A 279,492-nucleotide genomic window follows, 5' to 3' on the forward strand; every position below is an offset into this window, starting at 1 on the left:
AATTGAAATGGGCATTGTTAATGAGATGGTAATAAGCCCATCCCTCTGGTGCTGCTTATACAATCAGATCTGTAGCAAATTAGGTGTCTCTTAATAGTGAAAAGACTTTAACTTCTGTTTGTTAATCTTTTTGGACCACATAAGAACTACCCCAGGTGCTTTCTGCCTTGCTCACTGTCTCCTCACAGATTTGCTCACCGTCTTAGCAACCAATTGGAGAAGCCTGGAAAGTGCTGAGACTGGCACTCCTGTGCCAAAGGTCAGCCCTGCCTGGGGAATGTGGCAGGGGTTTTGCATGGGATTAGCAAGATGTGGAGAGAGGCCCCAGATGTAGGAGCCAAACAGAGGCTAAATAGAAATGAGGGAGAGAGGAAAACTAAATTCTGTCTGAGAGAGAAGAGAGGGCTTGAAAAATGCCAGCAAGGGCAGGAAGGTGGGCACAACCAGGTGGGAAACGCAGCTGCTCCAGGAGCCAGGGCAAGGGCTTTCCTAGTCTCAAAAGGAAGAAAGCAGAATGGAGCAGGGAGGGAGACAACCTGGCAGAGAAATGCCCATCAAGATAAGGATGCCTGCAGGGAGGCTGTACAGAGCTTGTTAACATTTTTTTTTCCAGTTAGGTAGAATAAAATTAGCTCCTGGGAAAAGCCTTGCTGGTTCAAAGAGCAGAGTGCCAGCAGCCTCCTTGTGAATGGCTCTGTGCTGGGGGGGCTGAAGCAACGGGCTTGTGGATCTCTGCCCTCTGCTCACAGCTCTGCCCAGGCTATGCTCTGAGCCCTGCTCAGCAGACAATTGCGCTGCCATGAGATTATTTTCCACTCTGTGCAAGGGAGAGGAATAAGATAAACAAAACAAAACAAAACAAAACAAAAACCCAAAGTGAGAAGAACCACAGAGGAATAAAAAGGGCATTTCCCTCTTTGCCACAGGGAAATAAAACGTCAGGCCACCAGGAGGGGTTCTCCTGTCCTTGCGTTTTGTTTTGTTTCCAGTCTCCAGGCTTTTCTCTGAACAACTCAACGGGAAAGAAACTTTTGCTGTGTGGTATCTGTGCAGACAAAGAGGATGGAAAACAACAACTGAGCTGAGCAACAGGGGCTCAGAGCCAGGAGGCTGCACCAGGTCTCCCCATGTCACAGCACCCTCGATTAGAAAGCCTGCCTTGATGGCAGAGGCTCTCAAATCTGGGTCTTCCCCTGCCCCTGCAAAAGACTTTGATACCTGCCTCCAGTGATCTTGTTCTTTGCAGAGAAGCATTAGTCTGGCTACAACACCCAGTGCAGTCAGTGCTGCTGGATTGGCTGCCCACTGCCTCACAGCGAGGTGAAGCTTCTGGGCACATGATGTGTGCCAGGGGTGCAAGGGGTAATGAAGTTCAGGCTCCTGCTAGTATACAGGTCTCATCCCTCTGTTGTCACTGATGACCTTTTCGTGGACATCCTCCTTTGTGTTTTCTTCTTTCTCCTGTGCCTCACATCACACTGCCCCAAACCTGACCCTCTATGCAAGAAGGGTGCCTGGAGGACTCACACATTTCCACTTAACTCTTACTTCAGTTCATAGATTTTCCAGAGGAAGTCAGGTTTGGGGAGGGGGGTGGGGGTGGGAAAATTTTTATTTTCTTTTGATTTTCTTTTTTTCAAAAGCCAGGAAATTCCCCTCCAGCCTACAGAATGTAGAGAAGTGACTTCATTTCTCTTTCTTAAAGCACTGAACACTTAATAGAATAACCCCCAAAAAGGCCTGCCTTCCTTGATGGCTTTCCCTCTCCTCTACTGGCAGTGCAGTGGGGTAGCTGTAGTGAAGTGTGGGTAGCTGTAGTGAAATGTAGGCTCTGCTGAGACAGGCAGAAGAAGAGAGGAGGAAAAGGGGGATAAAAGAAGGCAGTGCATGCCATTTAATTTCTGCAATGTTCTGATTCCCTCCTACCAGCTTGGAAATGCTAAACGTGATCCTTTGTCTGGCATATGGGGATCTGGAGAATTGTTGCTAATTACTGCAGTTGTGCTATCTAGCTCCAATGGCCTTAATAAATATATTAAGTGCTTTTATGATCTGCCACCACCCGCTGGAATGCAAAGAGCTGCATTTGCTGCTGTTTATACTGCATGGCAGCACAACTTATATAACATTAATCTGCAAGGGAAGGAGGGGGGAAATTGGTTTTGCTGATTTATTGCTTGTAAAACTGGCAGGCAGGGCTCTGGGTGATAAGGTGGTGTTGTGAGGTGATGAGATGCTGCTGTGCAGGTGCAGGGTGTGCAGCTCCATCTGAGAGGGTGCAACCTCATTGTATGGAAAGAGGCTGTGGCTACAGGGAATTGTGGGGCCAAGTGACTTGGGATAGCAGGGAAGGGTGTTGGGAAGGGTTGCCCAGGGAGATTGTGGATGCTGCCTCCCTGGAGGTGTTCAAGGCCAGGTTGGATGAGGCCTTGAGTGACTTGTTCTAGTGAGAGGTGTCCCTGCCTGTGGCAGAGGGCCAGAACTGGATGAGCTTTGAGGTCCCTTCCAACTGAAACCATTCTATGATTCTAAGGGCTTATAGTGATAGAGTGAGGGCAATGGTTTGAAACTGGAGCAGGGGAGATTTGGGTTGGACATCAGGAGGAAATCCTGCACAGAGAGAGTGGTGAGACACTGGAACAGGCTGCCCAGGGATGTGGTTGAGGTCCTGTCCCTGGAGACATTCAAGATCAGACTTGCTGTGACCCTGGGCAGCCTGATCTAGCTGGAGGTGTCTCTGATGGCTGTGAGAGCATTGGACAAGATGAGCTTTGAGGGTCCCTTCCTACCTACTGCAATCTGTGACTGTGATCAGAGCACTGTGCAGTTAGAACAGATCTGGTGGCAAAGGCAGAAAGTGTGGGATCTGGCTGAGGATCCCAGGAAGTGATGATCTCACTTATTTAGGGAGCATTCTCACTATTTTTAATTGTGTTTAATATAGAATTAGGAATGGGTTGCTAAGGATCAAATTTAGAAGTGGGAATATTCCAGGGTCTAGATTAGTGCTTATCCAGGGGGGGAAAAAAAAGTAAAGCTTGATGCCTACTCAGGAATCGTTTTGTTTTACTCCCTTTTTACTTTGTGGTGTTTTGGTTGGGTTGTTTTTAGCAAAAATTCTGTTGGTCATCCGACTCCACTCAAATTCCTGTGTCTCATGCCTCAAAATCCCAATTTTCTGTGCTCTGCTGTTGTATCTTGTATCAAAACAAAACATGAGAAGTGAGAAGAGCTTCTTGCTGGATCTGGTGTGAACAGTCACAGGGAGGCTGAGCAATGCTTTAGGGAGAGGCTCAAAGAACCTGGTAAAATATATTTTGAGTGGGGCATAAACCACAAAGGGAATTGGTGATAACACTGACAAGATTGGCACATTCTGATCTAGATTTTGAGTTGGTTTGCCGTGGCTCTCTGTAAAGTCACAAGGACTTTCAGAGTATGGTAGCAATTAGCAGGGTTTCACCTACTTGGGAGTGTTTTCCCTCATGTTGTGCAAGCTCTGCAGATTAGGGAGGGGGAGAATGTAGGTTTTTGTCTGGGTTTACTTGCTAGGAAATAAGGAGGTGAGAAACTTGTGTCAAATCTTGAAGTATAATTTTGCAATTAGAAGCCTGAGGAGAAAGTGTGATCTGAAGACCTTCAGTTTCCTTGCTGTGACATAAAATTAACAGCTCTCTTCATTCTCATTCTGGTTTAATATTCCTGCAGAGGAGCATGCAAAAAAGAACTCCCTAGGCTGGCTTCAGTGAAATGGAGGAGCTGTTACTTAGACAATAACAGGGTATGGGCGAGGAGGGGAGGGGGTTTTTGTTGGTATTAGCTGGTTAATGTTCACACAAGGCTTTGGGGGCTCTGAATTGATATATATCTAATGATAAAAATCAAGAGATGCTCTCTCAGGGAGGTAAGAAACACTACTGAAAGGCATTTTGTGACTGGCTACACAGGAAATTTGAAGGTCATGTATACAGTGGCTTGCAGGGCTGCACAGCTGGTAGCTCATCTCTACAACCAGCAGAACCCAAGCAGAAGGCTGCTAGTTAACTGTGTGGGTAAAAATGGAAGGATAAATTGAAACTACCTGAAAGTGGAAGAAACAGCCAAGAAGTGCTAGGAGAAATGAGTGGAGAATCTCTTATCCATCATTGCAGTGTGCAAGTGCTTTATAAGAACCTCAAATTGCTCCCTTCCTTGAATGGACCAATTTTCTTTTTCAAGCTGCCACAATTTGGCAGCCTTCAGCTGCTTCGAACTTGTCTTCTATTGCTAAGAATCTGCTCAAGAATCTCCTCAACATTTCAGGCCTAATTTTTGTTATAGTAGCTTGAAAAGAGCTGCCAGGCCAAAAGCTCTTCTAGGAGCAGCTGGGCTCCTAACCAAAGGGAGTGTGTGTGCCAGAGGCTCTCATGGATCATTTAACAACATGGTTTATGTAATAAAAACACATGCAAATACTTAATAGAGTAGGGAACATTTTTATTAACCTCTGATGCTTTACCTTGCTGCATGGGCACGGTGGAACCACAGAACAGCCTTGAGGGAGCTCCATGTCCAGCAGCGATGTGTCACATCTGGTCTGGAGAGTCCATGGTGACACATCAACAGCCACAGTGTGTTCAGCTGAAGTGACAGCTAAGCAATCTGGTCGTCTGCAGCCTGTTGTGGCTCGTTGCTGTACTTGGGGAATGAGGTGTGAGGTAGTAGTTGGAGCAGATGGCAAGCTGATGGACTTTGTTTTTGTTGGCTCCATCAGCAGGGCTTCACTGAGTCTGGACAGATTGCAGGCATGGTCCTAGCTTAAATAATGCTACCTGGTATAGAACTTGAAAATCCTTCGTCACTGTCACTAGACCATACCAAAAAAATCTGTTATTTGAATGCTGCTGGTTTTCTTTTAACTCCTCTCAGTGCTCTGAGAGGTCTTTTCCAACTGAACCATTCCACGTCCGGAGAGTCCTTAATTCAAGCAGGGAGGTGCAACGTCTGGGTGATGGTCAGTGGTAGTGTGTGCATCCCAGTGTGTAGTGTGTGTGCACACACACTTGGATATGCAGTTGCCCAGAGTTCTTTCACTTGTCTGTGTTGGGAAAGCACTGAAGTGAGCCCTGAGCCTGTTGGCAAGGCTGTGATGGCTGGCAGCTTTCTCTGCTTGAGGATGCCCTTTGTTTGCTTGGTGTTTGAGTGGTGTGGATCCTTAATTAGGAAATAAGATGCTTTGGCCCTCTCGTCCGAGATCAGACACAGACTTGAGGGAAGTGCAAGGATGTGCCAAATGACACAGGATGGTCCTAGCTCCGTGGTTTTGTCTCACTCTGCTGCCCTGCTGCTTTGAGACGCGCTTCCCATTGCATCAGCTGCTTGGCAGAACGTTCAAGGAGTTGTTACATGTTTTCCGCTTTGGTGTTGCTTTTTCTATGCACAACAATCACACTGCTAAGATGCTGGAGACGCTGTGTGCAGCAGCTGTCGAGCTGAGAAGAAAGAAGCCCTTTCTTTGACAAGGAAAGCTGCCCCGTTGTGCCACAGTGGTGAGCCGCTGCCCGCTGGGCGCTGGGTTCACTGCCGCGCTCTGGGGGCGAGCAGCCTCTTCCCACAGCGCAGCTTGGGCTGTGCTGAAAGGCAGCAGATATTAGGCACTGCTTGCAAAGCCACTCCTTCCATTTGATCTTCTGTTATTAATTATCTGCACTTCCTCTTGTCACAACACTTCTTGTCCTTTTTTTTCCCCCTTGCTGCTGAGGGTGGAATTGCAGAGGAATCCTTTTGCTTCCATCCCAGCGACACAAGTGGTTTCCTCTCTCTGAGGGAGTGCAGAATTGCTTTTATCAAACATATTTCATTTCCCATTGTTTCCTGATGACAGATACTACTCTTAATCCGCACAGAGACAACACTTTGAAACGGGAGAGCTACGCTCCCCTCAATTTTTGCTCCGTTGATAAATCACAGCGTGTCTCCCTTTCTGAATGACATGCTCCTGGATTTAGGGCTGCCTCCTCTTTTCTTTTTTTCCCCCCTCTTGTCACAGTTTTTCAGTGCTAGCAACAGCCTTGCCAAAGCTCATCTGCTCCTTCAGCGTTCTCCTCCGGCAGGCTGATTAATTCTATCCCACTTTTTCCTCCCCATGGCATAATCAAAGAGGTCGACAGAGAGCCAGGAAGGCCGCGCTAAAAATGTCTACTGTTTTACACTCACCTCGTGGCTTTTATTAGCTATGGCACCTTGTTACTTCTGGGTTGGAGGAACATTGGCAAAGTCTGCCAAGGGAAAAAGAAGAAAAAAAGGCTTTTTACTGTGGTTTTTTTTTTGGGGCCCTCAAGCATGATTGTGTCACCCTTCCACGCACAGGGACGCTCTGCTGAAGAGAACATCGAGAGTGGAGGGTGCCTTATGGTGGTGTCTGCTGTGTGTTTTGAAGGCAACTGCAGTAGAAGTGGGGGATCACTTACCCACTAGACTCAAAATAGCCTAGGATGCCTGTGACGTGCCTCAGCTTCTTTGGTTGTGGAGATAACACTGTTAGTAACATGAGCTGGAATTATGTAGTGAGTAGTGACATGAGCAGCAGTTGTGAGTGGTTTAAAACCTGGCATGGGCTCCCTGAACAGAAACAATCACAGGGAAGTGGCTCAGCACAAATATTAATTAATTCCCTTATAAAGGAGTGGGAAATTTAACCAGAGGTATGTCCACAGCTCAGATAAGGGCTGTGGGATGCTTCCACTTCCCTTGCTGTCTTGACTGTAGAGGACTTGGTGCTGCTGTCCAAACTCTTTTCCTATATTAGCTACCACCTGATGAGCATGATGGAGGTTAGAAGGGACCTCTGGAGATCACCAAATCCAACCCCTGGCAGCATGTGTGCCTTGACAGTCGGTCCCCCATGACCAGTTCAAGGGGTGGTGGTTTGAAACTAAAATGGAGAGGCTCAGACTGGATAGAAGCAAGAAATTTTTACCAGCGAGAGCAGTGAGTCCCTGGCCCAGGTTGCCTGGAGAGGTAGCAGACATCCCATCCCTGGGGCCATTCCAGGTCAGATCGTTTGTGGCTCTGACCAACCTACTGAGGCATCGCTGCTGAGTGCAGAGTGGGTGGAGTAGATGACCTTTAAAGGTCACTTCCAACCTGACCCACTCTATGACTCTCTGTCACTCTACAGATAGGCTCTTTGACACCTGTAGCTGCACAGATCAGATCTGTCACCACTGCCCGCGCAGCAGGAGCTGTCACCTCCACGCTGTGCTGTCACTAGAGCTCAGCCCTTTGGGGCAGACGGACACACTGCTCCATTCTGCCTCCCCACCCTGCATCTACAGCATCGAGAGTGGCTTGCCATTGCAATGGGCTGCTGGAGGTGTTCGAGCAAAGCCTGGCTGGGGCGCTTAGTGCCATGGTCTGGTTGATTGGCTAGGGCTGGGTGCTAGGTTGGACTGGATGAGCTTGGATGTCTCTTCTAACCTGGCTGATTCTATGATTCTATGACTCATCAGGAAAGAGGAAGGTATAGAGTGTCTGCTGCTGCTGGGAAGAGGCAGGGACGAGTGCCAGCCCCAGGGTAAAGGGCCTGGCAGCTATGGCAGAGGCAGCAGTGTCAGGGAGGGTAGGGAAGGGCAACTGCTCGAAGAAGTCACCAGGGTGCTGGGAAGCGGAGATCTACAGGGTAGGTGTAAAAGAAGTGCCCTCATGCTGCAAATAAAAGGGAAAAGTCTAAACCATCTCCCTCTGAGAGTCCCCTGGCTGCCACCCTGCTGAGTCCTGCATTCGCAAACACCTCCCTTCAACGAGGGGGGTGATTGCTGGGTTTGCAGAAATCCTCTTGGAGTACCTGTGGTTGAAAAGTAAACATAGAATAGATTAAAAATAGAGTGGAGTTTCCTGAGGAAAAAAAAAAAGGTAAAGACTTCATTTTCTTTCTCAGCATCAAGATTGCAACTGCTCTGGAGAAGAGCAGGCAGCATTTTCACAGGAGATAACAATGTATTTGTGTATTTATAAGGAGGCTGCAAAAATCAGCTGATCACTGAGTTCCACCTCAACATGAGCAGACAATTCTTTACTGTAAGGGTCCCAGAGCACTGAAGCAGGCTGCCCAAAGAGGTTGTGGAGTCTCCTTCTCTGGAGACTTTCAAAACCCATCTGGATGTGTTCCTGTGTGACCTGCCCTGGGTGATCCTGCTCTGGAGGTCCCTTCCAACCATTCTATGATTAACAGATTTATAGTATCCTGGGGTGGGGGAGACAAACACTGTGGAAAGACAGGCAGAGATTTAGAGACAAATAGTAGAGCATGGCTTAAAACTTGCATTTTTTGGTTCCTGATTTTAGTAAATTTTAAATCAGGAAATCCTGAGGTCTCCTGCTGCTCTTCTCAGAGCTGCTTTTGATTCACTGCAGCAGTTCCACAATTACTTGGCTTATCTCTTTGGAGGTCAGGCATTTTCAGTGCAACTCAGAACACCTTCTCCTTAGCAGATGTCTGCTTCAGACTCAGCTGAAGTCTGGGTGACCTTTTTTTATCCTCTGTCCCCGGTAGCCTTGCAGACTGCCAACCACCCTCCAGGTGACTGCCGGCTGCTCTGCCAAGAAGGCAATGCTGCTGCAAGCCTCCTGCAGCTTCAGAGCAGCAGTAAATGTCTTGTTTTCCACAGATACTTGAGAGGGATGCAAAGACACTTAAAGATATTTGCTAAATGCTTATTAATTTGTGGTTAGTGAATAATTAAATCTCAGCAATCAAAGGGACTTGTGGCCAGTTAGGTTTGCATATATAGCAAGAAATGAGGAGCTCAATTCACCCAATAGAGGTCTAAATTCACTGCATCTTGACTTGATTTACCTTTGACATAGCATTTAAACAGCAGCCACATCTGTAATCTTATGCTCCCTAATAGTGCTGCGTTAAAAACTCGCTGCCAGATCTAATCCACACTTAGCATATAAAGTCTTACCTCCAGGTTCCTGCTTCAATGCCTTTGAGAACATGCTTAATTTGATCTGAACAAAGGCACTGCCATCATCAGCCTCCAGCCTGATCTTCCACTCTTAGGAGATCTTTGTTATTAAATTTGGTGCGAGCCATGGTGCATACTATGGATCAGGTAAATGGTTTCAAAGTACTCTTCAAGCAAAATTCTGCTGCTTGTTAGGCACCATTCGTTATCTCTGGGACACAGAAGAAATGTCACTTTAGTCTGGAGTTTTTTCAAATGCCATGAAAAAAAGCAATGTAAGTCTAAGGCACTGTGAAAACCAGCAAGCTTTAAGGAAATGCAGGTCTTTAGCCATTTTGGAAAGAGTACTTTAAGAATTATATGAAGTGTTCCCCATCCTAGAATCACCTCTAGTGAGTTTGCTTCTATCCCTTTCCGCCTTCAAACCTACTTTGAAGTCCTACCACAGAGCCTTGCCAGCTTACATGTGAGAATCCTTCTCCCCTTTTCAGACAGCTGAACTCTGTCTGTCCCCAGCAGGCCCAGTGGTGCAGAAACGTTCCCATGACCAGAGAGACCAAAATTCCACTGCTGGCAGCAGCCCCTGAGCCACGTCCATCAGGTGTGGTTGCCTGCTCCCTTCAGTGCTTGGCACAGTCTGCCCTGCCACCGAAGGGATGGGAGAAAACCCTACCTGTGCTCCTGACCTGCTGCCTCCTGAACTGCTTTTGCACTTCTGTACTCACCCTCGTCACTCCCACCCTGTGTCACCACTGAGGGACAGCAATCAGAGGGCCACACCAGCCTGGGGAGTTTCCTAGTGACATCTCTGACCTTGGGCCCCAGGGAGGCAGCAGAATTCTGGCATATGGGCAATCACCTACAACAATGCCTCTCTTTTTTTTCTAGTCATAGTGCAAGGGGCTGGCCAAGTCCTCTGGGTGGATCTTTGTATACTTCCTCTGTAACCTGTCTCTCCAGTGCTAGAGCCCCATACCTGTTGTGTAAGGGCAACCAGGAAGGTAGGGGAGGCATAAAAGGTAAAACCAGGAGAGTTTTGCAAAGTGCTGGTGAGGCTTTATCTGAACATGACATAAAAGCTTGGGAAAATGATCTGCAGCTGGCATAGAGGGAGTCTGCTAAGAAGTGCTAGAACAATACAGATCTTTAGAGAGGGGCAGCTGGAAGAGCTTGATCTGCTGAGGGTTTTTTGACAGCTGAAGAGAAGTAGATGTGTTTTCTGTAAATGCACAAAAAGGGATGTTGGTAATCTGTCCATGTGGCAACATGGAACGGAGCAGGTGCGGGGCAGCAGTTAAACTGTGCTGGTTGCAACAGCATCGGAGGGCAATTGTTGTCCCAGCAGGTTCCTTCACTCCTAGATGAAACAAGCCTGGGAGTGTTATGTCAGATCTGTGGTGTGCCTCCTTACTTGGGGGTTTGTTGTTGCAGCTTAATAATATCACTTACTGAAAGTGGGAGGCTCGAGGTTAGGCAAGACCAAATAGCCATGGTGAAAGCGGTGTGAGAACTGGAAGAAATGGGTATGAAGCTGCCTTACAACACCCCTGTAGCTGCTTCCTGCTCGTAATTGCTTTCTGTTAGCCTGCTATGTGTAGTTACCTTTGTAACTCAGAGCAGCAACTACAACATTAAAAGATTGTTACTGGACATAAGGTCTCACAGGAACACCACACAGTGAAGCCAGGGACTAAACCACGTCCCCTCAGCTGCGAGTTTAGAAAGCAATCCATCACAGAGTGTGGCACCAGCAATGCCATCGTCAGGGGTTGGAATGCTTCATCTAATCACTAGACAAACCACACTTCTCCAGTTGTTTCTGCTGTTACCAACATATGCTTTTGACTGATGTGTTGCCATGTCTGTTGAATTCACTCTCTCAAACATTCAAAGAGAAAGCTGCACGGGTAAAGGATTATATTGAGAAGAGATATGTAAAGGTAGCAGAGGAGTAAGAGGATATAGAATCATAGAATGGTTTAGGTTGGAAGGGACCCCAAACATCATCCAGTTCCAACTCCTCTGCCATAGGCAGGGACACCTCCCACTAAAACAGGTAGGTCAAGGCCTCACCTAGCCTGGCCTTGAACACCTCCTGAGCAACCTGTGCCAGTGTCTCACCACCCCTCACTGCAAAGAACTTCTTCCCAACATTTAATTTCAATCTCCCCTCTGCAAGTCTAAACCCATTACTCCTCATCCTGTCAATACAAGACCTTTTCATCAGTCCCTTCCCAGCCCTCCTCTAGCCCTCTTCAGATACTGGAAGGCCACTCCAAGGTCTCCTCGAAACCTTCTCTTCCCCAGGCTGCAGACCCCCTACTCTCTCAGCCTGTCCTCATAGCAGAGCTGCTGCAGCTCCCTGAGCATCTCTGTGGCCTCCTCTGGACTCGCTCCAACACTTCCATGTCCTTCTTGTGCTGGGGGCTCCAGAACTGCACCCAGGACTCCAGGTGGGGTCTGAGGAGAGCAGAGCCAAGGGGCAGAATCCCCTCCCTTGCCCTGCTGCCCACACTGCTCTTGCTGCAGCCCAGCACAGGGTTGTGTCTGGGCTGCACTCACACTGCAGGCTCCTGTTGAGCTCTTCATCACCCCAGACCCCCAGGTCGTTTTCCTCAGGGCTGCTCTCAGCCATTCCCCACCCAGCCTGGAGTTGTGCTTATGTCCTCTTTAAACAGTGTGTAACAAGTAGCTGGTAGTTGAAGCATTTTCCCAACAATTTAATTTGCACTTCTAAAAAGCACTTAAAATCCCCTCTCAAGTCTATATTTCAGAGAGGTCTTCTAAGGCAGAATGTAGGCTTGAGCATAATAATTATATTCATTGTTGCAGATCTAAGATAATAAACAATACGGAGGGGGGAAGAAAGGAGGCTTTAGGAAGCTTAATTTATTTGTAGTGTCTTTGCACTCAAGTAGTGTCAGACGAGGGGAATTTTGGCCTTCAGTCTAGCTTCGCTGTGAGCTGCATTCCTGGCTTTGCATATCAGCTATGAAATTTGTTTGGAATGTTTGCTATAAAAATACCTGCGGGTGAAACTGACATCAGCAAGAAAGTAACTGAGGCTTGACCTTTCTCCAGCTCTGATGCGGCAAGATCGTTCAGGACGGAAACTGTGACTTAGGGCATGACTTGCAAGCGATGTTTTCAGAGCCTTTGGTTCTGTGCAGCAGCAATCCTTGGAACCAGCTGCCCTTAGAAATCAGTGTTTTCCTTCCAACGCCTTGTTTTCTGCTCAGAAGTGCCCAGGGTATGTTAGCAGGCTTAATGTTGTACCATTTGGGAAATCCTGCCCTTCCGTGCAGGTATTGGACTGAACGACAACAGCAAACGTGCTGAGGAGCGGCGAAGGACAGAGAGTTATTTGTGATACTCTCACAACTCAGGCCGCGTTAACGGCACTTCAAGGCAACAGGAACATCCCACTGTCACCCCGAGCCTGCATCTCCCTGGAGGATTTTCAGAGTCACGGTCTCCTGTGAAGTATGAGGGGGGAAATCAAAGACCGAGACACAGCGCCCGTAGGCAGGGCTGCGACAGTCTCCGAGGCTTGCAGCTTTCTCCTCTCTGCCCCGTGTGACACGGCTGGCTAGGCGCGTAACGGCCCCGAGGCAGAGCTGAAGATGCCAACCCAGCTGCACAAACCCTTTGAGTCGAGCCCCGTCCCGTCCCGTCCCGTCCCGTCCCGTCCCCGGCCCGGTGAGCCTCGCTCCCGTCCCGCTGCTGCCGGGGCAGGAGGCGGCGCCTTTAAGGGCAGCGACCGGCGGGAGGAGGAGGGCACCGCCGCGTCACGTGACGGGGCGCTCCCCTGCGGCGGGAGGGGGAGGGAGGGGGGCGAAGGGGCGCGAGGCGCGCGTGCCGCCCGTTAGGAGGAGCCGGGAGGGGAGGGGGCGGGGCAGGGCATCACGTGACACAGCGGGCGGGCTGCTCACGTGACCCGCCATGGAGGCGGCGGCGGGGAGGGCGCGCGGCCGCCTCCTCCCCCCGGCCGGGCCGGCCCGCCCCGCCCCCCCCCGCCCGCGCCCTGCGCTCCGGAGTCCTTAGCGGCGCAGCCCGGGCTCCGCGGCGTCGAGCCGGCCGGCGGAGGACGAGAGGCCATGGACTGAGGAGCATCATGGGCGCCAAGGAGTCCCGCATCGGTTTCCTCAGCTACGACGAGGCCCTGCGAAGGGGTGAGGGAGGAGAAGGAGGCGCGCTGGCGGGCCTGCCGGGGCGGCTGCGGGAGGGGGCCACTCCGCTCTGCCCCCCTGTCAGCGGGCGGCGCGCTGAGGCGGTGTCTGGTGGCTTCTCGCACCACCATGACAGACCCCGGCGCGGAGGCACTTGCGCCGTTCCTCTACCTCGAGCTCCTTCCCCGCCCCCTTCCTCTCCTTCCTCCCCCCCCGCCCTTTATTTATTTATATATTTATCTGTCTATCTCCCCTGTCCTAATGATGGGGCCTGGGCAACAGCCATGGGGAGGATCTCCTCTCCTGGCTGCCCCCGTACGTTGGCAGCAGCCCCCGGTGGCCCTTGGCGGTGCCGTCCCGCTCCTGCCGCTCAGTCCCGCAAGCCAGGCGGGGAGGGAAGGGGAGGGCGGCGAGGGGCAGAGGCACCCGGCGGGCGCGGATGCCGCCAGACCCTCCCGCTGTCTCGCAGCACTCGGCCTTTCCTTTGCCTGTCGCTTGCCGGCTCTCTCCGAGTCCGGCTTTGGGAAATGGGCCGTGCCGATGTGACAGGACCGGCCGCGCCGCTCCTCTCCCCGCGCTGTCAGCTCCCGGCTGTCTCTTGCCCACCGGCTCCGCATGTTTACTTGCTGCTGTCGGCGATAGTGAGCACGCATCTGCATCTCTGGGTTGAAAGATGGATGTGCCTTGTGTGGTTTATTATCTGTGCTGCTGGTTTAGTCCGTTTGTAGATATCTCCTGGAGAATTTAAAGAGGAACTAGCAAAGGGAAAACATAAACAAGCTCAGTACTGAGCACTTGCAGCTGCAGGGCTCCAAGGCGACAGGCAAGCTACACCCTGCCAGCTACCTTGCTCTAGAACTGATATCCAAGTCCAAGGACAAAGAGGGACAGTAATTTTCAACAGTATATTGTTTGCAGAGGGGATAGTTTTCTATATTTGCTGCCCTATGGTGCATTCCTGTGACGTAGTACCAACAGTTAAAGCAGCTCACCTGTGTAATGTTTAAAGCATTGATAAGATTCTTAAGCTCAAACCAATACATGGCTGCCCTCCTTCTTTCTGCTTCCATCTGAGAGGCACGTAAGGTTTGATAAGGGAAAGCTGGGAGGAGACACTGTTAACTGAAGGGGAAACAAATGAATGTGAAAGGGGATCTTTGTTAAATATTTTCAATTTTTTATTGTTTTTGTGCTGGAGCCTCTGAGGAACGCTGTGTCAGGTAGGAAATGGAGCAACATACTCTCAAGCAGAAGAAACAAGCATGAGACTCAAACTCACTTTCCTTACAGATTTTAAACGTAGCAGCCTGGAAGGATTTCACCGTTGGTGGAAGTATAGGAAATCTTTAAAGGTGCTGGTGTATGTGTTTTCAGAGGAGCAGGAGTCATAAATGGAGCTTGGTAGATGTGTGAAGTTGAATCTAACAGGAGGTGTTTGGAATAAGCTCTTTGGTGGAAAATAGATTTGTTTGCTTAAGATACACATTCCCAAATATCATCAATAAGGTAATCCGAGTGCCTTGGGTGTTAAAGTTAGGTTTAAACTCGTGTGCTCCTTTTAAAATCTCAGAACTTAACCTGGATGTGTCACGGTTAGAGGTTTGCTTGACGTAAAACTAAGATGGGCTTTTAAGAAAGTGATGCAAAATGATTTCTTGCAGAGCGAATGCAGTATTTTCCTTTGATGTTATTCTACCCCTGCGAGGCATTTAATATTGCTTTTCTAAGGACAGAAAGGTTGTTTTAGGCTCACTCATATGTGTCGATGTTTTGCTAAATAGCTGTATTGTTTACTTAACCAGTGAATCATTGTATGGATAAAACAGGCTAGTTGTCAAAACATTATTTGTTGGGCCCTCCCTACTTGCACAGAGCCATACTGGTGCTTGTGACATTTCTCTGGGTCAAACAGCGATCGTGGATCAACATAAACATTACAAAAAGAAAGCCAAATATATTTATTAGGCATTAGGAGGAAATTCTTCCCCATGAGGCTGGTGAGGCAGTGGAATAGGTTGTCCAGAGAAGGCGTGGAAGCTCCAAGCCTGGAATTGTTCAGAGGGAGGTTGGATGAGGCCTTGAGCAGCCTGGTCTAGTAGGTGTCCATGCCCATGGCAGGGGTTTGGAACTAGATGATCTTTAGAGTCCTTTACAACCCAAACCATGCTGTGATTTATGTCCAGTTAGATTTGGTCATAACATTGTGTCCTGGTTGTTAAATGTTTTGTATTAGGTGATATTGAGCAAATTCTTCAACTGTGAATTCTTCATACATAATCAATAGTGGTTAATTGTACTTGCAGAAGGCAGTAATCATTCAGGATGTTGTGGTTGTGTTTTTGAGACTGTGGTTTTAATTTCACTTGTTCAGAATATCCAGAAAAATGCAGTGAGTGCTGCTGGTTCTAGAGGCTTCAGAAAATGAGGCTGACTTTTATGTCGTGAGCAGCTGCAATCTTATTTACTGCACTTCCATTTTGGGGAGTAACCAAAGGTTGTGAAGGTGAGGAGAGTTTTTGTGGTTAAACACTCACAATATAAATAACTATAGCTAAAATGTAACTTCCCTTCAAGGAGATGAAAATGTGAGAGCTGGCTGGTGTTAATAGCCTTTTTCACCCTTGAGCATGAGATAGCACTGCACTTATTATTATTTTTTCTTCCTCCTGGTTGGCACAGGCAGCTGCCTGTGCTGTGTCTGGTGTGTCTGTGATGGGCATAATAAAGTTGTTTTGTGTCCATCCACCAGTGCTGGTAACACTGAGTCTTGTTAGTCTCCCTTTTATCTCTCGTGCCCTGTGAAATCTGTTTCTGGTGGTTTAGTTTGGGAGTAACAGATGCTATTTATATTGCTAAATAATCATCTTACTTTTAGTAGCCAAAGGCACTACTTTGCTGCTGTGGGTAGAGGTATGGGCTCTGAACTTGTGGTGAGGGCTCTTCCTGACTCCATAGACCTTCTTCTGAGGATGCCTTCTTTCTAAGGTGGTGAAATTCATGGGCAGGTCATTATAGGTGAAGCAAAAGATGTGCTTAATTCCAAACCGGGTGTGAGATTGTTGACTGCTTCGTTCAACTAAGTTTGTGATTGCATAAACTGGCAGCATAGCTTCAGTCTGCTACTCTGTTTTCTCAGCCCTAAGCATGAAGTGCAGCTTTCTTCCTGGGGTGGTGCCTCAGTTCAGGAAGGCTTCCCTAGCCTGGTCAGTCTCTCGTTTTGGTTTGGTGCCTTTTCCATCCTGTGCCTGATTTTTGACTCCTCTACTTCCATTCTGTTCATCAGGCTGCCTGACTGCTTCCTCTGCCCAGGTTAGACCTTGCCTCATGCCAAGGAGGTTCTCCTCTGAAGTCTGCCTTGTCTGTCACCCCTTCTGCTGGCAGCCTTGACACCCAGTCCCTTCAGGACTGTCTTTGGGCCAGTGAACCTTTATAAAAGACAGAACGTTTTCTTATTCTTGTGTTAGCTCCAGCACAGCAGCTCTTGCACTCTGCCATGTTGTGTATAGAATACTTTAATGCAGATTCCCCTGGAAAGAGGTGACTGTGGTGTTGGAGAGCAGTCTCTTTCAGATCCCTAAGGACTGTATTTGCCAGTGACTGTTAATATATCCTGCTCAGTGTAAATTGATGAAGCTGTTTGAGAATGAGGAGATTATAGAATCTATAGTCAAAGTTTCTATGACTGCTGCTTAGAGCAGGTCGTGCTAACTCAGGCCATTTCCAGTTTAGATATGCTGAATATTTGGTCAAGTAACCACTTACACAAAAGAAATGTCCAGCAGATCAAGGGAGGTTCTCCTCCCCCTCTACTCTGCCCTGGTGAGACCTCATCTTGAGTACTGTGTTCAGTTTTGGGCTTCCCAGTTGAAGAGGGACAGGGATCTGCTGGAGAAGGTCCAGCAGAGGGCTAGGAGGATGAGTAGGGGACTGAGGATGAGTCAGGGGAGGATGAGTAGGAGAGGCTGAGGGATCTGGGGCTGTTTAGTCTGGAGAAGACTGAGAGGGAATCTAATAAATGTTAATAAATATCTGAGGGCTGGGGGTGGGGAGGACAGGCTCTGCTCACTTGCTGCCTGGGATAGGACAAGGAGCAATGGATGGAAGCTGCAGCACAGGAGGTTCCAGCTCAGCACAAGGGGGAACTTCTTTCCTGGAAGGGTCCCAGAGCACTGGCACAGGCTGCCCAGAGAGGTTATGGAGTCTCCTTCTGTGGAGCCTTTCAAGGCCTGTCTGGATATGTTCCTGTGTGACCTGTGCTTGATTGTATGGTTCTGCTCTGGCAGTGCGGTTGGACTTGATCTCTTTGGGTCCCTTCCAACCCCTGACATCCTGTGAATCATCATGGATCTGTCACATTTGTGCCAGAGAGGAGGGCAGGGTTTTCTTTCTTCTTAAAGCAAGGGGAAAATTCTGTTGCTTCTATGCTGGGATGGAAGAAGACGGAACTGCCACAACATTGGCATGTCATTTAGTGTACTGTTTGGAGACACGAGTGGCTGCTGATAGATTTCCTTGCTTGTGTTTTGGTTTGTGCACAGTGACCCCTGAGGAAAAGAGCAGAAAGAAAAAGGCCCAAGTAGTGCCATCTTTCAGCAATGTGCATGCAGTTAAATCACCAGCTAATGCTGAGGCAAGACTTGCAGGTGTTTCAATTTCACATGTTTTTGTTTCTGGAGAGGTCAGGAAATAACAGGTTTTGAAGGCAATTTTCTTCCTTGTTTGTGTTACCTTCAAGATGCCACCAACTGCAGAGCAAGAAGCCTGTCAAATCCATGGAAACTCTTTACTCCACTACAGGCCTGGTTTGTATTCTCCCCAGTGCTGAGTGATGATATGTGATGGGCAGAAGATAAATCTTGCTAATGACCTTTTGTGTCTTGTTTGCATTTGAAAAATAGCTACACTTGTTTTATTTAAATCAAGGCATATCTATCAGGTGTCCAGTCATTAACATCCTCCAGTGTACAGATGTAATAAATCTGACAAAAGGATGATGGAAAACTTGTGCAAATATCTGATCATCTATTTGAGGTTGTCTTGATCTCATCCTGGTGACAAAAATCCATGGACTCAGTCTTTGAGCCTATCACAGACTACTTTTTATTACTCTACACTATAAAATGAACCTTTAATATTCCAGAGACATTTTTTAGGAAAAAAAAAAGTTCAGGGAACCATTTTAGTGGTTTATTCTCTCCTTTTTATGTCCCACAAAAGTAGTTGTGCTACTTTCTTTCTCTCATATCTGAAAAACAGTGCTTGAACAGCATAGGTAGGTGAATGTTCTTTAGGATATGCTGTTTTCTAGGGGTATAAACCTGTGTCCTTCTGTTTCAGGAGCTTTGAGTATTCAGATGCATGTGATGAAAATGCCTGGATCTCTCAGATCTCTCCCAGCCTTTTATTTTTAGCTGTCAGAATGAATAGGATCCACTGTTGAGACAGTCTAGATTATAGAGTGAGACTTGTTCTGTCAGCCAGTATTTGATGGCTTTAGGGCTCTGTCATATGATGAAAGCAGGTATGAATGCAGAGCTTCACACTTCCTGTTTATAAATCTGGAGAGCTGCAAGGAGCTGCTCAAATTCACAGAGCAGTAATTATTTCACAACTTTGGCATTCATTTCTGCTGCTTGTTTTGGGAGGATACCTCAGCACTCTGCTGAACATGTTCTACAAAGCACAAGTGGCTTAGGGAGTGCTACTTAAACTTCCAGGAACTGATGAAAAGAGGCTACTATTAGAAGAGAGCTTATTTATCTGTAGTCTTTTATCTGCTGAGTTACAGTGACTGCTTTCTCTTACTTCAGGTTCCTAGTTTAGAGAAGTGTACTCAGTGGTTTTCAACCTCTACTTACTTTTAACTGTCCAAGTTATTTCCTATTGGAAATGAGGAACATTTGTATAGTGAACTTAAGTCTACTAACAGTAAGTTTCCTTTCCTGAGATGTCTTTTGTGGTCTTCAGAAACTCTTGATGAAATACCAGTTGAAAACTTTCGAATTGGAGGCAGATGTTCTCTTCTGCTTAGGCTTCTGTGAGTGCTGTGGTTCTGAGGGAGTTGATCACATAGCTTTTAGTAGGCTTTTAGTAATTCTTAGATGGGTCCCAAACACGGCATCGAGTAAGTGCTCAAGTGCTGGGTGTGCACACAGTGATGTTAGGCTGATAAAAGAGGATTTAACAATGTAGGCATTTCATAAACAAGAAACAATTGAGCATCGTAACCCAAAAAACCCTCAGAACCTTAAAATGAAATTCAGTAAATGCTTGGAGCCTTCTGGTTTCTCCTTTCAGCAGGTGAATTTTGTCTCTAGTAGTAGCCTCATACTATTAGATGGATTTTTTGTGTCCTGTCAGTGTGTCACTGGAGATTCAAATCAAGAGGGACAGGAAAGCTGCCAGATGAATGTCGATAGATAATATCATTCCAGCCATGGTGGCTGGAAGTTAAAGGATGAGCTGCACAGATCCTCATTTAGGTTGTAACAAGCTGTTTAACATCCAAAAAGTAGACTGTCAGGCTAATAGATATGTAATGTATTTTCTTACATTGATGTAGAATGAAATTGAGTACCCCAAATGTTTGTTTTATAGATTATCTGCCTATATATCTCATAGCCCATGTAACTGTTGCTTGTTCTGCTTTATTTCTTGTGCTTTAATCAATGAAATCAGTTATTTTCACAGTCACCTCTTCCTAATCAGTGTCTAGTTTTCCCTCCTTTAACAGCAAGTCTCTCTTTTCTTTTTTAAATGTATATGCCCAGAGGAAGTTGTTGAACTTTTATCCTTAGAAGTGTTCTAGACCTCCTTGGACAGAGTCCTGACAAGCTGGTTTGAGTCCAATGTTGACCCAGTTTCAAGCAGAAGGTTGGACTAGGTGACCTCATGAGATACTTTCTAACCTGGTACACTCTGAGAAATATTTCTGTTAATCTTGAGTTTTGTAAAGCCTTGTTTTTGTGAAGTGCAGCATCAGGGTCCTAAATCTGCCTGACAGTGTCCTACAGAGAAAATCAAATAAGGCAAAAATAGAAACCAGGAAGCTTTTCAAAATGTTGTGAAGCTTCTCTAATGAAATGTGAAAGGAAAGAGAAAACAGAGGGGGCTTCTTGAGTCCTGTTGTACTTGACCTGTAACACTGTCAGGCTTTCTAGCTGCTGGCATGGTGGGAAAAATGAGTAAAACAACCCTCACCCCCTTTCTCCTGCTCAAAGGGAAGCCAGCCTACTGTCTCATTTCATAAAATAAGCAAGGTATTCAGTCCTTTAGTGCTCAAAAAAATGAAATCACATTGACCAAATGAGCCTGTGAAGGGATGACAAGCTCTGTGAGAATAAAAGAACACAGCCTTAGCAAGTAATGTGTTTAGGTGAGGCATGATGCTTCTATTTAGTTCTATAAATTAAGATTATTGTCCAGCTGCTGCTTCATGGTGGGACTGATGATGGGGTTTCTGTATTTGACAAAACCAGATGTTACTAATGCCTGTCGTTTGAAAAAAATGATAGAATATCCTCTGAAAATGGAGTGCATTTTTGAATAGGTTGTGAATTCATACATTCATTCTGAAGGATTTGGTATATGGGGAGTGTCAGGCAGATCTAATGAGTTGTATGTCCTTGAGCTCTTACTGCGGCGTCTAACTGTGGCTAAAATCATCCTCTTTTTTCCGGTCCAAGAAGAGATTCAAAATGCAGTGAGCATCCAGAAAACAAATAGAGGGCTTAGAACAAGTGTTGCTTTTTCAAAGGCCAGAGTTGTTTCAGCTCACTGACAAGTTACTGCAAGGACTATTGTAAACCAGGGCTACTCAGCTGGGCTTTTTAGGGCATCCTAAAAGAAGGTAACTTAACTGCAATCTATTAAGTCTAGAGATTTGCTCAGTGAGGAGCTGTACATCAATATGAGTCCACCTGGGCCAGATGGGTGCAGGCTGGTTGCAGTGCCAATGGCTGGAGTGCACTAAGAGATGTATGATGCCTCACATGAAACCATACAAAGTTAGGTAATTACAGACACCTATGAAGCGAAGTTGTGCTCTGAGTAGAAGTGTGAGGTTTTCTGCCCATCCTTGTCTGATTAAGTCTTTGCCTTTGCAATGAGTGTGGTGTTTGCTGTCCAAATTGCACCCCAGGAGCTGAACTGTTTGGTGATAACTTACAGAGTTCTTTTAAGTGTGGGACTTGGTTTTCAGTGAAGGCAACTCAGAGCACATGTTATTTGATTTCAGCTGGCCAACCTCTCTTTAGGGAAGCTGCATTTGTGTGTTGACTGCTAGCTGGGCTCTTCAAGGAGCACCCAGTGAGATGGAATACGTGCTAAGATCTGCAAGTTCTGCATAAGTGTTTTCAGAACTGCATGTTGCAATCTGGTCTTCAGGATTCCTAATAAAACTGATAATTTCCTACTTACAAGTTCTGAAAGAAAAGTTCTGAAGGTTGAGTCTAAATAAGACATAATTGTAAAATGTATCAAACCCAAATGAATTTATTGTATTGCTTGCAGCAGTTGCTTTTCCGTTAGGTTACACTTAGTCTGAATTATTGTTGCAGTCCACGTGATGTTTGCAGTACTGAAGAACTCCAAAAAGCATCTTTTAACGTTTAATTTTCATATGAAAAGGGCATTTACATATGGAGACAATGAAGCCTTTGGGCAAAGATGAATGTGGAGGAAAAAACAAAATCCATTAAGGTAGATTCTGCCTGAGAGTTAGAAAGAGTTTTATTCACACAATTTTGAATGCTGTATTATTGCTAGCACTTACTGGAGCAAAACCACTCTGCTTGCCTAAAGAGCAGCAACATCCTGATGCACCTTTTCTTTTGTCGTTTCTTCAGGGACATCTTACTTTGTTAGTGATGATTATGTCTGTGTAGCTTCAATGCTTTCAGCTTAGCTGTCTGATAATACTCAGCATTTCTTTATTACATAATGAATTTTAACACTTCCTGAGAATTGGTTAGGTTGTATATTTTATGAGCTGACGTAGCCATAGGTGGGACATTTTTGAGAAGAGTTCATCTCTTTTCACTGCAGTTTTATTAAACTGTTGTGAAAGCTTCTGGATTTCTGATTCCTAGTGGGGTAAGCTGGGTTCCAGTCTTGCTTTGAAGCAAAATGTCTGTGTGTAGTTTTTGTAGTGCTGCAGCAAATTGGTTTAAAAACTGGTGCACATTAGAATCAGTTGAAGGATTCTTCAAGTCGTTCATTATGGTGACAATAAAACATCCTTCACTGTTTTAGTGTAATAGTGATATATAGCTGAGTTCTGGGAGGTAGAGGAGTGTGTTTCTTGGTTAAAAAAGCAAATACTATCACTTTATTTTAAAAACATGCTGACATATGCACAAGGCCTTTATTTGAGCCTGAGGATGTGCCTGAGAAGAGCTTGTGCAGATGCTAATCACAAGGCAGTGCCTAGTGACCAGGGGTTTATTCTGTGCATTGCTTTATGTAAAAATGCTGAAAGCACTGAAAGGGTTCCCTGAATCATTCCTTCCACTCAAGTGATTAGCTGTCACAGGTAGGGTGACTTGATGTATCAAGTGACATTCCTCATCTCTAGGATGTTTGAATCCTCCTCTCCCTTCTCCTTTTAGCCTATCACACCACCTAACAAGCATCTTGTGTCACAGGGAGCTGTGCTGATGAGGCTAACAACTCATTGTGCTTTCCATGTGGTGTGTTTGGGGCAAAATAATCTCTGTCCTGGAATGCTGTTCATGAGCCACACAGGTTAATGTGTTCAGCAGTGCATTAAAGGGCAAACCATCCAGATTTTCTGGGACAAGGATGCTGTTCAGACTAACAGGAGAGCTCCTTACTCATGATGGGTGACTGGACAGACTGAGGGCATGGGTGGTACACATTGCCATAGACCGCAGTTTTGATTTGTAGAGTGGTTTCAAGCAGTCAGACTTTCTGTACCTTAAAAAGAGATTTCTGTTCTCTTTTAGTTGAGTTCTCTGCAAGTTCGTGTCATGAGCTGCAGAGAAAGGCAGTGGAGAACAGGTGAGGCAGCCACACCAGTCACCAGTGCCATACATCCTTCTGAATACCAGACACAAAGGGAAGGTGAAGCTCTGTTTCCCAGTGTCTTGTGTAACACTTACTTTGGTGCTTTTTACTTGTTTTTGATGTCTAAATCCTTTGAAACTGTTTTGCAAAGTTTGGAGTCTGAATTGGACCCAGAAGTTATGAGAGGCAATGTCACCACGCCAGAGTAAGAGATAATTGCATTCTGTGTGAAAATACATTCCTCACCCTTTAAAAATCAAACCTATCACAAGCCCTTTTGAATTCTTCCTCACAAGCTGTGGGTTTTATTCATATCATATCTGCCTTTTTGTTGGCTGATCTCTCAGCTGTCATCCACTCATACAATTTAACTTCATGTTAAGTATTGAATCTAGAATGTCTGCTTATGTTTCTTTTGTGTCTTGAATTGATATTCCTTATCTTAATTTACAGTGAGAATGGAAGTGCTCAGGTTTTGTCCTGTGGCAGACTGCTTTGGCAGCAATTCCTGAGCTGAAATACTTTAACAGGTATAATCTCCTGTCTCAGTGCAGCTCTACAGATGAACACAAGGCTGGCTTTGGTGGATTTTGTGACAGTTGTTCTAAAGGGTCAATTTTCACAGATTGGAAGGGACCCTCGAAGGTCATCTTGTCCCTTCTGACTGGAGGGGGATTGGACATCTCCAACGGGATCAAGCTGCCCAGGACCACCACGTTAGTTTGAGAATTTTGTTCTTTTAAAATTCTGAAACCTTGAATGAAAAAGAAAAGAGTGGAAGAAACTCAGAAACCTGAACAGGAAGCGCCAGATTTACTAAGTCTCTGGATGGGAAGAAAAAGAACTGAAAGTATTGGGATAGTAATTATGAGAACTTCAGTTTTGCAGATTAAATTTGTTCTAAAAATGAATTTGAATGTGGCATCATGAATCTATTTTGAGCTGAAGTAGCACTTCTTTTCAATCCGTGGTTCTAGCTGTTAGGTGTTAGCCAGAAACAGAATCTTATTCCGTGCTGGAAATTTCCTTGTCTTGCACAGACGATTTTTATCACCTTTCCCCTGACAAGCAAAGACGGTTAAATCCTGGATTTTAGGTTAAAAATGAGAAAAAGTGGATTTGCAATTAAGCACCGTTGCTTTTTTAAACAAAGAAAAAGCAGCAGCTAGTGCAGTCTGCTCTGTGTTCTGTGAGGATGCTAACCAGGGTTGCAATCAGTGGGAAAGGAATAGAGGACCTTGTTGGGCCTTGTTTCCCACTCTTGCAGCTAACAACAGGGTTTTTCTTTTCTTTGAGAATTAGAATTAATTTGCACACACACCCCCCCACACACTTAAGTTCTCCCTTATTTTTGGTGTGTTACTTGCAATTCAGTGTTGTCTTCTAATCACCTTGTTTAATGAATAGTTGTGTGAACTACTCTTGGTCTTTAAATGATGAGTAGGTTACAATTTAGATAGGTTAAAGAGGAAGGAGCCATAATCTGTACTAATTCTGGTGTGCAACACTGGCTAAGGATCTGCAGAGGCTAGAGAATTACAAGAATAGAGGTTGAAAAGCAGAATATATAAAGTATTTGATAAGTATCTCTTCACATAAAGTGTTCATAATTTATTATGTAAATGTGCAGCTTCCAATAGAAATTTTTAATGTCCTTGGGGATGACTTGGGAGCTTTTTCAGGGATTCAGGGAAAGATTCCCACTGCTGACACCATTCAGGGCATTGTAGCTCCTTGGTGTGAAGTCGTTCTAATGCTTTTTCTGTTTTTGTGCTTCTCTTCTGTGAAACAATGGCCAATGTGTTTATGTGAAGCTCTGAAATTTGAGTCATCACAGCCATCTGAACTGGGGCAGTAAATCTACTGGAAGGTGGTTTCCCATCCCATGGTGTCTCTAAATAGGCTGTTTCATTCTTCTGCATGTGACCTCGGGAACAACATACATCTAATGATGAGTATTTTGAACAGGGCTACAGGAGATGCAGGAGTGGGAATGGAGTTTAGAAGCAGTGATGCTAATTATTTGCTATTGTCTGTTGTAAACCATCTCAGATTCAGTTCTTGGTGTTCTACCAAACGTGCAGTGGGTTCCCAGAACTAACTACATCTAAGTTTTTCTTTTACTGCTCAGCTATGTGTGCTACCTCTGTAATTCTGCTTCCGTGTTTCAGTCATTCACACACTGCGTAGCAAAAGTGTTCTTGTGTATTTATAACAGTGGAACAGAAGAGGGATATTTGTGACCTGCCAATAGGATTGTTCACTTTGCACCTGAATTTCAGGTTCTCTTTTAGACAAGTGTTATCTTCAGGAGTTGAAAGGCTCAAAATGCAGAGCCTTTCACTGGCCATCAGCTCTATGGGGTAAAGTGTTTGTGCCAGAACAATGACTTCCAAGTGGATAATGCTTTTACTTTAACTTTAGAAATTAAGATTCATCAGCATGTAACTGTCTGAATATTTCATTAATTTTCAGTGGTTATTGTATGTGAGTATTTCACTCAGCTAGATTTGGCTCTTTTAGCTGCCAGGGACTACCACTTGAGTAAATACTTAACCAAAAACTACACCAGCAGTTGCAAAGTCAAACTCCTTGCCTTTAGTCCTCACTGAGGGCTGCCTTTCCTATGCAGAAGTTGCAGGTTATGTTTAACTTTCAGGCTTACATATTTTTAAATTGAAGAACAGCTCCTAGTACAGCTGCATTTAGTGTTGCCACTGTTGGCAGAGAGGATATGAAATACTCATTCCAGTGCAGTTTATTTCGTGGCATGGTCCTTGTGTGGTGTCTGCATTTACATAGCTGGCATTTGCCTTTGCTGTTCTTTTTAATAGGCTGCTTATTTCTTAGAAATGAGGTATATAATGTAATTTGCTGTAGCTTAACAAGCATAAATGTATAGATGATTCTCATGGTGGTCATAAAGAGGAAGCAGCTTTTCTGAGCAGTGAGAGAAGCTGTTCTGCTCACCTGTGACCATGCGTCCTGTGTGATTATCAGGAAAGCTGGTGAAGGGACAGCTCAGAAGAGCAGTTTTGTTTCATAATCCAAAGCAAACTAAACACTCACTTTAAATCCTGGCAAGATTGAGAGTTCAAACCATCTTCATAGGAAATTATAGGCAAGCAACATAAACTCTGGAGAAGCATTAGGAGAAAATAGTAGTGAAAAGGAAAGAAAAGTGATGAATATGGAGGGTAGAAACTGGGCGAAGATTATGGCTGTGCTCAGGTGAAGGCAGGCATCCCAGGCAGAGTGCATTCCTCCAGGGCTTCCATAACTCCTGACTGATTTGTGTCCAAGTTTCTGTCTCCTGGTGATGAGTTCAGTGTCCCTGGTGCTGTTGCTGGACGATGGCTTATGCTCTGTGTTGAGAACTGCTTCAAACTTGGACTTCCACCTCTTTTCCTTGTACTTCTCTGTACTGTCCCATGCCTGGCTGTGCTGGTCAGCTTGCTGGGTGAGTTTTCTCTTCTTCGGGATTAGAATCATAGAATCAATCAGGTTGGAAGAGACCTCCAAGATCATCCAGTCCAACCTATCACCCAGCCCTATACAATCAACCAGACCATGGCACTAAGTGCCTCATCCAGTCTTTTCTTGAACACCTTCAGGGAGGGTGACTCCACCACCTCCCTGAGCAGCCCATTCCAATGCAAATCACTCGATCTGGAAAGAACTTCATCCTAATATCCAGCCTATACTTCCCCTGGCACAACTTGAGACTCTATCCCTTTGTTCTGTTGCCTGAGAGAAGAGACCAACCCCACCTGGCTACAACCTCCCTTCAGGTAGTTGTAGCAATAATTTATTCAGAGCATTCAGAGTAGTAGCAGCACCCCATCTTGAAGAGGCATAAGTGATCTGATGTGGCTGAGAAAGGTAGCATCTTGCCATTATTCAGGGCTAGAATGAGTTTACCAGCTCTTTGAAGGCAGTAATTACTTTTGTCCTTAATATTGCAATCTGTTGCACTGAAATTTGCGACTATCCGTATGGTAAAAGTTATTTCAATGCTCTGCAGAGGCTGCTGAGTTCTCAGATTATCCTGGCTTTCTGCTGTGGCTCACAGAGCTGGACTGGTAAGCATCTAAAAACTAGGCTCCTTTAATTCCCGAGAATATAAAATGTAGCCAATAAGATCTAAATGCTCAGATGGTGGGAGGATTATTTCACTGTTGGGGCTATTGTGTAGCAATTCCTATCCACACCAGTGTTTTGGGGAGGGTTGCAGCAGAACATGGACTGATGAGCTTTGCTGCAAGCAAACATAATCCAAATAGCAACGTGACAGTGTGTGCCCTGATGGAGGTACTTTACAGATGGATAAAATAGGCTAGTAATACTTAATGGCATTCTTCTTGAGGATGGGAACTGTGAGAAGTAAGCTCTTTGAAGATTAAAAGCGTCACATAAATGCTAAGTATTCATGTTAGAGAAAATTGGCAAATCCTATTGTACTAACTAAATCTTCTGCTCTCTGCACACAAGATGTTAAACCTCTGATAGGCATTATGGTGAGAGCTAACAGAACCAAGGAAAGCTTTGTCCACAGCATGAACCACTACTACCAAAAAACCCCCAAGGACTAGGTGGGGAGGGGGAAAAACCCAAACAATTGGATCGAATGCTTCATTTGGAGTATTTTTACATACCAGAACTGTACACTTTCTGCTCTTGGTAAATGTCTTGCTAAGGCTGTGAAGTCTTTAGTGAGCTGCACTGTGGAATTTGGATGGTGTAATTTCTGATACTCTGGTTAGGAAATATTCCTTAGGAGTAATTTTTGGTGGTTTTTTTTGTTTGACTGGTTGGGGTTTTTTTAGCATTTGTCTGTGTTTTCCCTCTAAATATTCCCAAGTGAATTCCTTTTTTGAGGCAGGACCAGGTGGGTGTGGAGGTTGCCTTATTAGCCGTAGCTGATTCATTTATCTCAGTTGTATCTTGCAGCTCTTTCTTCCTATTTGGGGTCGTTCCCAACTATATTTTATATTCACTTGCAAATTTCACCTCTTCGAAGCTTTTTAGTAATTGCTTTGGTTCTTGACAACTTCATAACCGCAGCCATTAAGTCACAATAAAGACTAATGAAAAAAGTAATAAAATCTCCATGTATAACTAGGATGAAGATTCCTGGGGGAAATATTGAGCAAGTGATTACAGGGAAGATAATTGTCTGGTTAGAGAATTATATGCCCTGTGAATTTGATAGTGAACCTGTAAAATTGTCACTTAAAAATCAAAATATTAGAATTATTAAAAGCCAAAGCTGGAGGTCAGGAAGAGCTTGAGGCAGGTGAATTTTGCTTCCTTTCCAAAGGATGATCAAGTTGTCTGTGTTATTAAAATTCAGGTTTGGTTATTTTTAGTAAAGGATAAATGCAGTCTTATGCTGATGGTTGCAAATTATTGCTTGCTCTGTATACTTGAGATCTGCAGGGCTGCTGGTTGGGGTTTGTGTTCTGTTGTGGTTTTATGTTATTAAGGCACTGGCACAGCGAGGTGGTTGTCAGCCAGTGGTGACATTGGAAATTCAGGGGTTTGTGTGTTTCTAGAGGATGATGGACATTTTGGTGCTTAAAGTTCTGAGGGTAAGTACCACTAGATAAATTGTAAGATACTTTAGTCAAATGAGCTCAAACTTTCTTGACCCCTCACCTTAACTGAACTTTTTATCCTCTCTGTTTTTTGCTTCCTGTTTATGCTGTAATTTGTTTCCTGGTTTGGTTTTCAGCATTGCTGACACCCTGTGGTCTTCTGCCTTGATTTGGCTTTTTCTTTTTTTTTGCTAGTCACCTGTAAAGTAGTAGAATAAATAATTTATTTTCATGTAGCTGAAGGAAGTCTTTTGAGACCTCAAGATTTTTTTTATCAGCTTTTTGGTGCTGTTACTGCTGCTCATACTAATGGAAATGATGACTTGCATGTTACTTCTGTGACTCTGGTGTAAGCAGAGGTTGCCAAATCACTGAGAGGTTTTCAGCAGCCACTGCCTTAATAAGATGAAAGGAAAGAAAACAGATACACACGTTGTTTGTGTCCACTTTGTTATAATTAAGTTAATTGGCTGTCAGTTTATAGTAGCCATGGCAGATTAACTCCACCTACCCTCAGTTAAGCTACTGGGATTCTGCCCTTTTCACTGATTAAAGCAGCTCTTTGGTAGTAGCTTCTAGTACTTTTAACAGAGCATCTTAGATCATTTCCCAACCATCTGTCTGATGTAGACCAGAATTTATTTTCGTGGTAGGATTGAGACAGCTAAGACAAGAGGAGGTTAAGTATCTCTTGCCTGAATGTCTCAGGTGGTATCCCGACAGTTCAAATGCTGTTTTTATTCCTGTTGTCTACTGCAGCAGACAATTGTATGCTTTTGAAAGCTACATTTTGTATCTCATTCTGCACCCAGCATTTCAGCTCCTTCTGCTGGGATTTAAAGGGTAGATGAAGCAGCGTGGTGAAGGAAGGTACTTTTAGTGGCTGCTTTGGCGTTCCTACTAAATAGCAATTTAAAGTGTCAGTATTGTGCTCGCACGTGTCATGGGTAAGGTATATAGTAATTATGTGTTATAAGCTGTGATAAATCCATTAAGCCTGGCTAACCACTTCTTTTAACCTTTAGACAGGCTCCCTTCCAAATGAATATTTGTTTCCTACAATGCTGAGCATTCACGTGGGAGCTGCTGCATCCTAAGCAGCAGTGCTCGCTCGTAAATTTCCTTCTTGTTTCTCTTCAGTGCTTCTGTAAATCTTTAAACTTCTCTGCAAGGGCGTCGGAGAGGGGCCACAGGCTGAAAGATGACTTACTTTGGGTCGTTGCTTTAGGTGTGAGCGAGCTACCGGTGCCAAGCAGAGGCACTTCTAGAGTTTTGCCCTCGCAGATTCACAGATTGCATCAAGTTGGAAGGGACTCTCAAAGATCATCTAGTCCAATCCCTCTGCACTCAGCAGGGACACCTCCTACTAGATCAGGCTGCCCAGGGTCACATGGAGTCTGAGCTTGAATGTCTCCAGGAGCTGGACATCAAAGACCTCTCTGGGCAACCCATTCCAGTGTCTCACCACCCTCATTGTGTGGAACTTCCGCCTGATGTCAAACCTAAATCTCCCCTGTGCCACTTCCAAACCATTGCCTCTTGTCCTGTCACTGAAAGCCTTTCTGAACAGTCCCTGCCCAGCCTTCCTGTAGTTCCCCTCCATGTACTGAAATGGAGCCTTCTTTTCTCCAGGCTGAACAGCTCTGGTTCATCAGCTTCATCAAACAAGCACAAATATCAATATTTGGTGTATTTAGTTCTGCAGCCATATTTTTATGATGACTCTTACTGAATGTCACTAGCAGCCTTGTAACAGTAGAGTAACTTTTGCTGAGGCAAGTGTTTGCTTCCCTGCTAGCTGAGTTTTGCAGGGGTGTTTGTTGTCTAAAGTTGTCCTGTCCTTTTCTGCCTGACCTTTGAAATGACAGAGGCTGTGCTGCACGTTGAACCATACATTACTCACGCTACATTTTAAAGCTCCAAGATAAAGACAAGGAGGTGGGGGTGGGATTTAGTGCTACAGGATGTGGAAAGAAAAGAAACTTGCTAAAATGAATAGAGAATGTGTCTGCAAAACCTGCCAAACCCTGTTCTAAGGGTTGATTTCCTCCAGCTTAGTGTACTTTGACTGAATTTAAGGTACATTTAAAGATGTTTCTTTAACATTATAGAATGTTTAAGCAAAAAGACTTCAGCTGCTTGAAGAGAAACTGTAGCATATAAATGTTGGGGTTATCTACACTGTTTGGGCTACAGTCTTTGTGTAAAACAGTTTTCAATTTGGAAAGTTGTTGATGGAGCACATGTAAATATTAGAGCACTTGAGCACTAACAGTAAATGCTTTGGGTAATTAACTTTGTTTTTACCTTGGTTTAGTTGTAGGGAGTCACTTCAGCTGTGTTCCCTGCCTTTCTTTTTCAAGTGGAACATTAAATCCCATGGCCTCAATGTGGGTATCTAACATCATTATTCTACAGAAACCCACTGTATTTTTTTGCTGAGGTAGATTCCCTGCAGCTCTGTTTCTATCATTGACACATTTGGTGAGGATCCCCTCTGAAATTCAGGTCAGCTTCATAGGGGTGGCAAAATAAGGTTTAAATCTAGAGCTGGGCATCTGGGCTTGCGTAGTTTGAGCTTCAGATCCAGTTTGATCCTAAAAGGAGAACTCCAGGATGACTCACTGGGATGAATGCAGAGCAGAGTGGTTTCCAGGGCTGAACAGGACTAGACCAATCATTACCTGGACAGATGTGGATTTAAAATCCATATAAACAGCATTAAGTTTAAGTAACACTATTAAACTAAAAATATCCTCGGCAGTTGGATGAGCTGAGAGTTGGTTACAATTACTGTGAGCTGAGGTGACACTTTCAGCTGAGGTGGCATGGTTTCATTTAAACTTTATTAAACAAGCTGGAGCTCAAATATTCCCTGGGGAGTTGGATGCAGCACTAATCTTCTGTTAAACTGAAATCTTTAACTTTGTTGGAAGCCATCCAGCGAAGGCAGCACCGAGGAGTTGGTATTAATAAAGTTACGAAGACAGAACAACGTAGTCTGTAACTTCTCCTTTTGTGGAATAGATCTTTCTTTTTAGACAGATGATCTTTTTAAGAACTAGAATACAGTGTCTAACTACTGAAACTGTGTTGTTTTGAATTAGAAGCTTAGAATAAAAAGTTAGCTTCTACAGTGTTGAAATGTAAAGAATGGGAGAGGTGTGTGTGAAATTGCCTTGCTTTCTCTGCAATAAAACTGGGTTTGTGGCACCTGTTATTGGTAGGAGTGATGTGCAGATGGTTTTTACTGCCATCATCTTATTTTGGGAAGTCTAACACGTTGTGGTTTTCACTGTCAGGTTATGAATGCAGCAACGGAGTATCCCATAGTGTGGTGTCTGTCTTGAGCGTCTTGTGAGAGCAGCTTGTGAATGGTCTTTTCTTGAGGTGCTTGCAGACAGCTGTCTGCTGAAAGGGTTTGGTAAGGTGGTGCCTTTGGAAAAAGTGAATTAGCTTACTGAAGGAGCTTAAGTCAGTGTAGAAAACAGGGTTGTGAACCACATTTATGGCAGAAAGTGGGATTAAAAATAGCTCCATGGTCATGGAGCCAGACTGGCTTGGGTTAAAAGGAAACTTAGAGATCATCTAGTTCCAACCCTCTGCCTTGAGCAGGGATGACACCTGCTAGACCATGTTGCTCAAGGCTTCATCCAAGCTGGCTGTGGTCTGTGATGCTTGCTGTGTAGGACCTGTGGTTTTGAGTGGGGAAAAAGGTAACTCTTGGGTATGTGATATGTTCTTATTTTTTATACTACTATACTTATATTGCTTCTAGAAATGGTACATTTATAATATCACACAGTATCACAGTATAATGTGAGGCTTAGTCTTGTTTCTTCTCAACACATCATCACATCACCTCTGTGCTGTATCACTGCTACTTGGATGTTGGGATTTAGTATTGGAGTATTTTGTTTGTCTTCCAGACTCAGAGTAGACATTGCTAATATCTTTGATTTATACTCTGCCCATTTCAGTAGAACTTTCATGCGCCTCCATCTAAATGTATAATGAACTTACTTTTATATAGCTTTGCAAATGATGTTAAAAGGCTAGCATCAGTCATTTTAATGTGTCCTGGGGAAGGAATGGAATTACCTTTCCTGTAATTCTGTGACCTGTTTGGAAGTTTCTGTTAGCAAATAGTAATTGTAAGTGGTCTCCAGTACTAGTAACTTACTTTGCAAATGCAGCATGGACTGGCAAAATCATTTTTCTGCAATTAAATGATATATTGAAAGTTCTTTTTAAAGGTCTTCTTCCCAGCCTTCTCTTCACCTTCAGTAGGAGTCCAGTCACTTCTGCCTTTCCACAAGAGATGCATGTGTGCAATTTTCCTACTCTTCAGCACTGCCAGAAGCACACACTTGGCAGTGGAAGGTGCTCACAAAACACCCATGACTGCTTCCTGCAGTGCTCTTGGGAGAACTCTGCACTCCTGAGCACCACTTGGACTGCTCATCACTCTGCTTGCCATCTTCACTCGTGATCCAGCCTCCGCTGTCCAGCAAAGCTGTGAAGCAGCAGCTCTGCAAGGTTTAGCACACGAAATACTGTTCTCTGCAGTTCTGCCACCGCAGAGGTGCTTCGGTTTCAGTGGCTCTTAGAAACACATAACTTATTTGGTGCACTTAGGGATGTAAGGTGATCCAGAAAATATCTCTGGAGTGCTCAATATGGCCTACAAATTAATTTCTGTTAATACAGGTATTCTCAGAACGGAATTGTCAGTACAGTTCATGATCGTGAGAGTGCTTGTCCAACTAAAATCACTTTATAGTTCATCCTATTACACATGGTTCACATTTACTGGATAAATAAAATCTTCTATTAAAGCAGTAATTGGAAGTTTGACATGGCTGAGGGCTGTTGTATTTCTTTTAATTAGTCCTAGCAAGCAGACAGTGCACAAATGTAACTCATCAAGCTTGCGCTTGTGCTCCTTCTGAGAGCTGCTGCTGCTGCACTAAGTGAGCTCAGCAGTGAGGGCAGCTGGAAGGTGACTGGATTGTGAGAACCTCCTCTGCCCAGGGACTTGTGGGTGTGGCAGGAATGCAGCACTGAGCCAGAATCACTAAGTGGTAGGGGCTGGAAAGGACCTCTGGAGATTAAGTCCAACACCCTGCCAAGGCAGGTTCACCTAGAGCAGGTCACACAGGAACATGTCCAGCTGGGCTTTGAAAGTCTCCAGACTCCACCACCTCTCTGGGTAGCCTGTTCCAGTGCTCCATCACCCTTAAATTAGAGAAGTTTCTTCTCATATTTAGATGGAACTTCCTACGTTCAGGCCGGTGCCTATTACCCCTTGTCCTACCTGCTTTAGCCGTCTCAAGGTTTTACTCCTGAACTATATGATGGGGAGTTGTGACATTTAAACACCACAGAGGGCAGGTTACAGTATTCTAGCAGCCTTCTGCCATCTAATTAAAGTGTGATTGTTTTACTAAAAGGAGATCTGATGATGATAACTTGAACATGTCTTAGCCTGATCCGTGTTAATGGCTAACACCAGTCCTGTGTGGCTCACACTTTAAAGTTCATTTCTTAGATACTTTGATTTTATTTTTTTGCTGCTTTAAAGTACCCAGACTTTATAATGAAACTGTAAAAGAAACATAACCTGGTTTCTGTTTTACACATGGTTAAGTCACTAATTTGCTTTAATATTAACCAGGATTAAAATTAGGGAGGAGTGTTTCAGTGTGACTTCAGAAATTATTTTTCTTTTGATGAATGAATTAATTGAATCAGAGAATTTTAAAGAGCACTGGTTTGGCTCTCAAGTTTTTTTTTATTTTGGCTGACAAAAAGCTTGACAGGCTTTTGGCCATGTCAGTGTTGTTTCTGCCTGGCATGTTATATCAGGGGAAGGAAAATGCCTTGCTATAAATACAGTGGAGCAGCTATCGTGTACAGCGTTGTTTCTTCTGGCTCTCAGATGGTAAATAGCTCTTTCTGCTCGCCATGGGAACTTCCATGTGATCCAGGTCCTGGCCTCTTACTCACTGCAGCTTGACTTTTGACTCAGGGCTTGTTTAGTTCAACCAGATAGTTCACTTTTTGAACACTTTGCTAGAAAGTTACTTTATGCTGTAAGACTTGCAAGCAGGGACTGCTTTTCAGGAAGCTTATGTGCAAGTATAAATGGGATGTCATCAGGCTTCACATTTATGGGTTGTGAACAAGTTGGAGCAGGTTTTAGCTGGCAAGCAGAGTGTGCAGGAAAATCTTAGGTGAAGAGTTACATTGAGTTGCTGTTAATTCATGCTTCACTGTTATGAGCATGTAAGTGGTGATTAAATATTTATTTTTTCATATGGAGAAAGATAGGCCAGTTACTAGATGAAGCTTCTTTGGGTGCTCTGTTGGCTACAGATCATTTCTCTGCCTTACATGCATGCCAAATTAATCAGCTGGCTGTCCTACTGTCCTTTCGTGTGACAAAAATGGTGACAAAATGTGGTTTGATCCATATCATCAGCCTGGATCAGCAGGAATAAAGCCATGGGTGGGACTGCTGGGAGAGGAGACAGAGGAGCATCACCTAGTTTCCTCCAATGAAGTCTCCTTTTCTAGGCTTCATCTTGCTGTCATCTTCTGCAACCCTTTCCCTCCATCTCTTCATCAGCTATGCTGGTTTAAAAGGAATTACAATACACTATTGTAGTCAGAGAAAAGTTAGGCAGTGAACTGTTGTGTTGATTGATACTCAGTTAAGGTCTGCTTCACCTCCATTTTTTTTGGTAAGATCTCATATTCTAGCAGTCAGATTTTCGTACTGTCTAGGTGAAGTCGTGCATTTAATTTCTTATCTTTTGATCATAAAGGTAAATGTAAGGATTTGGAGATCCCTTAAGTTATTACATTTCTGTGACATCTTTGTTCACCAAATCTTTTTTTTTCCTTCTGTTTTCTCCCTTAACACAGTTACAGACATAGAGCTAAAGCGGCTGAAAGATGCTTTCAAGAGAACTTGTGGACTCTCCTATTACATGACTCAACAGTGCTTCATCAGGGAAGTTCTTGGTGATGGAGTCCCTCCAAAAGTTGCTGAGGTAATCTTGCTGGTTTCTGGGGGAGGCACATTCATGTGTGTACAGATACAAGGGTTTTTTCATACACCATCACAGTGTACATTCTCTGTGTGGAGATAATGTTCCAGACCTGTCAGTGATGTGTTGCATGACTGAGCTGTTGATTCCAACCCAACTAATAGCTGGCAGATGACTTTGAAGTGAACCTGAATATCCAGGAGGAAGTAAAAGCTTGGCAAGATGCAGCTCTCCCTGTGGCCATTACAGCAGGATTGTATTTACTCTGGAGATGAGCTTCCTTTTGCTTTCCCTGGATTGTTTTGGTTTTCTTTTTCACTTCGCTTTTAAAAGCACAAATTAATCTTTACAAGCTCTTAAAAATGATTTTATATATAATAAGTGTACAAATTTTATGTGTAATAAATGTACAAGTTAATTGAAAAATAGGCAAAATGAACACACATACTTCATGGGCATGAATAGTGTATGTCTATGTAGGAATAGTGTATGTCTGGTATAGGTGATCCTGCTCTGGCAGAGGGGTTAGACAAGATGATCTTTTGAGGTCCCTTCCAGCACCTAACCTTCTGTGATATCTGAAAAGACTTAGTAGCATCCTGGACCTGTGAGTTTTTAAACTCATCATTTTCTGACATGGTGTTACCCCTGCCCTGAGAGAGAAATTCAAATATAGTTGGCAGAGAAGATCAGCCAGACCTTTCAGATGATATCTTCCTCCACATGATTTCTAATCACAGCTGCTATTCCTTTTGTCTTTGGTGTTATTGACCTCACAGGCAGTGTCCAAGTCTCCTGGTTTTATTTAGGTAATGTGAGAAGTGAAGTGTGCATTGCAGAAAGTTTAACACTCTGGCAAGGGGTTATTTTTTTTAAAGCTTAATCTTTTCTGCCTCATTTTTTTTTCTACTTTTCCTAAGTGTTACTAATGAGGATGATGTCATTTGCCTCTGTAATATAGTTGTCAGTTTGATTTTTATATGGAGATTCAAGCACTTAATATGGGAAAAACTGCAGTGTGTGTTAGCACCATCACATCAAAAGGAGGTTTAGGATTTGCCCATAGCTTAAAGCATGACTGAAGATGAGCCAGCAGTGTGCCCAGGTGGCCAAGAGAGCCAATGGCATCCTGGCCTGCATCAGGAACAGTGTGGCCAGTAGGACAAGGGAGGTTTTTTTGCCCCTGTACTCAGCACTGGTCAGGCCACACCTTGAGTACTGTGTCCAGTTCTGGACTCCTGAAATCAAGAGAGATGTTGAGGTGCTGGAAGGTGTCCAGAGAAGGGCAACAAGGCTGGTGGAGGGCCTGGAACAGAAACCCTATGAGGAGAGGCTGAGGGAGCTGGGGTTGTTTAGCCTGGAAAAGAGGAGGCTCAGGGGTGACCTCATTGCTGTTTACAACTACCTGAAGGGAGGTTGTAGCCAGGTGGGATTGGTCTCTTCTGCCAGGCAACCAGCAACAGAACAAGGGGACACAGTCTCAAGTTGTGCTGGGGGAAGTATAGGCTGGGTTTTAGGAGGAAGTTGTTGCCAGAGAGAGTGATTTGCATTGGAATGGGCTGCCCAGGGAGGTGGTGGAGTCACCATCCCTGGAGGTTTTCAAGAAAAGACTGGATATGAGGCACTTAGAATCATAGAATCAACCAGGTTGGAAGAGACCTCCAAGATCATCCAGTCCAACCTAGCACCCAGCCCTATCCAATCAACTAGACCACGGCACTAAGTGCCTCATCCAGTCTTTTCTTGAATACCCCCAGGGACTTAGTGCCATGGTCTAGTTGACTGGATAGGGTTGGGTGCTAGGTTGGACTGGATGAGCTTGAAGGTCTCTTCCAACCTGGTTGATTCTGTGATTCTATGTGTTCAGTAGTCATTGCTGTGTCTGATTTGACTGTTCAGATTTTTACATTATGGCTTGGTTTTGATCCCTTTTATGCCAATATTAAGCATTAAATGACTGGTTTGGATGAAGTAAACTTTGGGTCACAAATAGAGACTCCATTCTTTTTAGATGTGTGTGTGCTGGCTACATTCTACCTTAAACTGTCCTTACAATGACCACCAAAATTGTGTCTTTCTCTCTTAACACTCATTACAGTTATATTGCAGGTTTTGGGTTCCAGTGGGTGAAATAAAATTCATAGAAGCATCGTAATTGGATTTTGATGTCATCTCATTAAAACTGGCACTCTGACATCTCAACATTCTAGTACCAATTACTGTGTACTTCTAGCATTTATGTTATTATTTTATATATATATTATAGCAGTAGTCACATCTATTAGATTGAGCACTGTAAATCTGGACAGAATTTGGATTTGATTCTGCTTGTACCATGAAGAGATGCTCTGTAATTCCTGGCTTCAGGATGTGGAAAGGCAGGCAAAGTCATTAGGCAGCTTAAAACCTTGTTTTGAGTTTTCAGCCATTCAATCATTAAAATTGATCGTTTTGATCCTCAGATTGCAGGGCTGTCTTTGCATGGTTTGCATAATAGTTTTTCATAACTGAGTAGTGATGCCATCAGGAATTCATGAGAAGGAAACAGAGTTTTACAACAGGGACATAGAGCACTGAGCTGAAGCCAGTGGAGCTCTGGTCAGACAACTTACGTGTTTGTTGTGCACGTGGAGCGCACTTTTGCGATGCTCAGGGCAGAAATGTTCTAGAAGGATCTCTTGGAAGAAGGGGGTTGAAGGGATTAATTAAATGAGATTCAGATATGTGCTGTTGGCATTGTTTGAATTGCAGGAAAGCTGGTCAGGTGGTGAGGTGCATGCACACAGCATTTATTTTTACATCTGAGGGAATAATGTGGTTGCTGTGTGCAGATGTGGGCACCTTGGTAGAAGGAATATTGTTCAGAGGGGGTGGAAGGACAAAATGCTGATAATATTTCCAGAAAGTGTTTTTAATACCTTTGTATTTCAGACTGAGGAGGGGAAGAATGTTGAGAAAGGACCTAACTTCAGCCTGTGAGTCATGTAAATGACTAATGAGATTAAACCTTTTATATATATACCTACAGATGAGACAGTTTATACACAGCACTCTGTGATACTTATTAGGTAGTTCGGTGTCAGTGCATTTATTTTTTTCTTCTCTCCAAGTGTGACTAATTGGTTAAGAAGCTGTAGTTCAAGTAATGCAAAGAGAAGAGGGACAGTGCCAACAGAAACATGAAGGACATGTTGAGGGGGCAGCCACAAGAACACAGGCTTCTCAAGTACAGAGAGAAAAGAGGGATCACAAGGATAGAATCAGGAAGGAATCCAGGACGTACTATACTCTAGAGAAAGGAGCCAAAAGAATGCTTTGAGCATCCTGTCCTGCTCTTCTAGCAGGCTGACTGGAGTGTAGGGGCACAGGCCTTGAAGGGAACACTTTGTGTAGAATGAGATTTTTTTTTTTTACAGAATAGGAACCATTTTGTTACACTCTTCAGTTACCCATGAAACATGACATGTCACACTTAGATTTGATAAAAAAAATCTGTCTGTCTACCATATAATTGCATTACATTTTACATTCTGTAGTGTCAATTGCATTAATACTGTCTGGGTGTGGCTATTCTAAGTAAAGCTGCAACAGCATTAAGTCATTTTAGAAAATACAAACTTGCATCATATTTTCATGCTGCCTCTTACTGACTTTTATAGGGTACTTGGACTCAATGATCTTAAAAGGTCTTTTCCAACCCACATGATTCTTTACAGTGAGAATAGTGAGATAATGGAATAGGTTGCCCAGGGAGGTTGTGCATGCTCCCTCCCTGGGGGTGTTCAAGGCCAGATTGGATGAGGCCTGGAGCAACCTGGGCTAGTTCCATGGCAGTGGGTTGGAACTGGATGATCTTTAAGGTCCCTTCCAATCCTAATCATTCTATGAACTATGAAATGAATGGAAAAAGTCAGAAATGGGTATAAACTAACTTTCAGATGGATAAAGCAAGGAGACAGCTTTATTCAAGCTTGTTTATAAACCAGCTGTTCTTAAAAAGGCTAAATGAAAGGTTAAATTGAATTAAACGAACAAGCCTAAAAGAAAGGTTAAATTGGAGTGATGGAGAATAAAGTGTAAAGAAAAATGATATTAAAATTAGTGAAAGAAACCCTGTGATCCCTCCTGTGTTTATTCATATGTACATTTTGTCCTGGAAGTCCTCTTAATCTCAAATGTAAGAATTCTCTCTTCTGCTCTAGGGGTTTTTGATCAAAACCAGTTGTATTAAGATTTTCAGTGTAGTGTTCAGCAGAGCTAACTGCCTATTTTAAAAGAAGTCATAATTCCAATGTAATGTAAAGGTAAATTGCTTACATGTACAGTGTAGCCTTGGAGGCATCTTATGAAATCACAATGATTAGCCATAGAAAATGTGAAATTCAAATTCCTGCCATGACATTGTCCATGAAGCATACACAATCATCGTGGTCAAATAGAGCACAAATTTGGTTCTAATAATTTTGCCCTCCAAGCATTTGTAAATGGATTAAACTTCTGTCATAGAAGAGGCTGATCTGAGCACCCTGTGGGAAGTTAATGTGTTTGGGTAGTGTTGTGTCTTCTGCTGGGCTGGAACTGCAGGGTGTAGGTGATGTTGTCTAGAGAATTAGATCCCTCCTGTTTTAGCTGCCTCGTTTACATTTGCTTGCCTTCAGACACCTTTTAATAGTCTTAAGTGATAACAATGGAAAATGATAGCTTGATGGGTGGACAAGGAGAGGACTTACTGAAGGTAACAGGATTCTACAGAGATGAGTGTCTTCAGGGAATCTCTCTGCTTCACTGTTCTGTCTGGGAGCAACTGGGATAGAAGACTGAGCATTTCAGGATTTTTTTTTTTACTGCCTTGTTGCCTGATACATCTTTGGAGGTCACCTAGAGGCCATTCTGTAGATGAATTCTGCTTCTCTGCTTCCTACCAGAGAAGAGCAGCAAAGCTGGTGAAGGGTCTGGAGGACAGGTCTCACTAGGAGCAGCTGAGGGAACTGGGCTTGTTTAGCTGGGGGAAAAAGGAGGCTGAGGGGAGACCTCGTTGCTCTTGACAACCCCCTAGCAGCAAGAGCCTGGACAAGAAGAAATGGCCTCATGTTGCACCAGGGGAGCTTTATTACATGAAACCTCTTCACTGAAAGAGTTCTGAAAGGCTGAGACAGGCTGCCCAGAGAGGTGGTTAAAACCCCCATCACTGGAGGTGTTTAAAAGAGGCGTAGGAGTGGTGCTGAGGGACATGGCTTAGCACCAGACTTCGTGGAGTTAAAGAATGGTTGGACTTGATGGTCTTAAAGGTGTTTTGCAACCAAAACAATTCTATGAGTCTATGAAAGGCAGCAGGGGTAGACTTTCTCCACCTTGCCACTTTCAGTGTGTGAGAAGCAATTCCAGCAATAAATCCAACGTCACCCTTTTGTCGTGGGTATTTTCTTTTCTTCACTGCAGCGTTCTGTTTCTTTCCTCTTGCTGTTCCTGCTTTTCACTAACTCAGAGACAGTGCCAAGGCTCACTTACATGTCCTGGAAGAGAATTCACCTTAGTGTGTTTAGCTGCCTGGGAGGTGACTAGTCTGAAAACAACATCAACACAGCCTCAGCAGGAGTTGTTGCTTTTAGTTCTGACATCACTGTTTTTCCTGTTAACTTTTTGATTAACTCCTCTGTTTGTTCTTCTAGGTTATCTACTGTTCATTTGGAGGAATATCCAAAGGGCTGCACTTCAATAATCTGATAGTTGGATTAGTTCTACTTACAAGAGGAAGAGAGGAAGAGAAAGCAAAATGTAAGTACCATAACTTACCTGAGGAACAAGAGGATAGAAGCCAGTGAGTGTGCAACACACATCTGTAGAGCAAACAAATTGGGGTATCCTCGAGCCCTACTTTTAGATGTAACCAGGGTGTGCATTGGCCAATCAATTTAGACACTTTTAGCTGTGTATTTTAGAATTCAGTGCATTTTAGTTTTCTGCACTCTCCAAAAATGAAATAATTGATAAGTCATCTTGAATGTAAGTGTGGGGATCCTACAGAAAGGTGCTGATCGCAGTGTGTGGGCAGAGGAAGGGGGATGGCAAAACAAATGCAAGCATCTGCCTGCTGTTGTTTTGTCTTCCTTCCTTATCTGACTTGATAGTGATTATTTTCCTTTTGAGAGGTGGACAAGGATAAAAGAAAAAGGACATGCTTCCTGACCTAAACTTTGTTGAGCTATCTTGAAATTGAAAGAGTCCAAGGTTTTAGTCACAGAACTGTGGAATTTATTTTGGTTGGAAGAGACCTTGCAGATCATAAAGTCCAACTGTTAACCCAGCGCTGCCAGGTCACCACTAAACTCTGCTCAAGGCCCTCAGGGAACTGCTTGAAAGAGTCCAGCACAGAGCCACAAAGATGCTGCAGGCAGTGGAACATCTCCTGTGAGGCCAGGCTGAGGGAGCTGGGGCTTGGAGCTGAGAGCAGAGGAGCCTTAGGACTGCCCTCGTTGCTGCGATAAAGATGCAGAGCAGTGTGGGGAGGACGCAGCCAGACTCCACTCAGGGATGGCCAAGGACAGGACAAGGGGCAGGGAGTGCAAGCTGGAGCAGAGGAGGTTCCCTGAGAACAGAAAGAAAAACTTTTTCACTGAAGGTGACAGTCCTGGAGCAGGTTGCTCAGAGAGGCTGTGGAGTCTCCTCTTGAAACATTCAAAACCCATCCAGATGCTTTCCTGTGTATCCTGCTCTAGGTGATCCTGCTCTGGCAGAGGAGCTGGACTTGATGGTATTTCAAGGTCCTTTTCAACCCCTACCATTCTGTGAAACCACATCCCTCAGCACCACATCTCCACAGCTTTGAAACCCCTCCAAGGATGGGGACTCCTCCACTGCCCTGGGCAGCCTAGTCCAGTCCTTCAGTTGCACAAGTTTTGGCATTCTCAGCCTGGTATGTGTTTAACATTTGAAGGATATAACCTCCATATTGCTGAAACTTTTATCTCCTTCCTCAGACATTTTCAGTCTCTTCTCTAATGAATCTGGGAGCTATGTTGTCCGTGAAGAGATGGAGAAGATGCTGCATGTGGTTGATGGGAAAGTCCCAGAGTCACTCAAGAAATGTTTCTCTGAGGTATTTCAGACTGGTTTTATCCTAATGCATTTACAACAAAGTGTATTTCATTGGGTACTTTGGTTTTTTTCTGACATATACATGGTCTCATACATGTGTGGGGACAAATTGACTTCACTTAAATTGAGTGAAAGCTCCTAGTTTCTTGTGTTGGAATATTACATCTAATTGAGATTGGGGTGAGTAACAGTTTTGTAGATAAATGCAAACATTCTCCATACTTTTTGCCTTACTGTGCCGGTCTGAAAGATAACATTTCCCAAGGGTACTCATCTTCTCAAGTACAGTTAAATACTAATATTGCCAGTGGAATTTTATTTGTTAGTGTGGACATTTTACTGTGATTAGGAAAGAAATCTAGAGCAGACCCGAGAGGGCGAAGAAAACCTGCATCGTGGACTTCAAAATGCCTGCCAGCAGCAATTGCTTCAAAACAAGAGGTTTATGGTATTGCTTCTTTTGCTTCACTATGTCTGCCAGGAGCTACAACCTTTATTTATGCTTTAGGTTGTTTGAGAGATGTATCCTTTATGAAGTTCTTGTCAAACTCAGGCTGTTGTTATCTTTAAGTATGTGCAGATGCTTCTTTGGCACTGCTGATCCTGGTTTGTTGCCAGGGTTTTGTGCTTTGGTTGCTTCGTGTTCTATCAGAGGACCATAGATCAGCAAAATCTAGTCATCATTATCCATTCCACTGCAAAACTGATGGGCTAGAAGCTTTATTTGTGGGTGTTGGATTACTGTGTTACCTTAGATTTTTCTTGTGCCGTATCAAAGATACCTTTGGTCATGGCACTGACTGAGGCAGAGCCACTGAATCCAGCAGTGGCACCATCTCAGCCTTGTAGGCAGTGATTCCATTCTTCACTCTTGGCTGGAATCATCAATCATGTGTATGCTGCAGTCCAGTTTCTGGAGCTGGCTCACTTCAGTATTTCCTATTTATAATTTCCTATCAATGTGGCTTGATGAATGATACCCTAAAAGTTAATTGCACACTGTCCCAGTCATCCAGACATACCTTAGGAAGACTTGCAGGAAGAGAAGCATCAATCTGCCTTCACTCTGTTTCCCTGCTGAAGAAAATGCTGGATATTGATTTTTCTTTTAAAATGAAAATAGTGTAATAACCCACTCAGCAGGATTTACTAGCCTCTTAATCACACTGGGTCATTGCTGGAGAGTGAGGAAGTTTAATGTTCCTTCTGTGAGCCTTCCTGCCTGCCATATGTGGCCCACAGGTTTATGCATTCAAGGATGGTGTTTGTAGGCACTTCTCATTCCTTCAGCATTATTGCATGGATACATCCAGAAACAGGAGCTTTAAAATATAGCTGAATTTGCATCAGTCTTGTTTCTGAAATACAAAACCCAAATTCAGTGATACCTGATTTGCTCTAGCTGCTCAGGTCCCATCATGGCTCAGCTGTAAACACTGCACAATTCAAATGCCTTTTCTCCCTCCCCTGTCAAAAGCTTTCCTGTCTCTCTTCCTTGTCCTTTCTCTAATCAGTTGTAAAAACAGAGGCTTAGTCAACCATGACACAGCTTTTGCTCCATTTACAGAAACAATGAAGAAAGTAGAATGGATCAAATAGCAAGAAAATGGTTTTGTCTCTGACTCAGACTGCCAGAGAAATTGGGGAAAAAAAAGTGAAAATTCTCATCTGCTTTGTTCTGTGTTAATTCAGCAGTAGAATTGGTTCTGCTTTTGCTTAAGCAAGTAGTTCTATAATGGGTTAAATCCTGCAAAGTCCATCTTCTCCTGAGTGTCATTCATTCTCCTACCTTTGTGCTGGCTCAGGTATTTCTATGATGCCTTGATGAAGCGCAATGGGAAACTGATCTAGCTGAGAAGTGAGCCCTTTGCTGTAGCTCCTAATCCTGGAGGTTGTTTTTCAGCTAGATCTGTTTTGCTGCATGACTGCAGTAATGTGATTGCTGTCACAAAAGAGAAGGGATGAAGGATCAGAAAGAGGGTCGGTAAGAGGAAGGTTAGGACCATGCTGTCAGTCAGCAGTGTGGATATATACAGATTAAACTGGTGATGGAGGAGCATTGTAACACCCTGACTTCCTTGAATTATAGCAGTCTGGAAGGTTTTGATGGTATCTGTAAGTGGTGGGATGCTTCTGCATCTGTTTGATGGGGAAAAAATGTAACACTCTTAGGTCTAAGGAAAGAGACATCAGAAGAATGATGATCTGGAGGCTGAAATAAGCCATTACAAGTGGAATATGAAACAAATGTTGTAGCAGTGATGCTGATTAATCATTTGAGCAACTTGACAGAGGAAGCAGTGGCTTTTCAATTGTCTACAGTTGGCAGCTGCAGGTAGTCTGTGGCCAAATGCAAATTGTTGGAATCTGCAGAGGTGTAATGTAGTAAGGTTTAATGGTCTGTGATATTAGGGAAGTTCACATAATGATGTGAAACCTCTTCCACTTTGCAGATCGCTGTTTTTATTTCCTTTGGAGAGTAGGATCTCCATATAATGGGTTTGTCTACTGCTAAGAGGTTTGCTTTTATTTCAGGTGGTTTGTACATCCTGTACAAATGAATCTGATGACCCCTAGGGTTTCATGGCCACAGCTTGGAAACCATTCAGCTGCATGGTTTAAACAGCCTCTCCAGCATTTAAACTCTGTGGATCTATAGGAACAGATAGGTCCATGAGACATCCAACAAGAGACAAGGAGTTGAAGATCCTTTGAATGTCATATTCACATGCACATTCCAAAGTGGGTTTTGGTCAACAGAGGCAAAAAGTTGACATGTTCCTACAGTGATTAATCTTGCTGTTAGTCACTCACAAATCAGATTTTTGTGTTGTTTGTATACTTGTGCAGCTCTAACAGAATGTTTATGACTTTATAGCACCTGTTATTTAGCACATAAGAGCTCTTATCTATCATAATAAATTGAAATTCATCAAAATAAGCCCTGTTATTTTCAGTTGTAAGTAATCATTTTTCTTCTAATCCCTTTAACCTCAGGTTCAGGATAAATGGCTTTCCAAAGGCCACACTGAGTAGGTGGTTGAAATGCGGGGAGCACTGAGGAGTAATTTCCCTCCCAGTGCTGTACTTCAGAGTGAAATGGGAAAACAGGCATGGCTCCAAAGGAAAAAAAATCAGTTTAGTACTTATTTTTACAGGAGATTGTCCCAATTTGTGTGTGTGCAGCTGGCTCGTTCCTGTTTACCAGTACTGAGAAAGCAGAGGAAAACAGCTCACATTTTATTTTTCTTGCAGAGTGAAAAGGTGAACTATGAGAAGTTCAGGGTTTGGCTGTTGCACAACAAAGATGCTTTCACATTTTCCCGTTGGCTGCTGTCTGGAGGTGTGTATGTGACACTCACTGATGACAGTGACACTCCTACCTTCTACCAGACCCTGGCAGGAGTCACACACTGTAAGTAAACCATGCTGGTTCTTGGGTTCATATGAAAAAGCATTTCAGAGCTCACAGACAAACTGTTGCCTTGCTGTAGTTGTTCCTTGAGTCTCACTGATCTGGGATGTGTGCAGTTCTCTTCAGCCAGATAAATTTCTTCATGCTGATTTGTTCTCTTCTCTCTGTGCTGTGGCATGGGAAACACTGCTATGTACAAGGGCACTGTGAGTCATTGTTTTTAAGAGATAATGATGCCAAGATTACAGCACTTCTTAGAGCAGAGGTACCAAGCTAATTTGAAGGAAAAAAGAAAGAAAAAATAAAGGCAGAATATCTTATCTGAGGTGTCTTGGCTTTAATACTGAAAGCTGGTGAAAGGTCTGGAAGACAGGCCATGTGAGCAGCAGCTGAGGGAACTGGAGTTGTTTGGTCTGGAAAATGGGAGGCTGAAGGGAGACCTCATTGCTCTCTACAACTCCTCTAAAGGAGGTAGGAGTCAGGTGGTGGTTGGTTTCTCCTTTCTATTAACAGCTTATAGGATGAGAGGAAATGGCCTCAAGCTTCCCCAAGGTAGGTTCAGATTGGGTAGGAGAAGGAAGCTCTTTGCTGGAAGGGATCTCAAACACTGAATCAGGCTATGCAGGGAGGTGGTTGAATCCCCATCCCTGGAGGTGTTTAACAGACGCAGAGATGTGTTGCTGAGGGATGCGATTTAGCACCAGACTTGGCAGTTAGAGAATGTTGGACTTGATCTTAAAGGGCTTTTCCATCCAAAGCAATTCTGTGATTCTATATTTGGTCTTTCAGATACAGTGAATTGTAAAACTCTTGAGACAGTTCTGAAAACAATGCTCATTTCAAAAAGAAGTATTGCTTCTGTCTGAACTGGCTTTCTGCAGGAAAAAAAGTAATCATACAGTCATTAGGGTTGAAAAAGGCCTTGAAAATCATCGAGTCCAGTAGTCAGGGAACTAAATGAACTAGAGAAAAGCCTCCTCAGGATTTGCATTTAGGAATCCTCTCTCAAGAACAAGCACTTCCTTGTGTCTGTTTTCATGTAAAAAGAGGAGCAGCTGTTTTATAAATCAAATGTCAAAACAAAAGGCTGATCAGTGATGCCTGATGTGGAGGTCTAAGGGAATCATACATGACAGCAAAACACCTACAGGCCTTTCTCCCAAAGAGAGGGCTGTTTGCTCTTGAGATGTTGGTGACTGCAGCAATCTGGTGGTTTATGGGCTCTCATGGATTTTCTTTGTTGGTGTCAGTGTGGCATTGAATCTCTTTAATGGGTTACTTGAGTAAAGCAACATTCAGGTTTTAACTATGAGCATTAAAATTCTCACCATCTGAAATTAAAATACATAATGGAAGTTTGTAGACAGGTAATTTATTAGCATTGCAAGAGAGCCTGCACAAGACCACTGAATACTCTGAGGTCTAATGGACAAGGTAGACAAAGAGGTTTGCTTAAAAAAAATCCACAAAGCTCTTTGAATTTTCTAGACATCAGCCCAGGGGAAAAAAAAATCTCTCGAGCTGTGTCAAATTGAGATCTGCCATGGCTCCAACCTTGTCAAGTCTCCTTTGCCCCAAGTCTTTAAAGAAAGCTTCATCCCAGGCCTCTGGATGTTACCTCAGAGCTTACTTTGATTATTTTTTTCATGCTTTGAAATTGAAAATTTTCTGAACAGTTTTTCTTGTGCTTTTGCAGGAATGTTCATTTGTACTAAACCTGTGGGGTTTATGATTAAAATCTATTAGATTTTCATAGCTCTTAATATTTAGGTGTTTTTTTCTTTAGCACTTAGTGGTGGTGTTCTGGTGTTGATAAACCTGTCAGTAAAATGTGTCTGCAGGCTCTATATGCTTCACCAGCTCCTGACAGTTACCTTTGGCCCTCTAGATAAAGTTAAGTTTTACTCTGTGGTTGTTATTTTCCAGCTAAATATTGCAATAAGAAAAACCTAAATGGATTGTGCTGTGTTACACTGTCTGCAGCCCAGTGTCTTTCAAATGGCAGATGTGGAGAGCTGACAGGAATTTAAGACAGGAGGAATCATAGAATTGTTAGAATTGTTTCAGTTGGAAAAGACCTCTAAAGTCATTGAGTCCAACCATCAACCCAATACCACCATACCCAGTAAACCATGTCCTCAAGTGCCATGTCCATACACTCTTGAACACCTCCAGGGATGGGGACTCCACCACCTCCCTGAGCACCCTGACCACTCTTGCAGCAAAGAAATTCCTGATCTCCAACCTTACCCTCCCCTGCCACAATTTCAGGCCGTTTCTTCTGTCACCTGATACTAGGGAGAAGAAACCAAGCCTGCCTCACTCCAGCTGCCTTTCAGGGAGTTGTAGAGAGCAGTGAGGTTTCCCCTCAGCCTCCTCCTCTCCAGGCTGAACTGCCGAGATGAACTGCTGAGCTAACCAGTCCCCCCAGACCTGCAGAAATACTTTCTTTACAGTGCATCTGCTGCTTACCCCTGAGGTTTGAGGCAGTAGAAGAATTTGATCCTGCAGATGCAAAAATGAGGGAAATGGAAGTGCTTGAGCACGTGGAAGTATTTGCAGTGAAGGATGAGTTCTTGGAGCCTTGGGGCGGGTTTGTGTTTTAACTTTAGTAATGACAGTCGAGTCAGCTCAATCTAAAGGATGGGAATTGTGGCACCGAAACGCTCTCAGCACAGCTGAATGTGTAAAACACAGCACCAGCTGTTGTGACAGTTCCTTTCCTCTGAAGGAAGGCTTGGGTTTGATTCTTTTACCTGGGAGAATGGTGGCCTTCTGGGAGAACAAAGAACTGAAATAATGCTTCGTAAGCCTAGACGAGCATTGTGAGCAGAACACGGGGAAAGGTTTGACAGTTTCCTCCCCTGTAAAATGCAGCCTGAGACCAGGGCAGCTGATGAATTTCTCACCTGGCCGAGTCCCAGCACGCCCTCTCCTGGCTCCAGCTTCAGACCCTTCTGCCGATCTTTACCTCCCCTCACCTTGTTCTTCCATTAAACACCCGGAGTAAGGTGTCACAGACGTGACAAATGGCACTGATAAAAACAGTGAGCAGTATGAACGTTGATTCACAAACAGACGGCAACCATTTTATTGCAGGGCATCAGTGACTCCACTGAAATATGCTTCATGAACCAAGCTATCAATGAAACAAAGGCATTCCAATTTTTCATTGGTAAATAACATTTAGTTTGCTGTGCAGATGACTTCCAAACCTCTAATTAGAGCTGAAATTCGACAGGAAGTTGTGTGCTCTTGCTGCTTTTAATCAAATCTTGTTCCATTTTGTTGCACTGAAATCCTAAATGTGGAGCATTTCATTTAAAAGCTACCAAACCAACTTCAGTTTCCCTTGGGCCTTTGTTCCCCAAAAGCCCCAGTTACAGGGATGTGAGAGCTCACCAACTAGCACTAGATGAATTTTATTGTTTCCTGGTTTGCTTCAGCTACTTTGGAATTTTTCTTTCCTTGACATTTTTTCTGATAGAATCATTTAGGTTGGAAAAGATATATCGAAGGTAGATCATCAAGTCCAGCTATCAACCCAACACCTCTGTGACCACTAACTAGACCACCTTCTCAAAACATCATGTTGAATAGCATTGTAGTGGAGCATGTAAATACGCAGTAAATCATGCCAGAGCAGCGTGGGCAGCAGGGTGAGGGAAGTGATCCTCCCTCTCTGCACTGGTGAGACCACACCTGGGCTACTGCATCCAGTTCTGGAGCCACTATTGCAAGAGGGATATGGAGGTGCTAGAAAGTGTCCAGAGAAGGGCCACAAGGATGATCAGAGGGCTGGAGCTGCTGTGCTTTGAGGAGAGACTGAGAGAGTTGGGGCTGTTAGTCTGGAGAGGAGAAGGCTCCAAGGTGACCTTATTGTGACCTTTCAGTGTCTGAAGGGGGCCTACAAGAAAGCTGGGGAGGGACTTTTTAGGCTGTCAGATAGTGAGAGGATTGGGGGCAATGGAACAAAGCCAGAAATGGGTAGATTCAGACTGGATGTTCGGAAGAAGTTCTTCAGCATGAGGATGGTGAGAGCCTGGAACAGGTTGCCCAGGGAGGTGGTGGAAGCCTCATTCCTGGAGGTGTTTAAGGCCAGGCTGGATGAGACTCTGGACAGCCTGATCTAGTGTGAGGTGTCCCTGCCCATGGCAGGTTGGAACTAGATGATCCTTGTGGTGCCTTCCAACCCTGACTGATTCTATGATTCCTTGGTTTCAGACAGACTCTGTTCTCCTTTCTGTTTTACCACTCAGTATAAATGCAGGTAACTTACATTTCTTTTTGCCCTTTTTGTCCAAGCAGAATGAGCCCAGTTCAGGGCTGTTTCAGACCAGGTGCTCCCTTCTCTGTTACCTGTGATCTCAGCCCTGGTGTCAGACTGACTCCAGGTGGCACCTCATCGGTTTCCTTCATTTGGCTGGCAGCATTTCTACTGCTGCAACTTAGACCATGGTTCCTTTTTCACGACTGAGTCATTTTGGCATGTCTCAGTGTCACGTGGTGGGCTTAAACTCAGGGTTTCAACCCTTTTCCGTGGGGAGAACACTTCAATTTATCAGAGGGGTTACTGGTTTCAAACTGACAGACCGTGTAATCTGTACTTCTTTGTTATCTACTTCTTGTGTCACTGAGTTCTCATTAAATGGCATCCTAATTCTCCTTTGAATTGAAGAGACTCTCTTCTGTCATCAGAAAAGCTCATCAAAATGCTCCTGCTTTTCCTGACAGCTCTACCATACTGGAATGCAGCAAGACAGTGTGTAATCAGTACAATAATTACATTTTAGAGCATACAGCTATCACTAATTTAATATAATAAATGAGAGAGGCCTTGGATAAGCAGACAACATGACTGAGATGGAAGAGTGAGTTTTTGAAACAGTATAAAACTGAAACTGGATGTTGTGGTGGTAACTTCTGCTAGGGATGGGTTTAGAAACCTGTAGGACGAAGATGAGGGTCTGTAAAAGTGAAGTGATCACTCAGCTTTGCTTATGTTAAAAGGCTGTCTGGATGTTAAAGACATACTCTGTAGCTTGCCTACTTCAGTGGTTGTGCCCACTCTCAAAACACCATCTCTTAATGCTGTGTGGAAGACCACTAGAAGACAACTCCTGGAGACTTAGCATTTATTAAAGGTGCCTTTAAGAGCCTGTTTTGTTTGGTGCTGTTTTCTTCCAAGTGTGTCAACACTCGTGCTTTGAGGGGAACTGGGATGTTTACTACCTCTTCTTGCATGGCTTGTCATTATTTTAAAGGCAGATGCACAATATTCTGCTAGATAAATGCCTGGGTAGTTGTGCCTGACACACAGAAGGATCTTGCTTCGAGTTCTAACATTGCCTTCTGTGTCTATTTTTCAGTTAGGAAAAAATAAAGGCAATGAGAGAATGACAGCAGCCCAGGCCAGTAAGAAGAAGCCTCAGTGTCACTTAATCTGCATCTTGCCACTCTGTTATCCTCTTAGTTCCTAGGCTATTTTGTGTCTTGCAAAGCAGCTCTCTCTGCCCAGGTCCCAGAGTCTTCACTGTCTTAATTTGAAGGTGACAACCAGCGTGTTTAGTCAGGAGCAGAGCAGTGTTCAGTCAGCTTCTGCCGCCACACAATGAAGAGCTCTCTCTGCACCTGGGGACTGGGTTTTGCCTGCAGGAGATGATGGTAAACAGTAAAAGACAGCGAGTTGCAGTTAAAATGTTGGGAATATGGTATGCTTCTACTGCTGTGAACCAGACAGGATTGTGCCAATAGGTGGGTAAAAATTCATCTTTCCGAATGTACTGAAGTACTTGGTTAATGCTGGCAGTATAAAGAATGGTAATAAGTGGTGCCTGGAATGGAAATGTGGCTTTGCTCTTTTGTCAAAGGTTATTCATTGCTTGCTACCTCTGTAGTAGTTCAGAAGGGCACACATTGCCTGGAAATGGTATTAGAATGAAGGATGCTTGGGGGTTTTTTTTGGAGTTTGTATCACCCTCCTGCAACCTGAGCCTCCATCGCAGGGTGGCAGATTTGAAGTTAACTCATTCTCAGGAGATTTAGTTTCCCAGATGATTGTTTGTACCAGAAATATTTACCTGCTCCTCCTTTGCAGACTGTAGCTAGAGGTGTACTTGACATGGTCACTCTTCTGATTATATTTGTCTAATTCTTAGTGAATTGGGCTAAAAAACATTGTTTATAGTTTCACAGATCTGGAAGTTTGTCATTATGTGATGGACAGGTGATGAGGGACACATAAAGTGGCTTATGGTAGTAAATTGGCAGCGTAAGGTTTAATTCCACAGGTGTAGAACAGCTCCATGTAACCACAAATAATCATTTTATTTCAAAGCTATCAGAACAACTAGACCTTAGTTCCCCCCCTCAAACAAAACAGTTTCAGGGATATGAGTCTCTCCCACACCTGTCTACTGACCAATTAGCACTAGTTGGATTTTTTACAACAAATAATGAATTTACTTGTCAAAAATCATTATTTTGCTTAGGAAGCCTGTCTGCTGGTTTGGACTGTGTTATATCTAGAAGAGAAATTTAAAGGAATCTTAATGTATTTAAAAATTGAATTACTTGAGTGAAAGCTCCTTCTCTGATCTCCTTCACTGGAGATACTCAAAACCTGCCTGGATGTGTTCCTGTGTGATCTGATCTAGGTGATCCTGCTCTGGCAGTGGAGTTGGGCTGGATGAGCTTTTAAGGTCCCTTCCAGTTCCTGACATTCTGTGATTCTGTGAAAGCTCTGTAATTTGAACAAGGGGGAAAAAAAGTACACTTTGGAAAGCTGAATTTATTTAAAGTCTCTTTGGAATGTGGCTTCTCTCTTTTTAATTTATAGAGTGGTTTAGGTTGGAAGGGACCTTTGAAGATCATCTAGTTCCAACCACTCTGCCATGGACAGGGACACCTTCTCCATCCACATTAGTATGTTTAGATAACTGCATTTTGCTTTTTATCATGCTTCAGTTAAACTTCACTAACAAATCTGATGATGTATCATAAAGAGCAAGAGATTTCCTTTTGGTTTACATTGCTGGTGGAATAGATGGGGCATGACATATCCTGAGGCTGGTTTACATGATTGTGTGCAAAAAAAAAACCCAAACAGCCCAAACCCCAATCACTCTGGAGCAATGAAATTACATAACAGCTGGATTTTCAACTGCAGAGTTCAACTTTCACGTGTGCTGTAATCCAATAAATCAGCCTGTATTTTATGTAAGTGAAACTATTGCAGCAGGCTGCAATTCACTGTAAACAAATATATATACTCTTTGGCCACGTTTTTAATGGCATCCAGCCTAAATTTCCCAACTCCAGTCAGTACAAAGAATGTTATTTACTACTTTTATTTCTACTCAGCCCCTTTGGGAGTTTGTTACTTAGCCGCTTTGGGGTTTGCTACTTAGCCCCTTTGGAGTTTGCTATCTAAAGTGTTTGGCTCTTCTGTACAAAGTCAACACACTGGATCTGCCTTGCTTGTAGCATCAGTGTAGCACTTGTGCTAACACTTATCAGCTGTTCCTCTGAAGATTGTTATTTGAAAATTCTTTATCTTTCACATGACTCTGTAATTTCCCCCAGTGCTTGATAGAAATGCAGATAAAATGCTTTCTGATAACCTTCCTTTGCTTAGATCAAAATAATCAAGCACTTAAGCTAGCACTATAGAAACTGTGAAGTGCAGTTGGAAGGATGGAACATAGCTAGCTGCTGCTATAGGTATTGAAGAATTGGTTTGATTTGCCAGATCTGTGTCCAGCACAGGACAGGACATGAACCTGCTGAAGCTGGTCCAGGGCAGGCCACAAAAATGATCAGAGGGCTGGAGCACCTCTCCCGTGCAGGCAGGCTGGAAGAATTGAGGCTGTTCAGTTTGCAGAAGAGAAGGCTTCAGGGAGACCTTGGGAACTACATTTTAGTATCTGAAGGGGTCCTACAGGAAAGTTGGGGTAGGGCTGTTTAGAAAGGTTTGCAGTGATAGGACAAGGGGCAGTGGTTTGAAAGTGGAGCAGGGGACATTTAGGTTGGACATCAGGATTAAGTTCTGCACCATAAGAGTGGCGAAATACTGGAACAGGTTGCCCAGGGTGTGGTTTAAGTCCCTTCCCTGGAGACATTTGAGCTCAGACTTGATGTGACTCAGGGCAGCCTGATCTAGTTGGAGATGTCCCTGCTGAGTGCAGAGGAGCTGGACAAGATGACCTTTGAGGGTCCCTTCCAACCCAGTGCGATCTGGGAAGCTTTCAGTCCTGAATTACTGAAGATAAGTAATCACCTTCCTGCACAAGCAGGGTTCTGCAGATCTGCTCTTCAGTCAAGACAGCATCAGCTTCCCTCTGCTTTTTGAGTGGTGGTAGTGTGGCATCGTTTCAAGAGTGCAGTGCCACCAGCACATTTGTTATTCTGCCTAGTCACAAAGGTAGATTGCGAGGAAACAAAGTGATTTACATTCTCATGCTCCAGAGAATTAGCATAATGCTTTTGTGTTTGCTAAGGAGAACAGGGATGTGTCTGTGCAGATCTAAATGACACTGAAAACTTGCCCTCTGTGTGCAGTTGTGTAGGCAGGGTAACAGCACTGTGATTCTCTCCAGGTACTTATGGTTCTGGCTCATAAAGTGACTTTTTCCTTTCAGTTGTTATTTTAGTTTCTGTTTATTTCTGTTCTTGAAACTCCATGGATACAGATTGTTACCTGCAGAATGGTAGGACCTCAACCATAGAATCCTTGAGGTTGGAAAAGACTTAAGGCCATCAAGTCCAACCTTCTAGCTAACACCTCCATGACCACTAGAAGGACTTTTCATAAGGGTACCTAACAATAGGACAAGGGGGAATGGTTTGAAGCAAAGGGAGAATGTGCTTAGACTGGATTTTAGGAAGAAATTCTTCAGTATGAGGATGGTGAGACTCTGGAATAGGTTGTCCAGCGAGGCTGTGGATGCCTCATACCTGGAACCATTCCAGGTCAGGTTATTTGAGGCTCTGAGCAATCTGATTATCTGGTTGAAGGTTTCGTGGTGTCCCTGCTCGCTGCAGGGGGTTTGGACTAGATGACCTCTAAAGGTCTCTTCTGACCCAAATCAGTCTGTGATTACAACACAACTGAGAGCCAGGAGAAGGTAAGGCAGATAAGGGAACTGATCCATCTGGGAAGGAGGGGAAGAAGAGAAAGGAAATCAGTTCATTTTTTCTCCTGGATCAGTTCTCTTATCTCACTTACTACCTAAATGCACAATAGCTGATGCTGATGCAAGTGAGGATGCTGTAGCATGTGCCTGGGGTTAAGGGAGAAGGTAAACTTTCTCTGTTTAGCTTGGAGTTAGGTTAGCTTAATGTGACCTTGGAGCTGCAGCTTTGGTGTGAAGAGAAAGGAAATGTTTCCTCATGAGAACAGTCAGATACAGGATTCATGTCCCAAGGGAGGCAGTAGGTCCCTAACACTGGTCACTTTTAAGACTCAGTTTTTCTGGGTGCTGGGCCAGCTTATTTCAACTCCAACCTCCAAGCTGAGGATGTCCCTGCTTACTGTAGAAAGGTTGGACTTTCAGAGGTCCCTTTGGAGGTCCCTTCTAACCCAGACCTTTCTGTGATACTATGAAGCTCCACTATCACCTAGAAAGGCTGAACCAGATGATCCTTGGGGGCTCTCCCAAGCTGACATTCTGTAGTGTGAGTGTTGTAGCCTTTCCAGAGTTTGTCTTGAGAATACTAGGGGAGAGGGGGACATCTTTGTACTGACATTACTTTTTAGTCTCTCTAAATACAGTTTAGGGGAAGATACAGACCCCTTCCACTCCTCCAACTCTACCTCAGACATTAATCTTTTGTCTGCACTTACTGCTGCTGAAGATTTTGATGCACTATTGTGCCTGTTACAACTAGATGACACTTACTGTAGGTACCTAAGTTGTTACCACAATGAGATTACAATTCTCATTGACTTACTCCTCCTAATGACAGAAATAGGAAAAAGAAACACACAACTTTTTTTTTGGAGGAGGGAGGTCTCTTCTCTTAAGGCTTACAGGATTATTATTGTTTCTGTAGGCTAAACCAGGCCAAATAGCTCCAGTTAAACCTATTAGAAAGCTGGCATGGATTTAAAGCCTCAGAACCATCTGGGAATGGGATCACACATAGTGGTTCTTAATATAGACAGCTTTGTCATTGCAGATCTATTTGAGAACCAATTAATTCACACTGACCTAAAGCAGTGTTGTGACACACTTGCATATGGAGAAAGGTTAAAATTATTGTTGAGTAGAAATTTCATATTTTCATATAGAGATATTTAATTTCAAGGATAAAATGTAAAGAGGAAGGCATCTGTCTATAATGCTTTGAAAGGAAGCACAAGTTCTTCAGCAGTGTGCCCAGGGGGCCAGGAGAGCCAATGGCATCTTGGCCTGTATCAGGAACAGTGTGGCCAGCAGGACCAGGGAGGTTATTCTGCCCCTGTACTCAGCACTGCTCAGGCCACATCTTGAGTGCTGTGTCCAGTTCTGGACCCCTCAGTTCAAGAGAGATGTTGAGGTACTGGAGCATGTCCAGAGAAGGCACCAAGGCTGGTGAAGGGCCTGGAGCACAGCCCTGTGAGGAGAGGCTGAGGGAGCTGGGGGTGTGCAGCCTGCAGAAGAGGAGGCTCAGGGGAGACCTTATTGCTGTCTTCAACTACCTGAAGGGAAGTTGTAGCCAGGTGGGGTTGACCTCTTTTCCCAGGCAACCAGCAACAGAAGGAGGGGACACAGTCTCAAGTTGTGCCAGGGGAGGTATAGGCTGGATGTTAGGAGGAAGTTCTTGCTAGAGAGAGCGGTTGGCATTGGAATGGGCTGCCCAGGGAGGTGGTGGAGTCACCATTCCTGGAAGTGTTCAAGAAAAGACTGGATGAGGCACTTAGTGCCATGGTCTGGTTGATTGGATAGGGCTGGGTGCAGAGTTGGACTGAATGGTCTTGGAGGTCTCTTCCAACCTGCTTGATTCTATGATTCTCTGCCTCTTCTTATTCACCTTTCCTTAGCAGTTTGTTTTACTCATTCTTAGTTTGCTTAATTTTGCCTTTCTTTAAATTAGTGTGTGAATTTGTCTGCAGAAAGTGGCTTCTAGGTTGGTATAATCATTTCCTATTACACACAACTCTCTTTTCTTTTGTTGTTGACTCTACAGTGGAAGAATCTGACATCATCGATCTGGAGAAACGCTACTGGCTGCTAAAAGCTCAATCAAGAACTGGACGTTTTGATTTAGAAACATTTGCCCCCTTAGTTTCCCCTCCTATTCATCCATCTCTGAGTGAAGGTATGGAGCCTTGGGTCCAGCGTGCAGGGAAGTGATGTTGCTGTGGTGTTGGGTACCTGAGGGTCTGCTGACAACACAAATTGAGTAGCTCTAAAGTTTGGCCTCTTTTGAAATGTGTTGTAAGCTCGTTCCACGGAGTTCTGAATGTTTCAGAACAAGAAAAGATGCCTGAAAAATCTCTGCTGGGGAATTTGGAATGGCAAAGGAAGTGGGGAGGAGTTTTTACAAGGGCTTGTGGTGATGGGATGAGAGAATGGGTTTGAGCTGGGAAAGGGGAGATTTAGACTGGAGATTGGGAAGAAATTAATTACAGTGAGGGTGATGACACACAGGAACAGGTTGCCCAGTGAGGTTGTGGATGCTGCCTCCATAGAGGTGTTCAAGGCTGGGTTGAATGAGGCCTTGAGCAACCTGTTTTAGTGGGAGGTGTCCCTGCCCATGGCAGGAGGGTTGGAACTGGATGATCTTTAAAGTTCCTTCCAACCCAACCCATTCTGTGAATCTATGAAGTGATGCTTCTGTGGGTTATATTCTTAATAGTTGTCAGGAACTGTCAAACCTTATGCAGAATTTGCCCTCTAGTGCTTAATTTTTTTTGTTGGGTTCCTTAATACTCTGTAATGAGAAAATACTCTGCTGTCCCTGAGGGAGAGGATGCAGAAGACTGATTTTAAACTGACAGATGTGAGTTTCATCCATTACATGACAATTCAATATGCAAGTCAGAAGCAGTCAATGAAAGAGTCTTCCCTAACAGTGAGAGGCAAGGAAGGTTTTGTTCAGAAGGCTCAGATTTGTGTGGTGCAATGCAGCCATTAACAGCCAAGCTGGTCTTTCAAGTTGAAGCCACTCTGGTAGTAACTGAAGGTTGCAAGTGTCTAATTGCCATTTATGACACAACATAAGGACATTAAGTAACATTCCACTTCCATGCTAGATTTTGTCTGCACTCCTAGAGTGACAATTTTTTATCACCAAATGGTCACTTTTACTGACAAGTGGCAACAGTAAGTAGAAAATGGGAAATTCATCTTGAGCAGATGCAAGCTGTTAAAACACCAGAGCCGATGTTCAGTTCAGTAGGGATGTATCCCCCCACACCCTGTGCTTGTCAGTGTGTTGGTGCTAATTAGCGATTAAAAATTTACCCAGCTGCTATGGGGAAAGCTGAATGGTTGAATGGGGAAACTTTCAACAAAACCAACCAACCAAAAAAAACCCACACCAAAACCCAACAAACCTCTATGTGAGGTAAAAGAAGTGATATGTGCTGAATGAACAGGATTCTTAAATCCGTAACTCAATCTCCAGACTCTCTTAGGGCTAAACTTGCAGTGATACTCAGGGGTTTTCACGGGGCTTCCTAACAGACACTTCAGAAAAGACAGAAGTATTTGGCATCTGAAGGCCTTTGCTGTTTTGATCCTTTAGCTGTTGTGGGAATGCTGGTCCTGATCATCCTGGTTTAGATATAATGGCTGAGTTATAGGGGGTAGGAGGAAGCCTTGAAAGCAAAGTTTCTGTTCCGAGTTCAGGATTCCTTCCCCACCCTGCCCCTGAGGGGTTTTTTTCGGCCATCCACGAGAGATCTAAATCACCTTTCAGAAGGTCTTGGAAGTGCTTAATTACCTATGTTACACTTAATAAGAATTAGTTCCAGTCCTAAGTGTTGGTACTTGTTGCAAATGTTAACCATTAACCCCTCCCTGTAACTGCTAAGTACAACTGTCAGCTGTTTCAGCCAGATGCTGTAACAGGAGATGCTTTTGTGGTTTGCAGGTTTGTTTAATGCTTTTGATGAAAACCGAGACAATCACATAGATTTTAAAGAAATTTCCTGTGGGCTCTCAGCATGTTGCAGGGGACCCTTGGCAGAAAGACAGAAGTGTAAGTATGCAGAATGGTAACTATTAATCTGTAAAGAAGCTTTTCCAGGTTCGAACAATGAAGTTTTAGTTGTTTCCATCTTTTTTAGAAGTTTCTTTGAGTGAGCAAGTGTGTCTGTGGAAAGTGACAGACTTCAGAAGTTAAAGCATTAAAGAAATCTTAAATAGCAAGGCTTCCTTTTATAAAGGATGTTTGAACTTAATTCTCTGGATGTTACCACTTAGAGCTTCATATAAATTCCCAACATGCTTGGGAAAAAAACCTGGTCTGATGAAGGATCTCCCTGCTCACAGCAGGGGGGTTGGACTAAATGACCTTTGGAGGCCCCTTCCAACCCAAGCCAGACTATAATTATGGCACAGAAGTGTATCTTTCAATTTCAAAAGTGCAAACTCTTATCTATCCATTATCTCTGATCCAAAATGAATGTCCTATTTGATTGTCTTTTGGTAAAAAGCATGGTCTGGCTTGTTTTGTCTCCACTTTTCAACTGTCTCCCTGCAAGGTTCTTGTGTTTCTGAAATATCTTTGTTCCATGCTTTCCCAAAAGCCATATTGCTGCAACTTAAAAGCTCTCCTTGAGTGGAAGTTTCTGGATGCACATATGTTCCCTGCTATGGCACATCAGAAAACACAGCACAGAATTGCAGGGATCTCCATTTCAGTTTATTAAACACAGCTGCTCCATTTCCTCACCACCACACATGCATCCTGCCTCATCAAAACTGTCAGCACTAAATCATGTTCTTGTGACTCTGCAGAGTTAAATTCTGCAAGGAAGATGAGAAAAAAAAAAAAAAGAGTAATTTCCGGTTTGTTTTCTGGTCTCAGTTTGCTTCAAGGTTTTTGACATCGACCGGGATGGAGTCCTGTCCCGCACCGAGCTGAGAGACATGGTGGTGGCGCTCCTAGAGGTCTGGAAAGATAATCGGACTGATAAAATACCTGTAAGTCCCAGCCGGGGGCTGATTCCTTTCCTTCTGCTTATTCAAGTCCTTCCTCCTTCAAAAGGAGGAATGGGAGTGTTCTCTGAGTGTCATTCCAGTGAAATGCTGGCTTCCGTGAGCTGAGCTGGAAGGAGGGAGATTGAGACTGGAGATTAGGAAGAAATACTTTCCAGTGAAGGTGGTGAGACACTGGAACAGGTTCCTCAAGGAAATTGTGGGTGCCTCCTTCCTTCCTCCTCCTGCCTAAAGTCCTTCCTCCTTCAGAAGTATGAATGGGAGTGTTCTCTGAGCATGATTCCAGTGAAATGCTGTCTTCTGTGAGCTGAGCTGGAAGGGGAGAGATTGAGACTGGAGATTAGGAAGAAATTCTTTCCAGTGAAGATGGTAAGACACTGAAACAGCTTCCCCAGGAAGGTTGTGGATGCCTCCTTCCTGGAAGTGTTCAAGGCCAGGCTGGATGAGGCGTTGACCAACCTGGTCTAGTGTAAACTGTCCCTGCTCATGGCAGGAGGATTGGAACTGGCTGATCTGTAAGATCCCTTCCAACCCAAACCAGAAGGTGCTGGAGTTGGGTGAGAGGAGGACAACAAAGCTGGTGAAGTGCCTAGAGAATAAATTTGACAAGGAGCAACTGAGAGAGCTGGGGATGGTTAGTCTGAGGAAGAGGAGGCTGAGAAGGGACCTTATTGCTGTCTACAGGTACTTGAAGGAACACTGTGGAGAGGCTGCTGTTGGTCTCTTCTCACAGGTAAATGGAGACAGAAGAAGGGGGAATGGCCTCAAGCTAAGGCTGGGGAGGTTTAGATTGGACAGTAGGAAAAAGTTTTTCACAGAGAGAGTGGTCAGACACTGGAATGAGCTGCCCAGAGAGGTGGTGTTGTCACCCACCCTGGATGTGTTTAAGGGTGGTTTGGATGTGATGCTTGGGCATATGGTTTAAGGTGAATCTTGCAGAATAGGATTCTAGGTTGGACTTGGTGCTTCTGAGAGGCTTTGCCAGCCTGGATGTTTCTGTGATTCCACCTTGGCTGAGTATTCATAACTGGATGTATCTTTCCCTGCATAACTTGGACCTGCCATTCCCAAGGCAGAATGATTTGCCTGCAGTGTGTGCTGCTTCATCTAAAGAACCTTAGCTACAAAGGTACAACTGGCTGGAAGCACTCAGTTGTGAATTACACAGAAGGGATCTTCAGTGTTTCTTACTCTTGGATCATTCTGCTGAATGTGTGCAGCCTTGGAGACTGCTGTGAGAATTTAACTCTGTTTTCCTTTTGTTTAAGGAATTGGGCATGGATTTGTCTGAAATTGTAGAAGATATTTTGCATATGCATGATACCACAAAGGTAGGCCTCTGCTGTTCTTGTCCTTTTTATACCTTCAGTTTTTTTAACAGTTGGACTCAATCTTAAAGGTCTTTTCCAGCTTAAACAATTCTATGATTTGAAAGAAAGAAAACCTTTGTACCCTCTTAAAAGCAGAGATGTGTCAATAAAGGAATCCCTTTAAAGAAATGTCAGTTTTCCATTAACATTTTCCACACACTTCTGAGAGAGAAAGAAGAGTGAATTTTATAAGCCTTTTTAATATATGAACCTAAACCAGATGACCTGAGCTTGAAGCATTTAGTGTTTGCAAAGCTTGGCACTGCATAATCGATACCAGTTTTAAATCTGATGCTTGAGTTTTGTTCTGGAGAAATTGTGCTTTTGTTTTGGGTTAAAAATGATCTTATGAAAAAAAAAAGCATTAGTGTAGCTTCTATTTTGTGCTATGCAAAGACACTTTGTCCTCAGGAGCTCTAGTAATTCAATAGTAACTTACACATTATCAAGCTACTACGCAACAATACTATATATACAACAGGAACAAGACTGAGGGACAATGGTTTGAAGTGAGAGCAGAGCAGATTTGGATTGGCTGTTAGGAGCAGGTTCTGCACTGTGAGAGTGGTGGAACACTTCCAAGAGGTTGCCCAGGGAGGTAGTTGAGGCCCCTTCCCTAGAGATATTTAAGGTCAGGCTCAGCAAGGCTCTGAACAACCTGATCTAGCAGAGGATGTCCCTGCTCCCAGCATGGGGGGGTTGGACTGGCTGACCTCTGGATGTCCCTTCCAGCCCAAACCATTCTATGATTCTATATTGTTTCAGAGCTAAAGTAGCCATGGTTAATGTTTGTTGGCTTTTCCTTCCTCTTTCCTTCTGTCTTCAACGAAGCTTGGTCACCTCACTCTGGAGGACTACCAGATATGGAGTGTGAAGAGTGCACTTGCCAATGAGTTTTTAAATCTACTGTTCCAGGTATGTTTAAAGGAAACCTCAACGTGCAAATTATGGTCATTAACTCCTGAGCTGTTGGTGTGGCCACACAGTACAACATCAACATGTGGCCAACACCCTTCACACTTTGTCTGCTGCAGTAAATGAGGTGGGTTTGCAGTTGTGCAGTACCTTGGGGGATGCTTCTCTGTTGGGTTTTTGTTCTTCTAAGTGTATGGGGATGGCTGAAGCATAATTTGTTGAAGAGAACATGATGTGCTGTTTATAAAATACAATTTCAAGTGCATCAGCACTTAGAAAAAGGCTATGCTCTTAACCAGTTGTTCTTGCAAATCTTTGCCAAGATGACCCAGCAGATGAGCAAAGGTGTGGCTAAACTTCATACAGCCACTTTCCCTTTATGTTTTCTGTTAAGGCCATCTAAGGAAGCTCTCATTGCTGTCTTAACAAAGCAGTCCTTGAAAGCTGTGATATCATATCACCATTATGATGCAGAAGCTGAGGATTAAGGGTCTACTGAATTTATATTTAATTGAGCTGAAACTGGATCTTATCAAATCCTTGAAGCAGTGATATTTTAGCTCAGCATCACTTATATGCAGAAAATCACCCCCTAAGAGTATTTTCATTCACTGCAGTTTGTTCCTTACCCAATTTCTCTAGAGGCTGATACTTTGAGTTTGAAAAAATAATAATCCTAATGGAGCCTTGAAGGTTTGCTCTGACTTAGCATTCACCTCCAGCCTTCTATGACAGGCTCAGATCTTCCAGGGAGGGCTGGGGAGAACCAGTGGGCTCTGCTTTCATCTTACAGGTGAAGCTTAATCAGTTATAGGGTCAGATTGTAGCAGAAAAAAAATATCAGCAAGAAGCTCTGTGGTTTTGTAAAAACAAATAATTGTTGTGAGAGGCTGCTGCAGAGCAGGTTCCTGGCTCTCCTGTTTATCACCCTGGACTGCTTTACAAATTGTGGGTTTGAACTGTACTTTTCCAACAACTTCAGGGTGAGTGGGTGGGAGAGTTCTGAGCCCATCAGCTACACCACAGCTGGAAAGAGCAAAATCAGAAAGTTCTTCAAATTCTCTTTAGTTATATCAAGTTGTGCTCACATTGCAGCCTGCTCAAAAGAGGCTGCCTAGCAACAAATTCCTATCACAACTTAATACTGATGGAGAAGAGAAAGCTCTGGGGAGACCTTAGAGCAGCTTTTCAGTAGCTGAAGGGGGTGATAGGGAAGGACCTTTTACAAGGGCTTGTAGAGAAAGGACAAGGATGGATGAGCTTAAACTGGAAGAGAGGAGTTTTAGACTGGAGATTAGGAAGAACTTCTTCACAGTGAGGGCAGTGAGACACCAGAGCAGGTTGCCCGGGGAGGCTGTGGATGCCCACTCCCTGGAGATGTTCAGTGCCAAGGTTGGATGGGGCTTTGAGCAACCTGGCTAGTGGAATGTGTTCCTGCCCATGGCAGGGGGGCTGGAACTAAATGATCTTTATAGTCTCTTCCAACCCATTCCATGCAACATCGAGGTAAGATGATGAACACTTAATGACTTTGCCTGCTGCTGATCCCTCACCGCCCTCGTTCCACATTGCTGCTGAAGGTCTGCAATATCTTTATTCCTGACAGCATTGCTACGTTTTTGTTCTTATTTCCTTTGATACTTTCATCATCTGAGGCACCCTCGTCTCGTGCTGCAGGCTCAAGAGGACAGAGTGCCATTGATTTGTCTGGGCATTTATTTGAACTGTCATGAGCTTGTGTGTCTCATCTGCAGACAGAAAACCTTAAGTGGTCTGAGTGGAGCGCCATGGAAAGCTTGTCAACAACTGGGTTTGTTTGCAGCAGGGATAGTTTCTATGAAGAATCTGATACTGGCACAGTGCTACATGAGGTTAAAAAGAAATATCAGAGCCAGCTGTGTTGTGTGTGCTGGAAAAGCTGTTGCTTCCCAACAGCTAATGGGCTTTGTTTTATTCAGAATGTGAAATAGTCTCTCACACTGTAATATAAATCTAAATAAGATATCTCACCAGTCATTAGAAGTCTCCAGCTGAGATGCAAATTGATGGCCTCAAAAGAGACATAAGGAAAAGACTATAAATCATGTTATGAGTAACTACCAATTTGAAAACTGACTGGGAGAGGAGACAGCTGAGCCTCCTCCCTGCAACGGGAGACAAAGGCTGGGGCAGAGGCTACTCCCCTCCGCTCGTCGCTCCCTGCCACATGCCCTGTGCCTGGGAGCTGCTGGCAGAAACCAGCCACAGTCCTCTCCCAGCCAAGCTAGGGCTGCTTTTACTAGGAAAAAAGGAGTAAAATCTTAGCCATGGGTCTTGTACTTGGAATAAAGCCTCACCCCCGTCGAGCAGCCATCTAGGAGCGGTGCCTTTTTCTGCTGTGCCTGTTTCAAAAAGCAAAATCAAACATCAGATGATGGTTGGACAAGTTCAGGGCATTTTGAGTGGTGTCTGCTTGGTTGCACTGCTTTAAACTTCTCTTGGTCTCTTAGTGTGCTTGTTTCCTCTTCAGTTCCTCAGACATACTTCTCCCCAGCTTTACCCTTCTCCATTCTCTTTATTGTTTAACCTTTAGCTTATCCTCTTCCAAGAGCTTGCCTTCTCCCAGTCCAGCATTCCCTCTCTTCTTCTCTTGGAGGCATGTTAACCTTTGGTGTACCTGAGCCATGCCAGTCACTGTGATCATTCACAACCTATGCTTCAGGCCTGAAAATAATGACAATTTATTGCCTGTTCTCCTTAATTTGACTTGGGGCCTTTGACATTCTTGGTTCTTTGTCTTAACAGTGGTAACAGGTTGTCAATCTCCTGCCTCAAAGTACTTTTTTTAGTGATTTGTTCCATTTTTGGTAATCTGCTACATAATTAAAAAGAATTTTCTGAGGAGTCCCATTAGAGTTGTTCTTTGCTTTCACTTCTTTCAGAGTGGTGGCATTCTTAATAAGAATTCCTTTCTTTTCCCAGGTGTGTCATATAGTTTTGGGGCTACGACCTGCCACTCCAGAAGAGGAAGGCCAGATTATTAGGTGTGTGCTTTGCTCAGAACCTAAACCAGGTTTCAGAATCACCTTCTGATATTTTCTAAAGGAGGGCTGTCATTTCCCTCTTGCAGCTAACACTTCCTGCTGTGCTTGCTTTCTATGCAGAGGCTGGCTAGAAAGAGAAAGCAGGTATGGCCTTCAACCAGGGCACAACTGGTTCCTGATTGCAATGCCATGGTGGCACCAGTGGAAAGAGTATGTCAAATATGTAAGTATAATAATAATGCTTCCTGAACAAATGATTTCTTTGTCTGCTATAAAAAAGGAGTGTGGAGCAAATGACTGCTTAACCAATAATGCTTGAAATTAAGCATCTCCTGTCTCTGAGAGGAAAATAATTGTTTTGCTGAATCACTGTCACATGGTGATCTTTTCACTCTAATTTCATTAAGCTGTCATCTCTCTCTTGCTTTGTTTCATCTTTCCTGCATGTCAAAATACTTTGGGAATAAAAACATCCTCTTACAATAATATTCCCCTGAAGTCTATTGATTCATGTGATGGTAAAGATACCTGATGTGGTTTTGACTTCACTTGGGTCAAGAATTCTGCACTCTGCATCTTTGTTTTGGACAAATAAAGGAGGGAGTTGGTTGAATTTGGTTTCTAGACAATGATGGAAAGTAGTCCAGCAGCTGATGGTGATCCAAGGAGTCCTACTAAAACCATACAGTTACAGGGTACCCTCTAATCCCCTCCAGCTAAAACAGTGAAGCTAAAGCATTGCTCTGAATTTTACCAAAGTATTTGTAGTAAGATTATATTTCATAAAGTGTAATTGAGCAACCTGGTCTAGGGGAAGGTGCCCCTGTCCAGGGCATGGGGGCTGGAACTGGATGATCTTTAAAGTCTCTTCCAAGCCAAACCATTCTGTGAGATGGAGATAATTCTTTGCAGGTTACAGAAATGAAATAGACCATCTCTCAGAAGAGTTTTATGTAGTGCTAAGTAAGCAAATAAATATTTGAGTCTAAATGTCTTCAGAAAGCTGCAGTGTGTACATTAACTGCCCATGTAATTGCAGCTCTTCTTTGTGCACAGTGAGTTGGACAAATGCTGGCTAAATGCCTCAATATTAGGTAATATGATCCTTGTCATGGTCTTAAGTGCTCAGATGTGCACATGATTTCAGACCTAATCCTCTGCATGAGAGCACAGTGCCATTACTCCTCAGCCTGTTTACCTCTGGAGCAAGGAGAGCACTCAGAATTCCTGTGGAACTCCACAGATGATTACTGTCATTCCAAGAGACATTTTAGCCTTATTTTTCTGCTGCACAGTTTTGTTACTTGGCAAGTTATGTTTAGGAGACAGCATCAAACAGCAAATATCCCTTTGCCCAGTGTTGTTACAGTGATGCTCCCTGCCTCGGTTTTCTTTTTTCTCCTCTAAGGCTCAGTTAATTCCCTTTTATCTTCTGGTTTCTTCTTGTGACTGGTGCTGTAAATTGGGTAGAATTCTTCTTACAGCTTGTCTGTACTGGACAGTCAAGTTATGCTTTGGGGAGAATGCACATTTTTTTTCTTCACTTTTATCTCCACATTTATGCTTTACAGTGAGGATGGGGAACATCCTCCTTTACAGTGAGGACTGGAACGGGTTGCCCAGGGAAGCTGTGGATATCCCCTCCTTGGAGGTGTTCAAGGCCGGGTTGAATGAGGCCTTGAGCAACCTGGGCTAGTGGGAGGTGTCCCTGCCCATGTCAGGAGGGCTGGAACTGCATGATCTTTAAAGTCCCTTCCAACCCCAATCATCCTATGAATCTGATCTAACTGCGAGCCAGAGCCTGCCTTTTCAGTGCTGATTCTCTTAAGGAAACAAAGGACCTTTGCTTAAAAACAAAGTTAGGGAAGACTAAAATCTTTCAGGTTTGAGAAAAGAGTGGGTTTGGTTTTTTTGTTGTTCTTATGCTTAGTCTTCTCACTTAACCATATGAAATTCAACAAGGACAAATGTTGAGTATTTATAGTCTGTAATTATAGCTGTCTGAAATGCTCTTCTTTTTATGTGTCTAGCTAAAGAAAACAATTTGATATTTCAGGTTTTGTATTGTGCAGATGAATTTATTCAACAGATTTAACAATTTTTGGCTGTTCCTGCAGCTTTTTCATCAGTAGGTGTAGAAAGTTGTGGTGTTTTTTTATAACTAAGGCTCATTGTGGTCACACAGCTGTGAGCTTTGGGGATTGATTTGGCTAACGCTAAACCTCTTTGATTTTTGGTGTATAATTTAACTTTTCTACTTGCCTACCAATTTTAGGATGCAAACCCTGTTGTGATAGAGCCTTCATCTGTCTTGAATGGAGGTAAGAATTCACTGATAGCTGCTGCAGCTTCAGAACAGGGAGAAGACAAAATGGGAGGTCTTAATTACTTCAGTGCATCAGAAGAAAAGTTTTCAGATAATATTTCTACTGCATCAGAAGCCTCAGAGACCACTAGCAGCAGTAAGCATAACATCTTATTTCCTTGGAGGTTTAATGTAGAGCAGGTTTTGAGCAAACTACCTACTGCATGGATTTCCCCAGGCAACAAGATGACACAGTTTAGCCTGCAGAAGTGGCCTACATGTGGACATCATGACTAGGGTGTTCTAATCTTTGCTGGAGAAACAAGAAGTAGTTTTGTTTAAGCAGCAATTAATCTTTTATACTATAATTAATTGCCAGTGTTGTTTTCAAGTTAGTTTTTGTCCTATCATTTATTTTCTGAGTGGGTTTCCCCCACCACCACCACCTTCACATTAAGTTGTTTGTAGCTTCATGCCTGATTGGTGTTGATTTGCAGTGGGACCACCTCAGAAACTACAAAATGGAGAGAAGCAGAATACAATTAGGAAGAGCACAATTACAGTCTTACAGGGCATCTGCTCTAAATGAGTTTGTGCAGATTCTCAAAGCCATTTGTGTGCAAGAAGAGATTTTTGTGATGATTTCCAGTCGGGTCTTGTGAGAATGTGAGCTGCTGAGGTTTTACTCACAAGACAGCTCAATGTGTCTTGAAATTGTAACTTCAGTTTACAGTAGATCAATTACTGTGAGCACTTTTTAGGGTGGGCATTGGGGAAGATAGGGGAAGTGTGGGAAGGGAGACAAGTTTTAAGTTAAAGCTGCTGCTTCTCTTCCAACTTGACATTTAGGTGCAGAGTTTTGCATAACTGAAGTTCTGTATGAATAAAAACAGTTACCCTTTCAAGGAGAAAAAACTGAACCCAAAGCATTATTGCATTGATAACTCAGTTCTGTAGAGATTTTCAGGAGTTTGATGTTCAGACATCCAGACAAGTAGGAAATGTTAAACACACCTGATGAAACTAAGTTAGTAAGGCTGATTTCATACCAATAGTTGTTAAAAACCAAAGAAAGGACAGAGAGGGTTAAGTCGTTTCTGGACTCATGAACTGAAATAGAGATTTTCTTTTTCCCCTTGTGTTCTGTTACAGATGCTCTTTACCCTGGCACACCAGGGACTGATGTCTCTTTTGCTAGGCAGCATAATACTTCAGACAACAATAACCAGTGTTTCCTTGGAACCAATGGGAATAATTTGCTGCAGCTTAATCCTCAGAAACCAGGAGCTATTGATAACCAACCCCTAGTAACACAAGAACCAGTGAAGGTAAACGTGAATATAGGAAAAGTATCTTTGAGCATGCTTGTACCACAGCTTTTGATGTCCTGTTTTGTTTTTCCATTGAGTGGCTTCATTCTGAATTAACACTGCTTTGTCACAGAACAAAATCTGGGCTGCTTGCTTCACTTGAGAGTTGATAAAATCCCTTTTTGATTCAAGGCTGCGTCGTTAACAATGGAGGGTGGAAGATTAAAGAGATCTCCACAACTGATAGAAGGAAAGGACTATGTAATGGTACCTGAACCAGTCTGGAGAGCACTATACCATTGGTATGGAGCAAATCTGTCCTTGCCCAGGCCGGTGAGTTGTGATTTAGACCCTTTTTTACCTTCCATAACCACCAAGATAATACAAATACATATATTCTATAGAAATACAGTATGTCCCAGCTTCTGCCAGTTGCACAAGGTGGTCTTTTGTGGATATCTCCCACTGCTTCCAAAGTAGGTAATCTAAATGAAAAGTCTTGGAGAGCAGAAATAGACATGGATAGAAAGTTGTGGGTATTTGCCAGGAGGTTTGCAGCACAATCCTCAGGAGGCAGATCAGCAGGGCAGAAGTGCTCAACTGCTCCTGACTGCTAAAGCAGACAAAAGTAAACTTGAGAGCAGTTTAAAAGACTTGGCATCAAAGCAGCCACCTTTACAAGCTTGGATAGATTTTCAGCTGGTCTGCTAACCCAATAGACTTAAAACTGGGACACCTGCAGCTTTGAAAATGCTTTTTTCTCCTACAATTTCACGAAGTGGGGGCAAGGTGACAACTGCTGTCCTTCAAGGTCAGCTTTTGCAGGTGTTATGTGCTGGCTGTGTGAATACCAATCATTATTCTGAGCAGATCACAGAATCCTAGGATGGCTTAGGTTGGAAGGGACCTCAGAGATATCCACTCCAGTTTCACCTCCGTGGGCAGGGACACCTCTCAACCAGCTCAAGTCCTCATCCATCCTGGCCTTGAACACCCCCTCAGAGTCTGTCAAAGCTCAGATGCTGGTGCTACTTGTTTGCATTAAAGTTTAGGTAGAAAAAAGGCCAAACCCCCCATGAAGGACTGAAATAGGCTTTTTGTAACTAACACCAGTATTAGCTAGATTAAAGCTGTAATATCTTTCATTCAAAATTAATTTGGGGCACAATGCAGGATGCACTACAGAATACAGATGTGACAGTGCTATATATATTAAATGAAATTGGCTAATGGGCTAAGAATTCAGTTGTATTATCCCAATGAGATGATTTTGTTTTTTCTTTTGGTTGCAGTTGAAACAGCAACAACATTTCTGAAAGAGAAGCAGTAATTACAGAGCAATAGCCAGTGCTGATTCATATAATTTACTCCCAATTTATTGAGCTATCTCTGTTTCTGTGTGTAACACTGCAGAACCATTAACAGGTCATCAGCATTTGAGGCTAAAGCTGGCATGCCTTGAATTATTAATACTGAATTCACAAAAATAAGGAGAGTGATGTTCAAGGCAAGAAAAATGGAAGTAATTCAGCCTGTTCACTGAAAAACATGGGGAACTGATTTGAGTTGCTGTGGAGTGTATTTATTCCATCTAGTGGTTGATTTATTCTGTGGCAGGTAGCCTCTTAGAGCAGCTGCACTTAGGAAGAGTAAGGGAGAGGATTTGTTTTGGTAGTAGCAATAGAAATTAATTATATAGCAATAGAAATTTTAAGGGGCTACCTTAGAGCTGCCTTCCAGTACCTGCAGGGATCCTCCAGGAAGGCTGCAGAGAGGCTTTTCCTGAGGGTCTCTCCAGACAGGACAAGGGGGAACGGTTTGAAGCTGAGGCAGGGCAGGGTTAGACTGGAGCTGAGGGAGAAGTTCTTCAGTAGCAGGGTGGTGAGACTGGTATAGGCTGCCCAGGGAGGTTGTGGCTGCCTCCTTCCTGGGGGTGTTCAGGGCCAGGCTGGATGAGACCTTGAGCAACTGAGTCTAGTTGAGAGGCATCCATGCCCGTGGCGGGGAGGTCAGAGTAGATGGTCTCTGAGGTCCCTTCCAAGCTGAGCCACTCTATGAGATGAGGTGGTTGGTGTCAGAAATATTCAGTGTCACAAAGAGGAGAGAATTAGCTGTGTGATTTCTGACAGTTTGGTCTGTTAGCTGCAGTACTGGCAATTTTACAGTGAAAAATCACTGCCTTCTGCTACCCTGCTCCCACACATTCTCCATGGAAACAAACACCTTCCATCAGCCACCAAAGGCCACGTCTCTTTATACACAAAGTGCTTGGGAGTTGTGTGATAGGGTCAAAAAGAAAAAAACAACAAACTTCTTCTTGTTTCATAAGAAAAGAGACTTTTTTTTTATTCCATAAGAAAAGAGATTCCTGTTCAGCATAAGAGAATTTCAGTTTGGATATCCTGTCTGAAAAAAAAAAAGTAAACAATGTATGTGTAAACTGTGACTTTTCAGGCCATAATTATGGAATATTTTGACACTTAGGTATCTGAGCATTTGAATTCTTGAAGACCATTTGATTCCTTGCCACCTTCTACACAGGCACTTGAAGTCCTCATCTCCTATCCCACAACAGGCACTGTTATGTTGTTTCTTTCCAAACAGTAGATTCATAAAATGGTTTGAGTTGGAAGAGACCTTAAAGATCATCCAGTTCCAACCCCCTGTCATGGGCAGGGGCAAGTCCCACTAGCCCAGGTTGCTCAAAGCTTTGTCCATCAGTGTTGTTTTTGTTATAACTGAAGTTTAATCTCATGGCACTTCAGTGCATCATGTTGCTTCCCACAGCTTAAGCTGTGTGCTTTCTTCTGCTCTACGTGGTCACAGAAGCAGTGGGCATTGCTGCCATTGTGTGTCAGTGTCTGGGCAGAGATGGTGACTGGATAGCTACAAGTTGTGCTCTGGAGTAATTTCATCTTTTTCTGTTGATGGATCAAAATGCAACAAAAAGAAATTTTCAGTCTGTTCTTCCAGTGCAAAATTCTAATTCAATCCTGTACTTGATAAAGTTCGGAGCAAAAGCCTGAACTTAATGAATTTATGAACAGAACCAAACTTACTGAGCTTGTGGGAGCTTCTTTTCAACAGCTGTGAAACTTTGATCTTGAAGCATACACTGAGTGGCATGGCAGAGATTCATTGTAGATCCACATCTATTTCTGGAATTAGGAAAATGCAGCTGATAAGCTTCCCGCAGTGCTTGGGAATCAGTAAACTGTTGTTCCTGTGGATGCTTGCCTAAGACCCCATAAGAAGTTCAGGTTTCTTGTCACCTAGTAAAGCCAAGTTTGGGGGTTGGACCATTTAATCGTTACTTCCTGCCCCTCTTTGGCTTTCCTACATCTTTGCATCAGCAGTGTGTAAAATGTCTTTTAAACTTCTCTTCCTAGGTGATCAAAAACAGCAAAACAAACGTGCCTGAACTGGAGCTATTTCCTCGCTACCTGCTCTTCCTGAGGCAGCAGCCTGCCACTCGAACACAGCAGTCCAACATCTGGGTGAATATGGGTATGATGAGCCTGAGAATGTTTCCTCAGCATTTGCCTAGAGGTAACTTAAGAATGCAGCAAGAATACAAGTGTGCAGTTTCTAAGAAAGCAAGCCCCACAGCTTGCTGCCATTGTGCTTTTGCACCAGCTAATCAACTGTAAGGCACAATCAGCATCTGGCAAAGATTGGAAGGCTTTTTTCTCCCATCTCTGCAAAGGAAGAGGCTTGAGGGAGCATTTTCAGTGGAGTCAGAGAATCATACAATTGTTTTGGTTGGAAAAGACCTCTAAGACCATTGAGTCCAACTGCCAGCCTAAGACCACCGCGACCACTAAACCATGTCCCAGAGTGCCATGACATAGAATCCTTTGGGTTGGAAAAACACTTCAAGATCATTGAGTGAGTCCCAACCATTATTTAACTCTACAAAGTCTGGAGCAAAACTGCATCCCTCAGTAACATGTATCTGCCTCTCTGAAACACCTCCATGAATGGGGATTCCATTGCCTCCCTGTGGAGCCTGTTTTGGTGTTTGAGATTCCTTTCCACACATTTCTTGAACATCTCCAGGTGTGAGGAATCCATCACCTCCCTGAGCAGCCTGTTCCAATGCCTGCTCTCTTTTACAGGAAGCATATTTTTCCCAGTATCAAACCTAAACCTCCCCTGGCACAATTTCAGGCCATTTCATTATCTTCTGCCACCTGATACTAGGGAGAAGAGACCAACCCCACCTCACTGCACCCTCCTTTCAGGGAGTTGTAGAGAGCAATGAGGTCTCCCCTCAGCCTCCTCCTCAGTTAACTCCTGTAGCTACTGCAAATACATCGTCAGATGAAAGTGAGGAATGAGCACTGCATTAACTGAAGAGCTGAGCAGGGTGGGTCTGGGTAGTGAATTTTGTAGCCATTGAATAGGTGCATCTGTGCACCAGGGTGACTGTGTGTGTCTGGGGGCCAGTGGTAAAATAAGTCATTGCACAGCCAACTGGCTCTGAGTTATTTGGCCAGCAAGGGTTTTGATGCCCCCAAATTGTTTAATACTCCAGAAAACAATTAAATATGAAAATTATTATTTAAAGTAGCTGAGGCAATTCAGTAGAAAATGTTAAGATCCAACTCAAATGTGTGTGCCATAACTGTGGTCACCAAAAGCTTGTGCAGGTACTGGGCTATAAGAATAATCCTTAGATTGCAGCTGCACACTTCAGCTGGAAGGTGTTGCAGGATTTGTTTTCAGTTTCCAGTTGCTTTGCACAGTTGCTTTGAGGAAATCCCTGTTCACAGGTGTGTCTGGATATGCATGGGGCCACGTGAGCACCTCAGCCACATATGCCCAGGAATGGGCTCACCTGGCTGCTGAAAATTAAACCCTTTAACCTTTCTAATACTGCCCTGTGTTTAAAACCCTTCATGCAATGCTCAGTTTTTCACTGCTTTGGTAGAGCCTCCAACTTAGCATCCAGGATAGCAGCTGCCTGCTTGATCAAGAAACTGCCTGCTACCCAAAATCATCTCTCACACTTGACCTAATCGAATGGAAACTGCTTTGTTTGGATATCTTCAAATGCCCAAATTCAAATAAAGGGAATCTTTTGATGTGCAAATTTGATCTTGATTTGGAATCATTTTGCTCTGCACTAATTTATTTGTCCAATCAGTTATTAATCTGGTTTTGAGATTTCAAATGTGCTTTCTTGCTGTAATCTTACAACTAATCCTCTGATCCCTAATCCCAGAAAATGCTTTTTTTGTTTTCCTTAAGAAATAAGAGTACTTTGTCTGGTATACTGAAGCTAAACTGATGCTTTGCTGACTGCTAAGATGATTACAGTCTGGTTTTGCTGTCTTGTCCAATTGTGTGTAATATTGCATCTTTTGATGTGGTACTGCTTATTTTATTTTCAGCTTTTGTCAGTGAAAGTAGAACAGAGTCACTTCTCTGGGTGCTTAAGTAGCAGTTGCCCAGCTGGGTTTGGCTGTACAACAAAATATGACTCTGTGAGGAGTGAGGAACTTCCTAAGCTGAGAAAAGCTCATGAGAAGTTGGTCTCATCTCTTGTGCACATCTTTGACTTAAAGATGAGCTCATAGCGCAGAAAACAGCTCTGATGGAACTGATGTGTGGATAACCTGAGAGTGTTGAGAAATTCTGGTGAAAATCCTCTGTGTCTTCACAGAATGTGGTTGGAGGAATGTAGTTATGGAGAGTTCTGTTGTGCAACTGCCAGGCTGACTTCATCTTCACAGAGCAGCATTCAGCAGGCTGAAGCCCCTGCAGAAGGGAAGGGCTGAAGCTCAGTCGTGCTACTTCCAAGAGCAGTCAGACTGATGGTTTTGACCTGACATTTTACTTACAATATTCTCTCCCAAAGAAAATCCTCGGGGCGTTTCCAAGTCCTCTGTTTGGAACATTGCCATTGTCTCTGATGCTCTAAGAGATAAAAAGTAGTAATTCCATCATTCAAAACTTCTTTTAAGCTATTTCCTATGAGAATCTCAGGGGAGCAATTTTTCTGACAGCTTGTAGCTTTATCTGCTTTGTGACAGGGAGTTTGTTGTCCCACAGGGTTAGTACCAACCAGCTTTCCACCCAGCACAGCGGCAGAGCTGCGTGCTGCTTCCTGTGGGCTAAGTTGTTAGCGCTCTGGTTTCAGCTGGCCTCTGAGTATATGGACATCACCTTTTGCCTTTTCCTTGTGGTGAATGCAGGCAATGTGCCCTCCCCAAACGCTCCCCTGAAGAGAGTGCTGGCGTACACAGGCTGCTTCAGCCGCATGCAGACCATCAAAGAGATCCACGAGTACCTGTCCCAGAGGCTGCGCATCAAAGAGGAGGACATGCGCCTCTGGCTGTACAACAGCGAGGTACTGCTGCGCCTCCTGCTCTGCTTCCCGTCAGCTCTGGGGTGCTCACAGCTTCACAGAGTGGGTTGGGGTGAAAGGGATCTTAAAGCCATCTGGTTCCAAACCCCCTGTTGTGGGCAGGGAGACCACCCAGACCACGGCCTCATCCACCTCCAGGGAGGGGACAACCTCCTTGGGCAACCCATTCCAGTGTCTTACCTCCCTCAATGTAAAGAATTTCTTCTTCATCTCCAGTCGAAATCTCCCCTCTTCAATCCAGTCCCTGTTGTCTTATCACTGCAAGCCCTTGTAAAAAGTCCCTCCCCAGCTTTGTGTGTCTTACTCTTTTCTAGCAGCAATGAAACACATAGTGCACAGGAACAGAATGATCGTAGACTTCAGCTTCCTTTGTAGTTTAACTGCCCAGGTTGGAATCCTCTCACCATTTATTTTGGAGAGATGTTAAATTAGTTCCTTGCAGCCCAAGCAGAGAAATATAGATTTTTGGAGTCAATGGTGCAGAAAACTTAGCTTTTGTTTTCTTAGCAGCATGGTAAACGTTTTGTTACCCTGTCCTGTGTTTCTGAAATGACAATTGGCTGACTTAGTCACAGGCTTGGTGTGCAGTTCCACAGAAACTGCTGAGAATGGAAATAAAGCTCATATTCCTTCAGTGACACAGAATTGTTTTGGTTGGAAAAGACCTCTAAGATCATCACCTCCAACCATCAACCCAGCACCACCATGGCCACTAAGCCACATCCCCACAGGCCACATCTGTACATACTTTTAACACCTCTAGGGTAGTGACTCCACCACCTCCCTGGACAACCTGTTCCAATGCCTGCATGCTGCTGTAGTTTTGTGTGCTAACATGAGCCAGCAGCTATCCAGGATCTCTTTCAAATGAAGCAGCAGAATGTGGTGTTCCAAATCATTCAGTCCACGTAATTCTCTCATTCTAAAGAAATACCACTTAAAATTAAAGCATTGAACTAGGTGCTTCTGCAGAAGAGTGAACTACTGCATTTAATTACCAGAGGTAGGAAACTGCTGCTCTCATTTCTGTGAAGCAATTGTTGGTACTGTTTTAATTTCACCACTTTGAGATGAAAATCTCCTCAGGGAATTTAGAAGTAATAACTACATGAAGTTTATTTTTTTTTCTCCTGCAGAACTATCTTACTTTGCTAGATGATGAAGATCACAGACTGGAGTATCTTAAAATCCAGGATGAGCAGCATTTAGTAATAGAAGGTAGGAAAATGGCCTATAATTGGTTTACACACTAAAAAAAAATCTTTCATATGAATATTTCATAGAATGGCTTAGGTTGAATGGGACCTCAGAGCTCATCAACTTCCTGGCTACAGCACAGGTACCTCTCAGCTAGACTCAGCTGCTCAAGGCCTCATCCAGCCTGGCCTTCAACACCCCCAGGGAGGAGGCAGCCACAACCTCCCTGGGCAGCCTATTCCAGAGTCTCAACACCCTGCTATTGAAGAACTTCTTCCTAAGATCCAGTCTAACCCTGCTCTCTCTCAGCTTCAAACCTTTTCCCCATGTGCTATTCCTAGACACTCTTCTGAAAAGCCTGTCTGTGGCCTTCCTGTAGGATGCTTTCAGGTATTGATTGGAAGGCAGCTTTAAGGTCCCCCTGGAATCTTCTCCAGGCTGGACAACCCCAGCTTCCTTCAGCCTATCCTCACAGCAGAGGTGCTCCATGTGTCTGGTAAATCAGTTGTGTACCCACTGCCCAAAGCACACAGATACTTGGGCTGCTTCTTTCAGCCAAGCTGCTGCATGCCTGCTGCTGCTGCAAGACAGAGGTTTACAGAAGGATGCTGCTGGTAAAGCTGCTTCAGGAAAAAATACCTTTTTGTGCCCCACTTCATCTTGAAACATGGGTAATTTGTCCCTGCTTTGAAACACACTGGAATCTTTTTTTGACTTCCTAACAGCCACAAATATTATGTGGTTGCTCAAGGAGTAAACAGATTTGTTCAGTCTGGGGAATCCTCATGAAGTGTTAGCCCAAGTAGTGGGAAATTTGCTCACCAAGAGGAAAGGAATCTCTAAAGATGTTACTGGTGTAGCTGGAATGCTGCTAGTATTAGAATGATTTTCAGTAATGATTGGAAACACTGAGATGAAAACTAGCAAAAATCCTAACTACAAATAAGCTAATTTCTAATCTTAATTTAATATTAGAGAACTAATTAAACCTCTTCAGCTACATCAGGTGTAATCCTTACACCACTTCTCTTTCTAGTGCGAAACAAAGACATGAGCTGGCCAGAGGAGATGTCCTTTATAGCAAACAGCAGTAAAATTGACAGGCATAAAGGTAAGTATTTCAGCATCATAACTGGATTGTAATCAGAAGAAAAATCCAAGGGGCTAATTAAGTTGAACTAATTATTTTTGATATAAGTGCTCTCAACATTGGAAGAGGTTTTTCATGCCTGTTTATTAACTGAGATGCTGGAAATCTGGGAGGCTTGGATGTAGGTAAAACTGGAGATGTTTGGGTGCAACAGTAGCAATTTCTGGGTTTTGTGTTTATCATCTTGGATTTGTTTTAATTAATCTAGTGATTTCCTTAGTCTGAAAATAGTTTGTATGGATTGTACTGTGGAGTGTCCTCTAGTGAGATTCCAAACTCACCTAGAATCATAGAATCAGTCAGGGTTGGAAGGCACCACAAGGATCATCCAGTTCCAACCCCCCCCTGCCATGGGCAAGGACACCTCACACTAGATCAGGCTGTCCAGAGCCTCATCCAGCCTTGCCTTAAACACCTCCAGGGATGAGGCTTCCACCACCTCCCTGGGCAAGCCATTTCAGGCTCTCACCACCCACATGGTGAAGAACTTCTTCCTAACATTCAGTTTGAATCTACCCACCTCGACACTGGGATTCTGGCTGACTCTGCTCTATCAGGGAAGCTGGACTCGAGTGGCCTCCAGAGGTCCCTTCTAACCTTTGCTATTCTGAGTGCTGATGCCCATGTTGGATTAAATCCCACACAAGAGCAGAAATTGGTATAGTGGAGTTGGGAGAGCAAAGAGCTCAAATAGGCTGGACCTCTGCTTGCTTGGTCTGGTAGTTGAGGGCAGGTTAAATTGAACTGGTCCCTGTGAAAAGGTCATGGTCTTGGCTTCACCAATTGACCATCCTGAATTTCTCCCACCTGCACAATTGGTATAATTACATTTTCTTTCAGTTCCTACTGAAAAGGGTGCTACTGGCCTCAGCAACCTGGGTAACACCTGCTTCATGAACTCCAGCATCCAGTGTGTCAGTAACACCCAGCCCCTCACACGCTACTTCATCTCAGGAAGACACCTTTATGAGCTCAACAGGTAACTCTCTATTTGGGACCACTGGCATCTTAGGCCCTGTAGCATTTCTTCTGAGTTTCAGCTTTCAGAGGCAGACATTCTGGGTAAATCCTTTGCGTTTCAGTGCTGTCAGCCCTCAGCTCTACAGCAGATACCTGAAAACAGAACCTCTCTTCTTTCTGAGAGTTAGAAGAGCTCAGCAAGAAGCCTTTGTGCTCCCTTGCTAGTCCACATGCCTGTACTTTGTTTAACTTATAGTATGATGCTAATTATTCCTGATTTCTAGGACAAATCCAATAGGAATGAAAGGACACATGGCCAAGTGCTACGGGGATTTGGTTCAGGAGTTGTGGAGTGGGACTCAGAAGAACATTGCACCGCTGAAGCTGCGGGTAAGGCTGTGCAAGCTGTTGACTAAAAGATGTCTTTGGATAGCAGGAATCTTTTCATGCCCTTTTCCCTGGTGTCACCTATATTGTTGTGGTTATGGGTCTTAAGTCTGTATCTCCCTTGGAGAAGAAAAAGGAAGCTTGAATATCTGTTTCTCATGTTGGAAGTTGACTGTGAAGCCAGTGACCCTGTCTGAGGCAGTCGTCATGTGTGTTGCTCCAAACTGGTCACACAGCATTTGCTTCATGCCTGCAAAGTGTGCAGGGGGTGGGGTGCTCAGAAAGGGCTGTGCAAAGGCAAGATGCACATTTGGAGGCAGCCAGGGTTCAGTCATCCTGGTGTTCAGAACTCGAGCAGCTTTCTGTGGAATATGGTCATGCTTCAGTGGTTGTGAGGTCAGAGGAGTTGCTTGTTACTAATCAGAGGTTATGGCATTAACTGTGGCTTTTGTAGCCCTTGTTAGGGACAGAAGATGATGCATTTGCCTGTAAATGGTCTGAAAGAATAAGGGGTTGCCTGTAACTCTGGGCAGCTGAATGTATGCTCACTGGCAGCATGCATCTTGTCTCCAGTATTTTGGTTCCTTGTTACAGCTTTTCTTACAAGATGTTAAAGTTCTGGCTTCTTTTTTTCCCTTTTGCAGTGGACAATAGCAAAATATGCTCCAAGATTTAATGGCTTCCAACAGCAAGACTCACAGGAGCTTCTGGCTTTTCTTTTGGATGGCCTTCATGAGGACTTGAACAGAGTTCATGATAAGCCATATGTTGAGCTGAAAGACAGTGACGGTCGACCAGACTGGGAAGTAGCAGCAGAGGTATGGATTGAAGTTTTTGGGAGGTTGGAGTTGGTTTGTTTTCTGTACTGACTTTCAGGACTGAGGTCTTTTGGAACATGTGAACTCTGTGATTTAAGGAGTCAGATTCACCTTTGAGCTGAAAATGAGTTTTAATTATTACAATAAAGGTCTAAGGATGATACCTGACAATTGCTTTGAACTCCTCAGCATGATGGAGTATCAAAATGTTTCCAGAGGCCTGATGGTTGTTTCAGAAATGCTTTAAATGAAATAATACCTTGATTATTGTGTTCATTGAAATGCCTTCTCTTTATCCATGTTGAAAGTAAACACTTCCTGTTTGTTAGAAATTGGTAAACAACTTCTATGCAATTAATTTGACTTCTCTAGGCCAATGAAACTTTGGAGGTCTTGCAGCATATTCACTTTTCTGTACTTCAAGCAAACAGTCGTCAGTGCCTAAATTTGTATTGGTTTTTTTTTCTGTACTTCATTTTAGGCCTGGGAGAACCATCTGAGAAGAAACAGATCCATTGTTGTAGATTTATTTCATGGGCAGCTGAAGTCACAAGTGAAATGTAAAACTTGTGGACATATAAGTGTTAGATTTGACCCTTTTAATTTTTTATCCTTGCCCTTGCCAATGGATAGCTACATGCACCTCGAAATCACAGGTGAGTGGGAGTGTTTAACTCTCTATACACTTGGCACTGCTGAAAGGAAAACTCTGTAGAACAGCAATAAAACCTCCAAGTACAGTAATTTTCACATAATAGGGGACAAGAGCTTTCACTGGAATACAGTTAAACTAAAATTCCAGCTGCCCTGCCCTGGGCAGGGAAACTTTCCACTAGCCCAGGTTGCTCAAGGTCTTATCCAGCCTGGTTTGAACACCTCCAGGGAAGCCCTAACAGCCCCAAGTAGTGCTACAGGCTGGGGACAGAGTGGCTGGAGAGCAGCCAGACAGAAAGGGACCTGGGAGTACTGGTAGGTAGTAGCTGAACGTGAGCCAGCAGTGTGCCCAGGTGACCAAGAGAGCCAATGGCATCCTGGCATGTATCAGAAATAGTGTGGCCAGCAGGACAAGGGAAGTTATTCTGCCCCTGTACTCAGCACTGGTCAGGCCACACCTTGAGTACTGTGTACAGTTTTGGGTCCCTCAATTCAAGAGGGATGTTGAGGTACTGGAATGTGTCCAGAGAAGGGCAGCAAGGCTGGGGAGGGGCCTGGAACACAGCCCTGTGAGGAGAGGCTGAGGGAGCTGGGGGTGTTCAGCCTGGAGAAGAGGAGGCTCAGGGCAGACCTCGTTGCTCTCTACAACTACCTGAAGGGAGGCTGTAGCCAGCTGGGGTTGATCTCTTCTGCCAGGCAACCAGCAACAGAACAAGGGGGGACAGTCTCAAGTTGTGCCAGGGGAGGTCTAGGCTGGATGTTAGGAGGAAGTTCTTGGTAGAGAGAGGGATTGGCATTGGAATGGGCTGCCCAGGGAGGTGGTGGAGGCACCGTCCCTGGAGGTGTTCAAGAAAAGCCTGGATGAGGCACTTAGTGCCATGGTCTGGTTGATTGGACAGGACTGGGTGCTGGGTTGGACTGGATGAGCTTGGAGGTCTCTTCCAGTCTAGTTGATTCTATGATTGTAAGCAGGAGATTCTCTGACCTTTGTCTGGAGACCTCAAAAACTGATTTGGGAAAAAAGCAATGAAGTAAAAGCAAGACCTTCCAAAGGGACTGGGAGGTGGAACTCAGTAATTGGCTGTAGTGAGCTGCTGTCACAAAGACTTCCCTGCTTTGCTGACCAGTGTGTTTCTTTTCCCCTCTAAAGTAATCAAACTAGATGGTACCACTCCTGTTCGGTACGGCCTGAGGCTGAACATGGATGAAAAGTACACAGGCCTGAAAAAACAGTTAAGTGAGCTCTGTGGGCTAAAACCAGAACAGATTCTACTTGCAGAGGTGCACAGCTCCAACATCAAGGTAAGAAGGAAGAAAAAAAATACATAATTGGTGCACCACACTCTGGCATTTTTGTTTGTTATATGTCTACAGCAGCATGCTGCTTCATTCTCCTTGACCCTAAGCTTTGGTTACAGTAGCTGTGAAATAATTTAACAATTAAAATGTGAAATAAGTAAAAATCTGATAAACTCAGCTTAGTTATATATCTGTATGAACTTTTCTTTTGTTCTTACCCTATATGTTGGCTTGCTTGAAACAGATTTAATATCCAAGTAGACTGAACCAAAATAATCCACTTGTAAACAAAATTAATGTAAGATGGAGAAGCTTGAACAAGTTTAATTGAGTTGATTGCTAATTATATTTGTAGGGGGGAAATGGCAAAAAATCATCTTGAGGTAATAAATCTCAGAGTGCTTTTGGTTTAAACACTGTCAAAATGTTGAAGGCATATTAATGGTTGCCTTTGGGGTTTAAAATTCGTGTTTGCTGTCACTGAATAAGCTCAAACCTGCCCTAACTAGGGGCACTTAGAGAGCCAGCAATCACTCCCCAAGATCTTAACTGCAGAGACCTGCAGAAGGGGTCATAGAATTATCTTAGTATCATGGAATGCTTTAGGTTAGAAGTGATCTTAAAGATTATCTGCTTCCACCCCTCCTGCCATGGCAAGGACACCTCCCACTAGCCCAGGTTGCTCAAGGCCTCATTTAGTGTGGCCTTAGAAACCTCTAGGGAGGGGGCATCCATGACGTTCCTCAACAGCCCATTCCAGTGTCTCACCGTCCTCACTGTAAGGAATTTCTTCCTAATACCCAGTCTAAATACTCCCTCTTCCAGATTCAACCTGTTCCCTCTTATTCTGTCACTACAAGCCTTTGTATAAAATCCCTCCCCAGGCTCTCCTGTAGCCCCATTAAGGTACTGGAAGGTCTCTAAGGTCTCCCTGGAGCCTTCTTTTCTGCAGGCTCCATTTTACCTTCTAGGGAGGTGTAAGGAAAGCAGGTAGGAGGGGAGAGATGAGCTGACAGAGATGCTGTTTTTGAAAGATTATAACCTGCTTGTGTCCCAGAGCAAAGCACACCCCTGGCCAACTAACTGCCCTTTTGTTTTCTTTCCTGAAGAACTTCCCTCAGGACAACCAGAAAGTTCGGTTATCAGTGAGTGGATTTTTGTGCGCATTTGAGATACCCATTCCAGGATCTCCTACATCAGCATCGAGTCCTGTGCAGACAGGTAAGGGAAAAGATCTTTCTGTTCCTGTTCACTTAATATGTGCAGTGCTTGGGTACTGGAGAAAGTCAGGAGTAAGTTTAGGAGGGACATCTAAATGCTTGAGCGTGTCCAGAGAAGGGCGACGAGGCTGGGGAGAGGCCTTGAGCACAGCCCTACGAGGAGAGGCTGAGGGAGCTGGGATTGGTTAGCCTGGAGAAGAGGAGGCTCAGGGGTGACCTTATTGCTGTCTACAACTACCTGAGGGGTGGTTGTGGCCAGGAGGAGGTTGCTCTCTTCTCTCAGGTGGCCAGCACCAGAACGAGAGGACACAGCCTCAAGCTACGCCAGGGGAGATTTAGGCTCGAGGTGAGGAGAAAGTTCTTCACTGAGAGAGTCATTGGACACTGGAATGGGCTGCCTGGGGAGGTGGTGGACACTGGAATGGGCTGCCCCTGGAGCTGTTCAAGGCAAGATTGGACGTGGCACTTGGTGCCATGGTCTAGCCTTGAGCTCTGAGGTAAAGGGTTGGACTTGATGATCTGTGAGGTCTCTTCCAATCCTAATAATACTGTGTGATACTGTGATACTGTAAGCAGAGAGTATTAAAGAAAAGGGAGAATAAGTTGAAGCTTTATTCAGGCAAGCCATGGACAGTAACTACTGATCAGGCTCAGTATCTGCTGATGATCTGGAATCCTTTCAGGGTCATGCCCAGGGCAGCAGTCTGAAGAACACTTTATACTTAAAGACACAAGAAACACCCAAAATATTTCCTTCCCTGTGGCTCTAAGGCAGGACATGTAAAAGTTTGGAGGCATGGGTTTGGTTTTACTGTTTGTGCTTTCATGAATGGGTTGTAAACACCTGCTTTTTTTTTCTTTTGCATGTTTTGACTTTGCAAAGTTGTAGAATCATAGAATCAACCAGGTTGGAAGAGACCTCCAAGATCATCCAGTCCAACCTATCACCCTGCCCCATCCAATCAACTAGACCATGGCACTAAGTGCCTCATCCAGTCTTTTCTTGAAGACCCCCAGGGACGGTGCCTCCACCACCTCCCTGGGCAGCCCATTGCAATGCCAATCACTCTCTCTGTGAAGAACTTCTTCCTAACATCCAGCCTATACCTACCCTGGCACAACTTGAGACTGTGTCCCCTTGTTCTATTGCTGGTTAACTGGGAGAAGAGGCCACCCCCCACCTGGCTACAATGCCCTTTCAGGTAGTTGTAGACAGTAATAAGATCACCCCTGAGCCTCCTCTTCTCCAGGCTAAACAAAAGGTCAGAAGTTGGTCCTAGGGAAAGCAGAAGAGGTTTCATGAAGTGCATCAAAGAGAATGGAAAGGATTCAATTGCCCTGATCAGGTCTGGTTGCTGCAGGTACTGAAAGTGTTACTGTCTATCTGCAGATGTCTCAACTGGGCCATCAGCTAACGGAACACCCAACGTAATGATGAATGGGGATCTTCCTAAGCCAAGCCTAATTCCAAACGGGATGCCAAACACTGTAGTGCCATGCGGGACCGAGCGGAACCACAGCAGCTGGACTCCCAACGGCCACCTGCCCTCGCTCTCCGACAGCCCCTGCACAGGCTACATCATTGCAGTCCACAGGAAAATGGTAAGCAGAGTCTGCAGCTTTTGCAAACTGTTCACAGAACACACTTGGAGAGGATTTGTTATTAATATATATCCCTGTGATAAATTAATCTTTCTTAAGAAGAGGGAGCAGGAATACATCTCCCTCTAAAGTGAGCACCCAGATCTACAGCAACACAACTCTCGTCAGTTTAAGTCATGATGTCTGATGCTGCTGGTGCTTTCCTTCCCTTGGCACTGGCAAGCTTCCCAGCTCTGTAATGCTGAGATGCATACTTGGACATATACTAACTCCCTGATTAAATGTCCCAGGTTCTTTGAGCAGGGAAAAAAAAATCCAATTAGAGGAGCTGCTAGAAATACTTTTTTTATCACTGTGTGGAAAAGCCTTTTTGTTCTTTCTGGAAGCAGAGTCAGGATCAGTAGTACATTGCTGGGTTACTCTGTTAGCATAAACTGCTCCTTGTAAGAGCATCTGTGGTTAAGCTGAACTCTAAATGTCAAAGCTGGGTGACTGAACACCTCAAATAGCCGCACGTTGTGGGCTAGGGCCAGGCGCCAGCCTGTTGATATTTAGAGCCTGATGGATGTGGGCCAGGAGGCCATCTAAATTCCCTCCTTACTCTGTGTTTGTTTGAGGCTTTTTTTAACCTCTGTTCTCTCAGGCAGCGGTCACTAACCCCTGTTACCACTCTTACTTTCACTCAGCTCTTTTGGAATCCTGTAGCTGAACTTTTGAGCCGTTCCAAGCTGTTATACAGTAAAAGGTGTCTGGAAGCTATGCCAGGAATCCACACTCTTCATAGCCAAAATCCTTCACAGTGGAAAAGGGATACTGATATTAAACCTTTAAATGGTGGTAGCTGCTTGTTCTGTACCTCAGTGTCTTTAAATTGTCAAAATGAGAGATGTAGCATGAAGATTCTTTTGTCTGCTCAGAATGAGCTATGTGCAAGTCTGCAGTGCCTCTTCTGGAATTGAAGGTTTTCTTTCTCTAGCAAGCATGAGCTTGCCTAGGGTAGAGAGGGCATTTGGGGACAGGGATGAGCGTCATGAAGTGCATTTTTCTACATTACAGTGTGGTGGGGAAATGAAGAAATCATAGAGTTGTTTCACTTGGGAAAAACCTCTAAGATCATTGAGCCCAGCCATTGACTCAACACCACCATGACCACTAAACCATGTCCTGAAGTGTCATGTCCACAGGTTTCTCAAACACCTCCAAGGATGGGGACTCCACCACCTCCCTGGGCAGCCTGTTCCAAGGCCTGACTGCTCTTGCAGCAAACAAATTCTTCCTAATATCCAACCTAAACCTCCCCTGGCACAATTTGAGGCCATTTTCTCTTGTTCTGTCATCTGATGCTAAAGAGATTGATCTCACTTCACTGCAACCTCCTTTGAGGGGGTTGTAGACAGCAGGATGTCACATGCAATATAATCTCTGGTACATGGTTGAAATACAGATTGATTTTGATGTGGTCTAATGTCGTAGTACCTTAAAACACCAAAAAGGTTTCAGGTCAGTGATCAAAATTTACAGTATTTAATGTTGGGGGAAAATGCTGAGAGTTCTTTTAACAGAATGAAAGTCCAGGTTGGATAAGGCCTACTGGAAGGTGTCCCTGCCCTTGGTAGGGAGCTCAGGATGATCATTGAGGTCTTTTCCAGCCCAAGCTATTCTGTGAATCTGTAGATAGTTGCCCAGGCCTGAAATGAGTCCTAAGGGCAGCATCCCAGCAGTTCTGGTGAGGTGGTTTGATGCTTGCTTTACATCTGAGTCGCTCCTTTCCTTCCCACATGCAGATGCGGACGGAGTTGTACTTCCTTTCATCTCAGAAGAATCGTCCCAGCCTCTTTGGCATGCCACTCATCGTTCCTTGCACAGTCCATACACGCAAGAAGGACCTGTATGATGCAGTGTGGATTCAGGTTTCCAGGCTGGCCAGCCCTCTCCCACCTCAGGAAGCTAGTAACCATGCACAGGACTGGTGAGTTTGGCATCTGGGTCTTCACATAACACAGTGGCTTAGCCTTGTTTACAAGATTGAAAACAATTTTCATCTTCATTGCTTTTGACTTCTCATCATGCCTCTGTTGAATGAACATTTGCTTTTTAATGGGTATCAAATGTAGTGATAGGATGAGAGGCTTGAGGAGAGGGGAGATATAAACAAGATTAGGAAGAAATTCTTGGCAGTGAGGGTGGGGAGACACACAGGTTGCCCAGGGAGAGTGTGGATGTCCCCTCCCTGCAGGTGTTCATGGCCAGGTTGCATGAAAAGACTGGATGAGGCACTTAGTGCCATGGTCTAGTTGACTGGATAGGGCTGGGTGCTAGGTTGGACTGGATGATCTTGGAGGTCTCTTCCAACCTGGTTGATTCTATGATTCTATGTAGTGGGATGTGTCCCCACCCATGGCAGGGGGTTGAAAGTAGCTGATATTTAAGATCCCTTCCAACTCAACCTATTCTATGCATCAAACTTTAGGTGTCAACAACTTGGAGAACAATTGTATGTGCTTTTTACCTCAGACTTCTGCCTGCAAGTTCCATTTAGTGGATTATTTTCGTAGGAGGACATTTAGAGTCCTGCAATTTAATATTAGTAATAATTAAAACTAAATTGCAATCCATTTCTGTGCAGTTAAACATGGTACATTTTGCAGCTGCACTGAAAGGTTGGCTTTACACAGATTAGTTGATTTGTTCTCATCCAGTGGTTTATAATTGATTCTACCTGACAGGTTTAGGCAGGGCTTGTTTTAATGGCTTCATCTAATCAAAATTACAGCTTTGAGAGGGTTTCTTGCTTTCTGTTTTTTAAGGCAAGTCCAGTGGAGGAATGGTAAGAGGTCATCTGAAAGAGTGTTCATGTTTCATGTTCTCTTCTGTTCCAGTGATGATTCCATGGGGTATCAGTATCCATTCACCCTGAGGGTAGTTCAGAAAGATGGAAATTCCTGTGCTTGGTGTCCATGGTACAGGTAAATTGTCCTTTTTAGATTGAAGGAAGTGATTCCTTCCAGTAGAAATGTAATTTATGGTAATAGGTTTGTGATAGGTTTGAGACTTCAGAGGTAATATCAAACAATGAGAATCCAGAATCTAATTTAACCAAAGCCCTCACATGGCAGACTTGCAGTGGAGTGTGGAATTTATGACTTGGGGAACTGAAAGCTTTGCTGACACAGAAGCTTTAAATTAGGAGACAGATTGTGAGACTACCAAAAACCTCTTAACCCCTTCCAGTATTCTGTGTGCATTTATGCAGGCCCTTATTTGGGTCATCTGATCCAAACTTTTAGATGTAAATCTTCTACCCTTGTTAGTTCCTTTTGCCATTTGAAGAGTAGGGACTAAAAATGGATGAGGAGAAATTCACCTTGGAAGCATAAACAGAATTTTCCCTAGACAAAGAAATGCCAATGGAAATTCCAGACACTTGCTGGAAGGTATCCAGACCATCTACTCTTAAAAAGAAAGCCTCTTAACAGCTGGATAAATAAAGTACATTAGTTACTGTGTTGTCATAAACAGCATGGTAAGGTTTTGGTGGCCTAGGTAGGATTGTTCAGCATTACAAATGATTGAGCTCCAGCAGCTGCTGCTGTTTCTAAGGTTCTGTAGTGAGCCAGCAAACTGCCATTGACCATTGCTTCTGTAAATTGCTCTTTTCCACACTCAAAGGCAAGGCCTGAAGCTCCCAGGGTGTGTATGTTACAAAAATAAGGAGCAGAACTGGAGTGTGAGGTGATATAGAACTCAGTAACTGGACAGTTTCTTACCACATCTAACTTCTGGGTTTAGATTTTGCCGTGGCTGTAAAATTGAGTGCACGGAGGACAGAGCTTGTGTTGGGAATGCCTACATTGCTGTAGACTGGGACCCAACAGCACTGCACCTGCGCTACCAGACCTCCCAGGAACGGGTAACATCTCCACACAAGGCCCTGCTTGTGTGTTCCTAGCTCTGCAGCACAGCCCACTGCACCACTTGGAAATTGTTAGATGCTTCTTTTGTCCACTTTCTGTTGAAATGAAATCGGTCAGCACTGAACAATGTTAAATGTCTTCATGTCAGGCCTCTTTATATGAGCAGAATGTGGAAGGGAAGCTATTAAGAAACCACAGCAGTGTACTTTCTGTCTGTTGTGAGTCACTTTTGATCAGGCTTTCATAATGTATTACAAAATTGGTTAATTTGATGTTTTCTAAGCACACACTAGATATATGTAACTATATATATTGTTATAAAACTATGGTTGTGAGCCACTTTGGATCAAGCTTTCATAATATATTACAAAATAGATTAATTTGATATTTTCTAAGCAGACTATGTCTATATATGTCTATATGTTTCTGGCACTGATGTTTTCTAAGCACACCAGTGCCAGAAACATATATATATAGTGCTTAGAAAACATCAAATTAACCTAATTTGTAATATATCAGGAAAGCTTGATGCAAAGTGACTCACAACCATAGTTTTTTATCTATGTATCTATCTATATATGTCACTTTGCATGTGAGTGAAGCTATTTCTTCACTGAGTCAGTAAAGCATATCTCAAGGTAAACCTCTAGCAGAGCTATTCTACAGTAGCTCTTCAAACCTACAGTTGAATCTCTGAACTTGTGCTTGGTGGATAGTCTTGCAAGCAGCACCCAAAAACGAGGACAGTGCAGTGTTTGTGGCTACCTCCTCATAACTGCAATCACGTTTCTGCTGAAAGGGTGCATCTAGTTTTATCTTTCATCCTAAATAACTAGATGGTGAAGTCTGTGTGACTGAGCAGAGCCTTCCTGCAAGCAGTTTGTATCTTGCCAAGTCAGACACAGTTTTCTCTCACTTCAGATTGTAGAAGAACATGAAAGTGTTGAGCAAAGCCGCCGAGCTCAGGCCGAGCCCATCAATCTGGACAGCTGTCTGAGAGCCTTCACCAGTGAGGAAGAACTGGGGGAGGATGAGATGTACTACTGTTCCAAGTGCAAGACCCACTGTTTGGCCACCAAAAAACTGGATCTTTGGAGACTTCCCCCTATTTTGGTATGAATCCTGTGTAGTTTTCTTCTACAGCAACAAAACCAAAGTACATTGGCTGCAAATTTTAGTTGACAGAGATCACAGAATCGCAGAATTGTTTCAGTTGGAAGAGACCTCCAAGATCATCCAGTCCATAAACCCAACGCCACCATGGCCATTAAACCACATCCCAAAGTGGAAGAAGCTCTTCAGTACAAGGGTGGTGAGACTCTGGAGTCATCGCTGCCTCCTCCCTGGGGGTGTTCAAGACCATGTTGGATAAGGCCTTGAGCAACTGAGTCTAGCTGGGAGGTGTCAACGCCCATGGTGGGGAGGTTGGAGGAGATGAGCTCTAAGATCCCTTCCAACCTAAGCTGTTCTAGGATTCTTGAAGACCATCAGGGACACTGACTGCACCATCTCCTTGGACAACCTGTTCCACTATCTCCTTCTAAATAAGATTTGCTTTTGCTTACAGTCTCAGGAGGGCCACTGACTGTGTTTGCTTCGCACACTTCAGTAATGCAGGCAAATAAACCAAACCTTAGATCCTTTTGCATCATTTCTTTGGTGTTTTGCATCAGTGTCAGCTCTTCTGACACAGAATTTACACTTGGTCTTTCTGCTAACATGATCTTTTTTGTGTACTACCTGCATTTGTAGCTTTTCAGATGTGGTAGGTGATGATCAGTGAATTGAAACAACCTTTTCCATCATCTCCCCATGAAAATATTAGTTCCAGCTTGCTCCCAGACTCCAAATTGCCCCATATAGCAATGTTACAGGTTTTTAGTACCATCTGAAATGTGTATGCTTTTTGGAAAGCTATTTTTAAACAGCAACATTCCTCTGATCTAATTCTCCTTTCACTTCTCTCTGTTTCTCCTCAGATCATTCACCTGAAAAGATTTCAATTTGTAAATGGTCGCTGGATAAAATCCCAAAAAATTGTTAAATTTCCCAGAGAAAATTTTGACCCAAGTGCCTTTTTGGTACAAAGGGATCCAAATCACTTCCAGAGAAAGCAGATGACCTTCCAGGTCGACAGCCTTCCTGAACCACGGACTCTCCAAGGGGAGCCTAGGAAAATAGATCTGCATATCACTTACACAGCAGGAGAAGGAGATTCACTGAACAGGAGTTCCTCCTCCCTTAACACTACTGTCTTGAATAACATCAAAGGTGGGTGACCATCAGGGAAAATTCCAGTCAGGGCTGGTATTTGGAGGGGAACAAATAGGATATTAGGGACCAAATGTGAATGTTTCCTTGGCCAAAGGACTGTGCTGACTCTGAAGCACTTGTTTCTGGAAAGCTTAGTGAAGCTTTAGCCTTGCAAGCCAAGTGCCAGCAGATACTGGCACTGCTTGTGTAAGTGGGCTGGAATGAGGGAGGGAAGTGCTCCTGTATGAGACACTCAAAGCTCAGCTTATGGTGATGTGTGCAAAGCAAGTTTTGGACAGTGCTCACTAGCTGCAGTGGAACAGGAGGGCTTTAGTGTTTGTTCCAGCAAAGAAAACTGCACTGTGTGTTTTGCTTCTTAGTGCTCCACATGTTTTCTGTTATAGCATCTCCATCTCTGGGGAGGAAAAGTGGAACCAGCTGTCCTTCAAGTAAAAACAGTAGCCCAAACAGTAGCCCAAGGACTTTAGGAAGAGGCAAAGGGCGTCTGCGGCTACCCCAGCTGGGTAAAAACAAACTGTCGAGTAGCAAAGAAAACCTGGACGCAAGCAAGGAGAACGGTACTGACCAGGAGCAGAGGCTGACTGCTGACCAAGGGGATGCTCTTGGCAGAGGGCAGGTTTTGGGTGGCAGCCAGGGTGAACTCTACACTGCTCAGGACAATGAGGTGACTCTAGCCAACGGATGCATCTGTGAGCAGAGTGCCTACAGCAATGGCAGCATCAACGGTCAGGTGGACAACCAGAGCGAGGACGATACTGCGGATGACCAAAGAGATGAAGTCTGTGTGAACCCTATTTACAACCTATATGCAATCTCGGTGAGTTACCTTTTGGTTTGCTCAGGAAACTCTCCTTGTAGAATCATTAAGGTTGGAAAAGGCCTCTAAGAATCATCAAGGCCAACCTTCTGCCCAACCCTGCCATGACCACTCAACTGTGTTCTGAAGTTCTTATTTTTTGAATGCCTCCAGGGATGGTGGCTCCACCTCCCTGGGCAGGCTGTTCCAATGCCTGACCACTCCTTCAGTGAAGGAATTCTTCCCAACGTCCAATCTAAACTTCCCCTGGCACAACTTGAAGTCCTTGCCTCATTCATGTGGCACTGCTTTGACTAAATGCATTCAGCATAGTTTCCATTACAGAAAGCAGGGATCTGCTGAGGAGAACAAAGCAGAGCCATTGTCAGCCAAAGTCATTTGCCATAAGTTGAGTACAGCCAAGGAGTGTCTCTGCATAATGCTTGCTCTGCTTGAGCATATGAAGTTAGTCAGCTCCAGAGCACAGATTGTTATGAGCTGTTGTCACTCACTTAAAGACTGTGAATGTGTGAATCGTTTAATCTGTGAATTCTAGGTTTTGATGTTTGATCCAGGAATTTCTTTTCTTCTTTGTTTTCTTCAGTGCCATTCAGGAATTATGGGAGGGGGTCATTATGTCACTTATGCCAAAAACCCAAACAACAAGTGGTACTGCTACAATGACAGCAGCTGCAAGGTAACGCTTTTCTTTCTCTACCAAACCATTCACCTAGGGCCAAAGAAACTGACATGTGGTGAGAGCTGTGACTTGAAATCGTGAGCATCTCATAAATTGCACTGGATAAATAGAGAAAGTGTTACTGAGGTTATCATAGAATTGCTTGGGTTGGAAAAGTCCTCTCAGATCGAGTCCAACCTTCACCCCAACACCACTGTGGCCATTAGACCACATCCCAGAATGCTGTGTCCACAGGTTTCTTGAACAGCTCCAGAGATGGGGACTCCACCACCTCCCTGGGCAACCTGTTCCCATGTCTGACCACTCTTGCAGTAAAGACATTTTTTCCTAACACCCAACCTAAACCTCCCCTGGCACAATTTGAGGTTATTTCCCCTCATGAGATGCTTTCCAAGTTAACATCTGTTCATCAGCCTGTACCATTGCTAAGGGAAGATGCTCATTTTCTACAAAGATGGCAAAACTACTAAAAATGGAAGTCCCAGAATATTTTCTCCTGATGCTGGCAGTTTTGTGTTCAATTACTGCCTAAGTTCTGACATTTGTAAGTACTCACACTTAGCACTCTAAAATTTGTCATACTTTTCAAGTAAATAATGGAGCATGTGCAATAAGAGACAGAAAATAGAATCACGGAATTGTTTTGGCTGGACAAATCCTCTAAGATTATCAAGTCCAACCTTCAATCCAAGACCACCATGGCCACTAAACCATGTCCTACAGTGCCATGTCCACACACTTCTTGAACAGCTCCAGGGATGGGGACTCTACCATCTCCCTGGGCAGCCTGTTCCAGTGCCTGACCACTTTTGCAGTAAAGAGACTTTTCCTAAAGCCTCCCCTACATGTGATACTTCTTGTCTGCAGCCAGGTACAAAAGCTGCTTTTAGGCAGCTCTGTGTGTGTGTTCAGTTTCCCCTTGTGTGATCCCTGTGCACAGCCAGGTACAAACGCTGCTTGTGGGGCAGCTCTCTGTGTGTGTGTTCAGTTTCCCCTTGTGTGATCCCTGTGCACAGGCAGGCACAAACGCTGCTTGTGGGGCAGCTCTCTGTGTGTGTGTTCAGTTTCCCCTTGTGTGATCCCTGTGCACAGGCAGGCACAAACGCTGCTTGTGGGGCAGCTCTCTGTGTGTGTGTTCAGTTTCCCCTTGTGTGATCCCTGTGCACAGGCAGGCACAAACGCTGCTTGTGGGGCAGCTCTGTGTGTGTGTGTGTTCAGTTTCCCCTTGTGTGATCCCTGTGCACAGGCAGGCACAAACGCTGCTTGTGGGGCAGCTCTGTGTGTGTGTTCAGTTTCCCCTTGTGTGATCCCTGTGCACAGGCAGGCACAAACGCTGCTTGTGGGGCAGCTCTGTGTGTTTCCAGTTCAGTGGCAGTAGTACAGTGATTCCGTGGTGCCTTTTCAGCCCATTTTTTTCTCTCCCTTCAGGAGCTGCATCCCGATGAGATCGACACCGACTCTGCCTACATTCTCTTCTACGAGCAGCAGGGGGTAGACTATGCACAATTTCTGCCAAAGATAGACGGCAAGAAGATGGCAGACACGAGCAGCATGGATGAGGATTTTGAGTCAGATTACAAGAAGTACTGTGTCTTGCAGTGAGCTGAGGCTCTTCCCTGGATGGTGTTGAGAACCTGAGGGAAAATATCCTGCCCCTGACACCTGGTGAACACGTTACTGAAACAGATAACCCAAGTGTAGTTGTTGTCCCCCCATGATCTGAAAGCACAAACAGGAAACCCCTAATTAAATAACAGTTAATATGAAGATAGTAGTTTTAATTTTGTTCTGTTATCTCACTACATGCTCTAAACATTTCTGATGTTAGACATCAGGCTGAGACTGCCATTGGCCTTTAAATCAAATGGTTTGAGAAAAGCCAACTAGGACCAAATAAGAGCTAAATTAAATAGTCCAGATAAGAGCTAAACAAAGTAGTGTAGAGTTTACCAACTGTTCTAACAACCCCCAACAGCTCTCTTTAGGTTTAAGATGATGGGGGGGGGGGAAATGTTGTAGTGTTGTCCATGGACAACATGATATTGCTACCTCCTTTTTCCTGCAGTTTTATTGCATTTTATTGGCAAAACAGGGAAAGCATGAGAATGAGAAGTGCACAAACGTGAGGAATTCTCCTGGAGAGCGAGAGACGTTTCCAGTTTTGCCGCCACTACTGTGTGTCAGTTGCTTTCTTTCCGTGTGTTGGGAGCACAACCAAATCCTAGTTTGAGAAGAGGTTAACTTCTTAACACTCGAATGGTTTATTGAGTTTGTGTTTTTCCCCACGTGTTGGCTGTGCAGATCAACATGTTTCAGGAATGGCTTTTCTGCCTGAGGAGTCGCTGTCTCGAGGAGAAGCTCCGGGTCGAAGAGAGTCAGTTGTGATTGCACTAACGGTGTCTTAAGACGTGCACATTGCACAGAAGCGTTCCCAACTTTTGGAAGGAGAGATGCTTGAGCTTTTGTTTCATGGCTGGTGTTGGTTGTTTCTTAACTTTGCACTTTGAAAACCGTGCTTTGCTTTTGTTGTTGTAAGGGCTCTGGAGTGAATGGCTGTGAATTATCCACTGTGTATTTCAAACGGGAAGCTGTGGCGGTCAGGTAGCTGTCGTAGCATTCATGGGAGAAGTTTGTTTGGTTTGATTATTTTTTTTCACCTATTCATGATTTTAAGGAGTTTGTTTTCCAAATCTGGTTGCCTTTTTGAATGTTGTTTTTTTATGTGTGTGTGGTTTTTTGTTTGGTTTGTTTTGTTTTTGCATCTACTTGGCAATTCAAGCAGAATTGCTTTCTGTGCCCTTGCAACAGGTTCTTTAAAAGTCAGCAGGCTTCTTGCATGAAGGAAAAGCTGGGCTGAGGCTTAGCAGAGCCTGACAGAAAAAGGTGGTGGTTTTTTTGAGTAAGCATTTCTTTCAGCATTTTCAGTGTTAAATGGTTTGCATATCTGAATCAAGAGAGAAGTTTCACTCTTGGCCTTTTGTTCTTCAGCTGAGTCAAAGCAGCTTTACTAATTTTGTCCTGTGTCATCTTCCAAATTCTTTAGATTTTCTATCTTCACTAACAAAGTTGATATTTAACATGGGTGATGCCTGAAACAGATCTTTGGATTCGTTTTAATGTGTTTTACAAGAATGCCAAACCTACCAGTAAGCTCCCTTTCCAGAGAGATCTCAGTTTTAACCAGTGAAGAAATTCTCTCGGCTGATCTTGTTGTCTTTACTCAGGCAAAATCCTCCCTGCCTCTGCTGGAGGTTGTGCCTCTCTGAGGCCTGCAGGTCAGCTTCCAAAATAAGTATTGTCTCACTTGTCAAGTGGTGCTCCCTATCCCAGCCAGTCTTTAAAGTGGTCTAAATCTTGAGACTGAAGAAAAGCAAACATGAATTTCTAGACTAGAAGCTTTTTCAACACCCATTTGTCTACTCCTTCCCCTGCCAACTCCATGGAAAAGTGAAAGATTTTTTTCAACTGTTTTCCTTTCAGATGTTTTATTTAAAGCAGGTAGCACAATCTACTAATGTTATTTGATCTTCTGTGTTTGTTACATGGGTTGTAATTAATTTTCTTTCTTCTTTTTTTTTTAATAATGAAATAAATTAATGAATTAGCAGTAAATTTATTAAGTTAACTATTAACTATGTTCACTTTGTAAATTATTGTACAAAACCTATTGACGATGCACTGACTTTAGAAAAGATGTTCATGTACATAAATACCTTGTAAATAAAATAGTGTTGATGTACTGCAATATGAGCTGTATTAAAAAACAAAACAAAAAAGGTATTGGTAATTGTATATGGAGTGAACCTGTTTATCTGTAACTATATTATTCAAACAAATTAAATACTGTGGATGCAGACAAAGTGTCACCTCTGGTCAGATAATTTTTAACTGGCTCTTCTGCTTTCAGGTGTCTGAAGTGTTCTCATGGAGCTGAGATGGAGCTGTCAGATTAAAACGTGTCTGTAAGCACAGGGCAGTGCTTTGCAGTGTGTCCAGCAGGGCTCTGAGTACCAAGATAACCCAGCTCCTGTAAGTCTGGGGGTTAAGTTGGTTTAGTTTTTTTCCTTTTGAGAACATTCTGTACAGATTGATTTATAGAGTAGAACAGATCCATAGAATGGATTGGGTTGGAAAGAGACCTTAAAGATCATCCAGTTCCACTCCCCTGCCACGGGCAGGGACACCTTCCACTACTCCATGTAGCCCAAGACTTCCAGGCAGGGGGCATCCACAACTGTTCCAGTGTCTCACCACCCTCACTGTAAAGAATTTCTTCCTAATCTCCAGTTCAAACCTGCCCTCCTCAAGCTTCAATCCATCCTCTCTCATCCTATCACTATCACTTGTGAAAAGTTCCTCCCCAGCTCTCCTGTAGCCCCCTGCAGGTACTGGGAGGCTGCTCTAAGATCTTCTCCAAACCATCTTTTCTCTAGGCTGAACAGCCTCAACTCTAACCCTAACCCCAGTTCTAACTCCTAACCTTAACCCTAACGACACCCTGATCCCTAGGCTTTAGGAGCTGCTGCTCAAAGCAGTACTTCTCATCCAGATCCTTGAAGCCAGACACATTCTGTTTGACTCCCTCTGTGCTGTTGTCTTGACTGAGGACAGCTCCTGGACCCTAGGTTGTCTTGCTTTGTGCTGTCTGTGGGATGCTGGAGAAGTGCTGCAGACTCTTGTTTGCTGTCTGTTTAGCTGTCACTGGACTCTCTTGGTGGGGCTGTCAAACCCTGCCTTTCCAAGAGCTGTTTGACTGTATCTTCCTCTGTCTCCACTGCCCCATTCTCTCAAGAGAACTCTGCTATACTTGGTTGCATGGGCATGGGGTCACCCCTACAGAGGCTTTCCTGCATTGCATGTTTACTTGGCCAGTCACCTGTCGGGTCAGGGCAGGGCTTCCTGACTGACCCTCACTTGGAGCCACTTATTGCCTTAGGAAAATTGTGCCATGGAAAAAGGGTGAACCTACCCTTAGAAACACAGTGTGACTGACAAGCAGACCTGTGGAGCATGTGCCATCTCCAGAGAGGATTCAGTGACAGTTACTTGAGTTGAAGGAAGACAGCTGGTGGCAGCTGATGAGTTGATCCTTTTATCATTGTGGCTGTTAATGCTACTGTTCTTCCTTCAGTTTCAGTTCCACTGCCATGCCTGTCGGTGCTGCAGCTGTGCTGATGGAGTGCAGAGGATGAAGTCACTCCCTTCTTATTTCAGCCCCTTGTGGCTCCAGAGCCTGTTAAATGGGTCCACCTAACAGAGGCAAGAGAATAATTTGTTTGGGGTTTTAATCTCTTTGTTTTTTTGCTCCCTCTTTTGTAATTGGTAAGAGGTAATTCTACAACTCAGATTTGCCCTCTGCTCAGGCTGTAGTGACATGCTCAGCAGAGGAGACTGCAAGCTGTATTCAGCTCTCAGGATTAGTTTCCCATCTGTCCATCAGCAGCAGAGCACAAAATTAGAAACCAGCCCTTCCACCATGCAACTCTGCCCTGCACTTCCCCCAGCTGAGCTACTCATAACCCAAATTCTCCATTTTGTCATTTTCTCAACTCCTCTTCCCAACAAACAAAATATATGTGGGAAGGAACTGTGAAAATACAGCCAAGCACTGACTTAAAGCTGAGCTGAGCTTCCTGGCCTTTTCACAGCTCTCCTGCCAGACTCCTTGGCCTCACTGTCTGTTTTCTATGGGAGAAAGAGCCTGGAAAAGCTGCCCAGAAGTGTTAGCTGGCAAGGACAAAGCAGTATTCCCCCCCTCAGCTGCAGGTTGGCATCCATAATGGTGTGCTGAGCTGAGGCAGGGCTGAGACAGGTGACAAGAGAAGTCTAAGAACTGGAGCTGTGTGTGTGGCAACAGCAGCTTTGGTGCTCCAGACCTGTTTTTATTGCCTCATTTTTGAGGCCTTGGATAAACAAAGCCCCTTGGCCTGTCAGGAGAATAAAACTCCTCTTCCTTCCAGCCTTTGCCTGCCTCTGTGACATCTTCAGGGGACAGATTGGCTTTGCATAAAGGAATATGACCCTGCCTGGACCCTATTGTGATGGAGTCCTGAGTGCCATCATTGGAAGACTGCATTTCTAAAGCTACCCCAAACACTGAGGTGGAGGAAAGTGCCAGCTTCTCCCTGAGGACTGCTGTGTAGCTGTAAGCAAATCTTCCTTGGCAAATTTCCTGATGTGGTTTGCAGAGCTTTGGTGTGGAGGTGGTGAGTGGGACCAGACAGAATGGTGCTCCTCCTTTTCCTGCAGCCGTGTGCAAGCACTACCTGGCTGCCTTTGGTAAATATCTGGCTCTTGCCAGTTGCTGACACTCAACTCTAGGGAGACCTTACAGCTGCCTTTCAATACCTGAGGGGATCCTACAGGAAGGCTGCAGAGGGACTTTTCAGGAGGATGTCTAGAGACAGGACAAGGGGGAAAGGTTCTGAGCTGAGGGAGAGCAGGGTTGGACTGAAGCTGAGGAAGAAGCTCTTCAGTATGAGGGTGGTGAGACTGTGGAATAGGCTGCCCAGGGAGGCTGTGGCTGCCTCCTCCCTGGAGGCATTCAAGGCCGGGCTGAACGAGGCCTTGAGCAGTTGAGTCTAGCTGAAAGGTGTCCCTGCTCATGGTGGGGAGGTTGGAGCAGATGAGCTCTGAGGTCCCTTCTAACCTGAGCTATTCTAGGATTTCATGACTATTGTGTCATCTGTGTCACACAGGCTGAGCTGCTGCAGCAGCAGCCAAGGGCTAAACTCCCCCTGATGAAGGAGAAGAGATGATGGCTCCTTTTGGAATCGTGCCACCTTCGTCCAGAGTCACCACAGGCTGTGACCATGTTTTAACACTCAACATCTCTCTCCAAAAGGAGACACAATGAAAGCAGCAATCTGTAGAACAAGAAACATGGGAATAGATTGCAGCAAGCTGGGGAGGATAAGAAGCCAGAAAAACAAAGTGCTTAGGGAAAGGGGAAATCCTAGTCAGGAAAAGACAAACCACGTATGGGTCAGGCAGCTTTCCAAACTGTGGGAATTTGATGTGGTACACAGGAATGTGTTGGAGGGTTTGTGCATGCTTGAGGAGCTCATCAGCCAGCATTATCAGACAGGAAAGTCACTATCAAGCCCTGTCCTGATAAATGGTCTAAGAGGCCCAAAGAATCCCATAATGGAAGCTGAAGTAGCTTATGAAGTGTTTGTGGAATGCAGAGAGTGATAGTGGAGTACCTAGCGGTGGATGACACCCGAGGTATGAGCAAGGACATGCTGCTGGTGTCCTTACATTCCAGAAACTCTGCAGGTGCTTAGCAAAAGTGTTTCTTAGACTGGCAGCAAAAGCAGAGTGCAGTTAGCTGGTTTGGGAACACAGCGCTGGCCCTTTGGGCTGGGGTTTTGCATGGGCTTTGGCAGCTCCACAGGAGCTGCTCTCCAGCCATGGACTCACACAGCAGAGTCCTGGTGTGAGAGATACTAAGCAAGAAGCTGTCGCCTTCTCTACAGTGTTGGCCACTTTGCTCCCTTCAAATGCAGAATCCAAAGGGCAATGACTACAGCTGCAAATTTTCATCCTCCCCCCCAGGGATTTGCTTGTGAGACCTCTCTCCTAGGTCACTCTCGGAGTGCACGAGAGCCCTGTGAGTCCTGTGGTTACCTCTCTCCTTTGCTCACCTCTGCCCCAGATTCAGAAGTTCCTCTGCTGTCACCTCTGGCCCCCAGACTAGGCAAGCTGAGTGCTGTGGAAAGTAATGGCTAATTATAAGCCACGTTGTAAGATGCTGTGCATGACGAAGTAGGTGCTAAGGAGGAGATGTGATTAAGTAACTGGTTTTGGTGAAGTGACCCCAGATTTTTTCCACTTTGTCTCTAACAGAGTGTTTTGGGGACAGGTGCTGACAAAAAAAAATGTCCCATCACTGAGGTCTCCCCCTCAGCTGGCAGTCCTGTGCACGCTGGAGCTAGGCCAGAGTATTGGGTTACCTTCTGCCCTGAAAAGCTAGAACTCTGCTCTGGAAAGTATTGGAAGTGCCCCTGGAACGCTGTCAGACACACGATCGGGCGGCGACTTCCCGAGGAGAGGGTGACCCAGCCTCCCTGATACCCGAGCTCAGTATTGAGCAAACAAAGTTTGCAGCCATGGCAGCGCCTGCTGCTGCCCAAATGCTACCCTTTACCCTGAAGTGGAACAGAGACTCCGAGTCCTCCTGGCCGTGAGCGAGCATGGCCAAAGCTGCTAAAAGACCTTGCAGAGTGGGGAATGACTTCTTTTGCTGCCTGTGGCTTGTGTGACTGCACACTTCTCTGCAGGTGATGCCTTGTGCAGGTGCTCTGCTACGCCCCACCACTGTCATTTTGGTGTTGTGATGATTGCTGGTGCCAAGCAAGGGCAAGGCAGAGAAGTTACCTGTTAAGTTCTGTTACACAGCTGAGGCCTCTTGGCTCTTTGCCCACACAGTGATTGTTATCTTCAGCTGTTTTCAAACAAGCTTTGCAGATTAGAACTAATGGCCAAGATAAGTCACTGAGGACATAACTTATTTTTAACATTTGCAGTGTTCATACTCCTTTCATTGCTAAAAGGTTGTCATTTCAGATGCCACCAGGTTGTGAGACTTACACCAGAGCAGGGATTGTTTGTGTGCACTCGACTCAACCCATTTTAGAAACAGCTTCTGTTGTTTAAGCTACCAGAAGTCTTTCTGCACCTAAGGTGTCTCTTTAACTCCTTGATGTGTAACTTCCAGTGGATTATTTCGCTTTCAGATCAGTGCACTTCAGGAGATTCTGTTTTCTCAAGGTCTGAAATGAGCGTGACATAAAGTGAGTTTAGGAAGTGTTCAGTTCTGGACACCGCAGTATAGGAAAGACATGTCCAGAGAAGAGCAAGGAGGGTGGAGAAGGGTTTGGAGGGCATCATATAAGGAGTGGCTGTAGGAGCTGTGGTTACTTGTTTTGGAGAGGAGAAGGCCAAGAGGAGATCTTATTGCTCCCTACAACTACCTGAAAGAAGGTTGGTGTTGGTAACCAGTGAGAGGACAGGAAGAAATGGGTTGCAGTTGTGCCGGGGGAGGTTTAGATTGGAGATTAGGAAATACTTCTTCACTGAGAGCGTGGTGAGGGGTTGGGGCAGGCTGTCCAGGGAGGTGGTGGAGTTACCATCCTTGGAGGTGTTCAAGAAGCTGTAGACATGGTTTAGTGGTCATGGTAGCTGGGTTACGGCTGGCCTTGATGATCTTAAAGCTCTTTTCCACCCTTGATGATTCTGTGATTGGATCTGCTGGATCTGCACTTTAGTACTAATACCCATCCAGTTGCAGCCCACAGTGGGAATATCTTCTGTGTGGGCGAGCATGGGGGGTGCGTGTGTGCGCCTGCACAAGCCTGTGTGCGTGAAGGGACGAGTGAGCCTCCAGCCCTGGTGCCTGCAGGTGCATGTGTGCACAGCTGTCTCGCAGCCTGCCAGGCCCGGGCCCCTCCACTTCTCGCTCCCTCTCCCACCGTGGCCTGCTGAAATTACATCTCCCCGTTTGGCGCAGCACAGGCGGAGCGGAGCGGCCCCGTCCTCGTCCCTGCGTGCCCCGCGGCTGCGCGGCGCTGCCCGGGCGCCACGCCCCCGCCTGCCCCGGGCGCTGCGGGGCTCTTTACTCGCACTAGGAGAGCGGGCCGGGGGCCGGCGGCAGCGGGGGCCAGCCCGCACGGGGGCCGTTCTTAGGGTCGCCGGGAGGCAGAGGGCGCCCGCGGAGGTAGCGAGAGGGTGAGGCGGCGGCGGAGCGGAGCGGGCGTCTGCTGTTAGCGGCCACCGATTGTCTGTCGCCCTGCCGCCCGGGCGCGCAGCGCAGCCCGCGGGCACCATGGCCAGCCAGGTGGAGGATGCGAGCAGCCGGGAGGCAGAGACGGTCTCCGAGGCCCTGGGGCGCTACGAGGAGACGCTGCGGGGCGCCGTCCGGGAGATCCATGTGGACATGCAGGTGTTCAAGCAAGGCGTGGGCCGGCAGGTGGAGGAGGTGCTGCGCCTCGCCAGCCCCCTGGCCCGCAGCGTCTCCGAGCTGCAGCAGGAGAACCGGCGGCTGCGGGCGCAGCTGGAGCGGCTGTGCCGGCAGGTGGAGGCTCTCGTCCGCTCGGCTGGGCTGCCGCAGGAGTGGGCGGACGAGGCGGCATGGAGCTCCGAGGGGCTGGAGTTCTCCAGCCATGCCAAGCTAGCGGCCGCTGGCCGAAGCCAAGTAAGTGCTGGGCGCAACCTGGGAGGCGGTAGGAGGGAGAGCTAAGAGACTGCTTGAGCTTCATGGGCCGTGCCAGGCTCTGCGCGGGCATGGGAGAGCGTTTAGTGACACACCTGGGGGGTCGGTGGGCTCTGGGGAGGTGCTGTGAGAAATGGTCTTAGCCTTGATACCACCTCGAGATGTTCCTGATTATGGCATCGCTTGGTCAGACTGGGATCTTTTTAGAGTGGTAGCAACCTCTCAGATGACTGTGGTTAGAAGAGAAGCCGAGGCAGTCTCAGCTACCGGTATACTTTGTACACGAACATCTGTGTATCCTTTCTGGAGTCGATTCAGGGGGATCTGTGTGCCAGCAGCGCTGTTTGCCAGTTGGCAAGCTCACAGAGGAGAACAGCTCAGCACATGGCAGGCACTAACATGTTTTCCTGGGATAGTGACTTAGCATCCTGCCGTGAAACAGTTTTGCTGCATAACCACAGCCCCACAGTGATGCAGCCCATCCGTGAAATGTGGCCCTCCTGCAAGCCGTCATGGTCTCCGTGACCCAAACTAGCACAAAGATGCGTCCGTTCCAGCGGAGAACTCTTTCTGCAGCTTAGCGGAGCCTTACCGTTTGGTCCGTGGAAACCCCACTCGGTGGGAAGCTCGTCTGATACTCGAGACTTTTTTTAATCTGTGGAAGGAGTTGAGAGCTGCTGTACGTTCTTTGACACCAGGAGGTGGCAACCAGACACTGCCCCAGGATGATTCAGTCACTTAAAACTGTGACGGGAGGAACTTGGCTTTCACAGGTGGCAGCCTAGTTCATGTAATCTTGATTAAGCTCTTTTAAGAGGTCTTTAATCCTGTTGGAGAATGAAAAGCTGATCCATCGTGGAAAAATAATACCTTGGAGATGAAATTCCCTCAAAGCTAACTCGGTGTGAATGAGCAGAGTCTGTATTGCATCCCAGCTCCTTCCGTGCCTGCTGGCTCTAGAGTGGAGGCACAGCGTTTCACCACGCTGGGAAAGTGAAGAGGTAAGGCTGCTGCTCCATGCACTGTGCCTGCAGAGTTATGGCCATGGCAGCCTCTTTCCCCTTGTGACAAAGGTGAGCAGCACACAGAGCCTTCAGATCCATTCCTTTCTGTTAACTGAGGCCATCCACGTTTGTGTTGCAAGGAGCAGAAGTGGGCTGAGTGACATGGAGGGGACAAGGAGGTGTTGCCCCTCACAGCATTGCCACTGCTTCCATCACAGCGTTCACTTCGTGCCCAACAAAAAGCCTTGGTTATGGCAGCATCTAGCTTTAGGTGTCTCTGTTAAAGCGCAGAATGAGCTTTGGTTTGGACTGGAATCTTCCCAGTGTGCTTTGAGGGTTCAGAGAAGGTCTTTTACGTACTGATAGTTCCTCAGTGCCCTCCCAACAATCCTCTGTGGAAGCTTGGACAAACTCCCAAGTTAATGTAGCTGACCCAGGAGGAATTTCAGTACTGAGAAGTACAGGAGATGCAGATAGAAAGATGAGATGCAGTGAAAACATGAGTTTGTGGGGAAAGCACTAATCTGACTCTGCTCAGATGGCTGAAGAGCAAGCTTTGGGTTTCCTCAGTTCCCTCAGTGGCTTGGAGTTTGTTGCTACATGACCAGAGCACTTGAAACGGAGTCCACTAAGTGACTGTATGTGTGTTTGGAGAGAAACAAGCTGGTGACACTTCTAGCCTTACTTTAACTATGAGGAGCAAATAATACTGCCCTGGAAACACCAGCAAATCAAGATGTACCCTTTTGCTTCTGAAAAGATAAATGAGTTTGAGTTCCTTTTTGCTATCTGATCACTGCAGTGTTTACCCCAACAACAGGCTGGGGTCTGTTGCCTTCAGGACTTCCAGCAGGATTTTTGGGATCAGAGCTGAGGCTGTCTTTGGCAGATTGGGTACTGGAGATCCTAAGCATCTGCATTGTCTGAACCATTATTTTCTAATATTGTTTCATTAATTTTCAAGGTAATTGGATTAGGGGGGAAAAAAAGTGAAACAAGAGAGCTGCAAGCACAGCTCAGAAGGACAGAAATCTTTTAATACTGATCTTCAGGCAGTCTCTTCTCTACTGCCCTTGCAGTCTGGTCTACAATGCTCCATGTGCAGATTTAGGTGGAGTTTTAAACTGCCCTTAGCCACTGTGACTTGGAGGTGAGCGTGTCTGGGATTCTGATGTGAGGATTTAATCTGCCTCCCCAACCAGACAGATCTGCTCTTGCAAAGGTGGGAAACAGGCTCTGCTGGGAGAATGAACTTTAAAGTGAGATCTGGGGTTCGTAGCTGCACTGCTGGAGGTTTATCGCTCACTTGGCAGCCTGTTGCTGTTTGTCATCCTTTTCGGTCACCGAGGTCCCTCCTACCTGTCAGTGATTGTTCCAAAGGAGGAGTTTTGATCTTTATTGTTGATCAAATCTTACGTTTTGGCAGGAGCTTTATCACATAAGATCTTCCAGTAGTGCTCGTGGCTAAGCATGATGCCTTTGTGAGTAGGGAGGGCTGAAAATGCTGTAGGAATGTCCTGGGTTTAGACTGTCAGAAAGTTTTCTGTCCCGTGTGGACAGGCTGCTGCAGAGAACTTGCCTGCAGTGGTCAGAGCAGCAGAGAGACAAATAGCTGGCTGGGACCTGGGGAGAGCTAAACAAACATTACCCATTGGGATCTCTCTGGTGACCTGGTAGCACCCAACAGCTAGTCTGGGAGTTATTGCATGATACAGAATGACCTGGGGTGTACAGCCAGGGAGACAAAATGATCCAGCAGCCACCTGGCATTGCATGCTGTGACTCTAAACCATCTCAACTCCTGCAGTTGATAAAGGAAGTCCAGGAATTCCATTTCCATCTTACTCTTCTCTTATGCTTCCTGCAAGTGTCCTTTTGGAACGTTATCTTTCCAAGGTCGCCTTGATCCTTGTCTGGATTTTTCATTGTCATTGCTTGGTTTGGTGTAATTCACTGTAACAAAGCCCTGGACACTGCTGAAGTTGCCAAGATGTTTTTTTGATCTGGGCTCCACTTTTATCCAGCCTTGTACCAAATGTGGTTGTGTGAAAAGCGTCGCTGCTGTTTTCCTTCGGCGATTACTCCAAGTGCAAAAGCTTTCCTGATGTGTTCATGGTGTTCAGGGCTCTCTCTTCAGGCTGCAGGGTCAGCTGCAGGTAGAGAGTGGTTGTGTATGATGATGGGCAGCAGCTCTCTAGGAGAAGATTTAAGGTGTAAATGTGGTGCAGCTCTTGCTGACTTCTTGCATCCTTGTTTGCACTTCCCCACACTCCCCATTTCTGCTGCAGCAATCATCCTCTGTGTGCAAGGAGCAGAGCGTCAGACCTTGCCCTGCAGCTGTCAATGAGGATTTTGCTCTTCACCAAAGTGCAGCTTCACTTTCATCTGGCAAATGTGACAAGAGAGGGAGGTTCATCTCACAGACAGGCAGCATCTCTAGAGGCAGTGATTTTGTCCTGCCCCTTTTGGTAGACCAGGTTTTTGGATGACTGAGACCTCTCATTTGAGGGAGAGGAAGCTTATGTCTATGTTTTACAGCTTGGCCTTGCTGCAGGCAAAAGCTTGAAGGTGCAACAGATGTGTACTTTAGAGGCTCAGAGAGGAAATAAAAGTTGTGTTTTTTTTCTTTCTGATCTCATGACCTGATGGTTACTTTGCCCCTGCATGTGTGTCTTTTTTCATGATATTTGAAGAGGAGGAGGCTGAGGGGTGGCCTCATTAGTGTTTATAAAGATGCAAAGGTGAGTGCCAGGAGGCTGGAGCCAGGCTCTGCGTGGTGATGCCCAGCAACAGGACAAGGGACAGTGAGTGGAAGCTGAGCCATAGGAAATTCCATGGAAACAGGAGGGAAAATGTTTTCCCAGTGAGGGTGACAGAACCCTGGAGCAGGCTGCCCAGGGTGTTGTGGAGTCTCCCTCTCTGGAGATACTCAAAACCCACCTGAATGTGTTCCTGTGTGACCTGCCCTGGGTGCTCCTGCTCTGGCAGGGGGGTTGGACTGACTGAGCTTTGGAGGTCCTTTCCAGCCCCTGACATTCTGTGATTCTCTGATTTTTTTTCACCCCTTAGTCATCCATAGGCCCCAGGGATACATTTCCAGTTCTGCTGCCTGCCTTGCTGGCTGTTTGCACATGGAATTCCATTAGGACAGTGTGAGCAGGATTACCGGGAGCTGACTGGGATTCGTACTGGAAGTAATGAGAGTGCTGGCACCTGGAGTGTTGGATATTAGAGCAGTGAGTGCACTTGGCAGTGGCTAACGTGGTTACAGGCTCTTAAAACCTCTCCAAGGTGCATTAATGTTCTCATCTGGTGTCCTTAATTAGCTTTGGATGACTGCAAAGAGATGCATGGTGAAGAGCAGACTCTTTTGTGTTGATTTAGCTTTCCTCCATCATCTGGTTTCTGTGTTTCACATGAGATGTATATAATTTTTCCATCCTACAAATAAATTGAGGATCATTTATGATGAAGGTATGCAATAAGTAAGTCAAATCCTGGAATCACAGAAGGGCTCAGGTCAGAAGGGACCCTCTAGAGCCTTCCTCTGGGATCACAGAATCATAGAATGGTTTAGGTTGGAAGGGATCTCAAAGATCATCTGGTTCCACCAGACTTGGTTTATGTGTTGCTTTTACAATCTGTTATGGGAATGTCATTTTATTTCTGCAGGAGAGACAAACAGAATAAAAGCAGAGCATTAATCAGTCTCTCCACTGTGCTCTGAGGCCTCCTATTTGTCACCTTCACACTGCCTGGTGATAAGTTTATCTAACAGAAAGGAAGTCCCCTCCTACATGCTGAGGTTCATGAGGATGAACATTGATAGAAGTTCTGCATTGCCAGTGCTCAGTTGGCAGGTTTGACTTTTGGATGAGGTTAATTGTTCCCTCCTTGTGTGATGGTCACTAGCAGGAGGAATCCTTGCTCGTGGCCTTGGCAGGTGTTTCTGGATGCTGATCTAACTGTTGCTGCTGTTTGCCATTCAGCTGCTGTTGTCTCTTGTCTGTTCTGACAGAGTGTAGACCTGGATGATCACCACAAACCTGAGTTTAGAAGAGTTTTTAGCTCTTCCATCATTGAAAATGGGCATCAGTCTTCATCAGGTAGGAACAGAGCATGGAATGGAGTAGCACTGCTTGTAAAATGCCTGACAGTGGCAGTCACAGAGCCAGCCTCACACGTGGGCAGCACTGGAAGCTGCTGTGGTTTCAGCATGGACTGTGGCACTGTTTATTTCCTAACTAGGAGAGTTAGCTCATAAACTTCATCTCTCTTGTTCAGCTTGCACTCTGCTCTTCCATAAATCAGAGACCATTACTGTCACATTATGCTGAGGCAGTAGTGAGGATCAGGCCTGCTATTCTGGGTGTCCTCTTAGCCTTGCATCCCAAAACATCCTGCGGATCATCTGTCCACTTCCATCACCTTTCAGTGGAGGAAGGACTCGCTGTCTCCAGAGAAAACTGAGGCACGTGGCCTCTCAGAAACCCATGGAAAGAACAAGGCTGCTGACTCCTAACCCACAGCAGGAAACTGGGGGCAGGAAGGAAGAGGAAGGAAATTAACAAATGCAGATGCTAAGTGCATTGATCACTGAGCCACAGAATGATTTGGGCTCGAAGGGACCTCAAATGTCATCCAGTCCAACCTCCCTGGACTGAGCAGGGACATCCTCCACTAGATCAGGTTGCCCAGAGCCCTGTTGAGCCTGGCCTCCAGGGATGGGGCCTCATTTAGCTCTCTGGGCAACCTCTTGCAGTGCTCCACCACCCTCATGGTGTAGAATTTGTTCCTCACATCCAGTCTAAATCTGCACTGCTCTCATTCCAAACCATTGCCTCTGGTCCTGTCCCTGCAGTAACAGGGAACAGTCCCTCTGCAGCCTGCTCGTAGCCCACTTTAGGTACTGGAAGACTGCTCTAAGTTCTCCCTGGAGCCTTCTCTAGGCTGAACACCCTCAGCTCCCTCAGCCTGTCCTTGTAGCAGAGGTGCTCCAGCCCCCTGATCATTTTCATGGCTGTCCTCTGTGCCTGCTCCATCAGGTCCATGTCCTTCCTGCATGGAGGGCTCCAGCTGTTCTTAGTGAGGTTCCGGTAAGAGAGCTGTGGTCACTGCAAGGATCACTCACACCAGGACTGGTTCTGCAGCATGCTCTAAGTGTCCTGCAGGGAGAACTAGATGAAACAATTCCCAAGACTCGTAAAATGAAGCTGTTGCATAGAACCTGGTTTGTAGCTTTGTTACAAACCTGCAAATCAGTTTACTACTTCTCTCTTTTTTATTCACTAGGTCAGGCCAAAGTCTCCCAGGAGCTGACCTCTTTTCAGGCATCAGACTCTCTGCTTGAAGCCCATGCCCCTGCAGTCACCTTACAGATGCCTCACCTTCCTGTCACTGCAGTAACCAGAACATCAGAGAGGTTTCCAGGGGAGACCATCAGCCCCACAGGAACAGCTCCTGTGTCTGCTGGCCTGCAGAGCAAGGACAAAACTGCAATGGCAGTGAAAGCCTCCAACCAGTCAGGTAACAGAGACAAAAAACCATTTGTTTGCTGAAGCTGTCTCCCATTTCTTCGCTTCAGGAAACTGGTGTTGCTGAGATTGTCCTGCGAGCTAGTGGCAATTGTGCAACCTAATTTCTATGGCTACACACCCCACGGTGGGACACTTTAAATACTGTGAGTCCTAAGTGGAGCTGTGGCATTGCATCTGCTAAGAATCTGTGCTCCCTATAATCAGTCGAGGTCCTGGTGCAGCCTTCTAGTAGTTACCGAGTCATTTCTGCAACTCTGCAGCTGTTCCAGTGGCATTCCAGGAGGTTTTAGTGCTTTGAGACTTGAGGCCCTGTGAGAAGATAGGCAGATATTGGGCTAATGGATTCAGGACAAGTCAGAGTGTTGCAGAATCTTATTTATATCTAAATCAAGGAGGGGTCTGTAAAAGAAAGCAACAACAAAAAAACCCCAACCAAACCAACCCCCAATCTCCTTTCATTCCTATTGAAGTCTTTCATCCTTGGGCTGTGTTTCATACATAGTTAGTGACAGTGACACAGAGCAGGCTGTACAGACTGATCAGCAATTACAGAGAGGGACCAGATGGAATTGCTGCTTTGCAGAGTATTCTTGGAGCTTTTCTCTTACTACAGCTAGGAATGTAGCAAAGCCTTCCTTTGTCTTTCCCTTTCTGCTGTTTCAGGGAAGACCTGGAATTCCAGTACAATGAGAACAACGGATTCAGCTGCTGCTGGAGGTGAGTGCTCCTGTCAGCCTGCCCTTCTGCAACACAAACTGAGAGGGATTCAGGAAATATGGAATGGTAGGAGATCATCCAGTCCAACCCTCTTGCCAGAGAAGAATTACTTAAGGCAGATCACACAAGAGTGCATCCAGGTGGGTTTGGAATCTTCTTCCAGAGAAGGAGACTTCACAACCTCTCTGGGCAGCTGGCTCCAGGGCTCTGTCAGCTTCACCATACAGAAGTATCTCCTCATATTGAGGTGTTCCAGCTTGTACCAGTGGTTCCTTGTCCTATCACTGGGCCACCCCAGTTTGTTAGCTCACCCTGGAAGTTAGAGACTTGGAGCTTTTCACTGTGGGGAGTCAAAAAGTCAGTGTGTGGCTATCTAGCAGGAAATGGTTAGAAAACATATGAGGTAAGGAGATAAAAGAACCACAGAATGGCTTAGGTTGGAGAAGACCTCAGAGATCCATCTTCCCACCATGGGCAGGGACACTCAGCTGCTTAAGGCCACATCCAGCCTGGCCTTAAACCCCCCGCAGGCAAGAGGCAGCCGCAGCCTGTTCCAGAGTCTGCCCTGCTGCATCTTATTGCTCTTGGTTTTTCACACAGAGAATCCTTCTGCCCCTAAGTGTGTCTCAGCTGTGAGCTATGGGACGAGCACTGGGAGCCAGCCTGGTGAAAGGTAGGCACTGCTTTTAGTCAGCCACTAGCGCCAGTATAGCCTTAAGGGACAAGAGTGCTGCTGGCCTAGAGAACAGGTGAGTCCCACATCCTTTTTGTGTTCTCTTTGCCCAGTGCCATTGACAGTTACAGCTCTCACTCCTCTCCTCCCACTGTACATCGACAAGTGGAAAGGAGGAGGGAGCTGGTGCGGTCCCAGACACTGCCACGGATCACAGGAGCCCAGGCCAGGAAAGCCTTGTTTGAGAAGTTTGAGCAGGATGGTGGGAGGTGAGTCACAGCCTTGTCTGCAGCATGGTTTTGTTCATGGGAAACTTATTTGTCAGTTTTTAGCAGCACAGGACAGCTGGGTGGGAGGACTTCTTCATCACAGGACAATAGGAGGTCAGGAGTAGCTTTGCTAACTTGGCAGGCTGAGGCCTGGAAATCCACAGCTTTGGAGTTCAGCTGGACAAGCAGGAAAGAGTTCTGTGAAAACTGCTCTTGCCCTCATTTCAGGAGACTGGGAATATCATGGGATCAGAGTGACAGAATGGCTCAGGTTGGAAGGGACAGCCTGTTCCACAGTCTCACCGCCCTCACACTGAAGAACTTCTTCCTCAGCTCCAGTCTAACCCTGCTCTGCTTCAGCTCCAAACCATTCCCCTTTGTCCTGTCTCTAGACAGCCTCAGGAAAAGTCTCTCTGCAGCCTTCCTGTAGGATCCCTTCAGCTGTTGGAAGGCAGCTCTAAGGTCCCCCCAGAGTCTTCTCCAGGCTGAAAACCCCCAGCTCCCTCAACCCGTCCTCACAGCAGAGCTGCTCCAGCCCTGGGATCATCTTTGATGCCTCCTCTGGACTCACTCCAACATCTCTGTGCCCTTTTTATGCTGGGGACAGCAAAACTGAAGGCAGTATTTGAGGTGGGAGGGACCAAAAGCATGGACTGCTCTTTATGCACCATGCTGGGGTGTGTTTTAAACAGAAGAGGGCTTGGAATCCTGGCCTCAGTGACACGAAAATGAGCTTTTCTTGCAGGACCAACAAACTGAAGTTTCAGCACTGTGTTTCTCAAACAGAGAGGCTGAACTGGTCAAGATTGCATAGCTGTTTGCTGGCAAGTAGGTTCAAGTTTTCCAGAGTGTATCCTAATCTGGTCTCTCTTCATTTTCTAGAGGAAAAGGAGAAGGCAGAGCTAAGCTGAAGAGGTCACAGAGTTTTGGGGTTGCCAGTGCTAGCAGCATTAAACAGATTCTGTTGGACTGGTGTCGCTCCAAAACCATGGGCTACAAGGTGAGGGCCTGCTGCAGCTTGCAGCTCTCTCTTTTGCAAGTTTCTCTTCACTGAGGCAGTAGCAATAAGCATTTGTTGTGAGGATCAGGTTTTGCAGCAGGTTTAATTCTTTCTTTACTTGTGTATAATATCTCTGTGTTAACAGATATTGAATTGGGCCTTACTGAAAAGTGAAGCAAACAAACACAGTCCACAGTCCTCATGCAGTGTGAGCCACCAATGAAGCTTCTCTTCACTTGTAAATACTCCACAGGGACAAGCAGTGTCCCTTCTGCAGGTGCTGCTGATTTGGGCCTCCTCCAGAGCTCACTTGTTGACAGGATTCTTCCCAGCATTGTCAGTGGACTATGGATCAGGGATCTTGACTGTGTCTCTGCTTTGCTTCTGAGCATAAATGCTCAGGCAGGAGGCTTTAACTGATGAGTGTCCCTTTTTCATCAAATCAGTCAGGGTTGGAAGGGACCACAAGGATCAGCCAGTTCCAACCCCCCTGCCGTGGGCAGGGACACCTCACACTAGATTAGGCTGTCCAGAGCCTCATCCAGCCTGGTCTTAAACACCTCCAGGGATCAGGCTTCCACCACCTTCCTTCCAATGGGCAACTCATTCCAGGGTCTCACCACTATCATGGTGAAGAATTTCTTCCTGACATCCAGTCTGAATCTACCCATTTCTAGCTTTTTTTTCCTCAGGATGCAAATAATGGGATGGATATGCAAAAAGAGGAGGAACCCTTCGTGTTGGTGGTGGTGTGGCAGTGGGAGGACACTGGAGAGCAAAAGCAGCTGCTCTCCCCTCTTTCTCCAGGCTGCATTAACATGCATTTTTCTCATCCTGACAGCACATTGACCTGCAGAATTTCTCCTCAAGCTGGAATGATGGGATGGCTTTCTGTGCTCTTGTGCATTCTTTCTTTCCTGAAGCTTTTGATTATAATAAGCTTGATCCAGCTAATCGCAAGCAGAACTTTGAGATGGCCTTCACCATGGCTGAGTGAGTATTAAATCAGCAGTGAGGAGTTCTGTAGTTTTCCTTGTTAGATCCTCTACCACTCACTTAGCTGTGTCATGTCAAAAAAGATAACAAAGCTCTGCACAGAAGAGGAGACCTGGCACTCTAAAATCAGGATTTCTAAAATCACAGAACTGTTAGGGTTGGAAGGGAACTCAAGGATCATCCATTTCCAATATCCCTGCCCATGGGCAGGGACACTTTCCACTAGATCCGGATGCTCAGAGCCACATCCAGCCTGACCTTAAAAAACTTCCAAGGATTAGCCCTCCACCACCTCCCATGGCAACCTGTTCTAGTGTCTCACCACCCTTATGGTGAAGAACTTCTTCTTAATGTCCAAATTAAATCTCTAGCTTGGATCTGTTCTTCCTAGTCCTATCACTACCCAACACCCTAAAAAGTCCCTCCCCAGCTTTCTTGTAGCTCACTTCAGATGCTAGAAGGCCACACTAAGGTCTCCTCAGAGCCTTCTCTTCTCCAGACTGAACAACTCCACCTCCCTCAGCCTGTCCTCATATGCCTCAGTGACCTTCAAACCAGAGCAGCAGAGTAGTCTCAGAAGTGGTTACAGGCCTGGGACGTAACTCTTGCTTCGCTGCCTGTGTTGCATTGTTCCCACAGGAAGATGGCTCAGTGTGAGCGTCTGATCGAGGTGGATGACATGCTGCTGATGGGCCACAAGCCAGACCCCATGTGTGTCTTCACCTATGTCCAGTCTCTGTACAACCACCTACGACACTTTGAGTGAAGCTGCTGAGACTTCTTCAGCCAGAAGGGTTGAGTACAGTGTCCTGGTGGGCAGAGTGAGGCTCTGCAGATGGGACAGTGTTGTTCCTTGCTTTTCACTATCCTTTGGCTTCCATCCAGCTGCATGGCTGACTGAAGAGTTGCTGAGCAGTGCCATGAAGTGTTGATCACCTCAGCATGGCAGTAAGACAGAAACAACGTTTGAAAAAGACAACAAAACCCCATAGAGAAAGGCAAATGCTGTTGTTTTGGTGCTAGTAGTAGTTTGGATTTTTAATGTTCCTGTGTGCAAAGATCACAGGAAGCTAATTTGCTGCTCATAGGACAGGTAACTGCTACAAATGTGTTCCCTCTTTAAAATGCTGGAGAAGCTCCAGAAGGTATCAGGTCCACTTGTCTGTTGAGCATAGCACAAAGAAATGAGATGGACAATGAAATTCCATTTAGCAAATCCTAAGCTAGAGTACTCGAGCAGCAGGGCAGAACTGCCTCTCCTCCAGCCCTGCCCTTGCACTCCAGCCTGTCTGCATGCACAGACATCCAACAGGCTCTCTTCTCAGAGCACACCAAGAACAAGGGCTTAGACTGGTGGGCAGGCACATAATGGTCGTAATGTCCATAATGCTCACATCTGAAGTGCCTTGCTTAGAGGCTTGCTGAAGCCTCCACCAGCAGTCCTCGATCAGTTTCTTGGTCATGAAGAACAGCAGCAGCTGGAGCTGCCCTGTGTACCAGGCTGTGTTTGCTTGGTTTAGGTTTCCAGGAAAGTAGGTAGCCAGCAAGGTACAAACTCCTCCAAACTGCTGGCATAGAAGCAAAACTGTGGTGTGCTTTGACCTGGGCTCCAGGTGAAAGCATCTGTCCAGTGTGGACAGGAATGAGTCTTGAAGACCTGCTGAGTGCTCATGCTGGCTGCAAAGTGGACAGGCAGTGTGAAAGAGATGCAAGTTTTGAAATGCCTCCACCAATTTCTGCTCACAGTTAAATTAGCATTAGAACCACAGCACAGGGAGATCATTCTAGATTTACTGGACAGAAGGTCTTTGATAACTGAACAGAGTTTAGTTTTCACAGGGAATGTTAAAACCAAACCCACTAAAACAGCAGGGTTTTATTAAAGTCTTTTTAAAGCCTTTGAAAATTATTTCCCCCTAAGAATAGGCTCTTAGAAAGTAAAAACTGTAAACCATGAGCCCTCTGCTCATGCTAGAGAATGATTTTTAACCTGCATTTGTGCTTTTTGTAGATATTTATAAAGATGATTTTGGTTCTGTATTGGTGACCCTTTCTAATAAAACATGTCAAATGCTCTTCGGATTTATTGCTTCTCTTTAGAACGAACTGACAGATAACAAAGCAAATCAATGAAAGGAGCCCAGGGCTTTGCTTTTGGCTGTGATGCAACTGTCTAAGCCACAGGTAAGTGCTCAGCCTGTTAGTAAGGAGTAATTAAAGGAAGGTCTGGACGGTACAATTATTGCCGGCCCCCAGCGGGAGCTGACATCCTCGTCAAGAGGATTTGCGCTCCTCCGGCTGTAGCTGTGCTTTAGGATGTTGTGTGGGGAAGGTGCTGCAGCCTTCCACACCCCTACCGGCGCCACCTGCACCGAACACAGCTGAAAGCGCAGCCGCTGCCACCGTGCGAGCAGCATGAGACCGGGAGACAGCTGATTGGCCGGAGGGACAGCCAGCTGGCCGCGGCCACAGCCGATTGGCCGGAGGGACAGCCAGCTGGCCGCGGCCACAGCTGATTGGCCGGAGGGACAGCCAGCTGGCCGCGGCCACAGCCGATTGGCCGCAGCAGCCCGCGTTGCGCCGCTGCCAGGAGGAGCCAGGCTGGGCTATACCGAAGTAGGGGGCGATGGAGTTCTGACATGCTCCGCGGTCATTTTCACCCCTTGTAAATGGCTAAAAGATGGCAGGAATCAAGGAACGATTTCATTCCTGCTTGAGTTTCTCCGCTCGTAGCCTCGGGTTTCCTGCTGTTTGCTGAGCAGCAGAGTCAGCAGCTTCGGGAAGCTGCAGCGATGTAACCCAGCCCACTGCCTCGGTAGCAGCACGTGTAGCGTCTGTGGAATCGATTCTGCTCACTGTTCAGCCTCGGCGTAGTTTCATTTGCCTCGCCCATCGGGAGCCTGTTGATGCTCTGTAGCCATCCATTCGCAGGTCATTCATTTTCCTTGCTTGCCTTGCACTTCATTCTCTGCTGCTTCTTCAACCTCAGGCTAGCGCCTTCAGTTCTAATGCCAACCCTGTCTTCTGAAGCTTGTCCTTTACTTCGGCTAACTCTCACCTACCTGCATTTTCCTCTCTGGGGGCGTTTGTCCCCCTGAAACCGCCTTTGTTTACATGGCAGCTGGCACTGTAGGTATCACGGGGAGAACTGCTTGAAATGACAGATCATTGATTAGCAGCTTTCTATCCGTCACTGCATTTGCTGTATTTGCAGCCAACAGTTACCCTTTCTTCCTCGTTCTGTCTTGGACCAGCTCCGCTACTTCTGACCAGCACGTATCACTTTGCACTCTTCTGTGAGCTCTGGGAACTCTGAGTGCCCTGCTCTGATCTAAACTACCCTGGAGCTATGCATAACTGTGCCATCTGATGTCTCCTCCAGCTCTCCGTCTGTCGATTCCTTTTATCCCAGAAAATAGCACAGCTGTAAGAAAAGCTGGAGCACACTGCTGAGGATATTTTACGGCTGACACTTGAGGTGCCTGGGTACTTAAGAAGCCTTTCATTTGCTCGCACAAGCTTTATGCGTTTCTGCAATCAAAGCCGTGAGAACTCTCTCAATGAATGTATGAAAAATATGGGGTTATTTCCAGACAGATCTTAACCTGGAAAAGGTGAGAGGAAGCACAGCTGGATCGTGTGTGCTGTGCTTCTGCCACCCGGCGCAACAGCAGAAGGCTGCTGGAGGCGACGTCGTTGTTCCCATAGCAACCGCTTTGTTTACTTTCCGTGCTCTTCGGAGCCTCCTCCTGCAATATTCAGTCGCACCTTTGAAAAAACAAAGCTCTGTGCTGCTGCTGAGCCTAAGGCTGGAAGACAACTGGCAGCGAACACCACCACCCCTCTGTGAAGGGGACGTGGACGTGACACTGCCTGAGCTACTCCCTGGAAGCAGCCCGGCCTAGGAGCAGCACCAGCCAAGAGGTGTGAGTGAGAAAAGGGATTGTTTTAAGGGTACCTGTGCTGGAATTTGGATCTGTGTTGCTGTGGAGCAGCTGTCTGCAGGAGACTATTTATCTTTTGTGTTTGTTGACTTTTGCTCAGTCATCTGTGATTGTCCACCTGGTAATTTCATCCTTCCCCACAGGTCTGCTACTGTAACAGCCCATCTTGTGCTCAGTTCCACTTTCAAGACTTTCACTATCTCTCCTCCTAGCTTCCCAGCCCAAATTCTTCCACATCTTCATTCTCCCACTCCCCCTCACCTTAGCAAAGCCTTGGGAAGCCTTGAGCAAGAAGTCTCTTTGTACCTTTGTAATTTTGCAGGTAAAAAGGGCAAGATTTTTTCCTACCTTCATGGACCTGCCTTCTCCCTCCCTTGCTTCTGCAGACAAATGCATCATGCTGTTCCTCTTTCCAGGTTCCACGTTCCAAAAACTGACCTGTGCTATATCCAGAATCTTCCCAAAACTCAATGGCCAGACTGCTGCAAGCTCCACCCAAGTTTCTCCCCTCAGAATGGGACCTTGCAAACCAGATGCAGCGTGCCAGCACGGAGTCTCAGAAGTGCAGGTCAGAGCGCACGGTAGCAGAGAGTCAAAGGCTGCTGGAGGAAATAGAAAGGACAACTCAGAAAACCCAGAGCGATGTCAACAAGAAAATAGGTAACTCCCATGTGTTCTGCAGCTGCCCAGATGTGTTACCTCAGACAGATGTTTGAGATGCAATGGTCAAGATGTGGGGTTTTTTAGCTGCGTGTTTAAGATGGAGTTAGAAAGTCAGCTGGTGTTGAACAGGAATGTGTGTCCATGCTGTGCTCCCTGAGCTCATGGAAAAGAGCAAAAGGCTTCTTTTTTGGTTAGTTTGAGGCAGATTCTTTGTTTGGTAAGTTATTAACCAAAACACACAGAAAGCTATCCTGACAGAACTGACAGCTGCAAAACTGCCTCCACACAGCAGCTTACAGCACTCCACACACTCCACTATGGAATAAGTCTGGTTTTAGCCATAGGTAAGACCTGACCCACAGTGTCCTGGCATGTGAGATGAGTTTGTATTGATACCTGCTTGTGATTTTAATTCTGCAGAACAGAGACAGGAAGAAGTAAAATTCTGGAAGCAAGAACTGGATAACAAACTTGAACAAATTGTTCATGAGACAGAGGTTCTGTTGACTTTTAAGACCAGGCTGGAGAAATCTTTGGAGAGCTGCCAGGAGCCACTTGTCATTGCCCAAAAGTGTCTCCTGAACAGGTGAGATGACTAAATAGAAAAGTATTCAGAGAGAGAGAAATTGGGTAATGAACTTTCAACCAGTAATTAAAAAGCAGCCAGCTAAGGGCCTGCCTCTCTCTGTGGTGCAGTCACTGTCAGAGCTTGGTCTGGTGAACCAAAGCCATAGAAGGAAACTTTCCTTGTGGCAAGCGAAAGCATTCAATGTAGGAAGCTGGACTTCACTGTCTGCTGGTAACTGCAGACATCTCAACAATGTAACCCATGGCCTTTCCTCTTTCTCTTTAGGCAGAGGCGACTTGGCATTGACTTGGTGCATGATGAAGTGGAACAGGAGCTGGTGAAGGAAGTGGAAGTCCTCCAGGAGGTTATTGCTTTGCTTGGACGGACATTGGAACAAACCAATGAGCAGATCAGGTGCTGAGACAAAGATCATAACTGAACACTGATTAGCTGATAAGTAGGAGGACAGCCTGAGATTATGTGGGGTAAGGCTGAGCACAGATCCAAAGTAACCTTCATAGAATTCTAGAACGGCTCTGGTTGGAAGGGATCTCGGAGCTCATCTACTCCAACCTCCCCACCATGGGCAGGGACACCTCTCAACTAGACTCAGCTGCTCAAGGTCTCATCCAGCCTGGCCTTGAACACCCCCAGAGAGGAGGCAGCCACAACCTTCCTAGGCAGCCTATTCCAGAGTCTCACCACCCTCATACTGAAGAACTGCTTCCTCAGCTCCAGTCTCATCCTCCTCTGCCTCAGCTTCAAACCATTCCCCCTTGTCCTGTCTCTAGACATCCTTCTGAAAAGTCCCTCTGCAGCCTTCCTGTAGGATCCCTTCAGCTATGGGAAGGCTCTAGATTTTTTGACTTTGCAACCAACAGCTCATACATGAAGAAGTCCATCACAGCATTTGCATTTCCTCAGACATCCCTGTTAGGGACACCTGTGAGTCCCACAGGCTGGCTTAGAGTCTGCTTCTTTCTGCTCCTAGACTGAACCGTTCAGCAAAATACAACCTGGAAATGGATCTGAAGGACAAGTTCACAGCTCTGATGATTGATGATTACTGTGCTAACCTGACCAACAACACTCCCAATATCAGCTACTCTGACACTGCAGTTAAAACAGAATGGAAGTAAGTGGTTATTTAGTTCAATTAACATACCATCATTACACAGCTAGGATAAACTGGTCCAGTAATTGCAAGACCCCACTCCAGCATACATCAACAACAGGTTAACTCAGACCACGTTCAGAATGTGTTGGCTGCTTCTGTAGGATCCCTTCAGGTACTGGAAGGCAGCTCTAAGGTCCCCCCAGAGTCTTCTCTTCACTAGGCTGAACACCCCTAGCTCCCTCACCCTGTCCTAGTATAGCAGAGGTGCTCCAGCCCTTAGATCATCTTTGTGGCCTCCTCTGGACTCATTCCAGCAGCTCTGTGTCCTCTTTCTGCTGGAGACACAAGAACTGGAGGGAGTATCTGTGGTGGGGTCTTAGCAGAGCAGAGTGAAGGGACAGAATCCCCTCTCTTGCCCTGCTGCCCACACTCCTCTTGCAGCCCAGCATACAGTTTGCTCTCTGGACTGCATAAGGGCACTGCTGGCTGGTGGTGAGCTGCTCTCAATGCAAGGTGTTGTAAGGAACCTTGGTCATGATCTGTGTTTGCCCCCCCACAACTCAATCTTTAATCAGGACAAGCATAACAAAGTTGCTCTGCAACTTGTTTCCATCTTACCCTTGTCTGGAATGTTTGCAACAGGACAGGGTCTTTGTTTTGTATCTGCAGAGCTCTCAGCACATGTGGCAGCCACTGGCACCTGCAGTTACCATATGGCACTGCTCTTGGTGCCACAGAGCTATTACAGAGCTGTGAAGACACAGAGGACCTGATGCTGCTAGCTAACAACTTCTCATTTTGAATCTCTTCCAGCTTTGTTAGCCCTGAAGACTGGGTGGATTTCTCCACCATCAACATTGAGAAGGCTGACAAGCAGAGGAACAACTCCTTGGCACTGCGGGCATTGATCGATGCCATCCTCTCACAGACAGCCAGCGACCTGCGCAGGCAGTGCCAGGTGGTGAATGCTGCATTTACAAACAGGGTGAAGGAGGTCAAGGATGCAAAGCACAAGCTGGAGACACTGCTTGCAATGGTAAGGGATGAGCAGTGAAAGGGCAGCACCAATGGCCTCGAGTCACCTGCCAGGATTCTCAGTCCTCTAGCTTAAGCTGCTTTGTTTAATGAATTTACCTTTGCAGTACTGGCAGCTCCTGTCACATCTTGTTCCCCTTCCCTGCCCCAAATCCTCTTGGATTTTATTTTCTCAGCTCTGTGTGCATCACTACAGAGCTGAATTTGTGGAATCAGTCACTTGATATAGGTGCAGCTGTAGGCAGCACTAATGTTAGGGTTCCCCTGGTGAGTTTTAGTCGCATAGGACTCCTGCAGAATTGTCACAGTTGTGGGAGTAACTCAGAGAATTGGGGCAATGCTCTCACAATTTGGTCTCTGAAAGCTGAGTGTTAATATGAGCATAAATGTCCAGAACACTCAGAACAATGTCAGCTGCATTCCAGTGAAGGAACCACTGCGTTCAGCTTTGAGCTCTCCAGTTGAAGAGGGACTGGGATCTGCTGGAGAAGGACCAGCAGAGGGCTAGGAGGATGATTAGGGGACTGGAGCACTGCCTGATGAGGAGAGGCTGAAGGACCTGGGGTTGTTTAGCCTGGAGAAGACTGAGAGGGGATTTAATAAGTGTTCATAAATATCTGAGGGCTGGGGGTCAGGAGGGGGGGACAGGCTCTGCCCACTTGCTGCCTGGGATAGGACAAGGAGCAATGGATGGAAGCTGCAGCACAGGAGGTTCCAGCCCAACACAAGGGGGAACTTCTTTCCTGGAAGGGTCCCAGAGCACTGGCACAGGCTGCCCAGAGAGGTTGTGGAGTTTCCTTCTCTGGAGCCTTTCAAGGCCTGTCTGGATGTGTTCCTGTGTGACCTGAGCTAGATTGTATGGTCCTGCTGTGGCAGGGGGGTTGGACTCGATGATCTCTGGGTCTCTTCCAACCCCTGATACCCTGTGAGCCTGTGGTCCTCTAATCACAATTCTGGCTGCTGTTTGATGAAACAACATCTTAGCATCAGGAATGTGATTGTGACTGGTATCACTGCCACTGCTGAAGGTGCTGGATGAGGTTGCCTCACAGGAGAAGAACATTGCAGCCTTGAAGAAAGCAATTGCTGACAAAGAGGGACCTGCTAAAGTGGCTCAAACTCGCTTGGATGCAAGAAACCGCCGGCCCAACGTGGAGCTGTGTTATGACCCAGTGCAGCACAAGCTGACCAGAGAGGTCCAGGAGATCACAACAAACATTCAAAGGCAAGTGGAAATGGAGGGAGAGGAAATTATGTTGGATAAATTACTGGGTTAACTTAGTGAGTTAAAGTAGCACCAAGTCTCAGCTATTTATAGATTCATAGCCTCACAGAATGGGTTGGGTTGGAAGGGATCTTAAAGATTATCCAGCTGCAGCCATGGGCAGGGACACCTTCCACTAGCCCAGGCTGCTTCAGGCCTCATCTAATCTGGTCTTGAACACTTCTAGGAAGGAAGCATCCATGACCTCCCTGAGTAACCTTTCCCACCCTCACCAGAAAGAATTTCTTACTAATCTCCAGTTTAAATCTCCTCTCTTACAGCTCACAGCCATTGCCCCTCTTCCTGTCACTACAAGCCCTTTTAAGAAGTCCCTTCCTGGCTTTCCTGTAGCCCTCTTGAGGCACTGGAAGGCTGCTCCAAGGTCTCCCCAGAGCCTTTTCTTCTCCAGGCTGAACAGCCCCAACTCTCTCAGCCTGTCCCCATAGGGGAGGTGCTGCAGCCCTCTGATCACCCCCATGGCCCTCGTCTGGACGCACCCCCCCTGCAGCTCCATGTGCCTTCTTTTCCTGAAAGGCTAGGAACTACTCTTCCTTTAAAGGCTTGGAGGGCAGCTGCTTGGCTGCTGTCAGCCTGTGAATCCCTTTCCATCTCTTTGTACTTTTTTCTCAGAGAAAAAACTCTGTCTGTGTGCTGTCAGCTGAAGTCTCTCTGTGTTTTCCCTGTTAGATTACAGGACACGCTGGCACAGGCTGAGACGGCCTTGAAAGGTCTGAGCCGCCAACAGCTTTCCTTGGAGGAGGAGATCCAGGTCAAGGAGAATTCCCTGTACATTGATGAAGTGCTCTGCATGCAGATGAGAGAGTCTGTTTGCATTAACAACTTCTGAAGGCATCATATGGCAGATGTGCTGCAGAGGGCCAGCTCCTGCTGGAGTCCTATTGACAAACCTCCGGAGTCATTTGCTTTGGCTCAACGCTGACCTGGTTCTAGGTGTGTGAAGTAATTAAAACACAGCTATTAATTACAGCTGTCTGTTCCACAGCTACCTGTGCTCCACACTGCCTGCAGCATGTGCAGGCCCAGCCAGCGTGGGCTCAAGAAGGGCAGGTCCTGCTTGAGGAACCTGATCTCCTCCTGTGACAAGGTGTCCTGCTGGGTGGATGAGGGACAGGCTGTGGGCATTGTGACTTCAGTAAAGCCTTTGACTCCATCTCTCACAGCATCCTCCTGGGGAGACTGTGGCTGCTCATGGCTTGGATGAGTGGACTCTTCTCTGAGTTAAGAACTGGCTGATGGGAGGGCCCAAAGAGCAGTGGAGAACAGAGTTAACTCCAGTTGGTGGCCAGTCACCAGTGGTGTTCCCCAGGGCTCAGTGCGGGGCCACTTCTCTTTGATGTCTTTATCAATGATCTGGGTGAGGGGATCAAGGCATCCTTCAGTGAGTTTGCAGGTGACACTAAACTGGTGGCAGTGTTGATCTGCTGGAGGATAGGAAAGCTCTGCAAAGGGACCTGGATGGGCTGGATCAATGGGCCAAGGTCAGTTGTGTGAGGTTTAACAGGACCAAGTGCCAATCATTTCCTCACCCCATGCCTCAGTTTCCCTGTTTGCAAAATGGAACCAAGGAGATTAGTGGAGGCTTTATCATGAGAAGTGGCTTTTTTTTTTCACTAGAGATGCCTGGAAGAGGGGGAAAGGGTACACTGCTCCCTTTGGTTCTGGTGAAGGAAAACAAGGCAGGGGCAAGAATAAATGCTGCTAGAGACACAGGAGAACAGCTCTTCAGTCCAACAGTTTAATGCATGGAGTGCATTGGTATCTCACTTTGAGGCATTGCTGCCAAGATTCAAATCTCTTCTTAATGCTCTCCAAAAGGATCTGTTTGTTGCTTGCAGATGTTACTGGGAGTTGTCTCTGCCTGTGGTTTAGTCCACTGAGCAGGTGGTGGCAAAATAATTAAGCTCTGAGTCAATCAGGTATTTGAACCTCCTGTAGATACCACGCAACAGCTGATCCTCCTCAGTGGTGTCTGGCTGGGTTGTGTAAATCTTGACCTGTGCAGCAATGAAGTTGGGTCTCTTAAACACATGGAGCAGGCTCAAGGCCATTAAAGCTTATGACAAGAAGAAGCCTCTGTGACTAATGAGGGATCTAGGGAAGGCAAGTTCCTTGGGTTTGCATCAAATGTTGAGCTTTGACCCTGTTTTCACTCCAAACTGACTGCAAACATCATTCCCTGACACCTTTTGGGAAGAGCAAGGTTCCTTTTCCTCCCAAGAAGTGATTCATCCCTGGGATCTGCACAAATCTGGAGGGATGTCCTAAGTTCAGAATCTAGCACCTCAAGTAGCATGACAGCATGGTTTACACCAACTGCAGCTAGGGATGGCCTCAGTTCAGCCCCCTTAAGAGTGAGATGTGTTTCTGTTATTTTGCAGTTCAGTGGGATTCAGCTCAGCTGTCTCAGATTAAGCACTGGGCCGGGGAGGTGACTGAGAACTAGAGGTGAGAGAAGGAATTCCACTCTAGGAAGGACTTGCAGAATTGCTTGGGCTTCTTAAAATATCTGTGGTGTTCTGTCCGTGGCTAGGTAGGGTGGGAGCTGAGTGGTTCCCAGGCTCATTATAATGCTAAAGAGAGGGAAAGTTGTTACCATTTCCATCAGTGACCTTTCTACGGGCATGGGCACCTCATCTTTCTCTGGGTATTGGAGGAAAGGAAGGTATCAGGAGTTTTGAAGCACAAAGTCTTACCTTTATGGTAGTCAAAATGCATTTCCCTTCTGCACGGTTCTGCAGCAGCCTCTCCATAAAGGTGACACTGAGATATGCCCAGACCTTCAGATAGGACAACCTCTTGCATGCTAAGGTGAGCTGGAGCAGCTCTTCATCCAGCAGCTCGCAGTCATTGTTGAACTCCAGTGTCAGCTTCTGAAAAGGGAATGACACTGTTAGTGCTGCTGCACACAGGTGTGAGCACAGCAACTGCAACTCAGCAAGGAGCACTTTCCCCATTTTACCCAGCGAAGTGGCTGCCAGCAGATCCATTTTTGTATCTTGGCATTAGCAGAGGATCAGTTCTGTACTATGCCAGCAGAATATGCCACAGCAATGGCCACAATCCTGTCAGATTGGGGCTGCCTCTTGCACACTGCAGCCTGAGACAGACAACTTCAGACATCGTAGAAGGCAGTGGGTTGGAAGGGACTTTTAAATGTCTAGATCAAGCCCCTGCAGTAAGCAGGGACATCCTCAGCTAGATCAGGTTGCTTAAAACTCCATCCAGCCTGACCTTGAATGTCTCAAAGGATGGGGCCTCCACCTTCCAGGGACACCTCTCAACTAGACTCAGCTGCTCAAGGCCTCATGCAACCTGGCCTTGAACACCCCCAGGGAGGAGGCAGCCACAGCCTTCCTGGGCAGCCTGTTCCAGGGTCTCACCACCCTCCTACTGAAGGACTTTTTCCTCAGCTCCAGTCTAACCCTGCTCTGTCTCAGCTTCAAACCATTCTCCTTGCCCTGTCTCTAGACATGAGAAGTCTGTCTGTAGCCTTCCTGTAGGATCTCTTCAGGTATTGGAAGGCAGCTCTAAGGTTTCCTTCAGTCTTCTCTAGGCTGAACAATCAGAAAAAGCCTAAATCTTTCTTACAAAAGCAATGTTTCCCTGCCTCAGAGGTTCTTTCTGCTCCCAGATGACATTACAACCACCAGTACTTTGGGTATTTTAGCTTTCTGTGAGGGCAACCTGACAGTGAAGACTAGCATCATTGGGATTGTAATTAGACAAGGCTAATGACCTGGACTAGGCTAAGCTAGAATACTGGAACAGCTCACTTAGGAAAATGACCCTTTGAACATTCCTATTGCTGAGTGCTGTTATGGAGAAGGCCTCCAGGATTCCTTTGCTTAGCTTTGGGATACTGCAGTAAGATGCCTCTGTTGTGTGCCCTACCTGCAGCACACGGTGGTAGGCTGGGATGAGGTTGGTGAGGGTAGGTCTCATTATCCACTCCGGGTTATTGAAATAGCAGCTCCGCAGACTGATGCTTCCAACTGGGATGTCTACCAGCAGGATCTTGGCAAGGTGATCATGCTTCAGAACTCTTTCAAAGAAGAAGTTCACAGTCAGCTTTGGGGCACTCTTGGCCAATTTTGCCCAGGACATTCCCCAGACCACTTGCTCATGAGGGTCATGGATATGACATTTGATATTCAAGGTGGAGAGGGAATGAGCGCTGTGCTCCCGCAGGATGTCCAGCAGCTCATCAGAGAGGCAGTTGTAACTGAGAGAGAGGATGACCAGGCTGTGGAACTTGGACATGGTTTGGTGGAACAAGCTGCTCCTGTAGACATGAAGATGGAGACCGAAGAAATCCTCAATGTTGAGTTTAGATACAAAGCTTTGATTTGTCAAGCAGCTTAGAGAATTCAGAAGCTCACAGCCCTCATCCAGGGCTGCTCTTGCTCCTTTCAAGTTGAGACAATCAAGGTGCTTGTTCATTGTTTGCAGGAAGGTGCCTAAGTGCTTGACAAACTGAGCCCTGACCATGCTCCTCCAGAAGTAGCGCTCTAACTCCAGGTACTGGATGCTGAGGGACACGAGGTGATCGTTGCACTTACTCAGGTGTGAAAGAAGATCTCTCATAACCATTTGAAATCTCTGGGTGAAGGTAGTGCCATGAGGATTTGGTAGCTTGATCTCGAGGTGCTCCAAATACCTGCCAAATTTCTTGGCGTAGAACAGAGCCCGCTGCAGCTCCAATACCTGCGTCCTTGACGGGCGGTTGTAGAAGGCGATGGTTCTGCATCTCCAGAGGGACCCTGAGTACATGACTTGACTCCATTTTACACAGACCAGGGCAGCCTGAGCCCTGTCCTTGTCATCCAACCAGCGGAAAATATTCCTCAGGCAGACATCAGGCAGATGAGCCCAGGAGCTCTGCTCAGGGTTGCTGCTGTCCTCCATTGAGAAGGCAGCTTCTCCGCTTCTCTTCTGGCTGCTGAGCCCAAGTCAGAGGAGAACAGCTGTGGGCAGATTTCTTGCCATTCCCAACAGAGTAGCTGCCAAGCAAATGGATGGAAGTCTGCTTCTTGACATTCAAAACCAACAGTCCTTTCTTTGCCTCTGTACTCAAGCTGTCAAACAAGCTCTTTGTTCTAAGCCACAGTCTAACCTATATCAAAAGGGGGGAAAAAAGAGTGAAGAACAATCCCAGTATAAGCCCAGGACACATAGAATCATAGAATGGTTTAGGTTGGAAGGGACCTCAAAGCTCAGCCAGTTCCAACCCCCTGCCATAGGCAGGGACACCTCCCACTAGAACAGGTCTCTTGAGGTCTCATCCAACCTGGTCCTGAACATGTCCAGGGAGGTTGTGGAGCACAGAGTCACCGAATGTGATCTTTGATCTTTGATCACATTTGGTGCCTCTGTGCTCCACAACCTCCCTAGGCAAGCTGTGCTAGTGTCTCACTACTCTCACTGTAAAGAACTTCTTCCTAACATCCAGTCTAAATCTCCCCTCTGCCAGTTTGACCACATTGCCCCTTGCCCTGTTGTTACAAGACATCTTCTTGGTCTTCACTCTAGCTAAACAGAAAAATGCTCTCAAGAGCTGATAGAGCTTTGGTTAGCATCAGCTGTAGTTGATAATGGTCTGTGGTGTGTCTAAAAGTATCCACTGCTTTGGGCTGTAGACAGTACCGGCAGTTCTAACTGGTGCCTGCTCTCATCCTCCTGGGGTACTCTTCCATGACAATCACCTGAGGTAGCAGCACCCTGACTTCAAGGTATTAGCTCTGTCAGAATGTAAGAAACACTAAGAGTTGTTCTGTCACTTGGTTTGAGCAAGTTCAGTCGTGCTTGATGGACAGGCAGCAGGCTGGTGAGTCAAGACCAACTGGGTAGCGGTAAAACATAGACTGATAGAATCAGTGAGGGTTGGAAGGGACCACAAGGATCATGCAGTTCCAACCCTCCTGTCGTGGGCAGGAACATCGACTCTAGATCCGGCTGGCCAAAGCCTCACCCAGCCTGGCCTTAAACACCTCCAGGGATAGGGCCTCAACCACCTCCCTGGGCAACCTGCTCCAGGCTCTCACCACTCTCACGGTGAAGAACTTCCTCCTCATGGCCAATCTGAATTTCCCCCCCTCCAGCTTTGCTCCATTCTCCCTAGTCCTGTCACTACCTGATATCCTAAAAAGTCCCTCCCTTGCTTTTTTGTAGCCCCCCTTCAGATACTGGAAGGCCACAATAAGGTCACCTTGGAGCCTCCTCTTCTCCAGACTGAACAGCCCCAACTCTTTCAGTCTGACCTCATGGGAGAGGTGCTCCAGCCCTCTGAGCATCCTCATGGCCCATGTAAGCAAACAACCACAATGCCAGAAGTTACCAGTCCCACTCTCAAGGCTGGGCTCCCTGTGCACTTTTCCAGCTCTCATAGTCTCCCTCCTGAGTTCAGGACTTGTTTCCTCTACCTCTGAACCTTCTCTCTGCAAGTTCTGTGGTTGCCATGGAGCAGAGAGGTAACATTTGTGATGTCATGACAAATGGCATGTGCAGGAGCAAGCAGCTCTCCTCACCCACGTTAGAGCCTGTGAATATGAGGAGGCAGCAGCAGCACGGTGTAAAACACAGCTCTGGGGCAGTGGCACTGCCCAGCAGGCATCCTGCAGCGTGCCTGGCTTGGCTGCCCCATGCCTCTCAGCCACATCTTTGCAGTGGAGGTGGCTCTAGCTCTGAGGTGGCAGCTCTGAGTTTAATTTGGTGATGAACAAACAGGCAAAACCATTGAAAAAAAACTCAGAGTTTGCTACAGCTGTTCTCAGGATGCACTTTCAGGTGGGAGTGTTTTGAAGACGAAGAGTTTGCAGCTGCTCTTGTCCTCTGGGGTAGGATAAGGAAGCTCCACGAAGTACAGCTCTGCAACCTAAGCAAGCCACTGTGAGCGCTCACTCTTTCTTTGCTGCCTGGTTTGCCACAGGGTCTATCCCGGCTTGCTTCCAGTTCAAGCTGTGCAGCTACACCAGCTGCCTCCGCCAGGCCGTGGACCTCCAGGACGCAGGGCCGCAAAGGCACCAAACGCGCGGGGAGCAGGCAGGCGCAGCACTGCTGCTGTGCTCGGGCAGCAGTCGCCATCAGCGCCTCTTGCGCTGCAGGAGCCGGGGGAGAAGCGCCTGCGAGTTCCCACCGCACGCTGCGGCTGCCGCCGGCCCCCGGCCCCGCTCCCCGGGCGGCACGGGCGCGGCCCATGCGCAGGCGCGAAGCCGTGTAACGGCCGGCGCGCGTGCAGCGGCGCAGCCAATCGGGGTGGGCTCCGGCAGCAGCGCAGCCAATGGGAGCGGGCCGCGGCGGCGGCCCCAGAGCAGTGGGCGGGGCGGCGTTCAAACGCGCCGGCGGCGGCGGCAGGGCCAGGAGGGCTTCGGGTGCGGTGGCTGTGCCGGGTCCCGATCGTCGCTGTGAGTACAGAGCCGAGCGGCTGTCGCAGCCAGACGGCTGCAGCCTGCGCTTCATCGCTCAGCGAGAGGCCTGAGCCGCTCTCTTCCGGCCCTGGCGTCGCCTTTGGCGCTTAACAGCGCCCGGCGGGCCAGATAATGGTGCCGGCTGAGCTGGCCAGGTGTCGCCGTGTCAGCTCCCGCGGCGCACAGCCGGTCCTGCTGGCCAGGCCGCAGCTGTACGAGCGATTCGGGCCTCGACTAGCCTGTAGCTAGTACAGGGAATGATAGCCACGGGAACGGAGCCCCGGCTGGCCAGTGGAAGCTGCGGGGATGAGCTCCCCGGACACGGTCGGGTTGCTGCGACAGGCTTGGGAGCTGCCTGCGTTTGCCGTGGCTTCCAGGGGATAAGCTGCGAGCTAGTAAGGGAAGCGATTGGTTAGGGCTGGGTGCTAGGTTGGACTGGATGATCTTGGAGGTCTCTTCCAACCTGGTTGATTCTATGATTCTTTGACTTCGATGAGCCTTACTGATTGCTGGCACAAACAAGAACACTTGAGAGAGCAAGAGAGACACTTCGGGAGATCACAGTAGTAAGGGATAAGTAATGGGCTTTCCTAATGGTGTAATGATGGCAGAGACCTCCCAGCTTCTTTTATTAACAGCGACCTGCGGTGAAGTGTTGGTAAAAATAATTCGCTCTCGTTCAGATTGCTAAACTACACTTGCGTTTCCAGTTGCTGTGCAGAAGTAATTTTCTAGTGCTATCCTAGCTTGATAATTAGTGAAAACCAAGAATTTAGTTGTGTATCTATGCAGATGTTTAAATTGTTGTATATCACATAGATAATAGGCATTTTAGCTTTTGCCACCACTGTCTTCTGCCAGCAACCATCCTGGCATTTCAGGACTAGCACATCCACGGTCATAACTGGGACTAAAGTTTGAGCCTGGGGCTAGCAGCTCAGGCAAAAGACAACAGCAGCTGTGTAAGTTTGCCTGGCAGTGGAAGGCTGTTTTGTTTAATGAAAACAAGAATTTGGGATACAAGACCTTAATCTAAGATGCCAAGAAAAGGCTTGCAGTTAGAGAGTGTTTACCTCACAGCCTTGAGTCTCACAGCTTTCTAGCTCTGATATCCAGCACTGGTGACGCAGTGTAGGACTTCCTCATGGGCATGCACAGACCTAAAGCTACAGGCACCAGTTACGTTCTCCTTCAAGTCTGTTTAGCTCTGGTTTGGTCGTCTAGGGCAGATGTAACAACGTATTGTACAACAGTTTCCATTTGTCCTTTTTCACACTGCTCTGTACTTTGTACGCTCTCATTCCAAGTGTTGCAGGAATAAGCTTGACCAGGAATTGCAACAAGATGGCATCTGTGCTACAAAACGTCAAGGCCTCAATGTCTTGGCGGAAACACCAGCTCCTGGGTGACTTTGATGAGAATGAGAGCCCTGTGCCTGACAAATTCAAGAGAAGGCCTTCTCTGAGCTCTCTCAATACCATCCGCATGTCCCTGCGGAAGCGAGTACCATTAAAGCCAGTAGAGATGAATTTTCATGAGACCCCAACTTGGGAAAGCCTGGAAGCAAGACAGAAGTGCCAAACTCTTCAGAGTATTAGAAGAACAGCAAAAAATGCTTTTGGAACAGTGTCCCAGGTAGTTTATTTTTTTGCTTTAACTTCAGTACTAAGATTTCTGGACTCTATACTGAAAGCTGCATTCCAGAGGGTCTATTGCATGCACTTGCACACCATAACAATTGTTTCATAGATGCTAATTAGTGCAAGCCTTAATATCCATCCTGAATTATGGAGAGGCAAATTATAGTTCTGGCAGAACAGGAAGGAAGGTGAAAAGAAGAAATATAAGATGTAGTTTCCTCAGAACTTTGACTTTATTGCTAAGTAAATGCTTTTCTCCTACTGTATTTTCATCATGTATGGTAAATCAGCCTTCACCTGGAGGCAGATGGGTAGGGGCTGCCATTGCTTATAAAGAATTGTTTGTGATAAATGTGTGGTGTTTTGGATGATTCAAATGTTTTACTCCTTTCCCTGTACCCATTCTATTTATTAGCATGTTCTTCATTGCAGTCAGTTTAAATCTGGACTGACAAAACCCACTAGATGGTAGCAAACTTGAGCTTGCACTTTGCTACCAAAGGGTGGAGACCTCTGATTGTAATTGCATCAGTTATATGTTCGGGAGCCTGTACAGGAGCAGCAGCAGCTGTGTTCCATTGCTTGGGGAAGTCCTTGGAAGTTAGAAAGTCTGGGGGAAGAAATGACTCCCCCAACACAAATGGGCACAGAAGGTCGAGAAGCATTCATGCTAGGTTAAAACTGATGTGAGCAGGGAAGCTAGGGGCTCAGGTCCAGTTTTGTCTTTATGGTTTCAGACTTCAGGCTCATGGAGTCAGTTTAGCATAACAGGTCTGTCTAATGCACCTTGCAGAGAATACAGAAGTCTTGTCAAAGCCCAGTGTGCCCCATGCTGACCTGTCCAGCTGAATCCATCAGCAGAAGCTGTGCCACCAGTTCTGCCAAGAAAAGAAGTACCACACCTCGAACCTCCCGCCGTAAGGAGTCAGCAGCCAGTTCCAAAGGCACCCCAAGATCCAGCAAAAGAGCCCAGCTTAGGCCAACAAGGGTGTCAGAACACAGAGAATGCAAGGGTTTGTCAGCCTGGCTTGGCAAAGATGCTGTCTCTCTCCGGAGGTCGAGAAGAGCAGCAGCACTGAAGAGTCCTTATTCATCACCTGCTCCTAGCAGCAGAAAGCTGTAAGTCACATTCCTTTGCAAACCTTATTCTGCTGGGGTTTGGGTTTGTGGATTATTTTTAGATTTATATATATATATATATATCTCATTTGGGGTTGGTTTTTGTTGTTCTTAAAATTACTGACTAGAGAATCTTGTAAGGTGAAAGGCAAAATCTGAAGGTTGCTGTCCTGGTCTCCCTGAAAGGGTGTGCAGTTCAAATAGAGAGTTAAGGACCCTGTATGGACAGGAGCTGAGCACTGGGTAGAGATAAAACTTGAAACTTTATGTAGTGCTGTGGCAAGAACTTTTGAAAAGCCACACTTGCACTGTGTGAATTTACACCGTGTGTCTCAGCAGCAGCCCCCATCAGACACTGGTGACATACCTGAGCTCGTTGCTGTACCTTTCTGGTAAAGAAGAATGCTCTTAATCCATCTCTCCTGCTTAGCTCTAGCTTTTCCAGAGCTGCTATTTGTATTCCAGAAATCATAGCATGGTCTGTGTTGGAAGTGACCTCTGAAGGTCATCTAGTCCAACCCCCTCTGCAATAAGCATGACCATCCTCAACTAGACCATGCTGCCCAGAGCCCTGTCAAGCCTCATATTTCAATGGCTTTGCTTGTGCTGAGCTTTTATAGACTAGAGAGATTCTTGCCTCAAAAGTGTGACAGATAAAGGGTTGTCAGTTAGGGAAATACTTTGTAATGTGCCTAGATTTGGGGTGTTTTGTCAAAGTCACATGAGAAATGTCCAGGCTAGAAGCTGAATCCAACTCTTGTGTATCTCAACCTGGTGTTTAAATCAGGAGACAGCTGTTATGGGGATGAGTGGAGATAGGAACAGCTTGTCAGTGGTATTAAAAGCATGATTGTTACAATGCTGAGTTTCTCTCTGTGAAGTCTGGAGGTGACTAGAGTTAGTGCAGGGACACAAAGGTTTGGGTAGCATCACTTGGTCAGTCTGCCAGGCTTCATCTTTAGCAATGATCATTCTGTTTGCAGAGAGTTTGACTGTGAGCTGGAGCTGGTCTCCTCCAGGATCTGCCAGTTGAAGCGCCTCTCCCAGGCATTTGATGATGCTGCTGTGCAAGAGGAGAGGTAAATGCTGCTGTCAGCTTTTAGCAACAGGTTGCCTGCCACTTGGACGTTGACAACTGCAGGCTAAGTGATCCCCTGCAACTCAGAATGTGGAATAGTTGCAGAACATTCTCAGCTGTGGTATGGCAGAGCCTTCAAGATACTTGTGCAGGTTAAATCCACAGTGGGACTTGCTCCTTCTAAAGCCTGTCAAATGCTCTCTTTGCTTTTAAGTTTCTTGCTGTGGAAATGATTTTTTTCCAGCAAGAGTCTCATGAGAACAGCAGCTCCTTGTCTCTGTCTGAAAGAGATGCCAACCCAGGCTGGGAACAAGGGGGTCCCACTGCACCGACGCTGTCACTGGTGCCTGTACATTTCTAGAGAAGCTGTTTATTGGGTAGCAGGATGGTTACAGACAACCCACGGTACCCAGAACTCAACAGCTCATGGGATGCAGAAGCCTCTTGCACAGCACCTTGGTTTATCCATGAGGGGGTAGGCTGCTGTGCTTGTGAAAGTTATGTCACTCTCAATTAGACAGTAAAGGTCAGAAGTGTTATCACAGGGCAACTCCTTCTTCCACTCTTGGAACAAGCATTCCATAATTGAATCTCAAGCAGCTAAAAATCTATAGAGGGCTTAGCATTAAGTACTTTTACCTATAGAGGTAAGAACTTAAAACCCTACATAATTGCCAAACCTCAGTTTTTACCAATGGGACCATTTCTAGCTGATCTTGTAGGATGTTAATGATCCTCTCCATTGAAAGTTCATTAAATCTCACTGCTAATATTCTCCCATCTGTTAGTGATATGACAGTTTCTCTCATTGGTAACTGAAGATAGTATCAACCAGGTAAAGTAGCTGTTCCTTTGCCTTGTCTGTGCCTGCATGCCTCTGTGAGGAGAGAACCCTGCTGTCTGGAGAGAGAAGGGCTGCTTAGCTCAGGCTGCTTGAAAGTATTGAGTGGAACCACAGGATTTTTTTCCACCTATTCACTGTGTATATCTCTGCTGCAGCAGAGCACTGCAGCTGAAAAGCTTCACCTCTACATGTTGGCTGCACTGCAGCTGAAAAGCTTCACCTCTACATACTGGCTTAGTGAAACCCTTGTGAGTTCACACTGAACCCTAAGTTGGGCTTCTAGCCAAAGAGCAGCTCTTCTCACCCCAGACCAGAAAACTACTGATACTAATGGTTTTGTTACTCCACCTCAGTCCTCACCCATTTCTAATGATGATGACAAAGCATGCCTGAACATTTCACAACCTTTCTTTTCCATCCCTTGGTAGTTAAGACAGTGCTAGTACAGTAAGAGCAGCACAGCAATTGTTCCTAAATGGATGAGCACTGTTTCTAAATATCACTGCTAGTGTCAATTCATTGAGCCATTATCAGGTGAATGTCTCTATTAGCTTCACTGAGAACTGTATTGTGACATTCCTATCTTCACCCTGTGTGTTGGAACTGGTCCCTTTGTTACAGTTACATTCTGAATGTTGTGTCCTGTTTCAGCAGGTGTAGGCCTTAGGTTGCTGTAGCAAGAAAAAGGAGAGCAGTTTGAAATGCTTGAGTGAAACCTTAAGCAGTGAGATGTACTGCTTCCACTAAACGATTTGGCCCACTTCTGCATCTGTAGATGCACACAATGTGCTCTGTCACCAGCTGGTTTGTAGGTTGCCTACTGGAACAACCAAATCCTTTTCTTTTTGGAGGTGCTCTTACAGTCTTACATATGACTTTGTTACAGTACCCAACTGTCATGAGTTTTAGAGTTACCTCCCTTTTCATCTTCCATGCTGCCACAAATCTTGATCTCAAGCTGTTTACAGTCACCAGTTCCATGTTCTAATATTTTTCATTTTAATGACTTCACAAGAGGAGCCTTTCTGGTGATAAAGTCTAAAGTACTGCAGTACTTCATTCATGCTGTCAGTTATGCTCAGTGAAGGTAACCAAGTATTTTCTGGCTAACGTTCAGAACTGTTAGACAGTGAAAGTGTAGAGGGCCCAGCCCTTTTCCTTGCTCCCACCTAACAGTTTCCCAGCACTCTGCATGACAAGCAGTTCATTAACCTTACAGACTTCATGTTGCTAATGGCAGTCTTCTCTTTCCTCTGCAGGCTCCATTCGGTATCAGACTACAGCTCTTTGACGGCACAGAACTTGCAGTCTGCACGTCCAGCTCAGAAACCTTCTCAAGCTATCAGAGGGTGTGCAAAGAAACTCTATGGAGCACTTGGTACCTAGGCAGAGAGAGCTGTAACTAGTGTTAGTTTATGAGCACATATAAAGGAGAGCTCTGTGGAGTGCTTGTAAAGGTGCACTCCATACACAGAAAGCCATAACATTTTATAATCTTTCATGACAAAGCAGCTCAGGCCTTCCCTCCCCCTGCTTTCTCTTTCCAAGTGAACAGGAGAATCAGAGTAGTAGCACATCTGCTGAGACAGGAACTACTTGGACATCTATGCTGAACGGACCAGAGCAAGGGCCATCATAGGCAGTATTTAGACTGGTATCCAATTGCCACAAGCTGCAGTAATAACACTTTGCATACTGAAAATGCTGGTCCGTTATGCTGACAGCTTAACATATATATATAACATATATATATATACACAAAGAAAGCAAAAGTTGAGCATTGTGTTTAGCTGGAAGTTAGTGAAACAGCAGTGATTTGTTATCCTGACCACAACTGCCATTGCAAGGCAACAGGTTTCTGTGGAGTCATTCATACCATGAGAGAGAAACTACATTAAGACTTTGTTAAGGATTGCTATTAGATTAGCCTAATTAATCCTAAGTACTTAGGTTCCAGACAAGCTGTACAGTATTTCCTGCTGCTGCTTTAAACAGCCTCTTGGCAGTTGAGTTAGACATTGGTTTTGTACTACAACATCTTTTAGTTCTGGGCAGTAGCTCAGATTTATTCTTTCCATGTCCCAGTGCTACTCCTATAAAGCTTTCACTGAGATGGTGTCTTGTTCATAAATATTTTAAATATGACTTTTGTGAAGGAAAGAGAGTTGGAGTCAACCTCCAATCTAAGTATTGTTTCAGGCAGTCAGATGTATTAAACGGCCTCTATTTATACTGCTTCCACTAGCTGCTAGGATATGTACAGTGATGGCTTAATAGTTCCCCACATCACTGGTAAGAAAAATCAGTGACACTGTTTGCTTAAAGGCAAGGAAGGTTTTATTTGACTAATCTGTGATAAGATTTTAAAAACCAGCTCACGTCAAAATCTGTACCAGTTGTAGAAATCTTACTCCTTGTTCCATATTAAGAAATTCATTATTGTACATTTTTGTTTTGATTCTTTACAAGGCAGCCATAGGAAATATAAACATTTGTCACCAGATAGAACCTTCTCACAGTCAAACAATAGTCCAAAGTATGCACAGAATAATAAAACTACAAGCTGAAAGTAACAGCTACAATTTTCAAGTTTCCTTGGATGAATTCAGTTGGAAGTGGACTGATCCCTTCCCTCCCCCTATAAATAGAAAAATAAATTATGCAGAAGGCCTGGGGTTCTGTGAGAGGACTGCCACTGGGCTCTACACCAGCCCTCCCTCAATAACCTTATCTTTAAAGCTTGCAATCTGTAAATTCCAGTTCAGCGTTGTCCTGTCTGGAAAAACAGCTCCCAGCATGACACGGTAAGCCCTGCACCTCTCTCTCTTCTCCCTCATGAGTTCTGTGCACCCTCACAAATGAGAAGTGACCTGTCAGATTTGCTTCCTGTTCCCCCAGCACCCATAGTTAGCTCCAGTTGATTGGAGCCTACTGACAGAAATACAACTGGAAGGCAAACAGTAATCCTCTTACCTTGGGCTTCAGATGAAATGAGGGAAAGATGAAAACACCAACACCTGACTTCAGAGTCCATCACACAGGAGCTTAGCTGCTCCAGGACAGTTCTTATTTCTGCAAACAAGAGCTCTCTTCATCCCCCAAAATGTGATACTAGCGCCTTTTTTCTCTTTTAATGGGAGACCAAATCTAGGCTCATCTGTAGGGACCTCCATTTACCCTTGAATGGCTAAACAGAATGAAGCCAAATAACCTTGTTAACCCCCACGACTTCTGCTGAGGCTATGAACACAGAGCCTGGGGAATAACTACTCTTAGAGAAGCAACTTGGGAAGTTTTGTGTTTATGGGACCTCTATCCTGTAGCAGCTGTGGATGAGGATGGGAAGCACCACTGCATGCCTGAAATGAACAATTCAATGCAGATCTCTTGAGTTCAGAGACCACACTTCAAGCTGTAATCAGGAAAATCAAGAAATTGCAGTGTACAGCTGCTTCTTCCCATTCTGCCAATGGGCTCATTAAAAAGGTGCCCATTCTCTGCTCACCCTTCCATAGCTTAGCTGCAAGAGGGGGGGGGGGGGAAAGCCTGGGGAAAAATCCTGATCAGTAACAATTGTTACCTGCTTTAAAAATGTACCTATTTCTTGATTTCAGGTATTATTTAAAAGGCTTATAAGTGAATTTTAACAAGTGTTAGGAAACAAAGAGACATTAAAAAAGAAAATATTTCTTTCTGTTTTTTTTCCCCCCTTTGTAAATTTATTCCCTGGTGCTATAAATTTAAGCACTGGAGATTTGCTTAAGCAGGCACAGAAGTAGTGCCCTAGTCTAAAGGCTGCAAAAACGGGACAGTTTTGTTCACTCATAATGGCAAACAAAGGTTGTTCTGCAGAAGAGTGGAGCTCCCAGCTAGTCATGGGCCTGGTTGGAACTAGATGATCTTTGAGGTCCCTTCCAACCTAAATCATTCTATAGTTAATGTATGCCATCTATTTTTCCCTACTGGTAGTTGCACTTACCTAGAAACAGTGATACTATTGAGAAGTGCCTTCCCAAGGTACCAGAGGAACAGGTGAAGTAACCTGTAAGAATCCAGCCTGCTTTTGTGCAAAACAATCTGGCAGCTCTCATGAACCCCAGAGAACAACAATTAACAATGCCAGGGGCATTTTTCTACCTAACAAAACGCTGACTAGATACAAACCATGCCACAAAAACCAAACAGGAGTACTTTGGTCAAGCAAGAATCTGGTTCCAAGAGCACTAAAAGTGTATGCAAACACTTAAACCAAAAAAAGAATTCTTGAAACTAAACCAGATTTGGCTCAACATCACTATTCAGGTCTGTGGAATACTCAGCACTTTGTTTGTTTTACACAACACTACTCAAACTTAGCTAACTAGACAAGAAAATTTCATCAACAGCCATTGTGGAGTTTGGGTTTTTTCCCCCATTATTTTGGGATTTTTTAAAATATAATATTGGTTATAAATTTGCTGTGAAAGCAGAACCAGAACTTCACTGAAGGTGGTTTGGTTTTCTTTTCCTTTAGTAACTGCATACACACACACAAACACACAAGCAAAACACAGTTGTGCAGGTGTTTTCACCACGTCTCAAGTCTGCCACTTGTGTTAATCACAGCCATTTGGTTGTGGTGGGGTTTTTTACAGTAATTTAGAAGTGGGTCCATAGCAACAGGGAGAAGTAAATGCTTCCAACTTTGCACTGCCTTAGCACCCACTGGAATAACGATTTTGTGTTTCCTCCATTAAGCAGGTTAGGAGAATGCATTTTTCTGTAACAGATTGGAGGCACTAAAGGTGCTGAAACTACCAATGAGGGGATCCTGTTTTCCTTCAGCATGCACCTGCCTGACTACCTCCTTTTCCTCCTGGGCATGATTTAACACTTCTGTAGCCTTATAAAAGTTTAAGCAAGAAGACTGGGACCAAGCTCATCCTCAGCCTGCTTGAGAAGACTGCTAATCCTTCCAGGAATGGTTAGACTTGATGATCTTAGAGGTGTCTTCCATCCTAAACAATTCCATGATTCAATGAAAGCACAAGGAAAACAAAGCCAGCTGCAAACTGCCAACCATGAACATGCAGTTTCACATGGATGAGGCTTGCAACTAAAATCCTGACCAGAAGCAAAGGCTTTAAGAGAAAACACAATTGAAAAACTATGCTGCAAACCCAGCGAGGCACCAGGCAAACCTCAGGGGTTATCCCAGACACAGCTGGGAAAACAAACAAACAAAAAAGCAGCAAGCAAGTGGTTCATACAATCATGGAATTGTTTAGGTTGGAAAAGGCCTCTAAGAGCATCAAGTCCAACCATTCAGGGAAGGAGTATCAGACCTGAACAGGCTGAGGATAAGCTTGGTCCTAGTCCTCTTGCTTAAGCTTTAATAAGGCTACAGAAGTGTTATGCATGAAGTTCTCTCAGCCACTGAGTCTTGCTGGGCAGCCAGCCCAGCCGTGAGGTGTCTTAAATCTTGTTCATGCTCAGCTCCACCAGACATTGCTTACCCCTTTAGTGGCAATTGCCTGGTGCTTTTAGACCAAATAAAAACAGGTTGCCCAGGGAGGTTGTGGATGACTCCTCCCCAGAGGTTTTCACAGCCAGGCTGGATGAGTAGCCTGGTCTAGCCCTGCCCATGGCAGTGGGAGTCACTCTAGATGACCCTTAAGGTCCCTTCCAACCCAACCCAGGCTGAATTTATGAGTCTATGAAACGCACCTATCATGTGAGGGTTTGGAAGATCAGCTCCTAATTAACATGCAGCCTTAATCTCTAAATTAGTGCCTCGTGTCACTCTGCCAAAGTGCTCAGCTGGAGGCATGTGAACAGGAGATAAACCATCCCATCCCTGAGCAAGAAGGAATTATGCAAAGGCCACACGAGCTCTCATATCTAGCTGCAGGAAATTCAATTAGGGAAAGTATTTTCAGCTTGATTTCATCTCCAGGTGTAGAAAGGTTGAAATGTTACCAGCCTAAATCATGCACACACACACACACACACATACATTTGTTTCACTACTATTAGCTCACAATACTCTTGAGAAGCCAGCACACTGACTACTGCAAAGTTGACTGAGTAATAGAAATAGACAAAATCAATTTTCATGACATTGTGTCTACAAGAGCAAAAGACAGACCTTTACAACCTAGGAGATTGCTCTAACCTTGTGCTCAGCTGCTGGGTCCTTGAATACAGCCAGAGCCACACACAGATCCCTCTTTGGACAGGAAGGAGACCTTTCTACTCCAGCAACTTGAAAAAGACAAATAGCTATTGGAGTCTCTTGAATCATAGAGGTAGACAGCTGAGGAAACGTTAGCTTTGACCTTTGCAGCAGGACCAGTGACTGATGGCAGGAGATGTGCTACACAACACCCAGTGCTTTAAAAGCAGTTTGCAATCAATGTTGCTTTTAGGGCCCCCTAGCAAACTTAACCATTTGCCTGGAGAGTTCCTCCCTTCCAAGCCTTGGGCTCCTGTGCCTGTGCCTGTTTGAAACCAACAAGCAGGAGCATGCCAACAGTGAGCTGACTGAAGGGAGATGCAGCCTGGTTTACCTGCACAGCCTCCTAGCTGCAGAGGACAGGGCAAGAAATGGACTGTGTCTCCATCTCTTGAGGCAGGCTGGATGGATCTCTGAGCAACCTCATCTAGTTGGGGATTTCCCTGCTGACTGCAGGGGGCTTGGACTAGATGATCTCTGGAGGTCCCTTCCAAGGCAGTGCATTCTATGATCAGAATGGGCTGAGACAGGCCACAGAATAATTCCTCTGAGGTTATGGGTTAGAGAAGTAGATGTGACTGGGAAAATATTTGTAAACCTGAAGGCTGCTTCAGTGTAGTTTCAGCCTGGAGAAGAGAAGGTTCTGTAGAGACCTCAGAGCAGCCTTCCAGTACCTGAAGGGGTCCTGCAGGAAAGCTGGGAAGGAAATTTTTACAAGAGTCTGTGGTGACAGAAAGAGGGGAAAAGGTTTGAAACTAGAGCAGGGTAGACTTAGATTGGATATTAGGATGAAATTCTTTACAATGAGGGTGGTGAGACACTGGAGCAGGTTGCCCAGGAGGGCTATGGATGTCCCCTCCCTAGTGGTGCTCAAGGCCAGGTTGGATGGGACCTTGAGCAACACAGGCTAGTGGGAGGTGTCCCTGCCTGTGGCAGGGAGTTGTAAGTGGATGATCCTTGAGGTCCCTTCCAACCTAACCCATTCTGTGATGTGATTCTATGTGGGTACCTTTGATTCAGCTTTGGCAACAGGGCATAAAACCCCAGCCCCCTGTAATGCAGGTAGTGTGAGCTATTTCATTCTCCTGAATCCCCAGCAGAGATTCCCATCTCCTTTAAAGGACACATTGTAGAAGACAAGTTACTGCTGTGCCAGAGCTCTTGCCAGGAGTTTGAAACAGGTAACAGATAATCTTACCAAGTAATGTCTAAAAATGTACATCAAAGCTCTCCCTTTATGAGCTGCTTTGCTGCCTTTTAAGGCAAAAGGCATCGTCATGCCCTTCAAAATGCACACTGAAGCTTTTGGGTGAATAAGGGACGTAGATTTAGGTTTACTTCTGCACTGTCTTCATAGTTTTCCACTGCACTTCTTGTTTTCTTTACGTAGCAGCTTTCAAAAATCATTAGTTTTACCTAACAGACTGGTTGAGAGCCTGTTTCTGCTCAAGCTGCAGACTAGGAAAAGCTGAAAGGGGATGTGGGGGCGAAGGAAGGCACAGCCCCAACTCCCTGAAATTAAAACCAAACATAAACCTGGAAAGAAAATTTCCTATTGATCTCAAACCTTCCCAGTGCCAATAGTCTGGTTTCCACTTCACAGGGAAAGAGAAAAAGGGGTTTATGTGCATTTGTAACTTCACTGCAGGTTTAGAAACACTTCAGGTCAAAGTTCCCATGCTGAATGCAGTGCAGGGGAAATACCTGCACGAAGAACCTGCAAGCTGCTACTACGTGAAACTAACCACAACACTTGGAGCAATATTTACCACGTAGGGAGAACTCCACACATTTCACTTCTGATGAAGTTCGTTGAGAGAGATCCAAAGAGAAATTTATATCAGTAGGAAAAATGTCTATTTGGCACCTGGAATTTGGTGTGTCCATTCTCTGGAGCTCAGATGTAGTCGTTCTGGAAATGCTACAGATTGTCTCAACACAGCAGTTGCAATAAAGCAGGAGAAAGTAAACAATTTACTCACAGGCATTCCCTTGCTTTTGTTTTTTAACTCCTCCAGTTTCTAGTTAGAATAATGAAGAAGTGATTGCTCTGAAGGTTGTACAGCCCTTAGTAAAAGGGTTCCCTTCAGCTTACTATCTTAGTACCTGTCTCTTGGACTGAGGTGGTCAGAGCCATCTCCTTGCTGCTAGTCCACACATTTTACAGTCACCAGAGTTCCACAAAACAATGTGAGCTTTGTACACGTGCACATTACTTTGCACACAGCAACACCAACTGCTTCACACTGTGGCAGACACATTTATTCCTAACAGGGATTTGTTGTGGTTCTTAAGTGGAGTTCTCTCCCCTTTCCTTGCCCTCCAGCACCTCACGCAAACGTTGAGTGCCCATGTTGGGGTCTGCTGACTGACACTGCAAGCTGGAAGGAAATCTTGGGCTTAAGGCACCCAAAAAGCATCTTGCTCATTACTGTAGTTCCCACTTCTGCTTGCCCTGCGAGTCTCTCACTTTACCAAGTGAAGTGGAAACAGATACCACCAAGTTCCTATTTAAAGTGCAAACCTCTGTAACCTATGGGACCTACTGTTTGGGTGCAGCTTGTCAGCTGATGAGAGAATCCTCCTTTCGAGGCAGGTCAGCCTGCTGCAGCTTTTTCTCTTATTGCACATTTTATTACATCTGTTGCAAAAAGAAACCAACCAAAGAGATTTCCTGTAGCTCTGACGTGCCAAGCACTTGCCGTAGCTTGAGACGGGTTTAGCGTTTCTCAGTCGACATCTCCAGGGGAACAGGCTGCAAGCTCCTCACTTGGTGTAACAAGGCAGATTCCAGAGCAGGGAAGACTCTGAGGTACAGGTTCCCCTCTAGATCTCTTAGTTTGAAGCTGCCCCAACGTGACCCTTGAGGCAGGCTTAGGAGCTTGATGGGGTGCACCCAAGATCCATCTTCCCAAGCTTCTTAGGGGATAGATTCAAACTTGTGAACTCCACCTCGAACCCAAGCAATGGAAGGCAAATGCCTGTCATGATCTTTGTCTGATTCGGGCTGGCTCTGGGCACGCTCTGGCTTGGGGTTGGAAGAAGGAGGGTCAGGCTGCTGCACAGACATAGTCCTGCGGAGGTGGTTCCTCTTGCGCAGGAACTCGGGCTGGGAGTGGAGGCCAAAGCTGCCCTTCCTCAGGATCATCCGAGAGCTGTTCTTCTTGGGGCGCGAGTGGAGGCTGAACTCCAGCGAGGCCAAGTGGGCTGCGTACCCTTCACTGAGAAACTGGAACAGGAGGGAGAGAAAGGGGGTCACAAATCACTACTGCCTCGGGGGGCAATGAAGTTCCTATCTTCAGCACCCAGTCAGACACCTGCAAGGCACTAAGGCTCCTCTCCGCTTCCCTTCTTCCTTTTGCTGACCTGTTGCATTTTGTCATTCAGCAGCTTGTGCTGCATGCACTTTGGATGCAACCTGTGGCTGCTCCGTGCCCTTTGTGGCCAGTGTGACCTGTTCCGTGCCCTCTGCTACTGAGATGACCTCTTCCACGCCCTTTGCTACTCACCCTGCCAGGAAATGCTTCACCTGAACCCAGAACTGCCCTTCCCTCTCAGCAGCACTGTCTGTGCTCCCGCTGGGTCTGGGAGGTGTGTGTGTTTGCATGTGCTTTCACACGCCTGCATCTCCTTGTTCCCCCCTCTAGGACTTCCTGGCTGAGTAACAGGAGTCACTTACTTGACACTGTGCCTGGTATTTCTTTGTTGATCGTCCAACTATGTAGATCTGGGATGGTGACAGAGCCAAGACGTTGTACACGGAGATGTCCTTCATGGAACCATAGGCAGCACAGATTTTGATGTGGCACTGAAACAGACATCACTTGTGAAGTGAGCTCTGTAGCGAACACCATGCACTGTGCACTGCAATGAAGCAGCAGCTGAGCTGATTGCTAACAGCCTCATTCTGGAAACCACAGGCAGCTCAATCTGCCTGCCTGAACGGCAGCAAGGGCGGCAGCCAGACACAGGAAAGGACAAGCATCTCTTCTAATTGTCTAATGCCAGGAGGGCCCCTTTGGATGTTTGATCAACCTTCCTGGCTCTTTGGAAAGTGAGAAAAGAAAGCAGGAATGGCAAAACGAGTTTGTGATGGTCAGTGGAGTTTACTGTACAAAAGAAAAGGAGATGTTTATAAATACCTGAGGGCTGGAGGTCAGGAGTGGGGGGACAAGTTCTACTCACTTGCTCTCTGGAACAGGACAAGAAGCAATGGATGGAAGCTGCACCACAGGAGGTTCCAGCTCAACACAAGGGGGAACTTCTTTCCTGGAAGCACTGGCACAGGCTGCCCAGAGAGGTTGTGGAGTCTCCTTCTCTGGAGCCTTTCCAGGCCTGTCTGGATGTGTTCCTGTGTGCCCTGAGCTAGACTGTATGGTCCTGCTGTGGCAGGGGGGTTGGACTCAACAATCTCTTTGGATCCCTTCCAATCCCTAACATCCTGTGATCGTTAACCTTGTCACTGCCTGAATGGCATTCTCTGGTGAAAGGTTTCTAAGGCTACAAACAGGTTTGTGGTACCTCTTGCATGAGATTCCGGAGGAAAATGGTCTTTTGCCGCAGCGGATCATGAACGAGCCCGTCTGAGAAGAAGATCATCCCCTGTGGGAAGTTGTGTTGAGACAACCAGGACACCACACGCTGCTTCTGCATATCTGGCCGGCCAGTGATGTAGATAATCAGGTAGCCCAGGTCCTGCCAGTGCCTGTCAGAAACAGCAGGGAAGTGGTGTGGGTGCAGAAAGAGAAACAAGGCTCACAGGTCGGGTCAGCATTTCTTTGCTCAGCACAGATGCAGTTAGAAGTCAGCTGTTACCCTTCAACGAGTGGAAGCACACCTACTCATAGAATCACAGAATGCCAGGGGCTGGAAGAGACCTTGAAAGATGATTATCTGCTGCAGCCCCCCTGCCAAAGCAAGACCAACCAGAGCAGATCACGCTGGAATGCATCCAGGCAGGTCTTGAATATCTGCAGAGAAGGAGACTCCACAACCCCCCTGGGCAGCCTGTTCCAGTGCTCTGTCTCCCTCCCTGGGAAAAAAGTTCTTCCTCAGGTTCACATGGAACCTCCTGTGCCTCGACTTCCACCCAGCCCTTGCTCCTACCAAAGAAAATGAAGCATTGTCTGTATCTTGAAGGAAATAGAGGGAAGCAAGAGAAATACTTATGCAATGCTGTGTTAAACGGGAGAGCTGTTTAAAAATGTTTTTACAACAGACCTTGCTGAGCATCAGGTCCTGGCACCTTTGAAAACTTCAGTGAGATCTGCTGCTCTTTCAGCTGCGAGGAGTGGAAACCCTTGGAAGGGACCTTAAGCCCTATGAGGAGAGGCTGAGGGAGCTGGGATTGGTTAGCCTGGAGAAGAGGAGGCTCAGGGGAGACCTTATTGCTGTCTACAACTACCTGAGGGGTGGTTGTGGCCAGGGGGAGGTTGCTCTCTTCTCTCAGGTGGCCAGCACCAGAACAAGAGGACACAGCCTCAAGCTGCACCAGGGGAGATTTAGGCTGGAGGTGAGGAGAAAGTTCTTCACTGAGAGAGTCATTGGACACTGGAATGGGCTGCCCGGGGAGGTGGTGGAGTCGCCGTCCCTAGAGCTGTTCAAGGCAGGATTGGACATGGCACTTGGTGCCATGGTCTGGCCTTGAGCTCTGTGGTAAAGGGCTGGACTTGATGATCTATGAGGTCTCTTCCAACCTTGGTGATACTGTGATACTGTGATCATCTGCTCCAACCTTCCCACCATGGGCAGGGACAGCTCTGCAGCAGGCTTGGCTGCTCAAGGTCTCATCCCACCTGGTCTTCAACAGTTGACTGAAAAGTGACATCTTTCCATTCCCAAACAAGAGCTCCCCCATCCAGGGGGACATTAACAGACTTGCCAGGGTGGATTGAAACACCTTTTAATTTATCCTCTACAAAATGCTGTTGCATTCATGGCACCTGGTATCTCAGAAGCTGAAGTGCATCCTTATTTGAAGTCAGGGAAACACAAGATACCATCTGCCAGCCACAGCAACACAAGGAACCATCACTAATTTCACTGCACCACACTTTAAGGCCACATTCCCAAGAAGCCAACTTTTCAGCCTGTAGGCAACTAGAAATTCCAGAGGAAGCCTCAGCTTTCAAATGCTCCTCTACAAACCAAATGTAGCCGCAGAGAAGGATCCTGGCTTTTAAAGGTCTGTTGTTTGTTTAGTGAAAAAACAAAGAGGCCACAATAAAACCTGTTTGTTGTGTTCCAACAGGGAAGTCAGATCTTTAAGAAGCAAAGTGTGCCAACCTCACTTACCTGACAACATCAACGGCCCCAGCTCGGACTTTGGGGTCGCTTCCCATAATGGAAACGCTCGCTGCAAAGGAGCCATCGATGCTGAACACCACACACTCCATCCCCCGGGGAAGCACGGTCAGGTAGCTTGCAGCACTGGTCTGGTCCCCTCTGGACAGCCAAAGCAAGAAATCCATTGGAAAAGCAGAAGGTATTCTGAGCATGTTTGGGTTAAGATCTGAGATGAGATCTGTCTGGATCTATAGCTTCGAGAATTAAGGTCAAATGAGGCTTTGGATTTCCAGCTCGTGTTGGGCAATCAAAACTCAAAGCTTTTAAGGAAGAGCTTTCCAAAGAGAAATTTGGAAGCTGATTTCATGAGAAATCAGATGTGTCTAAACTGTAGAATGGCTCAAGTTGGAAGGGACCTCAGAGCTCATCTGCTCCAACCTCCCCACCACGGGCAGGGACACCTCTCAACTAGATTCAGCTGCTTCGTTCAGTCTGGCTGTGAACACCCCCAGGGAGGCTGCAGCCACAACCTCCCAACCTGAAGTAACTAAACTACTACTCAAGTGTGTCATTTAGATGTATGTCTGTACATGCACTGAGCATTTGTGCTGCAGTAGGGATGAACTCCTTGGTCTGAGCACAGCAAGCAGATGATTGCTGCTTCAGGTCTGATCTGACAGCAGGGCGACAAGACCAGGAAAAGGTAACTAAGTGACCCAAATCCCTCCCCACACCCCCTCCAATCTGAACACACCTGGGTGCCTTTCTGATCACAACAAACCATCACAGCTCTGGTTCCAGCTTGGAGCTATTACCTGACCACCATTTTGATGGGATACACACCAACTCTCAGCCTCTTCTCTTTGGGAATGCTGTAGGATATGCGGCCGCTGCTGTTGGATATCTCTGTGTCAAAGTACACCCACCTGCCCGACGAGGGCTCTGGCATTATGAAGATATCAACCTGCAGACACAACAAGGGGACACAGGCTGGTGATGGGACTTGATGGTCTTGAAGAAGGTCTTCTCCAATGTAGACAGCATGGCCACCTTGCAAAGCCTGCTAAGCCCAGATCCCACTGCTAGCTCCAGCTGTGGCTTCTACTAAAGGCTTACAAGGGACATACTTGGCTACTGACATACATCTCCTCCCTGCAGGGCTTTCTTCCCCTGGTACTCTACACTTGTGCTACACCTCACAAGTGTTCCTAGTAAAAGCTGGTGTAGAAAAGTAAGGAATTCCACAGAATAGCTTAGGTTGGAAAGAACCTCAGAAATTGTCTCTTCCAACCTCCCCACCACGGGCAGAGACACCTCTCAACTAGACTCAGCTGCTGAAGGGCTTACCTAACCTGGCCTTGAACACCCCCAGGGAGCAGGCACCCACAGCATCCCTGGGCAGCCTGTTCCAGAGCCTCACCACACTCGTACTGAGGAACTTCTTCCTCAGCTCCAGTCTAATCCTGCTCTGCCTCAGCTTCAAACTATTCCCCCTTGTCCTACTGCTGGCCACCCTTGAGATATGATTACTTAGACTTTACCTTTTCACCTGTTAAAGCCACCATGTCCAGAGGTCCATACATGAAGCGCCCAACGAGTACCTGAGGACCATCCTCTGCTGCAATGACGTCATTAGCTCGGTGATTAGCAGTCACATTCTGAAACAACAGCAGAGAGTAAGAAGGGTGCAACGAGGCTGCTGCCTCTATAATGTTGTTATGAACCACAGAAGCATCCAGGTTGGCAAAGCCCCTCAGGAGCACCAAGTCCAACCTAGAACCCTACTCTACAAGATTCACCTTAGACCACATCCCTAAGCACCACATCCAAACCACTCTAAACACATCCAGGGTGGGTGACTCCACCACCTCCCTGGGCAGCTCACTCCAGTCCCTGACCACTCTCTCCATGAAAAACGTTTTCCTAACATCCAATCTAAACCTCTTCAGCCTCAGCTTGAGGCCATCCTGCTCTGTTCTGTCTCCAATTACCTGTGAGAAGAGCCCAGCAGCAGCCTCTCCACAATGTCCCTTCAGGTAGTTGTAGGCAGCACAGAAACACAGTCCTGGACAGAGCACCCTAAAGCACCTAGCAAAGCTGTTCCCACTTCAGCTTCCACTAATGGTGGGCTCCTGAACAGACTTTCTAGCCAGAGCACTCAGGATGGCCAAGGAAGAGAGAAGATTTAAGGGAATGCCAATTATCTTTCCCTCCAAGTGGTGCCATAGACTACACAGTCACATGCAAGACAGATGCACCTTCACTGGCATTTCTAGCTAAGGTGGCATCTGAAGAATAAAGACAACTTTTTCCCTGGAGCTGTGGATTCATCCAGCATGTCAGAAGATAAAAGAACAACCTCTTTGCTTGCCTTGATTGTAAAGCTTCTCTGTTACTTAAAGCTACTCTCTCCAAGCATGCAGTGATAAACCAAGAACCACAGAATGGCTTCAGCTGGAAGGGATTTTAGAGACCATCTACTCCATCCTCCCCACCACTGTTCCTATTCCCTAACTGCTACTTCGTTTGCCTCTAGATTACATTTTCAGCTCTTTAGTAGTATTTGGTTATGCTTTGGGAGCACCAGAACCAGTTGCCCTTGGCTTGATGCTCAGCAAGGTCTGCTGTAAAAACACTTTTAAACATCTCCCACATTTATAGAATAGAATCATAGAATCAGTCAGGGTTGGAAGGGAGCACAAGGATCATCTAGTTCCAGCCCCCCTGCCATGGCCAGGGACACCCTACCCTACTTGGTGCCATGGTCTAGCCTTGAGCTCTGTGGTAAAGGGTTGGACTTGATGATCTGTGAGGTCTCTTCCAACCCTGATGATACTGTGATACTGTGTGATACCTTCCTAGGCAACCCATTCCAGGCTCTCACCACTCTCATGGTGAAGAACTTCCTTTTCATATCCAGTCTGAATCTCCCCACCTCCAGCTTTGCTCCATTCCCCCTAGTCCTGTCACTACCTGATATCTTAAAAAGTCCTTCCCCAGCTTGTTTGTAGTCCCTCTTCAGATACTGGAAGGCCACAATAAGGTCACCTCAGAGCCTCCTCCAGTCTGAACAGCCCCAACTCTTTCAGTCTGTCCTCATAGGAGAGCTGCTCCAGCCCTCTGATCAACCTTGTGGCCCTTCTCTGGACATGCTCCAGCATCTCCACATCCCTCTTGTAATAGGGGCTCCAGAACTGGATGCAGTACCCCAGTTTAATACAGCATTGCATAAGTATTTCTCTTGCTTCCCTCTATTTCCTTCAAGATACAGACAATGCTTCATTTTCTTTGGTAGGAGCAAGGGCTGGGTGGAAGTTGAGGCACAGGAGGTTCCATGTGAACCTGAGGAAGAACTTTTTTCCCAGGGAGGGAGACAGAGCACTGGAACAGGCTGCCCAGGGGGGTTGTGGAGTCTCCTTCTCTGGAGATATTCAAGACCTGCCTGGATGTGTTCCAGCGTGATCTGCTCTGGTTGGTCCTGCTCTGGCAGGGGGGCTGCAGCAGATGATCTTTTGAAGTCCCTTCCAGCCCCTGACAATCTATGACTCTATGACACCCCATTTAAATTGCTGCCAAACCCCAGTTTCCACTTGCCACATGCATTCAGGTTCCCACTCACTCTCAACTTGACGTGGGTCCTTTTGCGGAGCCACTTCTCTGGTGGGTTGGATGGGTTCAGTGTTGCTGGATCCAGGTTGTCATTTTCCTTGAAATTGACATTTTCATACCTCATCACCTGAAATTACAGGAACACTTTAATGAACTGTGTCCTGGGGAGTCCTGCTAGCTGGCCAAAAAAAAGCCCAAACCCAGGGAGAGTGCACTGCTGCCGCAGCTGAGTGAGACTGCAGAGGCAAAAGCAGAATGAGAGCAGAAGGAGATGAGCCACATGGCCATGTGAATTGTCCAAACTGCTTTCACCCTCCTGGCCAACACTTCAGCTCAAGTACTCCTTGAAAAGCTTTTCCAGACAGCTTGCACATTCTTCCAGAGGAAACAGTGAAAACATAAGGATGGTAGCAAGTGACAGTCGGAGAGGAAAACAGAGAGATCAACGACCTGTCTTAAAATGAAGGCCACAACATCTGTCGATTCCCAGTAGCTGGCATGGAAGAGGTGAGGCAGGGCCACAGTTGGGAAGGCTGTCAGCACATCTGGACAATACAAGGCATAGTCTATTCGTTTTGTCCCCCACCACTTTGCAGTAACTACAAAAGAAAAGGTGGAATCAACCAGCAGCAGCAGCACTGTGTTTCTGTAAGGTGTCCTCCTGACAAACCCCTTTCTGGCCTGAGGTTTAAGCCACATAGCTGAACAAAGTCTTGACATTTGAGTCTGTTACAAGGTATTTACCAAACACAAGAGCCCTGTTTTCTGCTGGCACTTAAATGCCTGCAGCCTTACAAAGTTCTACTGGGTCCGAGTTTAGGGAATAAATCACCTGGGGCTGATTTTCATTGGGTTTTGGTCCATGCACAGAAAATGTAAAGTGGAAGAGCAGGAGCTGTATGGTTAAGTTATAGAGGAAGAACTGCAAACCCTTCCCAAAGAGTGGATGGAGAGCACTGACCCATGACTGCAGCCCACTAACAAGGCAACATAATGATTTCTAGCACTGCTAATCGTGGCTAATAAACCTTACCTATCTCTACCCCTTTGTGACTGCAATATGCTCCTAAACCCCATCAGTATGAAACCCTTAAGGGCTCTTTATGAACAGCACCTCGATACAACCCCCTGGCTTCACTTGTATTGCTTCTATTTACTTAGCTACCAACAGAAGAGGGAGACAAATTGTAGTATTTAAAACTCTGGCAACTGAAGATGTTCTCTTTCTCCCCAGATTTCCAAGCCAGTTTCCCTTCTCCACAGAAAAGACAGGGAAGGAAGGGTTGGTGCCAGAGCAGGCAGCGCACGGCCCCAGGCTGCACTCACTGTTGGTGAGGGATGCTGATGGCAAACTTTCTGTGGACCCTGAGTTTTCACTGTTTGTGCTGGCCAAACTCAACTTCCTTGTTTTCCCTTGTGGTTGCTCAGATGTATTTGGAGATCCAGGAGTCTCCTGAGAGAAAGGGATGTTCAGGGAGCTGTTCTCAAGGAACAGAGCACTGTGGTTTTGGATGGCATCACCTGCAGGTGACAGAAATGCAAACAAGAGAAGACAATGAGGTGAACAGCGTGGCTCTGAGGCTAGTGTGTGTGTCTGTCTGTCTTTTTATGGCACAGAGCTAGTGGGCATTGTCCTGAACGGCATCAGATTTAAGAACCACGGATGAAACTACTTCAGAGTGAGGAGGACAGCAAGACCTGTGAGCTGTGAGAGGAGGAGGGACAGTGGGTGGAAGCTGAGGCAGAGGAAGTTTCCTTTAAACACGAGGAGGGATTTTTTCATTGTGAGGGTGACAGAAGCCTGGAACAGGCTGCCCAGGTGGGGGCTGTGGAGTCTCCTTCTCTGGAGATGCAAAACCTGTCTGGATGTGTTCCTGGCTGATCTGGCATAGGAGACCCTGCTCTGGCAGGGCGGTTGGACTGGATGAGCTTTGGAGGTCCCTTCCAGCCCCTGACATTCTGTGACTCTGTGAACGAATGCTTATGGGAGCAGGCAAGGAGAGCTATGAGAGCAGGCACTGTACCTAACTGGTGAGACCTTCCATCCCCCAGGGGGTATCTCTGGTACCGTGGGACACTGAATGGAGGCAGGAGATGGAATCTTTTCTCCAGCAGTGGTTCAAGCCTGCAGGCAGAGGGGTCAGCAGAGTGGAAGAAGCTGTACACTTGGCTGCAGGCTGGGCGGACCTGGCATACTGGAGTGAGAATGAGACAGGGAAAGAGCTCAGTGTTGTCCTTTCAGAGTTTTCAAGAAGCCTATAGAGAAACATGGTTAATTCAGACTCCTGCAAACTCCAGACTAGCAGACTGAAATTTAACTACATTGTTTGCTATTTGATAGGTAAAAAACCACCTCACTGCAACAGAGACTGCAGAGACATCACAATCCGAGTTGCACAGGTGAGGCAGACTCGAAGACCAGACAGACAAATGGACAGAGGGAAGGAAGAAATTTGCAGATATGTTATTGAATGTTAGCACAGACATTACTTTTGGTTTCCTTCTCAAGGACAGATCCTTGGTGAGGTGTAACCATTGTGTTGTAGGATGATGATTAACAGCAGAGCAAGAGACACACTGCTAGGTGAGTGGGGACCCCCTCAGAGCAGCCTTCAGCACCTATCCACACATCTCTTGGAGGACAAAACTTACCTCCCTGCCCAGTCTAATTAGGCTCCTTTATTTACCCCCTTTGCTCTGATTCTCTTTGTTCACATGGGTCAGCAAGCCCCAGGGAGATCTTACCATCCAGGCCAGGCAGAACAGTACTCCTCATGGCCAGCACCAAGCCAAGCGGCGATCCGAAGAGGAAGAAATCAGACACCTCGAATTCAAACCGGCCCAGGTTTACTTCTGAGAGACTGGGAGTCACAGGAGGAAAGTCTGCACCATCTTTCAGCACACTTGAGTGGATGCTGAGCAAAGAAAATGCACTGACTCAACGACGACGAAGGTGGCAACCAGAGGAGAAAAGTCCATTCCTGAAACAGAGCTCAGGGAGCTCCGGATGTCAGCAGCATACCTTGAACTGCAGGTAGCTATCACAGCATAGCAGCCACTCATGCCACTTACCTTGACTTCCAGTGCAGCCATGCAGCAAATTTACCACCTTCAACAAGCAAGAGTTTTCCACAGTTACTCTACAGAACACTCACTGGTAAGCTACACAAGGACTGTGAAGACTGAAGCTTACCTCCCACCTGTTTTTAGCAGTACAGGTGTATGGAACCTTACTCTGAAACTGCTGCTACCAATTCTAACCTCCTCAAGTTTTCCAACTGCTGCTATGAATTCTAACCTCCTCAAGTTGCCCAAGGACAATGATATTAAAAGTTTGCAATGTATGGTACCTGGCTACACAAAACCCATTGTTGTAACCTATTCTTTCAGCCGCACATCAGAACTTCATTATTTCTCAGCTATTTAGTCCAGCTTTAAATCAGTGATGCTTACAGATAGCCTTTGTAAGCAATGCTAAGGCAAATTATCTGTCCCTCACTCACTGACACTCACTTCTCATTTAGCCCTGCTGGGAATGAAATAACATTCAGAAGCAAAAAATACAGCATATACACCTGCTGTCCAGTGATGGCAAAAAGCAGAGCATACAGAGCCTGACTGGGACATGCTGGCCTCAATCAGAGCTGCAACTGAAGCCCTCTGGAGTTCTGCACACTAAGCTCTGCAGAAGTGGCCAAGCATGGATCAGAACCCAAGCATCCTGAAGACTGGTCCCAAATCAGGGCTCTGTATCTGTGAACCTAGTGACATTCTTAATTTGTAAGCTGATGCTGTTTACTGAAGCTCCAGGGACCAAACTCAGGGCCCCTCTAGAGAAGAAATGAAGAGTGTCAAGAATTAAATCCATAAACAAAGAAAACACTTGAGGGTTTTTTCTAAATAAAGGAAATGTACCTTATCTTCTATGACACCAAGCTAGGAGCAGGAGTTGATCTGTTGGAGAGTAGGAGAGCCCTGCAGAGGGACCTGGACAGGCTGGATGGGTGGGCAGAGGCCAATGGGATGAGATGGAACAAGGCCAAGTGCAGAGTTCTGCACTTTGGGCACAACAACCCCAAGCAGCACTACAGGCTGGGGACAGAGTGGCTGAGAGCAGCCAGGCAGAGAGGGACATGAGGGTGCTGGTAAAGTGTAGCTGAACATGAGGCAGCAGTGTGCCCAGGTGGGCAGCAGAGCCAATGGCATCCTGGCCTGCATCAGGAACAGTGTGGCCAGCAGGACAAGGGAGGTCATTCTGCCCCTGTGCTCAGCACTGATCAGGCCACACCTTGAGTGCTGTGTCCAGTTCTGGGCTCCTCAATTCAAGAGAGATGTTGCGGTACTGAAGGTGTCCACAGGAGGGCGACAAAGCTGGTGAGGAGCCTGGAACACAAACCCTGTGAGGAGAGGCTGAGGGAGCTGGGGGTGTGCAGCCTGCAGAAGAGGAGGCTCAGGGCAGAGCTCATTGCTGTCTACAACTACCTGAAGGGAGGCTGTAGCCAGGTGGAGTTGGTCTCTTTTGCCAGGCAAGCAGCAACAGAAGGAGGGGACACAGTCTCCAATTGTGCCAGGGCAGGTCTAGGCTGGATGTTGTTAGGAGGTTGTTGGCAGAGAGAGTGATTGGCATTGGAATGGGCTGCCCAGGGAGGTGGTGGAGTCACTGTCTCTGGAAGTGTTCAAGAAAAGCCTGAATGAGGCACTTAGTGCCATGGTCTGGTTGATTGGCTAGGGCTGGGTGCTAGGTTGGACTGGATGAGCTTGGAGGTCTCTTCCAATCTATGATTCTATGAGTTGAGGCTTCAGTTCAGCCTCTCCTCCACACCACAGTGCTCCTGCTGTACAAGAACCTAAAAGTGACTGGGAACAAAGCCAGTACTCCTTCACGTTTTCGGCCATGGACAGGTGAAAACCAACCATTCTTCCTCAGAGGGAAAACACTTTGCAACGTAGGAATACCCAGGAAAGCCAATGGCTGGAAAACAAAAGCAGAGAACATCCAAAGGAAGGAAATAAAATGACCTTAAACTGGTACTAACAGAACTGTTAGACCTGAAGTAAAGCACAGCATTGAGTCTGCTCTGCACTCAGCTGGAGCAGAACTGAAACTTCAACACACTTTAAGACCCTGCCCTCTGCATCACTTCCAATGAAATAAAGGAAATGAGATGATGCATGGAAGCCAAAAAGTGCAAAGAACAGAGAGAAGTGAAAAATAAAATAAAATCCAAGTCCTTAGAGCAGACAGAAATAAGACAAATGGAATGCTCAATGTTCTCATCAGATCTGTGCTTTAAAGGCTTCTTAGGATGCAGGAGAGCTAATTAAGTTACCTCTCCTCCCACGCCCTCCTCCTCATTTAAACCAAATGTTTATGCAGACAGAGTTGTTTTGTTTTGTTTTAAAGCTGATCTGAATAGCTCATAACCCAGAGCTCCCAAAACGGGAGCACCCAAAGCAATTATCTCCCTCTTTACAGGATAATAGAAAGCCTGTAAGTGAAGCCAGAGAGGTCTTTAGAAAGCAAAACATAAGAGCAATTTGGAATTATAAGGCATTCATCCACCCTCATTGGTGTGGGCTGCACTGAAGCAGCAGAACTGCTCGCAGGCAGTTTTGCATATTCAGAACTGTCATCATAGAATCAAGACTGAATAGAACAAAAACTCTCCACGTGTGAGTAAGCTCATACTTGACCCACTCTGTCCATGGTTTCTCTGAGGTCAGAGAGCTCTTCATGTGTGAGTAAGCTCATACTTGACCCACTCTGTCCATGGTTTCTCTGAGGTCAGAGAGCTCTCCATGTGTGAGTAAGCTCATATTTGACCCACTCTGTCCATGGTTTCTCTGAGGTCAGAGAGCTCTCCATGTGTCAGTAAGCTCATATTTGACCCACTCTGTCCATGGTTTCTCTGAGGTCAGAGAGCTCTCCATGTGTGAGTAAGCTCATACTTGACCCACTCTGTCCATGGTTTCTCTGAGGTCAGAGAGCTCTCCACGTGTGAGTAAGTTCATGTGAACTGGTTCCACGTGAAGCTGAGGAAGAATTTTTTTCCCTGTGAGGCTGAACCAGATGATCTTTTGAGGTCCTTGGGACAGGTTGCCCAGGGAGGTGGTGGAGTCTCCCCCTCTGGAGATATTCACAAACCATCTGGCTGCATTCCAGTGTGACCTGCTCTGGGTGATCCTGCTCTAGTAGAGGGGCTGAACCAGATGATCTTTTGAGGTCCCTTCCAGTCCCTGATGTCCTGTGATTTGTACTTGACCCACTTGGTCTATGGTTCTCTGAGGTTAAGGAGCTCTTCATATGTAAGTAAGTTCATACTTGACTCATTCTATCCATGGTTTCTCTGAGGTCAAGGAGCTCTCCATATATGAGTAAGTTCATACTTGGCCCACTCTATTTGTTCTTCACCACGAGGGTGGTGAGAGCCTGGCATGTGTTGCCCAGGGAGATGGTCAAAGCCCCATTTCTGGAGGTGTTTAAGGCCAGGCTGGATGAGGCTCTGGACAGGCTGATCTAGTGTGAGGTGTCCCTGCCCATGGCAGGAGGGGGTTGGAACTGGCTGATCCTTGTGGTCCCTTCCAACCCTGGCTGATTTCTATGATTCTATCTGTGGTTTCCCTGAGGGGTATAGAAGGACTTTAAGCAAAGCTCCAGAAACACACCATAAACAACAAAAATCCTCCTGTTACTGCAGTGCAGACAGGCTCCATTCACAGGCAAAGCTCCTCAGCATCCAAGAGCAGTTACCTGGACAGGAAAGCATGGTGCTGGGTTATGGCATCGCAGTCACAGGTGGAGGAGTCACTCTGTTTCCTAGGCAACGCCTGCCTTGCCTTCTCATCCTCCACGCCGTCCAAGATGTCAATATTGCTTTTGCTCAGGGCTTTGCTGCCACCCAGACTGGAGTCCTCTGCCAACAGGGGATTATCCTTCAGAGAATGAACAGAGAAAAAAGGGAGATTTAGCTAGTGACCAAAACAGAACAGAGCATCTGTGAAATGGCTCCATTTATCTATCTGACCTCTCCTTGCCAGTAACAAAAAAGAAAGGGCAGAAGGGGTTAGACTTTTTGCAGCAGCAGAGGAGGAAAGAGATGAAGACTTAAGTTTTCCTGTGCAATGCATAGGCTACAAGCTGCAGGGGATTAGAGGCAGGGAGGAGGAACTTTAGCCCTTATGATTATCATCCATTGCTCTATGATAACTCTAATCAGAAGAGGTCTTACCTGTGCCCATTACAGTATTAATGGTCTTGCTCATCATGCTCCATGGATGCAGGACCTGAGTTCTAAAGAATGTGTACTTCTGTGGGATGCAAGAGGAGCCTACCAGAGACTACTGATAAAGAAAATGTTTGCCTCTACAGTTAGAGATACAGTAAAGGGCACCTGGTAGCCTACTTTAAAGATCTGCAGGTAAAGCCTTTGGTACCAACTTCTGTGGATCACAGAGGTGCAGCTGCAGTCCTCGTTTTCAGACAGCAAAGACCTCTAGATCAAAGATTGCTATAGTACCAATTTACCAAATCCTTCAGCTTTTCTCTGGTTTATAGCAGCTGCTTTCCTCCAGGGAATGAATCTACAGAGTTTCAGCTGTGTGGATTGTTTTTCTCTTCACCTGAATGCTGCTGATGCTTCCTCTCCTGCTACTGCTCCGACTCTCATCAGCTGGATTAGAATTATAGCAGATGGCATCAAAGCCCAAAATTCCTCCAATGCAGTCACCAATGAGACACACCTGAGGAAACAAAAAGTTGTTTTGTGTTTTGGAAGATGGAAGAAATGTGCTAAAAGAAAGAAACAAAAAGCATCACATCACTGCAGAGGAGTTGCTGCCTTCCTTTGCACCTTTGGTTTTTCACACCTTGGTTCCTACTGCAGCTGAACAGGTAAAGCCATCTCCTCCCACTTCCTTTTAACTACAGACATCCTCTGCCAAGAATATCTGTCCCAGGTTCTATTTTGACTAGCTGGGAGTTCTGCCCAGCAGGCAACAATCCTTACAGGTGCTTGCAGCCAGATTCCAGCTCACTGGAAAAAATCACTCACAATGATTTTAAACGTGTTTAGTATTTCCTACTGGGAAGAGGACCTCAACAGATTAAAACTGGACTGGCAATTCCCTGCCAGGACAAGGGAACAGAACTTTGAAGTGAGGTATTAAGCAGAGAGATTCACTCCTACTTCACATTTTCATCAGCACACAAGTTTATAGGTTGGACTTGGTGATCCTGAGGGTCTTTTCTGTGTTACCCTCAAAGCAGTTATAAGTGTGGGGCAGAACTGCAGATATGCTGAATGAATGTGAGCCTGGGGCTGCCTCTGCAAAATGCCTTCTCAGTGCCCAGCAGGAGACAGACTTCTGGGATCCTGTGCTAGCCCAGGCTTAATCCTAGAATCAACCAGGTTGGAAGAGCCCTCCAAGCTCATCCAGTCCAACCTAGCACCCAGCCCTATCACTTACCCAGTCAACTAGACCATGGCACTAAGTGCCCCATCCAGTCTGTTTTTGAACACTTCCAGGGACAGCAACTCCACCACCTCCCTGGGCAGCCCGTTCCAATGCCAATCACTCTCTCAAATCAGCTGGCAGAAGATGCTACACCTTCTCCAACAAGCATTTTGACACCTAAGCTTTCAGTAAATATTGCTTCAAACCTTGGTAATGTATGAGAGCCTCCATTGTGTGCTAGGTGAAGTGTGCTAAGCAGTGAGTCAAATGATAATCCATGCTACTGAGCTCCTCACATGCTTGATAGAAAAGCTGGGATGCCTCTGACTAAGAGCAGAAGGAATCCAACTTTTAACTATTGCTATTTCTTTCTTGTCTCCAGCACAGTAGTAAGAAAACAACTGGCAGCCACCAAGTTTAGAGTAGTGCAGTGGTGCAGATTTCCTGTGTGACTTTGGGAATGCCAGGTCATTTTCCTGCTGTGACCCACTGCCCAGTGAAGTCACTTGCAGACTTCTTCCAGCTCACCTGGCACAATCACAGTTCTTGCACTCCATCTTTAGACTACGAAGCCAGCACTTAGCACACAGCTAAGGCTCTCATACATTACCAGGGCTCAGGGGTCAAAATGCTTGTTGCAGAAGGTACAACATCTTCTACCAACTGATTAAGTCCAGGTTAGCACAGGAATCCAGAAGTGTTTCTCTCCTGTTGGGCACTATGAAAGCATTTTGCAGAGGTAATCCCAGGCTCACATTCATTTGTCATGTTTGCAGCATTGCCCCACGCTCATAACTCAACCTTCTCAATGCAACAGCTTAAAAATGGCTTTGTTCTAGAGGAATGGAAGAGAAGAGACTCATACCTGTCCATTAAAACCAGCCCCATCGGTGGATTTGAGAAATTCATTGTAAACCTGATTGGCTTTACTGATCACCATGGCAACTGCATCCTGATACTGAGGGGATGAAACAGCCAGCAAGGGCAAGGCAGCCAGGGGGATGTGGTCTTCGCTGCTGCTGAGACAGCTCTCGTCGTAGCTGTAGGGATTTAAGCTAGAGAAGGACATGAGAGCATCAGGAAGAATGCAAGGAGGAGCAGACAGCAATAGAGGGTGAGGAGCTGCTAACAGCAATGGGTTGGGCTGCTGCGCAGTGGCAGAGCACAGAAGGCGTTTCTGTACTTACACATACTCGGTGCAGCTTCTCCACATACAGGCAGACATCACTTAAACAGCAGTTCCAAACAGACTGTTTGGGGTTTTTGTCCATATAACAACTCACTCCACCAAAGAACAGGATCCAACCGTCACAATGCAGTGTTGTTTCCTAATGTGACCCTTCAGCTATTGGAAGGCAGCTCTAAGGTCCCCCCCCAAGCCTTCTCTAGGCTGAACACCCCCAGCTCCCTCAGCCTGTCCTCACAGCAGAGATGCTCCAGACCTTGGACCATCTTTGTGGCCTCCTCTGGACTCACTGCAGCAGCTCTGTGTTCTCCTTACTCTGCAGACACCAGAACTGGAGGCAGGATTGGAGGTGAGGTCTCAGCAGAGCAGAGTGAAGGGGCAGAATGCCCTCTCTTGCCCTGCTGCCCACACTCCTCTTGCTGCAGCCCAGCACACAGCTGTCTCCTGGGCTGCATGAGGGCACTGCTGGCTCATGGGGAGCTCCTCACCAATCAATACACACAGGTCTCTTTCTTCAGAGTTCCTATCAACCCACTCTGCACACAGCCTGCCGATGCTGGGACAAATGGGTAAGACACCAGTGCTGGAGCTGAGAAAAGCATAGGTCTGGTTATCTTAATGCATGGGCAGAACTCTGCAGGAGGTCTTCCCAAATCACCAGCCTGGAGGTGGATAGGGAAAATCACAAGGAAGAAGCTGAAACCTCCAAATGTAGAAGCCCATCAGACAAACTCACCAGGGTCAGAAACTAAAACCTCAGTTCAGCAAGGCAGAACTGGTCTTACGTAGTGGGTAAGAGCCGCCCTGGCTCCCAGGGGAGAGGCAATTGATAGCCCAGCCACAGCTGCCAGCAGGGGTAACCACAACTGCACCACAGGGGAGGAGAGGGAGAGCTTATTCAACACTTCCTCATGCAATAAATAAAGTATTTAATGAAACTGGGCAGGAAAATGCAACACCAAAAGCTTGACTTGCAGGAGCCACCACCGTGTGAGGAGCGTGCAAGGCTCAGAGAGCTCCAAAACTCATCCAACAAAACACTTTGGCATTTAATTTGACTGTTCAGATGCTTGCATTTTCCTACTGAAGGATTTGCTTCCTAAATGTAACTTTTTGGTTTGGCCTTGCTTTTGCTCCCCTTCCCCCCACCTCAATTTGCAATTACTATTCACCAGTTTGCCTAATACTGTAATTCAGGAGCTCTCATCTGAGGTGTGACTCAATGTGTGCTCATCAAATCATATGCTATAAAAAGCTTAACAGTTGATCCACTCTGGGGTATTTTTCTCCCTGTAAAGACACAAGATGGCTCTCAAAGTCATCTAGCTGGAACAAGAATGTGCCTTGGCTTTTAACCCTTGTTTGTCCATGGCAACAGAAACAGAGCGAGCAGTCATGCACTGGAAATGCACACAGGTTGCATAAACAGAGTCCTTCTGCTTTACAGGAGGGGTACAGGAAACTGAAAGTGCTAGGAGTAGGTAGGTCAAGGCCAGATGAAGCAATCTGAGGCTGGATAGAGTGATTTCCCCCTGAAGGGTCCCTTTCCTCATGCCCCACTGTTAGCAATGCAGGGGAGAGCTGCACAGGTGCATCTCTGCACACAGACCCAGCTGCATAGGTGCATCTCTGCACACAGACCCAGCTGCATAGGTGCATCTCTGCACACAGACCCAGCACAATTCCAGACCTCTGCCAAGGTAATCAGAGGCTTCTACCACCTTGCCATGCACTATGCCTGCACATCCAGAAAAGGGAGAATATATTCAAATTAAAAGGAAAAAAAAAAAGAGAATTCCTGTGCTGCTGCTTACTCAGTCATCTGGCTCACCCTTGATGAAACATTACAGTAATTAGAGGCACATTTCCTCCCCCACAGTTTGCTAAATGGAGTGTTTACCACAAGTGTGTGCTCCACAACTGCACCCTGGACTTCTGTCTGTGAAAGCTGCTGGCAGCAAGCTGCAGACACTCGAGAGCAGGCAATCAGCTCTCCTTTTGCCAGCCCCAAACAGGTACATCACAAGCAGCTCCACGCAAGAACATACCAAGGCAATGCCAACCTGAACCCCGTGCTGGGAATGGTTAGAATCATAGAATCAGTCAGGGTTGGAAGGGAGCACAAGGATCATCCAGTCCCAACCCCCCCTGCCATGGGCAGGGACACCCTACCCTAGATCAGGCTGTCCAGAGCCTCATCCAGCCTGGCCTTAAACACCTCCCGGGATGAGGCTTCCACCACCTCCCTGTTCCAGGGTCTCACCACCTCATGCTGAAGAACTTCTTCCTAACATCCAGTCTGAATCTACCCATTTCTGGCTTTGTTCCATTCCCCCCAGTCCTATCATTACCTGACAGCCTAAAAAGTCCCTCCCTGGCTTACTTGTAGGGCCCTTAAGATACTGAAAGGCCACAATAAGGTCACCTGGGAGCCTTCTCCTCTCCAGACTGAACAGCCCCAAGTCCCTCAGTCTCTCCTCACAGCAGAGCAGCTCCAACCCCCTATCCTTGTGGCCCTTCTCTGGACACCTTCCAGCACATCCACAGCCCTCTTGTAACAGGGGCTCTAGCACTGGATGCAGGACTGGCTCTACGAGATAGTCAACCACCCAGCTTGGCTATTTTCAGTCATACAAGAAGGAATCAAACAGCAGGGAAAGAAGTCTGGGAGCTCTGTTCGTTTGGGCTGCCAGCGAAGCCACAGGTTACAAAATGCAAATCGACTTACTTGGACACCAGAGAGAATGCTGCAGAGCAGATCGCAGGGCAGGGGACAAGTCTAATTAAGATGTGGCCCAAAGCAGCAGGGAAATGGTCTTGGGTCACCTTCTCAAACACAGAGCTGAAGGTGTTGATGTCTGCCAGCTTGCTGCTCTGGTCCCCCCCTCCTGGGTCTAAGATGTTTCCCCCGTGTAGGATGAGAATTAGCACATGAGTTTTGCAGTTCTGGTGCTGAACTCCTTCCTGTGGAGCAAAAGGAGCAGTAAGCAGCAGGAAGCCTTTCTGTGGACAGTGCTGGTACCTTTGGTGTCAGCACTCACAAGCAGCTAGCAGGCAGCTTCTATTCCCAGCTCTACTGTGATCTACTTGTGATATTTGCCTTCACCAGGGTGCATGACTGTGTGTGTGTGTGCAAGTCTGCAGTGCTCCCCTCCGCTCCACCCAGGCATGTCTGGAGCTGGAAGCGCAGCCTGTGCTTTGCCAGAACCCCCTGCAGCACACACCACACAGCCACGGAGCCTCAGGGCTTGGATGGGACCTTGAAAGGTCAAGTCCAAGTCCCCTGCCAGAGCAGGAACACACCCAGGTAGGTTTTGAATGCCTCCAGGGAAGGAGCCTCCACAACCTTTCTGGGCAGCCTGCTGCAGGGCTCTGGCATCCTCACTGTGACAAAGTTTTGCCTTCTGTTTCCAGCTTGCAGGTGTCAGTGCTGACAGGGTGGTGGAACCAACAGCTTCCCAACAGGAAGGTAAAATTCGAGTGGGTCAACATTGCCACAAAAAGGCTCCCAGCTGGATTTTAACTGGCATCCTTCACAGCAGGAGTCAAAGGGAATGAGATTAATTTGGCTCCCAGCAGTGGTTAAGCCATGACTGAGAGCAGAGGCTAATGAGAAGGACATCTGGAGTCAGTCAAAGACTGTCATAATTTTCACAGGGCTGGAGGATTGGAATTCTTCAACAGTGGAAAAGCAGTAATCTCCATGGCCTGGCCTGTGTGAGGTCCTTAATCACTTCAGGGGAAGGCACACAACCCTCTGAGATTCTTTGCTGCCCTCTAAAAGAAGCAAATCTGTCACCACCGATGCTGCTGGATCTGCTTCACAGAACCTGCACCTGATGTTCCAGGCAGACTGAAGAACTCCTCTTCAGAGGACTGCCTCATATTTCCACCTAAGTTACTTGAGCAACGTCTAAAAAGCTCCTGATGCTTTTCAGTGATTGCTCCTGCAGCTGCTGGGATTATAATTCCTGCAAGAAATACAAGAGGCTGCTGCACAGACCTGCTCTCCGGGGAGTCAGCCTCACCTCGTTGTCCTCGTTTATTTCAACACTGCCTTGTGCCGGGAACCTCTGTTTCCTTAAAGAGCCTCTATACAATTCACCTGGAAGGCAAAGAGACAGAGCTGAACACAGAAACGTTTAACTGCCTCTTCTTTTGAAGAGTTAAGACAGGTTTCTAGTTTCCAGACGCGACAATCTGGTCACAGGAGATGTTTTATCCCCTCCCTCCCCACTCTGCTTCCCCAGTCACTAAGGAGAGATGCTACAGGATCCTTCTGGTCTCTTCATGATGCAGTCTCTTCTCTGCAGCTGCATGTGTTAGTTACCTAGGAAACAGCTGCCGGATGAAATTTGATTAGCACTGTTGTCAGCTGCATTGTTACATCTGTACACGAGGACCGAGCTCGTCCTTAGGAATTAAAGGAATGTTCCACGTTCCTGCCTCTTACAGCACTTGGGAAGTGCCTGCGTCACGGGAGATGAATGAAGCTCTGCAAAGAGCCAACTGAAGCCCACTTACACTTCAGCTGACAGAGCTCACAGGATGTCAGGGGTTGGGAGGGACCCAAAGAGATCATCGAGTCCAACCCCCTGCCAGAGCAGGGCCATACAATCTAGCTGAGGTCACACAGGAACACATCCAGGTGGGATGCTCTCAAATCGGTTCCTGGAACAATGATTTCTCAGGTAGAGAAGGAAGAGGCAAGAAGGAAGAAAACATCAAACTTTTGCTTTGCTGCTGTCTCCAAGAGGTGTTCTGCTCGTTGTGTTTTGTTTCCAAGCACAAGGGCAGGGAAGTGACTGCTGGTCAGAGGGCACTGAAGCAGTTGTGATGGTTTGGGTGTTCCACACTTTGGAAATCACCCAGACTAGACTCAGCCAGCTCTGGAAATATGAATGAAGCTTATATTTACAGCTGGCACAAGATACAGGCAGATATTTACAGTATATACAGTTATAGACAGAAACATACAAGGTAAAATGTTAAACAGAAACACAACAGCCCTCCCAGAAACCTGAGTCCCCAGGAGGGGCTCTCAGCCACCCCTTCACCTGTTCCCTACCCCTCTCAACCTTACCCCAGTCCCAAGGAAGAACAGAGGTTCGGCCAGGGGGTTAGGAAGCAAAGTGGCTTAGTCCAAAATGGAGTGTGAGGTTAGGGAGTAAGATGCATCTCAGCCAGCAGCCCCAGTGAGAGTGGTTACCTATGTTTTTATTTCTTGTTCCTATACCTCTCAGCAAGCCTATGAGGGAAGCAGACATCACCACTGTTTTCCTTTCACAGCCTGTAATCTAGTTCTTCTCACCAAAACATTCTAGCCTGCTTCAAACTAGCACAACAGTAAACTCCACATTCCATGCTCACAAATCTCTTCAGCTACCTGTACAGTGCAATGCTCAAGCCAAAATGCTTCCTAGGATGTGCTGTTCCTAGGAATGCTTCCTAGGTGTGCTGTTCCTTGGAAAAGCTTCTTCCAAAGATCAGCTTTGGTTTGCCTTTCCCCTAAGGCATCCAATGCCAGGCAGCAGGACTGTTCCTCGCTTCACACACACACACAAGTGCCAGAGGCATTAAGATTCTAGGCACTGTTTTAGTTGCTGCTCCTATTTCGTGGCTGAAGTAGTCCTCTGCCACAAAATTGGGCCTCTCTCTCAAAGCCATTTTCTCACTTTGGCTGAGAAGAAAAGAGTTGATGGCAACTTGTAGTGTTAAAGGATAGGGAAACACTGAGGCACAGACCAGGCTGGGGAAGTCGTTTTCCTTCAGACACAGCAACGTGCACCACCCAGCTGCCTTCAGAGCACTGCTAAGAGATCAGCCTGCAGGCAAAGAACCCTAGAGTGGCTTGGGTTGGAAGGGATCTCAGAGATCATCTACTCCAATCTGCCTGCCATGGGCAGAGACACCTCTCAACGAGACTCAGCTGCTCAAGTCCTCATTCAGCCCAGCCTGGCCTTGAACACCCCCAGGGAGGAGGCAGCCACAGCCTCCCTGAGCAGCCTGTTCCAGAGTCTCACCACCCTCACACTGAAGAACTTCTCCCTCAGCTCCAGTCTAACCCTGCTCTGCCTCAGCTTCGAACCATTTCCCTTTGTCCTCTCTCTAGTCAGCCTCACACAACATCCCTCTGCAGCCTTCCTGTAGGATGCCTTCAGGTACCAGCAGGCAGTGCACACTGTCCTGTTTGGAACACCTGCGCCCAGGAGTACAGTTTGGACATGCAAAGAATCAGATCTAAAAAAACAAGAGAGGAGCCAACTGCTTTTTTGCTGATTTGCAGCACCCTCAGCCAGGAATTTCAGTGGCTGGACCTCCAGCACTGCACTGCCCAAAGCAGCAGACTTGCCTGCATTCAAGGCAGTCCCACTGCAAGAGAGGCAGTGGGGCCCATGGCATTGCAAGGGATTTGCTGATCAGATATTTGCTGATCAGACTTGGGGTCTGCATAGGTTCAGCTTCATTGTTTAAATACCAAAGACTCAAATAAACTGGGAGACCTCCTCTGCCCTGATGGCAATACAAAAGGGTAAGGCTATTCAGCAGCTAAAGCTCTGTAGGAGACCAAAATGGACAGCATGACCTACTAGAATGACAGAAATTTAATTAGGCACTGAAATGGAACTGATTACAGAGAAATTATGGAGTTTACCATTCACTGAAAGGGCTTTAATGAGGTAAAATAAAAGCGTGGGCTTGCTGGACTGGACCTCTCCCGTGGCATTATAAAGACTGTACAGATTTTTTCCAGCTGCCTCGATTCATGCTATCACTGAGCCAGTTTGTGTTGATTGTACCAGTCTGTAAATCACAGGGACAAAAAAGGCACTCAGAAGCCCCACACAGAGCCAGGAACCAGGGGGTTGTAACAGCTTAGTGATGCATGCAGGAAAGGGCAGGGTGGTGGGATAAGATCAATGAAAAAACCAGGATAGAACAAGTGAGCAGAAAGTCTTCAAGCTGCAAACCTACCAGCTACAGAGCCCCCAGGGCTCTGAAACCTGGCACGAAGGGAGGAGAGAGGATCTGGAGGATGTGCTGAAATCTCACCCCTCAAGGCCAGCTCCCCTGTTGGCACCCAAACTGACTGGTCAGTAGCGGGCAGGGGATAGCAGTGGCTCGTTCCAAATGCTGTCCTGCTGCCCAAGCACACAAAAGCAACCAGGCCTCCAAACAGGCTGAGAGCCTTCCCTGAATGCTCTCCTGGGAGCAAAACACTCAAAGCCTCACTCCAGACGCAACTGCTGGCTTGTGTTACTGACCAGAATGAATCCCTCATGCTATCCAGTGCACCAAGCACACTGCCACTGCACCTCCTGCACGCTGCAAGTCAGAAGGCAGCCCAAAGAAAACTGGCAAAACTTCCTCTGCCAGTCCCACGAGGAATGATGCCACTTCTTGCCATCTGCTGTGGCTGTAGAATCAAATCAGTCACAAGAAATGTGTTCAGCTGAAGGCTGCAGCACAGGCTTCCCATTAACAGAAGACAGAGGAGAGTGGAGCATACTCTAGGTGCAGTTTTGCACTGTGCTGTGCAGAGGGCCATGATGGCACACAGAGCTGAGCCCAGCCCTGCTCTGAAACTCACAGCGTGCCTTAGTGTCTGTGTTAACTTCCACACTGCCTCCTCACTGAGTGAGCCTTGCACACCTGATCTTGTGCATGACTATCAGAGCTGAGTGCTGTACATGAAGCACTGGACTAGGAGCAGCAGACAGCATTGAGTCAAGCACCCAGACCCCAATTGTTCCTCCACTCCAGCTCTCAGGCCAGGCCAGATGAGATGGGCACAGCCTGGTTTCTAGAGGGCACAGCCTGTGCTCATGAACATAGCTGCAGAAACAGCAGACAGATGCCTCACTGTGAACTCCATGAGGGCAGCCAGCAACTGGCCTCAGAGTGAGCTGTGATGAAAGAAAACACCCTCATTACACCACCCACTTCTCTGAGCAGTGCAAAGGCACAGAAAGACCAACAGCAGAGTGGCTCCTGAATGCACTTCCCCAAGCAGGACCCCAGCAGCAGAAGAGCACTCCCAGCGCCAGCCACGGTGCTCCCTCTTGCTCCTACAGCAGTCAGCACTTCAGCAGCAACACCTCTGTCACCTCTTGGAGCAGAGATGGGACAAGGAAGCGCAGAGCACTGAAGCTTTCTAAGCTCCCAGTGGAGCCATGTTGTACTGTCCTGTACAAGCCATCAGGTAAGTCAGCAGCTTCACCCTCCAGTGCTCCTGCTTTGCCACTCTGGCCAATGCTATCAGGCACCAAACAATGCCACAGGCACTTCCTTGGCACATTTTCACAATCAAAAATGAATACATTTAGGATAAAACTCCAAAAAGTCCCTCCACAACCTTCTCCCCCCTCAACACCAACCCTGTGCTGCTTAACATTTCTATCTCTGCTTATTGAACAGCCTCAGCACAAAGAAAAGGGAGAAGAACTTCAGCTCACGTTGTTTGTCCTGGAGAAAGCCAGAGGAGGAGAATGCAGACTCTTCACCTGCAGAAAGGGAAAAGCACAACGTGAAACAGGATTGCCCTATAGCAACATCAAGCTCTTCATTTTTCCTACTGGACTGCAGTCAGTATTTTGCAGTTGAAAACTGTTCCCACTGAAATGTTTGGTCTGGCAGCCAGATTTAACTCTCCATTTCAAGGAAGGCATCACAAGCAATGAAACTGTAACCAGGAGTCGATTTGATTACTCATAGCAGGAATCTACAGATAAGTAAGGGTTAGCAAAAGCTATCTAGCAACACAAAATAGATTCTTACTCCAAATGTTTAATAAGCAGTGGGTTTCAAGGATCTTTCTGACCTTCCATTCCCTCCCACAGTCTCCTCATCCAAGGAAAGTTGCAAACACAGAGAGATTCTTCTCAGACCTAAACACAAACCTCTACACCTCTACAATACAGGGAAGAGAAGAGCCTCTCAGCAGTTTGTGAGCAAAGGTCTCCTGCAGCAGTCAAGCCATGGAGCATAAAGGCTTTGCCATCATCACACCACTACAGACACAAAAGGCAACGGTACCAGCCCAGGGCTACCACCAGAGCTGCAGTGGGAACACAGCTCTCTGAAGCCTTTGTCTAGATTCCCTCTTCAGAGGTCTAGGGCAAATTTTACTCTTCTTCCTGAAGCCATTTGAGTACATTCAAACAAGTGAGGAGGCTGCACCTCTCTGCTGCCAGTCTGAGCAAACAGCAGGCAGGGTTGTGTTCCGTTTGGAACAGAAAGCAGACTGGGCAGATGACAGCAGCCAGGGAAGGTGGTGGCACTCCGTGACAGGTGAATCAAACAGTCCCTGTGTTGCAGTCCTCTGCCTGCTGGTTCCCTGGTGTTGGGTGAAAGCTTCTGCCCAGTGCCTTAAGGCCACAGACCCTGCACGCACTGCTCCTCATCTCCTGCTACGCTCAACTCCACCAGAGTTAATGTGCAATGAGTAATAACAGCTCTTTACTCCTCTGATGGATGAAGAGAAGAGAGCAAAAAAGCTCTGCCACAACTCTCTTTTTGTTCAGCTGCTCCAGCTGTCACAGCTGACAGCTTGGCTTTTAGAGGGAGTAAACCAAGAAGAGCAAATGACAACATTCCACGCAGAACCTGCTTCCCTCCACTCCGTGTGCTGAAGCTGCAGCAGAGAGATCCCCTCGGTACCTGCCTTTTCAGCAACGGAAACGAGCTGAATGAATCACTTTGCCTCTTTCATTTCCAGTTCCTCCCCAGGGCAATTCAGCATCTGAATTGGAAACTTTCAGTATCTGAAGGCGGCTACAAGAAAGCTGGGGAGGGACTTTTTAGGGTGTTGGGTAGTGAGAGGAGTGGGGGGAATGGATCCAAGCTAGAGGAAAGGAGATTTAGATTAGACATTAGGAAGTTCTTCACCATAAGTGACCATGGTGAGACACTGGAACAGGTTGCCCAAGGAGGTGGTGAAAGGAAGCCTCATCCATGGAGGTTTCTAAGGCCAGGCTGGATGGAGCTCTAAGCAACCTGATCTAGTGGAAGATGTTGCTGCCCACGGCAGGGAGCTTGGAACTAGGTCACAAATGATCCTTGAGGTCCCTTCCAACCCTAACCATTCTGTGAAATGCAACAGCAAATGTGGCACTGGTGTGAGCACTATTATGTCAGTCTTGGGAAGCAGGAGAGGAAAGGAGGCAATACACCTACAGATGGTATGACCCTCTGGATGGGGATAGCAGCCAGGGAAATTCTAGTCCCAGGGAAGCAGACAAGGACACATGCTGCTTTCAGCAGGAGGGCAGGATCTTAATGTAGATTAAAAAAGGAACAGGGACTCTGTGGAAGCACCACAAGGAAAAGAATGCTCTCTGCAGCAGGACTCAGCTCCCAGCTGAAAAATACCTTAGTTTAAGCTTCCCACATTTTGCATGCATGTGCTGCTCTGTCCTGCAGAACACACAACATGACAAAACTCAGTGCCAGCAGCTGCCCAGCACTGGGAACCTGCCCTGGTGGAAACTGCTAGGAATGATTTGCAGAAATCCAGCAGTGAAACCTCTTGCTGGAAGTAAATCTGTTCTTTAGAGAAGCCATCTGATATCTTCTGGAATACTGTTGACTTATCTCAGTTTCCATCCCTTCCCTTCCACTCTTCACTCAAGCTAAGCCAAATTTTCTGTTTGCCATTCTTCACATTATTAGGCAGTGGCAGATGCTACTGCAATACATTTAACAGCAGTGTAAATATTACAGTTGGCTATGTACAAACACCCTCTAATTAATGCTATGACTCCAGGAGAACATGGCAAGGGGGGGAAGATCATGTGTTATCACAGGGAAGGAAGAGAGCAGTTTGTTTACACAGAACATTCACTGTGGATAGAATTAGGCAAGGCAGCCTTCACACTGCTGAGTAATTAAGCACAGTGTGACAGGGCAGATAGCAAAGGAGAGGCACAAGGACTGCACTGAGCTCTCAAGCTTGGCCTTTGAGAAGTTCTGAGATCTTGGATTTGCAGACTTTGGGGATTATTTGGCAGCTGCAGTTAAACAGAGCCTTAGCCTGATTTTGTGCTGTGCTGGGCTCCTGTTGCTGCAGTGAAAGGCTGGAAGTGGGATGTGGACTGCCAGCCAAGCAGTGGAACAGATCACAGGAGCACAGGATGTCAGGGGCTGGAAGAGACCCAAAGAGGTCAGAGTCCAACCCCCCTGCCACAGCAGGACCATACAGTCTAGCTCAGGTCACACAGGAACACATCCAGACAGGCCTGGAAAGGCTCCACAGAAGGAGACTCCACAACCTCTCTGGGCAGCCTGTGCCAGTGCTCTGGGACCCTTCCAGGAAAGAAGTTCCCCCTTGTGTTGAGCTGGAACCTCCTGTGCTGCAGCTTCCATCCACTGCTCCTTGTCCTATCCCAGGCAGCAGTGAGCAGAGCCTGTCCCCCCCTCCTGACCCCCAGCCCTCAGATAGTGATAGACATTTATTAGGTCCCCTCTCAGTCTTCTCCAGACTAAGCAGCCCCAGGTCCCTCAGCCTCTCCTCCTCAGGCAGTGCTCCTGTCCCCTCATCATCCTCACAGCCCTCTGCTGGTCCTTCTCCAGCAGATCCCTGTCCCTCTTCAACTGGGGAGCCCAAAACTGAAGGCAGTGCTCAAGATCACTCTCTATTTTCACACCCAAAGAGCCAAGGGACCACACAGTCCTGTGATGGTTTGGGTGTTACCTGCCTCACCCAGACTCTGTGAAATCACCCAGACTAGACTCAGCAGCTCTGGAAATGGAATGAAGCTTATATTTACATCTTAGCACAAGACACAAGCAGGTATTTACAGCATCTACAGTTATATACAGAAATGCACAAGTTAAAAGGTAATACAGAAACACAACTCCCCTCCCAGAAACCAGAGTCCCCAGGAGGGCTCCCAACCACCCTTCTACCTTTCCTCTCACCCCTTTCCCTTACCCCAGATCTAGCCTTATGATCAAGGAAGATTGGAGGGTTGGCCAGGGGGGTTAGGAAGCAGGTGGATTAAGTCTCACAGACAGCAGGTTAGGTTAGAGAGAGATGCAGCCCAAAGCCTAGACAGAGTGTCTGTCTTATCTATATTTACATTCTTGTACCTCTCCTCAAGCCTATGAGTGAAGTAGACATCACCATTGTTTCCCTCTCACAGCCTGTAATCTAATTCTTCTCACCAAAACATTCTAGCTAGCTTCAAACTAGCACAAGACCCAAAACCTGCTTGCATCACAAGAGCTACAAATGAGGCTGGAAATCCACTGCTCCTCAGGTTTCTAGGATGCTTCTGATGCTGAAGAAGCAGAGAGCTACACAACAGAGAAGAAAAAAGTTCAGCCTCTGAGCAAGAGAAGCCCCTCAAAAGCAAGGCTGTCTCCTTTTCACTCAATCACAGCAACACCCAGGCTGGCAAAGCCCCTCAGGAGCACCAAATCCAACCTGGAACCCCACTCTACAAGATTCACCTTAAACCATGTCCCTAAGCACCACTTCCAAACGACCCTTAAACACATCCAGGCTGGGAGATTCCACCACCTCCCTGGGCAGCTCATTCCAGTCCCTGATCTCTCTCTCTTTTATTTCAAAGGGAATGGTTGTGCTTAAAACTGTGCCTGCCAGGAAACCCAGGTGGAAGGAATAATAGGAAGACATGGAGAGTACGAGGAGAGGCTGAGGGAGCTGGGATTGGTTAGCCTGGAGAAGAGGAGGCTCAGGGGAGACCTTATTGCTGTCCACAACTACCTGAGGGGTGGTTGTGGCCAGGAGGAGGTTGCTCTCTTCTCTCAGGTGGCCAGCACCAGAACGAGAGGACACAGCCTCAGGCTGCACCAGGGGAGATTTAGGCTGGAGGTGAGGAGAAAGTTCTTCCCTGAGAGAGTCATTGGACACTGGAATGGGCTGCCCGGGGAGGTGGTGGAGTCGCTGTCCCTGGGGCTGTTCAAGGCAGGATTGGACGTGGCACTTGGTGCCATGGTCTGGCCTTGAGCTCTGTGGTAAAGGGTTGGACTTGATGCTCTGTGAGGTCTCTTCCAACCTTGGTGATACTGTGATACTGTGACAGGACAGCCCCTAATGACCTGGAAGCTTGCACACCTTCACCACAGCCTCCAGACAATTACTTTTTTCTTGAAATTGTGTCTTCTCCTACTGTTCTTGATGACTTTGCCTGCAGAAGGGGCCTGAAGTGACAACACAGCTTGCACAAACTTAGGCACAGCAACTCTGCCTAGGGCAACGATCCAGAAAACATCAGAACAACAGAAGCTGACCTCTCTGCTTACCGGGTAGGAAGGCAGAGGTGGAAGTTGCCAGCTCAGGAAGGGCAACCTGACTGATCTACTCCAGCTGCAGAACAGCACAACCTTTTCTCACTGCAGTTCAGTGCAATGACAGCTTGTTCATGGGCATGGATGCAAGGTGCAGCTCAGCTCTGTGCTGCCTCTACTCCTCGGGAAAACATGAGGAGGGGAGGTGACAAAATGAAGGGTTGGAGGAAATGCACATGGATTTTCAAGGATGTCCTTGGGTGTGATTCTGCTCACATGGCAGACAAAACCTGGCTTTTGATGCCAGCTGTACCATCTTGTCACTACTTCTTACTCTGAAGAAAAGCAAGAGGAATCGACCATGCACAAGGGAGCTCTGGCAAAACACATCTGGGTTAGCAGCAGGGGAAATGTGCTGCCTTTATAAACTGAGCCTGCTGGGTTTAGTAACACGAGCTGGGAGAGGCACAAACACAGAAAAGTTTGGGCTGCTTTGCTTTCCTGTACCCTGCCTGCAGCCCCTGCCAGTGCTGCAGCCTTAGCACAGAGGCAGAGAGACCATCGTTGGAGCAGCCACGAGATCTGCTGCTTGATGACAGATCCCTCCCTGAAGGTGTTCAAGGCCAGGCTGGATGAGGCTTTGAGCGACCTGTTCTAGTGGCAGGGGTCCCTGCCCATGGCAGGGGGTTGGTTGGACCTGGATGAGCTTTGAGGTCCCTTCCAACCTAAACCATTCTGTGAAAAGCCCTGAAATCCAGCAGGATGAGTGAGTTTATCCCCAGTGCTCAGTGCATGCCATTTTGCTTGAGCTAAGGGATGCCAGGAGTGAAAATGCCTTTGCTCCACGACAGGGAATGCATCTGCAGCAGCATAATTTATGCAGCTGTGTGAGGGTTTTAATTCAGCTCAATTGCTGTTTGTGGTTATTTCCTGTAATGGAAAGTTAATAAATTTAAATGCTGCTGCCAGTTTCCCCCTAAAGACTTATTTCCACCTCTGATGAGAAAGGTTGTGCTGGTCAAGTGCTCTCAGTTGTCCTTACTGAGCAGCAATGATTGAATTGAATTATAATTGCCATTTATAATGTTCCTGAGGACCTTGTCTGTCTCATGTTGGAACTGTAGCATTACTAAAGTATTGTCCAGTGGCCCTTCCACCATGCCCAGATGAGACTGCACCTTCTCACTCATCTCCATTTGTTGAAAGAGCCCATAATTATCTGCTTTAGCAGTTTCTTAAACCATGAAGAAGAACCAGCCCCCAACTCTCTCTACAGGCACCTAGCAAAGCCACCAGACTCAGAGACAGAGTTGTAACAGAAGACTCTGCAACCAAAGCCAATGAACTCATCCTTCTCCAAGAGCTGGAAGGAAATCCAGCTTCAGGGACAGAAAAGCAAACGTTCCCTGAGTCAGCAGAGCATTATCCTGACACCCTTCCACTCAACAGTGAAGTGCTCTGGAAAAGAAACCATATAGGACCTCTCTCTGGTTTCTCCATCATGTTTTTAAAGACAGAGTCCAGCTTTGCCTGAACTTGGGTTGATTCATTTCTACTCTAAGCAGTTGGGCTAAGGCTGGACCAGCTTTCTGCTGTGGCATAGAGACAGCATAGCCTTGCTTTACTGCATGAGGTTCAACAAGGCCAAGTGCAAGGTCCTGCATCTGGCTTGGGCCAAGCCCAGGCATAAATGCAGGCTGAGTGTAGAGTGGGTTGAGAGCAGCTCTGAAGGAAGAGCCTTGGGGGTGTTGGAACAAGATGATCCTGAAGGTCTCTTCCAACCAAAGCAATTTCTGAACTAATAGCTTCAGCAGTCATGTTTTCTTGTCAACTTTTGATCAATAGCTAAGGCAAGCTAAATATTACCTTGATTTTCTTCCAGCTTCCCAATTGTTTCTATCTGCTCAACAAGGTCATTCGAGTTCCACTGGCTCATGCCTATGAGAATGGCACTTTTTCCTTCCACCATCTCTTCTGTAGGAGGAAAAAGGAGAATAAACCACAGTGATGAACAAGAGGGGGAAAAAACCCAACCCAAGACATGGTGAGGAGGAGTCACTGAGAGAGAAGTAAACACTCCTCATGGTCCCTAATGGGAATAGACAACAAGAGAGCACTCCAGGAAAGCTTCTTGCTTACTGACATGAAGCTTTCCTTCTTATCCTGTGTGCAGGCCAAGAGAGGACTGGCTGAATACTTGCTTTTACTGAGCAGTCACTTAACAACTACGTTGATACTGAGTCATAAACTACAAAGTTAGCAATTGTCAAAGTATTGTTAAATCACTTTGTGTTGGTTGCTTTGTTTCATCTCAAGCAGCATAATTAGTCTGAGCTCTTCTGCCTTCTTGGAAAAACCCAAAAGTAGCTTGGTGGGGTTTTTTTTGGTGTATGCTTTTGTCTGTGGGGTTTTGTTGAAGTTGTTGGTGTTGGCTTTCACTTCAGAAGATTCAAAAGGCAGAGCAGAGGGAGGAAGGGACACACAGAGGAGCTGAAGGCTTTCCAAGCATGTTTTCACTCCTGTCACCAAAACTACCTGTGCCAGGCAGTGCTTTCCACTTGCATCCAGGGCCATGGAGATGGAAGGGAATGACACCAAGCCACAGAGTAGAGAACTGCCTCTGTTATGGGGATCCCAGCCAAATAAATACTGGGAGGGAGGCAGAGAAAGCTGGGGGCACAAACACAAACTGTAGATATTCTCTCTCCTCAAGCAAACAAACAAACTCAAACAGGCCTAGAAACTGTAAGCAAACATTTTCCTTCAATGCCAAACCTGCTTCTGAGTAGTCCTCCAATTTGGGTGAGTGCTGGCCCCTTACTCCTGAGCAACTCCACTCTTAAGTAGCAAAAGCTTCCCAGTACACAAATCTGGGCTTGGGGTTTTGTTCCCATCTAAACCTTTGGCATGTCACAGCACTTCTGAAACACAGCTTGCTTGAGAAGAATCAGAGAATGTCAGGGGCTGGAAGGGACTTGGAAAGGTCATCTGGTCCAGCCCCCTGCCAGAGCAGGATCACCCAGAGCAGATCACACTGGAACACATCCAGACAGTTCTTGGATATCTCCAGAGAGGGAGACTCCACAGCCTCTCTGGGCAGCCTGTTCCAGTGCTCTGAAGGTGAGCTGTGTGTCTAAGCAAAGCATTGCCTCTCCTCTCAGGCTTCTTTGGCTCCAGCCTTCCTTGCTGAGGTGGTGGCAGCAGGAGAGGTCTGAAGGAGACAGAGTGTGACTGCACATCTGACTTACTCAAAATCCCTGGGCTCTTTCTGTGGCTGTCACAGGACCTGCAGTTCTGCCTGACCCCACCAGCACAGGATGACTTTCCTCCATCTGCCCTTCCATCATTCACCTGGTCAAACTGTGAAGAGCTTCTTACTTTGCTCACATGCAGCTGGAAGCTCACATTGGTAGGACATTTGATACACAGGGGAAAATATTTTTAGTGACCATCATTTACTCAAGAAAAATCTGCTAGCACCAAAGCAAAAAAGAACCAAACCCAACAAAACACCTCAAGTAATTCCCACATGGGAGCATAACCCAGTCCAGTTGTGAACTGAGAACTTTCTGCATGCTCCATGGAAAGCAAGAAGCAAAGGGAAGCTGAGCAAAAGAAAGCAGCCAAATGTTGCTCCTCCCTTTCTCTGTGGATTCCACTAAATTAAGTAAGGAGCCAGGGCAGATGCATCACCAGTCAAAACATGTGCAGCTGCTCCATCTCCAGCACAGGTGCTTGACTCTGTTGACAAGGCTGTCAGCCAGGATCTCTGTTTGAGGAACTGGAGTTGGGACTCCAGCTGTTTCTCAGAATGCAAAAGCAGTTCACTAATGCTATGTTTTAATCGTGCCCACTGCTGTGCCCTTTGCCTCCCACTTAAGGCTGCTTCTGAAGTGCAAATTACACATGGGTAGACAGAGAGACTGGGAGAGGTTCCAAATCCTGCCAATGAAGAAACACAGGACTCGACTCCAGCTGCACCACACACAAAGTCCTTTCAGCTGCGAGAATGTGAAGCTCTGGTGAAGCACTGGGGATAAATAACAGAGGATGGGTGAGAAACAGAGGTAAGAAACCTAACGGGAGATGTAATGCTGGAGGCAGAATGAGGGTGTCAAGATACTGCTCTTCTCCAGGAGATAAAAGCTGCAGTCTCTCTCCCGGGCAGCACAAGCTCCTCTGGGTACTATCTTTAATCAACTGATAATGTCAACTACTTCAGCCCCCACACAGGCTGTCCTCTACCAAAGGTGCAAGCTCCTGCATCACTCAGAGTGTTTCTGAGCAGAGCAACAGCTTCTGCCTCTTGCTAGCGCCTCTGCTTTGGTGCACATTTATCTTCCCAACGTTTAAACACTTCATTATTCCTCAAAGGCTGCTTGGGAGGAAGCAGAGGTGATACTGGATTAACAGGAGCTGGAGGCTCCCTCGAGGGTAGAGAAGCCTAGCAGAGACATCTGGATAAGCCAGAGTTGGGCAGTCACCAAGTGTATGACATTTAGCAAGAGCAAGTGCCAGATTCTGCACTGGGGATATGGTGATCCTGGTTATGTGTCCAAATGAGGGCATGAGAGGCTGGAGAGCATCGCTGCAGAAGAGCTCTGTGGGTGTTTGGGTTGATGGCCAACATCAAGAGAGAGATGTGAGAGCTGTTGTGAGAGTCAACAGTGTCCCACGGCAGCCAGAAGGACCAACCATGCCGTGAAGTGCATCAAACACAGCACAGCTAACTTAAGCCCCCTTAGAAAGCTCAGCTCCCAGCATGAAGAGCAAACTGAAACCTCACCTATCTCAAACAGGAATTTCCCACATAACAATATCCTTCTCCATCCACTTTTCCAAGAACAACACCAACGTGAGGAGCCCATTCCCCGAGGCAAGAGTCAGCTTCACCTTTGCTGTGGGACATTTACCTTTGAGTAATGAAAGAGGGACCCATGGCAGCAGGACCAACTGCTCAGAAGAGGAGGTGACCATGCTGAGACCCCAAGAGTGGACAGCAAATGCCAAACAGCCAGGAGGAATATGACCTGGGATGAATTCCCAAGCAACTGATTAAACAAACTGTCTTCTCCTCACTTCTTTATTAAAATGCAGTGGCTGAGGTTTTGTCAGCTAGTGAACCTGCTTTGCACATGAAGCTGTGCTGACCAAGGCAAACAAACTACCCCAAGGCCCCAGCCATAGCTGGATTTCTTCAGAACACTCCAGAACAACTGGCAACCAGCACTAAGATACTGACTGAGCACTGTATTCCTTAGGAAATTCATGGAATTGCAGAGAAGCTGCTGGAGCAGTCATTTCTTTCCCCTAGTTCAGCCACTAATACAGTTAATGGCTCTGGGAAAGATGATTCTACTGTTTGCTGATTTCTTCACCTGCTCAGAACCAAAAGGTGGCAGAGACAAGGCTGCAAAAGACATCCCCTGTGCCTTGGCAAAGGGTTTTTGGTACAGTAAGACTCTTACAGAACCACAGAACATCAGGGGTTGGGTAGGATCTCAGAAGATACATTGAGTCCAACCCCCCTGCCAGAGCAGCACCATCCAAGGCAGGTCACACAGGAACACATCCAGGTGGGTCTGGAATGTCTCCAGAGAAGGAGACTCCACAACCTCTCGAGCTGTGCCAGGGGAAGTATAGGCTGGATGTTAGGAGGAAGTTGTTGGCAGAGAGAGTGATTGGCATTGGAATGGGCTGCCCAGGGAGGTGGTGGAGTCACCATCCCTGGAGGTGTTCAAGAAAAGACTGGAAGAGGCATTTAGTGCCATGGTCTGGTTGACTGGATAGGACTGGGTATAGGTTGGACTGGATGAGCTTGGAGGTCTCTTCCAACCTGTTTGACTCTATGATTCTCTCTGGGCAGCCTGCTGCAGGGCTCTGTCACCTCACTCAGTGGGAAGAGAACCACAGAACGGTTCATATAAATCACACAACCTCATCTCTCCTTCTCTTTGTGCCTAGATTCCTCCACTGCACATTCAAATGTGATCCACACAAGGAGTTTATCACACATCATTATCTCTCACTAAAAGTCTGTTATTAGAGGATTAACAACTCTGTAGCAGATGCCATTCATTATCTATACATAGCAGTCACTTTTTATTTCAAGCAACAACTACACAAAGGATTGCTGCTGTCATTATAACCATTTCAGACTGCTCCTGATATGAGGGGGGGGAATCAATAAATTAAGAAGTATTTAATGCAAGCTGAGTGACAATTCTAAATCAACACACTTTACACCCAGCACTTGCTGCTCAAAAACTAGGAGTACCCTGGCATTCCATCCAAATGGAGTCCAAATAAAGAACATAATCCATGCACTTAGCTTCTTCCTTCCAAATCATCCTGCCATAGAAGGGCTCAGAACCATGGACAGCATTAGACATCAGAATATTAGAATATCCTGATTTTAAAGTAGTTTATCTTAAAAAAAAAAGGGAAAAATAGTAATTAAGACAGGAGACAGCTCTCTTGAATGGGAAGAGGGGCTTTGTGGAGGAGATGGCAGGGCTTGATGACATCCTGGTCATCAAACTGGAAAAAACATGGACTTGATGAGTGGAGCACTGCTGGATAAGGAATTGGCTGGATGGTGGCATGCAGAGAGTGGTGATCAAGGGCACAGTGTCCACCTGGAGACCAGTGCCAAGTGGCGTCCCTCAGGGGTCAGTGCTGGCACCAGTGCTGTGAGACATCTTTGTCAGTGCCATGGACAGAGCAATCAGTGCACCCTCAGCAAGTGTGCAGATGGCACCAAGCTGTGCGGCACAGGTGACTTGCTAGAGGGTAGGATCCATCCAGAGGGACCTGGACAGGCAGCAGAGGTGTGCCCAGGCCAACCTCATGACATTCAGCAATGCTAAATGTAAGGTCCTGCACCTGGGTTGGTGCAATCCCAAGCACAGCTCCAGGCTGGGTGGGCAATGGCTGAGAGCAGCCCTGAGGAAAAGGCCCTGGGGGTCTGGGGTGATGAAAAGCTCCACAGGAGCCTGCAGTGTGAGTGCAGCCCAGACACAACCCTGTGCTGGGCTGCAGCAAGAGCAGTGTGGGCAGCAGGGCAAGGGAGGGGATCCTGCCCCTTTGCTCTGCTCTCCTCAGACCCCACCTGGAGTCCTGGGTGCAGTTCTGGAGCCCCCAGCACATGGAAGTGTTGGAGCCAGTGCAGAGGAGGCCACAAAGATGCTCAGAGGGCTGCAGTAGCTCTGCTCTGAGGACAGGCTGAGAGAGCAGGGGGTCTGCAGCCTGGAGAAGAGAAGGCTTTGAGGAGACCTTGGAGTGGTCTTCAGTATCTGAAGAGGGCTACAGGAGGGCTGGGGAGGGACTATTGACAAGGTCTGGTAATGCCAGGATGAGGAGTAATGGGTTTGAACTGGCAGAGGAGAGATTGAAACTGGATGTTAGGAAGAAGTTCTTTGCAGTGAGGGTGGTGAGACACAGGCACAGGTTGCCCAAGGAGGCTGCTCCCTCCCTGGAGGTGTTCAAGGCCAGGTTGGATGAAGCCTTGAGTGACCTGTTGTAGTGGGAGGTGTCCCTGCCTATGGCAGGGGGTTGGAACTGGCTGAGCTTTGAGGTCTCTTCCAACCTAAACCATTCTGTGATTCTATGAAGGGAGGCAGCAGACTGGGACAGGGATCATTTGGGATTGTCTTCTCTCATCTAGTGGGAATGACACTCACTAAAAAGCAAGACAGGAGAAGAGTTATCTGGACACAAGGACATTTACAAACCACCTTCACAACACAGCCTTTCCCTACAATTCATGAGCTTCAGTGAGTGCCCATCAGCTTCCTCACCCCTGGAGAGGCTTTTTGCTAAGCACAGTGGTGTTTCACACCTCCCTGTTGTCTCAGACCACCAACAGCTGAGGAGTTTCCAGACCTTAGGTCTTGAGCAGCATTCCTACATCATCTTCAAGTTGCTCACAGAGCATTTTAAAAAGGAAATAAATTTAGTGAATCTATTTTCAGGAGAGGAAGGTGCAGCAAATTAAGAGCAGCTCTTAATTAGCAGAGAGCCACAGTAGCTTCTGTCATGAATAGGAATCCTGAGAAGGCTCACACAGAGCCCAGCTGAAATCCCTACCACAGACCTACTGACTTCAGCTTTATACCAGCACAGCAACACAGCAGATAGTGCCAGAAGGCTCCTCTGAAGAAGGTTCACTTACAAAATGCTAGGGGTTGGAAGGGATCTCAATGATCATTGAGCACAACCCTCCTGCCAGAGCAGCATCACCCAGGGCAGGTCACACAGGAACACAGGTGGGTTTGGAATGTCTCCAGAGAAGGAGACTCCACAGCCCCTCTGGGCTGCCTGCTCCAGGGCTCTGCCACCCTCGCAGTGACAAAGTTTTTCCTTCTGTTCCCATGGCACCTCCTCTGCTCCAGCTTGCACCCCTGCCCCTTGTCCTGTCCTTGGCCACCCCTGAGCAGAGCCTGGCTGCGTCCTCCCCACACTGCTCTGCACATCTTCAGCACAGCAATGAGAGCAGCCCTCAGGCTCCTCTGCTCCCAGCCTGGCATCACAGGAGATGTTCCACTGCTTGCAACAGCTTTGTGACTCTGTGCTGGACTCTTTGAAGCAGCTCCCTGAGGTCTTTCTTGAACTGGACACAGTGTTCCAGGGCAGAGCTGAGGGGAGGAAGAACTTCTCTCAGCTGAGCTGTAGCAGCCAACCCACAGCCAGGCCAAGTTAGCTGAAATTTCCCAAGTGAGAACACAAAGATCACAACATCTAAACCCATAGTCCTAAGTGGTCACGGGGATCAGTGCAAGTGACTACTTATGGCCTGTGCCTGTGCAGGGAAACGAGGCTCAGAGCAGTGGCACATGGCAATGCCTGCAGCTTTGGCCCTAGCCTGCTGAGTAACAACATTCAAGCCTAAGGCTCTTCTGCTACAGCCCAGCCTGTGGACTTGGCTATGGGAGAGATGGGGCACAGTGGTCACCAAACCTCTCCCCCTCCAGTGACAGCTTCTCAGTGCCTAAGGGATTCAGTCTCTTTGGGTATCTGCAGTGCAGAGCAGCACCTTCAACACTGATTTTCATGCATGTCACAGGACACTGCTCTGTCACTTTGCACTTCAGCTGCTTAGCAGAAGTGTGCAGTTCTGTCATGGCAAAAGCCTCTTCCCCAGAAGAACAGAATTCCTTCTGCCCCACAAAGTCAAACCATGCTTGGAGACCTGGTCATCAAGAACAGAAAGAGCCTTTTTGTGATGGTGAATTGGTTGTTTCCTGGTTCTCTCAGTGCAAGAAGCATAGAAGCCTCATCCCTGGAGGTCTTTAAGGCCAGGCTGGATGTGGCTCTGAGCAACCTGATCTAGTGTGAGGTGTCCCTGCCCATGGCAAGGGGGGTTGGAACTGGATGATCCTTGAGGTCCCTTCCAGCCCTGACAATTTTATGATTCTATGAAGAAGGCCTCCTGAGATGAAATTCAATCATAGAATGGTTTGGGTTGGAAGGGACCTCGAAGCTCATCCAGTTCCAACCCCCTGCCATAGGCAGGGACACCTCCCACTACAACAGGTTGCTCAAGGCCTCATCCAACTTGGTCTTGAACACCTCCAGGGAGGGAGCATCCACAGCCTCCCTGGGCAACCTGGCATGGATTTTTAAAAGAGACATGGCACAAAGACCTTGAGATCTGTCTCCAAAAGACAGGATGACAGAGCTGCCATTCTTACAGCTAAAAAGGCAAATAAACCAGGTGTCTACACCTGGCACACAGCCTCTCCCCTCAAACCTCAGCTACACATTCATAGCAGCTTTGTCCCTATGCCAATTTACAGCACCAGTTGTTCAGTCTGATGTTCAATTCCCATCATGAGCAAGCACCCATCTGGGGGAAGAAATAAACCACTCTTTAAAAGTCTTAGGTGCATGGATCAGCCCAGCAGCAGCTGCAGCAGCTGCGTGCCCACGCACTGACAATAAAGATTACAAGGGACAAATCAGCTTACAACATCCAGTTTTGCCTTCCTCCCTCTGTGCAGACAGCTGGAACATCCCCGTGCTAAGCCTCACTCAGATAAGGTAGGCATTTGGTTCACAACAAGGAGGAAATAATCAGTGTTCAGCAATGTGGCTGCTCAAACTCTTGTGCATGCACACCCTCGGAGCTCCCAAACGCCTCTTCGGGCAGGGCTGGGTCGCTGAATCCTGGCTCAGAATGCAGATCTGAGCTGGTATCAACGGGCATGAGCTGGCATTGTGACACCAGGCAACGTACAGCCAAGCTTTGTGTTTCAGCCTGCCTTTGAATTATTCTAGGCCACTCTAAAGGTGTGACCTGGAAAGGCAAATAAATCACTCTTCTGCGGATCGCTTCTTGATTCTCAGCTGCAGACCCTTCCACCCCAGCCAAGCAGTGACCACTGTCAGCCTGACTGTGAGGCAGCAGGGAAGGAAAATGGTATTCCATAGAATGGTTCAGGTTAGAAGAGACCCCAAAGATCATAGAATCAACCAGCTTGGAAGAGACCTCCAAGCTCATCCAGTCCAACCTATCAGCCAGCCCCAGCCAATCAACCAGACCATGGCACTAAGTGCTTCACCCAGTCTTTTTTTGAGCACTTCTAGGGATGGCAACTCCTCCACCACGATCATCTACTCCAACTTCCCCACCATGCCCAGGGACACCTCTCAAGTAGACTCAGCTGCTCAAAGCCTCATCCAGCCTGGCCCTGAACACCCTCAGGGAGAAGGCAGCCACAGCCTCCCTGGGCAGCCTGTTCCACCATCTCACCACCCTCCTATTCAAGAGCTTCTTCCTCACATCCAGTCTGACCCTCCATGTCTCAGGCTTCAAAAAGGCACTGAGATGAAGACCCACCTTAATGACACAGACAACAAAGGAGGGAATTTTGTTCCCTCTTGAGTGGTTTGCATTGGTTTGTTGTTTTTTTTGTTTTGTTTGTTGTTTTTTTTGTTTTGTTTTATACCCACAACAGCAACCAACCAACCAACCCCAAACACAACAAACCAAGCCTACCACAGGACATCCTTTCAAATTAAGTAATTCAGAACATCTGCATCTCTTTCCTGCACTTCTCTTCCCCTGCTTGATTGAGGCTCTTGCCTACTGGGGGAAAGGTGGCAATTAAAGACAGAAATCAATCTCACTCTCATGTAAGCAGCTGCTCTTTCAAGCTTAAAGTTGTCATAAATTTTATAGCTAGAGCAGGCAATTTACAGACAGGAAAATGGGAAGTAAGTGGTTCACCATCAGATAAAGCCATCATCACTGTCAGAGCAGCTGGCAGATAAACTGGAGGTGAGGCTGCTTAGACCCAAACCTGTGCTTCCCGTAACGCACACCAATAATCTGATTAATTGTGCCTCTGCCAAACCAGCTTGTTTGGGAAAATCCTGCAAACTCATCCTCACAGAACTAAGGCTCCAGAGCTTCAAAACCACTTAGAGCACAGAGCTGATCCTCCCACAAAAGCTGTTTTATTTTCATTGCCTGTCTCCTACCCCCTGCATTATTAAAGCCACTAAAAAGCTCCTGACGTAACAGCTCCTTTGAGCTGAATCTCTCAGCTCAAGCCTGAAAACAGGAGTCAGTCACCAACCATTCCTGCAATGATTTCACTCACAAAGAAGATTAAAACCATGCTGAAATGTGAAATGCAGTGCAAAGCAGAGGACGTTTAATGCCAGGTACTGCCTTAATAACACCAGCTGCCATTTGCAATACCACCATGCATCTCCAGACAGCAAACTAGCACACAGCAATGAGGCTGAAGCCAACACAGTCATAGAATCATAGAAGCACAGGATGTCAGGGGCTGGAAGAGACCCAAAGAGATCAGAGTCCACCTCCCCTGCCACAGCAGGACCATACAATCTAGATCAGACAACACAGGAACACATCCAGACAGGCCCTGAAAGGCTCCAGAGAAGGAGACTCCACAACCTCTCTGGGCAGCCTGTGCCAGTGCTCTGGGACCCTTACAGTAAAGATGTTCCCTCTTGTGTTGAGCTGGAACCTCCTGTGCTGCAGCTTCTATCCATTGCTCCTTGTCCTATCCCAGGCAGCAAGTGAGCACAGCCTGTCCCCCCTCCTGACCCCCAGCCCTCAGATTGTTATACACATTTATTAGATCCCCTCTCAGTCTTCTCTTCTCCAGACTAAACAGCCCCAGGCCCCTCAGCCTCTCCTCATCAGGCAGTGCTCCAGTCCCCTCATCATCCTCACAGCCCTCTGCTGGTCCTTCTCCAGCAGATCCCTGTCCCTCTTCAACAGGGGAGCCCAAAACTGAAGGCAGTACTCAAGATGAGGTCTCACCAGGGCAGAGCAGAGCGGGAGGAGAACCTCTCTTGATCTGCTGGACACACTCTTCCTAGTACACCTCAGGACCCCATTGGCACTCTTGGCCACAAGGGCACATTGCTGTGCCATGGCTGCTCTCCACCAGCACTCCCAGGTCCCTCTCCCCAGGGCTGCTCTCCAGCAGGCACCTCCCAGCCTGTACTGCTGCAGTTCATTCTTCCTCCCCAGGGGCAGGACTCTACACTTGTCCTTGTTGAAGCTCATTTGGTTCCCCTGTGCCCAGCTCTCAGTCTGTCCAGCTCTCGCTGGAAGGCTGCACAGCCTTCAGCTCTATCAGCCAAGCCTCCCAGCTTGGTGTCAGCAGCAAACCTGCTGAGCAGACTCTGTCTGTCTGTCTGTGCCCTTATCAACGTCGTTAAGAACGGTAGGGGTTGGAAGGGACCAGGCACATTCATTTGCTCAGCTACTTGCTGCAAACCTGGGGAAGGCATAGAGGGGGAGGGCAAAAACGTGTACTCACCTCGGGCGTCGAAGAATTCATCGTCGGAGCTCTCCACGGAGTCTTTGAGGACGCTCTGCATGTGCCACTGAGCAGCGCTGAAGCGGCGGGGGCCAGCTGCAAACACAGACACTCACATCAGCCCGAGGGAGCGCTCACCTCCGCTCCGGCCGGCAAGGGAACAAGCAGCAGCGGCAAACCACTCATCAACAGCTCCTAGAGACGCCTCGGGAGGGTCACCTCGGGCAGCAGGCATCCTCTAAGCTCAGCGGCCAGCCAGAGCTCTCAGGGTGGCCCAAAAATCAAACCTCCTCCTTCCACCTAAGAGCAGTGATGGGGAACAAGTTCTTGGCAGCAGATAGGGCTGCAGGACTTCAGCTAATGCAGCGCCTTGACGAGAGAAGTCCTTGCCTGTTGAATTCAGCAGGCTGCTCCATTCCAGCACTCACACAGCACAGTTTCTAAGCCCTGAAGCAGCGCTCCCCCAGGTCACAGCAGGCAGCAGCTTTGCAGCTCCCCTCTCGATTCAATTTCACTTCCAGAAGTGCCATCCTCTTTGGCTCACAGATTTACAGACAAATTACTGAACTCTTACTCACTGAGCTGTTTCCATCAGACAGCTTTGTTTTGCTGCAGCCTGAGGCTTTCATTTGAAGCTTGTCGTTTGAAGCCAGGGAGGCAAAAGCAGGTGAGAATAAGTACAGCAACAGATCTAGTCCTGCCAGCTCAGCTGGTCCCATGGGTTATCATGCTCAGGTAATTTACAATTAGCAAACCAGACCTGCTTATCCCAGTTCCCAGTTCTCCTTGCAGCCACAGCAACTCAATACTGGAAAGTAGTAGAGAAATGCATTCCTTATATTACCAATAAAGTCTCCCCCAGATCAGTGGGGACCCAGGGTTCAAATCCACCACCACAGCTTCTAGAGAAAGAATCCTTGTGAGCAAACAGAACAGTGCCTGGTTTAATTCATTACTCCACATGATGACATCAGACCTGAATTTTGGTATGCTGAGGCCCTGTCCACAAAGGCATTCTCCTTCTGCCAGTAGTAAAACAGCAACTCCATCAGGGGAGCCAGCCTGTTGCATTACTTCTGGGGAAGCATGCCACTTTGGTTCTACTTCTACACCATCAACAGCTCAACTAATCAAAGGTACACATGGAAGGTGGTGAGAGGAAGCAGATTTTAGCTGTCCAAGAAGAGAATAAAAAACAATAACCAGTTACTGGCATTTTAATAGCTTTAAAAAGGATAAAATGAAAGCAAATGGCTAAGGAGGCAGCGTCCAGGAGCAGAGTACAGTGTGTATTGGGAGCGTGGCCAGTGCTATTTGGAACCTAGCAGAGAATGCTTACAGATCATTATTACATCAACTGCCTCAGATTTCTGGGACATTTAATAACCCTAACAAGAGAAGCTGGAAAGAACTCTGGACTGTTACATGAGGAAAAGAAATCTTCTAAGGGATTGCTGCAAGACAATGCTCGGCAGATGCAACTCCTGCACTAAGTATCTGACTGCACCTCCTGTCAAACCATATGCAAAACACTCAGCAGCTGCAGCTCCAGGGAAGAGACTGGAGATGCCTTAGAAGAAGGAAGAAAATGCTCCTTTGGGAGGAGAACAGCAACACTTTGCACAGATCATTATGAGAGGTGCAGAAGATGCAGTGTTACCCATCCACATCCCCTTTGTCGCACGCTGCCAAGCTCCCAAGTCTTTGTGGAGCTCATCTCCACAGCTAAGGCATGCAAGTTTTGGCAGCTGCCTACAGAGGCTTTCAGGAAAAGCACACAGGGGAGATTGGGTTTGGGGAGGGGAGGTTATATTTTTTGAAGTCTAAAAGCACTAAATCATGGGAAGAAACAAACATTAAGAGCACTGGATCTCAGTGCCAGCACTGCAGTGCTGTAAGAGGAATGACCCACAGATAAACCAGCTCTAAACTGTGGAGACTTCCCAAGTACCCCAAAGAAAGCAGCATCTCCCTGGAGCAGAACTACCACTAGCCTGGCTGGAAATCAAACTGCTGGCCCCCAAAGGAAAACTCACACTTCCAGTGACCTTGGAGTTTGATGCAGAATGTGAAGGGAGAGCAGGGAAAAAGTCTCACAAATCTCCAGGCATAAATTCTGGTTCCAAGAAAAGTCCTTGGGAGTATGAGTCCTGCACTGGGAATGCTTCTAGATTTAGAAACAGCTTCAACGCAGCCACAGTCAGAAGCAGCAGCTCTGCATTAGTCTTATTGGGTCTGCTTCCTTCTGTGCCAACAGATTAGCATTAGCCACCTTAATAGGACTCTATTAACATTTCTTGATTGCATTATACACTGCCATTGCCTGGACTCACTGATTTGATTTACAGTCTCAACTGCTCCATATTTTATGGGATTATTTTGGTTCAGGGCACAAAAAGACCAACACCACTTCAAAAAGCAGCTAACTCCTTGGCAGTGACATTGCAGGCTTCTGTGCCAGCAAACTTCATCACTGTTGACCAGTTCTTAGCAGCCAGATTCCAGTAGGTTTTGCAGGCAGGGCAGCAGGCTGCGTTCCGCTTCACTCAGTATCACAGTTTCAGAGGACGGAGGAGGAAGCTGTGCAGAAATGCAGTGCCTTTAACAGAACCCCACCTCACCAGTCCCATGTGTTCCTTTTGAGGCAGCATGACAGAGAGTAAGATACAAAGGGGGAACATTCTGAAGCGCCAAGAGAGTTCACACAATCCCCAGGTGCTTTTCTTCTAGAGGCAAAAGCAGTTCCCTACCTAAACTGCTGTCTTTTGCACAGTACGGCAGGTTGCTACACTCCTGTTACAGAGGGAGCAGTTCTGATGTTATCCATCCACAGATAAGGAAAAAATCCAAGATTATTTGGCCTTAGCCTGTAAATCCCACAAACAGGGCTAAGGAGTGTCACAGAATCACAGAGCATTAGGGCTTGGAAGGGACCTCCAGAGATCATCCAGCCTAACTCCCTGCCAGAGCAGGATAGCCAAAGGCAGGTCACACAAGAACACATCCAGGTGGGTTTTACAAGTCTCCAGAGGAGACTTCACAAGCTCTCTGGGCAGCCTGCTCCAGGGCTCTGGAACCCTCACCATACACAAGTGTCTCCTCGTGTTGAGGTGGAACCTCCTGGGCTCCAGCTGGTACCAACTGTTCCTTGTGTTATCACTGGGCACCACCAAACAGAGCCTGGCACCTTCATCTTGACACCCACCCCTCAGATATTGATAGATGTTGATCAGATCCCCTCTCAGCCTTCTCCAGACTAAACAGCTCCAGGGCTCTCAGTCTTTCTTCGTAGCAGAGATGTTCAAGTCCCTTCATCATCCTCAGAGGTCTTCATTGGACTCTCTCCATCAGGTCCCTGTTTCTCTTCAATTGGGGAGCCCATAACTGGGCACAGTACTGCAGATGTGGTCTCACCAAAGCAGAATAGAGGTGGGAGGAGAACCCCCCCTAGACCTGCTGGCCATACTTTTCCTGATGCACCCTAGGATACCACTGCCCTACTCTGGCCACAAGAGCACCTTCCTGTCCCGTGGAGAACTTGCTGCCCACTAGTGGAGGAGTCACTGGAAAGGTCCATCTCACTTTTACCCACAGACATCAGCATCATCCCATGGCTTTATAAGCAAAACCCCATAGCACAAACCCGAACCCTTTCTCAAGGTGCTTTTTCTTCTGAGATGTGCCAAAGCAGCAGGGCTCTGCCAATCAAGCAGCACAGTGAGCAGAGTGTTTCTAAAAGAGAGGGGGAGAGAACCCCAGACACGTGAAGGATTGAGGTGGCCTTGCTGGTCTGTAGCAAACATTCTCACAGCTGAGTTTACGGAAGCAGAAAGCCAAGAAGTGAAGCAAGGCCGAAGAGGCTCTGAAAAGCACCTTAAGAAACAAAGATCTTCCTCTGACAGCTGAGCAGCTAAGGCTTCTGATTCCCAGTTTTCAACCTAAGCACTTTCCTGTACCATTGTAAGAGGCCTGGTGCCTAAAACCCACTGATCCTCTAAGTCCCAAGCCTGCTAACTCAGAACAGCTCACCACTGCCATCCAAGAATTCCACACACTCCACTGCCAGAGCCAAAAACGCTGTTTCAGTATCACTAGTTAGGTAAAAAGTTGTGTTTAAAATGTCTGTCAGCTCAGGAGAAAGAAAAGGCATCTCCCTGACCCCAGCAGCTGGCCTGACCTACGATTAGAACAAATCCATGCTGTCCACAGCAGGCTCCAGATCTTTCTGTGCAACACAGGTGGAGGTGAACTGTGCGCAGGGCACAGCAATGCCTCCTGTGAAGCCTGCAGAAATGCCACCCTCCAGTGGGCAACACTCCTTGCCATGACACCAGGCTCTGCCACTGCTCCAGGGAGCTGAAAAGGAGTTGTCCAAACGCAGCAGGAGCAAGCCTAGCCTTGCTGTGAAACCATCTCACCTTCCTTTACTGTTTCTGCCTTCTCCTCAGCTTGAATTAGCTTCTACAAGCACTGACTGCAGCTGAAAAAGAGAAGCACGAGTGGAGGCACCACAGCAGCACAGAATCATAGAATCAACCAGGTTGGAAGAGACCTCCAAGATCATCCAGTCCAACCTAACACCCAGCCCTATCCAGTCAACCAGATCATGGCACTAAGTGCCTCATCCAGTCTTTTCTTGAAGACCCCCAGGGACGGTGCCTGCACCACCTCCCTGGGCAGCCCATTCCAATGCCAATCACTCTCTCTGTGAAGAACTTCCCCCTAACATCCAGCCTATACCTACCCTGGCACAACTTGAGACTGTGTCCCCTTGTTCTATTGGTGGTTGCCTGGGAGAAGAGACCAACCCCACCTGGCTACAATGTCCCTTCAGGTAGTTGTAGACAGTAATAAGATCACCCCTGAGCCTCCTCTTCTCCAGGCTAAACAACCCCAGCTCCCTCAGCCTCTCCTCCTAGGGTTTATGCTCCAGGCCCTTCACCAGCTTTGTTGCCCTTCTCTGGACACCTTCCAGCACCTCAACATCTCTCTTGAATTGAGGAGCCCAGAACTGGACACAGTACTCAAGGTGTGGCCTGACCAGTGCTGAGTACAGGGGCAGAATAACCTCCCTTGTCCTACTGGCCACACGGTTCCTGATGCAGGCCAGGATGCCACTGGCTCTCTTGGCCACCTGGGCACACTGCTGCCTCATCTTTAGTCTACTGTCTATCAGTACCCCCAGGATCAGCACAAGCACTTCAGCAATGGAGGAACAAATTCACTGCTAGGGGTGCACTTGTGGCAGGGCAGAAGAGCAGAACAGTAGGCACGCTCCAGGCACATCAGTTTAGGAACCATCCCAGCATCTCCTAAAGGCTCTCTTCTCCTTATCAATGCATCAATCAATGCTTACCTACTCAGGCAAGCAGGCTGATCCAAGTGCCAGCCACACTAGTCCCTGGTGTGCCCCAGCAGTGCCAATGAAGCACCAGGCTAGTCCAACAGACCATCTGGGCTCAGGTGTGCTTGTGCTGGGCCTTCCAGGAAGATGCACTCAAGCAGGCTGAGATACAAATGGCTGTTTTCATGGGAGATGATTGCAGCAGTGGGTAAAAATAATTCAATACAATTTGCACTGCTGTCAAAACATTTGAGATTTTTAAGCAGGCCCAGCAGTTTCCTACATCTTTGGCTCAGTGATAAGCATTTCCAATCAAGCTTAGACATAAGCACGTCATAGGAGACCATAAAAAGGGAAAGCATTCCTGAATCCTACTGCCACACCAACCCAGTTAGCAGCGACAAAATAGCACTCAGTGTTCTCAGAGCTACTGAAAACTTGGTCCTATAGATAGCAAAGCACGGAAGACTGAACTAATCTCAATTAAAAAGTAAGCAAAAATAGGCTTTGTTGAACAGATTGAAACATTTCCACTTGCCAAAGCTCGTTTTAGAGCTGCCACCATTTTGGATTCAGGGATGGCTTTCCTAATGAAATTCAGAAGCACAAGTCACTGGTCTGTGTGGAAGGAGATGCTGGGTAGAAGGAATGACCTTTGAGAAGCAGAGAGGAGAGGCAGGTTGAAGATGGTTGGTAAGACTGAGCAGATACCAGGAGAGGCTGGAAAGGGTCTGGAGCTCTTTCTGTTCTCACTGTGGCTGCATCAGTCCCTAAATAAAGGCCAAAGGCAGAGCAAAGAGCACAGCTGACAAAGCCAGAGACGTGGTTAAAGGCAGCAGAGCAGCCACACAAAATGCAGATTGCCTCTCCAGAAGTGAAGGAGCTAACTGAAGGGACAGTCCAGACACTGCTGTGGTTAGAATCATAGAATCAATCAGTGTTGGAAGGGACCACAAGGATCACCTAGAGCAGTTCCAACCCCCCTGCCATGAGCAAGGGACAACTCACACTAGGTCAGGTTATCCAGACTCTCATCCAGCCTGCCCTTAAACATCTCCAGAGATGAGGCTTCCACCACCTTCCTGGGTAACCCATTCCAGGCTCCATGATGAAGAACTTCTTCCTAACATCCAGTCTCAATCTACCCATTCCTAGCTTTGTTCCATTCCCCCCAGTCCTAATCACTACTTGACAGCCTAAAGAGTCCTTCCCCAGCTTTCTTGTAGCCCCCTTAAGATACTGAAAGGTCAATATAACCAACATCTCTCTCCCATTCCTCCTCACTCCATGGCTTTCATCTCATAGCAACTCAACAATGACAAGTCCCTGATTACCTACACTGTGCATCCTGCAGCTCACAGTTCTGCAGCAGATGGTAAGCACAAGCATTTATTTGCTAACTGAGTACAGGAAACAAATCAAGAAACTAAACTGTGCAAGCCTTCAGACCCCTATTTTAAGGTACCAGTGACATTTGCAGTCTTGCACTTGATGGGATCGCAGGTGAGATGGAGGAAGAGGGAGAGGAGGTTTGACGTGGCTGTTCAACTAAAGCCTAAACCCTGTGTCTGTAAATATGGTACCTCTTTTGGAGCTGCTTCTTGATGCTTCAAATGCCAGCTTCCACACGGCAGAAACTAACCCAACCCTCCCCCTCAGCAGTATCATCACCTCCTCCAACACCGGAGAAGATATGAATATTCTCTAACCTTTTCCTGCAATGACTGTAGGTGGACATTCAGATGCATCACAGCTGAAAGATTCCACTTCCCCAGTGCAGGGATTTTGGCTTCGTAAAGCAGGGTCTGGCATTTTTGAGTCGGTGCTCTGTTCAAAAACAAAGCAGGAGATGAAAGGTACACACACCTCCTCCAAACTGACAGGTCAGATAGTGCTGCATGGGTTTGCAACCTGCCACGCTCCTGCATTTCTCTGCTGGAATTATTCCAAGCGTTTAAGATTAGGGTGTGGTGCTTAGGGATATGGTTTAAGGCAAATGTGTAGAGTTAGAGGTTGGACTGAGTGATCCTGAGGGGCTTTTCCAACCTGGATGTTTCTATGATTCTGTAGAGTCCAGCAGGTGAAATCTGGATCCTCAAATGAGTCAAGCTGACCACCCCTAAAAGCCTTTTCTAAATGCACATGTCATAGAATCACAGAATGGTGTAGGCTGGAAGGGACCTCAAAGCTCATCCAGTCCCAACCCCCCACCACAGGCAGGGAGCACTTGACCAGCACAACCTTTCTCATCAGAGGTGGAAATAAGTCTTTAGGGGGAAACTGGCAGCAGCATTTAAATTTATTAACTTTCCATTACAGGAAATAACCACAAACAGCAATTGAGCTGAATTAAAACCCTCACACAGCTGCATAAATTATGCTGCTGCAGATGCATTCCCTGTCGTGGAGCAAAGGCATTTTCACTCCTGGCATCCCTTAGCTCAAGCAAAATGGCATGCACTGAGCACTGGGGATAAACTCACTCATCCTGCTGGATTTCAGGGCTTTTCACAGAATGGTTTAGGTTGGAAGGGACCTCAAAGCTCATCCAGGTCCAACCAACCCCCTGCCATGGGCAGGGACACCTGCCACTAGAACAGGTCGCTCAAAGCCTCATCCAGCCTGGCTTTGAACACCTTCAGGGAGGGATCTGTCATCAAGCAGCAGATCTCGTGGCTGCTCCAACGATGGTCTCTCTGCCTCTGTGCTAAGGCTGCAGCACTGGCAGGGGCTGCAGGCAGGGTACAGGAAAGCAAAGCAGCCCAAACTTTTCTGTGTTCGTGCCTATCCCAGCTCGTGTTACTAAACCCAGCAGGCTCAGTTTATAAAGGCAGCACATTTCCCCTGCTGCTAACCCAGATGTGTTTTGCCAGAGCTCCCTTGTGCATGGTCGATTCCTCTTGCTTTTCTTCAGAGTAAGAAGTAGTGACAAGATGGTACAGCTGGCATCAAAAGCCATGTTTTGTCTGCCATGTGAGCAGAGCCTGGTTTGGGTGATTTTAAGTGTGGAGGGACAGGTAACTCCAAAGCCATCACAACAGCAGAGAATGCAGGAATGAGGTGGTTATTACTGTCTCTCCCCATGGCTGGGGGGGTGGAACCAGATGATCCTTGTGGTCCCTTCCAACCCTGACTGATTCTATGATTCTACGATTCAGAATCACACCCAGGGACCATCCTTGAAAATTCATGTGCAGAGGTGGGTTTGAACAATCAAGCTTTGTATGCAGGCTGCATAATCAAAACCACTGGAAGTGAAAGCAGTGCTCCCTAATTTTCATATCCAAGGACTGCAAACCAATGTCCAACACACACACACACAAAACTAAAATAAACATTATTTCCCCTTTTGAGTATTTCTTCACCTTCTAAAGACAGAAACCAACCACTTTGTTCAATACTATGTCTGCATCTTCTGCAATCATTGATGGTCTCATGTTCCCGGGAACTACGTCTCTGGGCTGCCACCAATCCACGCCTATTTTGGGACGAATAATGGAAAAAAAATAACACTGCTGGGCAAAACCTTGGTGTTTAATATTACCATGTAGCAGTTGCAAAGCTGTGCCAAGGGCTGGCACCAAACAGCAGGCAAGTTTCAGTCCTAACACAGCTGGGCCTCCGCCTTCAAAAGCAACGAGCTCTATGTGCAGCCTGCAAGAAAACCTCTTCTGCAACAGCAAGAAGAGCCCTCTGCGATTGCCGGCTGGCACTGCTCATTCCTGCACACAGTACGTGTCACCTGGCACAGCCAGGCGTAGGGTACCAGGGTTCCGCTGTTCACAAGCCTCAAACCCTCTGCCCCCCGCTCCGAACTGCTCAGCCTCCAACCAGAGCATGCGAGTCTGAAAGGCGCAGCGGAGCCTCCATCTGCCTCTGCCTGCCAGCAAGCCCACCCAGCAGGCACACGGGAACGGGCGGCAGCGAGCGCAGGCTCCACAAGGCGGCAGCCACAGAACTCCCCCCAGGCCAGGAGACCCTTCCCGGACCGGCACCGGCGGCGAGGAGGCGGCCAGGTAGCGGCCACCGGCGCGGAACTCCCGCCCTGTCCCTGCAGCCACGCACGGCACTCCTGCGACCACCCGCACCGGCCGAGGCCAGCGCCGAGGCGGAGCGGACGCCGGCGGGGAAGAACGAGGAGCGCAAACGCACCTGTGCGGCGCTCACTGAAGTTGCGTTCACCGCTGCCGTGCCCGGCGCGGAGACTGCCCGCTGCGGCGGACGAGAGCCGGAGCTGCCCGCAAGGCCGCCAGTGGGCGGGGAGCGCGCTGGAGCCTCGCCCCGCTGCTCCCGCGCTCCCCCCGGGGCTGCCCCTGCCGCCGTGCGCTCCCCTCGGGGCTACCCCCTCCTGCCCTCCGGGCTCAGTACTCACCTGGGCGCGAAGCTTTCGCCATTTCGGGGCCGCCCGCTCCCAGCCGAGCCTTGGCAGTCGCGTCAGGTGCTCGCCGGCGGGACCCTCCCGGCGCACCGGCACCCTGCGCTCCGCCACCCCATCTGCTCCTGGCGGAAGCCCCGCGCCGCCCACTCGCCTGCGGCGCGGAAAGACGCGGCAGGGAGACGCTGCCGCACCGCTCGGTCCCGCCGCGCAGCCCACCCGCCGCGGCGCAGCCGCCGTCGTTAAAGGCGTAGCGAGCGGCTCCGCGGAAAGCGGGGGCCGGGCTGGGCCGGTGTGGGGATGCGTCTGCAGCTGCTCGTGGCTGGCGCGGTCCGGGCAGTCCGCCGGTGAGAGGCCCAGGCCGCCCGCGCGGGCTGCAGCCCGCTCGTCCTCCCGCACCTGCCGAGGGGGGCTTGAGGCTCTCCTGCCGTCCTGCTGCTCCTGGGGGCCACGGGCGTGGGGAGGTCAGCGCAGGAAAGGGGATGGGGACTGCCGCCCTCCTTCCGCCCGCCCCCAGGCTCGACTGTAATCCCCGGCAGCTCGGGGACCGAGTGCCCGCTGTGTGCCAGGGAGCTTACCGGGGGCACACGGTTCGGTCGCTGCTGCTGCTGCTGCAGCACTACCCCTGCCAACCGCTCCCGCAAGTGCTCGTTCTGGCTTTCAGCAGCAGCAATGCTCTGGTTGCGGCCGATTCCCGTGTGAGTGCTGCGGCCGCACGGCTGCAGCGCGCTGCCCTCCCAAGCGGTGTGCCGAGAGCTGCACCAGGCACCTTGCGGGGCAGGACTTGCTGCCTCCCTCCTCAGGAGCCGCTCTAGCGGCGTTTCTCTAACCATCAAGGTAAAAAGTAGAGTAGCAAGTTTCTCCAGGTCTCCAGAGAATGGGGAAATCCACCTCCAGAAGTCTCTTACATGGCAGCCTGCCTTGTGAGAACGAGAGGAGGAGGCAGGCAGAGCCTGTGAGGGCTTAGATTTTGTTTACTGCATGTCAGAACAGCACCAAGTCAAGCACAGTTTAAAAAACAGAAGAGTTTTGCCTAAGGAAGTACAGAATTAACCAAGCAAGCAATGCAAGCAAGTCCTGAAGCAGCTTTCAGGCTCTGTGCCAATACCAACTTGGGAGGTATAAGGAACAACACGAGATTTGCTCCAAATGTTGCTAAGGAGCTCCTCGGAAGGAGTCACAGCAGATACCCCTGCGAACAGAGTGAGTTAAGTGGTTTTGTTTGAGGCTGTAGTGGAATAGCCACAACTCTCGGCAGCTCTCACCCCCAGAGCTAGCTACAGATAAGCTTATTTCACCTTCCCCCAGCTACGGTTGGCAGTGCTACCTGCTGGGAAGCTTGCCTTTGAGCTACACTGGCTCTGCTCTTTCACTTGAAGTCCCCTGTAAAAGATTTGACCACAGCGTTGCTGCCCCAAAGATGCTACAGTGTCACTACACCACCAAAAAAAGCAATCCTAGAGAAAGGATTCCACCACATACCCATCCCTCAGGGCTCTTTGGCACTGGGCTAGCCGCAGTGACTGCAAAAACCCCAAGGCTTACCACTGACGTGTCTGCCTGAGCAGCCAGCTGCAGCCTTTGAAGGCAATCAGCACCACCATGCCTCCCCCAGGGAAAGGGATTAATTTACATTGTCCTGAATACTGAAAGCAGGCAACTTCCAGCCCTTGACAACACAAACCTACAGAATGTTTCCTTGCTGAAGTGTCAGAGAGTGCAGCTAAGTCCCTTCAGCAGATAGAGGCACACAGGTTGGGGTTTTGCCATGCATTGTGGAGGACGTGCAGAAGCTCTATAAGAGCCATAGCCAAATACAAATACACTAAGCAATGGCCTGAGCTGAGATGCCTTGGAAGGTAGCTGCCATGCCTTGGAAGGTATTTATACACCCAGAGAGCTGTTGAGACAAGAATCTAATTCCAAACACATTTACTCTTAATTCTGAGCACACTCTGACTGGTGACCAAAGTTCCTTTCCTTACAATAGAGGAGAGAGACTCTTCTCAAGGCAGAGCCTGTGCCAGAGGACACTCCCCATCGTTAACAGGTTTTCTGGTGCTGCAAGATGTCTAATTATAGAAATCAAACCTTGTTCAAAACATAGTCTGCATGCTCATTCATGTAGAGAAAGATCTGCACAATAGGCAGTGCCATGTGTCAGAGGCAAGGCAGAACCACCTGAGGATGGGAGCTCAGTGAACAGTGCTAGCAACTGCCACTGTGCCCCCCTGGAAATATCTGCCCACGTAATGATTCAAACCTGCTCAGACTGGGCCATTTTGGGAGCTTGGTTTTGGTCGAGATTTGACAGGAGCAGAGGAGCAAGCTGGAAGAGGAGGGCAACATCTGACATTTCCAGATGTTAGAATGCAGGTCTCGTTGATCAGCCTTTCCACTCTCAAAAAGCAGGAGAGGATAGTGACAAAACACCACACTGAGACGAAAAGGAGGACGAAGCAGGCAAACCTAAAGGTCCAGGTTTTATCTAGACTGCTTCAGAAACACAGAAGAAGCCTAAGTTAATCAGCAGTGAAAAACAAAAGCCAGAAGCTGCCATGCTTTGCTGGGTTGCTCTCAGCTGTGCTGGTTACAGATCTCCTTCTTTCAATATGGAATAGCTCAGATTTTGTTCTCTCTTGCCCCTTTCTTTTATCCAGCCTAACCCAAGACTAAAGAACAACACACACTCCCCAAGCTCCAGTCCTGCTGATACTTGCTCTGCTTTATTGAGCCCTTTTCGTTTTTCCCATTAAAACAAGTGGAAGATAGTGACAAAATTGTGGGGTCACATGGTTATCAAATTCGGGGGGTGTTTTCACTCCATGTCAGTAGATATGCACAGGTCACCTCCTTTCCATCTGAAAATGCCTATGAGTTCCCAGTTTCCCAACATACCTTGTCAGGGAGGCAGCCTGTTTTTCTCCAAAACACTGGTGTGATGCGTTGCTAGGAAGCCTTCTCAGAGCCTGATTGCTGGTCCATAGCAGAGCAGAATGTTAGCAAAGATCAGCAGGAGCAAAGATTTGTTGATGAGTATCAACCTGATGCTAAATCCATATTTCTTTTTTCCCCCCTCTTTACTGAATGAGAGACTTAGTACTTGACAAAAATCCAAACCCTGCATAGACTGAGGAGAACAAAAATGAAATGCTAGAGGAGTAATCAGTGAGCATGGCTCTCTGGGTGCTGTAGACAGCTATTTTTAGTCATCTGTTCTCTAACTGAAATGCTGAGGGGAGAAGGAGATTTTTAGAAGCATCTATGGAGCATTCCTGTTCTGCAGTGCAGCAGCTGTTTGCACAGACAAACTCAGCCTCAATTGCCACTGCCTTTCTCAGACACAGACCAGCCTCAGCTAGGGCAAACTCTGCATCCTGCTTCACAGGCTCACAGGATGTCAGGGGTTGGAAGAGACCCAAAGAGATCATCGAGTCCAACCCCCCTGCCAGAGCAGGACCATACAATCTAGCTCAGGGCACACAGGAACACATCCAGACAGGCCTGGAAAGGCTCCAGAGAAGGAGACTCCACAACCTCTCTGGGCAGCCTGTGCCAGTGCTCTGGGACCCTTCCAGGAAAGAAGTTCCCCCTTGTGTTGAGCTGGAACCTCCTGTGCTGCAGCTGCCATCCACTGCTTCCTGGAGCCACAGGACCTGGTGACTTTTGAAGGAACATCAGTGGACTGCATGTTCCCCTTCTCCCTCACCCAATTTATCCTACCCTTTGACACCAGTCAGGTGCATCAGGCAGATATCCAAGGTTTTCAGATCACAGAATAGTAAGGCTTGGAAGGGACCTCAAGAGTCAAGTCCAATCCCCCTGCCAAAGCAGGATCATCTAGGGCAGGTCACACACCAAACTGTTTCCAGGCTGTTCCTCAGGTTCTGGGAATGGACTGAAACCTGGATTAGATTGAATCTTAGATTTGGAGACAAAATCATCAACAGCTTCATCAAAAAGCAGAAAACAAAGTCCCTGAGCCCCAGATCCAATGCTCACGAGGGCTGTTGGGGAAGCAAAGGCTGATGTTCCAGCAAGGGAACAAACATGTTAGCTGCTGACATTTCTTTCATGGGCTGTACTGATCTCTGGCCAGCCTTCATCTCAGGCAGTATGTTCTCTTTTGCAGAGATTTCAGCACACTGGCAGAACCAGCTGAAGGAATTGTCTGTATGGAACAGCCCAGCTTGGCCTTCCTTGAGCAGCTCACTTTGGGTCCACTTGAACAATGCTACTTATGTTTCTTGAATTCTGGTGGACCTTTTGTTCTCTGCCAGCTCAAAAAGGGACAGAAATCTCTACAGTGAGTTTTTAAAAGGAAGAGGAAAGAAACAGAGAAAGTCAGGAAGAATTCTATTACTAACTGACACCAACGGTGCCACCTCCTGCTGATACAATGATTGTTGAACTTGCACCCCCTAAGGTGGGCAGAAATCCAGGCTGGAAGCACAGAAAGCTCTCTTCTGAAGAAGTTTGCTTGTTCTCTGTCTTCTTCCTGCTCACCCAGCTCTCTTTGGCTGTTTTTCCTCAATATGAAAGTTACTGCATATGTTCCTGTGGAGCCTTCTCTCCTCCAGCTTGCAGACATTGCCCTTTGTCCTGTCACTGAACATTGCTGAGCCTGGCTCCCTCCTCCTGACATGGCTCCATCAACATCAGTGAGGTCACCCCTCAGGCTCCTCTGCTCCCAGCTTTCTCAGCCTGTCCTCACAAGATGTTTCACTGCCTTCAGCATCTTTGTGACTCTGTGCTGAGTGACTAAGTCCTGAGAAAAGATCCCTCCCTGTATGAAACAGCTACCTGAGCATGACTGACAGCTGCTCAGGCATCATTTGTTCTCTCTCTTTATCCCATCCTTTCCTCCCCCCAGGCTAACAGCCTGGTGCAGTAGGTCTATCTCCATTCTCCTCCAGAGAGCTGGCCTGCTCCAGAAATCAGAGCTCACTGAGCAGGGCCCAGGCTCACTCCTCCAGTTTGCAGCTTTCCCAGCCCCAGAAGGAAACCCACAAACTACTCCAGCAACACCTTCTACAGAGCGAGGTGGAAAACAGCAAGCACATGGCTCTGCGTGACCCCAAGCTGCAGCTTTTTCACCCTGGTTACCTTCTCATACAGGCTCAGACCAGTAACACCAGAGCCACTGCAGCTGTGGCCAGTCTCACCCACCTGGATCCTTTGCTCCTGCACACAACTCTGGGCTCTTGCATTATTGTAGCCTCTACAAGAGTGTTTTGTTTTGGTCCCTTGAGCCACAGCAACAGCAGCCTCTCAGGCATCGCCTGCAGCATGTCCCTATTTGTCAGGGTGACCTTATCGTCTGTGTGTGCCTCTGGCACAGCTGGCCTGAAAAGGCAAATCTCCACTAGAGGAAAATGGGGCAAAAGGGGCCATATTCTGTGGGTTTTCAAAGCTGGAATTGCCCAGGGAGGTTGTGGCAGCCTCTTCCCTGGGAGTATTCAAGGCCAGGCTGGATGAGGCCTTGAGCAGCTGTGTCTAGCTGAGAGGTGTCCCTGCCCATGCTGGGAAGGTTGGAGTAGATATCTCTGAGGTCCCTTCCAACCTGATCCATTCTAAGATTCTATGAATCAGTTCTCCAAACAACCCCCAATCCAAACCCCACTTTTTCCCTGCAAGGGCAGAAGCAGAATGTGCATCAAACTGGCCTCCAGGAGTAACCAGAGACAAAGCAAGCCCAGAAAGAAGGAGCAGTTCAGTTATGCTCTCACACTGACATTAATGGAAGTTAAATTAGGTACAGCATTAGCAGAAGCAAAGCATCTCTCCAAAGCACTGGTAGAGCAAACAGTGTTGCCATAAATACCTCACTCCCAGAAGCAGGCCGATTAAATTTCCACAGTTAAATATTTACAGAGCAGATTGCTTGGGTTTAGGAGTTGTAGGAGCTGCCTGTAGAATGCCAATGTGCAGTCCTGTCTTCAGGGTCTCCACTGAGCACCTCCAGAGTCAGCTCTCACCCCCTCGCTCCACCGCTCCCTTCATACCCAGTTAGCTATCAAAGGAGCACAGCTGCCCCAGGAGCACAGGCCAGGAGCCAAGGGTACCCACAGCACAGGCTGGGAAGGGACTGCACCAGCAGGACAGTCCCACAGCACCTGAGCAGGGATGATAGTGACAGTCACAAGTGCCTCCAAAAGCCCAGACATCACCAGACCACAAAGGGCAAGGAGTTGGAACTCGAGACAAGTGAGTCTGGATGAGTAGGGGCTGGGGGGTGGAGCATGGCAGTCCCTGTGGTACAGCTTTGGCAAGGACCAGAGACTTGGCCTGACTACAATGAGGGCTCTTGGTCATGAGCAGAGGTCCCAGGCAGGCTCAGCAGGGCAATTACAGAATCACTGAACATTAGGGGCTGAAAGGGACCTGGAAAGATCATCTAAGTCCAGCCCCCCTGCCAGAGCAGGATCACTGCTGTTGGTTCACCCCAGGCTATGGCACTGCTCTTCCCACAGCTCTGACATTGAAGAATCAAGAAAAAAAGACCTGCAAGGATCTTACAAAGAAATCCAGTCCTGCTCCATGGAAGTGGATCCTCTGCTACATCAGGTGGTTTGGTTTGGGTATCTAACCTGTTCCTAAAGACCTTCAGCAATAAGAAACAGTAGGATCTCAAAAAAAGATAACCAATTGTATTGTTCACTCTTCATACCATTACAATGCTTTAAGAATCACAGAATTGTCAGGCCTGAATGGGACCTCAGGGATCATCCAGTTCCAACCCTCTGCCGTGGGCAGGGACACCTCACACTAGATCAGGCTGCTCAGAGCCACATCCAACCTGGCCTTAAAGACATCCAGGCATGAGGCTTCCACCAGTGCCCTGGGCAACCTGTTCCAGTCTCTCACTACCCTCATGAAGAACTCCTTCCTAACATCCAGTCTGAATCCACTGATAGTTTTGCTCCATTCCCTCTGCAGCCTTCCTATAGAATCCTTTCAGGTACCAGAAGGCAGCTCCAGTGCTTCTGGTACTCCCCCAGGACATAGCTTTAAATATGGACTCAGAGAAAAGGGGCAGGAGAACCTCTCTCAACCTACTCACCACACCCCATCTAACACACTTCAGGATGCCTTTGGCCTTCTTGGCCCCAAGGGCACATTGCTGGCTCTTGGTCATGTAGCATGCATGCTGGGTGCTGACTATTCCAAAAGGGATTCAGATGGAAGTGATCTTAAACTAAAACCATGCTCAGTGCTACAAATATTGTTTATTAAAAAACAGCATGAAAATACTTTCCCAAGCATCCAAACACCTGCAGAGAGGCACCATGGCCTTCATCTTTTGGACTTACCTTTTGGCCTTAAGAAACTTTTTGGACAGTGTGGCTTTAATCTTTAACCTCTTGGACTTATCTCTATTAACTTAGAAGTAAAAAAAGAGAGTGTTTTAAATGACAGAAATCACACATCAGCAGGAACATTTCCACTCTTACATTTGGAGCAAAAAGCAAAAGGATTATTCTTTTATAATGCATGTTCTAATTAGAGGAAATAAAACTCATTCCAGGTTAAAAATGATTCTAGGTTGAGCATTATCAGAGAAAAGAAATCTGTCCAGGGAAATAGGCTGTAAGACTGGGCTTTGGGTTACCTTCAGAGCTGAATTCACATTTCCTTGGAACATTACCATAAATAGTTATTCCTCATTGCTCACCTCAGACATAACCCAAACTAGTACATTGATTACTGGAACCAAACCTGCTCATTTAGTCTTGCAGCAATGCCACTTATGCATTTCTTTTGGCATTCTTGATTAAAACAGGAGTCTTAAAGAGTGAGGAATGTGAAGTTGGATCAGTAAATGCTGATAAAAATGGAGTAGACTTGTGGAAGGGGAAAAAAAAGAAGCAAATCTCCATGCTGTGCTTCTGCTGCAAGGTTTGATTTGCTGTGCAGGATGTACTGCTGATACTCAGACACCAAGAGAAGAGGAGCTCCACTCACAGGTTGGTGGCAGCAGTCCAAGCAGGCTGTTGGCCCCTGAGTAGAGCCAACGCTAAGTGTTTTCATCTGTTTAATGCTGTGCCATGAAGATCCTTAGACAGCCACACCTCCAGAAGAGCTACTCCTAGCACATATGCTAAGCACAGTGGTCAGACAACATCTTTCTTACCAGACACTGAAAGCCCTAAACAGCAAACCAAAGAGCTTTTATCTGGACTGTTCCCTCTTGGCTTTAGAAATACCAATAATGCTTCATTCTCCTGACACAACTATCAGCTACGTTCAATGAGCTTTACTGAGAGAACAAAATAAAACTCACAGCTCCCTTATGAGGTAGGTAGGGCAGATTCTCTCAAATTTAAAGCAGAAAATCAAGATTCAGTACAGCTAAGTCCATGGCACTGCTTGAACCCAGTCATCCTCCCAGTATTTTGCTCTGGGAGGAAGATCACACATCAAAAAATGAGTGAAGTATACAAGTGGAGGAGTATTCCTAACAAAATACAGAAACCTTGCTTGTATCAACTGATGAAAAGTCCTGATGAATACAGTACAATAAAGTCTGAGATGGAAATCACTCTGACAGTGCTTTATGAAGGGCTGATGGTCCAAATCCATTTGGTGGGCAGAATCTCACAGACTTTAAAAAAGCATGGAAAATGAGATCATCTGCTGAGGCTCTCAGGCTGAGTGCTGTCAGGAAGGAGCAGAGCTGCCCCAGGAGGAGGACAAGCCAGGAGCATTTGATCATGGGGCAGGTGTGAAAGCGTTTACTGTGCTGGCTGCAAGAACTCTGACGTGAACACAGCTTCTGCATAATCCTCACAAACATCCTGCAGCTCTGCTGCCACGTCACAGAGGGCTTCCTCTGTCAGCTGCTCTGCAAGACTGAGGGGAAGGGAGGGAAAAAAAGGAGAAGGTTCAGAAAGTCAGGCTTCAACTTCCCATCACTCAATCAACTGCTACCACTGCTCTGACTTTCAAAGGCAAACACTGATGCTTTGTCATTCTTTCCACTGGTTAGCCTAAGAAAAGATGTACATATCACAGAACTATAAAGTGGCTCAGCTTGGAAGGGACCTCAGAGCTCACCTACTTCAATCTTCCTGCCACGGGCAGGGACACTTCTCATCTACACTCAGGTGCTCAACCTGGCCTTGAACATCCCCAGGCAGGAGGCAGCCAGAGTCTCCTTGTGCAACTAACTCCAGAGTCTCACCACTCTCCCACTGAAGAGCTTCTTCCTCAGCTCTAGTTTAACCCTGCTCTGCCTCAGCTTCAAACCATTCCCCCTTGTCCTGGCTCCAGATACCCTCAGGAAAAGTCTCTTTGTAGTCTTCCTGTAGGCTGGATGAGGCCTTGAGCAGCTCAGTCTAGTTGAGAGGTGTCTCTGCCTGTGGCAAAGAGGTTGGAGGGGATGATCTCTAAGGTCCATTCCAATCTGAGCCATTCTAGGATTCTATGATTCTGTTTGGAATTGTAATGCCCACCTCCCCACTCCTTTCCTGAATAAGGGCAGAAAACCTGTTCATCAGCTGACACTTCACAACCACAAAGATAATGCAGATACCTCTCAGCAATCTGCCATGGATCAAAACTCCCAACAGCCTCGTGGCAAATAAGTTTCAAGTGTTGCTTGTATCTGCTATTGTAGTCAGAGATGCTCTGGAGCATGGCCTTGGGCACAGAGAGAGCCACACAGCACTCTTCCTGCAGGGAATTCCGAGTCCTGGGCTGAAAAATCTCATTTCCAGTCTGCAGGTTCTCCTCTGCTTCTTTGTTTTCATCAATATCACTGGAAATATAAAACAACCATTAAGACACAACCAGAAAAATCTCTTCAGATAGTAACCATCATTTCCTGTGATGAAAAGAGGCAGCCCATAGGCACCACAGTTTAAGACAGGGCTGAATATTCCACTTACTTGCCATCAAAAGGCTTCCCCAACAAAATGTCCATTGCTGGCTCTGTGTGTCCATTTAATTTGGTTAGCTGAATTGGATGAGGAGATGCAGGTCTTTTAGCCATTGATGCCATCTGTTGTTCTAGGAGGAAGCAAATAACATTTAAAATTGTTACTTGGCAAGAGAAAACCAAAAATTGCTGGCAGGTAAAGCTTCACAGAGACTTTTGCTTCTTTTAAGGGGAAGTGCTTTGGTAATTAAAGCCTTGAAGGTGCTAAGCCTCTAAAATGTAAATGCAGTATAGGATGTGCAAGAGCTCAGTGTGTTAAAGCTGAGCATTTCAGAAAGTGTACCTTTAGTATAAATAGTTTGATGTGTCAGTGGATGCCTCTAGAGGAGAGAGAAAATAACCACTCTGGAGCTAGTGGAGTCTATTAGGCTTGGCAGTAAATCCAAGATTTGGCAAGAAAATCCAACCATGTCACCTTCTCTGCACAAAAGTCATTACATTTGGGTACAAAAATTAATGCTAAGGAATGGCAAATACCTAGAAAAGGGACATTTGATGATTAGAAGCATATGTTAAAGTTTCCTATCCCTCAGCTGAGCTGTACTAGGAGTGCTTCCCATCCAAATGCAGCTCTAATAAAGGCAAGTAGAAAATGGCAGTCACAAAGGTGACCCAGGGGCTGAAGCACCTCTGCTAGAAGAATTAGGCTGAGGGAGCTGGGGTTGTTCAGTCTGGAGAAGAGAATGATCCAAGAGGCACCTTAGAGTTGCCTTCCAATAGCTGAAGGGACCCTACAGGAAGGCTGCAGAAGGACTTTTCCTGAGCATGTCTAGAGACAGGACAAGAGGGAATGGTTTGAAGCTGAGGAGGAGCAGAGTTAGATTGGATCTTAAGAAGTTCTCCAGCACAAGGGTGGTGAGACTCTGGAACAGGCTACCCAGGGAAGCTGTGGCTGCCTTCTCCCTGGAGACATTCAGGGCCAGGCTGGATGATGCCTTGAGAAGCTGCATCGAGTTGCTTCCCTGCCCGTGGTGGGGAGGCTGGAGATGATCTGTGAGGTCCCTTCCAACCTGAGCCATTTTAGAATTCTCCCTGAAGAGATCCTTTCTCTTCAAAACACTGATTTTTATTTTAGGAATCCCTACATTTTAGGAGCTCCTATAGTAAAAATGGGTCTGGATGGTGCTATTTGATCAAACCTAATTGAATGCTTTGATTTCAAACCATCTGAACTTACAAACACACATCACAGAGCTGGATGCTTTGATTTCAAACCATCTGAACTTACAGACACACATCACAGGGTTGGATGCTTTGATTTCAAACCATCTGAATTTACAGACACACATCAGAGGGTTGGATGCTTTGATTTCAAACCATCTGAATTTAAAGACACACATCACAGGACAAACAAGCTGCATCAAACAGAGCCTTACCTGTTTGGTCCCCCTGGTCCCAGGCCTGCAGATCGCTGTAGACGATGCGGGTGAACCTCCTGCGCACAGCCTCCTGGTAGCTCTGGGGACGAACAGACAAAAGCAGTCACCCAACACACATAGGCCTGCTGGGCTGGTTGTCACTCAGGGGGAAAGCAAAGCATGATCCTCCTCTGTCTGAGCAGGGTTATTTTGGCTGGTTAATGTAACACAGAGAAGGTGTAGGGGGGTGACATCACAGATAATATAATCCTATCAGTGCAGGCTGGGGGATGAGGTGTTAGAGAGCAGCTCTGTGGAAAAGGACTTGGGGGTGCTGGTGGACAAGAACCTAGACATGAGCAGACAGTGTGAGATTGCAGCCAAGAAGGCAAATTATATCCTGGGCTACACCAAAAGAAGCGTGGCCAGCAGATATAGAGAGGAGATTCTGCCACTTTACTCTGCTCTGGTGAAACTTCACCTGGAGTACTGCATCCAGTTCTGGAGCCTTCATTATAGGAAGGACTTGGACCTGATGGAGCAGGTCCAGAGGAGGGACATGAAAATGATCAGAGGGTTGGAGCACCTCTGCTATGAAGACAGGCTGAAGGAGCTGGAGTTGCTCAGTTTGGAGAGAAGAGGCTCCAGAGGGACCTAATAGAGCCTTCCAGTACCTGAAGGGGGTCTACAGGAGCTGTTTACAAAGGCCTGCAGTGACAGGACAAGGGGCAATGAGTTCAAGCTTGAGAAGAGCAGATTTAGATTGGATGTTAGGAACAAGTTCTTTACTATGAGGGTGGTGGAGCACCAGAAAAGGTTGTCCAGAGAAATGGTTGAGGCTCCTTCCCTGGAGACATTCAAGGTGAGGCTTGACAGGCCTCTGGGTGACCTGGTCTGGTGGGGATGTCCCTGCTGACTGCAGGGGAGGCTGGACTGGATGACCTCTAGAGGTCCCTTCTGGCCCAGATGTATAGGGTTAACACTCCTGGGGGAGTGACCCTGAACCTGACCCTAGGGGTCTCGGCCCCTCCTCAGGGGTGGGCCACACTCCAGGTGATGGTTAGCCCACTCCTCCCACTTCCTGCGGTATAAAAGAGGAGCACTTCCTGCTCCTCGCTCTCTTGCTCTTGTTCGTTTCTCCTCTTACCTGCGTTCATGATCACACACACACACACACACTGATACTGCATACCAGCCACGAGGCAGAGACACCATCACACACTCGGGTTGTATCCATCCCTGTTTTGTATTTTGCTGTTTTCCCTTCCTTATCCTTTGTAAACTCCCCTACCTCCAATCCCTTTTTCTAAGTTATTGTTAAACTTTTCCTTTTTAACTTCCAAATCGAGTGAGATTGATTTATTGGGGTGTCCCTACCTTTTATCTCTCTCCCTGTCTTTTGGGGAAAGGAGGGGGAGGAGGGGAGGGCACTCTATAAACTCTATAAATTCTATAAATTGTCATTGGGTCTACCAAATTTATAAGAGTCTCTGGGAACTTGCATTTGAACCCAAGACACCAGACCATTCTATATTTATCAGCTTAGTGCAAATCACGCAATGGCAGAGGTGGGAAGGGGTCTCCAGAGATCAGAGTCCAACCCCACTGGCCAGAGCAGGATCACCTAGGGCAGGTCATACAGGAATACTGTGTGGACAGAGCTCTGGAGCAGGCTGTCTAGAGAGGTTGTGGAGTCTCATTTCTCTGGAGACATTCAAAACCCACCTGGATGCATTGCTGTGTGACCAGACTCAGGTGACCCTGCTCTGGCAGGAGGGTTGGAGTCGATGATCTTCCAAGGTCCCTTCCAACCCCTCAGGGCTAACAACAGCACCATTACGGCAAACGACCTATTCTTACACTGCACGTTGCTGGAGCACGAATTCCTTTTGGGCCTTTCCTGTGCAACACTGATGCAGCCAGTCTTTGTTTCATTCAGAATGTTTCAGTTACAGATATTACAGTTTATGGAGACTACAAGAAATGTGTGCTGAAGAGAGGGAAAAGTCTTACTTCAATTTCTTCCACTCTTTGCAACATTGCCTCCAGATTGTGAGCATCAGCAACAGGCAGAGCCTCGGTCTGGAGTCTCTCAGGCTCCTCTGTACTCCACAGCTCCTCAGCAGTACCTTCCAAAAGACCATCCAAGAGCTTTTCACTCAGAACATCTGCATTTGCTGTGACCTGCTACTTAAAAAAGAAACAGCAAAAAATCAAACCCAAACAGCCCTACAGCCAAAGCAAGAAAGAAATCCTAGAGGGGCTTAGGTTAGAAGGGACCTCAGAGATCATCTATTCTAACCTCCCCACCATGGGCAGGGACACCTCTCAGCTAAGCTCAGCTGCTCAAGGCTTCATCCAGCCTGGCCTTGAACACCCCCAGGCAAGAGGCAGCCACAGCCTTCCTGGGCAGCCTGCTCAAGAGTCTCACCACCTTCACAACGAAGAATTTCCTCCTCAGCTCCAGCCTAACCCTGCTCTGCCTCAGCTTCAAAGCATTCCCCCTTGTCCTATCTCTAGACAGCCTTGTGAGAAATCCTTCTGCAGCCTTCCTGTAGGATCCCTTCAGGAACTGGAAGCAGCTCTAAGGTCCCTCCAGAGTCTTCTCTTCTTCAGGCTGGACACCACCAGCTCCCTCAGCCTATCCTCCTAGCAGAGGTGCTCCAGCCCTTGGATCATCTTTGTGGCCTCCTTTGAACTTGTTCCAACAGTTCTGTGTCCTTCTTGCACAAGTAAGAGTTGCATCAAGCTGAGAGGCAACTGTGTGTTGCCCCTTGATTAATGTTTTACAGCTCTAAAGGCATCCTCCAAACAGTGGCATGAGCTTGATTGTACTACCTGTGTCCTGTCTGCTGGAGGTTCTAAGTGGTCCTGTGCTGCCATCCCAACTTTGTCTGCACACTTGGCTGGGGAAGCATTTTGTGACCTACACAGAAAAAAGAACAGTTGACAATGACACTCTGAAACTTCATATGACAACAGAAACTTAAAACCCCCAAAGACTTCAAATGTGCTTTCTGGGGACTGGTGGGAGTGAGGAAAAGACCATATGAAGTCTGACACCACATATCAGATCTTGAAAGTAAGTCATTACTTAATTTCTGTGCTTTCTCCTCTGCTAAGGTCAGTTAATAGCTTCACTATTCTTGAAGTTTCTGCTCCAAGGCAGAACTAAAGCAGCACCACAGAGGGTTACATAATGCAGACTCTGACAACTGAAGAATGGTGTCTTGTGATTCTGAGTTCACAAAACCTGCAGAAAGCCTTTGAGAGAAAATTCCTGGTGACTCTGAAACTGTCTGAGCCAGGGAAGGCTGTTCAGAATCAGAGATCTTCAGTTATGTTTCTGCTATTCCTAACTGTCTACAAACAGTGCTGAGGGGAGCTCCTCATCTTAACCACGCACACTGATCCAGCAGCTGGATCAGTGCTCAGGTCTCATACTTAAGCTGCCACAAACAGCAGACCCAATGCAAACTCAATCTGGGGAGCTCTGCTCTGCAGGATGCTGAACACAGCTTCAAACAAACCTGCACTCTGCTTATGGGCAGGACAAGGACAATTTGTCCTTCTAGAACTGGAAGATAATCTTCATCTCCTTAATGCACTGCCGTGCACACCATTCTGCATGCTGTGTCAGTGCCTTGCCCAGCACAGCCTGGCCTGGATCTCTCAGACAGCACTGGGATCTGATCCAGCAAAAAGGACAAAGCAGCAGCTCTCCCTGGGCCCTGTGGGTGAGGGGATTTTGTGCCAGGTGGGAAAAGAAGACAACTACCAGGCAGTAAACTGTGCCATGCCGTGCCACCTGCCTGCACGGTCTGACAGCCAAGCCAAAGCCACCCCACTTAGCATGGCAGATAGCAGCATTTCCAGAGGAGAGCAGAGCAGAGGGGGCTGCTGCAGATGCTGAACATACCTCTGGGGTGCCACGGGTGGAGGTGCAGGGCGTGGGGGCACACAGGGCACTCTGCTCTCCTTAGCAGGCCGCTGGGTCTCCTTCAGCTGGAAGGCTATGGTGGGCTCCTGGAACCGCGCCTGCCTCCCGCGAGGCTGTGCCCGCCGTGGCTGAGGAGACTTCAGAGCCTTCAGCACTCCCTTCCAATCAGAGAGGGAAAGCAGATTCCAGCTGCTGAACTAGTAAAGCGTTTTGCATTCTGCTTCAGCTCCCCTCTCGAAGCCCTGCCTGCTGCCTTTGCTGCACAGATGCCACACAAGGAGGATTTACAGCACATCTGAAGGGAAGCAGAACTCTGCCTCAACAAAACCTCTGCTTAAGCCTGCAACTATTACTTCTGCAAACAGGCCCCATTTTTCAGTGCTGCTATTCGTGGGGAAAAGGAACAGAGTCCCCTGTCTTGCTCTGCTGCCCAGCACACAGCTGCCTGTTGGGCTGCGTGAGGGCACTGCTGGCTCTTGGGCAGCTGCTCCACAACCAACACTCCCAAGGCCCTTTCTTCAGAGCCACTTTCAAGCCACTCTGCACCCAGCCTGGATTGGTGCCTGGAACTGGCCTGACCTAGATGCAGTCCCTTGCACTTTAACTTGTTGAACCTCATGCAGGTAGCACTGGCTCACTTCTCAAGCCTGTCAAGATCCTCCTGGATGCCATCCTTGCCCTCAAGCAAGTCCCCTGCAGCACACAGCTTGGCAAACTTGCTTGAGGGTGCACTCGATGCCACTGCCCACGTGGCTGACAAAGATGTCTCACATTTCACAACGAACCCCAGAGGCCAAGCAAAAGAAAGCACAAATTCTTTTGTCACTTCCATACCTGTGACTTAGCAGATGAGGACATCCCTTTCTTCTTCAAAGGGCCACCATCAAGGCTAGGGTCCCTTTTTCCAGCTCTCACCAATGCATCTTTGCTTCCTGGTAAAGTGGAGCAGGGGGGTCCTTTGCTCTCTGGAGTAGGGGGGTCCTTTCCTTCTGGGAATTCATTGTGCAACACATGAGCACAACTGTTTGACTTCTGAACTGCTGAGGGATTTGCAACGTGTCAGTGTTGATCTATTCTCAAAAATAACAAACAAACCTTTTGACTGTAAGTGGAAAGGAGCAAGAATCATCTTTATTTCTACTTCTCTTAGGCAGTGATATCTAACCATGAATTTCTAAGCTCATTTTAATAAAAATCAAATAATAATAAACCAACTCCCATCTCTGCATGGGGAACCAGTGGTGAAAACCCCCAAAGTCTTCAATTTAGCTATCAGTTAGGTACTGAAACCGATTGCTGAGCAGAAGACATTCACATTACTCAACTGGCAAAAACAAAACAGAGTCAGAAGTGGAGAAACTGCACTGAGTAGTTCTGAGCAAAGGATTCAGCTAAGTCAGTGACTCTGCATTCCAAAATGATGTATTTATACAGGACTATGTAGGCAGATGGAACATTTAGAGCACCATTGAGGTGTCCACTGCAGTAAAACAGGCCAAGTGCAGTGCACACTAAAAGAAATGGAATAAAACCATGAAGAACACGATGATAGTGACAACAGAAAGAGGCAGAGAAAGCTGCATGTCTGACATCTCAGGGCAGCAGCTGAAAGCAATGCAGAAGGCCACTTGAAGCTGATAACTTCTGACCAAGCCTATCTGAACTGCAGATGGTTAACTGATAAAAAAAACCGATTTAATAATTCAAAATACAAACCAGGCAAGAGACTCCTGGCAGCTGCAGGTTTTCTAGGCTCTTGTCTTTGCTGTCCCTTTAAGGTGAGAGGTTTGTGTTCTGCTTTTGGAGATGGAGGCTGCTTTCTGTCTGGCAACGTCTCAGTGTTACTTGGAGATTTGCCCTGAGATGCTGCAATACATTTCTTCACCTTTTTGGGTGTTTGTTTCTTCTCCAGCAGTGACTCCAGATCCTGCACCACATATTTAGAATTCTAATTACTCTCTCAGTAAAATGGATGTAACAATGAGCAGCAAATCTAAGACATTCTAGGTAGCTGGAACTTTTTTTTGGCTTGGTTTTAGTTTGACAACTTGTTGATGCAGAAACTTCATCCTATTATTAACTCTTACAGCAAAGGCTTGCATTTAAGTCCTGACAACTGACTCCAGCACTTTATCTGCTTACAGCATCTTCAAAGAGATATGGACACAAAGGCTAGGGACAAAAAATAGTGCAGATGACTATGATAAGACTTCTTCCAATGTGAAATTCAAACTTGAATAAATCAGAGAATCACAGAATGCTTTGAGTTGAAAGTGACCTCCAAAGTTCATCCAAAGGACATCCTCCACTAGATCAGGTGGCTCAGAGGCTTGTTAAGCCTCATTTTTAATATCTCCAGGGATGAGGCCTCAGCAACCTCCCTGGGCAACCTGTTGTAGTGCTCCACCACCCTCATGGTGCAGAACTTGTTCCTCACATCCAGCCTAAATTTCCTCTCATTTCAAACCATCACTCTCCTCCTGGCACTGCAGGATCTTTGCAAACAGTCCTTCTGCAGCCTTCTTGTATCCCCCTTCAGGTACTAGAAGGCTGCTCTAAGGTGTCCCTGGCACCTCCTCTTCTGCAGGCTGAACATCCCCAGCTCCCTCAGCCTGTCCTCAGAGCAGAGGTGCTTCAGTCACGACCATTTTCATGACCCTCCTCTGGACCTAATCCATCAGGTCCATGTCCTCCCTGTGTTGCAGGCTCCAAAGCTGAATGCAGTACTCCAGGTGAGGTCTCAGCAGAGCAGAGCAGAGGGGCAGGATCCTCTCTCTCCAACTCTGGCCACATTTCTTTGGATGCAGCCCAGGCTGCCATCACCTTTCTGGGATGCAAGTGCCCATTGCTGCCTCATGTCCAGCTTCTCAGCCGCCAGCACCCCAAGTCCTTTTCTGCAGGACTGCTCTCAAACTCATCACCTCCCAGCCTGTATTGATATCAAGAATTGCCCTGACCTAGATGCAGGACCTTAAATTGTGCCTTGCTGAACCTCAAATCTATCCCCTTTCCTGTTCCCAGGCCGTTAGCACTGTTACTGTTCTCAAAAGCAGCACAGAACATTAGAAGCTCCACAAAGCTACAACTTTATCTTCTGATCTTCTGCCTGGACACTTCTGCACCCACCATCATGTGTGAAGCTCAGCTGCTCACTATTCACCCTGAGGATTAAAGCATGCATTGCACACCAATAAACACCAAACTTGTACCAGGGTATAAAATACAATTCCTCCAACATTAAAAATGGCAAAAAAAATCAGAAACTGGAGCTTTGTTACCACTATCCTCATTCTACCACTAGAGCCAATGAAGGCAGGAACAGCATCAATAACAGCAGTAGCAATTAACTTCCATGATCAGGATGCCACTCATGATTATTTAGGATCATCATTATTTAGGGCCATCATTATTTAAGATCATCATTAATTAGGAACATTACAAACGTATTTATGCATCAGAAAATATGGCCTCTAAAAAGCCCCAACCCAAATTCTGCCACCTCCTGAACACACAACACAGTTTGCAACCTCACACTTCATCTTTTCTCCCTTAGTAAAAACAAAATGGTTTTTTTTTCCTACCTCAACTTGAAGCAAAATATCTATGATGATATCAGAAATGGAAGAATCCCCTTCCAGTTTGGCAGAACAAAGAGACAGCTGTCGAATGAGACTGCCCAGCTCCCTGTAGTGGGCAGGAACCTGCTGCTCTGCTTGGTCTGCAAAGTGATTGGCAAAGCTGTGCAAGGCTCTTACGGCTCCTCTGTGTGCTGCTGCCAACCTGGAGACTGCTCGAGACTGGGGAGATGACAAAGAAAGAAGTGCTTAAAAAATGTCATTTCTGAGAACCTTGGTACTACTCAGAGAACTGCTACCAAACTTTTGTGCAGAAACACTCAGGCTTGGGATTACTCTGATGAGCATGAGGTCATTTGTGAGACAGAACAAGTGGTGGTAGTGAAAGTATTACACAGCAGTTCTCAAAGCAAGTGTTCTGCTAGCTTCAGATCAAATAGCCTGGGTTTAACATATTCTGATGTCTCTTCTACCTATGCCAACCTATGGGCATGGGCTTAGGTCTAATGTGCAAGCCAAACACAGAATGGTGTCCACCCATCACAAGTGATAGAAAAGCACAAGAAAACAAGGGGACAATCTCGGCCAAACAGCAGGCACAACCTCAGTGCTGTCTTTCTGAAAGATGCTGAGCAGAGAAGATCATAAAGGAGGTTGATAAGACTGAGTGACATCAACAGGAAGTTAGAAACCCAGCAGGCCAGAGCAGAACAGTGCAACTCAGAAAAGGAAGTGGAATGAAGAAGGAATTAGAAGGCACATGAAAACACAAAACCAACAGCCTTCCTCTTGGGTTTACTGTAGACAGATAGGAATTGAGAAGCAGCAATGGCAGACAAGAGCAGAGGAGACATAGTCCTGTGAGGAGGCAAAACATGCAAGATCCAAAGGAAAGCTCCCTTCTGGAGAGGGTTTTGTGGTACCCTAAATAACCAAACTCAATTAGTCAGAAAACCTTCTCTCAGTAAATTACAGCCTGAAGGAAAATTACACCTTACCTTTTTAGTATGTTTGATTTTATGAGCACTCAGTTTCTCTAAATCATCCTGAATTTCTTTTACCTGTTTATCAAGAAATGGAGAGGAAAGTGAGTCAGACTCAGCTCCATGCCTAGAAATGAGCAATTAATCTTCCCTCTAAGATCTGACTGACAGTCCAAATTTTCCAACTGTGATGCTTACCTCTTTGCCCAGCCACAAGAAGATTAACCACATCATTCAGATGTGGTTAGATAGAGAAGTTAGAGAGACTCTGATGATATTTCTCTGGTTTCAGCTGATTTCTCTCAAACCCAGCTGCCCTGGACCCCAGATTGAAGTGCTAGCTCCTACCTGCTGCTGGAGAACATAGAGCATCCGTGCTGATCGTGCAGCTTGCTTCTCTCTTCTAGCACAAACCCGTTGCTCTTCATCAGGATCTAGGATTTCTCTCTCTCTCCCTAAGAAGCATGAAATGTAAAGTTTTACATCCTCATTTAACACGTGAAGATCTCAAGCCATAACAGCAAACAATTTAGCAGAACCAACACACAAAGTACCATGCATTTTGCTGGACACCTTTGAGCAGTGATATCAGGGAGTGTTTTTACTCCACATTTTCTTTCTTTTTAGCAGCTGACCAAACATTTCTGTACTTAGAGTTTACCAAATCACAGGACACCCCTCAGCTTCAGAGGTTACTACAAGTGCAGCCAGGCAGCAGTCACTGGGACTGGCTGGGCTGGAGGCAGCTGTCTCCAGTCACCAGCACAGTGCTGCTGCTGATACGTCTGCCTTGTGGCTGTCACCAAGCAGCACCTGCACAGCACCAAGGCTCTCTCTTTTTTCAAGCACACCCTGCCAATGTGGGGTAGCAAGAATCTGTGTGGGGACACAGCAAGATAGCCTACCACCACTTAGTATCATTGCAGGCTGGACTGAAACTCACCACAAACACTCCGAGTGGTTTAAACTGGTCAACCCTTCCAGCTTTCACCTACTTTTGAAAGAATCACAGAATGGTTTAGGTTGGAAGAGATCTCAAAGATTACCTAGTTCCAACCCAAAGAAGTAGGCAGCTCTCAAAATTCCACACCCAAATACAGATTCTAATTCAAGCCAACAAAACCCCAAAGAGCAAAACCAGAAGAACAAACTACTGTACATTTAGAGAAGATAATTAGTGCTCAGCCTTACACCTTTTTTGGTCAGTTCTTCAATTTTCTGGACATAGCTCCTCAATTCCTTATGTAGCTGTCGGACTTCCTGCATATTTTTGTCTTCTTGTCTGTTTCTGTTTGGCTTGGGGTCCTGCTTTGTGTCATGGGTGGGTGAAGAATCCAAAGCAGCTGGTATTAGCTTTCCTCCATTCGGTGTGTAGAGGTAAACCTTAGCTCCAGAGCTGGTTGTCTCCACTTTGGAAGGCTGACTGAGCTTCTGCTGGTATTTCATGCAAGGTTGAGACTTCAGAGCATTTTTACTTTCTGGATTTTCAAATGCTTCACTCTTCTGCTGTTGTAACTTCTGGGCCAACAATGATTTGTTGACTGCCCCTCCAAAAACTTGCTGTTTCACCTGCTCTTCGAGATGTCTTCGTTTTATGTCCCTTTTGGCTAGCTGAACAGCCAATTTCAGCCTCTCCTCAGATACCACTGAAAACATGCTCGAGCTCCTTATGCTGGGCTCTTTAGTCCCACTCAGGTTTCTCTGCCCATGGGATGCTTTCAGTTTTTCTATTATAATTGGAGGGGGTTTTGAGAATCTGAGAGCCAAGTTCTCTGGAGCTGCAGGGACGTTTCTATTGAACTGCAACTGTTGCAAAGAGTAAAAAACAAAAAGCTGATGTTACACAGAAGACTTGATACAGGTGAGGTACCTTTAGTCTATGACAGCAAGGAAAATAGATCTTCTTTCATGGTGGTACTTCTTCATTGCATGCAGGGCGTTCATCCACTCAGATGCCAGTATCCAAAACTGTTTAGAATTAAGCATTTAAACCATATTGGAAAGAGTTACTGAAAGGGCTACCAGGCAATGGTACCCTTTGCCCAGGACAGTGATATGAGTGGTGTAGATATAGTGCTTAGGGTTTGGTCAAAGACTTATCAGTGTGATACCTATAGATGTAGTTTCTGATCTACAGCCTTATAAAAGTACAGTGACAAGATCATGTATGACAGCACCATGAAAGCAAGCATGAAGATTTGACACTAGTGGACTATCTCAGGAAGAGAGGCATGGTGTCACAATCACCTTTTAGGAACGACCACAAACAAACTCCAATTCATGCCCACTGCAGCAGAAGTCAATCAATACCTGTGTCTGCAAAGCCTTTGCTTCATTCCTGTGCAGGTGGCTAGTGAATGCAAACGGACCATCAGACACAGCTGGCTTGCTTGGTCCCATCACATTGGCTTGAGGCTGGAAATGCACTTATTTGTCCTTTGCTTATAATTGCAGCTATGAACAGAAGAAGAAGCATCCATTATTTCTGCCTCTCAAAAGCAACCCCAGCTCTGATGCGAGCAACAGACAGAGACCAACCTGAGCAGGCACAAAACGATGGAAAGCTCAGGTGGCACACAAGAGAGAGAGTCCAGTCCTGCCGCCCCAGGTAAAGGTTACCATTTGCCTCCTTCTCCTACACACCCTCACGGAAAGCTGAGGAGCAGCGCCAGGCCGGGAGGCTCTCGTACGAACGCCGAGCGCACGGCCCAGCTCTCACAGCTGGAACGGGAACTGCACACCGTAAGGACGAGAGAACTGCCGAAAGAGCCGCGGCCCTGACGCCTCCTCGCGGGTTTTGGTCACCACCGAGGGGCCTCCCTCCAGCCTCCCGCAGCCACAGCCCCACGGCCTCCAGCCCAGCGCTTCCCGCGGCCCAGCCCTGCCGGCGACTGCCCCCGCGGCCTGCCGGCTCCCCGCCTCGCCCTCACGGCAGCCCGGGCGGGCGGGACCGGCACCAGCGAGCCGGGCCGAGCTAGCCAGGCCACCTGGTGCCGCTAAGGAAGGACAAGCAGGCAGCCCAAGCCCGCACTCAGACCTACCGGGACGCTGTTCAAACCCGCTCCTGGCAACCGCCGCCGCGCAGGCCGCCGGGAAGCGACCGGCGCCGTGGGGAGCTACGGTGCCCGACGCGGCCCCGGGGCGGAGCTCACCCTTGCCGCCGGGAAGTGACCGGCGCCGTGGGGAGCTACGGTGCCCGACGCGGCCCCGGGGCGGAGCTCACTCTTGCCGCCGGGAAGCGACCGGCGCTGTGTGGAGCTACGGTGCCCGACGCGGCCCCGGGGCGGAGCTCACCCTTGCCGCCGGGAAGCGACCGGCGCTGTGTGGAGCTACGGTGCCCGACGCGGCCCCGGGGCGGAGCTCACTCTTGCCGCCGCCGCCATGGGCTGGGAGGAGAAGCAGGTCCGCGGGTACGCCGAGTTCGTGCGGACGGCGCAGAGCTACCACGGCCGGCCCATCTTCGCGCTCTTCTGCGGCGACAAGGACGCCGAGGGCAGGAGCTGGTGCCCGGACTGCGTGACGGGTGAGACCCCGCGCCCCGCTGGGGGAGGTCGGGGGCCGCAGGGGTGGAGGCGGCGGGGAACCGTCCGACTCCCTCGGCCGTCTCAGGGACCCCGGGGAGGCGGAGTGTCCGGCCCAGGGGTGTCCGGCGCCGTGCTGCCTGCCGTGCCCGCGGGTAGCGCCCGCTCTCGCCGTGAGCCGGAGGAAGCCGCAGGCCGCCGCCCTAGCTTAGGCTCATTTGCGGGGATCGCGACCGGACTGGCCGCGGCTCAGGTGCCAGCCTCTGGCTGCAGTGCGCTGGCAGTGCGGCTGACTGGCCAACAGGCTGTCCACGCTGCGCTCCCTGTCAGCCGCATGCCGTCGAATGGCATCGGCTGTAACGTGTTGTGCAGCAAGGGCTGGTGCAAAGGCCCAGCGAAAGAGTCGGTGCAAACAGTAAGATCATTACGAAGAGTGAACTGCTCTGTGCCAAGAGGCAGAGCATGAAGGCAGCTCTTTAGAAAGCATGGCACTGACCTTTCTGGATCATATGTGCCAGCATCTGCTTGCTGCTGTGCTGGGAGGCTATCATACATACAGTGATTGCTCTTCTCCCTTGTTAAAGCAGAAACTGGCCTTTACTTAAAGCTTTTTAGTGTTGAGCACGTTAATAGACACTGCACAGCGTGTGGATAACCAGGTGAAACAAAAGCAGACCAACCATTAACTGGTAGCCTTGCTGGTCAAAGTAGATCCATGTGATTCTGCAGCGGCACTGTATAAGTATTTACTGATACATTGTTAAATTCACTCTAGCTGAACCAGTTGTAAGGAAAGAGCTTCATAACATGCCTGATGGATCTGTATTCATCTACTGCCTAGTAGGAGACAGAGCCTAGTAAGTAACTCTTTTAATGTCAACAACTGATGTATAACTTTGCTATTCACAAAGCAGAGGTTAACTGAGCTGTTGGAACTGCCTGATCTGGCCTTTTCTGTAAGGAATGAAGCATGTTTTTGAGATCGGAGGTCTGCACCATCCCTAATGTGAACAATCTGCATGCTTGTTCTGACATGTGGGTTGAGATTCAAAGGTCTTTACCTTTGAATCATCTGTGAAGGAATTTTAACAAATGAACTTCAACCTGTATCTTTACAAACTGTGCTTAACCCCTTATTCCTGAACAGCTGGAAAGATCCCAACAATGAATTCAGGAAGAATCTGAAACTAACAGGAGTGCCTACACTACTTAAATACGGAACAGTAAGTGACTTATTGTATATTCTGGATCTGCAGGCATTCAGGTGGGAAACCGGCAGGAGTTTGTGGCTGTAAATGAATTAGTTATGCATTAGGTTTGTGTTTTAAAAAGTGCAGACAACTGGGAACAGCTCTTCTACTCCCACCCAAGCACTCTGGCCCTGAGAGTTCCTTGAGAAAGAGCCACTTGGTCTAGCTTGTCAGTAAGAAATACACACTGAAGAAAAGAAGTACTTAGCACGTAGTGGTTGAGTACTTAGCAAGTAGTGGTTGAGGGGCAGAGAAAATTTATAGCAACATACTGTTAGCTTTGTGACTTGCAGCTCCTCAATTCTTACAAAATCCAAATGCAGAATTCCAAGGAGCAAAGCAAGTTCCGTGGTATCTCTTGATTCAGACAGGCTGCAGCTCAAGTTTTAACTTGTGCCTATTACTTCAACCAACAATTACTGCAAGAGGTGCCTCTTCCAAGGCCAGAAGACCTCAAGGCATTTTCTCCTTGCCAGCTCCACCCCCACCACCCTTCCCAATATGTTGGAGTATGGCTGATGTTAGTTTGTACAGGTGTCTATAGTCTGGAGAAGGTTTCTGAATGCCCCTAAACATCCTTTCTTTTCAGCCTCAGAAGCTGGTTGAAGAAGAATGTTTTAAAGCAGAGCTTGTGCGAATGTTGTTTACTGAAGACTAAAGGAATCAATCATTGACAAAGATCTTCATCTCAAATTACTGCAGTGTCCTTTCAAGGAATCCTCCATCTTTTTTCTTTTTTCTTTTTTTTATGGTTAATTATCTTGACTAGATAGAAGTAAATGTTATTATATTCTAGATCCAAACATTCCACAAAGTCTTGCAACAACAACAAAATGTATCTTTCATTTTCAAATAAACTTGAGTTTGAAAAGTCTTTTTTTTCAAAGGAGGCGAGCTATACACTGGGAGCTATAAACTGGGAGCAGCCTACAAGTACTTAAGAAAAGACTTAGCTGATAATTAATAGTGAATGAACATGAAATTTCCCCTTCCTCCTAAATCTGACTTCCTAGAGCTACGGAAGCTGTTTAGATAGATTTTCGGTGCCACTATTTGTGAGACCCCAGCCATGTGGGGTCGATCTCCCAGGCAACCAGCAACAGAACAATGGGACACAGTCTCAAGTTGTGCTAGGGGAGCTCTAGGCTGGGTGGTAGGAGGAAGTTGTTGCCAGAGAGAGTGATTGACACTGGAATGGGCTGCCCAGTGGAGTCTCTGTCCCTGGAGGTGTTCAAACAAAGCCTGGATGGGGCACTTAGTGCCATGGTCTGGTTGACTGGATAGGGCTGGGTGCTAGGTTGGACTGGATGATCTTTGAGGTCTCTTCCAACCTGGTTGATTCTATGGTTCTGTGAATGCTGCACCCAGTTCTGGTGACCCCAGCATAAGGGCACAGACCTGTTGGAATAAGTCCAGAGGAGGCTACAATGATCCAAGGGCTGGAGCAGCTCAGCTGTGAGGATCAGGATGAGGGAGCTGGGGGAGTGCAGCCTGGAAAAGAGAAGACTCCAGAAGGACCTTAGAGCTGCCTGCCAATACTTGAAGGGATCCTACAGGAAGGCTGCAGAGGGACTTCTCCTGAGGGTGTCTAGAGACAGGACAAGGGGGAGTGGTTTGAAGCTGAGGTAGAGCAGGGTTAAACTGGATCTGAAGAAGAAGTTCTTCAGTATGAGGGTGGTGCATAAGGGAGTTCTTAGCCACACTTAGAGATACTTTATTCTCCAGGGAAAAGCTTCTTAAGAGCAGACTTCCAAGTTATACTTTTACACTTTTTGTTACTTCAGTGTCAGTAAGTAACAAAATTCCCCTTCGTTTTCAAAGTCGAAAGCAATCAGTAACTAAACTAAGTCATGCTCAGTGCTACAAAATAATGTCAGGAGTAGCTGTTTATCAGTCTTGTGTCTATAAAAGCTCCTCAAATAAAAGCAAGAAACCAACCGAGTCACTTGAGAAAACAAAACTTAAATGCAAAGACACCCAGGACCAAACCTCAGCATCACCCTTCCAAGCACTTTTCATTTTACAGAGGTGTTGTTTTGTTGCTGCTGCTCTGCAAGTGCTTGCTGGAGGCGCATTCTCTTCCGTGAGTAGTGCTGCCAGTGAAGGATCTGCTGCTCATCAATGAACTTAGCACACTGTGCATTTACCAGTTCTTTGCGGAAATGCTCATACTGGAGCAGCTCCAGCATGTGCAGACACTGAGGATACCTGCAGGAGAAACAAACACACTTCAGTACAAGGCTTTACAAGGCACAGGGAAACTGGAGTCTGCCAGAAATCTGGTTTATTTTACCTTTATCACCTATGTGCTTTGCTCAAGAACCAAACCACTTAAAACTCTGCATATTCCATTCTGTAACTTCTGTATTAGGCTGGAGTGGGTCCAGAGGAGGGCCACAAAAATGATCAGCAGGATGGTGAACCTCTGCTACAAGGCCATCCAGCGAGACTTGGACAGACTGGAGAGCTGGGCAAAGAGGAACCAAACGATATTCAACAAGGACAAGTGTGGAGTCCTGCATCTGGAGAGGAATAAACAACTTCAACGGTACAGGCTGGGAGGTGATCTGCTGGAGAGCAGCCCTGTGGAGAGGGACTTGGGTGGATAACATCTACGGGACATCAACATGCCCTTGTGCCCAGGAAGGCCAATGGGATCCTAGCATGCATTAAGAGGAGTGTGTACAGCAGATCAAGGGAGGTTTTCCTCCTTCTCTACTCTGCCCTGCTGAGACCTCATCTTAAGTACTGTGTTCAGTTTTGGTCTCTCCAGTTAAAGAGGGACAGGGATCTGCTGGAGAGAGTCCAACAGAGGGCTACGAGGATGATTAGGGGACTGGAGATCTGCCTGATGAGGAGAGGCTGAGGGACCTGGGGCTGTTTAGTCGGGAGAAGACTGAGAGGGGATTTAATAAATGTTTATAAATATCTGAGGGTTGGGGGTCAGGAGAGGGGGGATGGGACAAGGAGCAATGGATAGAAGCTGCAGCACAGGAGGTTCCAGCTCAACACAAGGGGAAACCTCTTTCTTGTTAAGAGTCCCAGAGCACTGGCACAGGCTGCCCAGAGAGGTTGTGGAGTCTCCTTCTGTGGAGCCTTTCAAGGCCTCTCTGGATGTGTTCAAGATTATATGGTCTTGCTCTGGCAGGGGGGTTGGACTCAGTGATGTCTTTGGGTCCCTTCCAACCCCTAACATCCTGTGAGCCTGTGACAGGCTGAGGGAGCTGGGGTTGTTCAGGCTGGAGAAGGGTCCAGGCAGACCTAACAGCAGCCTTGCAGTACCTGAAGGGGCTACAAGAAGTCTACAGAGGGACTGCTTGCACAGGACTGCAGTGATAAGATGAAGGGTGATGTCTTGAAACTAGGGGAGATTTAGATTGGATGTTAGGAACAAGTTCTGCACCATGAAGGTGGTGGAATCCAGGTTGCCCAGGAAAGTAGCTGAGGCCCTATCCCTGGAGATATTCAATGTGAGGCTTTGCAAGGCTCTGAGCAACCTGATCTAGTTGAGGATGTCTCTGCTCATTCTAGAGAGTTGGACTGGATGACCTTTGGAGGTCACTCTCAACCCAAACCATTCTATGACTTCGATTCTGCAGTAGGGAAAGTAACAGAAGGTAAACATCAAATCATTGAAATGCAGAAACAGAAATAACTTTAACACTTACTTCAGATATTTAGCATATTCAGGCTCCTTCCAATAAAGCAAATACTTCAGATAATTTACAAAAGCTTTGTCTTTGAAGTAGCCTCTTTGTGCGAGAACTGAAATAGAACAACAAATAAGGAACTGTGAAGTTAGAAGTGCACGAAGCAAACCTGCCCAACCTGCAGCACACCCATCACAAAACCATACAGAGAGGCACTTCAGTTAAAACCTCACCACCTCCTAGCCCAGAATGAAAAAGCAAACAAAAAAAACACAGGGGAAAATGACATTTTTCCATCAACACACTAGCCATAATCAGTCTCATCTCAAAAACTGTACATTTTAACTTCAACAGCAGAGAGAACAGCTTTTGGAAACAGAAAACTTTGGCTAGCATGAAATTTGGCAGGGAATTAAAGCAGAGTAGCTGAAATTACTATTAATGTTGATAAAATTGGGGTTTCCTACAAAGGAACACTATCAGTCTGAATTTATCTTTTAACTACAGACTTTTATTGATTTTCTCTCCCCTTGATAGATTTTTTTTTTCACTTCAACCAACAAACCATTTTGCATTAAAATCTCCCTGTTACAAATCTAGACAAAATAACTTAGAAATCTTTACACTGTGTCCAGTTCTGGGCACCCCAGTTCAAGAGGGACATAGAACTGCTTGAGAGAGTCCAGTGCAGTCAGAAAAATGCTGAAGGGAATGGAACATCTCTGTTACAAGGAAAGCGTGAGGGAGCTGGGGCTGTGCTGCTTGGAGGAGACTGAGAGGTGACCTCATCAATGGTTATCAATATGTAAAGGTGAGTGTCAGGAGGCTGGAGCCAGTCCCTGCTGGGTGATGCCCAGTGACAGGACAAGGGGCAGGGGGTGGAAGCTGAGGCATAGGAAGTTTCGTGTAAACATGAGGAGGAATTTTTAACTTGTGAGGGTGACAGAACCCTGGAACAGGCTGTCTTGGTGGGAGTTGTGGAGTCTCCTTCTCTGGAGATATTCAAAACCCACCTGGATGTGTTCCTGTGTGATCTGGTCTAGGAGATCCTGCTCTGGCAGGGGTTTGGACTGGATGAGCTTTGGAGGTCCCTTCCAGCCCCTGATGTTCTATGATACTGTGAGACGCCTCTCTCCCTACCACAAATAACAACCACCACTAAATGACAACCAGTTCTCAGAAATGCCAAAAATCCACTCTGGAGGTACTTACAGTTGAGGTAATTGGGATTTGCCAGGCACTGCACAAACTCTAACTCCAGCTGGAAGCGGAGCCGGTTTCCGGTATCATCTGACATGAGAAATAACAGTGAGAATCAGCGCCCAGACAGCAGACCTGGCTGCAAGTCCACAGCATGCCAGGGCTAGGAAGGGACCTGTGCTGGTTTGAGGCTAACTGGAATATTTTAATGAGAAAAAGCAGATGACAGGCTGTGAAAAAGGAAACAATGCTGATGTCTCGTTCACTCCTAGGCTTGCTGAGATGTATAAAAGCAAGGACACAAGCACAGATATGACAGGTGTTGGTGTCTGTGTTTTCTCCCCGGGCTTCTGCTGGTCTGCTTGGATCTGTATAACCCAACTAACCGCTCTGCTTCTAACCCCCCTTGCCGGTGCTTGCAGCTCACCTTGCGCATAAGGCAGACTGGGATAAGGCAGAGGGGTGGGGAGAAAGTGGAAGGGTGGTTGGGAGCCCCTCCTGGGGTCGCTGGTTTCTGGGAGGGCTGCTGTGTTTCTGTGTTACCTTTAACTGGTATATTTCTGTATAGAGCTGTAACTGTTGTAACTATGTGCTCGTATGCTGTGCTGGGGTGCGGAATTAAAGCTCCAGTCCGTAATTTCCAGCCGGCTGGGTCTAGCCCGGGTGATTTCCTAAGTGTGCGTGTGAGCGGCTAGCTCCCAAACCACCGCAGCACCCAAAGGGATCATCGAGTCCAGCCCCCAGTTTCCCGCGCCGCGCAAACACAGCGGCGCTCGCAGCGCCCCGCGGGCAGCGGCCGCGGCCACCGCCGCCCCTCACCTGTCTCCATGGCGGCTCCCAGCTGCGCGGCCTGCCCGGACGCAGGACGGCACCGACGCCAGCGGCTGGCGGCGGACGGAGGCCGAGCGGAGCGCAGCACCGAGGCACGCTGGGAAGCGCCGGCGGCCGCCCGCTCACGGGGGCGCGGCCGGGGAAGGCGGAGCGGGGCGGGGCGGTGGAGCCTGCCCGGCAGAGGCCGGTGTGGTGCCGGCAGCTCGCACGGAGCGGGGCGGCGGAGCCTGCCCGGCAGAGGCCGGTGTGGTGCCGGCAGCTCGCACGGAGCGGGGCGGCGGAGCCTGCCCGGCAGAGGCCGGTGTGGTGCCGGCAGCTCGCACGGAGCGGGGCGGGGCGGCGGAACCTGCCCGGCAGAGGCCGGTGTGGTGCCGGCAGCTCGCACGGAGCGGGGCGGTGGAACCTGCCCGGCAGAGGCCGGTGTGGTGCCGGCAGCTCGCACGGAGCGGGGCGGGGCGGCGGAACCTGCCCGGCAGAGGCCGGTGTGGTGCCGGCAGCTCGCACGGAGCGGGGCGGGGCGGCGGAGCCTGCCCGGCAGAGGCCGGTGTGGTGCCGGCAGCTCGCACGGAGCGGTGACGGAGGCTCTGTCCGCAAGGAGCGGGGAGAGCAGGAGCGGGCTGCCGGGCGCTGCCTCCCCTGCAGTCTCCCGGGGTAGAGAGGTCCCCGTGAGAACTGCAGCAGCGCTCACTCGGTGTGTGGGGTTTGACACCCACACAACGCCCCTCGGGCAAAGGCTGAGCAGTCGGTGTGTAGCTGGGAAGAGTACTCCGAGATTGCAGTGGGTAGGGATTCAAGCTTGGACTTTGTTTCGTTTTCCTAGCGACTCTGCAATAAGTCGGGCAGATTCCAGTCAACCACTGCACTTAAGCAGTCATTAAAGGAAAGGTTGTGTCAGAGTGAAACCGATTAATAAACAGATGCAGGCTTGCATCAGCACCCTGGAGAGGAGCCCAGATCCCGAGGCTGTGCGTTTATCTCACCAGCCGCAGTTCTGCCTGGCGTTACAGGCCAGATTTTCACCCGGGTGAAGGAAAAATCCTGATGGCTTAGCGCTGCCAGCCCAGCCCAGGGCGCTGCTGCAGCCGCCAGTCAGCACCTGTGTCACACTGGGTACAGACTGACCTGAAACCTGTCTGACTACTTGCTTGCTTGCTTTCTCGCTTTCTCTCTGGCTTTTCTTGCTTGCTTGCTTTCTCCCTTTCCCCCTCTTTCTCTTTCTTTCCCTCTTTCTCTCTCTCTTTCTTTCCCTTTTCTTTCTCTTTCTTCCTCTCTCTCTCTCTTTCTTTATTTCTTGCTTGCTTTCTCGCTTTCTCTCTCTCTCTCTTCTTTCTCTTTCTTTCTTTCTTTCTTTCTTTCTTTCTTTCTTTCTTTCTTTCTTTCTTTCTTTCTTTCTTTCTCTTTCTTTCTCTCTTTCCCTTTTCTTTCTCTCTCTTTTTCTCTTTCTCGTTCTCTCTCACTTTCTTTCTTGCTCTTTCTTTCTTTCTTTCTTTCTTTCTTTCTTTCTTTCTTTCTTTCTTTCTTTCTCTTTCCCTTTTTCCTTCTTTCCCTCTTTTTTTCTTTCTCTCTTTCTCTTTCTCTTTCTCTCTCATTTTCTTTCTTGGTTGCTTGCTATTTCTCTTTCTGTCTCTATCTCTTTCTCTCTCTTTTTTTCTCTCTCTTTCTCTCCCTCTTTCTCTCTTTCCCATTTCCAGCACCCAAGTTAGCAATTTTCTACAGTGCTATATTTGGCTATGCAATATGAGGTTTATTTTTTCTCTTTCCCTGGGAATTGAGTTACCAAAAACATCTCGAAAAGATCAATTCCTGGTTTTCTTTAATAAATCAGGGCTGCCTGTTCCGTACAAGGTTTTAGTGGCTGTGGGACGCTACCATTGCTCTATCAAAACACAACAAGTCACTCCCCAGTAAACACAGACCCAGGGCTAAAAGCAGAGATCAAACAGAACCCACGTGTCTGCACTGCTATTCTGGAATGTGCTTTCTCTCCCAAGACTGACTTCAGAGGAGAGAATCCTAAAAAAAGGATTGGTCCCAGGAATAAATTACTGTGTAGGCTTGCCAGAGTTAGGTCAAACATCTCAATTCTTGGCCATCAAAACCAGGAGCAAAATTGAAAGCCGGGAGGGTTGTATAATAACTAAGAGCATTCTCTAGGAAAAGCTGGAATTTCTTTCTGCTTTTAAATAGCTGCTGGGTGAAACTTTCAGGGTCTGCTAATGTATAGGCCTTGCATTGAGAGGGATAATGACATCCTAAAGGATTTTTCCCTGTAGAATGCAAGACAGAATTCTGCAGACTGGGGAGTTCTGGTTAAAGAAGAAGGAGCAGAGTATGCATTATGTTATATTTATAACGAGCCAGGACAAAGTCTGCAATTTTTTTACTCCAATGTTATAATTGCAGTTCAATAGAAACAAGAACATAGCTATCAGTGACTGAAACAATTGTCAGAACGTATTTAATTAAAGGCCTAACTGCTTACTGGCTTCTCTTTCTTGAGGTTGAGAATCTGGCAGGTAATGTGCATTTCAAAAGCCAGCTTGTGAGAGTGGTGGTAGAACAATTCTCATCTGAAGACTGCTAAAGCCCATTTGGTAAGATGGTGTTAAAAAAGAAAAGGCTTATTGCAGACCCTGGGCTGTGTACTTGTGTGGCTGTGCTGCTCACCTGGCTCCAGACAACCATTAGAAAGCAAATAGCACTTAAAAATTTAATGCCAAGTGTCAGAAAGCATTTTGTGTCTTTCTTTAGTGAGCTGGTTAAAAATACATCGCTCTGCTATTCTTAGGCTCTCTGCAAGGCAGCTGAACCCTAGGTGAGCCATTTGCCGGCAGCAATATGCACTGAGCCCAAGAGCAGTGGTCTGCGAGGAGCATCTTCAGGGAGATGCTGCTTTCCTTTTGAGGCCCTCTCTAAGGTGCTCTAAGGACAGAGTCCTGCAGCAAGCCAGGATGCATGGGGCTAGATCTGAAGGAGCTCTTACCCTGCTGAACCTCATGCAGGCTAGCAACAAACTCATTGCCTAGAAATGGAGGAATGTCAAACTTTATGTTGATTTTTGCCCCAACTTCTGTTATTCGAAAAGGAGCTAGAGTGTGCTGTGTTCTGCTCCCTCTCTTGCTCAGATGAAAATCCTTTCTTCCCCAAATGAAGGACAAGTGTTCTTAGTGACATGCACCAAAAAGCTCCTGATGCTGAATTATTGGGGTTTTTTATACTGTACAGCCAAGACAAAAATATTGAAGTAAACCAGACAACTTGCTCCAGAAATAATCATTCTTGAACTGAAAGATTTTGTTAGCTGTGGTGGAAAATTTGATCTTCAACTGGCTTGTTAAAATATTTGCTGAGAACCCAACCCATGTTATTGTTCACAAAGAATAGTTCACAGATGGAGCTACAACAAACTAGTTTTAGGATGTGGAACATTCAGTTCTTTCAAGAAATGGTTTGTCTATAAAAATAAAGTTGTATGAAGGCTGTAATGAGGCTTCACATTCTGACCTGGAGCAGCTCACTGGGAAGCTGTGTGCCAGATAGGGCCAGCAAGTGACTTCATGTGGGTAAATAAAGCCCTGGAGTAAACAGGGGAAGGATAGCACCTATTTATCTCACAGAAGCAGCAGTCTCTTTCTGGTGACCTGAATCTACAGTCCACGTTTACACCATAATGAATGGGCAGCTATTGACTTAGTGCTCCAGAAAATCCTAAATGAGGGGGGAAATAAAAAAAGAGAGTTTCAGTACAGTTAGGTCTATTTTTAAAGAGCTATACAACATCTTATTAAGTAGCTCCTGATCAGCTCAGAGCAGGATGGAGTGCCTGGATTTTGCCTTGTGCCTCTGGATGGTGAAGGCTCTGCTCACCTCTGCACAGAGGAACTCTGCAGGGTTCCTCTCTGGCAGAAGGAGCTTATTCTTCAGCCTGAAAAGGCATTAACCATCCATGCAAAAGCACAGGATAAGGAAGTTTGTTATCTGCAACACTGGAATGCTAAAGCATGGATTAAATAAAAAAGCATTTGAGAGACATCTACCACAAAAAGGATAAAGGAACTGTCTGCTGGTAGATATGGTTTATTTTTTAGGCTCAACTCCAACAAATGCAGGGGAAAAACAGAGTGCAATAGACTTAATAGACAAGAGGCCACACTCTGTCAGCGCAGACTAATTATTGCCTTGCACTGCAAATTGCTGCACGAAATCACAAGCCAAGCCCTCCAAATTACAGCTCTGCATTTAAATCGAAGCAATTCAGGCTACAACAGGGGGTTACTTATCTTTTGGGGTTTGAGGCTTTAGAGTTGATACCCAAGGACTTTCCTCCCATGCTGCCACAGCTTATGGCTTCCAAGAAAAGTCATGATTCCTGCATGGCTGAGAGGTAGAACTTTAGGAATCAGAACAATTTTTTTTTCCAGCTACTTGAACTCACAGGCTTGAGCAACTCATTTCAGCTTTGTGTCCATGCATGAATTAGCAGGGCACACTTCTGGTCAGTTTTGCAGGTAGATAAGGATGGAATACAACAACTCAGTCTGAAGCTGAAAGTTAAGCACCTTGCTTAGAAGTTAAAGTAGGTCCAAAACAAAAAACAACCTTAACAAACCAGTTTCTGGCTTCTCACTTTAAGCTTACTATCTATCCCTAGTATAGACTCACAGAATGCATCAGAGTTGGAAGGGACCACAAGGTTCATCCATGATGTGAGGTAAGAGACACCTCACACTAGATCAGGCTGTCCAGAGCCTCATCCAGCCACCTCCAGGGCTTCCACCACCTCCATGGGCAACTAATTCCAGGCTCTCACCACCCTTATGCTGAAGAACTTCTTCCTAACATCCAGTCTGATTCTACCCATTTCTAGCTTGGTTCCATTCCCCCCAGTCCTGTCACTCCCTGACAGCCTAAGAAGTCCCTCCCCAGCTTTCTTGTAGGCCTAATTCAGATACTGACAGGTCACAATAAGGTCACTTGGTAACCTTCTCCTCCCCAGACTGAAGAGTCCCAACTTCCTCAGTCTCTCCTCATAGAACTCCAAGTGAAAGCAACAGACCCATGCAAGAAATGTTAGAATCCAACTCTTAGCACAGTATGAAACTTAGTAACGAATAACCCAGCACAGCCTCCTCCTTTCCACTACCAATTGTTGGCCATTTTCTCCCCTTTTCTGTCATGGCTATTTGAATGTCTATGGTCTGCCATTACCAAAAGGGAAGAAGAGCTTTTGTGTCAAGGATTCACTGCAGCGTTTTGGCTAGGGGCAATGCAGTGATCTGTGCTTCTTCTGGGCTGGTTTTCACCACCTGTCCAATCCCAACACATTGTCAGCAAATGTTTGAGGTTGTTCTGGCCAGGTTACTGTGCTTTCCGCTGGCAACACATCTGAGCTGAAAAACAAAGCCTAACTAGACCAAGGGCTGAGTTCAAGTGAGATCAGAACTCAGCTGTTACGAGCCATCTGCTGTTCAGAGCTCAGTGGATGATACCAAGCACAGAGATGAGGCTACGTAACGTGGCCCTGCTTCAGAATTAGGGCTCTGATTGAGCTCTGCAGTAGACCAAAGAACATTCTGCTTGAGAACATAACTGCAAAGAACATGAATGCTTGGGAGAGTCGGGCACAGAGACACAAGGATGAAGAAGAAAATGGAACATCTCTGTTACAAGGAGAGCCTGAGGGAGCTGGGGCTGTGCTGCTTGGAGGAGACTGAGAGGTGACCTCAGCAGTGTTCATAAATAATGTGCAGGGTGAGCGCCAGGAGGCTGGAGCCAGGCTCTGCTGGGTGATGCCCAGGGACAGGACAAGGGGCACTGGGTGGAAGCTGAGGCATAGGAAGTTTCATTTAAAGATGAGGAGGAATCTTTTCCCTGTGAGGGTGACAGAGCCCTGGAACAGGCTCTCCAGGGGAGTTGTGGAGTATCCCTCTCTGGAGATATTCAAGGCCTGCCTGAATGTGTTCCTGTGTGATCTGCTCTGGGTGCTCCTGCTCTAGCAGGGGGGTTAGAATGGATGAGCTTTTGAGGTCCATTCCAGCCCCTGTCACTCTGTGATTCTCAAACTTAAGGGGGGATGACTGCTGCATCCACATTAAGCTTGAGCCTGTTTCTGAATGCTTTCTTCAGTTTGGGGATTTGAGTCTACTTCCCTCTGTTGTTTGTTGTTGTTTGATTGATTGATTGTTTTGTGTGTGTGGAGAGGTTTTTTGGTGGGGTTTTTTGTCTTCCCCCCCCTTTTTTTTTTTTTTTTCTTCAGTCTGGGGACTTCTGTGTCACACAGAGAAGGCCAAAAGGCTTTCCTTCTCTGTTCCACAGATCTCAGCCATTCAGCACTCAGGCAGCAATTACCTTTGTCTTCCCTGTGCATGTTTTCCTGTAGCTTCATGGACTCATTCCCAAGCAGCCAGCACTCCCCAGGGCTGATTGCACACAGCTCTGGGGGAACTGGCAGGAGCAAACTCGGTAGGACAGCAGCTCCCTTTCTGCAGCTTTGAGACATTCAGCACTAGCAGAAACACTATCAGCAGCTTGGGACTCCAACAGGAGGAAGGAGAAGCCAAGGACATTCTACAGAGTGAACAGGAAGGAGGGAAGCATTAATTTAGCTCCTCACGGGCAGGGCTGCTGTGCTCTGCCAGCTGGAAGCCAACCTGCCCATTCACTGCTGGGCTCACTGCCGGCACAGCACAGAACGGGAGCTGCTCGATGTGCCTGAGCAACCTACCCTGACAAAGCCTACACTGGAGAGCCTTCCATGTCCTCTGCTGGCTCTGGTGCTGCTCTGGGTTGATGGAAGGATGAACATGAGCCAGCAATGTGAGTGCAGCCCAGACAGCAACTGTGTGTTGGGCTGCAGCAAGAGCAGTGTGGGCAGCAGGGCAAGGGAGGGGATTCTGCCCCTTTGCTCTGCTCTCAACAGACCCCACCTGGAGTCCTGGTTGCAGTTCTGGAGCCCCCAACATAAGAAAGACGTGGAACTGTTGGAGTAAGGCCAGAGGAGGCCACAAAGATGCTCAGAAGGCTGCAGCAGCTCAGCTATGAAGATAGGCTGAGAAAGTTGGGGCTCTGCAGCCTAGAGAAGGCTTCGAGAAGACCTCACAGTAGCCTTCCAGTATCTGAAAGGGGCTACAGTAGGACTAGGGAGGACTATTGACAAGGTCTTGTAATGACAGGACAAGGAGCAATGGGTTTAGACTGGCAGAGGGGGGTTTAAACTGGATGTTAGGAAGAAGTTCCTTGCAGTGAGGGTGGTGAAACACTGACACAGGTTGTCCAGGGAGGTTGTGGAACACAGAATGGGATTGAAGATCAAAGATCACATTCTGTGGTTCTACGATCCACAGCCTCCCTGGAAATGTTCAGAACCAGGCTGGATGAGGCCTTGAGAGACCTGTTCTAGTGGGAGGTGTCCCTGCCTATGGTGGGGGCTTGGAGCTGGCTGAGCTTTGAGGTCCCTTCCAACCCAAACCGTTCTGTAATTCTGTGTTTCCAGATGGGGGCTGAGGGATTCCTCTGTGCCAGTGCTTTTGGACCATCACAACTTTTGCACCTACACTACCCTTTGACAGGAGGAAAAACAAGAGTCACGCTTGCCCTGCAGTGCTGGGAGAGGCTGGGAGCAAGCTTCAATGGCTCCAGTTGCAAGCAGTTGTCCTGGTGCTGCCCGTTGTGGATTGTCCTGGAGTCCTGTATAGCCCAGAACCCCTCTCCCTCTGTGGTGTGACTGGGGAGGAAAAGGCGGGAAAAGAGCTGTTCCCCTGGCCCTGCCCTCAGGCGTGAGGCGGCAGCGAGGCCCTCCCACGCAGCGCCCGCGCTGGGATGGCGCTGGGATCGGCTGTGCTCTTCTGCCCAGGCAGTGCCAACTCTGCTCTTTGGCTAGGAAGGGTATAACTGTTGGGGGACTGCTCGCCTTGGGGTGCCCGCATTAGAGTTCTCCCCCCACCTGGACAGCCTCTGCAAGAAGGAGTCCCCTGGCGCTCCCAAGGACAAGCTCCTGAGGGACGGAGCCGCCTCTGCTTTGGAGGGCTCCCACCCTTAGCACCCTTTGTGCAGGCTCCGTAGCCCTTAACGATCCTTGGATGGCTTCTGAAAGAGAGCGAGGGGACAAGCACCTGGAGCGCCCTTCCCTTCGGCCAGCCTGGCTGCCGGGGAGCACACACGAATGGCTCAGCCTGATCAATAATGGCTTAATAGCTCAGCCTTTTCCAGCTGCTGACCTCCAAAGTGGTCAAATCGCCTATGGTATCCTTGTGCATCTTAGTCTGACTGACTCTGCCAATGAGAACTGGATTAATTCCTGGATCTCGTTTTTTTTTTAATATAAATTCCATAAATTCCTGGCTCAGCCACATTGATTCCCTGCCTCGGCCACATTCATTCCCTGCCTCCACAACCGAGATCAGGCAGGGCACTGCAACAGGGCACTCTGCATGCTTGCTGCTGAAGAAAAGCCTGGGGGGGAGGGTTGTGACACTGCAGAGTCCATACAAGATTAGTTCTGAAAAGCTGATTGTGTTCCTTAGGCTCTGTTCATTTTTTACTTTGAAATGAAGGGGTCAGCTTGCAGTGTATGCAGGGATCTGGTCCCACCTAAGCATTTCCAAAGGTGGAAACCTGCCTTAGGACTAAGCTGAGGAAAGGGAAGGAACCATTGGTATGTGAAGGTCTGGAGGTACCTAGTTGATGGGAGGTTGCCCATGAGCCAGCAATGTGCTCTTGTGGCCAGGAGGGACAATGCCATTCTGGAGTGTATTAGAAGGGCTGTGGTTAGTAGGTTGAGAGAGGTTCTCCTGCCTCTCTACTCTGTCCTGCTGAGGCCAGATCTGGAGTACTGTGTCCAGTTCTGGGACACCAATTCAAGAGGGACATAGAACTGCTTGAGAGAGTCCAGTGCAAAGCCACAGAGATGCTGAAGGGAATGGAACATCTCTGTTACAAGGAGAGCCTGAGGGAGCTGGGGCTGTGCTGCTTGGAGAAGACTGAGAGGTGACCTCATCAATGGTTATCAATATGTAAAGGTGAGTGCCAGGAGGCTGGAGCCAGTCCCTGTTGGGTGATGCCCAGGGACAGGACAAGGGGCACTGGGTGGAAGCTGAGGCATAGGAAGTTTCATGTAAACATAAGGAGGAATTTTTTCCCTGTGAGGGTGGCAGAACCCTGGAACAGGCTGCCCGGGGGGGTTGTGGAGTCTCCCTCTCTGGAGATATTCAAGGCCTGCCTGGATATGTTCCTGTGTGATCTGGTCTAGGAGATCCTGCTCTGGCAGGGGGGTTAGGATGGATGAGTTTTGGAGGTCCTTTCCAGCCCCTGACATTCTGTGACACTTAAAGCAGTATCCAAGCTCTCTATGGTACCCTCCTGGACCATCCCAGAGCAATCCCATGCTACAGTGGAAGCTAATGGTGCATTATGTTGTGCAGGAAACAAGAGAGGAGACAGTTCTGGTAAATTCTTTTATTTGCCAGGCTCCAATTCTGCAACTCACCCATTTAAATTAAGTACAAATCAATCATAAAAGTGACTCAGAAAGAAACATTTGCTCCTGACGGGAGAGTGGGCACATCAAACAAATCCTTCAGTCCACCTGCATCTTCCCCCTGCCCTGTCAATGATCACTGTGTGACCACTGATGGAACCAGATTTTGTTTTATCCTTGCACAGCAACAGAGGGAAGCTCATCCCTAGTTGAGATGAGAGAACTTTCTCCCCTTCAAGGAAGTTATGGAACATTCCTTCCTGCAGATGGGACAGGAAGTGTCTGCTCAGCTCTGAGGTGAAACAGGTTTGAGAGAATTTTGATCTGCATGGACTGAGATGAGCTGAGTGCTACCCACCCACACAAGCTCCACTCTGTGCTGCAGCAGTGAAGGGCAAGCACCAAGAAGTACCTGGCAGTGGTGATATGTCCTCATACTCTGAAGTCCATCAGAAGGCAGAATGAGTCCCTTTCCCAAGTGCATTTAGACCCCTACAGATGCAAATCAACATGAAGTGGTGACTGTCAAAGCACAGAAGGTGCTTAACTGTTCCTGGTTTTACGTCTTCAAACAAACATTGCAATAAGCTTTGAGTGGTGAGAAATTTCTGTGACCAAACCACCTCTTGGCACTAGAACTGCCCTTTCCTGTCGATATCTGCAAGTGGGACAGTGTTTACCCACATGCTCCACCATTCCATGGAAGAGGTATGAGGCTACACCACAATGCAGCCAGCTGGGTAGACAAAGTGCCACTGAAGGCACCTGGGAACAAGTCGGTAGAGCTTACGGTGCCCAGCACCTTGAAAGAGCACAGGTGACAAAGGCATGAAAACCAAAACATTCTTGAAGTAGTTTCCTGCTCAGAAAAGCACATGCTCATTTTGTGGATAAATATTTCCCTCATTCCTGAAGACAAAAAGGGAGAACCTTACCAGCTCTACAAAGCACATTGATGTTAAGAACCAGACCACTCCACGTGCTGCACCCTTGTCATCAGGTGGGGAACCACTTTGGGTGCAGAATTTGACCCTTACATCCTCATAGTACCCTTATGAGGCAGACAGGCACCATGGCATCTTCCTCAGGGGAAACTGAGGCAAAAAGTGGTGATCTGCCTTGTGTGAGGCTGCACAGCAGGGCTGGGAGCAGGACTTGGCTCACTGCCGCAGATCTCTCCACCTCCCATCCAACTTCTTCTCCAGGGTTGAAGGAAAAGCATCCACACATCACTGACAAACACACCTAGCCCAGCCCCAGTCTTTCTATAGGCTACTTCTGCTTTGGAAATGACACAAAAACAGGTTCTGCAGAACACTCTCCTCACTGGATCTGAATTCCAAAGTACCCAAGACAGCTCCCACTCTGGCAGCCAGCACAAGACCTAAAATTTGGGGCCCCATATTTTCAGAAGGCCTCCAGTTAGAGCCTTTCTCATGCTTTGTCTCCATTCCAGAATTTCAGAGTTGTTCAGTAAGGCACATCTGGGGAACCTTCACAATGGATGTGAAGTCCTACAGGTCTGCAGCCATTTCCAGGCTGGCATCAGCAAAACACTGTTTGGCAGGTAGAAACCACATCCAGTGGCTGGGAAGACAAAGCCAGCCTTTACTCAGCACTGCCTGAGACTTCAGCTGAACCATGGAATTATGTTATCTCAGCCCTCAGTAAGGCTCTCTGAATGCAGTGAGACTGGGGAATGAAAACAAGGCAATGGGAGAGGTGTTGGATGTTGACTTGGAAGGATTCCAAGGCCTGACTAAAACATAATGCAACACAGCAACATAACACAACATAGCACAGCACAACAAAACACAGTGCAACAACACAGCTCCACAGCACAACTAAACACAACCACGCACAACACAGCACACCAAAACATAACAAAGGACTGCACAGCACAACACATCAGCACAAAACACAACAGAAGACACAGCACAACACAAACCAACACAATAAAGCAACGTAACACAACAAAGCAGCACAACACAGTACAACAAAACACACAGAGCACAAAACACAACAAAGTACAGCAAAACAAAGCAAAAAACACAACAAAGCAACACAACAGCAGCACAACGCAGTGCAACAAAACACACAGAGCACAAAACACACCAAAACATGACAAAGAACAACAGAGCAAAGCAACACTACACAACAAAGCAACACATCAAACAAAGCAGCACAACACAGCACAACAAAACACACCAAAGAACCACACAACAAAGCAGTATAACACAGCAAAGCAACACATCAAACAAAGCAGCACAACACAGCACAACAAAACACACCAAAACACACCAAAGAACCACACAACAAAGCAGTATAACACAGCAAAGCAACACATCAAACAAAGCAGCACAACACAGCACACCAAAACACACCAAAACACACCAAAGAACCACACAACAAAGCAGTATAACACAGCAAAGCAACACATCAAACAAAGCAGCACAACACAGCACAACAAAACACACCAAAACACACCAAAGAACCACACAACAAAGCAGTATAACACAGCAAAGCAACACATCAAACAAAGCAGCACAACACAGCACAAACAAAACACAACAAGCACAACACAGCACAAAACACAACAAAGAACACAGCACAAAACACAACAAAGAACACAGCACAACGCAACAAAGCAGCTCAACACAACACAGCACAAAGCACAACACAGCACACGAGCCCCTTCTCCCACTAGACAAGCGAAGCAGAGATTCCTCTGTCCAGATGACAGAGTCAAGTTAATGAATCTCAGCTCCTGCCCAAATGCAGTGTCCAATGGTGCTGATTCCCAGCAGATCCCAGTGACAGGGTAGTTGCAACCACAGCCTGCCCCTCTTTATTGAACGTTCGTTAAACTATCAATCTCGACCTTGATTGCAGGGACACCAAATCACTTGATCACACTCATGATCCAGACACATGATCCTTAGGGTTGTGTGATTAAACAGCACTTCTGGCTCCAGCACGACCAGGATAAGTTTGAATTGGTTCTTGCCTGAACTGTGGTGTGACTCCCAGAAGATAGCAACCACCTGACACCAGATCTGAAGAGGTGGTGAGACTTTACAGAGGGCTTTGGGTGATTAGGAGTAGTAGTAAGAGTCCTTTCCTTCTTTAGCACATGAAATCTTCACTGCTCACTGATTAGTTGTGCTGTTTGCCCAGTCTGGGAAAGTGTCCAGCTCAAATATAGGTCTTCCCCATGTGTTGATGGCCAGCGTGACACAGAAGACTCCAATGATGTTCATCACTATTCCAGATCTAACCTGTGAGGACAAAAGTCCAAACCAACAACAATAACCAAAGAGCAGCACAGCCAATTGCAGGAAGGCCAATTTGTGCACACACCAGAGAGAGCCATGGTCAAACACGTGCCAGAAAGAGCCACTGTGCTCCCTGCCCTGTGCTCTCAGGGGACATCAGCAAGGCCCTGCTGAGCACAGCCCCTGGACACAACAACCCCAAGCAACGCTACAGGCTTAGGGCAGTGTGGCTGGAGAGCTGCCTGGCAGAAAAGGATCTGGGGGTTGTAATAGACAGGAGCTGAATAGGAGCTAGCAGCATGCCCAGGCAGCCAAGAAGGTTAATGGCATCCTGACTTGTATTAAAAATGCTGTTTCCAGCAGGGGCAGGGAGGTGATTGTCCCCTTTTACTCTGCTTTGGTGAGGCCACACATCGAGTGTCATGTTCAGTTTCGAACACTGCAATACAAGAGAGATGTGGAGGTGCTGGAGTGGGTCCAGAGGAGGGCAAAAAAGCTGGGGAAGGGCCTGGAGGATAAATCTGATGAGGAGCAACTGAGGGAACTGGGGATGGTTAGTGTGAGGAAGAGGAGGCTGAGGGGAGACCTCATTGATGCCTACAACTACCTGAAGGGATGTTGTGGAGAGGCTGCTGCTGGGCTTTGCTCACAGGTAATTAGAGACAGAATGGCCTCAATCTGAGGCTGGGCAGGTTTGGATTGGACAGTAGGGAAAAGGTTTTCATGGAGAAGAGTGGTCAGGGACTGGAATGATCTGCCCAGGACGGTGATGGGGTCACCCACCCTGGATGTGTTTAAGGGTCATTTGGATGTGGTGCTTAGGCATATGGTTTAAGTCCAGGTGCTTTCAGCCATGTACCAGTAGCTCCTATTAGTCAAAGCACAGCTTCTGCCCCTTCAAGCCTCTGGTCAGGAACCCAATAATGTCTGAGTGCTGGGCACAGACCTGGCACTGTGTGGTCTGGCAGACAATCAGAGGAGCAGAGCCTAGGGCAAATGATTGTTACCTTCTGCCTTCAGCTCCAGTGGAAACAAGGCTTCAGCTGCACTTGCCAAAGCCCCAGCAGACTCGAAAGCACTGAGTGCATGTTAACCTTTCAGTGTTTAAGAGACTTAAGGGTTGTCTTAAAGGACTTTAAAGGCTTGCCAGTTTTTAACTTCAGCTGGCTAAAGGCCATGGAGAGCTCCAGGCAGTCCCCATCTTACCATATCCAGAACACGAATGTGGCCATAGGAGAAGACGATGGCGTTTGGCGGTGTGGCAACAGGCAGCATGAAGGCAAAGGAGGCACTGAGGGTAGCAGGCACCATCACGTAGAGAGGATGGATCTTGACAGATGTAGCCTGCAATCAGATGGAGGCAACCCCACTCTGGAGGTGTTCCACAGGGAAAGCACAAAGAACATCTCTCCTAGGGCACTCAGACACAGGCTTGCTTCCTCTCCTATCATTTACAAGCATCCATATGTGCTTAAAGATAACTTTGCCCTTTTCCTGTCCCGCTACACTTAAAAACGATGTTGGATTCCCTCTCATTGTTTGTTTTGCTCTGTGGTATAATTTGGAGCTCTACTCAAATTTATTCCTTGACCTTGGGACCACATTTTTTCCCAGGGTAACATAAGGACAGCACCATAATTACACAAACTCTGTGGGACTCAGATCTTAAGAGCCAATTTAAGTCACTAATAGCTCAGCACCTTGACTGGGATCATTGGATGAAATGACCTAGAATAAAGCAGTTGTACTTTACATACCAATAACAAAACCTATTCCTTCTTTCCCATCGTGCTACAACTCCCATTCTGCTCAGACAAACAGCACCAGAACGTGCCAGGTTTTCTTTGCCGAGTGATAAAACTCTTCTGGCTTCCTGTGGAAAATGCCAAACTTCTGGCAATGCAGCTTGCCACTTATTGTATTCCAGCAGAAACCCATGAAGATTGAGGATTCATTCAAAGAGATCAATGGCAAGGGCTGGATTTTGGGCTGCTTTGGGGTTTTTTGGTGTGTGTTTTTCCAGCCCTGAGTTGATGGCTTCAGTACAAACTGACCAGAAGTAAATGGAGAGGAGAAGGCTCCGAGGTGACCTTATTGTGACCTTTCAGTAGCTGAAGAGGGGCTACAGGAAAGCTGTGGAGTGACTTCTTAGGCTGTCAGGGAGTGACAGGACTGGGGGGAATGGAACAAAGCTAGAAATGGGTAGATTCAAACTGGCAGTTAGGAAGAAGTTCTTCAGCATGAGGGTGGTGAGAGCCTGGAATGGGTTGCCCATGGAGGTGGTGGAAGCCTCATCCCTGGAGGTGTTTAAGGCCAGGCTGGATGAGGCTCTGGACAGCCTGATCTAGTGTGAGGTGTCCCTGCCCATAGCAGGGGCATTGGAACTGGGTGATCCTTGTCGTCCCTTCCAACCCTGAGTGATTTTGTCATTCTATGATTCTGTGAGGTTTGTTGATCTGTATGAAAAGAGAGACTCTGGCTTCACTTTCTCCAGGGCCAAGAAATACCTCACAGAAGGTCTGAACTGGCTTCCTTTTCAATGAGGGTGCCCATGAATAGGCATCCTGGATCACCTTCTCCTCCTGGAAAGTTGGTGCTCAGCCTTCAGGCTTAGAGGCAGCCTGAGGAAAGTCTGCATTGCTACTCTCTGTTTACTGGTGATGCTATAAAGGCATCGGGGAACAGCAGCTAAAACCAGTACCCACTGTGGCACAGTCAGTTGCTGTAGATTAACACTGGAGCAACAATCAAGGCAATAAAAGAGATACTGCCTTGCCAGTAGAATCATAGAAACATAGAATGGTTTAGGTTGGAAGGGACCTCAAAGATCATCCAGTTCCAAACCCCTGCCATAGGCAGGGACACCTCCCACTAGAACAGGTCACTCAAGGCCTCATCTAACCTGGTCCTGAACACCTCCCTGGGCAACCTGTGCCAGTGTCTCACCACCCTCACTGTCAAGAATGTCTTCCTAACATCCTGTTTCAATCTCCCCTCCACCAGTTTAAACCCATTGCTCCTTGTCCTGTCATCACAAGATCTTGTCAGTAGTCCCTCCCCAGCCCTCCTCTAGCCCCCTTCAGATACTGCAAGGCCACTCCAAGGTCTCCTCAAAGCCTTCTCTTCTCCAGGCTGCAGAGCCTCAACTCCCTCAGCCTGTCCTCATAGCAGAGCTGCTGAAGCCCTCTGAGCATCTCGGTGGCCTCCTCTGGACTAGCTCCAAGACTTCCATGTCCTTCTTGTGTTGGGGGCTCCAGAACTGCACACAGTACTCCAGGTGGGGTCTCAGGAGACAGGTTAACAGAGCTGTCAGGATAAGGGGCTGGGAGCAGCCTTACCATGGATGAGAAGACAGGTAGGAAGAGGGTGGTTGTGGCGACGTTGCTGGTGCACTCAGTGAAGACAGCTATGATCAGAGAGAGCACTGTGGCGATGGCCCACGGGGGGATAGATCCTAGAGGAGTCATCTGATGGCCCAGCCAAGCTGAGAGCCCAGAGTTCTGACAAGAAAACAACAACTGTCTCTCAGGGAGGCTTAGAACCCTGAGCTCATGAGCAAGGCAACTCCTGTTACCTGCAACATTCCTACCGAGTGATGCTGGATGGCTCCCGAATTACACCAGCACCATCCAGGAAATGCAATCAACAGTCAAGAACACCAAAACCAATTTCTTGCCAGGCAGGCATCACATTGAGTCTCACTGCACTGGTTGTTCTGGAGGCCAAATACCTGCTCACACTGCTCTCCAAATGATGGGATTTTCTGAACAGAAACAGTTATTGCTGTGGTGAGCTGGTGGCAAACCCTTAATGTATCACTCAGAAGCCTCCAAGCTTGTATTTGCCATGTTTCTGCATGACCATCAATACTCTGTTGCAGGAATACAGGCAGCAGTTGACTCAATCTGCTTGCAAAATCTTTGCTGTGATGGCTTCTGATGCTCTGGAGCTTTACTGATGTATCCATGATGTATGCAGATGAAGGGAGGTCCCTGGAGTTTTCATTTGTCCCATGGTCTAAACCCATCCAGCCACAAAACTTAGCTGTGAGCCTGAATTCTCCCAGAGCACAGCAATGCTGACAGCTAAGTCTTGCTTCGATTTAGATACCTCTTAGCAGTGATGAAGGAAACAATATGGTTCACCTCAAGATTCTTTCCTGTGTTGGGAATTCAGCTGCCTTTCCTGTGAATTTATGAACACAGGCTCAAACCATGGGCTTATGGAATGCATCACATTTGCCTGTCAACAGCCACTGGCAAGAGGTTCAAGAAACCCCACTCTGGGAAGGTAGCTACCCACAATGATGTTCTTCCTGACCACTTCAGTAGCAGTTTGGTTTAAATCCTTTAAATAAACCTCAAATGGTACTGAAAACCTTACAAGTCTTATCTATACTTCTGGTTTTTTTTCTAGCCAGGGCTGGGATTGTGATGATAATAGGGAAGAAAAAAAAAAGCTGCTTTTCTGGCCCATCCAGCCAGTGAAGATCCCAAACTGCTCAGCAGGTAAACTGAAGAAATTTGGCCAGAGCACAGAAACTCCTGACAAAGAGGGGCACAAACATTTACCTGTCCTCCCAATTTTGGCTAATTTGGATCTGCATCCAGATCTGAACATCTCTCCTGGGTTTGGCTTTGGGTGCATGCCCAGTAATACAGGACTAGATAACAAACCAGGCAAGTTCTCCTTGGAGTCAGAGAAAAAAGAGTGTCAGGACATACTGCGCTTGCATCAGCCAAAGCAAAACCTCCTCCCAGCAGCAGCACAATGCTCCAGGGCATCTTCCTCTGAACCACATTCCAGTCTAGCAGCGGGGCTGATAAAAATGGCTTTTTTATATCTGAAGTGAGAAATGAAAAGCAGAACATGTTTTAGGTGAGAGAAGACAATTCTGTCTCCTGCTCTACAAGACAGCAGGGAAAGACCCAACAGGCAGATGCATGTTACTGAGAACTCTGCATGGGCTAAGGGTAATAAAGAGGAGCAGGAACTGTTAGGTGTTCCTGCCATGTTAGCTGGAGCTGGCTGTTTCACAAGGTTACAATTCCTCTTTCAAATACCTTCTTCTGTCTGTTCAGGGTGAGACACGCTTGGATTCCAGCCTATGAATTTGGGTCTATCAGCAGGAAGGATAAACAGCAGCAGGGCAATAAAGACAGCAGGAGCAGAATCAGTGATGTACCTAAGGAGGAAGGAAGAATACAGCTTAGAAAAGAGGCATCCTTCTCCTGGGAGATGGCTGCCTTCCAGCACTGCAGGCACTGCACTTTGTCATCCTGTTTGGGATTTGCTCATTAGCAAAATGGGTCATTAGTTCATGACTGAGATCTCTTGGCCCTGCCACAGCACAAACACAGGAATACAAGAAACCAGCTGCAGTTACACATTAATACCCAGAGCCACAGCTGGCAGCAGCTCCAGGCAGCAGGGCTACCTCTCTGTGGTGAAGCCAAGACTCAACAGGTGTATCTTAGAGGAAGATGTGTCAAGAAATGGTCTGGCAGTCCCACCCTGCATTTGGTGTTTTAAGCCACTCAAAGTGCCCAGTCAATGTCCCAGTGACTTCTAAGCCACTGCATTGAGGTCACCCACGCTGGATGTGTTTAAGGGTTGTTTGGATATGGTGCTTAGGGATATGGTTTTAATGTGAATCTTGTTGATCAGGGTTATAGGTTGGACTCAGTGATCCTGAGGGACTTTTCCAACCTGGATGTTTCTGTTTCTGTGATTCTGTTTCTGAGGCGGTATTGTCAAATGACACCACAGCTGATTGGAGCTGACACAAACAGAATGCTAACACTGACTTCAGTGTGACTGAGACCAGCACTGAGGAATTTTCTCTTCCTTTAGGAGGTTCAGCTTGCTCTGTGGCTCAGTCTCCAGCCTTCACTGCAGCACGAGCTGCCAAACAGCAGCCCAAGTGGTGATCTCAGGCACAAGAGCCAGAAACAAGGCCAGCAAACACATGGATCTGGACAAGGCTGGGGTGACACCAAGGTAGGAGCAGGTATTGATCTGTTGGAGGGTAGGAGAGCCCTGAAGAGGGACCTTAACAGACTGGGTGAGTGGGCATTGGCCAATGAGATGAGATTGAACAAGGCCAAGTGCAGGGTTCTGCACTTTTGCCACAACAACCCCAAGCAGCTCTACAGGCTGGGGACAGAGTGGCTGAGAGCAGCCAGGCAGAGAGGGACATGGGGGTGCTGGTAAAGTGTAGCTGAAGATGAGCCAGCAGTGTGCCCAGGTGGGCAGGAGAGCCAATGGCATCCTGGCCTGCATCAGGAACAGTGTGGCCAGCAGGACCAGAGAGGTCATTCTGCCCCTGTGCTCAGCACTGCTCAGGCCACACCTTGAGTGCTATGTCCAGTTCTGGGCTCCTCAATTCAAGAGAAAAGTTGAGATACTGAAACATGTCCACAGGAGGGCGACAAAGCTGGGGAGGGGCCTGGAGCACAGCTCTGTGAGGAGAGGCTGAGGGAGCTGGGGGTGTGCAGCCTGCAGAAGAGGAGGCTCAGGGCAGAGCTCATTGCTGTCTGCAACTACCTGAAGGGAGGCTGTAGCCAGGTGGGGTTGGGCTCTGCTGCCAGGCAAGCAGCAACAGAAGGAGGGGACACAGTCTCCAGTTGTGCCAGGGGAGGTCTAGGCTGGATGTTGTTAGGAAGTTGTTGGCAGAGAGAGTGATTGGCATTGGAATGGGCTGCCCAGGGAGGTGGTGGAGTCACCGTCCCTGGAAGTGTTTAAGAACAGACTGGATGGGGCACTTAGTGCCATGGTCTGGTTGACTGGATAGGGCTGGGTGCTAGGTTGGACTGGATGATTTTGGAGGTCTCTTCCAAGCTGGTTGACTCTATGATTCTATGAATGACCCCACACTCAAAGTGGAACGCAAGAGCAAGAGAATCTGATTCACATTCAAGAGGGTACAGGATGAAAAAGAAGAAATACATAAAAACTTACTTTTCTCCTTCTGGGAAGAGCCTGGCAGCCCAGCCTTTCACAAAGCCTGGATGTCTGGAGAACCACAAGAGAACCAGCAGAAGAAACATGAGGAGGACATTGAATTCAGCATAAGTGATGGGACCTAATTTCTTCATTTCTGCCTTCAGGACGTTGTAGGCAGCTTTTTCTTTGGCAGTTCTCTCTGCCCCACAGCCCCAGCTTTTTTTAAAGCTGTAAGAAAAAGGAAGAGGGAAATACTGTAAGAATTAATATACTAGAGGGCTTGACAGACATGTCTGATACTCTGAAGCTGTCATTCCTGGGGACAGACACAGACTACAGCAGAGGCCAGGAACAAAGAAGTGACAACAGTGTCAAGATATTTCATGGGAAGATGCCAGATCTCAGAGAAGAAAGGAGCCTGTGAATGGATCTAAGGCTCTGTCAAATTTGGAGCAACTTGGGATGAAAAACCCAGTTTTGACTGAAGGGTAGCAAAGCAGCTATGCTAACTGTCCTAGGAGAGAGATGTCTCCACAGATGTGAGATGGAAAAATAGAAAGGCATTCTGTCTGAACATGAAGAGTATCAAAAGCTTTTGCCTTGGTGCAAGTCCCATAAAACCAGAAAACTTCCAGACCTCAAAAGTTACTGTGAAATGGAACTTCTCTCTGCTACAAATGCAGGAACTTGTCAGTGCACTTATCCCTCAGTAAGCTGATCTGCATTAGCTGAGGGCTTTACCCAACGTCATCTACTTGAAACACTCACTTGAGTCCCATGAAGGAGCACTGTAACCAAAGCCAAGCCAGCACCAACATCAGAACCATGTTTGGGAAGGCAAACCCGAACCAGGAAGCAAAATTCAAAACATCATTGTTATTGGGGTACAACCTGCAAAGAAAAAATGTCAAAGCAGCTCCCTTTAAGATGTGCTGGTGACAAGGACACATAAAACTAGAACAACCACTACAAGCACTCACAGGCAACACACACAGCCTAACTCACTAGGGAAGGCAGCTTGGATTTTAGAGCAGAACTTCAATGCTCCTCAGCTTCCCCTAGATTTACCTTCCATGCATGTAGGAGCTCATGGTGGTATTTTAGGTTTCTGTAAGACAAGCACTGCTGAAAGATGTCCTACACATTCAGGGTGCCCTTCACTTCCAACCTGCCTGCTCATTTATCTCAAGACAGGACATTCCTTCTTCCTCCCCACTCTTTCCAGTGAGAGAGCAAGAACTGCCTTTCCTGAAATTAAAAGTGGCACTCCTGCCACTTCAACAGCAGGCAAAGTTGTCAGTTGCCTTAAAAGAATGAGCTCAGTGTTTTAAGAACAGCAATTTTTGCTCTTCCCTGTGTCCACCAATAATGGCTGGAGGGAAAAAAATACCAACAGCGAATTTCCAGCTGGCTGTCACACCCAGCAGGCTGCAGGACTACAAGCAGGAGGGAGCAACCTTGAGCACTGCTGTGGAGTCTGCAAGATTTCCACTTCAACCACTTTAGGCAAGAGCATTTTGTGGATAGCTCCTTTCCTTTCCAACAGCAGCTGTAGTTTCCACAGCCACAGGATGGAAGACTTAACACTGTAGGAGAGGCTATTTCAGCTCTCTTTAGCATGGAGTTCATCGTCCTTCTGAGTTGAGGAGGCAGAAGAACCACTACCTCATGCTCAACCAGCTATTGGCTGATTAGCAGCAAGCACTTTGCTCGGGAGAACTAACACCAGCACACAGCTGCCCAAAGAGGGCTGCTGCAAAAAATGAGGCAAATTACTTCACTCTCAGTTCATCAACCGGTGACTCATTGCTTAGAGCTTGCAGCTGAACCTTTCATCTAAGACTAGACATTTGGTCACAGAAACAGTAAGAATAACCTCTGCTATGAGGACAGGCTGTTAGGTTGTTTGCCTGGAGAAGACAAGACTCTGGGAGGGACCTTAGAGCTGCCTTCCAATACCTGAAAGGACCCTACAGGAAGGCTGCAGAGAGACTTTTCAGGAGAGTATCTAGGGACAGGGAAGGGGGAATGGTTTAAAGCTGAAGGAGAGCAGGGTTGGAATGGAGCTGAGGAAGAAGTTCTTCAGTAGGAGGGTGGTGAGACTCTGGAACAGGCTGCCCAGGGAGGCTGTGGCTGCCTCCTCTCTGGGGGTGTTCAAGGCCGGACTGAATGTGGCCGTGTGCAGCTGGCTCCCTGGGATAGGACAAGGAGCAATGGATGGAAGCTGCAGCACAGGAGGTTCCAGCTCAACACAAGGAGGAACTTCTTTACTGTAAGGGTACCAGAGCACTGGAACAGGCTGCCCAGAGAGGTTGTGGAGTCTCCTTCTGTGGAGCCTTTCAAGGCCTGTCTGGATGTGTTCCTGTGTGCCCTGAGCTAGACTGTATGGTCCTGCTCTGGCAGGGAGGTTGGACTCAATGATCTCTTTGAGTCCCTTTCAACCCCTGACATCCGGTGAGCCTGTGAGGAGATGATTTCTGAGGTGCCTTCCAACTTAAACCCTTCCAGGATTCTATGTGTGTGTCGCAGCAGCAGCAGCAGCAGCAGCAGCAGCAGCAGCAATGACTCACTGATTCATCTGCCCTTTCAACACCATGTTAGGTCCCGTGCCGGTGAGTGTCGCAGTTCCCCCGATGCTGGCAGCGTAGCAGACACAAAGTGTCATCCCCTTACAGATGCTCTTCCTCGTCCTCTTCTCCTCAGAAGATCTGGGGTCATCAGGGACTTGCCCATTGCTTACAGCTGGAGACAAAGAAGGTGACTTGTCTCAGGTCAGGATAGGGAGGCAAAGAGTTCAGTGCAGGGTCTGCAGGCTCAGTGTTGCCAGTTTGTGTATGGCCATGTTTTGAAATGCAAACCCTCACAGCTATGTCCCTAAGCACTCTGGAGCCCTGCTTGTGAGGAACTGAAGAGAGGATCTACACGGTCCAAGGATGCTGCTGTCCAGATCAATGCCACAGTTTCTGAGCAGTAATTTTCTGTTTCACAGAGAGGCTTACCACCAGCCAGAAATTGTAGTCACTGGAACCATCCCAATACCACAATAAGAACCCAACCAGCTCTAACAGCTGTGACTATGGGCAGTAAAAAAAACCCCACCCAAAGCCAAGCTCTGGTCTGGCATAACTCTTCAGATCAATGTCAGTTTACACTAACCATGACATGTTGCTGCTGTGCCCACTGCTCTCCCAGGTTAACAATCTAAGCTTGAAGCCTGACTGGACTGATGGTGCAGGACAATGGATTTATGGCAATTGCAACCAGCTCAACAATACCAAAGGGGATTTTGTTGCATGCATTTATTGCTTTCAATGCTGGGTAAAACAAATCTTTGTTCCTTGGAAAAGGAACAGAGAACTCCCACGACAGGGGGCTCAGAGTGTAACAAGTTCAGTAGCTGACTGGGCCCCTTACCATTCACTGTGGTGAGATCTGCTGCACTCTTTTCTTCCAGCTCAATCACTGTAATTGTCTGCCCAGTTCCTTGTTCCATCATGGTCACATCATGCTCTGTGTTGTCCATTTGATCCAGGACAGCCTGGACAATGGGAACCATCATAGCAGTGGTGGCTGTGTTACTTATCCACATGGACAGGAAGGCAGTGACTATCATAAATCCCAGCATGAGGCTGAAAAGAGAGAAACAGGCAGAGGAGAAAAGAGGAAAGCAAGCAGATGCTGCCAGGCTTTGTGGTCACTGCAATTCAGAGAGCAGAGCCCAGGCAGGGATGTGTATGGCACCCATTAACACAAAGCAGGGCCAGATTCCCTTCCAGGACAGCTCTGCCACCTTCACTGAAGGAATCCCAGAAAGCCCTTTAGCTCTTCAGTCTGTGCATGATTAAGTCTGTCATCATTTTGTCCCCAGTGGCAAATGTCTAGAATTTAGCCACATGCTGGTTTTGGCTAAAGGACAAATAAACTCTTTCTGCTGCCAGACTTTACCTCTGGGAACTGTACAACTGCAGCAAAGGAGGTTTTTGAAGGTCCCCTTCTCTGCTGACAGTTAAGGACTATTCCTAGACCTCTGCTGAATTGTCAGGGGCAAGAAAGAAGTAATGTAACACTCTTACAGTGCAGGTTTGACCCCAAGGATCAGCAGGACCCTCAGTGCAATCCTTTTGTGAAGATTCCAGTGTTCAACAGAGATTGCAACAATCAGCCCTCCCACAAAGAGCATGTTTGTGTCATTCAGGTACTGCAAGCACACCTGCAAGACAGAGAAGGTAGGTCAGGGCCCCCACTGCCCTCAATTCACTATTACATTTTGCCTTCCATCCTCCCAGAACCTGCACCAGGTCCCATCCCACCAGCAGAAGAGACCGTTGCAGCCTCAGAGCTACCAAACCCTTTATGTCCTAAGTGCTGAGCTGTTTAGAGCAGGAGCCCTCTGTGCAGCTTGAACCTTCCTTCCTGACCCTTTAGCAGTTTCCTAAAGCACTGTTAAGGGCTCGAGGCATTTTGCAGACACCAGAAACGCTGAGCACCAAACCAGAAGTCTCAGCACCTTTACCAAGCACAGCTGCTCTCACCAACTTGTTGACCAGCACTGCAGCAGGGCTACAGAACCTAAACAGAGCCACACAACAGCCAGAATGAACTTTGGAGGGGACACTCTGCTTGCTGGCATCATGCTCCCTACCGTGTCAGAAGAAGTTTGCCCTGTGCATTTTCCAGAGGACACATCTCATGGGATGGGTTATAAACACAGGCCACTGGCACTAGAAGGATGCTCTCCAGCAGGATCCACCCCTAGAAACAGCCTTTCCCCTTTACCACCTCGAGCTCCAACACCCTTAAAGTCCTGAGCAAATGTGTATTGAGTTCAGCATCTTCCCGTACAGGAACCCTGAACATTGCTCAACGTGCTCAAAAGCAGCACCACCGAACTGGAACACTCCCCTGATTTGCTGAACCCTGGTGGGGAAGCAGAGGAATTCACATCCCTGTATCAGTCTGAGCAAGTTCCTTACTGTTTTAGAGCTCTGAACTCCGAGCAGAGGGAAAAACACCACAGGCATGAGGGAGGTAACAGCCAGCGGGATCACTTCAGTGCACCAGAACACAGCCATGATGATAATGATGTATGCACATTTAGCCTCCTGCAGCACAATGGAAGACACATTTAGGCACAGCAAGCTATTCTTAAAGATAAGAAACGCATTGGTAGCTCTTACAACAAGCCCAAGCACTCCATCATCTGTAACTAAGCAAGTTATGCTGAAACAGGTAGCAGGGACTTGACGATTTAAACTTGGCTCTTTTAAGCCTTCTTCTGGAGGCATTTGCATACAAATCTCTTCTTAAACACAGTTTTGTAATGCACACCCCCCTCCAGAATATATGGTGTGAGAAAAAGAAACCTTCCACAACTAGCCCAGGACCCAGCTGTGTGCAGTTACCTCTTGGCAGCTGAGGCAAGCAGAAACTTTTAATAGTGCCAGGGATAGAGGCAGGAATTTTTAACAAGGTTTGTAGATTTGGGTGTTTCTATCTCCATTATTTTCTAAAGGATGGCCAAATTTCCCCATGTGGATGACCAACTTGACTGAAATCCTCCAGTCTTTGACGTGTGTCCAGCACATACAATTGAATAATTGAACGTTTATCAACATTTTAAAGTAACAAAGTAAAACACTTTCCTTTTTTTAAGTGACTAAATAGCTTAGAGGGACTTAATTCCCCAGATCATCCTGTGCTGACCTACTGAGGGGACTCTTCACCTTAGAATGTGGCCACAGGGCTTTTGAGGCTGTTGTTGAGGCATTTCAGTAACCTCACCTTCCTCCCTTGGCACTTTCAAAATGGTTAGGAGCAGAAAGCATTTAAGAGCCAGCAGTGGACAGGGTTGTGAAGCTAAAGCCAGAGTTCTGTCCTGCAGAATTTGCTCCTATTTAAAGTCTGTGTTTATAGGATTTTATTCTAATAGAACAAGTGGGACTTTACTGCAAAAATAAATGGTGGTACAGTGACCTTTAAAACTTGCCATGAGGTGACATTTATAAATGGGGGGGTGGGGTTTTTTTTTCCCTTCATCTTGAGAAGCAGAAAAAAGCTTTCCAAAATGTAATTTTAATTGTTTGGGGTTCCCCCTCCCCGCTTCAGGTTTCCTGGAGCTTAATTACAGCACGAGTTTTGAAAGCAGTATTCCTTCAGAAACTAAAAAGCTATCAGATCCCATTTAAGCCTCTTCCCTTCACAGACAGGAGGCACAATTCATGCTGCACCACAATAACTAAGTGCAAAAGTGACTGTGGTTAATCTGTTGCCAGATTAAAAGAGATAAACGACCTTAAGCGGGTAAAATTCACCATACAGAAGGAATCCCTGAGCTCGTAGAGTGGAGAGTAAATAATTTGTGTGAAGTTCAAAAATACAACCATGCTTACAAATTAACTCCAAGCAGCACAGCCAATTCAAATAGCCCAAGACCTGGAATTAAATGTACATCTGGATCTGTACCTGTAGCTATCAGTGGCTTACTAGAACAGGAACAGAATGTTTCTTTAGTGTCTCTGCACAGACAACAAACAGGGAGCTGAGAGCTTAAGCAAAGGCTGCTCTCCCATTGTGAAATCCTGTAATTTCCCAGCTTAGTCTGGTGACATAATATTCATACTGATACTGGAAAAGTGAAGACATACTTATTCTTTAGGGAAATGATCTTTCCTAGTGTTGATCAAACTATTGCCTGTCAGGCAGGAAACTCTCCTTTCTATACAGCACCAGGGTTCAACGCTGAGGTAGGGCTGATACTCCTTAGGTGTGTATATATATATGTATGTATATACATGATTTGCCATTGGAATGGGCTGCCCAGGGAGGTGGTGGAGTCACCATCCTTGGAAGTGTTCAAGACAAGACTGGATGAGGCACTTAGTGCCATGGTCTAGTTGATTGGATAGGGCTGGGTGCTAGGTTGGACTGGATGAGCTTGGAGGTCTCTTCCAGCCTGGTTGATTTTATGATTCTGTTATTCTATAAATATATATATGGCATATATATATATATATATATATATATATATATATATATATATATATATGGGGCATATATATATATATATATATATGCCAGAATGGTTGGCAATTTTGTTTCTAAACATGGGTTTTTTTTTGTTTCTAAGCATGCATACACTGAGCAACACAGGTCACTAAGAAAGACTGTGGTCAGCATGCACATATCCTCTACAACTCCAGTAGCCTAACTGAGCTTTCACATTCTGCCATGAAGGCTACAAGATACTGAAGATCAAACTCCTCACTGGGTTATTCCAATCTCCTGCTTGTTGCAGCTCCACTGGAAGCAAAAGGGGTTGAGCCATCACCATCCCTGGGGTAAGCTGGATGTGAACCGGAGGATGTTGCATTTGAATGCAGCTATGATCACTGCATAACACACCAACCGCAGAGCTTCTGACTGCACCCCGATGAGAAACACCACTCAGCAGCCCTCCTCCAAATACCTCCGAGCCTCAGCAGAGTCAGCTGGAGAAGCCACAAGTCCTGTTCACTGTCGTCGCTATCAGATAGTGCAAAGCACAATCCTGGACAAGGTCACTTACGCAGATATTCATCTTTGGCCACAAAAGAATTGCAGCTAATCTGCAAGATGGGTTGGCTCCATGGGAACCGCAGGTCCTGGCAGGGGCACAACGCTTTGGGTGAACAGAGACTGGCACGGAACTCTGCAAGTTCAGCTGCCTAGCACCAGTGCCTGAAGAGCATCTGGGAGTGAAACTTGCAGCACAGGCTCCTGAGATGTGGGGCTGAGGAGCTTACTGAGCTGCCCAGGGAAGTTTCAGCGATCAGGGGACAGGAAGGATCTGCTGCAGTATACTGTGGAGCAGCAGAACTGCCGTGGCAGAAGTTGGGCACCGCCTGCTCAGGTGGCAAAGGAGGCGCAGTGGCGAGGGCAGACCTGGTGCCCAGTGCGGCATAGCCTTGCCTGAGGTGCCCTGAAATCCTGGACAGGGCCCGGTGCGGCTGGCAGGGCAGCAGGACAGGAGCTGGCGACAGAGAGATGGGCTGCAGGGGGAGCAGCAGGGCTGGAGCTGGGAGGCTGTTCCCCGCCTGGGTCCCGCAGGCACTTACCTTCGTCGCTACCGCGACTGGCAGCGGCAGCAGCAGCAGCGGCGTGAGGAAGAGGATGGCGAAGGAGCGGTACCTCAGCAGGGGCTGCAAGCACGACGGAGCCATCTTCTGCGGGGACACAGGGTTAGGGCGCCAGCGGGAGCAGCGCCCGCCGCTGCTGCCTTAAGTACGGGGCGGCGGGGCCGCGGCGGGAGGGACACGGCGGGGGGCGACACGACCCGCCCGCCCTGCCGGGGGCCGGCCGCTCCCGCCCTGCCGGGACACCGGGCACGCCCGCGCCCTGCCGGGGCAGCGGGCTCGGTCCCGCCGGGTAGCCGTGCAAGCGCCGAGCCGCAGCGAGGGACCCCCGGGGTCCGGCAGCCCCGCGCCTGGCCCTGCGGGGCTCTCCCTCCCTCCCTGCCCGCGCCCGGCCGGCAGCAGCCCCGCAGGACGCAGTGCTCCAGGCCCTGCCCAACACCTGGCAGATGCCTTCAGTCCCATCCAGGCTATGTCAGCATCCGCCGTCGGATGGGCGCCGGGCCCTAACTTGGCACATCCACGCGTGTGCTTCTGCAGACCAGCGGTGGGAGAGCAGAGCTGCGTGCCGGCTGCGTGCCGAGGTGGCACTCGAGCTGTGGGAAGGTGTTAGGAAAGGTCTCCCTTGCTCACAATGGCCACGGAAGTTGGCAGTCAGCACAACTCTTACAACACAGCCTGCAGGCAGAGCCGCAGTGCTCAGCGCTTCTCCCAGGTGCTGGACGTCCAGAAGGTGCTGCTGATGCCAAGGGGGGGTCACCTCTCATTTACGCAACGATGAGCAAGCACTGAACTCCTTTAGGGGAGTGGGGAGTTAAAACTACAGTGGGGGGCTTTGCAAAGCAGAGGTCTGTGCAGGCATGCATGGCTGTGATCCACTGCCTATCCGTGAGTGGCTCTGTGTATGTCATCTGGGTTAAAAATAACCCAGAAAGGTTAACTGGAAAGTGGTTTTGTTAATGCCCCTTGCAATGATTTGCTCTACACTGTAGCCACAGAATCAAAATCAGAAGTGATGGTGCTGGGCCCCTCAATTTAAGAAAGATGTTGAGGTGCTGGAATGCATCCAGAGAAGGGTACCAAGGCTGGTGACAGGGATGGAGCACAGCCCTGTGAAGAGAGGCTGAGCTGGGGGTATGCAGCCTGGAGAAGAGGAGAGTCAGGGCAGACCTCATTGCTGCCTACAGCTACCTGAAGGGAAGTTGTAGCCAGGTGGGGTTGGTCTCTTCTCCCAGGCAACCAGCAACAGAACAAGGGGGGACAATCTCAAGCTGCACCAGGGCAGGTTTAGGCTGGACATTAGGAAGAAGTTCTTTACAGCAAGAGTGATTGGCATTGGAATGGGCTGCCCAGGGAGGTAGTGGAATCACCATCCTTGGAGGTGTTTATGAGGAGGCTGGATGAGGCACTTGGTGCCATGGGTTAGTTAATTAGAAGGGTTAGGTGATAGGTTGGACTCAATGATGCTAGAGGTCTTTTCCAACCTGGTTAATTCCGTGATTCTGTGCTGAACAGGTGGCAATCACTACCAAAATGGCAGAAGGGAACAACTGGAGGGGCTGGAAGCTAGACTGCAGATAATCCATTTGTGGTTGTCTTATGCTCTGCTTCTGAGATGTCAACAACCACCTGAAAATGAAGGCAGTACAAATCATCTCCTCCATTCTGTCAGCACAGTCTTACCAAGAAGCGTCTCACAGAAATAAAGAATTTCAGATTCCACAGCAAGTAACGGGGGAGCTGTGACCACAGCTTGCACTGTTTGTCCTCTGCTGACCAGAGGAGCTTGAGTGACAGAAGTTCAAAACAAGACACTCCAATGTTACTGTTCTATTTGTAAAAGCAGTGAATGTCCACTAAGGAAAACAGTAGCCAACCGGATCTGGGCAGGTGCCAAATCTGCAAACCTTTCGCAGCAGTCCCTCTGGGTAGCTTAACCAACACAGAGGAAACTTCACACCAGAGCAAAGCCTGGCAGAAAGTGGGGAGTTGGCCAAAACTTACATTCCTGTGGCCAGCCTCCAATGACCAGAAAAAAAATGGTCAAGAAAGAAAAAGGACCACAGGCACTCAAATAGGAAAATGCAAAGAGTTGACTCTAAAAGAGCTGTACTAAGGCTCGCTTTGACAGACCAGGGCAAATATGATTTGCAGTCTTCTTGTTTAAATGAGAGGTAGTGTAGAGAGCAGAAAATAAAGAGAAATGGCATGAACATGTGTGGATAGCTTCAGATGCACTAATCCTGTGAAAGGAGACTTGTTTGCTATACCTGGGAATGAGATCCTGTGGGTAATTTAATTAACCAGCCCATGCTTCAGTGCCCTCTTTCGGCAGATACAAAGGAAGGAATCAGTATTTCCTCATTGTGCAGAGTGATTGCAAACTTGCCCTCAGTGTGCCGTGCAAAGTACCTCGGATAACATGGACAGAAGCAAAAAAGGGATTCACAGAAAAGAACAAGCATCTGAATAACAGGAAACCAGACTGAAAGAATAGTGGAGTAGCCTCTTCTGCTGTTTGCATGGCAACTGTCAAGCAGAAGGGTGTACCTTTGGCAGAGGAGAGGCATGTGAGAAATGGAACCTTCCCCAGGGTTCTTAGGAACAGCTGTCTGGGTCAGGGATGAGAAGATGGTGCAGGTCTCCCAAGAGATTAGAGAGCAGAAAGGAAAGAGTGAAACAGGAAAACAGAAAGGTGTCAACACCTCAGAGGAGAGAGGGAAAGGAACCACCCTGAGTCCAGATTTGAAAGAAAGATTGTGTCTAAATCTCCTTCACCTGAGACCCAGGTCCTAAACAAAGCATTTTTTTTTAATTCATAAGGCCAGCACTGGTAAACTGAGGTTAGAAATTTCACCTAAAGCTGGGCAAAATCTTAAGCATGGAAATTAGCAACTTCTTTGTATTTATTTATTTTGGCAGAAGCAGGTTCTAGAGGTTTGCTTCAGGAGAAGAACAGGTTTGTTTGTTGGGGTGCATGTGAAGTATTTGTTAGTGGAAAATGTCTGTACTGGTTCTGCTGAGGAGAAATCAAGTTAGTGCCAGCTCCAGTTCTTGTAGAAGCCTGCTAAGAGTTCAGCTAAACCCAGGTAAAGCAGCTGGCTCTTGCTGAGCAGCAAGAATAAAGGGTTGCACTGAACTGAACCTGTAATCTTGACAGGTAGATTTTGACCTTGTTACCCTCTTTCTCAAGCCATCCTGCCACTGCACACTTCGTGTTAAAGATACCTTCATCAACACTATTTTAGGAACTGTTGGAAGTTTTACCTGTGTCAGTTCCTGGTCCACTCTAGGAACTGTGAGGCCAAGAAGATGACTGAATTCAGATGTTAGAGCCACATTGCTAAAAGCAACGAGGGACTATTGACAAGGTCTTGTAATGGCAGGATGAGGAGTAATGGGTTTAAACTGGCAGAGGGGAGATTTAAACTGCATGTTAGGAAGAAGTTCTTTACAGTGAGGATGGTGAGATACTGGCACAGGTTGCCCAGGGAGGTTGTGGATGCTCCCTCCCTGGAGGTGTTCAAGGCCTTGAGTGACCTGTGTCCCTGCCTATAGTGAGGGGTTGGAACTGGATGAGCTTTGAGGTCTCTTCCAACCTAAACCATTCTATGACTCTATGAACATGGGGAGGGGGAAGGATACTAAGTGAGGACAAGATGGAAGATGCCTGCGTTCAGATAAGGAAGTGGGAAAGCTGTGCAGTGCCCAGTCAAGGTGCTGGAAGGGGAGAGCATGACTGGGTAAAATGGGGGAAGAGAGCAAGTTGCAGGTTGCCAGGCCTGGGCATCGCTCTGTAAGGGATCAGCAGACATGAACCAAGAGGCACAGAGGAGCATGCACAGTCTGGCAAGTCTTCCAGCTGTTCCCTCAATCTGTGCTTACAATTCTCATACATTTGGCACTAGCTGGATGTGAGAGTGCTGCAGGAATGGCAGCTCTTTCACAGCATTTGTCCATGAACTTCCTCTTCACTGTGCCAAGAAGGCAGACAAGGCTTTGGCTGCTTGCTTTACAGAAGTACTCTGGCAGCCAGGCAAAAGGAAGCTGCAGAGAGTCCGTGGTGCTTGCAAAACCTCCAGCAGGAGGAGTGTTCAGATGGCTCAAAGAGAGCATTCAGAAACCTCTGTTGCAGGTTTAAGACTGATGTCTTACTGGTAAATTGTACATAAAAGTTTTCCAGAGGGTTTGAGAAAGCCCAGGGGGGATGGACTCTACTCTTACAAGGGGCTGAACAAAACATAAGAGATATCTTTATCCCATTTCATTGGTCTGGAAAATGTCTATATAGTCTGGAGTTACAGCTTGTCCCTCTTGCTCTCGCTGTTTTCCTTCTGTACTCCTCTGAACTTTGCTTTCCTCCTCCTGCGCCGCCGATTGTTTGGGTTACTGCAGTGGGAGGTAAGGCAAGGTGGCCTTGAGGCTGCAGTGTACAGGGGCGGGGGGAGGTCTGAGCTATTGTCTAGTTGTATATGCATGTATGTGTTTGTAGGTGTTTATTACCTTTTATATTTGGTCTGCTTTTGTACTTTAACTTCCAAAAGTCTGAGCAAATGTGGTCATTTACTCTTTGCCGGGGTGGGGGTGGGGGATAAGTCCTAAATTCCGTGTGGTGCAAACCCACCACAGCCTGAAACTTAGCTCACACTAATGAAGCACTAACTGCAGGCCTTCAAGAGAAAGAAAGAATCCTTTCCTGCAGTCAGTGGCAGAGCCCTCAGCAGTATTTACAGGGATGGATGGGTGCGGTGTGGTTTCACCATCTTTAACTACTTCTTTAAGGACAGTAGGTAAAATGAGCCTTTGGTTGCAGAGACTGTTTAAAAGAGGGAGACTGGAGCAGCCTTTGGGCTAAATTTTGATACCTTAATGTTGAAAAAATCTGCTGTTCTTGTTCTTCTTGGTAATAAGTTTCAAGCTGGTTTACACAGGAACTCAGATCTTTGTGTTACAAATAGATTTAGGCAGGGGTGGTGACATGAAGTAGAACCAGAAGCTGGATCAGGTCTCTTTGTACCTGAATCTCTTTGCATGCTTACTAGACACCACTGCTCTCACATTTGCTGCTGTACCACCCTAGTGAGCACAGGTATGTTAGAACATAGAAAGCACCAAGGATAGAATCATAGAGTCACAGAATGGTTTAGGTTGGAAGGGACCACAAAGCTCATCCAGTTCCAACCTCCCACCATAGGCAGGGACACCTCTCACTAGAACAGGTTGCTCAAGACCTCATCCAACCTGGCCCTGGGCAACCTGTGCCTGTGTCTCACCACCCTCACTGTAAATGCAGCTTGATGCAGTATGATGCAGTAATAGAGCCAAGCCCACCTCATGACTCACTGCCACTCATCTGCCCAGGGTTTTTAGCAAGGTGGCTTTGGGGCTCAGTTGAGTTTAATAAAGAAAGCAGAACATCAGTTTTTTTTTCTGCTGAGTCAGTGAGCAGAATCAGTTCACTGAAGTGTCTGGTGAGCACCAGAGCCAGATCAAGAGGCTGGGCCACTTATGGCTCTGAGCAGTGAAGGCTGGGACAGGCACAGCCACACTTTCCAAGACAAGCAGGTCCATAGATGAGCTTGATAGCATTGTCAAACCACCCGCAGAGTCCTGCAGCCTGAGCCTGCCCTTTTGTACTTCAGATAGCAGAGGCAGTGATGCGAGGCACTGTAAAGAGTTCTGCTCAAAACTGGGGCACTGCTGCAGACTGGTTAACAAAGGCTGACCTGCACTGTTTGGGTTAGTAGAAAGGGACTGGAAATCAAGTCCTCTTGGAAGGTAGGAATTGCAGTCTGGGTGGAAAAAATGGAAAATAAGTTAGTTTAGATTAGTTTAGGTCATTCCTAAGAAGTTGCTCTTCTGACATATCTTACTGACTACAACCCAGTCATGCCACTTACCCCTGCTGAGGCTGGATGGGAACAGTCCGTGGCAAGGACGATTTACAGGTAGCAGCCGATCCATTTAATTACAGATATGCATACTTTTTGCCTCTGATTGAAGTGCTGCCCAAGCACACAAGTACAGAGTGTTTGCCCGTTTAAAAGCAGCCCGTTTGACCTAGATAACTACAGTTCTCCTGAGACAAAAACTCTCCTCAGAGTCTTTTTAAAGCTCTTTCATGTTGCAGGCTCTGTGCAACACCCTGAGGTACAAAACCTTTTAGCAAAATTATATCAAAGAAGGATTGTAAGACCATTGCTGCCTGATGCTGAGAAACAGAAATGAAAACAACCAACCCCGAGACATTCCAGGGCTTAACACCAAGAGAAGTGTCTTCTACCCAGACGTTTGGAAATCACATTTTAAAACCAGCCAGCTCAAGACTTACCTCTCCGTGATGCTTGACATAAAAGGATGCCTAGAAGAGCTCTTGCACAGCACCTTCCTTGCACTGGAGGGTTTGGACGGAATTCAAATGGGAAGGAAATCACTGTTTTCTCCCTTACCCTTTTCCCTCCAGTCAGTGCTTTCCAGCCACTGCCAGCTCACTGCTTTAGGAGCATCTCTCAACAGAGTTCCCAGTAGAGCATCTGATATTTTTCCAAGAAAAGCTTTTGAGGCTCTGAAGGAGCAGAGCAATCCTTTCTGTGCAGTCCCTGTGCCCAACAACTTTCGACATAAAAGCCCTCATTATGAATTTTGAGGCAGGAGATTGCTCGGTAAATGTGTGTTGCTGATCAGGCTTTCTTGACTCAGAATTGGTATTTCCTGCACAGTTTGCATGAAGCCCTAAAGCACATTCAAATGCTGGGCAGGCTAAAGACTACAAAAGAAAGGGGGAGGGGGGACGGGAGACCAACACCAAAAGCAAAAGAAAATCACATTAAAAAAATATTCTGAACTGGCAACTCTGTAACCTCTCCCATTGCTGCCATCTCATTAACATACTTGTTCAAAAGCCTTTTCTCTGCTTCATTACATAATTTGTGTCACAAAATCCAGATAAGCACTCATTACTCGCAGGTCTCAACAATGGCTTATTGGGCTTCCTTTTTTTTTCACCCCCCTTCTTCTTTTCTTTTTTTCCCAGAGAACAATGTGGGATGGAAGAGGCTTGTTTGGATGGGAAACGATCCACACCAATTTCTGAGCTACATCTGGGACATCTGCTGTTCATGGCTTTACAATGAGTTATGCAAGTGGTAGTGAATGATTCTTCCCAGTACCTCAGCAACGTGGAAGAATTAATGTTGTTGTCTCCATTTTGCAGACCAAGAAGGTCAGCTTATATTTTCCTCATCTCTATTATCTCATTGTTCCACACCGGGCAGGATTTAGAACACCAGAGGGGAGCTGCTTGTGTCACACAGTTGTAGCAGTCAGTACAAGAAATGGCAGAGCCTTCCATCAGAAAATCCTAAAGGTACTGGCATCCAAACGAAACTGTGAAGCTCTGTTCTCTTTTCTCTCTAACTTGCATCTCCTCTAAAGCTCTGTGTGTAAAAGGGTAGAGCTGCATGACCCCCGGCTGGGTCCTTTGCTGCTGTGGGTCCCAGCCACGACAGAATATGCCCAGAGAGAAGAGGCAGAGCTGGTTAATGCGGGCTGGAGTTTTTGTCTGGCACATACCTAAAGTGGTCTGAGGGTCAGTGGAGCCTGGGAGTCTGCTAGGGCAAGGCTGAGCAGCCACATAGTGGGGGGAGGCGAGGCTGGAAGACCAAAGCTTGGGTTTCTGCCCCAGGGTGATGGTGGGCAAGTATTTTCTCTCCACTAGCTGTCTGCTTCTGTCTGAGCTGTACAGCATCGCCCCAGGGCGGTCAAGGTGGCTTTGTGATGCACAATGCAACTGCTCACCACCCACTGACTGGTGCTCCAGCAGCGATCAGCCCCTGCCTGCCAGTTCTCCCAGTTGATAAACTGGGTCGGACGTCCCATGGCACAGAATATCCCTCTGGCTAGTTCAGGCTGTCCTGGAGGGTCAATATTTTCATAACACAACTCTCCTGGCCCTTCTCCCTCCTAGCTTCCAGTGCAGCTCCTGGCGAGGGTGGGAAAGTGAAACATCCTTGGCTTAGGATAAGCACTGCTTAGGCACACACCGAACGCTGCCGTGTTAGCAACCTACTAAGAAGAAAATTAACCCAGGCAAAGCTCAGGAAATTCCTCTAACTACTCATTTGCATGTGGAGCTGCACTAAAAGCATCCTCGCCTGGCCGCGCCGCTCTTTCTCCTTTAAGGCATCGCTGCCCCAGCAGCTGTCCGGGGTGGAGTCACAGCAGCAGAGCCTTTCGGTTTCGTTTCTTTCTGCTCTCTGCTGATAGGAGGAAGGCCATCCAGCAGAAGGAAAGACAAACAATGGCAGAAGACAGCAAGTTCTGCAAAAATTGGTAAGAAATCCTTTCTCGTTCTCTACCACAAAATGGGAAATCCTTTCTCCATCCTCACAAAGTGTGGGCACCGCCAGAGTTTTCTAGGGTTTTCCTAGGTCTCCTGTGATGGGGGAGAAGAGGAAGAAGCAGAGGGCAGGAGGGGGATGTGTGATAGCCATTCACAGCAGTCAGCACAAATATTTTGCAGGCATTTTTCTGTTTCCAAGTTGCTTCTTTCTAGCTGCTTTACTGTGGGGAGCTTTCTTCCGCCGGCCGCTCCTGCGCTGCGCGTAAGTAATTGGAGACAGAATAAGGGGGAATGGCCTCAAGCTGAGGCTGGGAAGGTTCAGATTGGACATTACAAAAAAGTTTTTCACGGAGAGGGTGGTCAGGGACTGGAATGAGCTGCCCAGGGAGTCGCTAACCCTCGATGTGTTTAAGGGTCTTTTGGATGTGGTGCTTAGAGATATGGTATAAGGTGAATGTTGTTGATTAGGGTTCTAGGTTGGACTTGGGCTTTGCTAACCTGGATGTTGATTCTGTGATTCTCTTTTTACCTAGGTTCAGTGTGGGTAAATTTGCAGAACCTTAGGATGGCTTAGGTTAGAAGGGACCTTAGAGATCATCTACTCTGACCGTCCCAGGGACACCTCTCAGCTAGACTCAGCTACTCAAGGCTCCATCCAGCCTGGCCTTGAACAGCAGTCACAGCCTCCCTGGGCAGTCTGTTCCAGAGTCTCACCTCCCTCACACTGAAGAATTTCCTCAGCTCCAGCCTAACCCTGCTCTGCCTCAGCTTCAAACCATCCCCCCTTGTCCTGTCTCTAGACACCCTCATGAAATATCCATCTGCAGCCTTCCTGCAGGGTCCCTTCAGGTACTGGGAGGCAGCTCTAAGGTCCCCCCCAGAGTTTTCTCTTCTCCAGGCTGAACAACCCCAGCACCTTCAGCCTATCCTCCTATCAGAGCTGCTCCAGCCCTTGGATCATCTTTGTGGCAGAGGGATCAGTGCATTGGCCATGCCAAAGCCAGCAGCTGCCTCAATTTCCCCCCGTGGCTGATGTTTCATTCTGTTGCTATATTTGCACTTCAGTGATGAAATGCTTATTTTCTTCAGGAAAATTTGGCCTCTGTCATAGAACAGAAGGCTGGAAGGGGCCATAAGGATAGTATAGCTTGGTGTGTCTTAAGTAGTAGGTAGGCCATTGGGCAAATTATATGAACCAAGACTATGAAGCCTTGCAATTAAAAGAAAGAGTCAAACTTAGAAAGGTTAAACATGAGCCCAGCGTCAAATTTACTTGGTTACAAAGAGAACCCAATACTTAGCCTTGCACAAAGCAAGGCTGTGCATTATGTTCCTAAAGGGCTGCAGGGATGCTGGGCAGCTGACCCAGCCTGTCCAAAGAGATGTTCTGTGCCCCCTGCACAGGAGGGAAAACTGCGTTAGAGAAGGAAGAGCAGGCTGAGGGTTGTTTTGTTTGTCATTTCTGACGTGGCTGTTGTTCAAAGTACAAAAAGTGATGTCCAATGATAGGACAAGGGCCACTAGGTGCAAGCTGGAGTAGGGGGTGTTCCACAGGAACACGAGGGAAAACTCTTTCACTGTGAAGGTGACGGAGCCCTGGGGCAGGCTGCCCAGAGAGGTTGTGGAGTCTCCTCTGGAGACATTGAGAACCTGCCTGGATGCATTTCTGTGTGACCTGCCCTGGGTGATCCTGCTCTGGCAGGGGGGTGGGACTCAGTGATCTTTGGAGGTCCCTTCCAGTCCCCAGCATTCTGTGATTCTGTGACAGGCTGATTTGGCATAGATGTGCCTGTGGTGAGTGATGTCAGTTGCTTTATTTGCTCTGTGTCCCCCGTGTTCCATCAAGTAACTGTCTTGATCTTGACTACTAATGTTCTGTCATGGGTTAAAGAGAAAAAAACATATAGAAGAATCACAGAATGTTAAGGGATTAAAACTTCTCCAAGGGGATAGAGTACCAGGGGAAAGGTAGAGGATATTGCCCTTTGTTATCCTATTCCTTATCCTGTATTTTCCCTGACCTTCCACACATCACTCTCTTGCTCTTTCTTTCCTCCCTCGCTTCTAGCTCTGTCTTCTTCACTTTGTTTAGGTTTGCAGTGTGGGAGGTAAGCCCTAGGATGGCAGGGACAGGGAGAATGTTTGCTTCTGTCTTGGGCCTGGGCCTTTGCTGGGCTGTATATCTCCTTTTCCTCTTGCTACGTTTTAGTCTGCTTCTGTAAATATTCTTTTCGTTTAACTTCCAAGTTCCATGCAGGTGTTGTTATTTTACTGCTCTGGGGTAAATTCCACACTCTGCCTGCAGCCAAACCAGCAGACTGTCCCACTGTGCTAGGGTGGTGGAGAGTGCCTCGGTGCCTGGCTGCTGACACAGGGTGCCAGGCTGCTGACACAGGGTGCCAGTTCATTGACTCTTCTCTCTTTGCCATTCTTGTGCTGGGTAGTAAACGAGACGTGGCTGCTGCCAATTTCTCCCTCCATGAGGCCCATTGCTTGAGATTTCTCACTCTCTGTCTGGAATGTGATGAGCCAATTGCCCAGAAGGATATGACAGACCATCAGGCAGAAGCACACAAGCAGGTGAGTGGTGCTGCCCAGGGAGGTGGTGGAGTCACCGTCCCTGGAGGTGTTCAAGAAAAGCCTGGCTGAGGCACTTAGTGCCATGGTCTGGTTGACTGGATAGGGCTGGGTGCTAGGTTGGACTGGATGAGCTTGGAGGTCTCTTCCAACCTGGCTGATTCTATCATTCTTCAAGGTTTTCTTGCAAGCAGCAAAGAACTCTGCCAGCTCTGACGTAGCACGTTGGTGGTTTTGTGCTCTATTAATTAGGTTTGAAATTATCTAGTTGTTGGGCCAGGAAATCTGCAAGAGCCTGATATGACCCTTACAGCACCTTTAGATCTTACTGCACACTGAGCTTAAGAGAATAAAAAGTCCTCTCTAGTGTCCTCAGCAGATCAGGCATGGATATATGCTCCTGGTGCTTGGGAATTGGCCAGAGCATGCAATTTACATTACTTGATTAGAGGGAGGCAGATGGTGCCTGTTCTGACAGAACCTTGCTGATACAAAGGATGGCATCAACACACTTGTTTTTTAAACAAAACTGAACTGGCAGAGTGAATTTTTGAGCTCCTCACACACAGAGCATTTTTAGCACATCATTAAGAGGCCTGTGGCCAGAGGCACTGCGCTACAGCCTGAAGACACAGAATCACACAGAATTAACCTGGTTGGAAAAGACCTCAGCATCACTGAGTCCAAGCTATCACCTAACCCTTCTAATTAGGAGCAGGTATTGATCTGTTGGAGAGTAGGAGAGCCCTGCAGAGGGACCTGGACAGGCTGGATGGGTGGGCAGAGGCCAATGGGATGAGATTGGACAAGGCCAAGTGCAGGGTTCTGCACTTTGGCCACAACAACCCCAAGCAGCACTACAGGCTGGGGACAGAGTGGCTGAGAGCAGCCAGGCAGAGAGGGACATGGGGGTGCTGGTAAAGTGTAGCTGAACATGAGGCAGCAGTGTGCCCAGGTGGGCAGGAGAGCCAATGGCATCCTGGCCTGGATCAGGAACAGTGTGGCCAGCAGGACAAGGGAGGTCATTCTGCCCCTGTGCTCAGCACTGCTCAGGCCACACCTTGAGTGCTGTGTCCAGTTCTGGGCTCCTCAATTCAAGAGAAAAGATGAGATACTGGAACATGTCCACAGGAGGGCGACAAAGCTGGGGAGGGGCCTGGAGCACAGCCCTGTGAGGAGAGGCTGAGGGAGCTGGGGGTGTGCAGCCTGCAGAAGAGGAGGCTCAGGGCAGAGCTCATTGCTGTCTGCAGCACTCTGAAAGGAGGCTGTAGCCAGGTGGGGTTGGGCTCTTCTGCCAGGCAAGCAGCAACAGAAGGAGGGGACACAGCCTCAAGTTGTGCCAGGGGAGGTCTAGGCTGGATGTTGTTAGGAAGTTGTTGGCAGAGAGAGTGATTGGCATTGGAATGGGCTGCCCAGGGAGGTGGTGGAGTCACCATCCCTGGCGGTGTTCAAGAACAGACTGGGTCTCTTCCAACCTGGCTGATTCCATGATTCTAATTAACTAGACCATGGCACTCACAACCAGGGCTTCCTATTCTGCCTTACAGGGTTTGTTGCCTTAGCAATTCTGTTGGTTTCAGTTACTTAACAGAACACAGAAGGCTATCTCCTGTGTTTTCAGAGGGTCCATTGTCATCCAGACGAGCTGAATAGCAGACCTATACTTTTAAGCTAAGGGCATGCTCTTTATTTCATATCACACTGTGCCCTTCTCATGGGCACCTCTGGCAACTGGATCCTCACCCAGACTTGACAGCTTCCTGCAGAAGCATCAGACATGTTTCCCTCAAAATCTCAGCAGCACAGACCCGGCCCAACAGAGAAACAAAAACTCCCCAACAGCTTGTTGATAATTGGGATTCAAATGGCAGGAAGATCATCTCATTGACATATGAAAGCATTAACCAACCTTCTGTGTCCCAACTAACTGCTGGACGTTTTGCTTGCAGGTCAGATGTAATCTTTGTCACCAAGGCATGCAGCAGTTCCAACTGGAGCACCACCAGGTATGTACAGAGTGCAGAACTTTTTACCTTCTAGGGTGACCCCTGTGAGCAGCCACCAAGAGCCACGCTAAGGGTTTCAGCAGCAAAAACATGTAAATCCCTGACTTCTGTTCTGGACCATGAAGAAGCTTCTACTTCTCAACAGCTGCAGTGTTTTGGCATGCCTTCCCCCTTTGTATATCCCATAGTGGTTGCCTGTCCAATTGTCATGGACAGTCTGTTCCAGGAAATAATCTATTACTTCTCTTCCCTTGCACCTCAAGCTTCTCAAGGACTTCTCAAAAGGCACTTCCATCCTGCCCCCCACACTCATATTTCCACTGCTTTTCCTAAGGAGAGGTTGTACAAAGCAAGAGTCAAGGAAGAGATAAAAAGAAGAGGTGGCAAAGGCTGGGCAGAGCAGCCTGCTCGTGCCAGCTGTGGCCTAACCATTTCAAGGAACCAAAGCAGTGAAAACCCAGAAGGCTTCTCCTGCTGCTGTTGATTCCCATTTTGCCTTAGATTGCCTAAATCATCCATAATTAAAGACAGACTAATCAGGCTGACTCTTAATGCAGGTAGGCCTGAATTTGGTCATGTAGATACCCCTTAAGGAGAGCATTCTCCAGCAGTGATAGAATCATAGAATGGTTTAGGTTGGAAGTGACCTCAAAGCTCATCTAGTTCCAACCCCCGCTCATCTAGTTCCAACCCCCCTGCCATAGGCAGGGACACCTCCCACTAGAACAGGTTGCTCATGGCCTCATTCAGCCTGATCCTGAGCACCTCCAGGGAGGTTGTGGATCACAGAATCACAGAATGTGATTCAAGATCACATTCTGTGATTCTGTGATCCACAACCTCCGTGGGCAACCTGTGCCAGTGTTTCACCACCCTCACTATAAAGAACTTCTTCCTAACATCCAGTTTGAATCTCCCCTCTGCCAGTTTAAACCCATTCCTCCTCGTCCTGTCGTTACAAGACCTTGTCAATAGTCCCTCCTCAGCCCTCCTCTAGCCCCCTTCAGATAATGCAAGGCCACTCCAAGGTCTCCTTGAAGCCTTCTCTTCTCCACACTGCAGACCCTCATAGTAGAGTCCTCATAGCAGAGCTGCTGCAGCCCTCTGAGAATCTTGGTGCCCTCCTTTGGACTCGCACCAACAGTTCCATGTCCTTCTTGTGCTGGGGGCTCCAGAACTGCACACAGGACTCCAGTTGGGGTCTGGGGAGAGCAGAGTAAAGGGGCAGAATCCCCTCCCTTGCCCTGCTGCCCACACTGCTCTAGCTGCAGCCCAGCACAGGGCTGCTGTCTGGGCTGCACTCACACTGCAGGCTCATGCTGAGCTTTTCATCGAGTCGCTCATTGCTCTCACTCAATGCCCTCTTTCACTACTGATAACAAATCTGCAGTGATTTCCTGTGTTCCTGTGCAGACCAAAGAATGCCTCAAACGAACAATGAGATGCAAAATCTGTGAGCTGGAGCTGCCCTTCCACAAGCTGCAGGAGCACCTGGGCACCTGTGCCAGCCGCACAGAGTGGTGTGGAGCCTGTAACAAGTACATCATGTACAGAGACCAGGGCAAGCACAGAGAGATTTGTCAGAACAGTGACCTGTCCTATCGTGAGGATGAGAACCTGCAAACCAGGGAAGCATCCACTAAGGCAACATTTATTCACCCCACTGGTAAACAAAATTCCTCCTTGTTATGGGCTGGGTCAACCCTGTTAAATCTGAGTGCAAATTCTCCTGCCTTCTCTAGAGTTCTCTGTAAGCCAGGCTGGAGGGGATTGTTGTTTAACCAGATGCAGTGAGAGGCCCAAGTGTTGCTTTCTGTTGCACTGGTTATTGTAATGCTAGGAGTGGCTGCACTGACCAGCAGCTCCTCGGCCATGTTCTCTTATGCCTCCCTTAAGTCCTGGAAGTGAAAGTCTTCCTGTTAGAAAATAAGTAGAATTTCCTCTTTCTATTTGTTGCACAGTTAAAAAATACAATTTAGATTTTCCTCCTGCTTCAGATGTAAAGCCAGCAATGCATACCTTGAGCTTTTGAAGTTCTTGGAGCTTTATTACAGGATCACAGGCTTGCAGGATGTTAGGGGTTGGAAGGGACCCAAAGAGATCACTGAGTTCAACCCCCCTGCCAAAGCTCAGGTCACAGAGGAATGCATCCAGACAGGCCTTGAAAGGTTCCACAGAAGGAGACTCCACAACCTCTCTGGGCAGCCTGTGCCAGTGCCCTGGGACCCTTCCAGGAAAGAAGTTCCCCCTTGTGTTGAGCTGGAACCTCCTGTGCTGAAGCTTCCATCCATTGCTCCTTGTCCTATCCCAGGGAGCAGTGAGCAGAGCCTGTCCCCCCCTCCTGACTCTCAGTCTTCAGATATTTATAAACATTTATTCAGTCCCCTCTCAGTCTTCTCCAGACTAAGCAGCCCCAGGTCCCTCAGCCTCTCCTCATCAGGCAGTGCTCCAGTCCCCTGCTCATCCTTGTAGCCCTCCACTGAACTCTCTCCAGCAGATCTCTGGCCCTCTTCAATTGGGGAATTATTATTAGGCCTAAGGTATTGGACAGAATATGTCAAGAGAAAAAAAAAAAAGAATCATGAGCCCTGTTAAGGGTTCCAGAAAGCAACAGGCATCAGCAGGTACAGTGGTTGGCAAAACAAACTATTGAGAGCAAGAATTAGCTGGGGTAGGGTAGGAGTGAAGCATCATGAACCACAAAACACGAGGCTAAATTGGAAGGGTAGTGGATTGGCTTTGAGTGGTGCCAAAAGCCAAATGTCATCGCAGCTGCAATTGCTTCCTGGCCAGTGGAATCAGCATTCTGTGTTTCCCTAGAGCCAGTGATCACCAGTGGATCCGAGCTGCCTGTCTAGATGGCTGATGGCAGCACTGTGTTACTCTCCATTTCGTTTTCCCTCTGAAGGTACTGGTGGCAATGTCTGTCAGAAGTGCAGTAAGTCATTCCCAGATGAGCAGTACTCCCAGCACCTGGTAAGCACATTTGAAAGGCAACTAAAGCATGGGCTGTGCCTAATGTCTCTCACAAGCTGCACTCTAGGGAGGGAAGTGCAGTGTCTTGGATCTTCAGAGGATGGCTTCATGCCACAATGCATTCAGCTGAAGCAGCATTGGGGGGGGGTCTGCTGTCCATCCCTGTGACTCCCGTGTGTTGCAAATCACCCCGCAGCACAGCTTGGGTGCAGTGCCAATCCTCACCTCGTTCTGCATGCTCTCTTTGAACAGAAAGAATGCAGTGCAGCCCAAAAGCTGACAGAAGTTCTTGCTGACGAGGCCACTTCAAAACTCAGCAGTGATCCACCGCAGCCACCTTCCTCCTCTCTGGCTCCCTCTTCCTGCTCCAAGAATGCAACGGTGTGGAAGGATGTCCGTCCCAAGGTGAAAGAAAGGCACAAGCCAATGACCTCCAAAACCTTGCTTAAACCCCCAGAGCACGAAGAGATTGGCTTTCCCTCTCCCATGTCACCTGAAGCTCTTGAAGGCATCCACTCTTATGACATGCTGGTGACCTGTGCCTCCTGCAACATTATTCTGCCACTTCCAACCCTTCAGAAACATGAGGTGAGAAGTGACACGTTGGGCTTGGGCTCCTACATGCAAAGGGCCATGCATACAGGGTCACTACTTCTTTTTACACCACCTGGGCTCCCATTTCTGGATTCTACAGCTTGAAATGCTGGCCACAGCTCTATTCTCTCCATAAAGAGTGGAACTGGTTCATTCCACTGACTATTCATGCTGACATCTACACAAATAGGACCCATTGTCCATAGCCTGCTTGCATTTTAGTAAGACAAGAACCATGACTGCAGCTGCTAATTTTAAGCTCAAACCCTGGAAAATGTTCAGCAACTATCCTTGTTTGCTGAGGGCTGATACTGTTCCTGCCTAGCAAATAGCATGATTAAATTTCAACTGCATCAGAGACAGAGCTCTGGATGATTTTCTATCACAACAAACAGGCCCAGTTGCCTCCCTACTTGAATATGAGCACATGGAGAACGTGATGTTAAATTCTTTGATGTGACTGTTACTTCTTTTTCTAGATCAAATGTCTGCGTTTAACATCTTCGAATCTGCTGGGATGAAACAAAAATCAAGCCCTGGAGAAAAAGGTAATGCACAGGCTTTCAGCAATTTGAAACAGGATCAGTCATTGAGGATTATTCTACATTGGGTAGGTAGGAACAATGGGACATTTTGCTCTAGAAAAGCTAATGCTCAGACATCACAAAGCTCTTTGGATTCCAACACTGAGTGGGTTCCCGTCAGGTTGCTTCAAGCCAGAGCCAGTATGTTTTTCACTGTCTTGACTCTTAACACCTATTGTTACTCTCAACCCGGGCAGTACCTTTCCTACCTTAAGCAGAGACCTGCACAGGAGCTCACAGAACAGGTCTGTCTGCTCCAAAACTGAATTATAGAAAAGTTTAGGTTGGAAGGAACCTCAAAGATCAGCTAATTCCAGCCTCCTTAAAAGAACAGTTTCAGAAGACAAGAAATCAAATTATTTTTTCTCTATTAAAATTTGCTTATTCAGGACATTGAAGTAATGATGCCAGACAGTAGCTGCAGTTGTGCTTGCACCGCTTCATAGGCATTCTCTTTCCTCACCCTGTCCCAGGAAGGCTGTCAATCTTAAATCTTCTCTCTTTGCTAACATCTTCCTTCTGCTTTTCAGTCCCTAAGCAGTATAATTTCCTCTCAGTCCAATTAATTAAGTGAAACTGAAAGCAGTTGTTCTCAATCTGTCCTTTCTCTACTTGGTTCAGTAAACGAGGTATTACTCCTCCCTGTAAAACTTGCCTCTCCTAGTAAATTAAAGGGAGCCAGCACCAAAGTGAGAAATAAAGGGTTTGTGTAGTTTTGAATTACAGGACTCTAGTCTTGAAATAAAAGTAAGTACATGGTAGTTACTGAGATTATTTGCCTTGCTCTGTGAGTTTGTTGTATTCTTCAATTGAATGATGACAGAGAAAGGCTGTAGAACTGAAACTTCAAAACCACTCAGACTGGGCTCTGTTTGTTTTACAGAATACTTTCTCCAGCACTCATGATCTGGAAAGAGAGGCACATTTTCAGACTGAAGCTTCAACTTGGGTTTAGCAAAAGGCCACTGGAAGTATTGTAGTTTTATTGATAAATAAAAGTGGCTTCCTACTCTGGAGGGAGAACAAAGAGCGTCTTGGGTTTTTATTCCTTATCAAGACAGACATCTGTGTGCTGGGCTGCAGCAAGAAAAGTGTTGGAAGCAGGGCAAGGGAGGGGATTCTCCCTCTTTACTTTGTTCTCCTGAGACCCCACCTGGAGTCCTGTGTGCAGCTCTGGAGCCCCCAACACAAGAAGGACATGGAACTGTTGGAGCGAGTCCAAAGGAGGGCACCAAGATGCTCAGACGGCTGCAGCAGCTCTGCTATGAGGACAGGCTGAGAGAGTTGGGGCTCTGCAGCCTGGAGAAGAGAAGTCTTTGATAAGACCTTGGAGTGGCCTTGCAGTATCTGAAGGGAGCTAGAGGAGGGCTGTGGAGGGACTATTGACAAGGTCTTGTAACGACAGGACGAGGAGGAATGGGTTTAAACTGGTGGAGGATGTTAGGAAGAAGTTCTTGACAATGAGGGTGGTGAAACACTGGCACAGCTTGCCCAGAGATGTTGATCATGTCAATCTTCAAGCACATTCTGTGATCCACAGCCTCCCTGGAGGTGCTCAGGACCAGGCTGGTTGAGGCCTTGAGTGACCTGTTCTAGTGGGAGGTGTCCCTGCCTATGGCGAGGGATTGGAACTGGATGAGCTTTGAGGTCCCTTCCAGCCTAGAATCAGAGAAGGGTTTAAGAGCAGTTTCACCAGAAAGCTGTAAAAGTGATGGGCTCTCCACAGCTGTTGTCATTTCAAATATTTACGTGTAAGCTTGCCTTAGGAATGTTCTTTGTCCACCCACTGCAGCAGGAGGAGCAGCTTATTTAAAAATGTTTGTTCTGGGGGAGAGAGGGAAATAAGGAATTCAGAATTCTTTGCTATGCTGAGCACCAATTCCCCTTGCCCTCGCTGCAAGCTGAGACCTTGGTGTTTTTCAGGGCATGGCCCAGTGAAATGAGAAAAAAAATACACATCAGATCTGCTCTCCTTCACTTCAGTGAGGACTGAAGCTAGGGCCAGCACAAATATCTTGGTCTTGGGACAGAGCAGGCATGTCCAAGGATAACTGAAGGTGTTCATCTTCTGATATATAAACAGAAAATGAGGATCCCAGTGGAGGATCCAGGGCCTGCCTGACCAACCTGATCTTCTATGCCAAGATCACCTGGCTACTGAATGAGGGAAAGGCTGTGGATGTTGTATTCCTAGACTTTGGAAAAGCCTTTGATACTGTTCCCCACAAAATTCTTGTAGACCAATGGGCTACTCATGGCTTGGCTGAGCACAGTCTACTGGATAAAGCACTGCCTGCACAGGAGGGCCCAGAGTGGTGCTCGATGGAGTTAAATCCAGTCAGCGGCTGGGCACTGGTGGTGCTCCTCAGGGATCTGTGTTGGGACTGCTTCTGTTTAACGTCTTTATTGATGACCTTGATTCAGGCATAGAGAATGTCAGCAGTTAAGTGTGCAGGTGACACCAAGTTAGGTGGCAGCGTTGATTTGAATGAGGGTAGAGAGGCTCTTCAGAGGGACTTTGATAGGCTTAGATTGATGGGACAGCATTCATGGGATGAGATTCAGCAAGACAAAGTGCCAGGTCCTGTGCTTGGGTCACAACAACCCCAAGCAGTGCTACAGGCTTGGGGCAGTGTGGCTGGAGACCTGCCTGTCAGAAAGGGGATTGGATGTGGCACTTGGTGCCATGGTCTAGCCTTGAGCTCTGTGGTAAAGGGTTGGACTTGATGATCTGTGAGGTCTCTTCCAACCCTGATGATGCTGTGATACTGTGATGAGCCAGCAGTGTGCCGGGGCAGCTGAATGTGAGCCAGCAGGGTGCCTGAGCAGCCAATAAGGCCAGTAGCATCCTGGCTTGTATTGAAAATGCTGTGGCCAGATGGAGCAAAGAGTTGATTGTCCTCTTGGACTCGGCTATGGTGAGGCCACACACAATGTCGTGTCCAGTTTTGGGCACCACAATATGAGAGAGATGTGGAAGTGTTGGAGTGGGCCCAGAAGAGGGCAGTGAAGCTGGGGAAGGGCCTGGAGGATATATTTGATGAGGAGTGACTGAGGGAGCTGGGGATGGTTAGTGTGAGGAAGAGGAGACCTCATTGCTGCCTACAATTACCTGAAGAGCCCATTGCTGCTGGGCTCTTCTCACAGGTAACTGGAGACAGAACAAAGGGGAATGGCCTCAAGCTGAGGCTGGGAAAGTTTAGATTGGACATTAGGAAAAAGTTTTTCATGAAGAGAGTGGTCAGGGACTGGAATGAGCTGCCCAGGGAGGTGGTGGAGTCACCCACCCTGGATGTGCTTAGTGGTCGCTTGGATGTGGTGCTTGGGGCTATGGTTTAAGGTGAATCTTGTAGAGGGTTTCTCGGTTGTACTTGGTGCTCCTGAGGGGCTTTGCCAACCTGGATGATTCTGTGCATAGTTAAAGGTGAGGAGTCAGTGAATATTTGTGAAGCAGCCTTTCGTGCCCAACAGGTGACATCAATAAACACTAAAACACACTAACAGTTTTACTACAAAGTGCTATTTTCCTTTCATCCACTTCTAGCAAAGTTCACTATCAGAGGATGCTGGCTGGAACCAACACACAACTGCTGTGACCTACTTCTCAGACACAAACTCGTTACCAGGAGCACACTCGGGATGGGAAGGCAGGCAGAGCTCAGAAACTGCGGTTCAGCAAGGGCCCAGGCTCGTTTATGTGTGTGTGGGAGACTGAGCTGAAATACACCAACGGACGGTGCAAGAGTAGATCCCTCCAGCCTTGTAACCCCTGGACTAATGCCAGCGCTGTGAGCGGGACGGCGGCTGGGCATGCGGCTGGGCAAGCGCTGGCATCTTCTGAGGGGCTCAGCAAACCTGCCAGCGGGGCGCAGGGCCAGCCCCGGCCTCACAGCCCTTTGGGCTCCTCGGCGGGCGGCGTTCCCTGTGCGCTCGGCAGCGGCGGGGCCGCTTCCCCAAGCGGCGCTGCAGTGTCACCCTGCGGGTGTTGGTGGCACCGGCCTGAGATGGACCTGGGCACGGCCGAGCCTCGGGAGGGGGAAGAAGGGGCACAGGGCGGTCTTGGCGCTGCAGCCTGCCCAGCGGGCCGTGGGTAGTCGCCGCTCCGAGGCGGCAGGGCTGGGGCGCTCAGCGGTGCGGGGGGTCAGCGGTGCTGGGTCAGCGGTGCGGGGGGGCAGCAGTGCTGGGTCAGCGGTGCTGGGGGTCAGCGGTGCTGGGGCAGCGGTGCTGGGGGTCAGCGGTGCTGGGGCAGCGGTGCGGGGGCCAGCGGTGCGGGGGACAGCGGTGCTGGGGCAGCGGTGCGGGGGTCAGCGGTGCTGGGGCAGCGGTGCTGGGGGTCAGCGGTGCTGGGGGTCAGCGGTGCGGGGGTCAGCGGTGCTGGGGCAGCGGTGTTGGGGGCAGCGGTGCTGGGGGTCAGCGGTGCTGGGGCAGCGGTGCTGGGGGCAGCGGTGCGGGGGTCAGCGGTGCTGGGGCAGCGGTGCTGGGGGTCAGCGGTGCTGGGGGTCAGCGGTGCGGGGGTCAGCGGTGCTGGGGCAGCGGTGCGGGGGACAGCGGTGCTGGGGGTCAGCGGTGCTGGGGCAGCGGTGCTGGGGGCAGCGGTGCGGGGGTCAGCGGTGCTGGGGCAGCGGTGCTGGGGGTCAGCGGTGCTGGGGGTCAGCGGTGCGGGGGTCAGCGGTGCTGGGGCAGCGGTGCTGGGGGCAGCGGTGCTGGGGGCAGCGGTGCTGGGTCAGCGGCACTGCTGCGCTCGCGCGGAGCCGGGCGGCGCCCGCGGCTGCTGCGCGCCTGTGGGGCGCGCGTGGGCGCAGGTCTGGGGCTCGCTGCTCGGCAAGGGCAGAGCCGCCTGTGGGCCTGCAGGCAACAGGAGCCAGGTGCAAACACCTCTGGCGGATCTGGAGAACGCCTGGAAGCAATCTGCCTCCTTCCTCCTCCCGAGGTGAGGACGAGGCGGTTAGAGCGGCACTGGCGGCGCTGCGCTGCCCTGCCCGGCACGGTGACCTCTTGCCGAGCCCTGTGAGCACCCCGGGCACAAAGCACTGCCGCTCGTGTTTGCAGCGTGGCCTCATGCCGAGCCCTGTGAGCACCCCGGGCACAAAGCACTGCCGCTCGTGTTTGCAGCGTGGCCTCATGCCGAGCCCTGTGAGCACCCCGGGCACAAAGCACTGCCGCTCGTGTTTGCAGCGTGGCCTCATGCCGAGCCCTGTGAGCACCCCGGGCACAAAGCACTGCCGCTCGTGTTTGCAGCGTGGCCTCATGCCGAGCCCTGTGAGCACCCCGGGCACAAAGCACTGCCGCTCGTGTTTGCAGCGTGGCCTCTTTCCACCCCGCTGAGCTCCAGGGGGAGGGCGGAGGACCCTGGTCGTTTGCAGAGACAAAGGACTCCACTTGGCGCAGGTCTGAGGGCCCAAATGCAGCAGTGGGTAGGGTAGGCCAAGGTCAAGCATGAGAAGCAACCTTCCTGTATCTTCTGGGACTCAAAACTGCCCGCATTTGTCCTCCGCTTCGGTACAGACGTGGAAGCAGTTTTGGTCAGTAGATGGCAACAAAGACTCAGCGTAAGTTTCCCTGGCCCGAAGGAAAAGTTTCCAAGCGCTTGGCCTAGATTTGGCCTGGGAGAAGTGACTGGAAGGTACTGGAGCAGCCGGGAAAAGAAGAGGGCAGCGAGCAGGGAGATGAGTGTGCAGTCCTGCTGCAGGGTGAGTAGAGTTTCTGTTGTTGTTGCCTGTTTAAGAAAAGGACAAAACGTTTGGAAGTAGCTGTTCAGAGCCAGGGTGGTGAGACTCTGGAATGGGCTGCCCAGGGAGGCTGTGGCTGCCTCCTCCCTGAGGATGTTCAAGGACAGACTGAATGAGGCCTTGCACAGCTGAGGCTGTTTGAGAGATGTCTCTGCTCGTGGCAGGGAGGTTGGAACAGATGAGCTCTGAGATCCCTTCCAGCCTGAGCCATTCTAGGATTCCAATTATGGGATTAGAAGTATACTTCTGAGTAGGAAAAGGCTGCTCAGCCTCACCAGGATGGGTGCTTGGAGAACTTCATACTCCTGAAATGCTGCTGCTGTTTCAAATTTTGCCCTAAAGCTTAAGATACATTTTTATTCTTTAGCAGTGTCAGGAGGCAAGCATAGAATCAGCCAGGTTGGAAGCTCATCCAGTCCAACCTGCCACCCAGCCCTATCCAATCAACTGGACCGTGTCACTAAGTGCCTCATCCAGGCTTTTCTTGAACACCTCCAGGGACGGCGACTTCACCACCTCTCTGAGCAGCCCATTCCAATGCCAATCACTCTCTCTGTGAAGAGCTTCCTCCTAACATGCAGCCTATACCTCCCCCAGCACAACTTGAGAGTCCTCTTTGACTGTCTTTCCCCAGTAAAAGCTTACCCACGTGTGTCTCTCCACACGTCTTTACTTTAAACAAACTTTGGTCACAGTGGAAACTTTCATGTGAGTCTGTGAAACACCAGGGTTGACTGAAGCACACCTTGGACCTGTCCATTTCCCAGGTGCTGCATGCTGGTGGCCTCTCCTCCACACACTTGTGTGCTGTGAGTGTCTTTGTTTTGCTTAAAAGTTAATCTCCTTTGAAATCAGGAGCTTTGTGCAGTGCAAAAACCTGCAGAGCCAGCTGGCATCCCCTGCTCCCATGCACTGTTATGAGTAGAAGTCAGTGTAATGGGAAGCAGAAGGAACTAAATGAAGGAATTAAACTGACAATATACCCTGCAGTGAGATGATGGGGAGAAGCTGAACTATCTATTTTTGGACCCCCTTTTTGGAGACAACTCAGAAGCAGCATTGCAGGCATGAAGGGCAAAATCGCAGCAGCATTCTCCTTCTCGTGGAATTTCACAGCCCCCAGCACCAGGGATGTGCTGTAAGAGGTGGCAGCCCCAGTGCTGCTTGCTGGCAGACACAGGACTCAGCCAAGTTCAGAGGGCTCTACAGCTCCATGGAACTGGCCCTAGCTGGGCTCAGCTAGGGCCAGTGCACTACCTGCAAAGATGGAGATGCCTAAAAGGGATGAGAGGGGAGCAAGTGCTCCTTTGGTGCTGCTGGAGAGAGGGGGCTGTGCTGAGCAAGTCTGAGCTGTGTTTGGCAGAGGGGTGCTGGTGTTGCTAGCAGAGAGCAGACTGGAAGCTTTCAGACAGGGAAAATGAAATTCAGTCTTAGGGACTAAGTGACCTCTGTTATCTCTGTCTCAGCTTCTCTTTCTATGATCTGTGCTATCAGAGATTTATCACCATGAGTGTGTTGAGCTGAAAAGTCACAGATTCAGCTTGCTGAACCATCCCTGCAGCTAGAGACAACAGTGGGTAGCTTGACTGCTGGTGCCTGTGGTCATACCTCTTTTTAACCTCAGTGCACTTCTGGGCATCTCTGTGCTGTGCATCTGGAACAGTGGTGTGGTGAGAGATCTGTATGTGAGCACTGTGTGGAGATGAGGTTATAAGGATGGCAGCAAAGTGCTGCAACTGGCATCAATTCCATCAAGCCCCTCAGCAAGTTGTGACGGGGGAGGGCAGGAGGAAACGGAGGTTGCTGGGAGACTAGGCTGGGTGCTGCAGTTAGAATGAGCAATTTGAATCAGCTTTCACTACTTTCATGCCTGTGCCATAAAAAAATGAGTGAGCTAAGGTAGGTAGGTATCTCCCTGCAGCAATGACAAACCTTTCAGAGGCAGAAGAGCAAGAGGAAATTCATCACTGGGCTGTGGAAGTCAGCATCCTACAACCACATGAGACCCAAGCAAGCCGAGCTGCTGGCACAAGGTTCATGCCAGCAGGTGCTGCTTGGGCTGCTCTCTGCTCTTCTCTGTCTTCCAACAGAAAAGGGTCGTTTCTTTTCTGTGAAATGGATGCTTCTACTCCCACAGGCCTGCACAAGATATCACAAACTGGCTTCCCAGCACTGGAGGCAGTGCAAGGAAATGAGATTTTGTGCTTTGTATTACTCAGAGATCACAGAGGGGGAGGACAAGATTCTAGCATCATAAACTACTGTATCAAATTTTGACTGGGGCACAGTTCCTTCTAGTACCTCTGAACACCTCAGAGGAGGGTGGTGAATGAACTTGCTTCTAGTGGTTCATTTGCTGTGCCCCAAATAACTTTTTTTCTATCAAATGCAGTGTAAGTTTCATCTCTTTTTCTCAGTTCTTAGTTTGTTCTACCTTTACCAGCCATAAGTTACTTATCCCTAAGGACTGGGCTTCTTAAAAGTTGATTGTTGTTGTAATAGGTCAAATTACACTGTGCCAGAGAGAATTTTCCACAGAAGCAACTTGCCTTGGTGCAGAGCTTGGAGCCCAGTGCACATTAAATGTGCTTTTCAGGAATAGGGAATATACTTATTGTAATGCCTTGCAAATGGAAGAGCTGGCCCACTCTGTGGGCAATGGTGCTGGTGGAGAGGCAGCAAGCTGGTTTACAGAGCTGGTTGTGGTGCCAAGCAGCAGCATGTGCTGCAGGGACACTGTTTAGATTCTGCTGTGTTGCAAGCAGGCTCCTTCTACTTAATACTATCATCAGGTTGGAGAACATCAGCAGTGTTTGCCTTTCTCTCTTTAAGGTGAGTTTGGAAGGAAAAGCCCTTACTCAAATTGGAGGCTGAGGCTCAGCTGAGCTGCCTGGCTCTGTGTGAAAGCAGGGAGCTGGTTTCACTGCAGTGCAGCCCCAGACAGTGAGGATGGCAGGGATGGGTGGTGGGACCCATTCCTCCCAAGGTGGAGGAAAGGGTCCACCCAAGGTGCTGTGTTTCTCTCTGCTCCTCCATGTGTTGGTGAAAGGTTCAGCTGCTCTGTGTCAGCAGGAGTGTTCGACTTGCTGGTGGATGCTGCTGGCTCTGTGCTTAGCTGGAATCCTCAGAAGGGGTTTGATATCCTGCTCTCTGTGGTGCTTTGTGCATCAAAGAGAGCAAGTTGTTCAAACTGCTTCAGTATGACAGCAACAACATAACATCGAGAGGGTTCTTTAACATCTCAGAGAGAGTAGCAGCAAATCAAAGGGCAAAAATAGTT

The 279,492-nt window shown here is 47.4% G+C and overlaps 11 protein-coding genes across 24 annotated transcripts; 6 read left to right on the plus strand and 5 right to left on the minus strand.

Annotated features, from left to right (window-relative positions):
* Window positions 1-12,994: 12,994 nt before the first annotated feature.
* Window positions 12,995-96,585, plus strand: USP32 (ubiquitin specific peptidase 32). Of its 4 annotated transcripts, none has more exons than XM_064165875.1 (34): window positions 12,995-13,123; window positions 35,674-35,801; window positions 41,468-41,573; window positions 42,776-42,894; window positions 46,149-46,308; window positions 57,478-57,609; window positions 59,389-59,496; window positions 60,328-60,443; window positions 61,727-61,789; window positions 62,660-62,743; window positions 65,705-65,766; window positions 65,887-65,989; window positions 68,042-68,228; window positions 69,224-69,399; window positions 69,574-69,714; window positions 72,771-72,930; window positions 75,582-75,736; window positions 76,891-76,972; window positions 77,988-78,062; window positions 78,942-79,080; window positions 79,346-79,451; window positions 80,093-80,266; window positions 80,748-80,922; window positions 82,071-82,222; window positions 83,329-83,440; window positions 84,830-85,041; window positions 86,826-87,010; window positions 87,921-88,007; window positions 88,831-88,951; window positions 89,877-90,068; window positions 90,935-91,226; window positions 91,613-92,046; window positions 92,630-92,722; window positions 94,154-96,585. In XM_064165875.1, the coding sequence occupies exons 1-34, from the start codon at window positions 13,066-13,068 to the stop codon at window positions 94,325-94,327; spliced, it is 4,863 nt and encodes a 1,620-aa protein (XP_064021945.1). In that variant the 5' UTR covers window positions 12,995-13,065; the 3' UTR covers window positions 94,328-96,585. The 4 variants fall into 4 exon arrangements, with proteins under 4 accessions (XP_064021945.1, XP_064021946.1, XP_064021948.1 ...); XM_064165876.1 differs by having other exon boundaries at window positions 72,771-72,888; XM_064165878.1 differs by having other exon boundaries at window positions 68,042-68,087.
* A 5,749-nt stretch (window positions 96,586-102,334) lies between these two features.
* On the plus strand, window positions 102,335-115,216 carry SMTNL2 (smoothelin like 2). The gene is made up of 9 exons (XM_064166196.1): window positions 102,335-102,920; window positions 107,961-108,048; window positions 109,235-109,468; window positions 110,143-110,196; window positions 110,797-110,869; window positions 110,983-111,138; window positions 112,021-112,138; window positions 112,980-113,131; window positions 113,774-115,216. Exons 1-9 carry the CDS (start codon window positions 102,552-102,554, stop codon window positions 113,898-113,900), a joined length of 1,371 nt encoding a protein of 456 aa, XP_064022266.1. The 5' UTR covers window positions 102,335-102,551; the 3' UTR covers window positions 113,901-115,216.
* On the plus strand, window positions 111,084-122,712 carry TEKT1 (tektin 1). Of its 2 annotated transcripts, XM_064166197.1 has the most exons (9): window positions 115,974-116,065; window positions 116,732-117,060; window positions 117,495-117,738; window positions 118,162-118,327; window positions 118,595-118,723; window positions 119,301-119,444; window positions 120,240-120,462; window positions 121,490-121,686; window positions 122,413-122,712. In XM_064166197.1, the coding sequence occupies exons 3-9, from the start codon at window positions 117,549-117,551 to the stop codon at window positions 122,570-122,572; spliced, it is 1,209 nt and encodes a 402-aa protein (XP_064022267.1). In that variant the 5' UTR covers window positions 115,974-116,065; window positions 116,732-117,060; window positions 117,495-117,548; the 3' UTR covers window positions 122,573-122,712. The 2 variants fall into 2 exon arrangements, with proteins under 2 accessions (XP_064022268.1, XP_064022267.1); XM_064166198.1 differs by lacking the exons at window positions 115,974-116,065; window positions 116,732-117,060 and adding an exon at window positions 111,084-111,138.
* Window positions 122,713-123,465: 753 nt separating this feature from the next.
* Window positions 123,466-126,651, minus strand: FBXO39 (F-box protein 39). Its single transcript, XM_064166363.1, has 3 exons — window positions 125,638-126,651; window positions 124,440-124,616; window positions 123,466-123,740 (listed from the first exon to the last, which is right to left on the minus strand). The coding sequence occupies exons 1-3, from the start codon at window positions 126,649-126,651 to the stop codon at window positions 123,612-123,614; spliced, it is 1,320 nt and encodes a 439-aa protein (XP_064022433.1). The 3' UTR covers window positions 123,466-123,611.
* A 2,452-nt stretch (window positions 126,652-129,103) lies between these two features.
* On the plus strand, window positions 129,104-136,405 carry PIMREG (PICALM interacting mitotic regulator). 3 transcript variants are annotated; one of them, XM_064166559.1, is made up of 6 exons: window positions 129,104-129,146; window positions 130,457-130,784; window positions 131,583-131,908; window positions 132,892-132,987; window positions 133,775-133,821; window positions 135,090-135,173. In XM_064166559.1, exons 2-5 carry the CDS (start codon window positions 130,494-130,496, stop codon window positions 133,803-133,805), a joined length of 744 nt encoding a protein of 247 aa, XP_064022629.1. In that variant the 5' UTR covers window positions 129,104-129,146; window positions 130,457-130,493; the 3' UTR covers window positions 133,806-133,821; window positions 135,090-135,173. The 3 variants fall into 3 exon arrangements, with proteins under 3 accessions (XP_064022629.1, XP_064022627.1, XP_064022628.1); XM_064166557.1 differs by lacking the exon at window positions 133,775-133,821 and having other exon boundaries at window positions 135,090-136,405; XM_064166558.1 differs by lacking the exon at window positions 133,775-133,821 and having other exon boundaries at window positions 129,130-129,146; window positions 130,465-130,784; window positions 135,090-136,405.
* A 6,251-nt stretch (window positions 136,406-142,656) lies between these two features.
* Window positions 142,657-198,273, minus strand: PITPNM3 (PITPNM family member 3). Of its 3 annotated transcripts, none has more exons than XM_064166556.1 (20): window positions 198,253-198,273; window positions 185,636-185,731; window positions 174,699-174,806; window positions 168,035-168,082; window positions 163,607-163,683; window positions 162,307-162,542; window positions 159,258-159,447; window positions 157,559-157,678; window positions 156,690-156,871; window positions 152,684-152,853; window positions 151,963-152,133; window positions 151,265-151,459; window positions 150,389-150,537; window positions 149,949-150,065; window positions 147,871-147,987; window positions 147,145-147,293; window positions 146,339-146,488; window positions 144,566-144,749; window positions 143,724-143,852; window positions 142,657-143,273 (listed from the first exon to the last, which is right to left on the minus strand). In XM_064166556.1, exons 2-20 carry the CDS (start codon window positions 185,694-185,696, stop codon window positions 142,965-142,967), a joined length of 2,862 nt encoding a protein of 953 aa, XP_064022626.1. In that variant the 5' UTR covers window positions 185,697-185,731; window positions 198,253-198,273; the 3' UTR covers window positions 142,657-142,964. The 3 variants fall into 3 exon arrangements, with proteins under 3 accessions (XP_064022626.1, XP_064022625.1, XP_064022624.1); XM_064166555.1 differs by lacking the exon at window positions 198,253-198,273 and adding an exon at window positions 195,933-196,186; XM_064166554.1 differs by lacking the exon at window positions 198,253-198,273 and adding an exon at window positions 195,352-195,604.
* A 4,291-nt stretch (window positions 198,274-202,564) lies between these two features.
* KIAA0753 (KIAA0753 ortholog) lies at window positions 202,565-218,033 on the minus strand. 2 transcript variants are annotated; one of them, XM_064166697.1, is made up of 15 exons: window positions 217,689-218,033; window positions 217,461-217,604; window positions 216,344-216,956; window positions 215,499-215,605; window positions 215,166-215,228; window positions 214,174-214,389; window positions 212,309-212,519; window positions 211,427-211,629; window positions 210,572-210,750; window positions 209,491-209,578; window positions 208,666-208,839; window positions 206,671-206,752; window positions 205,245-205,365; window positions 204,890-205,114; window positions 202,565-204,207 (listed from the first exon to the last, which is right to left on the minus strand). In XM_064166697.1, the coding sequence occupies exons 2-15, from the start codon at window positions 217,548-217,550 to the stop codon at window positions 204,090-204,092; spliced, it is 2,490 nt and encodes an 829-aa protein (XP_064022767.1). In that variant the 5' UTR covers window positions 217,551-217,604; window positions 217,689-218,033; the 3' UTR covers window positions 202,565-204,089. The 2 variants fall into 2 exon arrangements, with proteins under 2 accessions (XP_064022767.1, XP_064022766.1); XM_064166696.1 differs by having other exon boundaries at window positions 211,427-211,632.
* A 403-nt stretch (window positions 218,034-218,436) lies between these two features.
* On the plus strand, window positions 218,437-220,795 carry TXNDC17 (thioredoxin domain containing 17). Its single transcript, XM_064166699.1, has 4 exons — window positions 218,437-218,673; window positions 219,447-219,528; window positions 219,819-219,894; window positions 220,511-220,795. The coding sequence occupies exons 1-4, from the start codon at window positions 218,532-218,534 to the stop codon at window positions 220,577-220,579; spliced, it is 369 nt and encodes a 122-aa protein (XP_064022769.1). The 5' UTR covers window positions 218,437-218,531; the 3' UTR covers window positions 220,580-220,795.
* Window positions 220,796-221,619: 824 nt separating this feature from the next.
* MED31 (mediator complex subunit 31) lies at window positions 221,620-225,723 on the minus strand. The gene is made up of 4 exons (XM_064166698.1): window positions 225,591-225,723; window positions 224,784-224,861; window positions 223,590-223,686; window positions 221,620-222,129 (listed from the first exon to the last, which is right to left on the minus strand). Exons 1-4 carry the CDS (start codon window positions 225,598-225,600, stop codon window positions 221,937-221,939), a joined length of 378 nt encoding a protein of 125 aa, XP_064022768.1. The 5' UTR covers window positions 225,601-225,723; the 3' UTR covers window positions 221,620-221,936.
* A 9,317-nt stretch (window positions 225,724-235,040) lies between these two features.
* Window positions 235,041-260,005, minus strand: SLC13A5 (solute carrier family 13 member 5). 3 transcript variants are annotated; one of them, XM_064166744.1, is made up of 13 exons: window positions 259,737-260,005; window positions 253,391-253,498; window positions 250,271-250,399; window positions 249,371-249,507; window positions 248,712-248,926; window positions 247,868-248,039; window positions 246,066-246,188; window positions 245,313-245,525; window positions 243,416-243,537; window positions 243,077-243,195; window positions 241,691-241,852; window positions 239,559-239,696; window positions 235,041-238,355 (listed from the first exon to the last, which is right to left on the minus strand). In XM_064166744.1, exons 2-13 carry the CDS (start codon window positions 253,493-253,495, stop codon window positions 238,227-238,229), a joined length of 1,764 nt encoding a protein of 587 aa, XP_064022814.1. In that variant the 5' UTR covers window positions 253,496-253,498; window positions 259,737-260,005; the 3' UTR covers window positions 235,041-238,226. The 3 variants fall into 3 exon arrangements, 2 of the variants coding, with proteins under 2 accessions (XP_064022814.1, XP_064022815.1); XM_064166745.1 differs by lacking the exon at window positions 259,737-260,005 and adding an exon at window positions 254,890-255,042; XR_010307430.1 differs by lacking the exons at window positions 235,041-238,355; window positions 243,077-243,195; window positions 259,737-260,005 and adding an exon at window positions 254,890-255,076 and having other exon boundaries at window positions 239,610-239,696.
* XAF1 (XIAP associated factor 1) lies at window positions 257,754-274,227 on the plus strand. Of its 3 annotated transcripts, none has more exons than XM_064166748.1 (10): window positions 257,754-257,806; window positions 260,439-260,771; window positions 261,372-261,736; window positions 264,191-264,326; window positions 266,273-266,329; window positions 267,743-267,995; window positions 269,238-269,305; window positions 269,558-269,893; window positions 270,379-270,447; window positions 274,028-274,227. In XM_064166748.1, exons 3-9 carry the CDS (start codon window positions 261,705-261,707, stop codon window positions 270,418-270,420), a joined length of 924 nt encoding a protein of 307 aa, XP_064022818.1. In that variant the 5' UTR covers window positions 257,754-257,806; window positions 260,439-260,771; window positions 261,372-261,704; the 3' UTR covers window positions 270,421-270,447; window positions 274,028-274,227. The 3 variants fall into 3 exon arrangements, with proteins under 3 accessions (XP_064022818.1, XP_064022817.1, XP_064022816.1); XM_064166747.1 differs by lacking the exon at window positions 274,028-274,227 and adding an exon at window positions 271,367-271,510 and having other exon boundaries at window positions 257,757-257,806; window positions 261,671-261,736; XM_064166746.1 differs by lacking the exon at window positions 274,028-274,227 and adding an exon at window positions 271,367-271,510 and having other exon boundaries at window positions 257,758-257,806.
* Window positions 274,228-279,492: the final 5,265 nt, after the last annotated feature.

The sequence above is a fragment of the Pogoniulus pusillus genome, chromosome 27 (genome assembly GCF_015220805.1).
Source record: "Pogoniulus pusillus isolate bPogPus1 chromosome 27, bPogPus1.pri, whole genome shotgun sequence".
NCBI classification, from domain to species: Eukaryota; Metazoa; Chordata; class Aves; order Piciformes; family Lybiidae; genus Pogoniulus; species Pogoniulus pusillus.

Coding starts and splice junctions, on each gene's coding strand:
- PIMREG (XM_064166557.1), top strand. CDS start 130,494: ATGGCATCTGTGCTACAAAACGTCAAGGCCTCAATGTCTTGGCGGAAA. Junction 130,785..131,582: donor CTTTTGGAACAGTGTCCCAG/GTAGTTTATTTT, acceptor TGCACCTTGCAG/AGAATACAGAAGTCTTGTCA. Junction 132,988..135,089: donor GCTGCTGTGCAAGAGGAGAG/GTAAATGCTGCT, acceptor TTTCCTCTGCAG/GCTCCATTCGGTATCAGACT.
- FBXO39 (XM_064166363.1), bottom strand. CDS start 126,651: ATGGAGGACAGCAGCAACCCTGAGCAGAGCTCCTGGGCTCATCTGCCT. Junction 124,617..125,637: donor CCTACCACCGTGTGCTGCAG/GTAGGGCACACA, acceptor TTCCCTTTTCAG/AAGCTGACACTGGAGTTCAA. Junction 123,741..124,439: donor GCATTTTGACTACCATAAAG/GTAAGACTTTGT, acceptor ATTGCTGCACAG/GTCAAGATTTACACAACCCA.
- KIAA0753 (XM_064166696.1), bottom strand. CDS start 217,550: ATGGGACCAAGCAAGCCAGCTGTGTCTGATGGTCCGTTTGCATTCACT. Junction 209,579..210,571: donor CCACCCGTGGCACCCCAGAG/GTATGTTCAGCA, acceptor TTTTCTGTGTAG/GTCACAAAATGCTTCCCCAG. Junction 206,753..208,665: donor AAAGAGTGGAAGAAATTGAA/GTAAGACTTTTC, acceptor GTTCGTCCCCAG/AGCTACCAGGAGGCTGTGCG.
- PITPNM3 (XM_064166554.1), bottom strand. CDS start 195,373: ATGGCGAAAGCTTCGCGCCCAG. Junction 152,134..152,683: donor TGTTCTGCCTGGCCTGGATG/GTAAGATCTCCC, acceptor TTCTCACTCCAG/TATGCCAGGTCCGCCCAGCC. Junction 151,460..151,962: donor TGGAAGGTCTCACCAGTTAG/GTACAGTGCCTG, acceptor TGTCACCTGCAG/GTGATGCCATCCAAAACCAC.
- SMTNL2 (XM_064166196.1), top strand. CDS start 102,552: ATGGCCAGCCAGGTGGAGGATGCGAGCAGCCGGGAGGCAGAGACGGTC. Junction 110,870..110,982: donor GGGAGCCAGCCTGGTGAAAG/GTAGGCACTGCT, acceptor CTCTTTGCCCAG/TGCCATTGACAGTTACAGCT. Junction 111,139..112,020: donor TTTGAGCAGGATGGTGGGAG/GTGAGTCACAGC, acceptor TTCATTTTCTAG/AGGAAAAGGAGAAGGCAGAG.
- TEKT1 (XM_064166198.1), top strand. CDS start 117,549: ATGGCCAGACTGCTGCAAGCTCCACCCAAGTTTCTCCCCTCAGAATGG. Junction 118,328..118,594: donor CAAAAGTGTCTCCTGAACAG/GTGAGATGACTA, acceptor CTTTCTCTTTAG/GCAGAGGCGACTTGGCATTG. Junction 119,445..120,239: donor GCAGTTAAAACAGAATGGAA/GTAAGTGGTTAT, acceptor AATCTCTTCCAG/CTTTGTTAGCCCTGAAGACT.
- USP32 (XM_064165875.1), top strand. CDS start 13,066: ATGGGCGCCAAGGAGTCCCGCATCGGTTTCCTCAGCTACGACGAGGCC. Junction 85,042..86,825: donor TTGCAGTCCACAGGAAAATG/GTAAGCAGAGTC, acceptor TCCCACATGCAG/ATGCGGACGGAGTTGTACTT. Junction 91,227..91,612: donor TGTCTTGAATAACATCAAAG/GTGGGTGACCAT, acceptor TTTCTGTTATAG/CATCTCCATCTCTGGGGAGG.
- TXNDC17 (XM_064166699.1), top strand. CDS start 218,532: ATGGGCTGGGAGGAGAAGCAGGTCCGCGGGTACGCCGAGTTCGTGCGG. Junction 218,674..219,446: donor GTGCCCGGACTGCGTGACGG/GTGAGACCCCGC, acceptor AATTCACTCTAG/CTGAACCAGTTGTAAGGAAA. Junction 219,895..220,510: donor CACTACTTAAATACGGAACA/GTAAGTGACTTA, acceptor CTTTCTTTTCAG/CCTCAGAAGCTGGTTGAAGA.
- SLC13A5 (XM_064166745.1), bottom strand. CDS start 254,991: ATGGATTATCTGCAGTCTAGCTTCCAGCCCCTCCAGTTGTTCCCTTCT. Junction 243,196..243,415: donor CCCTGAACAGACAGAAGAAG/GTATTTGAAAGA, acceptor TTCTCACTTCAG/ATATAAAAAAGCCATTTTTA. Junction 239,697..241,690: donor TACCTGTCTTCTCATCCATG/GTAAGGCTGCTC, acceptor ATCTGATTGCAG/GCTACATCTGTCAAGATCCA.
- MED31 (XM_064166698.1), bottom strand. Junction 223,687..224,783: donor AAATCCCAATTACCTCAACT/GTAAGTACCTCC, acceptor GTTCTATTTCAG/TTCTCGCACAAAGAGGCTAC. Junction 222,130..223,589: donor GAATATGCTAAATATCTGAA/GTAAGTGTTAAA, acceptor TTTCTCCTGCAG/GTATCCTCAGTGTCTGCACA.
- XAF1 (XM_064166748.1), top strand. CDS start 261,705: ATGGCAGAAGACAGCAAGTTCTGCAAAAATTG. Junction 264,327..266,272: donor AGGCAGAAGCACACAAGCAG/GTGAGTGGTGCT, acceptor TTTTGCTTGCAG/GTCAGATGTAATCTTTGTCA. Junction 267,996..269,237: donor AACATTTATTCACCCCACTG/GTAAACAAAATT, acceptor TTCCCTCTGAAG/GTACTGGTGGCAATGTCTGT.